Source organism: Chiloscyllium plagiosum, unplaced genomic scaffold, assembly GCF_037043375.1.
Source record: "Chiloscyllium plagiosum isolate Xiang-an unplaced genomic scaffold, Cpla_swu_hap1 HiC_scaffold_7, whole genome shotgun sequence".
Taxonomy (NCBI): Eukaryota; Metazoa; Chordata; class Chondrichthyes; order Orectolobiformes; family Hemiscylliidae; genus Chiloscyllium; species Chiloscyllium plagiosum.
In genome coordinates this window covers 37,485,068-37,773,425 of record NW_028270145.1, presented here as the reverse complement: position 1 = coordinate 37,773,425, position 288,358 = coordinate 37,485,068, and the positions used below count along the sequence as shown (strand labels likewise).

General features: G+C 46.3%; 3 protein-coding genes across 13 annotated transcripts; 2 read left to right on the top strand and 1 right to left on the bottom strand.

The window, feature by feature from the left end:
- Positions 1-96,199: 96,199 nt before the first annotated feature.
- On the top strand, positions 96,200-99,492 carry LOC148149590 (uncharacterized; the record flags this gene model as incomplete). Its single annotated transcript, XM_087989456.1, has 4 exons — positions 96,200-96,334; positions 97,527-98,052; positions 98,350-98,697; positions 99,407-99,492. Coding segments are annotated over 4 exons (1,095 nt in total), but the record flags the coding sequence as incomplete, so codon positions are not given.
- map3k13 (mitogen-activated protein kinase kinase kinase 13) lies at positions 99,154-259,591 on the top strand. Of its 11 annotated transcripts, XM_087988935.1 has the most exons (15): positions 147,868-147,907; positions 148,552-148,684; positions 187,497-188,087; positions 211,506-211,689; positions 212,851-213,042; positions 225,178-225,336; positions 226,711-226,869; positions 231,245-231,353; positions 232,906-233,015; positions 233,709-233,825; positions 237,877-238,014; positions 239,615-240,314; positions 243,325-243,395; positions 249,426-249,729; positions 252,274-259,591. In XM_087988935.1, exons 3-15 carry the CDS (start codon positions 187,556-187,558, stop codon positions 252,373-252,375), a joined length of 2,877 nt encoding a protein of 958 aa, XP_087845061.1. In that variant the 5' UTR covers positions 147,868-147,907; positions 148,552-148,684; positions 187,497-187,555; the 3' UTR covers positions 252,376-259,591. The 11 variants fall into 11 exon arrangements, with proteins under 11 accessions (XP_087845066.1, XP_043549319.1, XP_043549323.1 ...); XM_087988940.1 differs by lacking the exons at positions 147,868-147,907; positions 148,552-148,684 and adding an exon at positions 99,154-99,177; XM_043693384.2 differs by lacking the exons at positions 147,868-147,907; positions 148,552-148,684 and adding an exon at positions 121,339-121,466.
- Positions 259,592-260,415: 824 nt separating this feature from the next.
- Positions 260,416-285,920, bottom strand: LOC122551459 (transmembrane protein 41A-like). The gene is made up of 5 exons (XM_043693392.2): positions 285,705-285,920; positions 279,886-280,039; positions 277,433-277,594; positions 267,684-267,822; positions 260,416-265,613 (listed from the first exon to the last, which is right to left on the bottom strand). The coding sequence occupies exons 1-5, from the start codon at positions 285,845-285,847 to the stop codon at positions 265,390-265,392; spliced, it is 822 nt and encodes a 273-aa protein (XP_043549327.1). The 5' UTR covers positions 285,848-285,920; the 3' UTR covers positions 260,416-265,389.
- Between the last annotated feature and the right edge of the window lie 2,438 nt (positions 285,921-288,358).

The following is a 288,358-nucleotide window of genomic DNA, read 5'->3' as shown; positions in this document are numbered from 1 at the left end:
CATTGATACACACAGGTAGATATACACACACAGACACAGACACACATTAATGCACACAGGCAAATGTACACTCTCTGGCACACACACACTGACACACATTGATACACACAGGCAGATATACACTCACTGGCACACACACACTGACACACATTGATGCACACAGGCAGATATACACTCACTGGCACACACAGACACAGACACTCATTGATACACACCGGCAGATATACACTCACTGGCACACACACACACACTCACACACAGACACAGACACCCATTGATACACACAGGTAGATATACACCCACTGGCACACACACACAGACGCACAATTATGCATAGGCTGGTACACACACACAGACACGCATTGATATACACAGGCAGATATACACTCACTGGCACACAGGCACAGACACACATTGATAAACACCGGCAGATATACACTCACTCGCATACACACACACACAGACATACGTTGATACACACAGGCAGATATATACTCACTGGCACACACAGACACACATTGATACACACAGGCAGATATACACTCACTCGTGCACACACAGACACAGACACAAATTGATACACACAGGCAGATATACACTCACTGGCACACACACACTGACACACATTGATACACACAGTCCGATATACACTCACTGGCACACAGGCACAGACTCACATTGATACAAACCGGCAGATGTACACTCACTGGCATACGCACAGAAACACGTTGATACACACAGGCAGATATACTCTCACTGGTATACACACACAGACACACATTGATACACACAGGTAAACAGATATACACTCACTGGTACACACACACAGACACACATTGATACACACACTCGCACACACATACAGACACACATTGATACACACCGGCAGATATACACTCACTGGCACACACACACACACACAGATAAACACATTGATATACAAAGGCAGATATACACTCACTGGCACACACACACAGACACACATTGTTACACACTGGCAGATATACACTCACTGGCACACACGGAAACACACACACAGACACACATTGATACACACAGGCAGATATAGAATCACTGGCACACACACACAGACACACATTTATACACAGGCTCGCACACACACACAGACACACATTGATCCACACAGGCGATATTCACTCACGGGCACACACACACAGACACAGACACCCATTGATACACACAGGTAGATATACACCCACTGGCACACACACACAGATGCACAATTATGCATAGGCTGGCACACATACACAGACACACATTGATACACACAGGCAGATATACACTCACTGGCGCACACACACAGGCACAGACATACATTGATACACACAGGCAGATATACATACACTGGCACACACACACTGACACAGACACACATTGATACACACAGGCAGATATACACTCACTGGCACACAGGCACAGACACACATTGATAAACACCGGCAGATATACACTCACTCGCATACATACACACACACACAGACATACGTTGATACACACAGGCAGATATATACTCACTGGCACACACAGACACACATTGATACACACAGGCAGATATACACTCACTGGAAAACACACACAGTCACAGACACACATTGATACACACAGGCAGATATACACTCACTGGCACACGCACAAAGACACAGACACACATTGATACACACAGGCAGATATACACACACACACACAGACACACATTGATACACAGGCTGGCACACACACACAGACACACATTGATACACACAGGCAGATACACACTCACTGGCACACACACACAGACACAGACACACATCGATGCACACAGGCAAATGTACACTCACTGGCACACACAGACTGACACACATTGCTACACACAGGCAGATATACACTCACTGGCACACACAGACACAGACACTCATTGATACACACCAGCAGATATACACTCACTGGCACACACACACACACTCACACACAGACACAGACACACATTGATACACACAGGCAGATATACACTCACTGGCACACACACACAGACACATTGATGCACACAGGCAGATATACACTCACTGGCACACACACAAAGACACAGACACACATTGATACACACAGGCAGATATACACACACACAGACACACATTGATACACAGGCTGGCACACACACACAGACACACATTGATACACACAGGCAAATGTACACTCACTGGCACACACACACTGACACACATTGATACACACAGGCAGAAATACACTCACTGGCACACACACACTGACACACATTGATACACACAGGCAGATATACACTCACTGGCACACACAGACACAGACACTCATTGATACACACCGGCAGATATACACTCACTGGCACACACACACACACTCACACACACACACACACAAACACAGACACAAATTGATACACGCAGGCAGATACACACTCACTGGCACACACAGACTCACTGTCACACACAGACACATACAGACACACAATTATACACAGGCTGGCACACACACACAGACAAACATTGATATACACAGTCAGATATACACTCACTGGCACACACACACACACACTCACACACAGACACAGACACACACCGGCAGATATACACTCACTGGCACACTCACAGACACTCACACACAGACACACATTGATTCACACTGGCAGATATACAGTCACTGGCACACACACACACAGACACAGACACACATTGATACTCACAGGCAGATATACACTCACTGGCGCACACACACACAGACACACAATTATGCATAGACTGGCACACACACACAGACACGCATTGATATACACAGGCAGATATACACTCACTGGCACACAGGCACAGACACACATTGATAAACACTGGCAGATATACACTCACTCGCACATACACACACACAGACACACATTGATACACACAGGCAGATATACACTCACTGGCACACACACAGACACACATTGATACACACAGGCAGATATATACTCACTGGCACACACAGACACACATTGATACACACAGGCAGATATACACTCACTGATACACACACACAGGCACACATTGATACACAAGATGGCACACACACACAGACACACATTGATACACACAGGCAGATATATACTCACTGGCACACACAGACACACATTGATACACACAGGCAGATATACACTCACTGATACACACACACAGGCACACATTGATACACAAGATGGCACACACACACAGACACACATTGATACACACAGGCAGATATGCACTCACTGGTACACCCACACAGACACACATTGATACACACAGGCAGATATACACTCACTCGTGCACACACAGACACAAATTGATACACACAGGCAGATATACACTCACTGGCACACACACACTGACACACATTGATACACACAGTCAGATATACACTCACTGGCACACAGGCACAGACTCACATTGATACAAACCAGCAGATGTACACTCACTGGCATACGCAAAGACACACGTTGATACACACAGGCAGATATACTCTCACTGGTATACACACACAGACACACATTGATACACCCAGGTAAACAGATATACACTCACTGGTACACACACACAGACACACATTGATACACACCAGCAGATATACACTCACTGGCACACACTTACACACAGATAAACACATTGATATACAAAGGCAGATATACACTCACTGGCACACACACACAGACACACATTGTTACACACTGGCAGATATACACTCACTGGCACACACGGAAACACACACACAGACACACATTGATACACACAGGCAGATACACACTCACTGGCACACACACTGACACACACATACAGACACACATTGATACACACAGGCAGATATACACTCACTGGCACACACACACAGACGCACGTTCATACACACAGGCAGATATACACTCACTGGAACACACACACACAGACACAGACACACATTGATACACACAGGCAGATATACATGCACTGGCACACACACAAAGACAAAGACACACATTGATACACACAGGCAGATATACACACACACACACACACAGACACACATTGATACACAGGCTGGCACACACACACAGGCACACATTGATACACACAGGCAGATATACACACACACACACAGACACACATTGATACACAGGCTGGCACACACACACAGACACAGACACACATTGATGCACACAGGCAGATATACATGTACTGGCACACACACAAAGACAAAGACACACATTGATACACACAGGCAGATACACACACACACACACACAGACACACATTGATACACAGGCTGGCACACACACACAGACACACATTGATACACACAGGCAGATATGCACACACACACACAGACACACATTGATACACAGATACATTGATACACAGATCTGGCACACACACACACAGACACAGACACACATTGATGCACACAGGCAAATGTACACTCGCTGGCACACACCGACACAGACACTCATTGATACACACCGGCAGATATACACTCACTGGCACACACACACACACACAGACACACATTGATACACACAGGCAGATATACACACACACACAGACACACATTGATACACACAGGCAGATACACAATCACGGGCACACACACACAGACACAGACACCCATTGATACACACAGGTAGATATACACCCACTGGCACACACACACAGACGCACAATTATGCATAGGCTGGTACACACACACAGACACGCATTGATATACACAGGCAGATATACACTCACTGGCACACAGGCACAGACACACATTGATAAACACCGGCAGATATACACTCACTCGCATACACACACACACAGACATACGTTGATACACACAGGCAGATATATACTTACTGGCACACACAGACACACATTGATACACACAGGCAGATATACACTCACTGGAAAACACACACAGACACAGACACACATTGATACACACAGGCAGATATACACTCACTGGCACACGCACAAAGACACAGACACACATTGATACACACAGGCAGATATACACACACACACAGACACACATTGATACACAGGCTGGCACACACACACAGACACACATTGATACACACAGGCCGATACACACTCACTGGCACACACACACAGACACAGACACACATCGATGCACACAGGCAAATGTACACTCACTGGCACACACAGACTGACACACATTGCTACACACAGGCAGATATACACTCACTGGCACACACAGACACAGACACTCATTGATACACACCAGCAGATATACACTCACTGGCACACACACACACACTCACACACAGACACAGACACACATTGATACACACAGGCAGATATACACTCACTGGCACACACACACAGACACATTGATGCACACAGGCAGATATACACTCACTGGCACACACACAAAGACACAGACACACATTGATACACACAGGCAGATATACACACACACACAGACACACATTGATACACAGGCTGGCACACACACACACAGACACACATTGATACACACAGGCAAATGTACACTCACTGGCACACACACACTGACACACATTGATACACACAGGCAGATATACACTCACTGGCACACACACACTGACACACATTGATACACACAGGCAGATATACACTCACTGGCACACAGACAGAGACACACATTGATGCACACAGGCAAATGTACACTCACTGGCACACACACACTGACACGCATTGCTACACACAGGCAGATATACACTCACTGGCACACACAGACACAGACACTCATTGATACACACTGGCCGATATACAGTCACTGGCACACACACACACACAAACACAGGCAAACATTGATACACGCAGGCAGATATACACTCACTGGCACACACAGACTCACTGTCACACACAGACACATACAGACACACAATTATACACAGGCTGGCACACACACGCAAACAAACATTGATATACACAGGCAGATATACACTCACTGGCACACATACACAGACACAGACACATGTTGATACACACAGGCAGATACACACTCACTGGCACATATAGTCAGACACAGACACATATTGATACACACAGGCAGATATACAATCACTGGCACACACACACAGACGCACGTTGATACACACAGGCAGATATACACTCACTGGTACACACACACACGCACGCTCACAGACAACACATTGATACACACAGTGAGATATACATTCACTGGCACACACACACATGCTCACAGACAACACATTGATTCACACATGGAGATATACACTCTCTGGCACACACGGACTCACTGTCACCCACACACACAGACACACACACATTGATACACACCGGCAGATATACACTCACTGGCATACGCACAGAGACACAGACACACATTGATACACACAGGCAGATATACACTCACTGGTACACACACACACAGACACACATTGATACACACCAGCAGATATACACTCTCTTGCACACACACACGCTGACAGACAACACATTGATGCACACAGTCAAATATACACTCGCTGGCGCAAACAGACTCACTGACTCACACACACACACAGACACAGACATATATTGATACACACAGGCAGATATACATTCACTGGCACACACACACACACTCACACACAGACACAGACACACACCGGCAGATATACACTCACTGGCACACACACACACACTCACACACAGACACACATTGATACACACAGGCAGATATACACTCACTGGCACACTGACATAGACTCATATTGATACACACAGGCGGATAAAAACTCACTGACACACACACACACACAGACACACATTGATACACTCAGGCAGACATACACTCACTGGCACACACACACACAGACACACATTGATACACACAGGCAGATATGCATTCTCTGGCACACACACACACACATTGATACACACAGACAGATATACACTTATTGGCACACACACACAGACACGGACATACATTGATACACACAGGCATATATACACTCACTGGCACACACACACACAAACAGACACACATTGATACACACGGGCAGATATACACTCACTGGTTCACACACACAGACACACATTGATACACACAGGCAGATATACACTCACTGATACACTCACACAGACACACATTGATACACACAGGCAGATATACATTCTCTGGCACACACACACGCACACATTGATACACACAGGCAGATATACACTCACTGGCACACACACAGACACACATTTAAACACAGGCTCGCACACCCACACAGATACACAGGCTAGCACACACACACACATACACACATTGATACACACGGGCAGATATACACTCACTGGTTCAGACAGACATACACACATTGATACACACAGGCAGATATAAACTCACTGGCACACACACACACACACACAGACACATTGATACACTCAGGCAGATATACACTCACTGGCACACACACACACATACACACATTTAAACACAGGCTCGCACACCCACACAGACAAACATTGATCCACACAGGCAGATATACATTCACTGGTACACACACACACACACACAGACACATTGATACACTCAGGCAGACACACACTCACTGGCACACACACACAGATACACACAGGCAGATATACACTCACTGGCACACACACACAGAGATAGACACATATTGATACACACGGGCAGATATACACTCACTGGTTCACATACACAGACACACATTGATACACACAGGCAGATATACACTCACTGGCACACACACACAGACACACATTTAAACACAGGCTCGCACACCCACACAGACACACAATGATACACACAGGCAGATATACACTCACTGGTATACACACACACAGACACATTGATACACACAGGCAGATATACTCTCACTGGCACACATACACACGCTCACAGACAACACATTGATACACACAGTGAGATAGACATTCGCTTGCACACACATACTCACTGTCACACACACACAGACACACATTGATACACACAGGCAGATATACACTCACTGGCACACGCACACACACAGACACACAATTATACACAGGCTGGCACACACACACAGACACACATTGATACACACAGGCAGATACACTCTCACTGACACACACACACACGCTCACAGACAACACATTGATACACACAGTGAGATAGACACTCGCTGGCACACACATACTCACTGTCACACACACACAGACACAGACACACATTGAAACACACCAGCAGATATACACTCACTGGCATACGCACACAGACACAGACATACATATATACACACAGGCAGATATACATCCAGTGGTACACACACACAGACACACATGTATACACAGGCTGACACACACACACAGACACACATTGATACACACAGGCAGATATACATTCACTGGCACACACACACAGACACACATTGATACACACAGGCAGATATAGAATCACTGGCACACACACACACAAACAGACATACATTGATCCACACAGGCAGATATACACTCACTGGTACACACACACAGACACACATGTATACACAGGCTGACACAGGCACACATTGATACACACAGGCAGATACACACTCACTGGCACACACACACACAGACACACATTTAAACATATGATCGCACACCCACACAGACACACATTGATACACATAGGCAGATATACACTCACTGGTACACACACACACAGACACAGACACACATTTATACACACAGGCAAATATACACTCACCCATTGATACACGCCGGCAGATATACACTCACTTGCACACACACACGCTCACATACAACACATTGATACACACAGTTGGATATACACTCACTGTCACACACGCACAGGAGAAAGTGAGGTATGCAGATGCTGGAGATCAGAGCTGAAAATGTGTTGCTGGAACAGTGCAGCAGGCCGGGCAGCATCCAGGGAACATGAGAATCGACGTTTCGGGCATAAGCCCTTCTTCAGGAAGATGGGCTTATGCCCGAAACGTCGATTCTCCTGTTCCCTGGATGCTGCCTGACCTGCTGCACTGTCACAAACACGCACAGACTCACTGTCACACACACACACAGACACAGACACACATTGACACACACAGGCAGATATACACTCACTGGTGCACACGCACAGACACACATGTATACACAGGCTGACATACACACACACACACACATTGATACACACAGGCAGATATAGAATCACTGGCACACACACACAGACATACATTGATACACACAGGCAGATATACACCCACTGGTACACACACACAGACACACATGTATACACAGGCTGACACACACACACAGACACACATTGATACACACAGGCAGATATACATTCACTGGCACACACACACAGACACACATTGATACACACAGGCAGATATACACGCACTGGCACACACACACAAAGACACACATTGATACACACAGGCAGATATACACGCACTGGCACACACACGCATGCTCACAGACAACACACTGATATACACAGTGAGATATACACTCGCTAGCACACACAGACTCACTGTCACACACACACACAGACACAGACACACATTGATACACACCGGCAGATATACACTCACTGCAATACGCACAGAGACACAGGCACACATTGATACACACAGGCAGATATACACTCACTGGCACACACACACAGACACACATTGATACACACAGGCAGATATAAACTCACTGACACACACACATTGATACACACAGGCAGATATACATTCACTGGCACACACACATTGATACACACAAGCAGATATACACTCACTGGTACACACACAAAGACACAGTCTCTGGTCGACAGACAAAGACACACATTGATACACACAGGCAGATATACACTCACTGGTACACAGACACAGACACACATTGATATACACAGGCAGATATAAACTCACTGACACACACATATTGATACACACAGGCAGATATACATTCACTGGCACACACACATTGATACACACAGGCAGATATACACTCACTGGCACACACACAAAGACACAGACACACATTGATACACACAGGCAGATATACACTCACTGGCACACACACAGAGAGACAGACACACATTGATACACACAGGCAGATATACACTCACTGGTTCACACACACAGACACACATTGATACACACAGGCAGATATACACTCACTGGCACACTCACACAGACACACATTTAAACACAGGCTCGCACACCCACAGGAAGAAGTGCTTATGCCCGAAACATTGATTCTCCTGTTCCCTGGATGCTGCCTGACCTGCTGCGCTGTCACACACACACAGAGACGCACTGTCACACACAGACACAGACACACATTGATACACACAGGCAGATATACACTCATTGGTGCACACGCACAGACACACATGTATACACAGGCTGACCCACACACAGACACACATTGATACACACAGGCAGATGTACACTCACTGGCACACACGCAAACACACACACAGACACACATTGATACACACAGGTAGATATAGAATCACTGGCACACACACACAGACATACATTGATACACACAGGCAGATATACACCCACTGGTACAGACACACAGACACACATGTAAACACAGGCTGACACAGACACACATTGATACACACTGGCAGATATACATTCACTGGCACACACACACAGACACACATTGATACACACAGGCAGATATACACGCACTGGCACGCACACAAAGACACACATTGATACACACAGTCGGATATACACTCACTGGTACACACACACACAGACACACATTGTTAAACAGGCTCGCACACACACAGAGACACACATTGATACACACAGGCAGATATACACTCGCTGGCACACACAGACTCACTGTCACACACACACACAGACACAGACACACATTGATACACACCGGCAGATATACACTCACTGGCATACGCACAGAGACACAGACACACATTGATACACACAGGCAGATATACATTCACTGGCACACACACACAGACACAGCCACACATTGATACACACAGGCAGATATACACTCACTGGCACACACACACAGACACAGACACACATTGATACACACACGCAGATATACACTCACTGGTGCACACGCACAGGCACACATGTATACACAGGCTGACACACACACACAGACACACATAGATACACACAGGCAGATTTACACTCACTGGCACACACGCAAACACACACACAGACACACATTGATACACACAGGCAGATATACACTCAGTGGTACACACACACAGACATACATTGATACACAAAGGCAGATATACACCCACTGGTACACACACACAGACACACATGTATACACAGGCTGACACACACACACACACACGGACACACATTGATCCACACAGGCAGATACACATTCACTGGCACAGACACACATTGATACACACAGGCAGATATACACGCACTGGCACACACACACAAAGACACAAATTGATACACACAGGCAGATATACATTCACTGGTACACACACACATTGATACACATAGGCAGATATACACTCACTGGCACACACACACACGCTCACTGACATCACATTGATACACACAGTGAGATATACACTCGCTGGCACACACAGACTCACTGTCACACACACACACAGACACAGACACACATTGATACACACCGGCAGATATACACTCACTGGCATATGCACAGAGACACAGAGACACATTGATACACACAGGCAGATATACACTCAATGGCACACACGCACACACACATAAACACATTGATACACACCGGCAGATATACACTCACTGGCACACACACACAGACACACATTGTTAAACAGGCTCGCACACACACAGAGACACACATTGATATACACAGGCAGATATACAGTCAGTGGCACATCACACAGACACACATTGATACACACAGGCAGATATGCACTCACTGGTACACAGACACAGACACACATTGATACACAGGCTGGCGCATGCACACAGACACACATTGATACACACAGGCAGATATAAACTCACTGACACACACACACACAGACACACATTCATACACACAGACATACACTCACTGGCACACACACACAGACCCACATTGATACACACAGGCAGATATACATTCACTGGCACAAACACATTGATACACACAGGCAGATATGCACTCACTGGTACACAGACACAGACACACATGTATACACAGGCTGACACAGACACACATTGATACACACAGGCAGATATACACTCACTGGCACACACACACACAGACACACATTTAAACACATGATCGCACACCCACACAGACACACATTGATACACATAGGCAGATATACACTCACTGGTACACACACACACAGACACCGACACACATTGATACACGCAGGCAAATATACACTCACCGGTACACAAACACACAGACACACATTGATACACGCCGGCAGATATACACTCACTTGCACACACACACGCTCACATACAACATATTGATACACACAGTTGGATATACACTCACTGTCACACACGCACAGGAGAAAGTGAGGTATGCAGATGCTGGAGATCAGAGCTGAAAATGGGTTGCTGGAACAGCGCAGCAGGTCAGGCAGCATCCAGGGAACATGAGAATCGACGTTTCGGGCATAAGCCCTTCTTCAGGAAGAAGGGCTTATGCCCGAAACGTCGATTCTCCTGTTCCCTGGATGCTGCCTGACCTGCTGCACTGTCACACACACGCACAGACTCACTGTCACACACACACACAGACACAGACACACATTGACATACACAGGCAGATATACACTCACTGGTGCACACGCACAGACACACATGTATACACAGGCTGACATACACACACAGACACACATGGATACACTCAGGCAGATATACATTCACTGGCACACACGCAAACACAAACACAGACACACATTGATACACACAGGCAGATATAGAATCACTGGCACACACACACAGACACACATTGTTAAACAGGCTCGCACACACACAGAGACACACGTTGATACACACAGGCAGATATACACTCGCTGGCACACACAGACTCACTGTCACACACACACACAGACACAGACACACATTGATACACACCGGCAGATATACACTCACTGGCATACGCACAGAGACACAGACACACATTGATACACACAGGCAGATATACATTCACTGGCACACACACACAGACACAGCCACACATTGATACACACAGGCAGATATACACTCACTGGCACACACACACAGACACAGAGACACATTGATACACACAGGCAGATATACACTCACTGGCACACACACACAGACACAGACACACATTGATACACACACGCAGATATACACTCACTGGTGCACACGCACAGGCACACATGTATACACAGGCTGACACACACACACAGACACACATAGATACACACAGGCAGATTTACACTCACTGGCACACACGCAAACACACACACAGACACACATTGATACACACAGGCAGATATACACTCAGTGGTACACACACACAGACATACATTGATACACAAAGGCAGATATACACCCACTGGTACACACACACAGACACACATGTATACACAGGCTGACACACACACACACACGGACACACATTGATCCACACAGGCAGATACACATTCACTGGCACACACATACAGACACACATTCATACACACAGGCAGATATACACGCACTGGCACACACACACAAAGACACAAATTGATACACACAGGCAGATATACATTCACTGGTACACACACAGACACAGCCACACATTGATACACATAGGCAGATATACACTCACTGGCACACACACACACACAGAGACACATTGATACACACAGGCAGATATACACTCACTGGCACACACACACACACTCACTGACATCACATTGATACACACAGTGAGATATACACTCGCTGGCACACACAGACTCACTGTCACACACACAGACACAGACACACATTGATACACACCGGCAGATATACACTCACTAGCATATGCACAGAGACACAGAGACACATTGATACACACAGGCAGATATACACTCAATGGCACACACTCACACACACATAAACACATTGATACACAAAGGCGGATATACACTCACTGGCACACACACACAGACACACATTGTTAAACAGGCTCGCACACACACAGAGACACACATTGATATACACAGGCAGATATACAGTCAGTGGCACATCACACAGACACACATTGATACACACAGGCAGATATGCACTCACTGGTACACAGACACAGACACACATTGATACACAGGCTGGCGCATGCACACAGACACACATTGATACACACAGGCAGATATAAACTCACTGACACACAGACACACATTCATACACACAGACATACACTCACTGGCACACACACACAGACCCACATTGATACACACAGGCAGATATACATTCACTGGCACAAACACATTGATACACACAGGCAGATATGCACTCACTGGTACACAGACACAGACACACATGTACACAGGCTGACACAGGCACACATTGATACACACAGGCAGATATACACTCACTGGCACACACACACACAGACACACATTTAAACACATGATCGCACACCCACACAGACACACATTGATACACATAGGCAGATATACACTCACTGGTACACACACACACAGACACCGACACACATTGATACACACAGGCAAATATACACTCACCGGTACACAAACACACAGACACACATTGATACACGCCGGCAGATATACACTCACTTGCACACACACACACGCTCACATACAACATATTGATACACACAGTTGGATATACACTCACTGTCACACACGCACAGGAGAAAGTGAGGTATGCAGATGCTGGAGATCAGAGCTGAAAATGGGTTGCTGGAACAGCGCAGCAGGTCAGGCAGCATCCAGGGAACATGAGAATCGACGTTTCGGGCATAAGCCCTTCTTCAGGAAGAAGGGCTTATGCCCGAAACGTCGATTCTCCTGTTCTCTGGATGCTGCCTGACCTGCTGCACTGTCACACACACGCACAGACTCACTGTCACACACACACACAGACACAGACACACATTGAGATACACAGGCAGATATACACTCACTGGTGCACACGCACAGACACACATGTATACACAGGCTGACATACACACACAGACACACATGGATACACTCAGGCAGATATACACTCACTGGCACACACGCAAACACAAACACAGACACACATTGATACACACAGGCAGATATAGAATCACTGGCACACACACACAGACATACATTGATACACACAGGTAGATATACACCCACTGGTACACACACACAGACACACATGTATACACAGGCTGACACACACACACAGACACACATTGATACACACAGGCAGATATACATTCACTGGCACACACACACAGACACACATTGATACACACAGGCAGATATACACGCACTGGCACACACACACAAAGACACACATTGATACACACAGGCAGATATACACTCACTGGAACACACACAGACACAGCCACACATTGATACACACAGTGAGATATACACTCACTGGCACACACACATAGACACAGACACACATTGATACACACAGGCAGATATACATTCACTGGCACACACACGCATGCTCACAGACAACACACTGATATACACAGTGGGATATACACTCGCTGGCACACACAGACTCACTGTCACACACACACACAGACACAGACACACATTGATACACACCGGCAGATATACACTCACTGGCATACGCACACACACACAGACACACATTGATACACACAGGCAGATATAAACTTACTGACACACACACATTGATACACACAGGCAGATATACATTCACTGGCACACACACATTGATACACACAGGCAGATATACACTCACTGGCACACACACAAAGACACAGTCACTGGTCGACAGGCACAGACACACATTGATACACACAGGCAGATATAAACTCACTGACACACACACATTGATACACACAGGCAGATATACATTCACTGGCACACACACATTGATACACACAGGCAGATATACACTCACTGGCACACACACAAAGACACAGACACACATTGATACACACAGGCAGATATACACTCACTGGCACACACACAGAGAGACAGACACACATTGATACACACCGGCAGATATACACTCACTGGTTCACACACACAGACACACATTGATACACACAGGCAGATATACACTCACTGGCACACTCACACAGACACACATTTAAACACAGGCTCGCACACCCACAGGAAGAAGTGCTTATGCCCGAAACATTGATTCTCCTGTTCCCTGGATGCTGCCTGATCTGCTGCGCTGTCACACACACACAGAGACTCACTGTCACACACAGACACAGACACACATTGATACACACAGGCAGATATACACTCACTGGCACACACGCAAACACACACACAGACACACATTGATACACACAGGTAGATATAGAATCACTGGCACACACACACAGACATACATTGATACACACAGGCAGATATACACCCACTGGTACAGACACACAGACACACATGTAAACACAGGCTGACACAGACACACATTGATACACACTGGCAGGTATACATTCACTGGCACACACACACAGACACAGCCACACATTGATACACACAGGCAGATATACATTCACTGGCACACACACACAGACACAGAGACACATTGATACACACTGGCAGATATACATTCACTGGCACACACACACAGACACACATTGATACACACAGGCAGATATACACTCACTGGCACACACGCAAACACACACACAGACACACATTGATACACACAGGCAGATATACATTCACTGGCACGCACACAAAGACACACATTGATACACACAGTCGGATATACACTCACTGGTACACACACACACAGACACACATTGTTAAACAGGCTCGCACACACACAGAGACACACATTGATACACACAGGCAGATATACACTCGCTGGCACACACAGACTCACTGTCACACACACACACAGACACAGACACACATTGATACACACCGGCAGATATACACTCACTGGCATCCGCACAGAGACACAGACACACATTGATACACACAGGCAGATATACATTCACTGGCACACACACACAGACACAGCCACACATTGATACACACAGGCAGATATACATTCACTGGCACACACACACAGACACAGCCACACATTCATACACACAGGCAGATATACACTCACTGGCACACACACACAGACACAGAGACACATTGATACACACAGGCAGATATACACTCACTGGCACACACACAGACACAGACACACATTGATACACACAGGCAGATATACACTCACTGGTGCACATGCACAGGCACACATGTATACACAGGCTGACACACACACACAGACACACATTGATACACACAGGCAGATTTACACTCACTGGCACACACGCAAACACACACACAGACACACATTGATACACACAGGCAGATATAGAATCATTGGCACACACACACAGACACACATTTATACACACAGGCAGATATACACCCACTGGTACACACACACAAACACACATGTATACACAGGCTGACACACACACACACAGACACACATTGATACACACAGGCAGATATACATTCACTGACACACACACACAGACACACATTGATACACACAGGCAGATATACACTCACTGCCACACACAGACACAGACACACATTGATACACACAGGCAGATATACTCTCACTGGCACACACACAGACACACATTGATACACACAGGCAGATATACACTCACTGGCACACACACAAAGACACGCATTGATACACACAGGCAGATACACACTCACTGGTACACACACACAGACACACATTGTTAAACAGGCTCGCACACACACAGAGACACACATTGATACACACAGGCAGATATACAGTCAGTGGCACACAGACGCACGTTGATACACACAGGCAGATATACACTCACTGGTACATAGACACAGAAACACATTGATACACAGGTTGGCGCACGCATGCAGACACACATTGATACACACAGGCAGATATACACTCACTGGCACACACATTGATACACACAGGCAGATATACACTCACTGGTACACACACACAGACACAGACACACATTGATACACACAGGCAGATATACACTCATTGGCACACACGCACACAGACTCACATTGATACACACAGGCAGATATGCACTCACTGGCACACACACACAGACGTAGACACACATTGATACACACAGGCAGATATACTCTCACTGGCACACACACACAGACACAGACACACATTGATACACACAGGCAGATATACACTCACTGGCACACACACTGCCATACATTGATACACACAGGCAGATATACACTCACTGGCACACACACACAGACACACATAGATACACACAGGCATATATACACTCACTGGCACACACACACAGACACAGACACACATTGATACACACAGGCAGATATACACTCACTGGCACACACACAAAGACACGCATTGATACACACAGGCAGATACACACTCACTGGTACACACACACAGACACACATTGTTAAACAGGCTCGCACACACACAGAGACACACATTGATACACACAGGCAGATATACAGTCAGTGGCACACAGACGCACGTGGATACACACAGGTAGATATACACTCACTGGTACATAGACACAGAAACACATTGATACACAGGCTGATGCACGCACACAGACACACATTGATACACACAGGCAGATATACACTCACTCGTACACACACACAGACACACATTGATATACACAGGCAGATACATACTCACTGGCGTACACACAGACACACATTGATACACGCAGGCAGTTATGCACTCACTGGTACACACACACACAGGCACAGACACACATTGATACACACAGGCAGATATACACTCACTGGCACAAACACACAGACTTACATTGTTAAACCGGCTCGCACACACACAGAGACACACATTGATACACACAGGCAGATATACACTCACTGGCACACACACACAGACGCACGTTGATACACACAGGCAGATATAAACTCACTCATACACACACACAGACACAGACACACATTGATATACACAGGCAGATACATACTCACTGGCGTACACACAGACACACATTGATACACACAGGCAGTTACACACTCTCTGGTACACACTCACCGACACACATTGGTACACACAGGCAGATATACACTCACTGGCACACACACAGCGACACACATTGATACACACAGGCAGATATACACTCACTAGTACACACACACACACACAGAAACACATTGATACACACAGGCAGTTACACACTCTCTGGTACACACACACACAGGCACAGGCACACATTGATACACACAGGCAGATATACACTCATTGGCATACACACACAAACAGACACACATTGATACACACAGGCAGATATACACTCACTGGTACACACACACACACACACAGACACACATTGATACACACAGGCAGATATACTCTCACTGGCACACACACAGACACACATTGATACACACGAGCAGATACATACTCACTGGTTCACACACACACAGACACACATTGATACACACAGGCAGATATACACTCACTGGCACACACACACTGACACAGACACACATTGATACACACAGGCATATATACACTCACTGGTTCACACACAGAGACACACATTGACACCGGCTGGCATACACACTCAGACACACATTGATACACATAGGCAGATATACACTCACTAGGACGCACACACAGACACACATTGATACACACAGGCAGACATACACTGACTGGTACACACTCACAGACACACATTGATACACACAGGCAGATACATACTCACTGGCGCACACACAGACACACATTGATACACACAGGCAGTTACACACTGACTGGTACACACACACAGACACAGACACACATTGATACACACAGGCAGATATGCACTCATTGGCACGCACACACACAGACACACATTGATACACACAGGCAGATATACACTCACTGGCACACACACACAGACCCACATTGATACACACAGGCAGATATACACTCACTAGTACACACACACACAGACACAGACACACATTGATATACACAGGCAGATACATACTCACTGGCGCACACACAGACACACATTGATACACACAGGCAGTTATACACTCAATGGTACACACACACAGACACAGACACACATTGATACACACAGGCAGTTATACACTCAATGGTACACACACAGACACAGACACACATTGATACACACAGGCAGATATGCACTCATTGGCACGCACACACACAGACACACATTGATACACACAGGCAGATATACACTCACTGGCACAAACACACAGACATACATTGTTAAACAGGCTCGCACACACACAGAGACACACCTTGATACACACAGGCAGATATACACTCTCTGGCACACACACACAGACGCACGTTGATACACACAGGCAGATATACACTCACTGGTACACAGACAAAGACACACATTGATACAAAGGCTGGCGCACGCACACAGACACACATTGATACACACAGGCAGATATACACTCACTGGCACACACACACACAGACACAGACACACATTGATATGCACAGGCAGATATGCACTCACTGGCACACAGAAACAGACACACATTGATACACACAGGCAGATATACACTCACTAGTACACACACACACACAGACACAGACACACATTGATATGCACAGGCAGATATGCACTCACTGGCACACAGAAACAGACACACATTGATACACACAGGCAGATATACACTGACTAGTACACACACACACAGACACAGACACACATTGATATGCACAGGCAGATATGCACTCACTGGCACACAGAAACAGACACACATTGATACACACTGGCAGATATACACTCACTGGCACACACACACACAGACACACAATGATACACACAGGCAGATATACACTCACTGGCACACACACACACACAGACACAGACACACATTGATATGCACAGGCAGATATGCACTCACTGGCACACAGAAACAGACACACATTGATACACACAGGCAGATATACACTCACTAGTACACACACACACAGACACAGACACACATTGATATGCACAGGCAGATATGCACTCACTGGCACACAGAAACAGACACACATTGATACACACTGGCAGATATACACTCACTGGCACACACACACACAGACACACATTGATACACACAGGCAGATGTACATTCACTGGCACACACACACGCTCACAGACAACACATTGATACACACAGTCAGATATACACCCGCTGGCACACACAGACTCACTGTCACACACACACACACACACATTGATACACACAGGCAGATATACACTCACTGGCATGCATGCACACACAGACACACATTGATACACAGGCTGGCACACACTGACTCAGACACACATTGATACACAAAGGCAGATATACACTCACTGGCACACACACACAGATACACATTGTTACACACTGGCAGATATACACTTACTGGCACACACGCAAACACACACACAGGCACACATTGATCCACACAGGCAGATATAGACTCACTGGCACAAACACACATAAACACATTGATACACAAAGGCAAATATACACTCACTGGCACACACACACAGACACACATTGTTACACAGGCTCGCACACATACACAGACACACATCGATACACATAGGCAGATATACACTCACTGGCACACACACACAGTCACACATTGATACACAAAGGCAGATATACACTCACTGGCACACACACACACAGTCACACATTGATACACACAGGCAGATATACACTGAATGGTATACACACACAGACACACATTGATACACACAGGCAGATAAACACTCATTGGCACACATACACAGACACACATTGATACACACCGGCAGATATACACTCACTGGTACACACACAGACAGACACACATTGATACACACATGCAGATATACTCTCACTGGTACACACACACAGACACAGACACACATTGGTACTCACAGGCAGATATATACTCACTGGCACACACAGACACACATTGATACACACAGGCATATATACACTCACTGGTATACACACAGGCACACATTGATACACACAGGCAGATATGCCCTCACTGGCACACAGAAACAGACACACATTGATACACACAGGCAGATATAAACTCACTGGTACACACACACAGACACACATTGATACACACATGCAGATATACACTCACTGGCATACACACACGCTCACAGACAACATATTGATACACACAGGCAGATATAGACTCACTGGCACACACACACATAAACACATTGATACACAAAGGCAAATATACACTCACTGGCACACACACACCGACACATATTGATACACACAGGCAGATATACACTCACTAGTACACACACAGACACACATTGATATACACAGGCAGATATACACTCACTGGCACACACACAGACACACATTGATACACACAGGCAGTTACACACTCTCTGGTACACACACACACACACAGACACACATTGATACACACAGGCAGATATACATTCACTGGCACACACACAGAAACACATTGATACACACAGGCAGATATACACTCACTGGTACACACACACACAGACACACATTGATACACACAGGCAGATATACTCTCACTGGCACACACACAAAGACACACAGACACATTGATACACACAGGCAGACATACACTCACTGCCACACACACAGACACACATTGATACACACGAGCAGATACATACTCACTGGTTCACACACACACACATTGATACACACAGGCAGATATACACTCACTGGCACACACACACACACACACAGACACAGACACACATTGATACACACAGGCATATATACACTCACTGGTACACACACAGAGACACACATTGATACACCGGCTGGCATACACACTCAGACACACATTGATACACATAGGCAGATATACACTCACTAGGACGCACACACAGACACACATTGATACACACAGGCAGATATACACTGACTGGTACACACTCACAGACACACATTGATACACACAGGCAGATATACACTCACAGGCACACACACACAGACACACATTGATACACACAGGCAGATATGCACTCAATGGTACACACACAGACACACATTGATACACACAGGCAGATATACTCTCACTGGCACACACACATACACAGACACACATTGATACACACAGGCAGATATACACTCACTGGCACACACACATTGATACACACAGACAGATATAAACTCACTGGTAAACACTCACAGACACAGACACACATTGATAGACACAAGCAGATATATACTCATTGGCACAGACACACATTGATACACACAGGCAGATATACACTCACTGGCACACACACACAGACCCACATTGATACACACAGGCAGATATACACTCACTAGTACACACACACAGACACAGACACACATTGATATACACAGGCAGATACATACTCACTGGCGCACACACAGACACACATTGATACACACAGGCAGTTATACACTCACTGGAACACACACACACAGACAAAGACACACATTGATACACACAGGCAGATATGCACTCATTGGCACGCACACACACCGACACACATTGATACACACAGGCAGATATACACTCACTGGCACAAACACACACACATACATTGTTAAACAGGCTCGCACACACAGAGAGACACACATTGATACACACAGGCAGATATACACTCTCTGGCACACACACACAGACGCACGTTGATACACACAGGCAGATATACACTCACTGGTACACAGACAAAGACACACATTGATACAAAGGCTGGCGCACGCACACAGACGCACGTTGATACACACAGGCAGATATACACTCACTGGTACACAGTCAAAGACACACATTGATACAAAGGCTGGCGCACGCACACAGACACACATTGATACACACAGGCAGATATACACTCACTGGCACACACACACCGACACACATTGATACACACAGGCAGATATACACTCACTAGTACACACACACACACATACAGACAAACATTGATATGCACAGGCAGATATGTACTCACTGGCACACAGAAACAGACACACTTTGATAAACACAGGCAGATATACACTCACTGGTACACACACACACACAGACACACATTGATACACACAGGCAGATATACTCTCACTGGCACACACACAAAGACACACAGACACATTGATACACACAGGCAGACATACACTCACTGACACACACACAGACACACATTGATACACACAAGCAGATACATACTCACTGGTTCACACACACACAGACACACATTGATACTCACAGGCAGATATACACTCACTGGCACACACACACAGACACAGACACACATTGATACACACAGGCATATATACACTCACTGGTACACACACAGAGACACACATTGATACACCGGCTGGCATACACACTCAGACACATATTGATACACATAGGCAGATATACACTCACTAGGACGCACACACAGACACACATTGATACACACAGGCAGATATACACCAGCTGGTACACACTCACAGACACACATTGATACACACAGGCAGATATACAGTCATTGGCACACACACACACCGACACACATTGATACACACAGGCAGATATACATTCACAGGCACACACACACAGACACACATTGATACACACAGGCAGATATGCACTCAATGGTACACACACACACACACAGACACACATTGATACACACAGGCAGATATACACTCACTGGCACACACACATTGATACACACAGACAGATATAAACTCACTGGTAAACACTCACAGACACAGACACACATTGATACACACAAGCAGATATATACTCATTGGCACAGACACACATTGATACACACAGGCAGATATACACTCACTGGCACACACACACAGACCCACATTGATACACACAGGCAGATATACACTCACTGGTACACACACACACAGACACACATTGATACACACAGGCAGATATACTCTCACTGGCACACACACAAAGACACACAGACACATTGATACACACAGGCAGACATACACTCACTGCCACACACACAGACACACATTGATACACACGAGCAGATACATACTCACTGGTTCACACACACACAGTCACACATTGATACACACAGGCAGATATACACTCACTGGCACACACACACACACACAGACACACATTGATACACACAGGCATATATACACTCACTGGTACACACACAGAGACACACATTGATACACCGGCTGGCATACACACTCAGACACACATTGATACACACAGGCAGATATGCACTCAATGGTACACACACAGACACACATTGATACACACAGGCAGATATACTCTCACTGGCACACACACATACACAGACACACATTGATACACACAGGCAGATATACACTCACTGGTACACACACAGACACACATTGATACACACAGGCAGATATACTCTCACTGGCACACACACATACACACACACACATTGATACACACAGACAGATATAAACTCACTGGTAAACACTCACAGACACAGACACACATTGATAGACACAAGCAGATATATACTCATTGGCACAGACACACATTGATACACACAGGCAGATATACACTCACTGGCACACACACACAGACCCACATTGATACACACAGGCAGATATACACTCACTAGTACACACACACAGACACAGACACACATTGATATACACAGGCAGATACATACTCACTGGCGCACACACAGACACACATTGATACACACAGGCAGTTATACACTCACTGGAACACACACACACAGACAAAGACACACATTGATACACACAGGCAGATATGCACTCATTGGCACACACACAAAGACACACAGACACATTGATACACACAGGCAGACATACACTCACTGCCACACACACAGACACACATTGATACACACGAGCAGATACATACTCACTGGTTCACACACACACCGACACACATTGATACACACAGGCAGATATACACTCACTGGCACAAACACACACACATACATTGTTAAACAGGCTCGCACACACAGAGAGACACACATTGATACACACAGGCAGATATACACTCTCTGGCACACACACACAGACGCACGTTGATACACACAGGCAGATATACACTCACTGGTACACAGACAAAGACACACATTGATACAAAGGCTGGCGCACGCACACAGACGCACGTTGATACACACAGGCAGATATACACTCACTGGTACACAGTCAAAGACACACATTGATACAAAGGCTGGCGCACGCACACAGACACACATTGATACACACAGGCAGATATACACTCACTGGCACACACACACCGACACACATTGATACACACAGGCAGATATACACTCACTAGTACACACACACACACACACACAGACAAACATTGATATGCACAGGCAGATATGTACTCACTGGCACACAGAAACAGACACACTTTGATAAACACAGGCAGATATACACTCACTGGTACACACACACACACAGACACACATTGATACACACAGGCAGATATACACTCACTGGCACACACACACCGACACACATTGATACACACAGGCAGATATACACTCACTAGTACACACACACACACACACACAGACAAACATTGATATGCACAGGCAGATATGTACTCACTGGCACACAGAAACAGACACACTTTGATAAACACAGGCAGATATACACTCACTGGTACACACACACACACAGACACACATTGATACACACAGGCAGATATACTCTCACTGGCACACACACAAAGACACACAGACACATTGATACACACAGGCAGACATACACTCACTGACACACACACAGACACACATTGATACACACAAGCAGATACATACTCACTGGTTCACACACACACAGACACACATTGATACTCACAGGCAGATATACACTCACTGGCACACACACACACACACAGACACACATTGATACACACAGGCAGATATACACCAGCTGGTACACACTCACAGACACACATTGATACACACAGGCAGATATACAGTCATTGGCACACACACACACCGACACACATTGATACACACAGGCAGATATACATTCACAGGCACACACACACAGACACACATTGATACACACAGGCAGATATGCACTCAATGGTACACACACACACACACACACAGACACACATTGATACACACAGGCAGATATACTCTCACTGGCACACACACATACACAGACACACATTGATACACACAGGCACATATACACTCACTGACACACACACATTGATACACACAGACAGATATAAACTCACTGGTAAACACTCACAGACACAGACACACATTGATACACACAAGCAGATATATACTCATTGGCACAGACACACATTGATACACACAGGCAGATATACACTCACTGGCACACACACACAGACCCACATTGATACACACAGGCAGATATACACTCACTAGCACACACACACAGACACAGACACACATTGATATACACAGGCAGATACATACTCACTGGCGCACACACAGACACACATTGATACACACAGGCAGTTATACACTCACTGGAACACACACACACAGGCACAGGCACACATTGATACACACAGGCAGATATGCACTCATTATCACGCACACACACAGACACACATTGATACACACAGGCAGATATACACTCTCTGGCACACACACACAGACGCACGTTGATACACACAGGCAGATATACACTCACTGGTACACAGACAAAGACACACATTGATACAAAGGCTGGCGCACGCACACAGACGCACGTTGATACACACAGGCAGATATACACTCACTGGTACACAGTCAAAGACACACATTGATACAAAGGCTGGCGCACGCACACAGACACACATTGATACACACAGGCAGATATACACTCACTGGCACACACACACCGACACACATTGATACACACAGGCAGATATACACTCACTAGTACACACACACACAGACGCAGACACACATTGATATGCACAGGCAGATATGTACTCACTAGCACACAGAAACAGACAAACATTGATACACACAGGCAGATATATACTCACTGGTACACACACAGACAGACAGACACACATTGATACACACATGCAGATATACTCTCACTGGTACACACACACAGACACAGACACACATTGGTACTCACAGGCAGATATATACTCACTGGCACACACAGACACACATTGATACACACAGGCAGATATACACTCACTGGTATACACACAGGCACACATTGATACATAGGCTGGCATACACACAGACACACATTGAGACACACAGGCAGATATGCACTCACTGGCACACAGAAACAGACACACATTGATACACACAGGCAGATATGCACTCATTGGCACGCACACACACAGACACACATTGATACACACAGGCAGATATACACTCACTGGTACACACACACAGACACACATTGATACACACAGGCAGATACATACTCACTGGCGCACACACAGACACACATTGATACACACAGGCAGTTATACACTCACTGGAACACACACACACAGACAAAGACACACATTGATACACACAGGCAGATATGCACTCATTGGCACGCACACACACCGACACACATTGATACACACAGGCAGATATACACTCACTGGCACAAACACACACACATACATTGTTAAACAGGCTCGCACACACAGAGAGACACACATTGATACACACAGGCAGATATACACTCTCTGGCACACACACACAGACGCACGTTGATACACACAGGCAGATATACACTCACTGGTACACAGACAAAGACACACATTGATACAAAGGCTGGCGCACGCACACAGACGCACGTTGATACACACAGGCAGATATACACTCACTGGTACACAGTCAAAGACACACATTGATACAAAGGCTGGCGCACGCACACAGACACACATTGATACACACAGGCAGATATACACTCACTGGCACACACACACCGACACACATTGATACACACAGGCAGATATACACTCACTAGTACACACACACACACACACAGACAAACATTGATATGCACAGGCAGATATGTACTCACTGGCACACAGAAACAGACACACTTTGATAAACACAGGCAGATATACACTCACTGGTACACACACACACACAGACACACATTGATACACACAGGCAGATATACTCTCACTGGCACACACACAAAGACACACAGACACATTGATACACACAGGCAGACATACACTCACTGACACACACACAGACACACATTGATACACACAAGCAGATACATACTCACTGGTTCACACACACACAGACACACATTGATACTCACAGGCAGATATACACTCACTGGCACACACACACAGACACAGACACACATTGATACACACAGGCATATATACACTCACTGGTACACACACAGAGACACACATTGATACACCGGCTGGCATACACACTCAGACACATATTGATACACATAGGCAGATATACACTCACTAGGACGCACACACAGACACACATTGATACACACAGGCAGATATACACCAGCTGGTACACACTCACAGACACACATTGATACACACAGGCAGATATACAGTCATTGGCACACACACACACCGACACACATTGATACACACAGGCAGATATACATTCACAGGCACACACACACAGACACACATTGATACACACAGGCAGATATGCACTCAATGGTACACACACACACACACAGACACACATTGATACACACAGGCAGATATACACTCACTGGCACACACACATTGATACACACAGACAGATATAAACTCACTGGTAAACACTCACAGACACAGACACACATTGATACACACAAGCAGATATATACTCATTGGCACAGACACACATTGATACACACAGGCAGATATACACTCACTGGCACACACACACAGACCCACATTGATACACACAGGCAGATATACACTCACTGGTACACACACACACAGACACACATTGATACACACAGGCAGATATACTCTCACTGGCACACACACAAAGACACACAGACACATTGATACACACAGGCAGACATACACTCACTGCCACACACACAGACACACATTGATACACACGAGCAGATACATACTCACTGGTTCACACACACACAGTCACACATTGATACACACAGGCAGATATACACTCACTGGCACACACACACACACACAGACACACATTGATACACACAGGCATATATACACTCACTGGTACACACACAGAGACACACATTGATACACCGGCTGGCATACACACTCAGACACACATTGATACACACAGGCAGATATGCACTCAATGGTACACACACAGACACACATTGATACACACAGGCAGATATACTCTCACTGGCACACACACATACACAGACACACATTGATACACACAGGCAGATATACACTCACTGGTACACACACAGACACACATTGATACACACAGGCAGATATACTCTCACTGGCACACACACATACACACACACACATTGATACACACAGACAGATATAAACTCACTGGTAAACACTCACAGACACAGACACACATTGATAGACACAAGCAGATATATACTCATTGGCACAGACACACATTGATACACACAGGCAGATATACACTCACTGGCACACACACACAGACCCACATTGATACACACAGGCAGATATACACTCACTAGTACACACACACAGACACAGACACACATTGATATACACAGGCAGATACATACTCACTGGCGCACACACAGACACACATTGATACACACAGGCAGTTATACACTCACTGGAACACACACACACAGACAAAGACACACATTGATACACACAGGCAGATATGCACTCATTGGCACACACACAAAGACACACAGACACATTGATACACACAGGCAGACATACACTCACTGCCACACACACAGACACACATTGATACACACGAGCAGATACATACTCACTGGTTCACACACACACCGACACACATTGATACACACAGGCAGATATACACTCACTGGCACAAACACACACACATACATTGTTAAACAGGCTCGCACACACAGAGAGACACACATTGATACACACAGGCAGATATACACTCTCTGGCACACACACACAGACGCACGTTGATACACACAGGCAGATATACACTCACTGGTACACAGACAAAGACACACATTGATACAAAGGCTGGCGCACGCACACAGACGCACGTTGATACACACAGGCAGATATACACTCACTGGTACACAGTCAAAGACACACATTGATACAAAGGCTGGCGCACGCACACAGACACACATTGATACACACAGGCAGATATACACTCACTGGCACACACACACCGACACACATTGATACACACAGGCAGATATACACTCACTAGTACACACACACACACACACACAGACAAACATTGATATGCACAGGCAGATATGTACTCACTGGCACACAGAAACAGACACACTTTGATAAACACAGGCAGATATACACTCACTGGTACACACACACAGACACACATTGATACACACAGGCAGATATACACTCACTGGCACACACACACCGACACACATTGATACACACAGGCAGATATACACTCACTAGTACACACACACACACACACACAGACAAACATTGATATGCACAGGCAGATATGTACTCACTGGCACACAGAAACAGACACACTTTGATAAACACAGGCAGATATACACTCACTGGTACACACACACACACAGACACACATTGATACACACAGGCAGATATACTCTCACTGGCACACACACAAAGACACACAGACACATTGATACACACAGGCAGACATACACTCACTGACACACACACAGACACACATTGATACACACAAGCAGATACATACTCACTGGTTCACACACACACAGACACACATTGATACTCACAGGCAGATATACACTCACTGGCACACACACACACACACAGACACACATTGATACACACAGGCAGATATACACCAGCTGGTACACACTCACAGACACACATTGATACACACAGGCAGATATACAGTCATTGGCACACACACACACCGACACACATTGATACACACAGGCAGATATACATTCACAGGCACACACACACAGACACACATTGATACACACAGGCAGATATGCACTCAATGGTACACACACACACACACACACAGACACACATTGATACACACAGGCAGATATACTCTCACTGGCACACACACATACACAGACACACATTGATACACACAGGCACATATACACTCACTGACACACACACATTGATACACACAGACAGATATAAACTCACTGGTAAACACTCACAGACACAGACACACATTGATACACACAAGCAGATATATACTCATTGGCACAGACACACATTGATACACACAGGCAGATATACACTCACTGGCACACACACACAGACCCACATTGATACACACAGGCAGATATACACTCACTAGCACACACACACAGACACAGACACACATTGATATACACAGGCAGATACATACTCACTGGCGCACACACAGACACACATTGATACACACAGGCAGTTATACACTCACTGGAACACACACACACAGGCACAGGCACACATTGATACACACAGGCAGATATGCACTCATTATCACGCACACACACAGACACACATTGATACACACAGGCAGATATACACTCTCTGGCACACACACACAGACGCACGTTGATACACACAGGCAGATATACACTCACTGGTACACAGACAAAGACACACATTGATACAAAGGCTGGCGCACGCACACAGACGCACGTTGATACACACAGGCAGATATACACTCACTGGTACACAGTCAAAGACACACATTGATACAAAGGCTGGCGCACGCACACAGACACACATTGATACACACAGGCAGATATACACTCACTGGCACACACACACCGACACACATTGATACACACAGGCAGATATACACTCACTAGTACACACACACACAGACGCAGACACACATTGATATGCACAGGCAGATATGTACTCACTAGCACACAGAAACAGACAAACATTGATACACACAGGCAGATATATACTCACTGGTACACACACAGACAGACAGACACACATTGATACACACATGCAGATATACTCTCACTGGTACACACACACAGACACAGACACACATTGGTACTCACAGGCAGATATATACTCACTGGCACACACAGACACACATTGATACACACAGGCAGATATACACTCACTGGTATACACACAGGCACACATTGATACATAGGCTGGCATACACACAGACACACATTGATACACACAGGCAGATATGCACTCACTGGCACACAGAAACAGACACACATTGATACACACAGGCAGATATGCACTCATTGGCACGCACACACACAGACACACATTGATACACACAGGCAGATATACACTCACTGGTACACACACACAGACACACATTGATACACACAGGCAGATATACACTCACTGGCATACACACACGCTCACAGACAACATATTGATACACACAGGCAGATATAGACTCACTGGCACACACACACATAAACACATTGATACACAAAGGCAAATATACACTCACTGGCACACACACACAGACACACATTGATACACAGGCTGGCATACACACACAGACACACATTGATACACAGGCTGGCATACACACACAGACACGCAGTGATACACACAGGCAGATATGCACTCACTGGCACACAGAATCAGACACACATTGATACACACAGGCACACATTGATACATAGGCTGGCATACACACAGACACACATTGATACACACAGGCAGATATGCACTCACTGGCACACAGAAACAGACACACATTGATACACACAGGCAGATATGCACTCATTGGCACGCACACACACAGACACACATTGATACACACAGGCAGATATACACTCACTGGTACACACACACAGACACACATTGATACACACAGGCAGATATACACTCACTGGCATACACACACGCTCACAGACAACATATTGATACACACAGGCAGATATAGACTCACTGGCACACACACACATAAACACATTGATACACAAAGGCAAATATACACTCACTGGCACACACACACAGACACACATTGATACACAGGCTGGCATACACACACAGACACGCAGTGATACACACAGGCAGATATGCACTCACTGGCACACAGAATCAGACACACATTGATACACACAGGCAGATATACACTCACTGGTACACACACACACACAGACACACATTGATACACACAGGCAGATATACACTCACTGGTACACACACAGACACAGACAACACATTGATTCACACAGTCAGATATACACTCGCTGGCACACACAGACTCGCTGTCTTACACACACACAGACACACATTGATACACACAGGCAGATATACACTCACTGGTACACATGCACAGACACACATGTATACACAGGCTGACACACACACACAGACACACATTGATACACACAGGCAGATTTACACTCACTGGCACACTGACACAGACACACATTGATACACACAGGCAGATATACACTCACTGGCATACACACACAGAACAGACACACATTGATACAGACAGGCAAACAGGTATATACTCACTGGTACACACACACAGACACACATTGATACACAGGCTGGCACACACTGACACAGATACACATTGACACACACAGGCAGATATATACTCACTGGCACACACACACAGACACGCATTGATCCACACAGGCATATATGCTCTCACTGGCACACAAACACAGACACACATTGATACACAGGCTCGCACACACACACAGACACACATTGATACACACAGGCAGATATATACTCACTGGCACACACACAAAGACACAGACACACATTGATACACACAGGCAGATATACACTCACTGGCACACACACACAGACACAGACTCAAATTGGTACTCACAGGCAGATTTATACTCAATGGCACACACAGACACACATTGATACACACAGGCATATATACACTCACTGGTACACACACACAGACACACATTGATGCACAGGCTGGCATACACACAGACACACATTGATACACACAGGCAGATATGCACTCACTGGCACACAGAAACAGACACACATTGATACACACAGGCAGATATACACTCACTGGTACACACACACAGACACACAGACACACATTGATACACACAGGCAGATATACACTCACTGGTACACATGCACAGACACACATGTATACACAGGCTGACACACACACACAGACACACATTGATACACACAGGCACATATACACTCACTGGCACACTGACACAGACAGACATTGATACACACAGGCAGATATACACGCACTGGCATGCACACACAGACACAGACACACATTGATACACACAGGCAAACAGGTATATACTCACTGGTACACACACACAGACACACATTGATACACAGGCTGGCACACACTGACACAGACACACATTGATACACAAAGGCAGATATTCACTCACTGGCACACACACACAGACACACATTTATACACAGGCTCGCACACACACACACAGACACACATTGATACACACAGACAGATATACACTCACTGGCACACACACACAGACACACATTTATTCAAAGGCTTGCACACACACACAGACACACATTGATACATACAGGCAGAATTCCCTCACTGGCACACACACACAGACACACATTGATATACCGGCTGGCATACACACAGACACACATTGATACACACAGGCAGATATACACTCACTGGTACACACACACACACAGACACATTGATACACACAGGCAGATTATACACTCACTGGCACACACACACGCTGACAGACAACACATTGATACACACAGTCAGATATACACTCGCTGGTACACATAGTCTCACTGTCTCACACACACACACACACACACATGCTCACAGACAACACATTGATACACACAGGCAGATACACACTCACTGGCACAACAACACAGACACACATTGATACACACAGGCAGATATACACTCACTGGTACACACACACACAGACACACATTGATACACACAGGCAGATATACTCTCACTGGCACACACACAAAGACACACAGACACATTGATACACACAGGCAGACATACACTCACTGCCACACACACAGACACACATTGATACACACGAGCAGATACATACTCACTGGTTCACACACACACAGACACACATTGATACACACAGGCAGATATACACTCACTGGCACACACACACAGACACAGACACACATTGATACACACAGGCATATATACACTCACTGGTACACACACAGAGACACACATTGATACACCGGCTGGCATACACACTCAGACACACATTGATACACATAGGCAGATATACACTCACTAGGACGCACACACAGACACACATTGATACACACAGGCAGATATACACTGACTGGTACACACTCACAGACACACATTGATACACACAGGCAGATATACATTTACTGGCACACACACACAGACACACATTGATACACACAGGCAGATATGCACTCACTGGTACACACACACATTGATACACGCAGGCAGATATACACTCACTGGCACACACACATACACAGACACACATTGATACACGCAGGCAGATATACACTCACTGGCACACACACATTGATACACACAGACAGATATAAACTCACTGGTAAACACACACAGACACAGACACACATTGATACACACAGGGAGATATATACTCATTGGCACAGACACACATTGATACACACAGGCAGATATACACTCACTGGCACACACACACAGACCCACATTGATACACACAGGCAGATATACACTCACTAGTACACACACACACAGACACACATTGATATACACAGGCAGATACATACTCACTGGCGCACACACAGACACACATTGATACACACAGGCAGTTATACACTCAATGGTACACACACACAGGCACAGACACACATTGATACACACAGGCAGATATACACTCACTGGCACAAACACACAGACATACATTGTTAAACAGGCTCGCACACACATAGAGACACACATTGATACACACAGGCAGATATACACTCTCTGGCACACACACACAGACGCACGTTGATACACACAGGCAGATATACTCTCACTGGTACACAGACAAAGACACACATTGATACAAAGGCTGGCGCACGCACACAGACACACATTGATACACACAGGCAGATATACACTCACTAGTACACACACACACAGACACAGACACACATTGATATGCACAGGCAGATATGCACTCACTAGCACACAAAAACATACACACATTGATACACACAGGCAGATATACACTCACTGGTACACACACAGACAGACAGACACACATTGATACACACATGCAGATATACTCTCACTGGTACACACACACAGACACAGACACACATTGGTACTCACAGGCAGATATATACTCACTGGCACACACAGACACACATTGATACACACAGGCAGATATACACTCACTGGTATACACACAGGCACACATTGATACATAGGCTGGCATACACACAGACACACATTGATACACACAGGCAGATATGCACTCACTGGCACACAGAAACAGACACACATTGATACACACAGGCAGATATGCACTCATTGGCACGCACACACACAGACACACATTGATACACACAGGCAGATATACACTCACTGGTACACACACACAGACACACATTGATACACACAGGCAGATATACACTCACTGGCATACACACACGCTCACAGACAACATATTGATACACACAGGCAGATATAGACTCACTGGCACACACACACATAAACACATTGATACACAAAGGCAAATATACACTCACTGGCACACACACACAGACACACATTGATACACAGGCTGGCATACACACACAGACACACATTGATACACAGGCTGGCATACACACACAGACACGCAGTGATACACACAGGCAGATTTGCACTCACTGGCACACAGAATCAGACACACATTGATACACACAGGCAGATATACACTCACTGGTACACACACACACACAGACACACATTGATACACACAGGCAGATATACACTCACTGGTACACACACAGGCAGATATACACTCACTGGTACACACACACACACAGACACACATTGATACACACAGGCAGATATACACTCACTGGTACACACACAGACACAGACAACACATTGATTCACACAGTCAGATATACACTCGCTGGCACACACAGACTCGCTGTCTTACACACACACAGACACACATTGATACACACAGGCAGATATACACTCACTGGTACACATGCACAGACACACATGTATACACAGGCTGACACACACACACAGACACACATTGATACACACAGGCAGATTTACACTCACTGGCACACTGACACAGACACACATTGATACACACAGGCAGATATACACTCACTGGCATACACACACAGAACAGACACACATTGATACAGACAGGCAAACAGGTATATACTCACTGGTACACACACACAGACACACATTGATACACAGGCTGGCACACACTGACACAGATACACATTGACACACACAGGCAGATATATACTCACTGGCACACACACACAGACACGCATTGATCCACACAGGCATATATGCTCTCACTGGCACACAAACACAGACACACATTGATACACAGGCTCGCACACACACACAGACACACATTGATACACACAGGCAGATATATACTCACTGGCACACACACAAAGACACAGACACACATTGATACACACAGGCAGATATACACTCACTGGCACACACACACAGACACAGACTCAAATTGGTACTCACAGGCAGATTTATACTCAATGGCACACACAGACACACATTGATACACACAGGCATATATACACTCACTGGTACACACACACAGACACACATTGATGCACAGGCTGGCATACACACAGACACACATTGATACACACAGGCAGATATGCACTCACTGGCACACAGAAACAGACACACATTGATACACACAGGCAGATATACACTCACTGGTACACACACACAGACACACAGACACACATTGATACACACAGGCAGATATACACTCACTGGTACACATGCACAGACACACATGTATACACAGGCTGACACACACACACAGACACACATTGATACACACAGGCACATATACACTCACTGGCACACTGACACAGACACACATTGATACACACAGGCAGATATACACGCACTGGCATGCACACACAGACACAGACACACATTGATACACACAGGCAAACAGGTATATACTCACTGGTACACACACACAGACACACATTGATACACAGGCTGGCACACACTGACACAGACACACATTGATACACAAAGGCAGATATTCACTCACTGGCACACACACACAGACACACATTTATACACAGGCTCGCACACACACACACAGACACACATTGATACACACAGACAGATATACACTCACTGGCACACACACACAGACACACATTTATTCAAAGGCTTGCACACACACACAGACACACATTGATACATACAGGCAGAATTCCCTCACTGGCACACACACACAGACACACATTGATATACCGGCTGGCATACACACAGACACACATTGATACACACAGGCAGATATACACTCACTGGTACACACACACACACAGACACATTGATACACACAGGCAGATTATACACTCACTGGCACACACACACGCTGACAGACAACACATTGATACACACAGTCAGATATACACTCGCTGGTACACATAGTCTCACTGTCTCACACACACACACACACACACATGCTCACAGACAACACATTGATACACACAGGCAGATACACACTCACTGGCACAACAACACAGACACACATTGATACACACAGGCAGATATACACTCACTGGTACACACACACACAGACACACATTGATACACACAGGCAGATATACTCTCACTGGCACACACACAAAGACACACAGACACATTGATACACACAGGCAGACATACACTCACTGCCACACACACAGACACACATTGATACACACGAGCAGATACATACTCACTGGTTCACACACACACAGACACACATTGATACACACAGGCAGATATACACTCACTGGCACACACACACAGACACAGACACACATTGATACACACAGGCATATATACACTCACTGGTACACACACAGAGACACACATTGATACACCGGCTGGCATACACACTCAGACACACATTGCTACACATAGGCAGATATACACTCACTAGGACGCACACACAGACACACATTGATACACACAGGCAGATATACACTGACTGGTACACACTCACAGACACACATTGATACACACAGGCAGATATACATTTACTGGCACACACACACAGACACACATTGATACACACAGGCAGATATGCACTCACTGGTACACACACACATTGATACACGCAGGCAGATATACACTCACTGGCACACACACATACACAGACACACATTGATACACGCAGGCAGATATACACTCACTGGCACACACACATTGATACACACAGACAGATATAAACTCACTGGTAAACACACACAGACACAGACACACATTGATACACACAGGGAGATATATACTCATTGGCACAGACACACATTGATACACACAGGCAGATATACACTCACTGGCACACACACACAGACCCACATTGATACACACAGGCAGATATACACTCACTAGTACACACACACACAGACACACATTGATATACACAGGCAGATACATACTCACTGGCGCACACACAGACACACATTGATACACACAGGCAGTTATACACTCAATGGTACACACACACAGGCACAGACACACATTGATACACACAGGCAGATATACACTCACTGGCACAAACACACAGACATACATTGTTAAACAGGCTCGCACACACATAGAGACACACATTGATACACACAGGCAGATATACACTCTCTGGCACACACACACAGACGCACGTTGATACACACAGGCAGATATACTCTCACTGGTACACAGACAAAGACACACATTGATACAAAGGCTGGCGCACGCACACAGACACACATTGATACACACAGGCAGATATACACTCACTAGTACACACACACACAGACACAGACACACATTGATATGCACAGGCAGATATGCACTCACTAGCACACAAAAACAGACACACATTGATACACACAGGCAGATATACACTCACTGGTACACACACAGACAGACAGACACACATTGATACACACATGCAGATATACTCTCACTGGTACACACACACAGACACAGACACACATTGGTACTCACAGGCAGATATATACTCACTGGCACACACAGACACACATTGATACACACAGGCAGATATACACTCACTGGTATACACACAGGCACACATTGATACATAGGCTGGCATACACACAGACACACATTGATACACACAGGCAGATATGCACTCACTGGCACACAGAAACAGACACACATTGATACACACAGGCAGATATGCACTCATTGGCACGCACACACACAGACACACATTGATACACACAGGCAGATATACACTCACTGGTACACACACACAGACACACATTGATACACACAGGCAGATATACACTCACTGGCATACACACACGCTCACAGACAACATATTGATACACACAGGCAGATATAGACTCACTGGCACACACACACATAAACACATTGATACACAAAGGCAAATATACACTCACTGGCACACACACACAGACACACATTGATACACAGGCTGGCATACACACACAGACACACATTGATACACAGGCTGGCATACACACACAGACACGCAGTGATACACACAGGCAGATATGCACTCACTGGCACACAGAATCAGACACACATTGATACACACAGGCAGATATACACTCACTGGTACACACACACACACAGACACACATTGATACACACAGGCAGATATACACTCACTGGTACACACACAGACACAGACAACACATTGATTCACACAGTCAGATATACACTCGCTGGCACACACAGACTCGCTGTCTTACACACACACACACACACAGACACACATTGATACACACAGGCAGATATACACTCACTGGTACACATGCACAGACACACATGTATACACAGGCTGACACACACACACAGACACACATTGATACACACAGGCAGATTTACACTCACTGGCACACTGACACAGACACACATTGATACACACAGGCAGATATACACTCACTGGCATACACACACAGAACAGACACACATTGATACAGACAGGCAAACAGGTATATACTCACTGGTACACACACACAGACACACATTGATACACAGGCTGGCACACATTGATACACAAAGGCAGATATACACTCACTGGCACACATGCAAACTCACACACAGACACACATTGACACACACAGGCAGATATATACTCACTGGCACACACACACAGACACGCATTGATCCACACAGGCATATATGCTCTCACTGGCACACAAACACAGACACACATTGATACACAGGCTCGCACACACACACAGACACACATTGATACACACAGGCAGATATATACTCACTGGCACACACACAAAGACACAGACACACATTGATACACACAGGCAGATATACACTCACTGGCACACACACACAGACACAGACTCAAATTGGTACTCACAGGCAGATTTATACTCAATGGCACACACAGACACACATTGATACACACAGGCATATATACACTCACTGGTACACACACACAGACACACATTGATGCACAGGCTGGCATACACACAGACACACATTGATACACACAGGCAGATATGCACTCACTGGCACACAGAAACAGACACACATTGATACACACAGGCAGATATACACTCACTGGTACACACACACAGACACACAGACACACATTGATACACACAGGCAGATATACACTCACTGGTACACATGCACAGACACACATGTATACACAGGCTGACACACACACACAGACACACATTGATACACACAGGCACATATACACTCACTGGCACACTGACACAGACACACAGTGATACACACAGGCAGATATACACGCACTGGCATGCACACACAGACACAGACACACATTGATACACACAGGCAAACAGGTATATACTCACTGGTACACACACACAGACACACATTGATACACAGGCTGGCACACACTGACACAGACACACATTGATACACAAAGGCAGATATTCACTCACTGGCACACACACACAGACACACATTTATACACAGGCTCGCACACACACACACAGACACACATTGATACACACAGACAGATATACACTCACTGGCACACACACACAGACACACATTTATTCAAAGGCTTGCACACACACACAGACACACATTGATACATACAGGCAGAATTCCCTCACTGGCACACACACACAGACACACATTGATATACCGGCTGGCATACACACAGACACACATTGATACACACAGGCAGATATACACTCACTGGTACACACACACACACGCACACATTGATACACACAGGCAGATTATACACTCACTGGCACACACACACGCTGACAGACAACACATTGATACACACAGTCAGATATACACTCGCTGGTACACATAGTCTCACTGTCTCACACACACACACACACACATGCTCACAGACAACACATTGATACACACAGGCAGATACACACTCACTGGTACACACGCACAGACACACATGTATACACAGGCTGACACACACACACACAGACACACATTGATACACACAGGCAGATATACACTCACTGGTGTGCACACACACACAGACACACATTGATACACAGGCTGGTACACACTGACTCAGACACACATTGATACACAAAGGCAGATATACACTCACTGGCACACACACACAGATACACATTGTTACACACTGGCAGATATACACTCACTGGCACACACGCAAACACACACACAGACACACATTGATCCACACAGGCAGATATACACTCACTGGCACACACACACATCAACACATTGATACACAAAGGCAAATATACACTCACTGGCACACACACACAGACACACATTGTTACACAGGCTCACACACACACACAGACACACATCGATACACATAGGCAGATATACACTCACTGGCACACACACACACAGTCACACATTGATACACACAGGCAGATATACACTGACTGGTACACACACACAGACACACATTGATACACACAGGTAGATATACACTCATTGGCACACACACACACAGACACACATTGATACACACAGGCAGATATACACTCACTGGTACACACACACACACTGACACACACTGATACACACAGGCAGATATATACTCACTGGCACACACAGACACACATTGATACACACAGGCAGATATCCATTCACTGGCACACACACACAGACACACATTGATACACACAGGCAGATATACACTCACTGGTACACACACACACACTCAGACACACATTGATACACACAGGCAGATATACTCTCACTGGCACACACACAGACACAGACACACATTGATACACATAGGCAGATATACACTCACTGGCACACACACAAAGACACAGGCACACATTGATACACACAGGCAGACATACACTCACTGGCACACACACAGAAACACATTGATACGCACGGGCAGATACATACTCACTGGTTCACACACATTGATACACAGACTGGCACACACACACAGACACACATTAATACGCACAGGCAGATATCCACTCACTGGCACACGCACACAGACACACATTGATACACACAGGCAGATATACACACACTGGCACACACACACAGTCACACATTGATACACACAGGCAGATATGGAATCACTGGTACACACACACGCAGACACACATTGATACACAGGCTGGCACACACTGACACAGACACACATTGATACACACCGGCAGATATACACGCACTGGCATGCACACACAGACACACATTGATACACACAGGCAGATATACACGCACTGGCATGCACACACAGACACAGACACACATTGATACACACAGGCAAACTGGTATATACTCACTGGTACACACACACAGACACACATTGATACACAGGCTGGCACACACTGACACAGACACACATTGATACACAAAGGCAGATATTCACTCACTGGCACACACACACAGACACACATTGATACACACCGGCAGATATACACTCACTGGCACACACACACAGACACACATTGATACACACAGGCAGATATACACGCACTGGCATGCACACACAGACACAGACACACATTGATACACACAGGCAAACTGGTATATACTCACTGGTACACACACACAGACACACATTGATACACAGGCTGGCACACACTGACACAGACACACATTGATACACAAAGGCAGATATTCACTCACTGGCACACACACACAGACACACATTTATACACAGGCTCGCACACACGCACACAGACACACATTGATACACACAGACAGATATACACTCACTGGCACACACACACAGACACACATTTATTCAAAGGCTCGCACACACACACACACAGACACACATTGATACACACAGGCAGATATGCACTCTCCGGCACACAGAAACAGACACACATTGATACACACAGGCAGATATACACTCACTGGTACACACACACACACACACAGAGGCACACATTGATACACACAGGCAGATTATACACTCACTGGCACACACACACGCTGACAGACAACACATTGATACACACAGTCAGATATACACTCGCTGGTACACATAGTCTCACTGTCTCACACACACACACACACATGCTCACAGACAACACATTGATACACACAGGCAGATATACACTCACTGGTACACACGCACAGACACACATGTATACACAGGCTGACACACACACACACAGACACATATTGATACACACAGGCAGATATACACTCACTGGTATGCACACACACACAGACACACATTGATACACAGGCTGGTACACACTGACTCAGACACACATTGATACACAAAGGCAGATATACACTCACTGGCACACACACACAGATACACATTGTTACACACTGGCAGATATACACTCACTGGCACACACGCAAACACACACACAGACACACATTGATCCACACAGGCAGATATACACTCACTGGCACACACACACATCAACACATTGATGCACAAAGGCAAATATACACTCACTGGCACACACACACAGACACACATTGTTACACAGACTCGCACACACACACAGACACACATCGATACACATAGGCAGATATACACTCACGGGTACGCACACACAGTCACACATTGATACACACAGGCAGATATACACTGACTGGTACACACGCACGGACACACATTGATACGCACAGGCAGATATAGACTCACTGGCACACACACACATAAACACATTGATACACAAAGGCAAATATACACTCACTGGCACACACACACAGACACACATTGTTACACAGGCTCACACACACACACAGACACACATCGATACACATAGGCAGATATACACTCACTGGCACACACACACAGTCACACATTGATACACACAGGCAGATATACACTGACTGGTACACACACACAGACACACATTGATACACACAGGCAGATATACACTCATTGGCACACACACACACAGACACACATTGATACACACAGGCAGATATACACTCAGTGGTATACACACACACACACAGACATACATTGATACACACAGGCAGATATACACTCACTGGCACACACAGACACACATTGATACACACAGGCAGATATCCATTCACTGGCACACACACACAGACACACATTGATACACACAGGCAGATATACACTCACTGGCACACACACACAGACACAGACACACATTGATACACACAGGCAGATATACACTGACTGGTACACACACACAGACACACATTGATACACACAGGCAGATATACACTCATTGGCACACACACACACAGACACACATTGATACACACAGGCAGATATACACTCACTGGTACACACACACACATTGATACACACATGCGGATATACACTCACTGGCAAACACAGATACAGACACAGTCACACATTGATTCACACAGGCAGATTTCGTCTCACTGGTACACACAGACACGAGATTGAGGTCCCTGCAAAAGTCCAGAATGTAGAGCTTGGAGGGAAGGGGATCTGAGCCATAAAAAGCCTGTCAAGGGGTTGGGAGTGGTTCACGTGGAGGGTATGAACAACATCAGGTGAGCATCACAGTAGTCAGTTTACAGGTCTCTCTGAGGCACAGAGCTGGAGAACAGCAGTGAGAATGTTGAAGTGAGGAAGATGGGAGGTACAGGGAGAAGAGCTGACTGAGGTCATGCAGTCAGGCGAAGGTAAGGGGATCTGGCCCTATTCAATCTGTGTCCTGATGCTTTGTCTGGTAATGTCACACCTCCTGTTTACTGGAAATGTGATAGCAGGTCGGAATTGTAAACAGTAAACACCACGAAGTGGCCAGTGTTGGAAAGGGAATGAGTCATTCAAATGAAGGTGCAGAAGTTGTTGCTTCAATCATTCCATTGTAAATAAATTATTGATGAGTGCAGTGACTTGGCCTTTTGTGTTGCAGCTTTACACCAGCTCTGACCTGCCCTCCTTGAATACTAAATGCGACTTGTGCAGTAATATTGCCCTTCCCCTGCCTCAGTGGGGCGTGCCTGTTTGCTCCATTACCCAGTCCACAATCAGCTAGCTCCTGGGCATCTCCTGCATTCTGGGAGAAGGCAATCCTCCTGCGGCTTCAGGAGGAGAACAGTCACCCAGAATGCCCCCTGAAGGGTCAGACCCTCCTCTGCAGCTTTGGAGAGGGGAAGGTGTGTTCTGAAGTGCCTGGAACAGCCAATTGCAATTGTGTCCTCTGTGTGTGTGTGTGTGTGAGTGTGTAAATGTGTGTGTCAGTGTGAAAATGTGTATGTCAATGTATAAATGTGTGTGTGTCAGTGTGTAAATGTGTGTCAATGTGTAAATGTGTGTGTGTGTCAGTGTGTAATATGTGTGTGTCAATGTGTAAATGTGTGTGTGTGTGAGTGTGTAAATGTGAATGTCAATGTGTAAATGTGTGTGTCAGTGTGTAAATGTGTGTGTCAATGTGTAAATGTGTGCGTCAGTGTGTAAATGTGTGTGTGTGTGTGTGAGTGTGTAAATGTGAATGTCAATGTGTAAATGTCTGTGTCAGTGTGTAAATGTGTGTGTCAATGTGTAAATGTGTGCGTCAGTGTGTAAATGTGTGCGTGTGTGTGTCAGTGTGTAAATGTGAATGTCAATGTGTAAATGTGTGTGTGTCAGTGTGTAAATGTGTGTGGCAGTGTGTAAATGTGTGTGTGTGTGTGTGAGTGTGTAACTGTCTGTGTCAATGTGTAAATGTGTGTGTGTGTGTCAGTGTATAAGTGTGTGTGTCAATGTGTAAATGTGCGCATGTGTTAGTGTGTAAATGTGTATGTTAATGTGTAAATGTGTGTGTGTCAGTGTGTAAATGTGTGTGTCAATGTGTAAATGTGTGTGTGTGTGAGTGTGTAAATGTGTGTGTCAATGTGTAAATGTGTATGTGTGTCAGTGTGTAAATGTGTGTGGCAGTGTGTAAATGTGTGTGTGTCAGTGTGTAAATGTGTGTGTCAATGTGTAAATGTGTGCGTCAGTGTGTAAATGTGTGTGTGTGTGTGTGTGTCAGTGTGTAAATGTGAATGTCAATGTGTAAATGTGTGTGTGTCAGTGTGTAAATGTGTGTGGCAGTGTGTAAATGTGTGTGTGTGTGAGTGTGTAAATGTCTGTGTCAATGTGTAAATGTGTGTGTGTGTCAGTGTATAAGTGTGTGTGTCAATGTGTAAATGTGCGCGTGTGTTAGTGTGTAAATGTGTATGTTAATGTGTAAATGTGTGTGTGTCAGTGTGTAAATGTGTGTGTCAATGTGTAAAAGTGTGTGTGAGTCAGTGTGTAAATGTGTGTGTCAATGTGTAAATGTGTATGTGTGTCAGTGTGTAAATGTGTGTGGCAGTGTGTAAATGTGTGTGTGTGAGTGTGTAAATGTCTGTGTCAATGTGTAAATGTGTGTGTGTGTGTCAGTGTATAAGTGTGTATGTCAATGTGTAAATGTGCGCGTGTGTTAGTGTGTAAATGTGTATGTTAATGTGTAAATGTGTGTGTGTCAGTGTGTAAATGTGTGTATCAATGTGTAAATGTGTGTGTGTCAGTGTGTAAATGTGTGTCAATGTGTAAATGTGTGTGTGTGTCAGTGTGTAAATGTGTGTGTCAATGTGTAAATGTGTGTGTGTGAGTGTGTAAATGTGTGTGTCAGTATGTAAATGGGTGTGTGTCAGTGTGTAAATGTGTGTGAGAGTGTGTAAATGTGAATGTCAATGTGTAAATGTGTTTGTGAGTGTGTAAATGTGAATGTCAATGTGTAAATGTGTGTGTCAGTGTATAAATGTGTGTCAATGTGTAAATGTGTGCATGTGTCAGTGTGTAAATGTGTGTCAGTATGTAAATGTCTGTCAATGTGTAAATGTGTATGTCAGTGTGTAAATGTGTGTCTCAATGTGTAAATGTGATTGTCAGTGTGTAAAATGTGCACGTGTGTTAGTGTGTATATGTGTGTATGTGTGTCAATGTGTAAATGTGCGCGTGTGTTAGTGTTTAAATGTTTTAGTAGGGTCAGAGGTGGGGGTAAAAGAGGGGGAGGTGTGGCATTGCTTGTCAAAGATAGTATTACAGCGGTGGAAAGGACAATGGATGAGGACTTGCCATCTGAGGTAGTTTGGGCTGAGGTTAGGAATAGGAAAGGTGAGGTCACCCTGTTAGGAGTCTTTTACAGGCCTCCTAATAGTCCTAGAATCATTGAAGAAAGGATTGGGAAGGTGATTCAGGAGATGAGTGACAGTAATAGGGTGGTTGTTATGGGGGACTTTAACTTTCCTGATATTGATTGGGAAAGCTATAGCTCAAGTTCGTTAGATGGGTCAGTGTTTGTTCAATGTGTGCAGGAGAGTTTCCTGACACAATATGTAGACAGGCCAACAAGAGGTGAGGCCATACTGGATTTGGTTCTGGGTAACGAACCAGGCCAGGTGTTAGAATTAGAGGTAGGTGAGCACTTTGGGGATAGTGACCATAATTCGGTGATTTTTACACTCGTGATGGAGAGGGATAAGTGTGTACTACAGGGCAAGAATTATAGCTGGGGTAAGGGAAATTATGATGCGGTGAGGCATGACTTAGGATGTGTGGCTTGGAAAAGTAGACTCCAAGGCAAGAGTGTAAATGATATGTGGAACTTGTTCAAGGGGCAACTATTGAGTGTCCTTGATAATTATGTACCTGTCAGACAGGAAGGAAAGGGTCGTGCGAGGGAGCCGTGGTTTAATAAGGAATTGGAATCCCTTGTTAAATGGAAGAGGGCGGCCTATCTCAAGATGAGACGTGAAGGTTCAATTGGGGCGATTGAGAGTTATAGGGTAGCCAGGAAGGACCTGAAGAGAGAGCTAAAAGCAGCAAGGAGGGGACATGAAAGGTCCTTAGTCGATAGGATTAGGGAAAACCCTAAGGCTTTCTATAGGTATGTTAGGAATAAAAGAATGACTAGGGTAGGAATAGGTCCAGTCAAGGATAGTAGGGGGAAGTTGCGTGTGGAGGCGGAAGAGATTGGGGAGACACTGAATGAATACTTTTCTTCAGTATTTACTCAGGAACAGGGCATTGTTGTCGATGAGAATACTGAGTCACAAATAAGTAGAATGGATGGCTTTGAGGTATGTAGAGAAGAGGTGTTGGAAATCCTGGAAAAGGTGAAAATAGATAAGTCCCCTGGGCCTGATGGCATTTATCCTAGGATTCTCTGGGAAGCAAGGGAGGAGATTGCAGAGCCATTGGCCTTGATTTTTATGTCCTCTTTGTCTACAGGAGTAGTCCCAGAAGACTGGAGGATAGCAAATGTGGTTCCCTTGTTCAAAAAGGGGAGTAGGGATAGCCCTAGTAACTATAGGCCGGTGAGTCTCACTTCTGTTGTGGGCAAAGTCTTAGAGAGAATTGTAAGGGATAGGATTTATGCACATCTGGATAGGAATAATGTGATCAAGGATAGTCAGCATGGTTTTGTGAAGGGCAAGTCGTGCCTCACAAACCTTATTGAATTCTTTGAAAAGGTGACGAAGGAGGTTGATGAGGGGAAAGCGGTAGATGTGGTATATATGGATTTTAGTAAGGCGTTTGATAAGGTTCCCCATGGTAGGCTACTGCAGAAAATACGGAGATATGGCATTGAGGGTGAGTTGGAGGTTTGGATTAGGAATTGGCTGGATGGAAGAAGACAGAGGGTAGTAGTTGATGGCAAAGTTTCTTCATGGAGTGCCGTCACTAGCGGTGTTCCGCAAGGATCTGTTTTGGGACCATTGCTGTTTGTCATTTTTATAAATGACCTGGAAGAGGGGTTAGAAGGTTGGGTGAGCAAGTTTGCGGATGATACGAAAGTCGGAGGAGTTGTTGACAGTGAGGAAGCATGTGGCAGGTTACAGCAGGATATAGAGAAGCTGCAGAGCTGGGCAGAAAGGTGGCAGATGGAATTCAATGTAGCTAAGTGCGAGGTGATTCACTTTGGGAAGAATAACAAAAAGATGGGGTACTGGGCTAATGGTCGGATACTTGGTAGTGTGGATGAGCAGAGGGATCTTGGTGTCCATGTACACAGATCTCTGAAAGTTGCCACCCAGGTAAATAGTGCGGTGAGGAAGGCATATGGCGTACTGGCTTTTATTGGTAGAGGAATTGAGTTCCGGAGTCCTGAGGTCATGATGCAGTTGTATAAGACTCTGGTACGGCCGCATCTGGAATATTGTGTGCAGTTTTGGTCGCCATACTATAGGAAGGATGTGGAGGCATTGGAACGGGTGCAGAGGAGGTTTACCAGGATGTTGCCTGGTATGGAAGGAAAATCGTATGAGGAAAGACTGAGGCACTTGGGGCTGTTTTCACTAGAGAAAAGAAGGTTTAGGGGTGACTTGATTGAGGTGTACAAGATGATTAGGGGGTTAGATAGGGTCGACAGTATGAACCTTTTCCCGCGTATTGAGTCGGGTATTACAAGGGGGCATAGCTTTAAATTAAGGGGGGGTAGATATAGGACTGATGTTAGGGGTAGGTTCTTCACTCAGCGAGTCGTTAGTTCATGGAATGCCCTGCCAGTAACAGTGGTGGACTCTCCCTCTTTATGGGCATTTAAGAGGGCATTGGATAGGTATATGGAGGATAGTGGGTTAGTGTAGTTTAGGTGGGCTTGGATCGGCGCAACATCGAGGGCCCAAGGGCCTGTACTGCGCTGTATTCTTCTATGTTCTATGTTCTATGTTCTATATGTGTATGTTAATGTGTAAATGTGTGTGCGTGTCAGTGTGTAAATGTGAATGTGTATGTCAGTGTGTAATTGTGTGTCAATGTATAAATGTGTGTGTGTATTAGTGTGTAAATGTGTGTGTGTCAGTGTGTAAATGTGTGTGTCAATGTATAAATGTGTGTGTGTATTAGTGTGTAAATGTGTGTGTCAATGTGTAAATGTGTGTGTGTGTCAGTGTGTAATTGTGTATGTCAATGTGTAAATGTGTGCACGTGTCAGTGTGTAAATGTGAATGTGTGTGTCCGTGTGTAAATGTGTATGTGTGTGTCAGTGTGTAAATGTGTATGTGTGTGTCCGTGTGTAAAGGTGAATGTGTGTGACAGTGTGTAAATGTGAATGTGTGTCCATGTGTAAATGTGTATGTGTGTGTCCGTGTGTAAATGTGAATATGTGTGTCCGTGTGTAAATGTGAATGTGTGTGTCAGTGTGTAATATGTGTGTGTGTCAGTGTGTAATTGTGTATGTCAATGTGTAAATGTGTGTGCATTTCAGTGTGTAAATGTAAGTGTGTGTGTCCGTGTATAAATGCGTGTGTGTATCAGTGTGTAAATGTGAATTTGTGCGTCCATGTGTAAATGTGAAAGTGTGTGTCAGTGTGTGAAAATGTGTGTGTGTATTTTCACAGTTCAAGAGCAATAAAGAAAGATAAATCTCATTAGAGATTTAACAAATCGCAGAGAGTCAAGGGGGAGATTTTAGACCTTATATGAATAATCAGAGTTTAGATCAGAGTGGTGCTGGAAAAGCACAGCAGGTCAGGCAACATCCAAGGAGCAGGAAAATCGACATTTCGGGCAAAATCCCTGAATAATCAGACAATGGGTTCCCAATCTGCTGTTCCAATATGTCAAACCTTGCCCTCTCTCACTGGGATGGCACCACATCACTGGAGTTTCCTGCCCGTCATCGTCAGAGCCAGCAGCTTGGGGATGGGCTGAACGGTAAAGTAATTTGAGCTCCATGAGACTGGGCATGTTGGGTTTTCTAACATGAGACTGGGCATGTTGGGCAGGTTGAACTGTGTGAGAGTGAAGCTAAAGGAAGAGTGGCAGTTCCTGAGAAAGCTGAGAATATTGGCATCAGGTAACGGTTATTTAAAAGCCAGACGGTGGGTTTTGGAAGGACAACTGTACGGAAGTGTAGGATCAGGAGTAGACCATTCAGCCCATTGAGATTGACCTCACTGTTGAACTTGAATCCACTTCCCCAACCATGCAGTTCACCAAGAACTCAAAAGGGCCTGCCCATGTCAAACTTCAATATATTCGGCAATGGAGCACCCCAAAATCCTGTGCGGTAGAGAATTCCAAAGGTTCTCAGTGAAGAAATGCCTCCTCATCTGAACCTTAAATGATCAGTCCCTTATGCTGTGACTACAGCTCCTGTTCTACATTCTTCAGGTGGGGTTGTGACATCTCAGTTCTAATCCCACTTACAATCCAGCGCAGGTCAATGGGATTACTTCTCATCCCTCTAAACCACAGAGAGTTTCAACACAGTTCATAGAATCCCCACATTGTGGAAACAACCTATTTGGCCCATCGAAACTGTACATATGCCCCGAAAAGCATTTCACCCAAAGCCATCCCCCCTACCCTTTCACCCCAAATGTCCCATGACTAATCCACCTAACCTGCAATGTTCCGTGGACGCTGTGGGGAAATTTAGCGTGGCCAATCTGCCCACCTTTGGACCGTGGAGGAAATCAGAGCACCCGGAGGAAACCCACACAAACACTGGGAAACTTTCACCCAAGGCTGGGATCGAATCCAGGTCCCTAGCATTGTGAGGCAGCAGTGCTAACCATCGAACCATCATACCACCCCTCAGTCTCTGATCATTTCACTCCCAGGTTAAAACTGATGGTTGTGGTGACCCTCTGACATCCTGTTTTACCCTTAACCTGTAGGACTGCAAAAGATGGAGAGAGGCGGCTGCTGCTCATGAATGGGAAATGGCAATGAGCATTGTGTCATGAATAGCAGAGCAGGCTCAAAGGACCACTGGCCTACTCTTGCTCCTAGGTTCGATGTTTCAACATTTCCGTTGTGTTCTTGGAATTTAACTCTGCGGGCATGGTTTCCCCTGCCATCCAGAGCTCGCCAGCAGAAAGTACGTCCAAAGACAGTGGAAATTGAGTGGGAGCTTGCTAGTACCTCTTTGGAGGAACCTTTGCTTTCTTGTTCCACCTCCTTTGAAATGTGGGGCATCAATGCTTTGTTTTAGAATTGACGGAATATGAAGATGCTAACTCATTGTTGTGCACTTGACCATTTTTCACTAGCTGTCAATGCCATGGTGTGATATTGAGGTTTGTCGCTGGATAGGAATCACCTGGGAGACCCATTTTAGTCTATCTCTGATCGCCAAGCACACGGAAACTCAATCCCTCACCTGCCATCTTCAAAAGGCTTAGACTTGCCCCCTCTAGATCTCCAGCTCTCTGGGTGACACAGTGGTGCAGTGGTTAGCGCAGCTGCCTCACAGCACCAGGGGCCTGGGTTCGATTTCAGTCATGTGCGACTATCTGTGTAGAGTTTGCACACACATACCCCCCCACCCACCCCCACCCGTATCCGCACGGGTTTCCTCTGGATGCTTTAGTTTCCTCTCACAGTCCAAAGATGTGCAGGTCAGGAGAATTAGTTGTTTAAAATTGTTTGTAAAGTCCAGGGATGTGCAAGTTAGGTGCATTAGTCAGGGGTAAATGTAATAGGGTAGGGGAATGGGTCTGAATGGGTTACTCTTTGTTGGGCCAAATGGCCTGTTTTTAACATTGTAGGAATTCTTAAAGAGGAAATAGAAGGTATTGAGAGAATGAGTAGCGATTATTTATAGAGGGTGTGCTGTGACATTGTACTAAGTTGTGGGTGCATCCCATTTAAACATAGCTTTTCATTTTTTGTCAGTTGAGATGAAGAGAACCATCTTCAACCCAGAGGGTGGTGAGCCTCTGGAATTCTCTGCTGCAGAAAATGATTGAGGACAAAACATTGGATGTTTTCAAGAAGCAGTTCGATATAGTTCTTTGGGTGAATGGAATCAAAGGGTATTGGGGAAAAGCAGGAAATAGGGTACTGAGTTGGAAGATCAGCCGTGATCATATTGAATGGCAGAACATGCTTGAAGGCCTGAATGGCCTCCAGCGTCTCCTGTTTGCTATGTTTCTATGGAAGACTGAGAGAGAAAGAGAAGGAGAAAGTTAAAGGGAGGAATGAAGAAGGGAGCCAGAGATAGATGGAGAAAGGAAAGTGGAAAGAAAGTGAGGGGCAGAAAGGGGGTAGAATTAAAGGGTGGAAAGAGAGAATGTGGGACAGAGAGGGACAGAAAGAGAGAAAGGGTGGAAAAAGAGAAGAGTGAGGATTGAAAGCAAGGGAGGGGGTTAATGGGAATGAGTATTGAGTTGGTTGATGAGCCATGATCTTATTGAATGGTGGAGCAGGCTCAGTGGGCCAGATAGCCTACTGCAGCTTCAGTGTTTAATCGTGTATGTTTCTCTTTATCAAGACTGGGATACAAGAATGCAAAATTCGAAAGGGAACAACAATTCACACAATGAGGGTATTGACTGATTGGCTAATGGATGCATGGAGACGCAGCAGGAATTGTTCTGGTGCAAACAATGGGATTGATATGTATAATTTTTAATGTTGTTGACACAAGTTTGAATTTCTGGGGTTGAGCTATTAACTATTTTTTCCCTACATGGAGTTAATTATTAACTTGGACTTATTTCAGTAACCACGGCGATTTCTTTTAAATACAGTTTTTGTGAAACCTGGCTGTGGACTGAATGGGTTTTAATGCTCTAATCGGATTTTGTTTGCAACCCAGCGTGGTAAGTGATGGGGCCTCAAAGGTTTCTTTGAAGGTTCTAGAACCATCGTTCAAGCTTGGGAGAGGTGGCCTTGATTGTGCGCGTGAGAGAGAGAGAAAAAAAAGAGAGAAAACTTCTACTTTCATTTTTAACTTTGGATAGTTTTTTTTTGTCTTGTGAGGACCTTGGAGCAGATTGGCGACAGAGATCTTGCCCCTGAGAAGGAGCTAGGTCCTTAAAGTGGGAAATTAGTGTTGGTTCCAACCAGATAAACTGGAAATGGTTATTTAAGCTAGATACAGTGAAGCTCAAGTGCACATTATCTCCAAGAAGAAACCATCTTAGGATAGTTTAAAAAATTGAAGTCCCGAGTGACTTAAGCCTATTGAGGTGTTACATAAACGTTAAAGGTATGAGTATTATAGCTATGCTGTTTGGGCTCTGTACCATATTTTGAGGTCTACCAGGTGTATTTTGGGTAATATACACAAGTTGTTTTGTTTCTTTCCATTTGTGTGCTTATGGTTCAGCGAAAGATCACTTTGTTAAAACCAAAACAATTAATTATGATCTATCAATCCAGATTCTGACTTGTCTAGGAATAGCATCTGCTGGGATTGTAACAACAATTAACGGTTATACTCGGTTGGCTGATTAAACTCAGATCAGGTGGAGGGCCCTGAGTGGTCAAAGTATTGCAATGGGGAATGCATCAGGTCCTGCCAGTCTCGATAAGCCCTCCTCAGTGAGGAAGGTGCAATGTGTGCACAAATTACTTCATGCCTATAAAGAACAGGGTCCTGTCTACAGCTATTGGCAGTGATGGCACATACAAATTAATCATACTGCAAGCCTGACTGATAATCTTAAATTGGTTTCTGGTGTGCATTTGTAGCACCGTCAGGATTATTTAGTCAATGTTTTCCAATAGCAGAGTCACATCTAATGTTTGCTACTGTGTTCTAAGGTTTGGTCATGAGAGCTGGTTGTCTTCTCTTTCTGTATAAATGGTATAATTGTATCATGAGGTGTGTAATTAATTTGAATGTAAATTCCCAGTTGTATACGTTGTTGCTCCCTTTCTAATTAAGACCATAGATGTTGGAGCAGGAATTGGCCATCCAGCCCATCAAGCATTCTCTGCTAGTCAATGAGATTAAGACAGATCTGATAAACTTCAATTCCACTTTGCTGCCTGTTCCTCATAACACTCCATTTGCTTCCTGATTAAAAACTTTGAGTATACTCAATGACCCAGCCTCAGCAGCCCTCTGTGATAAAGAATTCCACAGATTCTGAGGGAAGAAACTCCTCCCCATCTCTGTTTTAAATGGACAACCCTTTAATCTGAGATTGTATTCTCTGGTCCTTGACTCTCCCTCAAAGGGAATGAACCTTTCCGCATCGACCTTGTCAAGAATCTTGTGCATTTCAATAAGGTCACCACTTATCCTCCTATAATCCTTTGAGTTCAGGCCCAATCTACTCAACTTCTCCTCAAGGCAGTCCCCCCATATCCAATGTCAGTCTCGCGAACCTTCTCTGGACTGCCTTCAATGCCAGTATATCTTTCCATAGATAAGGGATCCAAAATTCTTCACAGTATTCCAGCCGTGAATTGACTACTGCCTTGTATAGTTTTAGCAAAACCACACTACTTTCCTCTTGAAATAAAAACCAACTTCCCTATTACTTGCTAAACTTGGATGTGAACTTTTTGTGATTCATGCACAAGGATTCCCAAGCCCTCTGTTCTGTAGCTTTCTGCAGTCTTTCTCCATTGAAATAATGTGCAGCTCATCTACTCTTCCTGCTAAAGTATATAACTTCACATTCTATTCCATCTGCCAAGTGTGTTGCCCACTCATCTAACCTGTCTATGTTCCTCTGTCATCTTGACCACTTGCCTCCCCACCTAATTTTGCGAGATTTGTAAACTTGGCCACTGTGAGTTCATTCTGCTCATCCAAGTCATGAACATATGTTGTAAATAATTGTGGCCCTAGCACTGAGCTTTAGTTACAGCTTACCATTATAAAAATGTCCCCCTTCCAGCAACATAGGAACATTCAGCCCCTTGAGCCTGTTCCTCCACTCAATGAGATCACGGCTGATCTTTGGCCTAACTCCATATGCCAGCTTTTGGCCCATATCCCTTAATACCTTTGCTGAACAAAAATGTATCTCTCAGATTTAAAACCAACAAATGTAGTATCAACTTCAGTTTAAGGAAGAAAGCTCAAAGATACGTGGATCATTGGGATACCTTCTGGGGAAGGTGGGACCTGTACAAGAGGGATAGGTGCACCTGAACTGGAGGGGCACCAATATCCTGGACAGGGAGTTTGTTAGAGCTCTTCGGGACGGTTAAAATTAGATTGGCAGGGGGGTGGGAACCAGAGATGATGGAGTAGGTCGTGAACAGCCAGATACTGTGTGCAGAGAGTCTGGGAGGCGGGATAGGCACTTGATAGGGCAAAGGTGCAGTCAGTGTGATGGGTTGAAGGGTGTCTATTTTAATACAAGAAGTATCAGGAATAAGGATGACAAATTCAGAGCATGGATCAGTACTTGGAACTATGATGTTGTGGTTATTATGGAGACTTAGATATCACAGGGGCAAGAATGGTTGTTGGCTGTTCCAGGGTTTGGATGTTTCAAAAGGAATAGAGAGGGAGGTCACAGAGGTGGAGGACTGGCATTACTAATCATGGGTAGTATCACAGCTGCAGAAAGGGAGGTCTTCGAGGAGTTTGTCTACAGAGTCAGTACGGGTGGAAGGCAGAAGCAGGGAAGGAGCAGTTACTTTGTTGGGAGTTTTCAGCAGGCCCCAGAATAGTAACAGGAACATAGAGGAGGAGATTGAGAGGCAGATTTTGCAGAAGTAACAGGGTTAATGTCATGGGTGACTTTAACTTCCCTAATATTGATTAGGGATTACTTAGTTCAAATAGTTTAGATCGAACAGTTTTTGTCAGGTGTGTCCAGGCAGGGTTCCTCACTCAATATGCAGATAGGTTGACTCGAGGGGAGGCCATATTGGATTTGGTGCTTGACAATGAACCATGCCAGGTGCCAGATCTGTCAGTGGGAGAGCATTTTGGTGATAGTGAGCACAACTACCTGACCTTTGCTATAATTATGGAGAGGGATAGGAGCATATGGTATGGTAAAGTATTTAATTGGGGAAGAGGGATTACAATGCTATTAGGCAAGAACTGGGGCACCTAAATTGGGAACAGATATTCTCAGGGAAATGCACAACAGAAATGTGGAGGTTGTTCAGGGAGCACTTGCTGCGAGTGTTGGACAGGTTTATCCCACTGAGGCAAGGAAGGGATGGGAGGTTGAAAGAATCTTGGGTGACAAGAGATGTGGTACATCTAGTCAAAAGGAAGAAGGAAGCTTACTTAAGGTTGAGGAGGCAAGGGCAGTGAATGTGGTGTATGAGGATTTTAGCAAGGCGTTTGATAAGGTTCCCCAAGGTAGGCTCATTCAGAAAGGAAGGAGGCATGGGATACAGGGAAATTTTACTGTCTGGACACAGATACATAGAAGACAGAGGGTGGGGGTAGATGGAGTGTGGAGCTCGGTGACCAGTGGTGTTCCGCAGGGATCTGTTCTAGGACCTCTGCTGTTTGTGATTTTTTATGAATGACTTGGATGAGGAAGCTGAAGGGTGGGTTAGTAAGTTCGCCGATGATACAAACGTTGGTGGAGTTGTGGATAGTGGAGGGCTGTTATAGGTTGCAACGGGACATTGACAGGATGCAGAGCTGGGCTGAGAAGTGGCAGATGGAGTTCAACCTGGAAAAGTGTGAAGTGATTCACTTTGGAAGGTCAAATTTGAATACAGAATACACAGGAGGCAGGATTCTTGGCAGTGTGGAGTAACAGAAGGATCTTGGGGTCCATGTCCATAGATCCCTCAAAGTTGCTATCCAGATTGATAGGGTTGTTAAGAAGGTGTATGGTGTGTTGGCTTTTATTACCAGGGGGATTGAGTTTAAGAGCTGCAAGGTTATGCTGCAGCTGCATAGAGCCCTGGTTAGATCACACTTGGAATATTGTGTTCAGTTCTGGTCGCCTGATTTTAGGAAAGGTGGAAGCCTTAGAGAGGATGAAGAGGAGATTTACCAGGATGCTGCCTGGACTGGAGGGCATGTCTTATGAAGAAAGGTTGAGGGAACTAGGAATTTTCTGGAGTGAATTAGGATAAGAGGTGTCTTATTAGAGGTGTACAAGATGATGAGAGGCTATAGATAGAGTGGATAGCCAGAGACTTTCTCCCAGAGCAGAAATGTCTATCACAAGGGGGCATAATTTTGAGGTAATTGAGGAAGGTTTAAGAGAGATGTCAGGGGTAGGTTCTTTACACAGAGAGTTGTGGGTGAATGGAATGCACTGCTAGCAGTGGGAGTGGGAGTCCTGAAGAAGGGTTACACTCGAAATATCGACGTCTCCACCTCCTGATGCTGCCTGGCTTGCGGCGTTCTTCCAGCCTCCTGCCTGTTTACAGCAGAGGTAGTCGAGTCAGATACAGTGGGGACATTTAAGCGATACTTGGATAAGCACATGGAAGATCGTACAATAAAGAGTATGTAGGTTAGTCTGATCTTAGAGTAGGATAAAAGGCCAGCACAACACCAAGGGCCGAATGGCCTGTACCGTGCTATACTGTTCTATGTTCAAACACCTACCACCCTTTGTGTGTAGCAGTGCTGCCTGACAACTCTCCCGACCAGTCTAGCCCCAATTCTCACATTATGCCCCTCGTTCTAGAATCCCCAACCAGTATATATAGTTTATCTTTATTTACCCTGTCCTTTCCTATTAATATCTTGAAGACTTTGATCAGGTCTCCCTTTAACCTTATAAATCCTAGAGAAAACAGGCCTAATTTGTATAATCTCTCCCCAAAATTCTTTCTCACTTGAATATATATGCTGTGAATCCTGAACTATTTTCTTAAACGCTTGCCTCTGTTCCTCAGCCATCTTTTAGGTTAAATCTTTTTCCCAGTCCACTCCAAGCAGCTCAGCCCTCAATCTTTTGTATTTATACTTACTTAAACAGCATAACTGTTTCCGACCCAAATTCTTCCCGCTCAGATTAATGGCAAATTCTACTATGTTATGGTTACTGTTTCCTAGGGGATTTTGCGCACTCATGCCATCTGTTAAACCTGCCTCATTATACATCAACATCTTCAAAATAGCCAGATCCCTGGTTGGATCTACACCGTAATGTTCGAGGAAATTGTCTCATATGAACTTTATGAACCCTTCCTAAAGGTTTATCTGACTATTCTGATCTACAAGGTTTAAGTCAGCCATGATTAATGTACTGCCTTAGTTACATGCTCTTGTCATCTCCTGATTTATTCTCCGTCCGACCTATAGTTATTGTTAGGGCACTGTAGACTACTCCTCCCACTGTCTTGTTTCCCCTTTTAAATTTTTACCTTCACCCATTTGTCTTCTGATGCATGATCATTTCATGCTGTTATACCAATAGTACTACCCCACTACCCTTTCCATCCTGCTATTTTTTTGACAAGTCATATACCCCGGAATATTTAGTCCTGGCTTTGATCTCATTGTATCCATGTCGTAACTATGTCTATAAGATCATACCCATGAATCTGTACTTGTGCTGTTAATTTATATATTTTGTTCCAAATACTATCTGCATTCAAGTTAAGAGCCATGAATTTCACCTTTAACATTATTTCCCCTTTTGACCCCAATTAGATTAGATTAGATTACATTACATTACAGTGTGGAAACAGGCCCTTCAGCCCAACAAGTCAACACCGACCCGCCAAAGCGCAACCCACCCATACCCCTACATTTACCCCTTACCTAACACTCCGGGCAATTTAGCATGGCCAATTCACCTGACCTGCACATCTTTGGACCGTGGGAGGAAACCGGAGCACCCGGAGGAAACCCACGCAGACACAGGGAGAACGTGCAAACTCCACACTGCTGGGTTTTTTCCCCATGTTTGCACATTCTGTCCCTTTCTGGACCACTCTGGATGTTGTTATCCAAAGCTGTCTTTTCCTCTTGCTTTGTAAGCCTGTCAGGTTGTTAAGAAGACGTATGATGTCTTGGCTTTCATTAACAGGGGGATTGAGTTTAAGAGCCGCGAGGTTTTGCTACAGCTCTATAAAACCCTGGTTAGACCACACTAGGAACACTGTGTCCAGTTCTGGTCAACTCGTTGTAGGAAGGATGTAAATGCTTTCGAAAGGGTGTTTTATCAGGATGCTGCCTGGATTGGAGGGCTTGTCTTATGAAGAGACGTTGAGTGAGCTGGGGCTTTCACACTGGAGAGAAGAAGGAAGAGAGGTGACTTGATAGAGACGTACAAGGTAATGAGAGGCATAGATAGAGTAAATAGCCAGAGACTTTTCCCCAGGGCAGAAATGGCTCTCACGAGGGCTCATAATTTGAAAGTGATTGGAGGAAGGTATAGGGGAGATGTCAGAGGTAGGTTCTTTACACAGAGAGTGGTGGGTGTGGGGAATGCACTGCCAGCGGTGAGAGTAGAGTCAGATACATTAGGGACATTTAAGCGACTGCTGGACATGGACGGTAGTAAATTGAGGGGTGTGTAGGTTAGGTTGATCTTAATCTAAGATAAATGCTCGGCACAACATCGTGGGCTGAAGGGCCTGTACTGTGCTGTACTGTTCTGTGTCAGTGGTGCTGGAAGAGCACAGCAGTTCAGGCAGCATCGAGGAGCTCCTCGATGCTGCCTGAACTGCTGTACTCTTCCAGCACCACTGATCCAGAATCTGGTTTCCAGCATCTGCAGTCATTGTTTTTACCCTGTACTGTTCTGTGTTCTATTTCTCCTCTCCCTAACTAGCCCCCACCCCTCCACCACCCCTACCTTTAGTTACATTAAGAAGCTCACTGCAGCTTTAGTTATTTCATTCATCAGGACATTATCCCCAGCATGGTTCAAGTGAAATCCAGCCCACCAGAACAGCTCCCTTCTTCCTCAGTGCTGGCGTCAGTGCCCCATGAACTGAAACACACTCCACTTACATTAAGCCACACACTTAATTCCTTAACTTAGTTTGCCTTATGCCAGTTTGCCTGGGGCTCAGGTAGTTATCCCAATATCATTACCTTCAAGGCTTTGCTTTGTAATTTAGCTCCTAACTGTTCAAGGTCTTTCGGTAGAGCAGGTCTGAGTGATGCGCTAGTTAACTGGTTGTTCAGTTGCAGTTTGAGCAACTCTTGTCGTTAGCTGAGTGTTCAGTTGTAATTTGAGGATCTGGCAATGGAGTAGGTCCTGAGCTGGGGGCTTGTTGCTCCGACAGCTTGTATCTTCTTGTCTTTTTCTTTTTACTTACTTCTTGTCCTGAGCCCGATGGAACGACTGGGTGGATCGTGTGGCAGCGAGGAGTGAGCCCCTACTTACTTGTCCGAGACAAACACGGGACCCGGCATCGGAATCGGTGGCTGCCCGGTCAGCAGAGGCCAAAGCGGCGATGTAGGCCCAGTGGTGAAAGATGGTGCCTGAAAGTCAGTGAGTTCACATTGGTTGGGCCCGGCGCTGGTGGCAGTGAAGTGGTGGCGGAAGAGTATCACAGTGACATCAAGGTGGGCACAACGGCACGAGATGTAACTCTGACATTGGTGGGTAAGGTGCAGGCGGCAGTGAGGAGGTGGCGGAGCAGAGTTGGCCCAGCAGCAAAAGGTGGCATTTGAAGAGTGTTGACTTTAATGTTGTTGGGACAAGGTGTAGATGGCAGCAAGGCTTTGGAGGACGGATGGAGGCCCTGGCATCATTGACGATGAGCTGCCTCAGGACTGATGGACTCTTTTAAAGCTATACCTTTCATTTGTTTCTTATTCTTAAAACCACTCAAAATGGCGCTGGATCGTGGCAACAGTGGGAAAGCTTTTCGTTGCATTTTACAGTTTTTCTCATTGTAAAACACAAGTGACAGTAAAATAATTCAATCATGAATTCATTCATTGAGGGAGCTAGCTGAGTGTCCAGTTGTAGTTTGAATGACTGAGTTATCTGAGTCTTCAACTGTTGAATGATCTCCTGCACAGATCAACTGATCATTCCCTTCTGGTCTGCAGTGCCTCTTGCTAATACAGTGACCAGAACTAAACCCAGAACTCAGTGTTGTCTTGCCAGTGTTTGATGCAGATGAGGCAGATGTACCCAACTATTGAATTCTGTCTTCTAGGAATGAAACCTATTGTTGGTTTGTTTCCTATTGTCTTACTAGACACTGGTACAACTTTGTGGCAATTATCCTCCAAAATCCCTTTGTTCCTCTTCTCGAACATTCGTCACCCCTTCCAAGTTATAACTGATGTCTCTATTTTTCCAGCAAATTGTCAGACTTCATGTTGTCTGTGCCAAGCTTCATTTGTGAATCATTCACTCATTTTCCATGTTTATTAATCTCTTCCCCTCATTTGTTGTGGCTGTTGTATTATAACGACCCGCCAATATTTGGTGTCATCTGCAAATTTCACCTTTTTTTGGCATTCATATTTGAGACTCCAAATCGTTGACGTGAAGTATGAAGATCAGCAGCCCCAGCACTAATCCCTGTGGAACTAATCCCCTGCACACTCTACACCTCCAAATAATTCCCTTTTCCTTAGCCTCACCGATTTCCGTTTTGAAGGCAGCTTGCAAACCAGTTTGACCCCTTCTTGATGAGGTTGTTATGGGGCACCTTAGCCAATGTCTTTTGAAATTCCAGATAAATTACATCTACTGTATAATTCTTATCTACCTTCTGTTACCTCCTGAGGAACGTCCTGATCCAAGCCTGACCTTGTGAAAAAAAAGCATAGTGCTCATATTCAATCTCATTTTATTCTCAGTTTGTAAGGTCACCCAGGAGCAAGATGTGTAAGCAGTTCCTTATGCAAAAGGAACTCATTCCATTAGAAGGCCTAAGATGTCAACTCAGTTGAAAGGATCACGAATCAAACTGACCAATTTTTACCCGCAGCAGAATATCGACGCTAATGGATTAAAGTAATGTAAAAAAAAATAAAACTGCGCCCCTTTCCCAAGGCCGGGTCCCGCAGTCAGGCACTGAGTACAGCTCCCCTTTCCCAAGGCCGGGTCCCTCAGTCAGGCACTGAGTACAGCTCCCCTTTCCCAAGGCCGGGTCCCTCAGTCAGGCACTGAGTACGGCTCCCCTTTCCCAAGGCCGGGTCCCTCAGTCAGGCACTGAGTACGGCTCCCCTTTCCCAAGGCCGGGTCCCTCAGTCAGGCACTGAGTACGGCTCCCCTTTCCCAAGGCCGGGTCCCTCAGTCAGGCACTGAGTACGGCTCCCCTTTCCCAAGGCCGGGTCCCTCAGTCAGGCACTGAGTACGGCTCCCCTTTCCCAAGGCCGGGTCACTCAGTCAGGCACTGAGTACGGCTCCCCTTTCCCAAGGCCGGGTCCCTCAGTCAGGCACTGAGTACAGCTCCCCTTCCCAAGGCCGGGTCCCTCAGTCAGGCACTGAGTACAGCTCCCCTTTCCCAAGGCCGGGTCCCTCAGTCAGGCACTGAGTACGGCTCCCCTTTCCCAAGGCCGGGTCCCTCAGTCAGGCACTGAGTACGGCTCCCCTTTCCCAAGGCCGGGTCCCTCAGTCAGGCACTGAGTACAGCTCCCCTTTCCCAAGGCCGGGCCCCTCAGTCAGGCACTGAGTACGGCTCCCCTTTCCCAAGGGCGGGTCCCTCAGTCAGGCACTGAGTACAGCTCCCCTTTCCCAAGGCCGGGTCACTCAGTCAGGCACTGAGTACGGCTCCCCTTTCCCAAGGCCGGGTCCCTCAGTCAGGCACTGAGTACGGCTCCCCTTTCCCAAGGCCGGGTCCCTCAGTCAGGCACTGAGTACAGCTCCCCTTTCCTAAGGCCGAGTCCCTCAGTCAGGCACTGAGTACAGCTCCCCTTTCCCAAGGCTGGCTCCCTCAGTCAGGCACTGAGTACGGCCCCCCTTTCCTAAGGCCGGGTCCCTCAGTCAGGCACTGAGTACAGCTCCCCTTTCCTAAGGCCGGGTCCCTCAGTCAGGCACTGAGTACAGCTCCCCTTTCCTAAGGCCGGGTCCCTCAGACAGGCACTGAGTACAGCTCCCCTTTCCCAAGGCCGGGTCCCTCAGTCAGGCACTGAGTACGGCTCCCCTTTCCCAAGGCCGGGTCCCTCAGTCAGGCACTGAGTACAGCTCCCCTTTCCTAAGGCCGGGTCCCTCAGTCAGGCACTGAGTACAGCTCCCCTTTCCCAAGGCCGGGTCCCTCAGTCAGGCACTGAGTACGGCTCCCCTTTCCTAAGGCTGGGTCCCTCAGACAGGCACTGAGTACAGCTCCCCTTTCCCAAGGCCAGGTCCCTCATTCAGGCACTGAGTACAGCTCCCCTTTCCCAAGGCCAGGTCCCTCAGACAGGCATGACTTTGGCTCCCCTTTCCCAAGGCCGGGTCCCTCAGTCAGGCACTGAGTACGGCTCCCCTTTCCCAAGGCCGGGTCCCTCAGTCAGGCACTGAGTACAGCTCCCCTTTCCCAAGGCTGGGTCCCTCAGACAGGCACTGAGTACAACTCCCCTTTCCTAAGGCCGGGTCCCTCAGTCAGGCACTGAGTACAGCTCCCCTTTCCTAAGGCCGGGTCCCTCAGTCAGGCACTGAGTACAGCTCCCCTTTCCCAAGGCTGGGTCCCTCAGACAGGCACTGAGTACAGCTCCCCTTTCCTAAGGCCGGGTCCCTCAGTCAGGCACTGAGTACGGCTCCCCTTTCCCAAGGCCGGGTCCCTCTGACAGGCACTGAGTACAGCTCCCCTTTCCCAAGGCCGGGCCCCTCAGTCAGGCACTGAGTACGGCTCCCCTTTCCCAAGGCCGGGTCCCTCAGTCAGGCACTGAGTACGGCTCCCCTTTCCCAAGGCCGGGTCCGTCAGACAGGCACTGAGTACGGCTCCCCTTTCCCAAGGCCGGGTCCCTCAGACAGGCACTGAGTACAGCTCCCCTTTCCCAAGGCCGGGTCCCTCAGACAGGCACTGAGTACAGCTCCCCTTTCCCAAGGCCAGGTCCCTCAGACAGGCACTGAGTACGGCTCCCCTTTCACAAGGCCAGTTCCCTCAGACAGGCACTGAGTACAGCTCCCCTTTCCCAAGGCTGGCTCCGTCAGTCAGGCACTGAGTACAGCTCCCCTTTCCCAAGGCCAGGTCCCTCAGACAGGCACTGAGTACAGCTCCCCTTTCCCAAGGCCGGGTCCCTCAGACAGGCACTGAGTACAGCTCCCCTTTCCCAAGGCCGGGTCCCTCATTCAGGCACTGAGTACAGCTCCCCTTTCCCAAGGCCAGGTCCCTCAGACAGGCACTGAGTACAGCTCCCCTTTCCCAAGGCCGGGTCCCTTAGACAGGTACTGAGTACGGCTCCCCTTTCCCAAGGCCGGGTCCCTCAGACAGGTACTGAGTACGGCTCCCCTTTCCCAAGGCCAGGTCCCTCAGACAGGCAATGAGTACAGCTCCCCTTTCCCAAGGCCGGGTCCCTCAGACAGGCACTGAGTACGGCTCCCCTTTCCCAAGGCCGGGTCCCTCAGACAGGCACTGAGTACGGCTCCCCTTTCCCAAGGCCGGATCCCTCAGACAGGCACTGAGTACGGCTCCCCTTTCCAAAGGCCAGGTCCCTCAGACAGGCACTGAGTACAGCTCCCCTTTCCCAAGGCCGGGTCCCTCAGACAGGCACTGAGTACGGCTCCCCTTTCCCAAGGCCGGGTCCCTCAGATAGGCACTGAGTACGGCCCCCCCATCCCAAGGCTGGGTCCCTCAGACAGGTACTGAATACGGCTCCCCTTTCCCAAGGCCAGGTCCCTCAGACAGGTACTGAGTGCCCTTGAAGAAGGGAGTAATCTGGAAAATCTGCATGTTGTGTAACCTTTAAGGCAGCTCCCCCACACCCCCCAACAGTGTTAATACAGGGCAAGAATCAGAAGATGCCGTTCATCGCTGACATTAAGGCATCTATTGACTGTGGACTGCGGAAACAATCAGCAAAGTTGAGATGGACGGGAAAAAGGCAATCTCCTTTGCCCCACTTCCCCCATCCCAGCTGATCAAATGCTGCACTGACCCCTACCATCAACAAACCTACCCTGGAAGGGCGATGGCACAAGGTACACAATGAAGCTTTTTTTTACTGTTTATATCTGCCACCATCTCCCATGGCCTCAAATCGTTCCTTCCGAATTGGGCGAAGAGGGCCCATGGCTATGCAACTGGATTACCAGGACCCCCAGGCCAGCAGAGATTTCCCTCATCCCCAATTGGCAGACTCGTACCTCCTCAACCTCCCCTCCCCAACTCTGTTTACCCAGAGGATCTTCACTGGTGTGGTGGAATGGCCATTGGCTGTCTCCCAGAGGATGTTCACTGGTGTGGTGGAATGGCCATTGGCTGTCTCCCAGAGGATGTTCACTGGTGTGGTGGAATGGCCATTGGCTGTCTCCCAGAGGATGTTCACTGGTGTGGTGGAATGGCCATTGGCTGTCTCCCAGAGGATGTTCACTGGTGTGGTGGAATGGCCATTGGCTGTCTCCCAGAGGATGTTCACTGGTGTGGTGGAATGGCCATTGGCTGTCTCCCAGAGGATGTTCACTGGTGTGGTGGAATGGCCATTGGCTGTCTCCCAGAGGATGTTCACTGGTGTGGTGGAATGGCCATTGGCTGTCTCCCAGAGGATGTTCACTGGTGTGGTGGAATGGCCATTGGCTGTTTCCCAGAGGAGGACATACCAGTCTGCAGTCTCGAGAGGAGTGAGTCGAATGTTCTGACTCCACCTCCCCATCGCTCCCGTTCATAGACTCAACCTAAGTCTGAAAGGCAAGAATTTTTTGCTTTATCAAATGCCAAAGGGAGGGTTCCGTCCAAAGGTCAAGCCTGTAAATAAACACCAGCTTCTTGGAATGTTTTAGAGTCATAGAGTCACAGAGATGTACAGCACGGTCCAACCCGTCCACCCGTCCAACCTAATCTAGTCCCATTTGCCAGCACTTGGCCCATATCCCTCCAAACCCTTCCTATTCATATACCCATCCAGATGCCTTTTAAATGTTGCAATTGTACCAGTCTTCACCAACTCCTCTGGCAGTTCATTTCATACACGTACCACCCTCTGTGTGAAAAGTTTCCCCCTCTCACCCTAAACCTATGCCCTCTAGTTCTGGACTCCCCATCCCAGAGGAAAGATACTTGCCTTTTGACCCTTTCCATGCCCCGTCATGATTTTATAAACCTCTGTAAGGTCACCCCTCAGCCTCTGACCCTCCAGGGGAAACAGTCCCAGCCTGTTCAGCCCCTCCCTATAGCTCAAACCCTCCAACCCTGGCAGCAATCCTTGTAAATCTTTTCTGAACCCTTTCAACTTTCACAACATTTTTCTAATAGGAGGGAGCCCTGAATTGCACACAATATTCCCAAAGTTCTCAAGAGTCAGACCTGCCTGGCATTCCGCAGCCTGTCGAAACGACAACCTCATTTTGAAACCTGTGAACGCATCAGCAGCTTCACCTGAATGGTAGCTCACCTGGTGGTTCAGGAATGACTTCAGAGGGAGCAAAGGAAGAACTTGCATTTATATAGTGCCTTCCACAACTGCAGAACATCCCAAAGTGCGCCACGGCCAGTGGAGTACTTTGATGTGGTGATTGCATTTCAAATGTGAGCGCACGGCACCACAACAATCTGAGAGATAAATATTGACCAGCCAGTGAGTTAAAGTTGGCACAGCGGTATTGTCTTCAAGGTTCTAATCCAAAGGCTCCAGGTTAATATTTTGGGGACGTGTTCAAATCTCAACACAGCAGATCTGGGAAACAAATTCTGTGACCATGACTACCATCATCAATTGTTTTACTAGTGTCCTTTAGGGAAGAAAGTCTATTATCCTTACTCTACATGTAACTCCAGATCCACGCGAAGGGGGGGAGGGGGCAAGTGGGATTGGGCAATTGCTCAGTCACTTACACTCACGAGTGAATTTAAAGAAACCTGTGATGATTCTGAACAGCCCTCTGCAATGGCTGAGCACGGTATTCTGTTTGAGGGGCAGTTAGGGATGAGGAACAAATAACGTGACACCCTATCCCTTAAAGGAAAACAGTAGCTTCTGATTCTCATCACTACGACCGAATCAGTTTGACAACAAAATCTCAGTCAGCGTGGTACCTCCTGTAGGGAAGGAAACTATGGACGTGAGAGGGGGAGGGGAGGGGGAGGAAAGGGGGGAGGGACGTATATCAGAGGACTGAAATACCCCGACATACAAGACCGGGATCGAGGTGTTTGCATGCTGTGAAAGTTGCAGTTGAAAACTATCTTCTAGTCAACTGTGTGTTGCAGGTAAAGGGAGTGTCTCACATTGAATGCAAGAAGGCAGCTAACTCGTGAGTCGAACATAAGGAAACAGGATAAAAAATAGACTTCCTCTCAACCTGAATTCTGGCAAGAATCAGGGCAACAGAATCTCAGCCAATCTGCAAAACTGAGCATCTTGAAATCTTCTAGTCAAATACCAACCTCAACCCTATCGAAGACTGCAACATTCACCTCTAATGATCAACTGGGAGACCTTTTTAACTTTTATCTTTTTGTATTCATCCTTCATGCGGTGATTGTGTGAGTGTGTGTGTGTGTGTGTCCTGATGAAGGAGCGTCGCTCCAAAAGCTAGTGTGCTTCCAATTAAACCTGTTGGACTATAACCTGGTGTTGTGTGATTTTTAACTTTATATTTCTAATCTGTTTGTGTTATTCATAGTTTCATAGTAATCGAAGTAGGAGTAGGCCATTTGGCCCATCGAGCCTGCTCTGCTGTTCATTAAGGTCATGACTGATCTATCCATCATCTCAGCTCCTTCTTCCTGCATTATCCCCATAACCCTTAGTTCCCCTACCATACACAAACCATGTTGTTAATTCCTCTCACAACTAGTGATTAGTAAAATCTTTGTTAATGTGAGAAAGCGTGGTTAAACACACCCATACAACACACACACACACATTCTCAAAGACTCATAGACACACACATTCTCACAGACTCATAGACACACACACACACACATTCTCACAGACTCATAGACACACACACACACACATTCTCACAGACTCATAGACACACACACACACACATTCTCACAGACTCATAGACACACACATTCTCACAGACTCATAGACACACACACACACACATTCTCACAGACTCATAGACACACACACATTCTCATAGACTCATAGACACACACACACTCACTCACATTCTCATAGACTCATAGACACACACACACACACATTCTCACAGACTCATAGACACACACACACACACATTCTCACAGACTCATAGACACACACATTCTCACAGACTCATAGACACACACACACATTCTCACAGACTCATAGACACACACACATTCTCATAGACTCATAGACACACACACACTCACTCACATTCTCATAGACTCATAGACACACACACACACACATTCTCACAGACTCATAGACACACACACACACTTTTACACACACATTCTCACAGACTCATAGACACACACACTCACACACACATTCTCACAGACTCATAGACACACGCACACACATATTCTCACAGACTCATAGATACACACACACACATTTTACACACACATTCTCAGACTCATAGACACACACACACACACACACACACATTCTCACAGACTCATAGACACACATGCATTCTCACAGACTCATAGACACACACACATTCTCACAGACACATAGACATACACACTCACACACTCTTGCATACATACAGGCTCATAGACACTCACACCTATGCAAATAGACACACACTCTTGCGTTCACTCAGACACTCACTCTCACTTACAGACTTACACACATGCAGAACAGTACACCATACATGCAGTCACATAGTCACAGGGAAGTGGGTAACAGACAGGGGAGTGGATCACAGACAGGGGAGTGGGTCACAGACAGGGGAGTGGATCACAGACAGGGGAGTGGGTCACGGACAGGGGAGTGGGAAACTGACTGGGAAGTGGGTCACGGACGGGGGAGTGGGTCATTGACTGGGGAGCGGATCACAGACAGGGGAATGGGTCACGGACTGGGGAGTGGGTCACTGACTGGGGAGTGGGTCACTGACAGGGGAGTGGGTCACAGACAGGGGAGTGGGTCACAGACAGGGAGTGGGTCACTGACTGGGGAGTGGGTCACTGACAGGGGAGTGGATCACGGACAGGGGAGTGAGTCACAGACAGGGGAGTGGGTCACGGACAGGGGAGTGGGTCACGAGCAGGGGAGTGGGTCACAGACAGGGGAGTGGGTCACGGACAGGGGAGTGGGTCACAGACAGGGGAGTGGGTCACAGACAGGGGAGTGGGTCACTGACAGGGGAGTGGGTCACAGACAGGGGAGTGGGTCACGGACAGGGGAGTGGGTCACAGAGAGGGGAGTGGGTCACAGTCAGGGAAGTGGGTCACGGAGAGGGGAGTGGGTCACAGACAGAGGAGTGGGTCACGGACAGGGGATTGGGTCACGGACAGGGGAGTGGGTCACAGTCAGGGAAGTGGGTCACTGACTGGGGAGTGGGTCACGGACAGGGGAGTGGGTCACGGACAGGGGAGTGGATCACAAACAGGGGAGTGGGGCACAGACAGTGGAGTGGGTCACAGACAGGGAAGTGGGTCACACTCAGGGGAGTGGGTCACAGACAGGGTAGTGGGTCACACTCAGGGGAGTGGGTCACGGACAGGGGAGTGGATCACAGACAGGGGAGTGGGTCACAGACAGGGGAGTAGGTCACACTCAGGGGAGTGGGTCACAGACAGGGGAGTGGGTCACGGACAGGGGATTGGGTCACGGACAGGGGAGTGGGTCGAAGACAGGGGAGTGGGTCACAGTCAGGGAAGTGGGTCACGGAGAGGGGAGTGGGTCACAGACAGAGGAGTGGGTCACGGACAGGGGAGTGGATCACAGACAGGGGAGTGGGTCACAGACAGGGGAGTGGGTCACAGACAGGGAAGTGGGTCACGCTCAGGGGAGTGGGTCACAGACAGGGGCGTGGGTCACGGACTGAGGAGTGGATCACGGACAGGGGAGTGGGTCACAGACAGGGGAGTGGGTCACGGATAGGGGAGTGGGTCACAGACAGGGGAGTGGGTCACGGACAGGGGAGTGGGTCACAGACAGAGGAGTGGGTCACAGACGGGGGAGTGGGTCACAGACATGGGAGTGGGTCACGGACAGGGGAGTGGGTCACAGACAGGGGAGTGGGTCACAGACGGGGGAGTGGGTCACGGACAGGACAGTGGGTCACAGACAGGGGAGTGGGTCACAGACAGGGGAGTGGGTCACAGACAGGGAAGTGGGTCACAGACATGGGAGTGGGTCACAGACAGGGGAGTGGGTCACAAACAGGGGAGCGGGTCGCAGACGGGGGAGTGGGACACTGACTGGGGAGTGGGTCACAGACAGGGGAGTGGGTAACAGATATGGCAGTGGGTCACGGACAGGGGAGTGGGTCACAGACAGGGAAGGGTCACAGACAGGGGAGTGGGTAACGGACAGGGGAGTGGGTCACGGACAGGGTAGTGGGTCACAGACAGGGAAGGATCACAGACAGGGGAGTGGGTCACACACAGGGGAGTGGGTCACAGACAGGGGAGTGGGTCACGGACAGGGGAGTGGGTCACAGACAGGGAAGTGGGTCACAGACAGGGGAGTGGATCACAGACAGGGGAGTGGGTCACAGACAGGGGAGTGGATCACAGACAGGGGAGTGGGTCACGGACAGGGGAGTGGGAAACTGACTGGGAAGTGGGTCACGGACAGGGGAGTGGGTCATTGACTGGGGTGCGGGTCACAGACAGGGGAATGGGTCACGGACTGGGGAGTGGGTCACGGACAGGGGAGTGGGTCACAGACAGGGGAGTGGGTCACAGACAGGGAAGTGGGTAACAGACAGGGGAGTGGATCACAGACAGGGGAGTGGGTCACAGACAGGGGAGTGGATCACAGACAGGGGAGTGGGTCACGGACAGGGGAGTGGGAAACTGACTGGGAAGTGGGTCACGGACGGGGGAGTGGGTCATTGACTGGGGAGCGGATCACAGACAGGGGAATGGGTCACGGACTGGGGAGTGGGTCACTGACTGGGGAGTGGGTCACTGACAGGGGAGTGGGTCACAGACAGGGGAGTGGGTCACAGACAGGGAGTGGGTCACTGACTGGGGAGTGGGTCACTGACAGGGGAGTGGATCACGGACAGGGGAGTGAGTCACAGACAGGGGAGTGGGTCACGGACAGGGGAGTGGGTCACGAGCAGGGGAGTGGGTCACAGACAGGGGAGTGGGTCACGGACAGGGGAATGGGTCACAGACAGGGGAGTGGGTCACAGACAGGGGAGTGGGTCACTGACAGGGGAGTGGGTCACAGACAGGGGAGTGGGTCACGGACAGGGGAGTGGGTCACAGAGAGGGGAGTGGGTCACAGTCAGGGAAGTGGGTCACGGAGAGGGGAGTGGGTCACAGACAGAGGAGTGGGTCACGGACAGGGGATTGGGTCACGGACAGGGGAGTGGGTCACAAACAGGGAAGTGGGGCACAGACAGTGGAGTGGGTCACAGACAGGGAAGTGGGTCACGCTCAGGGGAGTGGGTCACAGACAGGGTAGTGGGTCACACTCAGGGGAGTGGGTCACGGACAGGGGAGTGGATCACAGACAGGGGAGTGGGTCACAGACAGGGGAGTAGGTCACACTCAGCCGAGTGGGTCACAGACAGGGGAGTGGGTCACGGACAGGGGATTGGGTCACGGACAGGGGAGTGGGTCGAAGACAGGGGAGTGGGTCACAGTCAGGGAAGTGGGTCACGGAGAGGGGAGTGGGTCACAGACAGAGGAGTGGGTCACGGACAGGGGAGTGGATCACAGACAGGGGAGTGGGTCACAGACAGGGGAGTGGGTCACAGACAGGGAAGTGGGTCACGCTCAGGGGAGTGGGTCACAGACAGGGGCGTGGGTCACGGACTGAGGAGTGGATCACGGACAGGGGAGTGGGTCACAGACAGGGGAGTGGGTCACGGATAGGGGAGTGGGTCACAGACAGGGGAGTGGGTCACGGACAGGGGAGTGGGTCACAGACAGAGGAGTGGGTCACAGACGGGGGAGTGGGTCACAGACATGGGAGTGGGTCACGGACAGGGGAGTGGGTCACAGACAGGGGAGTGGGTCACAGACGGGGGAGTGGGTCACGGACAGGACAGTGGGTCACAGACAGGGGAGTGGGTCACAGACAGGGGAGTGGGTCACAGACAGGGAAGTGGGTCACAGACATGGGAGTGGGTCACAGACAGGGGAGTGGGTCACAAACAGGGGAGCGGGTCGCAGACGGGGGAGTGGGACACTGACTGGGGAGTGGGTCACAGACAGGGGAGTGGGTCACAGATATGGCAGTGGGTCACGGACAGGGGAGTGGGTCACAGACAGGGAAGGGTCACAGACAGGGGAGTGGGTAACGGGCAGGGGAGTGGGTCACGGACAGGGTAGTGGGTCACAGACAGGGGAGTGGGTCACTGACTGGGAAGTGGGTCACAGACAGGGGTGTGGATCACAGACAGGGGAGTGGGTCACGGACAGGGTAGTGGGTCACAGACAGGGGAGTGGGTCACAGACAGGGGAGTGGGTCACGGACAGGGGAGTGGGTCACTGACTGGGAAGTGGGTCACGGACAGGGGAGTGGGTCACAGACGGGGGAGTGGGTCACGGACAGGACAGTGGGTCACAGACAGGGGAGTGGGTCACAGACAGGGGAGTGGGTCACGGACAGGGGAGTGGGTCACTGACTGGGAAGTGGGTCACGGACAGGTGAGTGAGTCACAGACAGGGGAGTGGGTCACGGACAGGGGAGTGGGTCACTGACTGGGGAGTGGGTCACAGACAGGGGAGTGGGTCACTGACTGGGAAGTGGGTCACAGACAGGGGTGTGGATCACAGACAGGGGAGTGGGTCACGGACAGGGGAGTGGGTCACGGACAGGGGAGTGGGAAACTGACTGGGAAGTGGGTCACGGACAGGGGAGTGGGTCATTGACTGGGGAGCGGATCACAGACAGGGGAATGGGTCACGGACTGGGGAGTGGGTCACGGACAGGGGAGTGGGTCACGGACAGGGGATTGAGTCACGGACAGGGGAGTGGGTCACAGACAGGGGAGTGGGTCACAGACAGGGGAGTGGGTCACTGACAGGGGAGTGGATCACGGACAGGGGAGTGGGTCACAGACAGGGGAGAGGGTCACGGACAGGGGAGTGGATCACAAACAGGGGAGTGGGGCACAGACAGTGGAGTGGGTCACAGACAGGGAAGTGGGTCACGCTCAGGGGAGTGGGTCACAGACAGGGTAGTGGGTCACAGACAGGGGAGTAGGTCACACTCAGGGGAGTGGGTCACAGACAGGGGAGTGGGTCACGGACAGGGGATTGGGTCACGGACAGGGGAGTGGGTCGAAGACAGGGGAGTGGGTCACAGTCAGGGAAGTGGGTCACGGAGAGGGGAGTGGGTCACAGACAGAGGAGTGGGTCACGGACAGGGGAGTGGATCACAGACAGGGGAGTGGGTCACAGACAGGGGAGTGGGTCACAGACAGGGAAGTGGGTCACGCTCAGGGGAGTGGGTCACAGACAGGGGCGTGGGTCACGGACTGAGGAGTGGATCACGGACAGGGGAGTGGGTCACAGACAGGGGAGTGGGTCACGGATAGGGGAGTGGGTCACAGACAGGGGAGTGGGTCACGGACAGGGGAGTGGGTCACAGACAGAGGAGTGGGTCACAGACGGGGGAGTGGGTCACAGACATGGGAGTGGGTCACGGACAGGGGAGTGGGTCACAGACAGGGGAGTGGGTCACAGACGGGGGAGTGGGTCACGGACAGGACAGTGGGTCACAGACAGGGGAGTGGGTCACAGACAGGGGAGTGGGTCACAGACAGGGAAGTGGGTCACAGACATGGGAGTGGGTCACAGACAGGGGAGTGGGTCACAAACAGGGGAGCGGGTCGCAGACGGGGGAGTGGGACACTGACTGGGGAGTGGGTCACAGACAGGAGAGTGGGTCACAGATATGGCAGTGGGTCACGGACAGGGGAGTGGGTCACAGACAGGGAAGGGTCACAGACAGGGGAGTGGGTAACGGACAGGGGAGTGGGTCACGGACAGGGTAGTGGGTCACAGACAGGGAAGGATCACAGACAGGGGAGTGGGTCACACACAGGGGAGTGGGTCACAGACAGGGGAGTGGGTCACGGACAGGGGAGTGGGTCACAGACAGGGAAGTGGGTCACAGACAGGGGAGTGGATCACAGACAGGGGAGTGGGTCACAGACAGGGGAGTGGATCACAGACAGGGGAGTGGGTCACGGACAGGGGAGTGGGAAACTGACTGGGAAGTGGGTCACGGACAGGGGAGTGGGTCATTGACTGGGGTGCGGGTCACAGACAGGGGAATGGGTCACGGACTGGGGAGTGGGTCACGGACAGGGGAGTGGGTCACAGACAGGGGAGTGGGTCACAGACAGGGAAGTGGGTAACAGACAGGGGAGTGGATCACAGACAGGGGAGTGGGTCACAGACAGGGGAGTGGATCACAGACAGGGGAGTGGGTCACGGACAGGGGAGTGGGAAACTGACTGGGAAGTGGGTCACGGACGGGGGAGTGGGTCATTGACTGGGGAGTGGGTCACTGACTGGGGAGTGGGTCACTGACAGGGGAGTGGGTCACAGACAGGGGAGTGGGTCACAGACAGGGAGTGGGTCACTGACTGGGGAGTGGGTCACTGACAGGGGAGTGGATCACGGACAGGGGAGTGAGTCACAGACAGGGGAGTGGGTCACGGACAGGGGAGTGGGTCACGAGCAGGGGAGTGGGTCACAGACAGGGGAGTGGGTCACGGACAGGGGAGTGGGTCACAGACAGGGGAGTGGGTCACAGACAGGGGAGTGGGTCACTGACAGGGGAGTGGGTCACACACAGGGGAGTGGGTCACGGACAGGGGAGTGGGTCACAGAGAGGGGAGTGGGTCACAGTCAGGGAAGTGGGTCACGGACAGGGGATTGGGTCACGGACAGGGGAGTGGGTCACAAACAGGGGAGTGGGGCACAGACAGTGGAGTGGGTCACAGACAGGGAAGTGGGTCACGCTCAGGGGAGTGGGTCACAGACAGGGTAGTGGGTCACACTCAGGGGAGTGGGTCACGGACAGGGGAGTGGATCACAGACAGGGGAGTGGGTCACAGACAGGGGAGTAGGTCACACTCAGGGGAGTGGGTCACAGACAGGGGAGTGGGTCACGGACAGGGGATTGGGTCACGGACAGGGGAGTGGGTCGAAGACAGGGGAGTGGGTCACAGTCAGGGAAGTGGGTCACGGAGAGGGGAGTGGGTCACAGACAGAGGAGTGGGTCACGGACAGGGGAGTGGATCACAGACAGGGGAGTGGGTCACAGACAGGGGAGTGGGTCACAGACAGGGAAGTGGGTCACGCTCAGGGGAGTGGGTCACAGACAGGGGCGTGGGTCACGGACTGAGGAGTGGATCACGGACAGGGGAGTGGGTCACAGACAGGGGAGTGGGTCACGGATAGGGGAGTGGGTCACAGACAGGGGAGTGGGTCACGGACAGGGGAGTGGGTCACAGACAGAGGAGTGGGTCACAGACGGGGGAGTGGGTCACAGACATGGGAGTGGGTCACGGACAGGGGAGTGGGTCACAGACAGGGGAGTGGGTCACAGACGGGGGAGTGGGTCACGGACAGGACAGTGGGTCACAGACAGGGGAGTGGGTCACAGACAGGGGAGTGGGTCACAGACAGGGAAGTGGGTCACAGACATGGGAGTGGGTCACAGACAGGGGAGTGGGTCACAAACAGGGGAGCGGGTCGCAGACGGGGGAGTGGGACACTGACTGGGGAGTGGGTCACAGACAGGGGAGTGGGTCACAGATATGGCAGTGGGTCACGGACAGGGGAGTGGGTCACAGACAGGGAAGGGTCACAGACAGGGGAGTGGGTAACGGACAGGGGAGTGGGTCACGGACAGGGTAGTGGGTCACAGACAGGGGAGTGGGTCACTGACTGGGAAGTGGGTCACGGACAGGGGAGTGGGTCACAGACAGGGGAGTGGGTCACAGACAGGGGAGTGGGTCACGGACAGGGGAGTGGGTCACTGACTGGGAAGTGGGTCACGGACAGGTGAGTGAGTCACAGACAGGGGAGTGGGTCACGGACAGGGGAGTGGGTCACTGACTGGGGAGTGGGTCACAGACAGGGGAGTGGGTCACTGACTGGGAAGTGGGTCACAGACAGGGGTGTGGATCACAGACAGGGGAGTGGGTCACGGACAGGGGAGTGGGTCACGGACAGGGGAGTGGGAAACTGACTGGGAAGTGGGTCACGGACAGGGGAGTGGGTCATTGACTGGGGAGCGGATCACAGACAGGGGAATGGGTCACGGACTGAGGAGTGGGTCACGGACAGGGGAGTGGGTCACGGACAGGGGATTGAGTCACGGACAGGGGAGTGGGTCACAGACAGGGGAGTGGGTCACAGACAGGGGAGTGGGTCACTGACAGGGGAGTGGATCACGGACAGGGGAGTGGGTCACAGACAGGGGAGAGGGTCACGGACAGGGGAGTGGGTCATGAGCAGGGGAGTGGGTCACAGACAGGGGAGTGGGTCACGGACAGGGCAGTGGGTCACAGACAGGGGAGTGGGTCACTGACAGGGGAGTGGGTCACAGACAGAGGAGTGGGTCACGGACAGGGGAGTGGGTCACAGTCAGGGAAGTGGGTCACGTGGAGAGGAGTGGGTCACAGACAGAGGAGTGGGTCACGGACAGGGGATTGGGTCACGGACAGGGGAGTGGGTCACAGTCAGGGAAGTGGGTCACTGACAGGGGAGTGGGTCACGGACAGGGGAGTGGGTCACGGACAGGGGAGTTGGTCACAGACAGAGGAGTGGGTCACAGACGGGGGAGTGGGTCACAGACATGGGAGTGGGTCACGGACAGGGGAGTGGGTCACAGACAGGGGAGTGGGTCACAGACGGGGGAGTGGGTCACGGACAGGACAGTGGGTCACAGACAGGGGAGTGGGTCACAGACAGGGGAGTGGGTCACAGACAGGGAAGTGGGTCACAGACAGGGTAGTGGGTCACGGACAGGGGAGTGGGTCACAGACAGCGGAGTGGGTCACGGACAGGGGAGTGGGACACTGACTGGGAAGTGGGTCACGGACAGAGGAGTGGGTCACGGACAGGGGAGTGGATCACAGACAGGGGAGTGGGTCACAGACAGGGGAGTGGGTCACAGACAGGGAAGTGGGTCACGCTCAGGGGAGTGGGTCACAGACAGGGGCGTGGGTCACGGACTGAGGAGTGGATCACGGACAGGGGAGTGGGTCACAGACAGGGGAGTGGGTCACGGATAGGGGAGTGGGTCACAGACAGGGGAGTGGGTCACGGACAGGGGAGTGGGTCACAGACAGAGGAGTGGGTCACAGACGGGGGAGTGGGTCACAGACATGGGAGTGGGTCACGGACAGGGGAGTGGGTCACAGACAGGGGAGTGGGTCACAGACGGGGGAGTGGGTCACGGACAGGACAGTGGGTCACAGACAGGGGAGTGGGTCACAGACAGGGGAGTGGGTCACAGACAGGGAAGTGGGTCACAGACATGGGAGTGGGTCACAGACAGGGGAGTGGGTCACAAACAGGGGAGCGGGTCGCAGACGGGGGAGTGGGACACTGACTGGGGAGTGGGTCACAGACAGGGGAGTGGGTCACAGATATGGCAGTGGGTCACGGACAGGGGAGTGGGTCACAGACAGGGAAGGGTCACAGACAGGGGAGTGGGTAACGGACAGGGGAGTGGGTCACGGACAGGGTAGTGGGTCACAGACAGGGGAGTGGGTCACTGACTGGGAAGTCGGTCACGGACAGGGGAGTGGGTCACAGACAGGGGAGTGGGTCACAGACAGGGGAGTGGGTCACGGACAGGGGAGTGGGTCACTGACTGGGAAGTGGGTCACGGACAGGTGAGTGAGTCACAGACAGGGGAGTGGGTCACGGACAGGGGAGTGGGTCACTGACTGGGGAGTGGGTCGCAGACAGGGGAGTGGGTCACTGACTGGGAAGTGGGTCACAGACAGGGGTGTGGATCACAGACAGGGGAGTGGGTCACGGACAGGGGAGTGGGTCACGGACAGGGGAGTGGGAAACTGACTGGGAAGTGGGTCACGGACAGGGGAGTGGGTCATTGACTGGGGAGCGGATCACAGACAGGGGAATGGGTCACGGACTAGGGAGTGGGGCACGGACAGGGGAGTGGGTCACGGACAGGGGATTGAGTCACGGACAGGGGAGTGGGTCACAGACAGGGGAGTGGGTCACAGACAGGGGAGTGGGTCACTGACAGGGGAGTGGGTCACGGACAGGGGAGTGGGTCACGGACAGGGGAGTGGATCACAAACAGGGGAGTGGGGCACAGACAGTGGAGTGGGTCACAGACAGGGAAGTGGGTCACGCTCAGGGGAGTGGGTCACAGACAGGGTAGTGGGTCACGGATAGGGGAGTGGGTCACAGACAGCGGAGTGGGTCACGGACAGGGAAGTGGGACACTGACTGGGAAGTGGGTCACGGACAGGGGAGTGGGTCACAGACAGAGGAGTGGGTCACGGACAGGGGAGTGGATCACAGACAGGGGAGTGGGTCACAGACAGGGGAGTGGGTCACAGACAGGGAAGTGGGTCACGCTCAGGGGAGTGGGTCACAGACAGGGGCGTGGGCCACGGACTGAGGAGTGGATCACGGACAGGGGAGTGGGTCACAGACAGGGGAGTGGGTCACGGATAGGGGAGTGGGTCACAGACAGGGGAGTGGGTCACGGACAGGGGAGTGGGTCACAGACAGAGGAGTGGGTCACAGACGGGGGAGTGGGTCACAGACATGGGAGTGGGTCACGGACAGGGGAGTGGGTCACAGACAGGGGAGTGGGTCACAGACGGGGGAGTGGGTCACGGACAGGACAGTGGGTTACAGACAGGGGAGTGGGTCACAGACAGGGGAGTGGGTCACAGACAGGGAAGTGGGTCACAGACATGGGAGTGGGTCACAGACAGGGGAGTGGGTCACAAACAGGGGAGCGGGTCGCAGACGGGGGAGTGGGACACTGACTGGGGAGTGGGTCACAGACAGGGGAGTGGGTCACAGATATGGCAGTGGGTCACGGACAGGGGAGTGGGTCACAGACAGGGAAGGGTCACAGACAGGGGAGTGGGTAACGGACAGGGGAGTGGGTCACGGACAGGGTAGTGGGTCACAGACAGGGGAGTGGGTCACTGACTGGGAAGTGGGTCACGGACAGGGGAGTGGGTCACAGACAGGGGAGTGGGTCACAGACAGGGGAGTGGGTCACGGACAGGGGAGTGGGTCACTGACTGGGAAGTGGGTCACGGACAGGTGAGTGAGTCACAGACAGGGGAGTGGGTCACGGACAGGGGAGTGGGTCACTGACTGGGGAGTGGGTCGCAGACAGGGGAGTGGGTCACTGACTGGGAAGTGGGTCACAGACAGGGGTGTGGATCACAGACAGGGGAGTGGGTCACGGACAGGGGAGTGGGTCACGGACAGGGGAGTGGGAAACTGACTGGGAAGTGGGTCACGGACAGGGGAGTGGGTCATTGACTGGGGAGCGGATCACAGACAGGGGAATGGGTCACGGACTGGGGAGTGGGTCACGGACAGGGGAGTGGGTCACGGACAGGGGATTGAGTCACGGACAGGGGAGTGGGTCACAGACAGGGGAGTGGGTCACAGACAGGGGAGTGGGTCACTGACAGGGGAGCGGATCACGGACAGGGGAGTGGGTCACAGACAGGGGAGAGGGTCACGGACAGGGGAGTGGGTCACGAGCAGGGGAGTGGGTCACAGACAGGGGAGTGGGTCACGGACAGGGCAGTGGGTCACAGACAGGGGAGTGGGTCACTGACAGGGGAGTGGGTCACAGACAGAGGAGTGGGTCACGGACAGGGGAGTGGGTCACAGTCAGGGAAGTGGGTCACGTGGAGAGGAGTGGGTCACAGACAGAGGAGTGGGTCACGGACAGGGGATTGGGTCACGGACATGGGAGTGGGTCACAGTCAGGGAAGTGGGTCACTGACAGGGGAGTGGGTCACGGACAGGGGAGTGGGTCACGGACAGCGGAGTGGGTCACAGACAGAGGAGTGGGTCACAGACGGGGGAGTGGGTCACAGACATGGGAGTGGGTCACGGACAGGGGAGTGGGTCACAGACAGGGGAGTGGGTCACAGACGGGGGAGTGGGTCACTGACTGGGGAGTGGGTCACAGACAGGGGAGTGGGTCACAGACTGGGGAGTGGGTCACAGACAGGGGAGTGGGTCACAGACGGGGGAGTGGGTCACAGACGGGACAGTGGGTCACAGACAGGGGAGTGGGTCACAGACAGGGGAGTGGGTCACAGACAGGGAAGTGGGTCACAGACATGGGAGTGGGTCACAGACAGGGGAGTGGGTCACAGACAGGGGAGTGGGTCGCAGACGGGGGAGTGGGTCACTGACTGGGGAGTGGGTCACAGACAGGGGAGTGGGTCACAGACTGGGGAGTGGGTCACAGACAGGGGAGTGGGTCACAGACGGGGGAGTGGGTCACTGACTGGGGAGTGGGTCACAGACAGGGGAGTGGGTCACGGACAGGGGAGTGTGTCATGGACAGGGGAGTGGGTCACTGACTGGGAAGTGGGTCACTGACTGGGAAGTGGGTCACGGACTGGGGAGTGGGTCACAGACAGCGGAGTGGGTCACGGACAGGGGAGTGGGTCACGGACAGGGCAGTGGGTCATAGACAGGGGAGTGGGTCACTGACTGGGGAGTGGGTCACGGACAGGGGAGTGGATCACAGACAGGTGAGTGGGGCACAGACAGCAGAGTGGGTCACAGACAGGGAAGTGGGTCACGCTCAGGGGAGTGGGTCACAGACAGGGGAGTGGGTCACAGACAGGGGAGTGGGTCACGGACAGGGGAGTGGATCACAGACAGGGGAGTGGGTCACAGACAGGGGAGTGGGTCACGCTCAGGGGAGTGGGTCACAGACAGGGGAGTGGGTCACGGACAGGGGAGTGGGTCACGGACAGGGGATTGGGTCACGGACAGGGGAGTGGGTCACAGACAGAGGAGTGGGTCACAGACGGGGGAGTGGGTCACAGACATGGGAGTGGGTCACGGACAGGGGAGTGGGTCACAGACAGGGGAGTGGGTCACAGACAGGGGAGTGGGTCACTGACTGGGAAGTGGGTCACGGACAGGGGAGTGGGTCACAGACAGGGGAGTGGGTCACGGATAGGGGAGTGGGTCACAGACAGGGGAGTGGGTCACAGACAGGGGAGTGGGTCACAGACGGGGGAGTGGGTCACGGACAAGGCAGTGGGTCACGGACAGGGGAGTGGGTCAAAGACAGGGGAGTGGGTCACAGACAGGGAAGTGGGTCACAGACAGGGGTGTGGATCACAGACAGGGGAGTGGATCACGGACAGGGGAGTGGGTCACAGACAGGGGAGTGGATCACAGACAGGGGAGTGGGTCACAGACAGGGGAGTGGATCACAGACAGGGGAGTGGATCACGGACAGTGGAGTGGGTCACAGACAGGGGAGTGGGTCACAGACAGGGAAGTGGGTCACGGACAGGGGAGTGGGTCACTGACTGGGAAGTGGGTCACAGACAGGGGAGTGGGTCACAGACAGGGGAGTGGGAAACTGACTGGGAAGTGGGTCACGGACAGGGGAGTGGGAAACTGACTGGGAAGTGGGTCACGGACAGGGGAGTGGGTCATTGACTGGGGAGCGGATCACAGGCAGGGGAATGGGTCACGGACTGGGGAGTGGGTCACGGACAGGGGAGTGGGTCACGGACAGGGGATTGAGTCACGGACAGGGGAGTGGGTCACAGACAGGGGAGTGGGTCACAGACAGGGGAGTGGGTCACTGACAGGGGAGTGGATCACGGACAGGGGAGTGGGTCACAGACAGGGGAGTGGGTCACGGACAGGGGAGTGGGTCACGAGCAGGGGAGTGGGTCACAGACAGGGGAGTGGGTCACGGACAGGGCAGTGGGTCACAGACAGGGGAGTGGGTCACTGACAGGGGAGTGGGTCACAGACAGAGGAGTGGGTCACAGACAGGGGAGTGGGTCACGGATAGGGGAGTGGGTCACAGACAGGGGAGTGGGTCACAGACAGGGGAGTGGGTCACAGATGGGGGAGTGGGTCACGGACAAGGCAGTGGGTCACGGACAGGGGAGTGGGTCACAGACAGGGGAGTGGGTCACAGACATGGGAGTGGGTCACAGACTGGGGAGTGGGTCACAGACAGGGGAGTGGGTCACTGACTGGGGAGTGGGTCACAGACAGGTGAGTGGGTCACGGACAGGGGAGTGGGTCACGGACAGGGGAGAGGGTCACCGACTGGGAAGTGGGTCACTGACTGGAAAGTGGGTCACGGACAGGGGAGTGGGTCACAGACAGGGAAGGATCACAGACAGGGGAGTGGGTGACAGACAGGGTGTGAGTCACAGACAGGGAAGGATCACAGACAGGGGAGTGGGTCACGGACAGGGGAGTGGGTCACGGACAGGGGAGTGGATCACAGACAGGGGAATGGGTCACAGACAGGGGAGTGGGTCACAGACAGGGGAGTGGGTCACGGACAGGGGAGTGGGTCACAGACAGGGAAGTGGGTCACAGACAGGGGAGTGGATCACAGACAGGGGAGTGGATCACGGACAGGGGAGTGGGTCACAGACAGGGGAGTGGATCACAGACAGGGGAGTGGGTCACAGACAGGGGAGTGGGTCACAGACAGGGGAGTGGGTCACGGACAGGGGAGTGGGTCACAGACAGGGAAGTGGGTCACAGACAGGGGAGTGGATCACAGACAGGGGAGTGGATCACGGACAGGGGAGTGGGTCACAGACAGGGGAGTGGATCACAGACAGGGGAGTGGGTCACAGACAGGGGAGTGGATCACGGACAGGGGAGTGGGTCACAGACAGGGGAGTGGGTCACAGACAGGGAAGTGGGTCACGGACAGGGGAGTGGGTCACTGACTGGGAAGTGGGTCACAGACAGGGGAGTGGGTCACAGACAGGGGAGTGGATCACAGACAGGGGAGTGGGTCACGGACAGGGGAGTGGGAAACTGACTGGGAAGTGGGTCACGGACAGGGGAATGGGTCACGGACTGGGAAGTGGGTCACGGACAGGGGAGTGGGTCACGGACAGGGGATTGAGTCACGGACAGGGGAGTGGGTCACAGACAGGGAAGTGGGTCACAGACAGGGGAGTGGATCACAGACAGGGGAGTGGATCACGGACAGGGGAGTGGGTCACAGACAGGGGAGTGGATCACAGACAGGGGAGTGGGTCACAGACAGGGGAGTGGGTCACAGACAGGGGAGTGGGTCACGGACAGGGGAGTGGGTCACAGACAGGGAAGTGGGTCACAGACAGGGGAGTGGATCACAGACAGGGGAGTGGATCACGGACAGGGGAGTGGGTCACAGACAGGGGAGTGGATCACAGACAGGGGAGTGGGTCACAGACAGGGGAGTGGATCACGGACAGGGGAGTGGGTCACAGACAGGGGAGTGGGTCACAGACAGGGAAGTGGGTCACGGACAGGGGAGTGGGTCACTGACTGGGAAGTGGGTCACAGACAGGGGAGTGGGTCACAGACAGGGGAGTGGATCACAGACAGGGGAGTGGGTCACGGACAGGGGAGTGGGAAACTGACTGGGAAGTGGGTCACGGACAGGGGAATGGGTCACGGACTGGGAAGTGGGTCACGGACAGGGGAGTGGGTCACGGACAGGGGATTGAGTCACGGACAGGGGAGTGGGTCACAGACAGGGGAGTGGGTCACAGACAGGGGAGTGGGTCACTGACAGGGGAGTGGATCACGGACAGGGGAGTGGGTCACAGACAGGGGAGTGGGTCACGGACAGGGCAGTGGGTCACAGTCAGGGGAGTGGGTCACTGACAGGGGAGTGGGTCACAGACAGAGGAGTGGGTCACAGACAGGGGAGTGGGTCACAGTCAGGGAAGTGGGTCACGGAGAGTGGAGTGGGTCACAGACAGAGGAGTGGGTCACGGACAGGGGATTGGGTCACGGACAGGGGAGTGGGTCACAGTCAGGGAAGTGGGTCACTGACAGGGGAGTGGGTCACGGACAGGGGAGTGGGGCACGGACAGGGGAGTGGATCACAGACAGGGGAGTGGGGCACAGACAGCGGAGTGTGTCACAGACAGGGGAGTGGGTCACGCTCAGGGGAGTGGGTCACAGACAGGGTAGTGGGTCACACTCAGGGGAGTGGGTCACGGACAGGGGAGTGGATCACAGACAGGGGAGTGGGTCACAGACAGGGGAGTGGGTCACGCTCAGGGGAGTGGGTCACAGACAGGGGTGTGGGTCACGGACAGGGGAGTGGGTCACGGACAGGGGATTGGGTCACGGACAGGGGAGTGGGTCACAGTCAGGGAAGTGAATCACGGAGAGGGGAGTGGGTCACAGACAGAGGAGTGGGTCACGGACAGGGGAGTGGATCACAGACAGGGGAGTGGGTCACAGACAGGGGAGTGGGTCTCAGACGGGGAAGTGGGTCACGCTCAGGGGAGTGGGTCACAGACAGGGGCGTGGGTCACGGACTGGGGAGTGGAACATGGACAGGGGAGTGGGTCACAGACAGGGGAGTGGGTCACGGATAGGGGAGTGGGTCACAGACAGGGGAGTGGGTCACGGACAGGGGAGTGGGTCACAGACAGAGGAGTGGGTCACAGACGGGGGAGTGGGTCACAGACATGGGAGTGGGTCACGGACAGGGGGGTGGGTCACAGACAGGGGAGTGGGTCACAGACGGGGGAGTGGGTCACGGACAGGACAGTGGGTCACAGACAGGGGAGTGGGTCACAGACAGGGAAGTGGGTCACAGACATGGGAGTGGGTCACAGACAGGGGAGTGGGTCACAGACAGGGGAGTGGGTCGCAGACGGGGGAGTGGGTCACTGACTGGGGAGTGGGTCACAGACAGGGGAGTGGGTCACGGACAGGGGAGTGGGTCACAGACAGGGAAGTGGGTCACAGACAGGGGAGTGGATCACAGACAGGGGAGTGGATCACGGACAGGGGAGTGGGTCACAGACAGGGGAGGGGATCACAGACAGGGGAGTGGGTCACAGACAGGGGAGTGGATCACGGACAGGGGAGTGGGTCACAGACAGGGGAGTGGGTCACAGACAGGGAAGTGGGTCACAGACATGGGAGTGGATCACAGACAGGGGAGTGGGTCACAGACAGGGGAGTGGATCACGGACAGGGGAGTGGGTCACAGACAGGGGAGTGGGTCACGGACAGGACAGTGGGTCACAGACAGGGGAGTGGGTCACAGACAGGGGAGTGGGTCACAGACAGGGAAGTTGTTCACAGACATGGGAGTGGGTCACAGACAGGGGAGTGGGTCACAGACAGGGGAGTGGGTCGCAGACGGGGGAGTGGGTCACTGACTGGGGAGTGGGTCACAGACAGGGGAGTGGGTCACAGACTGGGGAGTGGGTCACAGACAGGGGAGTGGGTCACAGACGGGGGAGTGGGTCACTGACTGGGGAGTGGGTCACAGACAGGGGAGTGGGTCACGGACAGGGGAGTGTGTCACGGACAGGGGAGTGGGTCACTGACTGGGATGTGGGTCACTGACTGGGAAGTGGGTCACGGACAGGGGAGTGGGTCACAGACAGCGGAGTGGGTCACGGACAGGGGAGTGGGACACTGACTGGGAAGTGGGTCACGGACAGGGGAGTGGGTCACAGACAGGGGAGTGGGTCACGGATAGGGGAGTGGGTCACAGACAGGGGAGTGGGTCTCAGACAGGGGAGTGGGTCACGGACAGGGGAGTGGATCACAGACAGGGGAGTGGGGCACAGACAGCGAAGTGGGTCACAGACAGGGAAGTGGGTCACGCTCAGGGGAGTGGGTCACAGACAGGGGAGTGGGTCACAGACAGGGGAGTGGGTCACGGACAGGGGAGTGGATCACAGACAGGGGAGTGGGTCACAGACAGGGGAGTGGGTCACGCTCAGGGGAGTGGGTCACAGACAGGGGAGTGGGTCACGGACAGGGGAGTGGGTCACGGACAGGGGATTGGGTCACGGACAGGGGAGTGGGTCACAGACAGAGGAGTGGGTCACAGACGGGGGAGTGGGTCACAGACATGGGAGTGGGTCACGGACAGGGGAGTGGGTCACAGACAGGGGAGTGGGTCACAGACAGGGGAGTGGGTCACTGACTGGGAAGTGGGTCACGGACAGGGGAGTGGGTCACAGACAGGGGAGTGGGTCACGGATAGGGGAGTGGGTCACAGATAGGGGAGTGGGTCACAGACAGGGGAGTGGGTCACAGACGGGGGAGTGGGTCACGGACAAGGCAGTGGGTCACGGACAGGGGAGTGGGTCACAGACAGGGGAGTGGGTCACAGACAGGGGAGTGGGTCACAGACAGGGGAGTGGGTCACAGACGGGGGAGTGGGTCACTGACGGGGGAATGGGTCACAGACAGGGGAGTGGGTCACAGACTGGGGAGTGGGTCACAGACAGGGGAGTGGGTCACAGACGGGGGAGTGGGTCACTGACTGGGGAGCGGGTCACAGACAGGGGAGTGGGTCACAGACTGGGGAGTGGGTCACAGACAGGGGAGTGGGTCACAGACATGGCAGTGGGTCACGGACAGGGGAGTGGGTCACAGACAGGGAAGGGTCACAGACAGGGGAGTGGGTCACTGACTGGGGAGTGGGTCACAGACAGGGGAGTGGGTCACGGTCAGGGCAGTGGGTCAAAGACTGGGGAGTGGGTCACTGACTGGCGAGTGGGTCACAGACAGGGGAGTGGGTCACGGACAGGGTAGTGGGTCACAGACGGGGAGTGGGTCACTGACTGGGTAGTGGGTCAATGACTGGGGAGTGGGTCACGGGCAGGGGAGTGGGTCACAGACAGGGCAGTGGGTCAAAGACGGGGGAGTGGGTCACTGACAGGGGAGTGGGTCACGGAGAGGGGAGTGGGTCACAGACAGGGGAGTGGGTCACTGACAGGGGAGTGTGTCACGGACAGGGGAGGGGGTCACGGACAGGGGAGTGGGTCACGGACAGGGGAGTGGGTCACGGATAGGGGAGTGGGTCACAGACAGGGGAGTGGGTCACGGACAGGGGAGTGGGTCACGGACAGAGGAGTGGATCACGGACAGGGAAGTGGGTCACGGATAGGGGAGTGGGTCACAGACAGGGGAGTGGGTCACGGACAGGGGAGTGGGTCACAGAGAGGGGAGTGGGTCACGGACAGGGGAGTGGGTCACAGATAGGGAAGTGGGTCACAGACAGGGGAGTGTGTCACGGACAGGGGAGTGGGTCACAGACTGGGGAGTGGGTCACTGACTGGGGAATGGGTCACAGACAGGGGTGTGGATCACAGACTGGGGAATGGGTCACAGACAGGGGAGTGGGTCACAGACGGGGGAGTGAGTCACTGACTGGGGAGTGGGTCACAGACAGGGGAGTGGGTCACAGACAGGGGAGTGGGTCACAGACGGGGGAGTGGGTCACTGACTGGGGAATGGGTCACAGACAGGGGTGTGGATCACAGACTGGGGAATGGGTCACAGACAGGGGAGTGGGTCACAGACGGGGGAGTGAGTCACTGACTGGGGAGTGGGTCACAGACAGGGGAGTGGGTCACAGACTGGGGAGTGGGTCACAGACAGGGGAGTGGGTCACAGACAGGGCTGTGGGTCACGGACAGGGGAGTGGGTCACAGACAGGGAAGGGTCACAGACAGGGGAGTGGGTCACGGACAGGGGAGTGGGTCACGGACAGGGGAGTGAATCACAGACAGGGGAGTGGGTCACTGACTGGGAAGTGGGTCACTGACACGGGAGTGGGTCACGGACAGGGGAGTGGGTCACGGACAGGGGAGTGGATCACGGACAGGGAAGTGGGTCACGGATAGGGGAGTGGGTCACAGACAGGGGAGTGGGTCACGGTCAGGGGAGTGGGTCACAGACAGGGGATTGGGTCACAGTCAGGGGAGTGGGTCACAGACAGGGGAGTGGGTCACAGATAGGGAAGTGGGTCACAGACAGGGGAGTGTGTCACGGACAGGGGAGTGGGTCACAGACAGGGGAGTGGGTCACGGACAGGGGAGTGGGTCACAGACTGGGGAGTGGGTCACAGACAGGGGAGTGGGTCACAGACAGGGGAGTGGGTCACAGACAGGGAAGTGGGTCACGGACAGGGGAGTGGGTCACGGACAGGGGAGTAATCACGGACAGGGAAGTGGGTCACTGACTGGGGAGTGGGTCACGGACAGGGGAGTGAGTCACGGACAGGGGTGTGGGTCACTGACTGGGGAGTGGGTCACTGACTGGGGAGTGGGTCACAGACAGGGGAGTGGATCACGGACAGGGGAGTGCGTCACGGACAGGGGAGTGGGTCACGGACAGGGGAGTGGGTCACAGACAGGGGAGTGGGTCACGGACAGGGGAGTGAGTCACAGACAGGGGAGTGGGTCACGGATGGGGAGTGGGTCACTGACTGGGGAGTGGATCACTGACTGGGGAGTGGGTCACGGACAGGGGAGTGGGTCACAGACAGGGGAGTGGGTCACGGATAGGGGAGTGGGCCGAAGACAGGGGAGTGGGTCACAGACAGGGGAGTGGATCACGGACAGGGGAGTGGGTCACAGACAGGGGAGTGGGTCACAGACAGGGGAGTGGGTCACAGACAGGGGAGTGGGTCACGGATAGGGGAGTGGGTCGAAGACAGGAGAGTGGGTCACAGACAGGGGAGTGGATCACGGACAGGGGAGTGGGTCATGGACAGGGGAGTGGGTCACAGACAGGGGAGTGGGTCACAGACAGGGGAGTGGGTCACGGATAGGGGAGTGGGTCGAAGACAGGAGAGTGGGTCACAGACAGGGGAGTGGTTCACGAGCAGGGGAGTGGGTCACGGATAGGGGAGTGGGTCGAAGACAGGAGCGTGGGTCACAGACAGGGGAGTAGATCACGGACAGGGGAGTGGGTCACTGACAGGGGAGTGGGTCACAGACATGGGAGTGGGTCACAGACAGGGGAGTGGGTCACAGACAGGGGAGTGGTTCACGAGCAGGGGAGTGGGTCACAGACAGGGGAGTGGGTCACGGATAGGGGAGTGGGTCGAAGACAGGAGCGTGGGTCACAGACAGGGGAGTGGATCACGGACAGGGGAGTGGGTCACAGACAGGGGAGTGGGTCACAGACAGGGGAGTGGATCACGGACAGGGGAGTGGGTCATGGACAGGGGAGTGGGTCACAGACAGGGGAGTGGGTCATAGACAGGGGAGTGGGTCACGGATAGGGGAGTGGGTCGAAGACAGGAGTGTGGGTCACAGACAGGGGAGTGGTTCACGAGCAGGGGAGTGGGTCACAGACAGGGGAGTGGGTCACGGATAGGGGAGTGGACGAAGACAGGGGAGTGAGTCACAGACAGGGGAGTAGGTCACGGACGGGGAGTGGGTCACTGACTGGGGAGTGGGTCACTGACTGGGGAGTGGGTCACGGACAGGGGAGTGGGTCACAGACTGGGGAGTGGGTCACAGACAGGGGAGTGGGTCACGGATAGGGGAGTGGGTCGAAGACAGGAGCGTGGGTCACAGACAGGGGAGTGGATCACGGACAGGGGAGTGGGTCACTGACAGGGGAGTGGGTCACAGACAGGGGAGTGGGTCACGGACAGGGGAGTGGGTCACTGACTGGGAAGTGGGTCACGGACAGGTGAGTGAGTCACAGACAGGGGAGTGGGTCACGGACAGGGGAGTGGGTCACTGACTGGGGAGTGGGTCACAGACAGGGGAGTGGGTCACTGACTGGGAAGTGGGTCACAGACAGGGGTGTGGATCACAGACAGGGGAGTGGGTCACGGACAGGGGAGTGGGTCACGGACAGGGGAGTGGGAAACTGACTGGGAAGTGGGTCACGGACAGGGGAGTGGGTCACAGACAGGGGAGTGGGTCACGGATAGGGGAGTGGGTCGAAGACAGGAGAGTGGGTCACAGACAGGGGAGTGGTTCACGAGCAGGGGAGTGGGTCTCAGACAGGGAAGTGGGTCACGGATAGGGGAATGGGTCACGGATAGGGGAGTGGGTCGAAGACAGGAGAGTGGGTCACAGACAGGGGAGTGGATAACGGACAGGGGAGTGGGTCATGGACAGGGGAGTGGGTCACAGACAGGGGAATGGGTCACGGATAGGGGAGTGGGTCGAAGACAGGAGAGTGGGTCACAGACAGGGGAGTGGATCACAGACAGGGGAGTGGGTCATGGACAGGGGAGTGGGTCACAGACAGGGGATTGGGTCACGGATAGGGGAGTGGGTCGAAGACAGGGGAGTGGGTCACAGACAGGGGAGTGGATCACGGACAGGGGAGTGGGTCACAGACAGGGGAGTGGGTCACAGACAGGGGAATGGGTCACGGATAGGGGAGTGGGTCGAAGACAGGAGAGTGGGTCACAGACAGGGGAGTGGATCACGGACAGGGGAGTGGGTCATGGACAGGGGAGTGGGTCACTGACAGGGGAGTGGGTCACGGATAGGGGAGTGGGTCGAAGACAGGAGAGTGGGTCACAGACAGGGGTGTGGTTCACGAGCAGGAGAGTGGGTCACAGACAGGAGGATGAGTTCCAAGTGGAAAGTGGATCATGGACAGGGGTGTGAGTAGATTCCGAATGGAAAGTGGATCACAGCAGGGAAATGGATTCCAGGTGGAAAGTGGATCAGACGGAAGGGAGTGGATTATGAATGGAAAATAGATCACAGATAGGAGAGTGGATTCCAGATAGGAATATTTGTCCTGCTGAGTGGCGAGGGATACTCCTTGATTTCCTGTGGGCGGTCTTCCTCCACCCAGAGGTATGAAGCCAGGCTGTTTGTTGAATTTGGAGGCACAGAGTTTTGATCAGAATTGAATAACCTGTTCCCCAACCTCCCCACCAGTCCCTCCCTCACTCTCACCTGCACCAATACTTCTCCCACCCCTGCTCCTGCCCCCACTCCTGATCATTTCCATTAGCCTGTTGGAGCAGTGGGGCGGCACGGTGGCACAGTGGTTAGCACTGCTGCCTCTCAGCGCCAGAGACCCGGATTCAATTCCCGCCTCAGGCGACTGACTGTGTGGAGTTTGCACATTCTCCCCGTGTCTGCGTGGGTTTCCTCCGGGTGCTCCGGTTTCCTCCCACATTCCAGGTTAGGTGAATTGGCCACGCTAAATTGTCCAGGGGCTTGGATTAACCATGGGAAATGCAAGGTTCCGGTGGGGGTGGGGGGAACGGGTCTGGATGGGATGTTCTTCAAAGGGTCAATGTGGAGTCAATGGGTCTGCTTCCACACGGTAGGGATAGTATTCTGTTATTAAGGAGTTGAGGATTATCAGAGCAGAGTTTAGAAGAGGGAGGGGAGATCCCAAATGGCCTTGACAAGGTGAGCATGGAAAGGATGTCTCATGTTGTGGGTCAGTCCAAATTAGGGGACACTTTTAAAAATGAGGGGTCACCCTCTCAGGACAGAATTGAAGAGAAGCAGCCACCATACACCATCTCCTGTCCGATGACCTTAGATCACAACTATTCCTGCCCGGTCAGGTGCCAACCAGAAAGCAAAACACACCCTGCCATTCACATTGCCCTTGCCTCCAGAAATGACTGAGCCTCATCTCCCTCATCTTCCCTCCCCCATTTACCTACCTCCCCTCCCACTCCCGCCGGGCCTCACTGTCTATGATGAGGGTTAGGCACCCATTTGGATGGTGCTTGGGTGTCGGTCCAACAGCCATTTGCTCATCATCAACACCTCTCTAACCAATACACGGGTGGATTCAGATCAAGGCAGTGAGTCTGCCCCAACAGTGCTTGCAGTTATGTCCTGGAGATTAATCTTCACTTCCAGGATACAGGTTGGCAACTCAACCTACTCTAGTTTGGGAAAAAATGCCTGTGAATAAAGGGATTATGGCTACATCCATTCTTCCTTCAGGCTTGCTTTTGTCCCTGTTGGGTTTGCTGAGATGTGTGTGTGTGTGTTTCTGTGAGTCTGCCTGTGTTTGTATAGCTGTGTGAGTTTGTGTGTTTCTGCATGAGTCTATCAGTGTCTGTGTCTTTCTGTGTGTATGTCTTTGTGTGTATATGCGCGTGTTCCTCTATTTCTCTCTGTTATTCTGCATGTGTGTATTTGTATGTTGCTCTCTTCATATATCTCTCTGTATCATTGTGTAACTGTTAACGTCATTTTATGTGTTTGTGTCTTAAGTTTGTTTATGAATCTCTCTGAATCTCTGTGAGTGAGACTGTGTATGTTGATCTGTGTTTGCAGGTACGTGTCTGAGTCTGGGTGTGTTGCTCTGTGTATCTCTCTTTATCAGTGTGTATGTGTCTGTGCAAGTATATCTCTTTGTGTGTATGTGTGTATGTATCCATGTGTATGGCTCTGTTTGTCTGTATGTTCGTATGTTTGTGAGGGTATCTCCATATGTGTTTGTGTTTGTCTGTGTTGCTGTGTGTGTGTGTTTGTAGCTCTGTCTATGTATCTGTCTGTGACTCTATATGTGTCCGTGTATGCTGCTGTAAATATCTATCTGTGATTCTGTACATGTGTGTGTATCTGTCCATGACACTATGTTTGTCTGTGTGTTTCTGTGTGTGTGCCTATTTGTGTTTATCTTCTGTGATTTGTGTTTGTGAGCCTGTGTGTCTATTTGTGTTTATCTGCCTGTGACTGTGTGTATTTTAGTCTGTGACTCTTTGTGTGTGTGTGTGTGTGTTTTTCTCTCTCTCTTTGTTTCTGTCTAATGTGTCTTTATCTGTCTGTGTGTATACATGTGTGTCTGTGTCTGTGTGTGTCTCTGTGTGTCTGTGTGTATGTGTGTCTGCGTATTTCTGTGTGTGTGTATGTCTGTGTGTGTACATCTGTGCGTGTCTGTACATGTGCATGGGTGTCTGTGTGTATGGGTGTGTGTGTATGTGAGAGTGCCTGTGTGTGTGTCTGTGTGTGTGTGTCTGTGCATGTGTGTGTGTCTGTGCATGTGTGTGTGTCTGTGCATGTGTCCTTGTCTGTGTGTAAGAATGTCTGTGTGCATGTGTCTGTGTGTATGTGTGCCTGTGTCTGCACGTGTGCATGTGTGTCTATATGTGTGTGTGTGTCTGTGTGTGTGTCAGTACGTGTGTGTGACTGTGTGTGAGTCTGTGTCTTTGTTTGTGTGTGTGTGTCTGTCTGTGTGTGTGGGTTTGTGCGTATGCGTGTGTGTATCTGTGTGTGTGCGTGTGTGTGTGTCTGCGTGTGCATGGGCGTGTGCCTCTGTGTGTGCGTGCGTGTATGTTTGTGAGTATGTGTTTGTCTGTGTGTGTGTTTGTGAGTGTGTGTCTGTGCCTATGTATGTGTGTGTGTGTGTGTCAGTGTGTGTGTGTGCGTGCATGTGTGTGTTTGTCCATGTGTCCGTGCCTGTGTGTCTGTGTGTGTGCCTGTGTGTGTGTGTCTGTGTGTGTATCTGTGCATGCGTGTGTGTGTGTCTGTGTGTGCCTATGTATGTGTGCCTGTGTTTGCCTGTGTGTGTGTGTGTGTGAGTATATGTGTGTGTGTGCCTGTGTGTGTCTGCGTGTGTGCCTGTGTGTGTGTATGTGTGTCTGTGTGTGTCTATGTGTGTGTGTGTCTGTGAGTCTGTGTGTGCCTGTGTGTGTCTATACGTGTGTGTGTCTGTGTGTGTCTGTGTGTGCGTCTGTGTATTTGTCTGTGTGTGTGTGTCTGTCTGTGTGTGTCTGTCTAGGTTTGTGCGTATGCGTGCGTGTATCTGTGTGTACGTGTGTGTGTTTGTGAGTGTGTGTGTGCATGTGCGTGTGTCGTCTGTGTGGGTGTGTCTGTGTGTGTGCACGCGCGCATCTGTGTGTGTGTTTGTGAGTGTGTGTCTGTGCCTATGCCTGTGTGTGTGTCAGTGTGTGTGTCCGTGTGTGTGTGCGTGCATGTGTGTGTTTGTCTGTGTGTGTCTGTGTGTTTGTCTGTGTGTGTGTCTGTGTGTGTGTCTGTGTATGTGTGTGCGTGTACGCCTGTGTGTATGTGTTTGTATGTGCCTGTGTTTTTGTCTGTGCCTGTGTGTCTGTGTGCATCTCTGTGTGTGCCTGTGAGTGTCTGTGTGTGTGCCTGTGTGTGTGTGTCTGTGTGTGCCTGTGTCTGTGTGTGTGCCTATGTCTGTGTGTGTGTCTGTGTGTGCCTGTGTCTGAGTGTGTTCCTGTGTGTGTGTGTCTGTGTGTGTGCCTGTGTGTGCATGTGTGTGCGTGTCTGTGTGTGTGCCTTTGTCTGTGCCTGTGTGCCTATGTGTGTCTGTTTGTGTGCCTGTGTGTATGTGTGTGTCTGTGTGCGTGCCTGTGTGCCTGTGTGCGTGCCTGTGTGTTCGTCTGTGTGTGTGTGTCTGTGTGTGCTTGTGTGTGTGCATGTGGGTGTGTCTGTGTGTGCCTGTGTTTGTGTGTGTGTGTGTGCCTGTGTGTGTCTGTGTGTGTGCCTGTGTGTGTCTGTGTGTGTGCGCCTATGTGTGTGTCTGTGTATGTGCCTGTGTGTGTGTGTGTCTGTGTATCTGCCTATGTGTGTGTGTCTGTGTGTGCCTGTGTCTGTGTGTGTGCCTATGGCTGTCTGTGTGTCTGTGTGTGCCTGTGTCTGAGTGTGTTCCTGTGTGTGTGCATGTGTGTGCATGTCTGTGTGTGTGCCTGTGTGCCTATGTGTGTCTGTTTGTGTGCCTGTGTGTATGTGTGTGTCTGTGTGCGTGCCTGTGTGTGTGCCTGTGTGTGTGTTTGTGTGTGCGTCTGTGTGTGTGTGTCTGTGTGTGCTTGTGTGTTTGCATGTGGGTATGTCTGTGTGTGTCTGTGTGTGCCTGTGTGTGCCTGTGTTTGTGTGTGTGTGTCTGCGTGTGTGTGTCTGTGGGTGCCTGTGTTTGTGTCTGGGTGCCTCTGTGTGTACCTGTGTCTGTGTGTCTGTGTGTGTGTGTATGTGTGTGTCTGTGTGTATGTCTGTGTCTCTGTGTGTGCCTGTGTGTGTGTCTGCGTGTGTGTGTGTCTCTGTGTGTGTGCCTGTGTGTGCCTGTGTCTGTGTGTGTGCCTGTGTGTGTCTGTGTGTGTCTGTGTGTGCCTGTGTGTGTGTGTCTGTCTGTGTGTGTGTGTCTGTGTCTATGTGCGTGTCTGTGTCTGTGTGTGTGTCTGTCCGTCTGTGTCTGTGTGTGTGCCTGTGTGTGTGTCTGTCTGTGTGCCTGTGTATGTGTCTGTCTGTGTCTGTGTGCCTGTTTGTGTGTGTGTGTCTGTGTCTGTCTGTCTGTCTGTGTGTGCCTGTGTCTGTGTGTGTGTGCCTGTGTGTGTGTGTGTGTGTCTGTGTCTGTCTGTCTGTGTCTGTGTGTGCCTGTGTCTGTGTGTGTGTGTGTGTGTGTGTGTGTCTGTGTGTGTGTGTGTGTGTGTGTTCAGTCAGGATGAGGAGTACAAATGAGCTGAACACTGCCGGGTTGCAGCTCTCCGCTTTGAGGGCCTTGTTGTGACAACTGAAACCACAACAGGCCGGATTCTGAGCCGGTGTGCACTGTGTTTGTTGAATGTTGCGGTGACAGGGAAAGGATCTCTCGTGTTTGGAGAGGTTATAGGGGTGGATTACCGGTCACTGCAGGCCTGAGGAATATTTGCTGTCACTTCACCTTCTGACAGGCACCTTCCTGAAGACAGAGTCTGCCTCCACTCTCCACCCCCCAGCCCCCGGGTGGGACAGTGCGCTGCTGGAGTGGGGGAGTTTCAGGCATTTACAGGTAGGTCTGGCTGACAGGAGTCAAACAATCATCTGCTTCAGGTTTTCTGAGTGTCCCAGTCACAGCCGACAGTGTTACGTTGTTCCGCGGTTTGTGGGTGTGTGTGTTTCTAAAAAGAGAGAAAAGAGCTGTATTCAGCTGGCCGAGGGCGGGCTAAATCTTTAGGGAATTCCGTCACTGAATTAAGGAATTCAGGTGATCCGTCAAGTGCCTTTTTGTTTTATGGCAGCTCAAACAGACCTGGTGGGGAAATACTGTACTTGTGTTATACAGTCACTGCTGCAGGAGGAGGAGCTCTGGTGGTGCAGTGGATAGTGTTTCTGCCTCTGGCCCAGGAGCACCCTGAGTTCGAGCCACATTCCAGCACTTGGATGGGATGTGCTATAACACAGGCAAGTGGGGTGATGATTGGAGGCGATGAGAGACAGCAGCCCCTGGAGCAGTGAGCTGGTTTGAATCCCACCCTGGACAGATGATGCGAAACTTGAATTCAATAAAAAAAATCTGGAATTCAAAATTGGCCAATCGATTTAACGGGCTGCGGTCAAAAAAGAGAAACCCATCTGGTTCAGTCATGCCCTTCAGGTACAGGAAAGCAGCCACCCTCACCTGGGTCTGGCCTACACATGGCTCCAGACCCACAGCTGATGCTCACCGGCCTCTACGGATGGGCATCAAATGCCAACTCTCCAGCGAGGTGCACATCCTATGCATGAATAAACTGGAAAAGGTTACTGCTGGGAACACTGACCCCCCCCCCCCCCCCCAGTGGAATCAGCATAAGCTCAGCTAGATCCCGCACACAGAAATTGAAGGCCAATGACGAAGAGGGAAGCTGTTGAGGCTGTTGGAGATGGTGTGTATATCATCCAGGATAAAATTCTGCAAGTCCACGTGAGAGGGGGAGCTGAGGTTGGGGCAGTGTATGGCAACTTTAGTATCTTGGAATGTGTGTGTGTGTGACAGATGGTGTGTTCCACCTTTGGGTGAGTGTATTGTACTGTATGTTTGTCCAGCCTCAACTGTGTGAGTGTGTAATGTCCACACTGTACTCTGGACTGTCTGAGTGTCTCATGTCGACATGGTATCCTGGACTCTGTGAGTGTGTAAGGATCACACTGTACTCTGAATTGTGTAAGTGTGTGCTGTTCTAAGTGTACTCTGGCCTATGTAAGTTTCTAATCATCATTGTGCAAAATAGATTTCATGAGTGTGCAATGTTCACACTGTACTCTGGGCTGTTTGATTGTGTAACATTCACGCTTTACCCTGGTCTGTGTGAGTGTATAAGATTGACACTGTAGTCTGGGCTGTTTGATTGTGTAACATTCACATTTTACCCTGGTCTGTATGAGTGTGTAAGATTGACACTGTAGTCTGGGCTGTTTGATTGTGTAACATTCACGCTTTACCCTGGTCTGTGTGAGTGTGTAAGATTGACACTGTAGTCTGGGCTGTTTGATTGTGTAACATTCACATTTTACCCTGGTCTGTATGAGTGTGTAAGATTGACACTGTAGTCTGGGCTGTTTGATTGTGTAACATTCACGCTTTACCCTGGTCTGTGTGAGTGTGTAAGATTGACACTGTAGTCTGGGCTGTTTGATTGTGTAACATTCACACTCTACTCTTGGATGTGTGCAACAGTAACACAGTCCAAAGATATGCAGGTCAGGTGAATTGGCCATTCTGAGTTGCCGATAGTGTTAGGTGGATTAGTCAGAGGGAAATGGGTCTGGGTGGGTTACTCTTCGGAGGGTCGGTGTTGGGCCAAAGGGCCTGTTTCCACACTGTAGGGAATCTAATCTAATCATACTCTGGGTTGTGTGAGTGTGTAATGTTCACACTGTACTCTGCTCTACCTGAGTTTGTAATATTCACACTTTTTACAGGTTATGTGAGTGTTCAATGTTTACACTGTACTATGTAAGTGTCCAATGTGCACACTGTGTGGGTTTGTAAACTTCAAATTGTACTCTGGGTTGTGTGAGTGTGGAATATTCACACTGGACTCTGGACCATGTGAGTGTGTAACATTTACACTGTACTCTGGACTATGCAAGTGTGTAATGTTCACACTGTACTCTGGATTGTCTGAGTGTCTCATGTCGACATGGTACCCTCGACTCTGTGAGTGTGTAAAGATCATACTGTACTCTAAGCTGTGTAAATGTGTACTATTCAGACTGTAACTCTGGCCTATGTAAGTTTCTAATCATCATTGTATAAAATAGATTGTGTGAGTGTGCAATATTCACACTGTACTCTGGGCTGTTTGATTGTGTAACATTCACACTTTACCCTGGTCTGTGAGTGTGTAAGGTTGACACTGTACTCTGGGCTACCTGAGTGTATAATGTTCACGCTGTAGTCTTGGATGTGTGCAACAGTGACACTATACTCTGGGTTGTGTGAGTGTATATTGTTCACACTGTACTCTGCTCTACCTGAGTTTGTAATATTCATACAGGTTATGTGAGTGTGCAATTTTTACTCTGTATTCTGCAATATGTAAGTGTCCAATGTGCACACTGTATTCTGGCCTGTGTGGGTTTGTAAATTTCAAATTGTACTCTGGGTTGTGTGAGTGTGGAATATTCATACTGGACTCTGGACTATGCAAGTGTGTAATGTTCACACTGTACTCTGGGCTATTTGAGTGTATAATGTTCATACTGTATGCTGGGCTGTGTGAGTGTGTAATGTCCACACTGTACTGTGGGGTGTGTACAACAGTGACAGTGTGCTCTGGCATGTGAGTGTGCAATGTTCACAATGTAGTCCAGGCTGTCTGAGTGTTATTTTCACACTGCAGTCTGTGTTGTGTTACTGTGTAATGCTCACACTGTACTCTTCACTATGTGAATATGAAATGTTCACAATGTACTCTGGGCTGCATATGTGTGTAATTATCACGTTGTACTCTGGGGCTGTTTGTAATGTTTGTATTGCATTCTGAATAAGTGTATGTGTAATGTTCAAACTGTATCTGCTCTACCTGAGTTTGTAATATTCACACTCTACTTGGGCTGTATGAGTGTGTAATGTTCAAATTGTACTCTGGGCTTTGTGAATGTCTAATGTTCAACTATACTCTAGTCTGTGTGAGTGTGTCATGCTCACATTGTACTCTTGGCTATGTGAGTGTGTAATGTTCATGCTGTACTTTGGTCTGTGTATGTGCGTAACATTCACACTGCACTCTGGCCGGTGTGGGTGTGTAATGTTCACACTGTACTCTGGACTGCAGGAGAGTGTAACATTCAAACTACATTCTGGACTATGTATGTGTCTAATGTTCACACTATGCACTATGTGAATGTGCAATGTGCACACTGTACTCCGAGCTGAGTGACAGTCTAATGTTTACACTGTGCTCTGGCCGATGTGTGTGTGTAATATTCACACATGGCATTCTGGGCTGCATGAGTGTGTAATGTTCATGCTGTACTTTAGGCTGTGGGAGTAGATGTCACATTTCATTCTGGGCCAGGTGAGTGTGTATTGTTGAGACTGTACTGTGTGCTTTCTGAATGTCTAACATTCACGCTGTAATCTGAGCTGTGTGAGTGTGCCTTATTCACACTGTATTCTGGACTGTGTGATTGTGTGAAGTTCACACTGTACTCTGGGCTGTGAATGTGCAATGTTCAAACTTTACTCTGAGCTTTGTGAGTGTGTAATAGTCACACTCTACTCTTGGCTGTGTGAATGTGTAATGTTCACTCTCTAAGGTTGGCTGTGTCAGTGTCTAATGTGCAAACTGTATTCTGGGCTATGTGTGTATGTATTGTTTCGACTGTAGAGTGTGGTGCTGGAAAAACACAGCGGGTCTGGCAGCATCCGAGGAGCAGAAGAATCGATGTTTCGAGCATAACCTCTTCATCAGGAATGAGGGGGTGGACCAAGGGGGCTGAGAGATAAATGGGAGGGGGGTGGGGCTGGGGGGAAGGTAACTGGGAATGCGATAGGTAGATGAAAATAGGGGTCAAGGTGATAGCTCAGAGGGAAGGGTGGAGCAGATATAGAACATAGAACATAGAACATAGAACATAGAAGAATACAGCGCAGTACAGGCCCTTGGGCCCTCGATGTTGCGCCGATCCAAGCCCACCTAAAACTACACTAACCCACTATCCTCCATATACCTATCCAATGCCCTCTTAAATGCCCATAAAGAGGGAGAGTCCACCACTGTTACTGGCAGGGCATTCCATGAACTAACGACTCGCTGAGTGAAGAACCTACCCCTAACATCAGTCCTATATCTACCCCCCCTTAATTTAAAGCTATGCCCCCTTGTAATACCCGACTCAATACGCGGGAAAAGGTTCATACTGTCGACCCTATCTAACCCCCTAATCATCTTGTACACCTCAATCAAGTCACCCCTAAACCTTCTTTTCTCTAGTGAAAACAGCCCCAAGTGCCTCAGTCTTTCCTCATACGATTTTCCTTCCATACCAGGCAACATCCTGGTAAACCTCCTCTGCACCCGTTCCAATGCCTCCACATCCTTCCTATAGTATGGCGACCAAAACTGCACACAATATTCCAGATGCGGCCGTACCAGAGTCTTATACAACTGCATCATGACCTCAGGACTCCGGAACTCAATTCCTCTACCAATAAAAGCCAGTACGCCATATGCCTTCCTCACCACACTATTTACCTGGGTGGCAACTTTCAGAGATCTGTGTACATGGACACCAAGATCCCTCTGCTCATCCACACTACCAAGTATCCGACCATTAGCCCAGTACCCCATCTTTTTGTTATTCTTCCCAAAGTGAATCACCTCGCACTTAGCTACATTGAATTCCATCTGCCACCTTTCTGCCCAGCTCTGCAGCTTCTCTATATCCTGCTGTAACCTGCCACATCCTTCCTCACTGTCAACAACTCCTCCGACTTTCGTGTCATCCGCAAACTTGCTCACCCAACCTTCTAACCCCTCTTCCAGGTCATTTATAAAAATGACAAACAGCAATGGTCCCAAAACAGATCCTTGCGGAACACCGCTAGTGACGGCACTCCATGAAGAAACTTTGCCATCAACTACTACCCTCTGTCTTCTTCCATCCAGCCAATTCCTAATCCAAACCTCCAACTCACCCTCAATGCCATATCTCCGTATTTTCTGCAGTAGCCTACCATGGGGAACCTTATCAAACGCCTTACTAAAATCCATATATACCACATCTACCGCTTTCCCCTCATCAACCTCCTTCGTCACCTTTTCAAAGAATTCAATAAGGTTTGTGAGGCACGACTTGCCCTTCACAAAACCATGCTGACTATCCTTGATCACATTATTCCTATCTAGATGTGCATAAATCCTATCCCTTACAATTCTCTCTAAGACTTTGCCCACAACAGAAGTGAGACTCACCGGCCTATAGTTACTAGGGCTATCCCTACTCCCATTTTTGAACAAGGGAACCACATTTGCTATCCTCCAGTCTTCTGGGACTACTCCTGTAGACAAAGAGGACATAAAAATCAAGGCCAATGGCTCTGCAATCTCCTCCCTTGCTTCCCAGAGAATCCTAGGATAAATGCCATCAGGCCCAGGGGACTTATCTATTTTCACCTTTTCCAGGATTTCCAACACCTCTTCTCTACATACCTCAAAGCCATCCATTCTACTTATTTGTGCCTCAGTATTCTCATCGACAACAATGCCCTGTTCCTGAGTGAATACTGAAGAAAAGTATTCATTCAGTGTCTCCCCAATCTCTTCCGCCTCCACACGCAACTTCCCCCTACTATCCTTGACTGGACCTATTCCTACCCTAGTCATTCTTTTATTCCTAACATACCTATAGAAAGCCTTAGGGTTTTCCCTAATCCTACCGACTAAGGACCTTTCATGTCCCCTCCTTGCTGCTTTTAGCTCTCTCTTCAGAGCTATGTGGGAAGGAAGATGGTCAGGTAGGACAGGTTCATGAGGGCGATGCCGAGTTGGAAGGTTGGATCTGGGATAAGGTGGGGGGAGGGGAAATGAGGAAATTGGTAAAATCCACATTGATCCCGTGTGGTTGGAGGGTCCCAAGGCGGAAGATGAGGCGTACTTCCTCCAGGTGTCAGGTGGTTAGGGTTTGGCGATGGAGGAGGCCCAGAACCTGCATGTACTTGGTGGAGTAGGACGGGGAGTTAACGTGTTCAGCCGTGGGGCAGTGGGGTTGCTTCATGTGTGTGTCCCAGCGATATTCTCTGAAGTGTTCTGCAAGTAGGCACCCTGTCTCTCCAACATAGAGGAGACCGCATCAGGAGCAACAGATAACAGTAAATGACGTGTGGAAGTGCAAGTAAAACTCTGATGGATGTGGAAGGCTCCTTTGGGGCCTTGGACGGAGGTGAGGGGGAGGTGTGGGCGCTGGTCCATTCCTGATGAAGAGCTGATGCTTGAAACGTCGACTCTCCTGCTCCTCGGATGCTGCTTGACCGGCTGTGCTTTTCCAGCACCACAATCTTCAACTCTGAGCTTCAGCATCTGCAGTTCTCACTTTCTCCCTGTACTGTTGGCTATGTATTGTTCATCTTGTGTTCTGGCTACATGAGTGTGTAATATTCACACTGTAGTCTGGGCTGCATGAGTGTGTTACAAGGAGAAAGTGAGGACTTCAGATACCAGAAATCAGAGTCAAAAACTGTGTTGCTGGAAAAGCACTGATCAGGCAACATCCGAGGAGCAGATGAAGGGCTTATACCTGAAACGTCAATTCTCCTGCTCCTCAGATGCTGCCTGACCTGCTGTGATTTTTCAGTTCCACACTTTTTGACTCTGAGTGTGTAATAGTCACACTTCTGCGCTGTGTGAGTATCCAATATTCACACTGTATTGAACTATGTAAATATGTAATGTTTACATTGTACTCCAGGCTCTGTGAGTGTGTAATGTTCACAATGCATTTTGCCTGTGAGAGTGTGTAATGTTCAGACTCTACTCTGGGCTGTGTAAGTGTGTAAAGTTCACAATGTACTCTTGGCTGTGTGAGTGTGCCATGTTCACACTTTACTCTGGGCTGAGTGAATGTCTAATGTTCACACTGTACTCTGGTCTCTGTGACTGTATAACATTCATAATGGTACTCTGGGCTGCAGGCATGTGTAATGTTCATACTGTACTCTTGTCTGTGTGTGTCTGTAATGTTCACACTATTGTGGGCTTTGTGAGCTTCTAATAGTCACACTGTGCTGTGGGCTGTGTGAGTGTGTAATGTCCACACTGTACTCTAGGCTGTGAGAGTAAATGTCACCCTGTATTCTGGGCTGTCTGAGTGTATAATGTTCACAATTTACACTGGGATGTGCAAGTTCATCTTTTCACATGATACTCTGAACTCTCTGTGTGTACAACATTCACACCACACTCTGGATTACATAAGTGTGCAATGTTCACAATGTACCCTGGGCAAAGTGAGTGTCTAATGCTCACACCGCACTCTGGATTATATAAGTGTGCAATGTTCACAATGTACCCTGGGCAAAGTGAGTGTCTAATGCTCACTCTGCACTCTGGAGTACATATGTATGTAATGTTCACACTGTACTCTGGCCTGTGTGTGTAACAGTCAAAATGTTCTCTGGCCTGTGTGAGTGTGTAATGATCACACTGTAAGCTGGGCTGTGTCAGTGTCTAATGTTCAAACTGTATTCTGGCCTGTGTAGTAATGTTTTGACTGCATAGTTGGTTGTGTGAGTGTGTATTGTTCATACTGTGTTCTGGCTACATGAGTGTGTCATGTTCACACTGTAGTCAGGGCTGTGTGAGTATGTAATGTTGAAACTGCATCTTGTCTGTGTGTGTGTGTGCGTGTATGCAATGTTCACACTGTGCTGTGGGCTGTGTGAGTGTGTAATGTTCACACTGTAATCTGGGATATGTGAATGTGCGGTGTTCAAACTATACTCTGAGCTTTGTGAGTATGTAATAGTCACACTCTACTCTGGGCTGTGTCAGTGTCTAATGTTCAAACTGTATTCTGAGCTATGATTATGTAATGTTCACACTATACTCTTGTGTGTGAATATTTAGTGTTCACACTGTACCATGGGTTGTGTAATGTTCAAACTGTACTCAGAGATTTGTGAGAATGTGATACTCGCGCTCTACTATGGCCTGTGTGGGTGTGCAATGATCACTCTTAAGCTGGGCTGTGGGATTGTCTAATGTTCAAACTGCATTTTGGGTTATGTTAATGTGTATTGTTTAGACTGTACTGTGAGTTGTGTGAGTGTGTATTGTTCATATGGTGTTCTGGCTACATGAATGTGTGATGTTCATGCTGTAGTCTGGGCTGCATGAGTGTGTAACAAACACACTTCTGTGCTGTACAAGTGTCTAATGTTCACACTGTACTCTGGACTATGTAAATGTGTAATGTTTATATGGTACTTTGGACTGTGTGCGTGTGTAATGTTCACACTGTATTCTGGACTATGTAAATGTGTAATGTTTACATGGTACTTTGGGCTGTGTGAGTGTGTAATGCTCACACTGTACTCTGACCTATATGAATGTATAATGCTCACACTGTACCCTGGGCAAAGTGAGTATCTAATGCTCACACCATACTCTGGAGTACGTACATGTGTATTGTTCACACTGCACTTTGGCCTGTGTGTGTAACAGTCAAAAATGTTCTCTGGGCTATATGAGTGTATATGATCACGCTGTACGCTCAGCTGTGTGAGTGTGTAATGTTCACTTTATAATCTGGGCTATGTGCCAGATCTCGCGGTGGGAGAACACTTTGCTGCCAGTGACCACAACTGCCTCACATTTACCACAGCCTTGGAGAGGGAAAGCAGCAGTTACTAAGAGAAGATATTGAATTGGGGAAAAGGAAATTGTGACCCTACCAGACAAGGAGTTGGGAAGTACAGACTGGGAGCAATTGTTCCACGGAAAGGGCACAACAGACATGCGGAGACTGTTTAAGGAGCAGTTGTTGCGAGTGATGCATAAACGTGTTCCTCTGAGAAAGATAAGAAGGGGTAAGATTAAGGAGCCTTGGATGATGAGAACAGAGCAGCTTACGTAAGGTGGAGGAAGCAAGGATCGAGCACAGCTTTAGAGGATTACAGGCTGGCTAGAAAGGAACTCAGAAATGGACTGAGGAGAGCCAGGAGGGGGCATGAAAAAGGCTTGGCAGAAAGGATTAGGGAGAACCCAAAGGCATTTTACTCAGATGTGAGGAATAAGAGAATGATCAGGGAGAAGGTAGGGCCGATCAGGGACAGCTTAGGGAACTTGTGCTGGAGTCTGAGCAGATAGGGAAAGCCCTAAATGAGTTTATTGCTTCGGTTTCACTAAGGAAAGGGACCTTGCTGTGAATGAGAACTTTGAGGAGCTGGGAAACAGGCTTGAACAGATCCAAATTGATGAAGTTGATGTGCTGGAAATTCTGGCAAACATTAAGATTGCTAAGTCCCCAGGGCCAGACCAGATTTGAAGAAGGGCTTATGCCCGAAACGTCGATTCTCCTGCTCCTTGGATGCTGCCTGACCTGCTGCGCTTTTCCAGCAACACATTTTCAGCCCAGACCAGATTTATCCTAAGTTGCTCCAGGAAGTGAGAAAGGAGGTTACTAAGCCGCTGGTGAAGATCTTTGTTTCCTCACTCTCCACAGGAGTCATACCAGAGGTTTGGAAGGAGGCGAATGTTGTTCCTCTTTTCAAGAAGGGGAATAGGGAAATCCCTGGCAATTACAGACCAGTCAGTCTTACGCTGTGGTCAGCAAGGTTTTGGAAAGACTTCTGAGGGATAGGATTTATGACTATTTGGAAAAGCATAGAGTGGTTAAAGGCAGTCAGCATTGCTTTGTGAGAGGCAAATTATGCCTCACTAACCTTATTGAGTTCTTTGAGGAGGTGATAAGACAGGTCAACAAAGGTCGAGCAGTGGATGTGGTGTATATGGACTTCAGCAAGGCATTTGATAAGGTTCCCCATGGTAGGCCCATTCATAAAGTCAGGAGGTGTGGGATACAGGGAGATTTGGCTATCTGGATTCAGAATTGGTTGGCTGACAGAAGGCAGAGAGTGGTTGTAGATGGAAAGTATTCTGCCTGGAGGTCAGTGTTGAGTAGTGTCCCGCAGGGCTCTGTTCTTGGGCCTCTGTTCTTTGTAGTTTTTATAAATGACTTGGATGAGGAGGTTGAGGGGTGGGTTAGTAAATTTGCAGATGACACAAAGGTTGGAGGTGCCGTTGATGGTATCGAGGGCTATTGCAGGCTGTAGCATGACATAGACAGGATGCAGAGCTGGGCTGAGAAATGGCAGATGGAGCTCAACCTGGATAAATGCGAAGTGATGCATTTTGGAAGGTCGAACTCGAATGCTGAATATAGGATTAAAGACAGAGTTCTTGGCAGTGTGGTGGAACAAAGGGATCTTGGTGTTCAAGTACATAGATCCCTCAAAGTTGCCACCCAAGTGGATAGGGTTGTTAAGAAAGCATATGGTGTTTTGGCTTTCATTAACAGGGAGATCAAGTTTAAGAGTCGCGAGGTTTTGCTACAGCTCTACAAGTCCCTGGTGAGACCACACTTGGAATATTGTGTCCAGTCCTGATTGGCCTACTATAGGAAAGATACAGAGGCTTTGGAGAGGGTACAAAGAAGGTTTAGCAGGATGCTGCCTGGTCTGGAGGGCTTGCTTTATGAAGAAAGGTTGACTAAGCTCGGACTTTTCTCCCTGGAGAGAAGGAGGAAGAGAGGAGACCTGATCAAGGTGTACAACGTAATGAGAGGCATAGATAGAGTGGATAGCCAGAGATTTTTCCCCAGGGCAGGATTGACTGGCATGAGGGGTCATAGGTATAGAGGGTATGTCAGAGGTAGGTGCTTTACGCAGTGAGCTGTGAATGCATGGAATGCGTTGCCAGCGGTGGTGGTGGAAGCAGAGTCATCAGGGACATTTAAGCGACTGCTGGACATGCACATGAATAGCAGTGAGTTGAGGAGTGTGTAAGTTAAGTTATTTTATTGTACATTGGGATTAAACCTCGGCACAACATCGAAGGCCAAAGGACCTGTTCTGTGCTGTCCTTTTCTATGTTCTGTGTTCTATGTGAATGTGCAATGTTCAAACTATACTCTGAGCTGAACATGTGTCTAATGTTCATTTTGTGTTCTGGGCTGTGTGAGCGTGTAACATCCACATTGTGTTCTAGGCTGTGTGAGCGTGCAACATTCACATTGTGTTCTGGGCTGTGTGAGCGTGTAACATTCACATTGTAGTCTGGGCTGTGTGAGCGTGTAACTTTCACATTGTGTTCTGGGCTGTGTGAGCGTGTAACATTCACATTGTAGTCTGGGCTGTGTGAGCGTGTAACATTCACATTGTAGTCTGGGCTGTGTGAGCGTGTAACATTCACATTGTGTTCTGGGCTGTGTGAGCATGTAACATTCACATTGTAGTCTGGGCTGCGTGAGCGTGTAACATTCACATTGTAGTCTGGGCTGTGTGAGCGTGTAACATTCACATTGTGTTCTGGGCTGTGTGAGCGTGTAACATTCACATTGTAATCTGGGCTGCGTGAGCGTGTAACATTCACATTGTAGTCTGGGCTGTGTGAGCGTGTAACATTCACATTGTGTTCTGGGCTGTGTGAGCATGTAACATTCACATTGTAGTCTGGGCTGTGTGAGGGTGTAACATTCACATTGTAGTCTGGGCTGTGTGAGTGTTGAACCTTCACACTGTACTCTGGCCAGTGTGAGCATGCCATGTTCATGTCCATGTACTTTAGGCTATGCTAGTGTGTAATGTTCACCCTATACTGTGGGCTGTATGAGTGCGTATGTTGATACTGTTGAGTTGGTTGAGTGTCGCCCAAGTCTTACCAGACCATAAGGGCTGCTCTCATTATAGAGAAGCAACTGATGGTGATTTAACCTGAGGGCTACCAAACCTCAAGTGAGGAAAGAGCTTGAGAAGGGGAGTCCTTCATGGTATCTTCAAACCGCTGATGGGAATTGAGCCCATCCTCTTGGCATCACACTGCTCTGTAAACCAACAATCCAGCCGAATGATGCTGTGCTGTGGGCTGTGTGAATGTGTAATATTCACGCTGTACTGAGTGTGTAATGTTTATACTGTTGTCTGGGCTGCATGAGTGTATAACAATCACAGTTCTGCATTGTGTGAGCATCTAATGTTCACATTGTACTCTGGACTATGTAAATGTGTAATGTTCACATTGTACTCTGGACTATGTAAATGTGTAATGTTCACATTGTACTCTGGATTATGTAAATGTGTAATGTTCACATTGTACTCTGGACTATGTAAATGTGTAATGTTCACATTGTACTCAGGACTATGTAAATGTGTAATGTTTACATTGCACTCTGGACTATGTAAATGTGTAATGTTCACATTGTACTCTGGACTATGTAAATGTGTAATGTTCACATTGTACTCTGGACTATGTAAATGTGTAATGTTCACATTGTACTCAGGACTATGTAAATGTGTAATGTTTACATTGCACTCTGGACTATGTAAATGTGTAATGTTCACATTGTACTCTGGACTATGTAAATGTGTAATGTTCACATTGTACTCTGGACTATGTAAATGTGTAATGTTTACATTGTACTCAGGACTATGTAAATGTGTAATGTTCACATTGTACTCTGGACTATGTACATGTGTAATGTTCACATTGCACTCCGGACTATGTAAATGCATAATGTTCACATTGTACTCTGGACTATGTAAATGTGTAATGTTCACATTGCACTCTGGACTATGTAAATGTGTAATGTTTACATTGCACTCTGGACTATGTAAATGTGTAATGTTCACGTTGTACTCTGGACTATGTAAATGTGTAATGCTTACATTGTACTCTGGATTATGTAAATGTGTAATGTTCACATTGTACTCTGGACTATGTACATGTGTAATGTTCACATTGCACTCTGGACTATGTAAATGTGTAATGTTCACATTGTACTCTGGACTATGTAAATGTGTAATGTTCACATTGTACTCTGGACTATGTAAATGTGTAATGTTCACATTGCACTCTGGACTATGTAAATGTGTAATGTTCACATTGTACTCTGGACTATGTAAATGTGTAATGTTCACATTGTACTCTGGACTATGTAAATGTGTAATGTTCACATTGTACTCTGGACTATGTAAATGTGTAATGTTTACATTGTACTCTGGACTATGTAAATGTGTAATGTTTACATTGTATTCTGGACTATGTAAATGTGTAATGTTCACATTGCACTCTGGACTATGTAAATGTGTAATGTTCACATTGTACTCTGGACTATGTAAATGTGTAATGTTCACATTGTACTCAGGACTATGTAAATGTGTAATGTTCACATTGTACTCTGGACTATGTACATGTGTAATGTTCACATTGCACTCCGGACTATGTAAATGTGTAATGTTCACATTGTACTCTGGACTATGTAAATGTATAATGTTCACATTGTACTCTGGACTATGTAAATGTGTAATGTTCACATTGCACTCCGGACTATGTAAATGTGTAATGTTCACATTGCACTCTGGACTATATAAATGTGTAATGTTTACATTGCACTCTGGACTATGTAAATGTGTAATGTTCACGTTGTACTCTGGACTATGTAAATGTGTAATGTTTACATTGTACTCTGGACTATGTAAATGTGTAATGTTCACATTGTACTCTGGACTATGTAAATGTGTAATGTTCACATTGTACTCTGGACTATGTAAATGTGTAATGTTCACATTGTACTCTGGACTATGTAAATGTGTAATGTTCACATTGCACTCTGGACTATGTAAATGTGTAATGTTCACATTGTACTCTGGACTATGTAAATGTGTAATGTTCACATTGTACTCTGGACTATGTAAATGTGTAATGTTCACATTGTACTCTGGACTATGTAAATGTGTAATGTTTACATTGTACTCTGGACTATGTAAATGTGTAATGTTTACATTGTACTCTGGACTATGTAAATGTGTAATGTTTACATTGTATTCTGGACTATGTAAATGTGTAATGTTCACATTGCACTCTGGACTATGTAAATGTGTAATGTTCACATTGTACTCTGGACTATGTAAATGTGTAATGTTTACATTGCACTCTGGACTATATAAATGTGTAATGTTTACATTGCACTCTGGACTATGTAAATGTGTAATGTTCACGTTGAACTCTGGACTATGTAAATGTGTAATGTTTACATTGTACTCTGGACTATGTAAATGTGTAATGTTTACATTGCACTCTGGACTATGTAAATGTGTAATGTTCACGTTGTACTCTGGATTATGTAAATGTGTAATGTTTACATTGTATTCTGGACTATGTAAATGTGTAATGTTTACATTGCACTCTGGACTATGTAATTGTGTAATGTTTACATTGCACTCTGGACTATGTAAATGTGTAATGTTTACATTGTACACTGGATTATGTAAATGTGTAATGTTCACATTGTACTCTGGACTATGTAAATGTGTCATGTTTACATTGTACTCAGGACTATGTAAATGTGTAATGTTTACATTGTACTCTGGACTATGTAAATGTGTCATGTTTACATTGCACTCTGGACGATGTAAATGCGTAATGTTCACATTGTACTCTGGACTATGTAATTGTGAAATGTTTACATTGCACTCTGGACTATGTAAATGTGTAATGTTCACATTGTACTCTGGACTATGTAAATGTGTAATGTTTACATTGTACTCTGGACTATGTAAATGTGTAATGTTCACATTGTACTCCGGATTATGTAAATGTGTAATGTTTACATTGTACTCTGGACGATGTAAATGCGTAATGTTTACATTGCACTCTGGACTATGTAAATGTGTAATGTTCACATTGTACTCTGGACTATGTAAATGTGTAATGTTCACATTGTACTCTGGACTATGTAAATGTGTAATGGTCACATTGTACTCTGGACTATGTAAATGTGTAATGTTTACATTGTACTCTGGACTATGTAAATGTGTAATGTTTACATTGTACTCTGGACTATGTAAATGTGGAATGTTTACATTGCACTCTGGACTATGTAAATGTGTAATGTTCACATTGTACTCTGGACTATGTAAATGTGTAATGTTTACATTGCACTCTGGACTATGTAAATGTGTAATGTTCACATTGTACTCTGGACTATGTAAATGTGTAATGTTCACATTTTACTCTGGACTATGTAAATGTGTAATGTTTACATTGCACTCTGGACTATGTAAATGTGTAATGTTCACATTGTACTCTTGACTATGTAAATGTGTAATGTTTACATTGTACTCTGGACTATGTAAATGTGTAATGTTTACATTGCACTCTGGACTATGTAAATGTGGAATGTTTACATTGTACTCTGGACTATGTAAATGTGTAATGTTCACATTGTACTCTGGACCATGTAATTGTGTAATGTTTACATTGTACTCTGGACTATGTAAATGTGTAATGTTCACATTGTACTCTGGACTATGTAAATGTGTAATGTTCACATTGTACTCTGGACTATGTAAATGTGTACTGTATACATTGTACTCTGGACTATGTAAATGTGTAATGTTCACATTGTACTCTGGACTATGTAAATGTGTAATGTTTACATTGTACTCTGGACTATGTAAATGTGTAATGTTCACATTGTACTCTGGACTATGTAATTGTGTAATGTTTACATTGCACTCAGGACTATGTAAATGTGTAATGTTTACATTGTACTCTGGACTATGTAAATGTGTAATGTTCACATTGTACTCTGGACTATGCAAATGTGTAATGTTCACATTGCACTCTGGACTATGTAAATGTTTAATGTTCACATTGCACTCTGGATTATGTAATTGTGTAATGTTCACATTGTAATCTGGACTATGTAAATGCGTAATGTTCACATTGTACTCTGGACTATGTAAATGTGTAATGTTTACATTGTACTCTGGACGATGTAAATGCGTAATGTTCACATTGTACTCTGGACTATGTAAATGTGTAATGTTTACATTGTACTCTGGACTATGTAAATGTGTAATGTTCACATTGTACTCTGGACTATGTAAATGTGTAATGTTTACATTGTACTCTGGTCTATGTAAATGTGTAATGGTCACATTGTACTCTGGACTATGTAAATGTGTAATGTTTACATTGTACGCTGGACTATGTAAATGTGTAATGTTCACATTGTACTCTGGACTATGTAAATGTGTAATGTTCACATTGTACTCTGGACTATGTAAATGTGTAATGTTCACATTGTACTCTGGACTATATAAATGTGTAATGTTCACATTGTACTCTGGACTATGTAAATGTGTAATGTTTACATTGTACTCTGGACGATGTAAATGCGTAATGTTCACATTGTACTCTGGACTATGTAAATGTGTAATGTTCACATTGTACTCTGGACTATGTAAATGTGTAATGTTCACATTGTACTCTGGACTATGTAAATGTGTAATATTCACATTGTACTCTGGACTATGTAAATGTGTAATGTTTACTTTGTACTCTGGACTATGTAAATGTGTAATGTTCACATTGTACTCTGGACTATGTAAATGTGTAATGTTCACATTGTACTCTGGACTATGTAAATGTGGAATGTTCACATTGTACTCTGGACTATATAAATGTGTAATGTTCACATTGTACTCTGGACTATGTAAATGTGTAATGTTTACATTGTACTCTGGACGATGTAAATGCGTAATGTTCACATTGTACTCTGGACTATGTAAATGTGTAATGTTCACATTGTACTCTGGACTATGTAAGTGTGTAATGTTCACATTGTACTCTGGACTATGTAAATGTGTAATGTTCACATTGTACTCTGGACTATATAAATGTGTAATGTTCACATTGTACTCTGGACTATGTAAATGTGTAATGTTTACATTGTACTCTGGACGATGTAAATGCGTAATGTTCACATTGCACTCAGGATTATGTAAATGTGTAATGTTTACATTGCACTCTGGACTACGTAAATGTGTAATGTTCACATTGTACTCTGGACTATGTAAATGTGTAATGTTTACATTGTACTCTGGACTATGTAAATGTGTCATGTTTACATTGCACTCTGGACGATGTAAATGCGTAATGTTCACATTGTACTCTGGACTATGTAATTGTGTAATGTTTACATTGCACTCTGGACTATGTAAATGTGTAATGTTCACATTCTACTCTGGACTATGTAAATGTGTAATGTTCACATTGTACTCTGGACTATGTAAATGTGTAATGTTCACATTGCACTCTGGACTATGTAAATGTGTAATGTTTACATTGCACTCTGGACTATGTAAATGTGTAATGTTCACATTGTACTCTGGAATATGTAAATGTGTAATGTTTACATTGTACTCTGGACTATGTAAATGTGTAATGTTCACATTGCACTCTGGACTATGAAAATGTGTAATGTTCACATTGTACTCTGGACTATGTAAATGTGTAATGTTTACATTGTACTCTGGACTATGTAAATGTGTAATGTTCACATTGTACTCTGGACTATGTAAATGTGTAATGTTTAGATTGCACTCTGGACTATGTAAATGTGTAATGTTCACATTGTACTCTGGACTATGTAAATGTGTAATGTTCACATTGTACTCTGGACGATGTAATTGTGTAATGTTTATATTGTACTCTGGACGATGTAAATGCGTAATGTTTACATTGCACTCTGGACTATGTAATTGTGTAATGTTTACATTGTACTCTGGACTATGTAATTGTGTAATGTTTACATTGTTCTCTGGACTATGTAAATGTGTAATGTTCACATTGCACTCTGGACTATGTAAATGTGTAATGTTTACATTGTACTCTGGACGATGTAAATGTGTAATGTTCACATTGTGTTCTGGACTATGTAAATGTGTACTGTATACATTGCACTCTGGACTATGTAAATGTGTAATGTTCACATTGTACTCTTGGCTCTGTGAGTGTGCAATGTTCAAAGTGTACTACAGGCTGTGTGAGTGTACCATGTACCCACTGTAATCTGGCCTGAGTGAATGTCTAATGTTCACGCTGTACACTGCCATATGTGAGTATGTAACATTCAGACATGGTACCCTGAGCTGCATAAGTGTGTGATATTCACCCTGCATTCTTGTCTCTGTGAGCATGTAATGTTTACAATGTATGCTTGGCAGTGTGATTGTCTGATGTTCACACTGTGTTCTAGTCTGTGTGAGTGTGCAATGTTCACAATGTATTCTTGGCTATGCGAGTGTGTACAGTTCACCCTGTACTGTGGCCTGTATGAGTGTGTATATTGACACTGTACTGTGGGCTGTGTGAGTGTGTAACTATTACAGTGTACTCTGTGCTGTGTGAATGTTTAATACTCACTCTGCACTGTGGGCCATGTGACTGTGTAATATTCTCAATGTCCTCTGGGCTCTGCGAGTGTGTAATGTTCACACTGTCCTCTGGGCTGAGTGAGTTTCTAATACTCACACCATACTCTGGAGTACATAAGCCTGTAATGTTCACAGTGTACCCTGGCCTGTATTTAAACAGTCAAACTGTTCTCTGGGTTATGTGAATGTACAATGTTCACACTGTACTGTTGTTTGTGTGAGTGTGTATTGTTCATACTGTACTCTGGCCTCTGTGAGTGTCTAATATTAACATTGCATTCTGGCCTGTGTGTGTTACAGTCATGCTGTTCTCTGGGCTATGTGAGTGTACAATGTTCACACTGTACTGTTGGTTATGTGAGTGTATTTTTCATACTGAACACTGGCTACAGGAGTGCATAATGTTCACACTGCACTCTGGGCTGAGTGTCTAATGTTCACACTGTACTCTGGGCTGTATGAGTATGTAATGTTCACACTGTGCTCTGGGCTGTATGAGTATGTAATGTTCACACTGTGCTCTGGCCTGTGTGAGTGTACAACATTCACATTGTACTGTGTGTGTGTGTGTGTGTGTGTGTGCGTGTCACTCTTTCGCTCTTTTTGTCTACAGATCACACCGTACTCTGAAAAACATAAGTGCATAATATTCACACTGCACTCTGGGCTGAGTGTCTAATGTTCATGCCGTACTCTGGACAATGTGAGTGTATAATATTCACACTAAACTCTGAACTACATGAGTGAGTAATACTCACACTGTTCTCTGGTCTGTATGACTGCATAATGTTTACACTGTACTCTGAGTTGCATGAATGCATAATATTCACACTGTACTCTGGGCTGAGTGCCTAAGGTTCATAACATACTCTGAAATACAAAAGTGCGTAATGTTCACACTGTACTCTGGCCTGTGTGAGTATCTAATATTCACACTGTGCTCTGGCCCATGTGAGTGTGTAACATTCGCACATGATACTGTAGTCTGCATGAGTGTGTAATGTTCACACTGTACTCTCGCCTGTGTGAGTATCCAATGTTCACAATGTAATGTTGGCTGTGTGTGTAATGTTCATGTTGTACTCTGGGCTGTAATGTTCACACTGTACTCTTGGCCGAGAATCTAATGTTCATGCTATTCTCTGAACCACATAGTGGTTTAGTGTTCACACGGTACTCTGGGCTGAGTGAGTGTCTAATGCTCACACCATACTTTGTACTACACAAGTGTGTAATGTTCACACTGTACTCTGGCCGGTGTGGGTAACAGTCACACTGTTCTCTGGGCTATTTGAGTGTCCAACATTCACACTGTACTGCGTGTAGTATGAGTGTGTACTGTTCATACTGTATTCTGAGTACCTACTTATGTCATGTTCACACCATTCTCTTGACTGTGAATGTGCAATGTTCACACTGTACTCTGGGCTCTGTGATAGTCTAATGTTCAAACTGTATTCTGGGCTGTGTGAGTGTGTATTGTTTAGACTGTACTGTGGACTGTGTGAGCATCTAATGTTCGCAGTTTTTCTGGTTTGTGTGAATGTGTAATATTCACACTGTATTCTTGACTATGTGAATGTGTACATTCACACTATATTATGGGCTGTATAAGTGTGTATTATTCAGATTGTACTCTGCATTATGTGAGTGTGTAATGTTGAAACTGTATTTTAGGTGGTGTGAGTGTGTAATGTTCACACTGTACTCTGGGCTGTGTGAGTATGTAATGTTCACACTGTATCCTGGGCTGTGTGAGTGTGTAATGTTCACACTGTACTCTGGGCTGTGTGAGTGTGTAATGTTCACACTGTATCCTGGGCTCTATGAGCATCTAATGTTCATATTGCACTCTGGGTTGCATGAGTGTGCAATATTTACTCTGTACTACAGTCTGTGTGAGTGTGTAATGCTCACATTGTAGTCTGGGCTTCATGAGTGTGCAATGTTCACACTGTACACTGTGGGTTGTGTGAGTGTGTAGTGTTCTCACTGTACTCTGGGCTGTATGACTGTGTAATGTTCACTCTGTACTGTGGGTTCTGTGACTGTAATGTTCACACTGTACAGTGGGTTGTGTCAGTGTGTAATGTTGTGTCAGTGTGTAATGTTCCCACTGTACAGTGGGTTGTGTCAGTGTGTAATGTTGTGTCAGTGTGTAATGTTTACACTGTACAGTGGGTTGTGTCAGTGTGTAATGTTTTCAATGTGCCCCAAGCTGCATGAGTATGTAAAGTTCACACTATACTCTGTACTGTTTGAGTGTGAGAGAGAGGGAATGTCAGTGTGAGAGAATGTGTGTGTGTGTGAGGAAGAGAATGTTTGTGAGAGAGAGTGTGTGAGAGAATTTGTATGAGAGTTTGTGAGAGAATGTATGAGTAAAAGAGAATAAGTGAGAGAGCGTGTGTGTGAGAGTGTGTGTAAGAGACAGTCTGTGTTGGTAGGAAACTGTGTGTGTTAGTGTCTATGTAAGGATAGTGTGTGTGCACGTGAGAGAGAGAGAGAGGGAGAGTGCCTGTGAGACAGAGAGTGTGTATGTGAGTGTATTAGAAAGTGAAACTGTGTCAAAGTGAATGTATATGTATGAGAATGAGTGTATCTGAGAATGTCTGTTTGTGTGAGAGTGTGTGAGAAAGAGACAGTATAGTGTGTGAGAGACAGTATGCAGGAGTGGTGCCCTATGTGTATCGGTGTGTGTTTGTGTTTTGTTGTATGTGCGTTTGTGATTGTGTATATGTGTTTTTCTGTGTGTGTGTGCGCATTTTTTGTGTGTGTGTATATGTGTTTTTCTGTGTATGTGTTTTTCTGTCTGTGTGTATGCATTTTTCTGTGTGTATATGTTTTTCTGTGTGTGCATGTTTTTCTGTGTGTGTTTTTGTGTGTGTGTGCGTGTGTATGTGTTTTTCAATGTGTGTATGCATTTTTCTGTGTGTGTATATGTTTTTCTGTGTGTTCATATGTTTTTCTGTGTGTGTATGCATTTTTCTGTGTGTGTATATGTTTTTCTGTGTGTGCATGTTTTTCTGTGTGTGTGTTTTTGTGTGTGTGTGCGTGTGTATGTGTTTTTCAATGTGTGTGTATGCATTTTTCTGTGTGTGTATATGTTTTTATGTGTGTGCATGTATTTCTGTGTGTGTATGTGTTTTTCTGTATGTGTGTTTCTGTGTGTGTTTCTGTGTTTGTGTATGTGTCTTTCTGTGTGTGTGTGTTTTTCTGTGTGTGTTTTTCTCTGTGTGTGTGTTTCTGTGTGTGTGTATGTGTCTTTCTGTATGTTTGTGTTTTTCTGTGTGTGCTTTTCTCTGTGTGTGTGTTTCTGTGTGTGTTTCTGTGTTTGTGTATGTATCTTTCTGTGTGTGTATGTGTTTTTCTGTGTGTGTGTGTATGTATTTTTCTGTGCGTGTGTGTTTCTGTGTGTGTGTTTTTCTGTGTGTATGTGTGTTTTTTTGTGTGTGTGTTTTTCTGTGTGTGTGTGTAGGGTGCAGAGATAGTGTTCATATTTCTCTGGACCAATGGCTGTTTCTGACAGACACCCCTTCTCAAATTCTGACTGCTGCCCGTCCACCCTCTCACTCTCACTTACCCAGCATATAGAGCCCACAGCCACTCCAGTCAGTCGGCTGGTTAATGATTTACTTTGCTCTCTCTCTCTCTCTCTGTCTATGTGGGAGCTGCAGTTGACCTTTGTCTTATAGGCAGTGGTTAGAATGCAGTGGGAATGAGGGTAGGTAGGCTGAACTGAACTTCTTGGCAGGATCCATGCAGAATCACATGCTACTGTGTGTTGTGTGCCACCTCAGACAGCGAAACCACTTGGCAGACTTCACAGCCACTGTGACAACAGCGGAATAGGCCGGTTCCTGACTCCTGGACTGCAGGTAGAGTCGATCGCTCCGAATGTGATTTGGGAACGTCATTACTGGCCTCCTGTGCCTGCCCCATGAACTATGTGGTTCCAGGCAAATGTATGTGTGTTTATCTGTATATATGGACATTCATGTCTGTATATTTTTGTTAGTGTATACATCTGTGTATTTCTGTGTACGTGTGTGTATTTTTCTGCGTTTATTGTTTGTGAACATTTGTGTGTGTGTATTGTTTGTGTATGTGAGAGACTCTGTGTGTGTGTGAGACTGTGTATGAGTGTGACTGTGTGTGTGTGTGAGACTGTGTGTGTTGAGACTGTGTGTGTGTGCGCGCGCATTCAATGCCGATGTACCCTGTGTCTTGTACTCAGATGTTCCTGTTGATTTGCTTCACCTGCTGAGCCCCTCAGTTAGCTCTCCCCCACTACTACACAAACTGCTCTGGGTCACCACCCTGTGTCTCCATTCTCTGCATTGCTTTACAGCACACATACAGTCCATACTTGAATCTGTCTAAAGATATTCCTGAAGTGCTCAAGACTGCTCCCTGGAGCTCTCTTGTTAACAAACTGGATAGTAAGAGGCCATTGTTGCTGCTGCCTTTTTTCACAATCAGTTATATCCATAGACAGAAGACTCTTATCAATATTTGTGATTGAGAGAAAGAGTGTGTGTGTGTGAGAGAGAGTGAGTGAGAGAGGGTTTGTGTAAGAGAGTTTATGTATGTGAGAGAGTGAGTATGGGGAAGAGTGTGTGAGGAGAGAAAGTGTGTGAGAAAGTGTGTGGGGAGTGTATTAGAGGATATGTGTGTATGTGAGAAAGTGTGTGTATTGAGAAAGAGAGTCTTTGTGAGAGAGAGAGTGTGAGAAAAGGTGTGTGTGTGTGAGGGAGAGTGTCTGTGCAAGATAGAATGTGTGTGAGAGAGAATGTCTATGCAAGAGAAAGATTGTGTTAAAGTGTGTGTTTGTGTGAGGCAGAGTGTCCATGTGAGAGAGAGTGACAGAGAGAGACAGGGTGCATTGTGTATGAGAGATTAAGAGAGCACGTATGTGAGAGTATTTGAGAGAGTGTGTGAGGTTGCGTATTGGTGTGTGAGTGAGGGAATGGTGTCTGTGGGTGTATGTCAGGATATGTGGGTGTGAGTGTGTGAGGTTATTTGTAAGAGGCTGTGTGTGTGAGTGTGTATGGGTGTGTGTGTGTGTGTGTATGAGTGTGTGTATGGGTGTGTGTGTGTGTATGGGTGCGTTTGTATGTGTGTATATATGGGTGTATTTGTATGGGTGTGTGTGAGAGAGAGTGTGTCTATGGGTGTGTGTATGTGGGTATTTTTGTGAGTGTGTGTATAGGTGTTTGTGTATGGGTGTGTGGGTATGAATGGGAGTATTTGCATGGGTGTGTGTGTATTGGTGTGTGAGTGAGAAAGAGTATGTCTATGGGTATGCATATGTGTGTGTGTATGGGTGTGTTTGTGGGTGTGTGTATGGGTCTGTGTATTTATGGGTGGGGTGTTGTGGGGGAGAGCGTTTGTGAGTGTGTTTGAAAGAGAAACTTCAAAGAGAGTGTGTATATGGGAGTGAGTGTGTCTGAGAATGTCTGTTTGTATGAAAATGTGTGAGAAAGAGACAGTGGACCATGTAGTGTGAGAGAGAGTATACGGGAGTGGTGCTGTATGTGTATATGTGTGTGTATGGATATGTGGGTGTGTGTATGTATGGGTGTATTTGTATTGGTGTGTGTGGGTGTGTGTATGTATGGGTGCATTTGTATTAGTGTGTGTGTGAGAGTGTGTGTCTATGGGTGCGTGTGTATGGGTGTGTTTGTGTATGTGTTGTGTTTCTGTGTTTGTATATGTCTGTGTGTGCGAGAGTGTGTGTATGGGTGCATGTGTGTGTGAGTGTATGTGTGTTGTGAGTGTGTGTGTGTATGAGCATGTGTATGGGTGTGTTTCTGTGTGAGTGGGTGCATTTGTGTGTGTGTATGGGTGTGTTTGTGTGTGCATGTGTGTATGTATGTGAGTGTGTGTATGGGTGTGCTTGTGTGTGTATGGGTATGTGTGTGTGTTTGTAAGTGAGAGAGAGTGTGTGTATGGGTGTGTGAGTGTGCGTGTGTATGTGTCTGACTGTGTGTGTGTTCGTGTATGAGAGAGAGTGTGTATATGGGTGTGTGTGCGTGTGTGTATGGGTGTGTTCGTGTGTGTGTGTTAGTGTGTGTATGGGTGTTTATGTATATATATATATATATATATGGCTGTGTGTGTGTCTGTGTGTATATTGGAGTGTGTGTGTGTGAGAGAGAGAGTGTGTAAGTGTATGGGTAGATGTGTGTGTATGAATGTGTGTATGGGTATGTGTGTGTGTTTTGTGTATGGGTGTGTTTGTGTGCGGGTGTTTTTGTGTGTGTGTGGGTGGATGTGTGAGAGAGAGAGTATAAACAAACCCTACCCTGGTTTCCCATCAGCCCAGAGTATGGGTTAGTGTGTATAGCATTCCCTCAGAACAGGGATTGAGCCCTTACCCATCGCAGAAACCTGTGTGCAAAGTCTCTTATTATGGAGGGGGCTGTTGGGCTGCAGCTTCAATGGCTGTATCTGGCCAGGGGACACTCTCACTCTCACCACCTGTCACAGGCAAAGCAGAAGGATTTAACCAATTAATATCGACCTGTCTGATCGGCATTATAGCACATCCCTTCAAGTCCTGGAGTGTGTCTCAGGTCTTCTGGTCTAGACATGGAGGCACTACCCAGTCCACCATGTGTCCTCGATTACATTGTGGGGTAGAAATTGAGATTAGAAATGATGATGTGTAGGAGGGATTGGGAAGCCTGACAGCACGCAGTGTCACAAGATTTAATGATGGAGGGACTATATGGAAATGAGGACCTGTCAACTGAACGCTGTATGTGTAACTATTGAGATATGTGCTTCTTGTATTGTGTGCTACAAACATGTGATTTATTTACATTTTCACATAATTTATTTTAGAGTTTGGATTTTGAACTATTGGCACGTGAGTTTTGGTATGAGAGGGTTTAATGATTAACTTGCCAGTTGTTCTGGAGGCATGATTTTTGAAATCAGTAAAAGAGGTGGCGTTCCCGAAGCACTAATAAAAGTTTGTTTGCACTGGAAGAGTTTTTTGAGAAGAATAAACATTGAAAAGCATTAGTTGGTTTTCAGTTAGAAGTAACTGGGACCTTCTTTCCATTCAGGGAAATTGCTCACAGCTAAGAACCATTTTGGTTTTCAGTTTGCAGAAGTTAAGGTTGAAGATGGATATTTCAACATTTCTTCTGAAATAGGGAGTTGGTTCAGAAAGGTTAGCAATACATTACTTCAGTGCAAGGGTTTAATTTGTAATTTTAGATCAGAAATGTTTGTTTAGAATGCTAAGGGGTTATTTGAAGCTGAGAAAGTCTAAGCTCAGTTGTGTGAAGAGGTTAGTCAACTCATAAGATGAGGAGTTGAAAGCAGCATTTAAGTCAAACCTCTCAATGTGATAAAGAAAGAATTTGTCTTTTCATACTTCAAAGGTTTGCTCTTGGAATAAATGGAATATTGTATATCAGCGTGTATTTTTTAAATATTTCAAATTATGCTATATGTAATTGACTCAGGTTGTTATATTTTACCTTTTGTTTTGTATAATAAACTTCTGTTTTATTGTTAAAAACAGAATTGCATGTTTGTACTTCAGTGAAAGACCACCATGTTAAATGATACGTTTTCATTTATTCATGCGACTTGGGTGTCATTAGCTGGTCCAGCATTTACTGCCCATCCCTAATTGCCCTTAAGAAGGTAGTTGTGAGCTGCCTTCTTGAACCATTGCAGTCCATGCGCTGCAAAGTAGGTCAGGCAGCATCTGAGGAGCAGGAGAATCGATGTTTCAGGGCAGGAAAGCCCTTCATCAGGAGCCCTTCATTCCCAATGCTGTCAGGGAGGGAGTTCCAGGATTTTGACACAACGACATTGAAGGAAGGCAATATATTTTCACGTCAGGAAGGTGACTGGCTTGGAGGGGAACTTGCAGGTAATGTTGTTTCCCGTATCTACTGCCCCAACCTTTTAGACGCAAGTGGGCATGGGTTTGGAAGGTGATGTCTAAGGATCATAGGTGAATTTCTGCAGTGAATCATGTAGATAGTACACACTGCTGCTACTGAGCATTGGTGATGGAGGGAGCGGATGTTTGTGGATTGTGCCAGTCAAACAGGCTGCTTTGTCCTGGATGGTGTCAACCATCTTGAGTGTTGATAAAACTGTACCCATCCAGGTAAGTGTTCCACCACACTCCTGACCTGTGCCTTATAGATGATGGACAGGCTTTGGAGGTGAGTTAGTCATTCCAGTATTCTTGGCCTCTGATTTGCTCTTCCAGCACCATGTATAAGTGATGAGTCAAGCTCAGTTTCTGGCCAATGATGTTTATAGTGGGGAATTCAGTGATGGTAATGTCATTGAATATCAAGGAGCAGTGTTTAGATTGCCTTTTATTGGAGATGTTATTGCTTGGTATTTGTGTGACACGAATGTTACTTACCACTTGTCAGCCCAAGTCTGGATGTTGTCCAGATCTTTTTTACATTTGAGCATGGACTGCTTCAGTATCTGAGAAGTTACAAATTGAGATGAACATTGTGCAATCATCAGCATACATCCCCACTTCTGATGAAGGGAAGGTCATTGATGAGGCAGCTGAAGATGGTTGGGCCTAGGACACAACTCAGAGGACCTCCAGCAGAGATGTCCAAGAGCTGAGATGACTGACCTCCAACGATCAAAACCATCTTCCTGTTTGCAAAATATGATTCCAAACAGCGAATGGCTTTCCCCTGATTTTCATTGGTTCCAGTTTTGCATGGACTCCTTAATGGAATGATAAGACTATTTAACTACCAAATAGTAACTGTTCCAATATAGTAACATTCCATAAACACAATCTTAGCAAAGGCAAAACCGGTAGAACAGATTGTCTCACATGCAATTCTAGCAGAGAACCCCGAGATTTTAAGTGTAACAGAAAGAGGGAGAAACAGCTTACACACGGAGATTTAAGACTAAAACCCTGGCTCTTGATCAAAGAGGGCCTTGATGTCAAGGGCTGCCACTCTCACCTCTGGGATTCAGCTCTTTTGTACATAATTTTAACCAATGCTGTAATGAGGTCAGGCGCTGAGTGGCACTGGAAGGAGCAGAACTGGGTGTCACTGAGCAGGTTATTTGCTGAGCAGGTGCTGCTTGAAAGCTGCATTGATGACACCTTCCACGGATGATCAAGGGTAGACTGATGGGGCAGTAATTGGCCGGGTTGGATTTGTCCTGCTTTTTGCATACAGTAGAACCCCCGAATCCGCAGATTGGGTTTTCATGGTTTCAGTTACCTGCGGTTTACTGTGGCCTGAAAATATTACATGGAACATTCCAGAAATAACTTCAAGGGGCAGCCAAGGAGGTAAATTTCCCATTTAAATAACAGGGTTCACTATTGTCCGCGGTTTTGGGCAAGGTCTTGGAACGTATCACCCACAGATACAGTGCATATCTGGGCAATTTTCCACATCGTCGGACAGAGGCCAATGCTGTAACTGTACTGGAGGAGTTTGGCTTGAGGATATGACAAATAAGATCAATGAAGTTAGATGTGGGATCTGACTTGTCCAGTAATAACATGAGCTGGGATCACAACAATTGCCCATGCTTTAATAAATCTATCTCTCTTCACTGTTTTTGTTCGAAATAAACGTGTGCTTTTCCCCATCTCCTCAAGGTGGCGAAAGCAGTGAGATAACTCTGTCATTCAATGCTGCTGCATGTGTAATAATAAGCCTTGCTCCACAAACACTATTAACCATTTCGTAGGTACCAGAATAGTTACTCTTCCCTACTTCAAGTGATTATTAATCGTTCTGTACATAAATGTGAATATACATACATATATTATATGTATATAAATATATATATATTCATGCATTGATTTGTACACCAGTCAGAATACTATGTAATACAATATAAAACAATTGTTCCTAAGTGCAAGAACATTTTAGTATGGCAGATTTTTAAAATTAGCCTGACTATGGATCAGGTCTTGTACTCACTACCAACATCCCATAATGGGGAGTTATTACCTCCGTTCTCGGTAAGGTAAGGGTTTTACCGCCTGACGTAGGGGAATTATTACTTCTGACTAAGGTACTGTGAATTTAACCACCATCCTGGGTGGGGTAATTATTACCACTGAACCAAGTAGAGTAATTATTGCTGCTACCCTGGGTGGGGTAAATATTAGCACTGTCTTATGAAGAGTAATTATTACTGATAACATGTGTGAGGTAATTGTTACTACTGCCTTGTGTATGGTAATTATCACTGCTGCCTTGGATGGGGAATTTTTGCCACTTTCTTATATATTACTACTATCCTGGATAAAGTAATTATTTCTACTGCCTTATGTAAGGTAATTACCATTACCCTGGGTAGGGTAATTATTACCCACTGAGCTGGCTACATCTTAAGGCTGCTCACTTGCATTCTTAGTACTCATTCATTGAGCCCCAACCTGCATGATCACAGCATCCTGCCCTGCCTTGCCTCCCCTTGTCAATTAGCACAGTCATACACCCAGGGTTTTTTGAAGAGAGATTTTAAGACAGAGGCTGTCTATTTGAATCCAGTAAAGTAAACAGTTTGTGAGACCTTGGGGTATTTTTTTTAAAGCTGGCACAATAGAAGCAGCCTGAATGGGTGAAATCAAGCTTCCCCAGAGCCAAGATTTTTAGTTTTAGCTTTTCAGTAGCAGTTGTTGCTGGGGTCTTGAAGTTAGATGCGGAAGCTGTTTTTCCTCTCTCTGTTACAGTCAAAAGCTGGGGGTCAACTTCCTGTTGCTAGAATTGCACTAAGACAATCTATTTTGCTGATCTTGCCTTTGCCAAGGGTGTGTTTATGAGCTGCTACTAAATTGGAACAGTTACTGCTTAGTAGATAAGCAGTTAAGTTTCCCCACAGAGTTGTTATCCCAATTTCTTCTTTCTTTTATTTCATTTTAACTATGATTATAATTAAAATGTGTTCAGCTTCAAGACTAGTAGTTTGAACAATCCAATTGCATCCGGAACACGATGCCCTGTACTTACCTTTAAAATAAGAAAAAGTCTAGGGTATTTCCTTAATATATTTTGAGGGGATTTGGTCTGGTCCATAACAAATTGGCGGCTCTTGTTGGGATCAAAATCTCTAATTCTAGGTTGGGGTTTAGGATTATAGGACTCAAAGGCAGTGAGTGGTGAGGGTGGTGTTTTTTATGCCGGGTGTTGGTTTAAACAGGGTGTGCCTTGTCTAATAACATCCTGTTTCAGCCATTAAGAGTTTCCTGGGAGTAGCAGAAGTCACTTTGGGGTTTTACAGAGAGTGAACAAGGAAACGGCAAAGAAGCTGGATTTGGGGTTGCCTGTGAGGAAAAGGAAGGCAATTGCGACAACCGGGCAGCATTTGCAATTTCCAGAAATACGTTCAGAATCCTTGGAAATGGCTAAAATTCAGTTGCAAATGAAGCAGCTTGAATATACAAAGGAAATGAAGCAGTTTGAATTATGATTAACAGCAGAAGAAAAGGAGAAAGTGACTTCAGAGGTTGGAACTGAGAACTCAAAGGTGACTTAAAATAGTGGAGGGAGAGGTGAAAATTAAGAGTAGGATGAGGACAGTGATGGAGAACAATCCCGTTGTAGCTGAAGGTCTGGTGGCAATCTGTTTCAATATGTCCAAGAATTGCCTAAGTTTAATAGGAAGGATTTAGAAACCTTTTGCATTTTATTTGAGAAAGTGGCAAAAGAACTGATGTGGCCAGCGACCTTATGGGTATTGTTGATTCAAACAAAATTGGTAGGTAGAGCTAGTTAGGTTAGAGTGTTGCTGGAAAAGCACAGCAGGTCAGGCAGCATCCAAGGAGCAGGAAAATCAACATTTCGGGCAAGAGCCCTTCATCAGGAAGCCCTTCATCTTGACTCTGATCTCCAGCATCTGCAGTCCCCCACTTTCACTCATGTATACCAGGAGGAATAGGTCAAGAAATTAAGATTTTAAAAGATACAGGAGAAAATCAATTTTTGATGGTGAGAAATGAGGAGATATGTAATTCAGAAGGAGTATTGCCAGAAAAAGTGGTAATATGTAGAATTGATGGTGGGAAGAACAGTGTTCCATTATATAAAATGAAGTTGGAGAATCCAGTAAAAAGTGGTGAAGTGGTGACAGGAGTGATTGAGGAATTCTCGATTCCAGAAATACAGTTGATTCCTGGTAATGATATAGCTGGATCACAGGTGGGAGTGATGCCTACTGTGGTTGAAAAGCCACTGGAAAATCAGGTAACTGAGGTGTTGCAGGAAGAATATCCCGGGGATTTTTCCTGACTGCGTGGTAATAAGGTTACAAAGCCACAACTGGAAACAAGAGGACAAATCAAAGAGTAAAAATAAGGAAGTTGAAGTTCAATTATCAGAGATTATGTTTGATCATATAGTTGAGAAAAAATAAAACCAGGTGGAGGACAAAGTTGATATTTTTAGTTCAGAGAAATTAGCTGAATTACAACAGAAAGATGAAAAATTAAAACATTTGTCTCAAAGTGTATCCATAGAAGTAGAATCTGAGTGTATCCAAAAATGTTACTATATTAAAGCTAAAGTGTTGATGAGGAAATGGACACCATCACATATTCAGGCATTGAGAAATGGGCAGAGGTTCATCAAGTTGGATTACTGGTGGGTTATAGAAAGGAGGTGCTGAGGGTAGTGCATTTGGGAGTAAGGAAAACTCAAGCCGAATACAAAAACACCTTTATTGGCCTGGACTGCATGAAGTTGTAGGTTAAATCTTGCTGGACATGCCATAAGTGTCAAGTAATTGGAAAACATCAGGCAGTGATAAAACCAGCATCCTTAATACCCATTCCCAAATTTGAGGAATCTTTTACAAGAGTCTTAATTGATTGAATAGGACCCTTACCTAAAACAAAAAGCAGGAATCAGTATTTGTTGACCATAATGGACGTGTCCGTTAGATTTCCCATGGCCATCCCATTTAGCAGTATCATGGCTGAAAGGATTGTAGAAGAGTTACTATATTTTTAACTTGGTACGGACTATCCACAGAAATACAATGAGATAAAGGGTCAAATTTGACATCAAAGTTATTCATGGATGTTATGGATAGCTTAGGAATAAAACAATTCAAATCCACAGTGTGCCATCCAGAATTACAGGGAGCATTAGAACAGTGGCATCAAACTTTAAAGACTATGTTGAGGGCTTATAGTGAAAACTATCCAGAGGATTGGGATAAAATAATTCCATTTGTACGTTTTGCAATTAGGGATGCACCTAATGAATTAACTACATTAAGTCCATTTGAATTAGTTTTTGGGCATGAAGTGAGAGAACCACTGAAATTATTAAGGAGAAATTGGAGAATCAGAGTTCAGAGACAATATATCTGAACTATACATCAAATTTTAGGGAAAGATTAAACAAAGTGGGTGAGTTGGCTAGACAGCATTTGAAAGTAGCACAGCATGTGATGAAGCAGGGAGCAGACAAGAAATCAAAAATTTGTAGTTTCACTAGAAGAGATAAAGTTTTACTCCTATTGGTAAGTGAACCTTTGAAAGCAAGGTTTAGTGGGCCTTATCAAATCAAAAGGATTAGATTAGATTCCCTACAGTGTGGAAACAGGCACTTCAGCCCAACAAGTCCACACCGACCCTCTGACGAGTAACCCACCCAGACCTATTCCCCTACCCTATATTTACCCCTGACTAATACACCTTGCCTACACATCCCTGAACACTACGGGCAATATAGCATGGCCAATTAACCTAACCTGCACGTCTTTGGACTGTGGGAGGAAACCAGAGCACCCGGAGGAAACCCACGCAGACACGGGGAGAATGTGCAAACTCCACACAGACAGTCGTCTGAGGCTGGAATTGAACCCAGGCCCCTGTGAGGCAACAGTGCTAACCACTGAGCCACCATGCTGCCCAAATTTGAGGTGAATTTGGGCTGAATTAATTGATAAGAGAGAAAAGAATCTCACAGAGTGTGTCATGTGAATATTTTCAAAAGATATTTTGATAGAGAAGGAAAGCAAAAAAACGAATGTGGCACTGGTTACAACAGAGCGTGAAGAGCCAAATTCAGATGATGCTGAATTGCACATTCCTCAAATTAAATTGGACAGTGAGGAAGTTGTCAAATATTAGGAAAAAGGTAGATGAAAATTGAAATGAGTTGAAAAAGTTAATGCAATCACATGGGGAGATATATGGGAATAAGCTGGGAAATACTAATCTAATTATGCATGATGTAGACTTAAAGAAATGCTGTTCCAATTAAGCAACATTCTTACAGCTTTATAATATAAGACAATGTGATCAAAGTGAGTTCCAATGAATGGAGCTCACCTGTAATAATGGTGCCAAAACCAGATAGTACGCAACAATTATGTGTGAACTATCGTAAAGTCAATGCAGTTACAAAATCTGATGATATCCTATTCCACATTTGGAAAGCTATATTTAAATGATGGGACAATAAACTTATATTTCTAAGTTGGACTTACTCAGAGGATACTGGCAGGTATCTATCTGAAATAGGTAAGGAAATTTCAACTGTTGTGATGCCAGTTTAAAGTCATGCCATTTGTTATGAAAAATATGCCAGCCATATTTCAAAGACTAACCAATAAAATCATTTTGGGATCACCCAATTGTGTAGACTATATTGATGACCTGGTGATTTTTAGTCATACATGGAATGATCATTTGGAGCATCCAGCAGAATTGTTTGATTGACATCGCGAGGTGGGCTCAGTGATAATGCTGGCTAAAAGGTCACACGAGCCCAAGTCATGTCTTTGGGCCGGATTGTTGGACATGAACAGATGGCCCCATGGGATGTGAAATCAAAAGTATCGGGTAGTCTCCCATACCATCGACGAAGAGGGAAGTATTACAATTCCTCAGACTGAATGGTCTTTAACCAGCCGTTCATACCAAATTTTAATAGTGTGGTTGCTACACTGACTGTCTTGTTAAAGATGTGGAGAAAATTTTGGTAGAAAGAAGAATGTCAGAAGGCATTTGACAGCCTGAAATCTATGTTAACCACAGCCGCAGTGTTAGCCACACTTAATTACACAAAGCCATTCATGTAGGCTATCGATGCGAGTGATATACGTATTGCTGCTATGCTTGCAAGAAGATGATGAGAAGATAGAAAGCCCTATTGGGTAATAATCCAGAAAATTGAATAGTCATCAACAGAAATATTCCACGATTGAGAAGGAACGTGGTGTTACTATTGCAACATTTTAACATTTATATTGCCAGTAACGTTTCTGAGGCAATTGTATGTACTGATCATAACCCTTAAGATTTTTGGAAATATTTAAGGATAGAAACACCAGACTCTTTGGATGGAGGTTATTGTTGCAGCCATTCAATAAGAAAATCATACACATGGCAGGATGAGACAACATAATTGGCAATTCATTTTCACAACTTTGATAAAGAAAGATGGAGATGTTTGGCAGCGGGGTGAAAGGGACTGAAACGGATGGTACTAGTGAATGTTTGCATGCACAGTATATATACAATGTAATGTATATATATTGTGGTGCCCTAATAGCGTAAGACTAAAGATTTTTGAAAATGAAATTGTTTTTGTATATTAATGATATATCTTTTTAAAGGAGGAGGTGTGATGGTACAATGGTTTCAAGAGGAGTCCTTTGTCCTGGTTTTTTTTAAGAGACATTTTAAGACAGAGCTTTCTATTTGAATCCAATAAAGTAAACAACTTGTGAGGCCTTGGGCTTTTCTTTAAGTTGGAACAATAGAAGCAGCCTGAAAGGGTGGGGTCAAGCTCCCCCAGAGCCAGGATTTTTAGTTTTAGTTTTTTAGTAGCAGTTGCTGCTGGGGTATTGAAGCTGGATGTGGAAGTTTTTTTTTCCTTCTCTCTGTTACAGCTAAATGCTGAGGTTTCTTTTGCTGCTGCTGGAATTGCATGTGACACAATCTATTTGTCTGGTTTTGCCTTTGCCAAGAGTGTTTATGAGATGTTCATTTTTGAAACAGTTATGGTTTAGTAATTAAATAATCTATTATTCTGTTAAATTTTCAAATAGAGTTCAGTTATTCCAATTTATTCCTTATTTTGTATTTTAACTATAATGTATAAATGAAGTGTGTTTTGCTTCAAAACAAGTAGTTTGACCAATCAAATTGCATCTGGAATACAACGTCTGACATTTGCCTTTAAAATTAAAAAAAATTGGAGTCTAGGTCACCTTAATGTGTTTTGAGGGGTTTCTGTCTAGTCCATAATAGGCACATTGCTATATCAATCTCACCCTTGTTCCATGTGCCATCGGCTTACACAGAAAACATGCAACATCTGCAAAAGCTGGGCAGCCATATCTCTCAGACTGAGATGGAGGGTAGACCTCACTGAAGTCCATGAGGACGCACCCATCAGTCACAGGGTCCCAGCACAGTGAGTCAAGGTCAGTCTTCCATATCAGTCCAGGGGATTGGCCACAATCAGGCTTCCAGTCAGGATGTTCTCAGACAGGGGGTCCGTGCCTGTGCAGTCCAGGGAATGGCTCATGGTCAGTCCTGTGGTTCCAAAGCAGCCAGACCAGGGCTATCATGGTCAGGGAGATTTATAACCAGCTGTCAGGGGTCTGGGAACTTCTCGTCTGGCCTGTCAGGTTAGATCATTTAAGGGAGTGGGCCACTGACGTGAGATTGTTCAAAAGGAAACAACTTTACACACAGATACATTGACTGCACAGGACACAGAACTGTAGACTCCCTAACCCCTCAACATGCTGATGTGTTGGCTCAGTCAATACTATATGCATTCGTGCTCCTCATTTACTGAGGTTCTGAGTGTTTTGGACGGCTTAAAACTGGGTAAATCTCTAGGGCCAGATAGAATGTATCCCAGGTTGTTGGGTGAGGTAAGGAAGGAAATAGTGGGATGCCTGCAAAAATTTTCAATTCCCCTTCAGCCACAGGAGAGGTGCCAGGGGACTGGAGGACAGTCAATGTTTCACCATTATTCAAGAAGGGAGTGAGGGATAAGCCAGGAAACTACAGGCCAATGAGTCTAACCTCGGTTGTGGGGAAACTATTGGAAGTAATCCTGAGAAACAGAATTAATCTGTTCTTGGAGAGGCAGGAATTAATCTAGAGAAGTGCTGATGGTTTGGTTAAGGGGAGGTCATGTCTGAAAAACTTGACTGAGTTTTCAAAGAGGCGTGTAGATGAGGGCAATGCTTTTGATGTAATTTACTTGGACCCCAGCAAGGCTTTTGTTAAGATCCTGCATGAGAGACTGATAGTAAAGGTAAGAGCCCATGGGATCCAAGGAAATTTGACAAATTGGACCTACAATTGGCTGAGTGTCAGAAAGCAGAGGGTGATGGTTGGGGAATCAGTTTTGGGGTCCTTAGGTGTTTATAGAAATGATTTAAAATTGAATGTAGGAGAGTTGATCAGTAAGTCAGCAGACAATACAAGAAGTATTGGAGGTAAACAGTGAGGAGGAGAGCCTTAGATTATAAGAGAATATAGACAGACTGGTCAGATAGACTAATCTTTGGCAAATGGAATTCAATCTGGATAAATGTGAAGTGAAGCACTTGAACAGGATACACAAGGCAAGGGAATACATAATGAATGACAGGACCTTGGGAAGCACTGAAGATTACAGGGATCTTGCTGTGCATGTACACCAGTCCCATAAGGTATCAGGACAGATGGCTAAAGTGGCTTAAAAAGGCATATGGGATACATACTTTTATTAGTCAAGGCACAGAGTTTAAGAGCAGGGAGGTTATGATGGTACTGTATAAGACCTTGGTTAGGCCACAGCTAGAATATTGTGCGTAGTTCTGGAATCCACATTATGGGAGAGATGTGATAGCACTGGAGAAGGTGCGGAGGAGATTTACCAGGATATGGCCTGGCCTGGAGAATTTCAGTTATGAGGAGAGATTGAATAGTCTAAGCTTGTTTTCCCTAGGGCAGAGGAGGTTGAGAAAGGACAAGTCTGTGATGGATAAAATTATGAGGGGCATAGTTAAGATAGACAGAAAGAAAGCTTTCCCCTTAATAGAGGGATCAATGACCAAGGGGCGTAGACTTATGTTAAGGAGCGAAATGTTTAGAGGAGATGTGAGGAAAAATGTTGTGAAAACCAGAGGGTGATGGGAATCTGGAACTCACTGCCTGGGGTAGAAATCCTTATAGCGTTTTAGAAGTATTTAGTTGTGGACTTCTGATGCAAAGCATACAGGGCTATAGGCCAAGTTCTGGGAAATGGGATTTGAATAGTTAAACACATGTGGTCTGTAGGTCTCTACGATTTTGTGTTCCCCATTCATGCCAGCACTTTTGAACACAGGCCAGGGGAAGCATACTGATGCTGCAGGATGAGGGGCAATGATGTTAGCAAAACCAATTGCTTCGTAAACAACTTGTTCCTCTTGCTTCCAGATACTGCAGCAGGCTCTCAACACAAGTGTGTTGCATCCTGTGTACCCCTGGGCATCATGGTGGCACAGTCACCTTCAGGGTCACACAGAGAGGCCCACAAACAGATGTAGTGCAGAAACAATCACATCTATGCAAAAAAGTCTCTTTATTTCTACATTTCAGTCGACTCATTGGTTGTGCAGCTGGGGTGGAGGGAGTCTGCATCACAGTGGGAATTGACAGCCATGGAGCTTTGTTCGGTCGGCCCAGTTTGTGCCTGGCCAGTGTTGATGGCGAGTTCTACAATAGTTTGTACACCTTGTTCTATACCAGTATGTACAGCTTGTGATGGTGTGTTTAGATTAGATTAGATTACATTACAGTGTGGAAACAGGCCCTTCGGCCCAACAAGTCCACACTGACCCGCCGAAGCGCAACCCACCCATACCCCTACATTTGCCCCTTACCTAACACTACGGGCAATTTAGCAAGGCCAATTCACCTGATCTGCACATCTTTGGATTGTGGGAGGAAACCGGAGCACCCGGAGGAAACCCACGCAGACACGGGGAGAACGTGCAAACTCCACACAGTCAGTCGCCTGAGTCTGGCGACCGGGTCTCTGGCGCTGCGAGGCAGCAGTGCTAACCACTGTGCCACCGTGCTGCCCATAACAACTTGTGTTTTATGTGTTCTACAACAGTTTGTACACCATAAGATGGTGTGTTCTACAGCAGGATGTATTCCTTGTGATGCATGTTCTATAACAGTAGTTTCCCCTTGTGATGGCATGTTCGATAGTAGTCTGTGCCCCTTGTGATGGTGTGTTCAATAATAGCCTGTTCCCCCTGTGATGGTATGTTCTGTACCATATGTCCCCCTTGTTGTAATGTGTTCTATAACCATATGTCTCCCTTATGATAGTGTGTTCTATCAAGTGATGTTCCCCTCCCCCCCCCACCATGATGGTCTGTTCCATAAAAGTATGTACCTCCTGTGAAGGGGTATTCTATAGTGATATGTATCCCTGACGATTGTGTGTTCTATAACAGAATGTATGCATAGCGGTTGTTTGTTCCATAATAGTATGTATACTTTGTGAAAGTGTGTTCCATAACAGTGTGCCACCCTTGTGATAGTGTGTTTTATAACTGTATGTACACTATGTGATTGTGTGTTTTATGACAAAGTATGTCCCTTATGATGGTATCTTGCTTCACAGAATGCCCGCCTTTATAGTGTGTCTTATGTTAGTATGTACCTCTTGTGCAGGTGTGTTTTATAACAGTATGTACTGCTCATAACTGATTGCACTATGACACTATATAAGAATTGCTAAATTTCCTGCTAAACAACCGTGTGTATTCGTATAGCACCTTTTCGTTGTATTCAAATATCTTGAGATGCCTCTCAGAGGCATTTTGTTGGAAAATCTGTTGATGGTTTGAGATGATAGCTGGAGGGCAGAAGGTCAAAGTCTTGGACAACAAGGGTTTAACAAGCCTCCTGGTGGTGGTCAGTGGTGTAGAGAGGTTATGTGATTTCCCCATCAGGGCCCATGCAATTCCTGATGACGGGCTTTTGCCCAAAACGTTGATTTTCCTGCTCCTTGGATGCTGCCTGACCTGCCGTGCTTTTCCAGCACCACTCTGATCTTGACTCTGATCTCCAGCATCTGCAGTACCCACTTCTGCCTGTGCTGTTAAAGCTCAGCTGTGTACCGGGTGGGCATGTGAATGGTGGCGTCTCACCTTTGCTTCCTTCTTCACTTGGTTGGTCAGTGCCAAACCAAAGATGATCCAACATTATCAGTGTCCCATGCAGGGCATCCGTATAGCAGACCACGGGAGTGCACAGGTTGGAGTTGGCATGGTGTAGTCTCCCCCCTGGGCTGTAGCATCTTCTCAGCTTCCGTAACCATGATTGGCAATGGGCGATTTAAAGGGCGTGGGTGCCCCGGGGGTTTGAAAATCTGTGAATTAAGGAATAACTCAAGAGGTGGTGAGTGTCTCCTTCAGATCACTGTAGCACCCCCAATCCACTGCACCCCTCCCCCACCACCCTAGGACTGCACACACAGTGGCAGTGCTTATTGGCTGCGATTGAAAGTAGCCTAGCTTCATCCTGGCAGCTGGCAACAACGTGATTACACCCCAGACTGTCTGTCTCCTCACCACCACCGCCCCCCCCCCCCCCAATCACCCATGGCTTGTAGCAAGGCAACACTCCCCCACCCCCACCTCACAGCCCCATGGAGGTCGGGATAGGGAAGAAGTGGGTGTCCAGAGGATGCCAGTGCAGTTCCCAATGCACACCGACTTGTATTCGCACCAGCTCAATCAATCCGGCGCGATCACTCGGAAGCAAGGGCTACACGCATCCTATTGGCTTGCAGCACTCCCACCTCCCTCCCTTCCCCCACCAACCCTGACCTCCCCCCTCCCCTTGTAACTCCCAAACCTGTGTTGAATTCTAAAAAGAGGCCCAATTTGCTTCCATTCATGTCCCCTTGACGTCAGCAGCCTTTGTGTTGTTTGCAGTGGGATGCAGCATCAGCAGTGTGGGAGGAGGATTGGATATCTCTCTCTCTCTCTCTCTCCCTGTGTTTCAATCTGCAAAGCCATCTTTCCTCTCGTGCTGAGGAGCAGAGAATTTAAAACAAAACAGGATGACCTCTTTTCAGAGTAAGTGATGGGTTTCCCCCCCCCCCCCTCCTGTCATTGATTTTTCTCCCCCTGCCCCCAACACCATCCTGTTTGTTTGTATTTTTTTGTTTTGAAATTATTTTGTTGGTTTGTGCTGTGGTTTTCAATCTGAAGGACAAGAGGGAGCGTGGCTGTCAGTCAGGGGCACTTGGACCGCAAGGAGCTGACTAGCAAAATGGTGCTGAAAAACAGGCTGACTGGAAAGCCTGGCCAGAAACGGCAGCTTCAGCCACTGACAGACCCTTTGGATAGGAGAGTCTTTTGCATTTCTCTCTGCCCACACTTTGCTGTCCTCCACCCTCCCCCCCTTCCCTGCCTCCCCACACTTCCCATTACAATACAATTTAACCCCGGCTACAAATGTCAATTTGTGTGTGTATGTGTGTGAAGTAGATTAAATCGACGTTGCTGCTGATTTATCTAATCGTTGTCAGGTTACTGAGGATTGCAGAGCTGTGTGGCTGAGGTTTATAAACTAGCAGGGATTGCAGTGTGGGCCTGCCCTGTGTAGAGTGGTGGGGGAGGGGGGGGGAGGAGGAGTGGAATCTGCACAGAGGGTGAAGAGGGTCCTCAGAGAGCCTGGAACAGACTGTGGGCACATATTGCAGATGGAGCCCGGGTTGAGGGGGATGGGAGTGGGGGAGGGTGGAACAGGAGCCGCTCTCCTCTTGGGCTGTGACTTTCCACAACGAGAGGGTTGCCTTCTGTAACGTGGCACTGGCGATTCCTGCGAGAGAGAAAAAGTGTCCTGGCTCTCTCAGAATGGAGCTTTGCCCCCTGCCTGATCATCTCCCCTTCCCCCTTCCCTTTCTGCAAAGGAAATCAACTGTGAACGACTCACCGGGGTCAGTGCTGGTGTTTGATGGTGAGTGCCTGTGTAAAGTGATAGATGCAACGTTCCAGCTGGGGCAGGGTCAGCTTCTCTCCTGCACTTTCGGAACTGGGTCTGTGTGTGTCCGTGTATGGGTGTGAATATGTGTATATGTGTCTGGGTGTGAACGTGTGTTTGTGTGTCTGGATGTATGTGTGTGTGAGTGTACTTGTGTGTAACTGGGTGTGAATGTGTGTTTGTGTGTCTGGATGTATGTGTGTGTGTGTGTGTGCTTGTATGTGTATGGGTGTGTATGTGTCTGGGTATGTGTGTCTGTGTGTGTGCGCTTGTGTGTGTATGGGTGTGAATGTGTGTGTTTGTGTCTGGGTGTGAATGTGTGTGTTTGTGTCTGGGTGTGAATGTGTCTGAGTGTGTGTGTCTGTGTATGTATGTGTCTGGGTGCGTGTGCTTGTGTCTGTGTATGGGTGTGAATGTGTGTATGTGAATGTGTGTCTATGTGTATGGGTGGGTGTGTGTCTGTGTATATATGTATCTGGGTGTGTGTGTCTATGTGTATGGGTGTGTGTGTGTGTCTGTGTACGTGTGTGTGCGTGCTGTGGGGGAGTTTGCAGGGAACTACCCCCAAACTTTACTCATTCTGATTTACTCTGGTGACATCCTTAGTTTTAATGAATAGGAGGCATGCAGTCCAAAGTGCTTTCAATCACGGACAATAAAGTTTCGAGAGTTCCCAAAGCCCAGGGGCAGTACTAAACCAGGATCAGTTATTTGTAAACCGTGTCTGTATGTGTATTTCTGTGGCCATACCACATCGCTCCAACAGCGAAAGTATTGGTTATTTGTCCTGCGCCCTCCCATACCCTAAAGTCTATTTGCTTTAACTAAAAGAGAGCAGCCCCAGCTGACAACCTTCACACAGCTCCATCTCCACTTGGTGTGACTTCACTGTCCTTCACACAGGAGATTCCTCGGGCAGAGCCAGCTCTCCCCACCCCCTCCCAACTGTTATCATCGCAGCGGGTCTGAGGGGGGGGAATGTGTCCTTGATCAGGATCAATAGGGACCACAGAACACCAGACTGTTGGTAACTTTACCTGTAGTTAAACATCTATTTGCATAATAAACTGAGCATAAGGGTTCACACAGATCCATCTCCCTTCAGATTCTGTTGTCATGTGATCACTAACATCACTGCTGATGTAGACGATTTGCATATTTAGCGTTTAACCCTTCTTCATTCAAGCACAGGACATGGGCATCATTGGCTGGGCCAATATTTATTGCCTGTTCTCTAATTATCTATTGGTTGGTGGTGACCTGCCTTCTTGAAACTGCTGCAGTCCATGTGTTGGAGGTTGACCCACAATGTTCTTAGGGAGGGAATTCCAGGTTTTTGACCCATAGACAGTGAAGGAATAAAGGTACATTTCCAAATCAAAATGGTGAGTGGTTTTGAGAGGAATTTCAGGTGGTGGTGTTTCCATGTAACTGCTGCTCTTGTCCTTCTAGATGAAAGTTATCACAGATTTGGAAGGTGCTGTCTGAATCTTCAGTGGATTTTTGTAATGCATCTTGCAAACAGTACACACAGCTGCTACTGAGTATTGGTGGTGAAGGGACTGGATGTTTGTGGATGTGGTGACAATCAAGTGGACTGCTTTGTCCTGGGTGGTGTCAAGTTTCTGGAGTGTTGATGGAGCTGCACTCAACCAGGCAAGTGGGGCATATTCCATCACATTCCTGACGTGTGCCTTGAAGATAGGGAACAGGCTTTGGGAATCAGGAGGGGAGTTACTTGCCACAGTGTTCCTAGCCTCTGACCTGTTCTTGTAGTCACGGTGTTTATGTGGGTAGTCCAGTTCAGTTCTGGTCAATGGTTAACCCAGGATGTTGATAATAGGGGATTCTATGATGTTAAGAGGGAGTTTCTTTACTTAGAGAGTGGTAGGGGTGTGGAATGCATTGCCTGCAGCAGTAGTAGCCTCGCCAACTTTAAGGGCATTTAAATGGTCATTGGATAGGCATATGGACAAGAATGGAATAGCATAGGATAGATCGGCTTCACATTGGTTACATAGGTCAGCACAACCTCAAGGGCCGAAGGGCCTATGCTGCGTTGGAATGTTCTATGTTCTATGTAATCCCATTGAATGTCAAGGAGTGCTGACAAAATTGTCTCTATTTGGTGATGGTGTTGGCCTGGAATTTGTGTGATATAAATGTTACTTGCCATTTGCCAGCACAAGCTTGGATATTGTCCTGATTTTGCATCTGAGCATGTTTTATGACAGTATCTGAGGAGTTGAAAATGGTGTAAACACCAGCAAACATCCTCAATTCTGACCTGCTGATGGACTTGCACCTTTACACTTACAATCCATGCTGGGAGAGTCTTGCCTTGGTGACCTGGCCTCCCCTGCTGGAGTTTGGTTTCTTGGATACTGAAGGGGCTTCACTATGCTCTTGGTGGTACTGGCTCCAAGTGCTGATTCCTAATGCCCAGAAGGAATGGTGTTAGTTGGATCGTCTTTAGCTGTGAGGGGTATCAGAATCAAACCCAAATGAATCGTCACCTCACAGTCATGTGTCCTCGTGACAGTGTACACATCCCAGGGAGTGCCGGGCGGTGGGATTGCTGGTTCCAGCAACATTGAGGTAAAACCCTCCTTTGACCATGATGTTCATCCAGGTGAAATGACTCATAGCAATCCAGAATGGGACCAAGACCTGGATCCAAAGCAATACCAGACCACCAGGACTCTGGGATCTCTGCTAGGACACGAAGGGTCAATAAAGTGACTGACCGAATGTTGTGTTCCCACCTGAAACTGCATTTCCCTCACTCTCCCTTTCCTACCCCATTCTAATTGTGATTCACTGTCTGTGTGGAATCATCATCCCACAATTGACAAAATGTTAAGAAGTGGCCATTTTGTCAAACTGCAGAAGAGTGTGTCGGAGAGAACCTGAGCAGCAGGCAATTGCAAGAAGTTGTTGAGTTTAAACAGCAAAGCCTTGAGCAGCACCTTAACATAATGCAACAACTCTGGGAAGTCAGGTCTGCAGCACCTAAATGAAAGTGTGTGTAGCTTTTTCCAATGTCTCATCCGTCAGATCAGAACATTTACTCATATGGACTGCAGCAGTTCAAGAAGGCTGCTCACCACTGCCTTCATTAAGGGGCAACTAGGGACAACCAAGAAATACTAACCTAGTCACTAATACCCACATTCCATGAAGAATTATAATAAAAGCAATAGCCACTGATAAGAAATGTGAAAACTTTGTACAAAGAGAGTATCTTTTCAGGTCTCGGGATGCCCTGAGGTGCTTTAGTGAGGTTATTTTGAAGGGTAGCCACTGCTGTAATTTATGGGGATGCGGCAGCCAATTTTGTAAAAGCAATTCTGAAATAAGATGATGAGCAGCCAATATCCTTTTAGGAATGTTAATGGAGTTAATGTGTTGGTCAGGCCACTGCAGAGAACTATCCATCCATACCCTGAGCCACTCCTCTGCCCCCTGCATGCTTCGGTTTCGACATCTTTGTGCCTTTGGCTTAGTCTTGAACTCACAATGTCCTGACTCAAAGCCCTGTTTCTTTTCCTTTTTGCTTATACAAGAGCAGGCGACACCATTACCAGGTCGCAGTAGCAGAGGCTGGCAAAGATGTGACCTGTTGTTGCCACTATGCCATCTGCTCACTTGGCCTGCCCCTGTACAGTGCAGTTTGGATCATTCATGGGAAATTTCAGGGCGTCCCAGGTGGCACACTATCCTGGGTACTGATCGGTATGTTTTTGATGTATCTCAGGTACCAACCCATAGGAATGCAGGATAAACCATTGGTGTTCAGTTCTGTATATTCTCTCAAGGTTCTGTAATAAGTTGAGATGGATGTGCACTGACAACAGAGGATCTCCCGCGGCACTACAACTGTAGAAAATGCCATAATACTCAGCAGCTCTGACAACGTCTGTGAAGAGAGAATGAGAGATGATCATTCAGTTGATGACTGTTCATCAGAATATTGTCCAGATGGAATGGAATGGAATATAAAAGTCTACATTTTTCCCCCCACAGTTCAACCAGGCCATTGATGAGGTCATAGCTGAATCACTACATAGAGGTTTGGACTAACTTCACAGAATCACAGAATTTGTTATGGTAGAGAAGCAGGTCACTTGTCCCATTGTGCCTGCACTGGTTCTGTTACCCAGTGTCAATCTCCTGCCTTTTCCCCATATCCCTGCACACCATTTCTATCCAAATACCTATCCAGTGCCTGCTTGAGTGCCTCAATGGAACTAGTCTCCACCATATATCTAGGCACTGCATTCCAACCCTAACTACTTGCTGAATGAAAAGATTATTCCCTCACTTCATCACTTCAAATCCACGTCTCTTATTCTTGTTTCTTTTCCCTTTTAGCATAATTCTTTGATAAAGGATGTATATGTATTAGAAGCCGTTCACTTGACTGATACCTGGCTTGGGAAGGGAGCATGTCGCTGATGGCAAAGGGACCTGCACTCATTGGAGTTTAGCAGAATGAGAAGTGATCTCATTGAGACATACAAGATCTTGAAGGAATTTGTCAAGTTGGGCATTGCGAGGAGATTTCCCCTTCTAGGAGAGGCAAGGGCCAGGACATACAGTTTAAAAATATGAGCTCTCACGGTTAATATGGAAATAATTTATTTTCTGTCTCTCAGAGAGTAACAATTACATGAAAACTAGGAGAGAAAACTCAAAGTTGACAAAGATCCAGGAGACAAAATGTGGGCGGAGGTTATGAAATTTGTTGAATTCAGAGCATCACTTTGGCTGTTTCTGTGTGGTCTAATATTGTTGTTCCAAGTAATGATCCACCTCCTGAAATACATTACTTTGTATGCTTTTGAGAAACAAAGTCCAGTTGCTATGCTAGTGGAGGAAGTAAGCTGCAGACAAAACAGCTTCTCTTTGAACTTTGCTTTTGAGGAATGACACGGCATTTTGAATTTGACATAGCGGTGCACATTTTACACAGTATTCAGACATTCATGAGGACCATACAGCTCATTGGTCAAAACAGGTCAGCACAAGCCCAAGTTGAGACATTGGATAGTGAGCAACATGAGGAAAAAAGAGATGGCAAACTAACAAATGACCATCCCCAGTAGACTTACTTCCCAGTGTAATATAGAGACACATCTGTCCCCACCAGTACAGTGCTCCAAGGTTATACAGTGATAGGTCTGTCCCCCAGTGTTGTACAGTGACAGACTTGCCCCCACCACTACTGTACCCCAGTGTTATACAGTGACAGACCTGTCCCTATCAGTACTTCCCCAGCGTTACACATTGACAGACCTGTCTCCACCAGTACTGTACTCCCATGCTATTCAGTGCCAGATCTGACCACACCAGTACTGTACTTCAGTGTTGTACACTGACAGACCTGTCCCCACAAGTACTGTACCCCAATGATACTGTATCCCAGTTTTGAATCATTGTGAAAAGTATGGGAAGAATGGAAGTTGACTCTGTGATTTAAGAATGTTGGATCATAGTTAATGGCATCTTGCTGCTTTGGCTGTTACTCAGAAATGGAAACAGTGTAGTCACCTATGACCCAGAGCTGATAGGCCAGATTAATTCACTATTTGTTATAGAAATCCATCCAGTTCACTGATGTCCCGTAGGGAAGATAATGTGCCATCTTCACCTGATTTGGCATACACATGACTGCAGACCCACTGTAAAATAGTTGAATCCCACCTGCCCATCAAAATGCTCCAGCAAGCTGTTGAGTTGTATCAGAAACTGCTGCAAAACCCCTGATGCTGAGTAACAACCCAACAGCTACTGTCAGCTCTAAAGCTCTTCTTACTCACATTTGTGTGGGGTGGAGAGTGTGTAGGTTGTGTGGGAATTAGGGTAATGATTGAGAGGGGAGCTTTTGAGAGAGCACGTTAATCAATCAGTCATATGCACAGAATCATACCTTATAGACAAATGCCCCAGACAACACTGTTGCCATCCCTGAATATGTCCTGTCCCAACAGCACAGGAAACCCGTAAAACCCATGGACCATGATAATGATCTGGCAATCACCCCGAGGACTGGATGCCCAGATCTACTCCCACTCCCCGCCTCCCAACAAAAAAGGAAATTGCCTAGGTATGTCCTGTACATATAAAGCAGGATACATCCAACCCAGTCAATTATTGCCTCATTAGTCCATTCTCGATCATCAGTAAAGTGTTGGGAGGTGTCATCAACAGTACTATCAAGCAGCACCTATCCAGCAATAATCTGCTCACGGATAGCCAGTTTGGGTTCTACCAGGGCCACTCAACTCCTGATCTCAATACAGCCTTGGACAAAAGAGCTGAGGCTAGGAATACTGCAGTGAATAACTCACCTCCTGTCTCCCCAAAGATGGTCCATCATCTACAAGGCACAAGTCAGGAGTGCAATGGAACACTGCCAGCTTGACTGGATAGGTGCAGCTCCAACAACACTCAAGAAGCTTCACACCATCCCAGGGGCAAAGCATCCCAGGGGCAAAGTAGAACACAGAGCAATAAGAACAGGAACAGGTCCTTTGGTCCATGATGTTGTGCTGAACATGACACCAAATTAAACTAATCCCTTGGCCCAGATATCTCCATTCCTTGCATATTCATGTGCTTATCTAAACATCTCTTAAATGCCCTGATTGTATCTGCCTCCACTACCATCCCTGGCAGTGCATTCCAGGCTCCAACCACTCACTCTGTGTAAAATAACTTGACCCTCACATCTCCTTCAAACTTCCCCCTTTCACCTTAAATGCATGCCTCCTAGCCCTAGACATTTCAACTCTGGGAAAAAGATTCTGACTGTCAATCCTATCTATGCATCTCATAATTTTATAGACTTCCAAGTCTCCCCTCAGCCTCTGCCACTCCAGAGAAAATAACCTGGGTTTTTCTAGCCTCTCCTTACAGCTCACACACTTTAATCGAGGCAGAATCGTGGCAAACCTCTTCTCCACCCTCTCCAAAGCCTTCACATCCTTCGTGTAATGTGGTGACCAGAATCGAATGCAATATTCTAGGTGTGGCCTAACCAGAGTCTTATAAAGCTGCAACATAACATCCTGACTCTTGTACTCAATTCCAACCAATATAGGCAAGCATGCTATCCACCTTCTTTATCACCTATCTACTTTCAGGGAGCTATGAACTTGAACCCCAAGATCCCTCTGTACATCAGTGCTGTTCAGGGTCCTGCCATTAACTCTATACTTTTCCTTAACTCTCGATCCCCCAAAGTGCAGCGCTTCACACTTAGCTGGAGTAAACTCCATCTGCCATTTCTCCACTCATATCTGCAACTGATCTATACCCCACTGTATCCTTTGACAACCTTCTACACTATCCATAACTCCACTGATCTTTGTATTGTCTGCAAACCCACCCATTTAGATTTTCATCCAAGTCATTAATAAATATCTCACACAGCAGAGGCCCCAGTACAGATCCCTGCGGAACATCACTCGTCACAGACCTCCCGCCTGAAAAACACCCTTCCACCACTGACCTCAGTCTTCTATGGGCAAGCTAATTCTGAATCCACATGGCCAAGTCACTGAGGATGCCCATGCATCCTAATCTTCTGGCTGAGCCTACCATAACACACCCAAAAATATCCAGTCCCTTCATCATCAACACTCTGGTCACAGCAGTGTGAACTCTGTAGAACTTCACCAAAGATCCTGAGACAGCACTTTCCAAAAGCACGACAGCTTGTATTGAGAAGGGCAAAGGCAGCAGATAGATGGGAGCAGTACCACCTGTAAGTTCACCTCCATCTACTCACCATTCTGACTTCACTGTTCCTTCATTGTCACCAGGTCAAATTTCTGGACTCCCTTTTCTAAGGTCATTACAGGTTGACCTAAAGCAGATGGACTGGGGCTCACCATCACCTTCTCAAGGGCAGCTAGGGAATGGCATTGAATGCTGGCCAGCCAGTGTGGCTCATGTCCCACCAGTGAATTAAAAAAAATGAAGATTTACCACGGGATTGGGGTCATGTGGGCTTGGAAACTTGCCCCCCCCCCCAGCAGTCAATTACTTTCGTGACTGGATGGGGTGTGGGGGCGGGAACGGAAAAAAAACAAAGGTTGAGTTACTGTTTAATAATTGATAGAGAGCACTCAGTGACTGTGCTGTGGTTTCTTTGGCCTAATTGAAGCATTTAGCCTTGTGAGGTGATCACATTGTTTACCCGTCTGCGTGGAGAACACCCCAGTTCAGATTTGGATGGGAGGGGTATGGAAGTTGAAGGAGAGATTAAAGACAGTGTTGGCAGAGAGCGAATACAACCAAATGGCTTGGAAGGTCAGTAAAAGCAGGGACACGGATTTGAGGTAAATGATAGAAGAGCTGAGATGCGGGAAATATTTTTACGCAGTGAGTTATTTTGAGCCTGAAAGGGCAGTAGAAGCAGATTGGATGGTAATTATCAAAGCGGATTTGGAAACATACTTGCAGGGAAACATTAGCAGAGCTACACAAAATAAAAGAGTGGGGGTGCGGGACTAATGGACATCTCTTTCCAAAACAGGCCAGGCACTCCTGCTAATTGACCGCCTCCTGTGTTTCATTGTACCACAGATAAACGTTCGGTTGTTTCTCTGAGGCCGAGGGGGGGTTGTGGAACGAGGAGGCAGCAAAAGGGGAGCTGGAGCTAGAGTTCACACAGTCTCCAGCTGCCAGTGCTGAGAAGGAAGGGAGTCGTAAAAATATTTCCCGCCTCTCAGTTCTTCTGCCATGTACCTCAGACCTCTGTCGCCTGGCTTTACTGACCTGGCAGGCCACGAGTTGTTTGTGTTCTGCAAACAGTGTTTTTAAGGAGAGAGGGAGTGAAGCCGAGGGAGGTGGCTGCAGGATAGCAGCACCAGATGTTGCTGTTTAAGTGACCGCTTTGCAGCTTGTCCGCACGTGAGAAAGAGAAACAAAAAGATAACATCCCTATTTCCCAGGCCTGCGGGACCTCCCAAACTAATCTAAAGCCGATGTCGTCCTTTTTGCAATGAAGCCAACTGTCGTCATGTCGGAAACAAAGCTGGTGACATCAGTTCCCCAAAAAAAACCCTGGCAGTGTGGTCGTCTGCAGTGAGTGTCGTTTTCTTTTTCATTATTATCTATGAACGGGATGTCGCTGATTAGGCCAGTGTTTATTACCCATCCCTAATCATCCAGAGGATAGTTAAGAGTTGCTGTGGTTGAATAAAGATGTGTGCACCTTGTGTCTCTCACTGTGTGTCTCTCACACACACACAATATGGGTGCTGGGGAAAATATAAGCAATTAGGTGGTAGTGTGGGGGTTAAAAACAAATAAACAGGAGTGTGAGAGGTTCTGTTCACTCTGCGAGCTGGCACTTTAAAGAAAAGAAAAAATGTTTTTAAAAAAAGAGTTGCCTTGGAGCAACAGGTAGACCCGACCAGGGAAATGACAGCAGATTTCCTTCCCTTAAGGGTATGAGTAAGTGCGATGGACTTTTATTTTTTTTTCAGCGCCCATGTTGTGTGTGTGTGTGTGTGTGTGTGTGTGTGCGCAGGTGAAGGACATAGTGAAGAACAACGACCACCACCAGGAAGAATAGAATAGAACAGAAACACCCGGGTGGCCAGTGACTAGCAGTGCCCTTCACATCAAAGGGCAATGCTGCGTGATCAAGAAAGTGAAGGGGGGGAGAAAGCAGGGATTAAATCAAAATGGGAGGGGGAAATAAAACATTCCACTCTCCACGGTGCCTACCTCTCCCTGAAAACCTTGAGGGTGTTGCTGGATACTGCGTGCTCCTTCTCCAGGGACATCCGGGCACGGACATAACTACAGAAGAGGGGCAGGCAACAAGCTTGAATGACCCCCTCCATGGCCTGCTGCTTGGACCTGTTTATGACCATCCTGGCCAGGCCCAGGAGCAGACCCACGAGGAGGACATCTGACCTACCAAGTGCCCAAAGATCAGGAGGGTGGGGCTGAAATGCAACCAAAAACATTAATGAAGGTCTTTAAGGAGACCAAAACAGGAGTGCAGACACCCACAACCCCATATATACATGGTGCATGGACTCCACAGCGCCACAGAACAGATAGTTGGACTGGGGGTCCGTGAACCACCACAATCTGCGGTTGCAGGGGACCGCTGCATGCAGCACCTTCCACCCCACATCCCCGAGAGAAAGGGGGAGGACTCCCATGTAGAGAGCCCTCCATTGGGGGTGCCCAGTGGCAAAAGGGCATGCCAAGGCGTGTCTGGTCAGTGGATAAAGGAGACAAGGTGGATGGTATACAGCACCGGCTTATATAGGGCCTGCCGCTTTACGTCCCTGAAGGGGACAAAAGTAAAATTCCGGAGGTGGCTCAGGTTTTGAGACACAGGCTCCCGCAGGAGGTACAGGACTTTGGGGCCAATGTGAAGTTCCGTCCAAGCAGGGGCACATGGAGACAGGATTCCACCAATGCGGTGAACTTTTAAGACTGTAGCCACATGGTCATCATTCGACCGGAACTAATTCAAATTTTCATTGAATTAAAATGTAACCATCTGCCACAGTTTAATTCAAATCAGCGTCCCTAGGGCATTAAGATGGTGTTCTGAATTACGAGCAGCACTTCTTCAGTATATAACTGTTCCACTATACAGCACTTACTTAGTTCTGAGTGCAACACTCCCTCAGACCTGACCCTGTGATAGTGCAACACTCCCTCAGAGCTGAAAAATATGTTGCTGGAAAAGCGCAGCAGGTCAGGCAGCATCAAAGGAGCAGGAGAATCGACGCTTCGGGCATAAGCCCTTCATCAGGAATGCTTATGCCTGAAACGTCGATTCTCCTGCTCCTTTGATGTTGCCTGACCTGCTGCGCTTTTCCAGCAACACATTTTTCAGCTCTGATCTCCAGCATCTGCAGTCCTCACTTTCTCCCAACACTCCCTCAGTCCTGGCCCTGTGATAGTGCTGCACTCCCTCAGTCCTGACCCTGTGACAGTGCTGCACTCCCTCAGTCCTGACCCTGTGACAGTGCTGCACTCCCTCAGTCCTGACCCTGTGACAGTGCTGCACTCCCTCAGTCCTGACCCTGTGACAGTGCTGCACTCCCTCAGTCCTGACCCTGTGACAGTGCTGCACTCCCTCAGTCCTGACCCTGTGACAGTGCTGCACTCCCTCAGTCCTGACCCTGTGACAGTGCTGCACTCCCTCAGTCCTGACCCTGTGACAGTGCTGCACTCCCTCAGTCCTGACCCTGTGACAGTGCTGCACTCCCTCAGTCCTGACCCTGTGACAGTGCTGCACTCCCTCAGTCCTGACCCTGTGACAGTGCTGCACTCCCTCAGTCCTGACCCTGTGACAGTGCTGCACTCCCTCAGTCCTGACCCTGCGACAGTGCTGCACTCCCTCAGTCCTGACCCTGCGACAGTGCTGCACTCCCTCAGTCCTGACCCTGCGACAGTGCTGCACTCCCTCAGTCCTGACCCTGCGACAGTGCTGCACTCCCTCAGTCCTGACCCTGCGACAGTGCTGCACTCCCTCTGTCCTGACCCTGCGACAGTGCTGCACTCCCTCTGTCCTGACCCTGCGACAGTGCTGCACTCCCTCTGTCCTGACCCTGCGACAGTGCTGCACTCCCTCTGTCCTGACCCTGCGACAGTGCTGCACTCCCTCTGTCCTGACCCTGCGACAGTGCTGCACTCCCTCTGTCCTGACCCTGCGACAGTGCTGCACTCCCTCTGTCCTGACCCTGCGACTGTGCTGCACTCCCTCTGTCCTGACCCTGCGACTGTGCTGCACTCCCTCTGTCCTGACCCTGCGACTGTGCTGCACTCCCTCTGTCCTGACCCTGCGACTGTGCTGCACTCCCTCTGTCCTGACCCTGCGACTGTGCTGCACTCCCTCTGTCCTGACCCTGCGACTGTGCTGCACTCCCTCTGTCCTGACCCTGCGACTGTGCTGCACTCCCTCTGTCCTGACCCTGCGACTGTGCTGCACTCCCTCTGTCCTGACCCTGCGACTGTGCTGCACTCCCTCTGTCCTGACCCTGCGACTGTGCTGCACTCCCTCTGTCCTGACCCTGCGACTGTGCTGCACTCCCTCTGTCCTGACCCTGCGACTGTGCAGCACTCCCTCTGTCCTGACCCTGCGACTGTGCAGCACTCCCTCTGTCCTGACCCTGCGACTGTGCAGCACTCCCTCTGTCCTGACCCTGCGACTGTGCAGCACTCCCACTGTCCTGACCCTGCGACAGTGCAGCACTCCCTCTGTCCTGACCCTGCGACAGTGCAGCACTCCCTCAGTCCTGACCCTGCGACAGTGCAGCACTCCCTCAGTCCTGACCCTGCGACAGTGCAGCACTCCCTCTGTCCTGACGTTCTGACAATGTAGTGCTCTGTCAGTACTGAACCTCCAACAGTGCAGCACTCCCTCAGTACAGCCCCTCTGAACAGCAGTGCTTCCTTAGAATTGACTCTCCGACAGTGCAGCACTCCCTCAATGCTGACTGTCCTACTGTGTGGCATTTTCTCAGTAAATGACCCTCCAACCTCCTCGGTACCTACCCTATGACAATGCAACAATATCCCAGTACTGAGTATTCGACAATGCAACACTCCCTCAGGACTGACCTTCTGACAATGCTGTGCTTTCTCAGTACTGACCCTCCAACAGTGCAGTACTCCCTCAATACCAACCCTTTGACAGTGCAGCACTCCCTCAGGACTTACCTTCTGACAATGCTGTGCTTTTTCAGTACTAACCTTCATTATTGAAGCACTCCCTCAGTATTGACAATCCAACAGTGCAGCACTACCTCCCTACTGACCCTCTGACAGAGAGTTGGAGAGTGAAAGAGGGAATGCGAGAATTGGTTTTGGGGAGAGAACTGTATTTTGTGTGCAGGGGAGTGTGAGAATCAGGGTGGGAGAGTGCAGCTCAGTGATAATTATTTCACCTCACCATATCAGCCCAGACTCTCTAGGTTGGTGTGCTGCCCCCGGGGTGGGAAAGCCTGCATTAGACATTGACTGAGGATCAGAATGTGCTGCCTGTCTAACATTACATATTCCTTTCTCTCCAGTCTTTGCAGTACCCCACAGTCACTACACCGTAAAACTAATTAATTGGCACAAATGTCACTGGAGACATCTGATGGTGGTGGAAGTTGCTATCTAAATGCAAACCTTTTATTATGTGACATCAGCTCAGGTCCTCTTCTTCCCCAGGTGGCTTAGGAAATTCGGCATGTCCATAAGGACCCTCACCAACTTTTACAGATGCATCCCCAGAAAGCATTCTATCTGGGTGCACAACTGCTTGTTATGGCAATTGACACCAAAATTGGAGGTGTAGTGGACAGCGAAGAAGGTTACCTCAGATTACAACTGGATCTTGATCAGATGTGCCAAAGGGCCAAGGAGTGGCAGATGGAGTTTAATTTAGATAAATGTGAGGTGCAACAATTTGGAAAGCCAAATCAACACAAGACTTGTACACTTATTTGGAAGGTCCTGGGGCGTGTTGCTGAACAAAGAGACCTTGGAGTGCAGTTTCATAGCTCCTTGAAAGTGGAGTCGCAGGTAGATAGGATAATGAAGAAGGCGTTTGGTATGCTTGGTTAAAAATCACACAACACCAGGTTATAGTCCAACAGGTTTAATTGGAAGCACACTAGCTTTCGGAGCGACGCTCCTTCATCAGGTGGTAGTGGAGGGCTCAATCCTAACACACAGAATTTATAGCAAAAATTTAGTGTGATGTAACTGAAATTATACAGTGAAAGATTGATTGTCTGTTAAGCCTTTCATCTGTTAGAATACCATGATAGTTTCACTTCTTTCATGTGTAAATCACAAAACCTTTTTTTTAAAAAGTTGCATTCTTGGGTTAGCTGTTAACAATGTTGATAGCTAGACAATATGTTGAAGGTGTTAGCCCCCTGTGGCCTCTGTCTATGCCATGATGTTTAGATTGATTTGGTATGCTTGCCTTTATTGGTCAGTGCATTGAGTCCAGGAGTTGAGAGATCATGTTACAGCTGTACAAGATATTGGTTAGGCCACTATTGGAATACTGCGTGCAATTCTGGTCTCCCTGCTATAGGGAGGATATTGTGAAACTTGAAAAGGTTCGGAAAAGATTTACAAGGATGTTGCCAGGGTTGGAGGATTTGAGTTATAGAGAGAGGCTGAATAGTCTGGGGCTGTTTTCCCTGGAGCGTCAGGGTGGCTGAGGGGTGACCTTATAGAGGTTTATAAAATCGTGAAGGGTGTAAATAGGGTAAATAGACAAGGTCTTTTACCCAGGTGGGGGAGTCCAAAACTAGAGGGCACAGATTTAGGGTGAGAAGGGAAAGATTTAAAAGGAATGTAAGGGGCAACTTTTTCACGCCGAGAGTGGTATGTGAATGGAATGAGCTGCCAGAGGAAGTGGTGGAGGCTGGTACAATTGCAACATTTAAAAGGCATCTGGACGGGTATATGAATAGGAAGGGTTTGGAGGAATATGGGCTGGGTGTTGGCAGGTGGGACTAGATTAGGTTGGGATATCTGGTCGGCATGGACGGGTTGGACCAAATGGTCTGTTTCCATGCTGTACAGCTGTATGACTATGACTCTATTTGAAGAAATACAATTTCATGGGGAGCCACTTGCATCCGTTTAGGATATTTTGCAAGAATTCCAAGAAATGGGACAAGTAACATTGAAATTGAGTGAGACGAGAATGCCTATTGGTTGGCAAGTGGTCTCAAATGCAGTACACGTGTTAGTTTTCTCCATGAATTTGCATCTTTGCAAATTGTCCTGTTAAGTTCAAGATTAAAAGCTTTGACCAAATGTGCCTTTCTTCAGCAATATTGACACCCCAGAACCCAGACCGTCAGCAGATGATGGCAGGTCGACCAGTGAGGGAGTGGTTATAATGGGAGATACACTGACAGTCAAAATTGAGGGGGAAAGGCATCCTAGAAGATTGTAGGACAGAAGGAGGTAACAGGCACACGGAGGTGGAATTGGGAAGACTGGGAACCGCTTTAAGTCAGAAAGCACGCGAGTAATGGATGAATGAGAGCTGGCGCAAGTTGTGATATGGGCAACCATTTGAATTGAGTTAATGCAGAGTGCTAGATGAGAGGCAGCTAGCAAAATTTCAGAATTATCGTGAAGTAGCAAAAGCATGGATGACAATTGCAATGGCAGATCAGCTGAGGTCAGGAGTTGGACACAGATATTTTTGGAGGAGGGTACACATGTGTTTGCTTCTGTAGTGCAGTGGTTATCTCATTTGCCTTACACGCGAAAGGTCCCCAGTTCAAAACCGGGCCGAAACAGACTTGTCCCTAATGGCAGCCTTAGGGGTGGCACGGTGGCTCAGTGATTAGCACTGCTGCCTCACAGCACACGGGACCCGGTTTTGATTCCTGCCTCGGGCAACTGTCTGTGTGGAGTTTGCACATTCTCCCAGTGTCTGCATGGGTTTCCTCTGGGTGCTCCGGTTTCCTCCCACAGTCCAAAAATGTGCACGTTAGGTGAATTGGCCATCCTAAATTGCCCATAGTGTTAGGCGAAGGGGTAAATGTAGGGGAATGGGTCTGGGTGGGTTGCACTTCGGCGGGTCGGTGTGGACTTGTTGGGCCGAAGGGCCTGTTTCCACACTATAAGTAATCTAATCTAATCTAGTCCAAAAGATTGCAGGCCAGGTGAATTGGCCATGTTAAATTGCCCCTAGTGTTGGTGCATTAGTTAGAGGGAAATAGGTCTGGGTGGGTTACTCTTCAGCGGGTTGGTGTGGACTTGATGGGCTGAAGGGCCTGTTTTCACACTGGAGGGAATCTAATCATGTGGGGTTCAGAATCTCATTCCAAATAATCTTACCCAGCCTCAGGAAATGGCTTTAAAGGGAGTTGGAGCTGATAACAAGGGGACAGTTTTAGTGACAGAAATCAGAGACGATGGCTTTGGTCTTTCTGTAATTTGAAGACTTTTCAGGTTACCTGGGACTGGATGTTCATCAGGCAGCCTCAGAGAAGAGGAAGTGTTTGGGGTTTAGAGAGAGGGAGGTCGGCGTGAGATTAAGCCGGCTGTGATCAACCTTGCGAATAACATCACTGAGGGAAGATGGGAGAGGATCAAAGGTCCCAGCGGAACTGTGACGGTGAGCCACCATCATGGGCTTTGTGAGGTAGTGCCGTACTTACTCTTTATCGTCCGGCATCCTGGATTGCAGCTCCACTTCTTACTGTTCTCCCACACCCCCGACCCTCCACACCATTTCCAAAGCATCCCAAAAGGATTTCGCTGGGCGTTTGTCAACCTGGGTAGCACCCGATGAAGATAAGCCATCGGAGAGAATTCTTTCAAGGAGTGTGACAGTAAAGCATGGCAGGGGCAGGTACTGCAGATGCTGGAGATTAGAGTCAGGATTAGAGTGGTGCTGGGAAAGCACAGCAGGTCAGGCAGCATCCGAGGAGCAGGAAAATCGGCATTTCAGGCAAAAGCCCTTCATCAGCTCATTGCTGATGAAGGGCTTTTGCCTGAAACCTCGATTTTCCTGCTCCTCGGACACTGCCTGACCTGCTGTGCTTTCCCAGCACCACTCTAATCTTGACAGTAAAGCATGCTTGAGTGTGCAGCTCCCGAGCTAGTCAGTTCAATTCCCAGTTCAGACTCTGGAGCCAAAAATCTGCTGTGCCGCTCTCAAAATGAGAGAGGGAGGGAGAGAGCGTGTAACGGTTCCAAAGGGAAGTGAAACTGTGCAATTAACTCCCAGCTAATGCTTATTTTCCTCAATTGACATCACACAAATAGATTATCTAGTCATTATCATATTCCTTACTGGCTACAAGCTGACTCCAATGTTTCCTACATGACATTACAATTAGGGATAGGCCTATCCCATCCTTCAGCTGCTTCATCATTGGCCTGCCCTCATCATAAGGTCAGACATGGAAATGTTCGCTGATGTTTGCACAATGTACAGTACCATTCATGATACCTCAGGTACTGAAGCAGACAATGTTCAAAAGCAACAAGACCTGGGCAATATTCAGATGTGGGCTGGCAAGTGGCAGGTAATATTTGTGCCATACAGTTGCCAGCCAATGACCATCTCCAACACGAGAGAATCTAAACACCATCCAGTGACATTCAATGGTGTTACCATCACTGAATCCCCCACTATCAACATCCTGACCATTACCATTGACCAGAAACTGAACTCGACTCACCACACAAACACAGTGACTACAAAAGCAGGTCAAGGCTAGGAGTATTGGGCCGAGTAACCCGCCTCCCAACTCCCCAAAGCCTGTCCATCATCTACAAGCCACATTTCAGGAGTGTGATGGAACGCTCCCTACTTGCCTGAATGGGTGGAGCTCCAACAACACTCAAGAAGCTTCACGCTATCTAGGTCAATGCAGCCCACTTGATTGGCACCGCATCCACTCCCTCCACCACTGACTCTCTATTGTGTATCTATAAGATGTATTGCAGAAATTCACCAAATATCCTTAGACAGCAAGTCTTTACAGAGATTTGCAATGACATACAGTGAGACACTGGCTACACGACAGTTCTACAGTGAGACATGGGAGCTGTACAGTGATGGGACACCACACAGTAGTCATCCAGAAGCTGACCATTCCGTACAGCAGCTTAATGTTAGTGTTTAGCCAGCAAAGGGTTCCTTGTGCTTGTTGAACTCTACAATCAACAGGTGAAGGGGAGGGCTAAGGAATCTGGAAAGACCAAGAAGGCCATTAAGTCTCTCAAAGCTGGTCCACATCTTCCTCAGCATGGTTAATCTATACCTCAACCAGACCCATGTCCATATTGCTTCACACCCTGGGCATATCCAATCTCTAAAGTTCCAAAAGTGTGGTTCCAGAATCAAAAACAATGCTTCAATTGAGCCTGAATCTGTGCTGTGGACAGATTTATCAGAACTCCTTCATCTCTGTTCTTTAACCTTTACTTGTAAAGTGGAGCATTCAGTATGTTGCTGTATGGCTTCTGGACACCCCCCTGGTCCCCCTGCTCCTACACTGATTTTGGAACTGTCCCCTTTGTTTTCTCCTCTATGCCTTACCAAAATATACCAGCTGAATGAGACTGTATCAAATATACATACACTGAGTGAGTGAATGTCAGAAACAGGGGTCCTCGTCCATGATGCTATTCACACTGAGGGCAGCTCATGGCCGCACATGGTTGTTATAATCCGAAGGCATAGTGTAGAGATAACCAGCTTGACATATCCTCTTCAGAGTCCATTATGTGCTAGTCACACCACGTCATTCTGTGCAATGTTGGGTTCACACACTCCAAACCCTGGTGTTCTTTCACTTCCCTCAGTGTGGGCGAGGGTCCCCCAAAAACAAGCTGACACAAATTGTCAAGCGCACCCTCTCGCTGCGGGCAGTAGTTTCTCTGTGTGTTCCCATGTGGAATTGTGTGACTATCATAAACAGCTCAACCATCTCACCCTTCTTCTCAAAACGTAACCTTTGAAGATCCCAACTCATTCTGGTGAATTTTCATTCCCCTCCCTCATTCCAAGGTTGGTTTATCCTTTTGGAGGTTGAGTAGTTGGAGCTGATCACAGCAGTTAGTCTCTGACAATCAGCAGCTAGGCAACGTCTCCATCTCGCCAGGTCCATAGTCAGGAGATGAATAGTCGCTAAACAGCCTGGATGTGTATTCTCGCTTCCTCAAGAGAGGATCTCTCATCTCTTCTGGGTCACGACAGAAGCACACATTTCATTTAGAGGGGCAGAAAGAAGCCAATCATCGCCTCTCACTGCTCCATGAGGTGGTAATGTCTGCTTTGCTTTCATATAATACATAGCAAGAATGCATCAATCACAGCTTTGACATTTGTACTTGACCACCGCAATTTATTGGGGAGAACGTACTGGGTTTCTGCCTCTCTGTGAGAAAGTGCTTCCTGACCTTGCAAGTGATTGCTGTAATTGTAGATATTTTTCCAATCACCCTGTTCATTGGTGGTATTACCCACCTCTGGAGTAGATGGGACTGAAACCTTGGTTTCCTGCTCCAGAGGTGGGGACACTACCACAGCCCTCTGGCTGTAATTTTATGTTTTATCTCCAGGTATTCTGGTCTCCAGCACCAAAACTAAATAGTTCCTTTCTGTTTACTCAATCAAATGAATGTGAACATCTTAAACACCTCAACCAGATTACTTTTGATCTTCTAAAGTCAAGAGAGCTGACTTTTGTGACCGAGCCTTCTCGTTAACCCTTTGACCCCTGACTGGAATGTTTCCAGCATTCCACACTTTGGAAATTGTGACATGAGAAAGTACACTGGGATTTAATGGAAACAATGGAGCAAAGGGTGACATCATGGGGCACCATCCTTATAGGGGTGCTGGCCAAATACAGAAAATGAATTCCTTCAGACATAAAGTGACCAAGTTTTCGAAAGTCAAACTGGGACAGACGAATCAACCAGCTCCAGCTAATGTTGAGACATCCATTCAGGATCTACATCTGGTAGTGCCTCTCTCCAGGCTACCGCTTCTCCCTTCATTGAGCACTTTGACCTGATGCTGCAACAATTGCAGCCACCCAATATATTCTCGATGAGCTCACAGTTGCTAAGAGACCCTAATCAAAACCCACACATCAATAAGAGTCCGTGCTACCGGAAATAGTATATGAATAGGAATAGAGGATTGTTAGAATTGACAGAATTGGATAAAGGGGAATGGAAACCTGGAACTAGTGAAGTGCCACAGGGATCAGTGCTGGGCCACAATTATTTACAGCACAAATTAATGACTTGGACAAGGAAAGTGCATGTTCTATAGCCAGGTTTATGGCTGACCCAAAAATAGGTGAAGGTGATGCAAAGAGTTTGCTGAGGAATATAGTCAGGTTAAGTGAGTTGGGAAGATCTTGGCAGATGGAATGTAATATGGGGAAATGTGATGTTAAGTACTTTGGCAGAAAGAATAGAGGAGGTGAATATTATTTAAATAGGGAACGACTGCAGAAATCTGCAGAACAAAGGGATTTGGCAGTCCTTGTGCATGAATAACAAGAATCATGCATCTAAGTTCAGTGAGTAATAGGGAGGGCAAATGGAGTATAAAAGTGGGGAGGTTTTGCTAAAACTTGGGGCAGCACGGTGGCTCAGTGGTTAGCACTGCTGCATCACAACACCAGGGACTCTGGTTCGATTCTAGCCTCGGACGACTGTCTGTGCGGAGGTTTGCACGTTCTCCCTATGTCTGCGTGGGTTTCCTACAGGTGCTCCGGTTTCCTCCCACAGTCCAAAGATGTGCAGGTCAGGTGAATTGGCCACGCTAAACTGCCCGTAGTGTTAGGTGCATTAGTCAGAGGGAAATATAGAGGTCTAGATTAGAGTGGTGCTGGAAAAGCACAGCAGGTCAGGCAGCATCCGAGGAGCAGGAAAATCGACATTTCGGGCAAAAGCCCTTCATAGGGTCAGGGAATGGGTGTGGGGGGTTACTCTTCGGAGGGTCATTGTGAACTTGTTGGGCCGAAGGGCCTGTTTCCACACTGTAGGGAATCTAGTCTAAACTTAAGAGTCAATCTCATAGTTAAAAATCACACAACACCAGGTTATAGTCCAACAGCTTTATTTGAAAGTACTAGCTTTCGGAACGCTGCTCCTTCATCAGGTGCTTCCAAATAAACCTGTTGGACTATAACCTGGTGTTGTGTGATTTTTAACTTTGTCCACCCCAGTCCAACACCGGCATCTCCAAATCATGAACCCCATTATTGTGTGTCTGGAGTTATGTGTAGGCTAAACCAGGTAAGGATGGAAAATTTCCATCCCTAAATGGCACTGGTGACCCAGATGGGTTTTTACCACAATTGATCGAACATTTTGTATTGATTTCAAATGTCACCATCTGCCACGGTGGGACTTGAATCTATGTCAACACACCATGAGCCTGGGTAAATATAGGGGAATGGGTCTGGGTGGGGGTTGCTGTTCAGAGGGTCAGTGTGGACTTGTTGGGCTGAAGGGCCTGTTTCCACACTGTAGGGAATCTATTCTAATCTAATCTAAACTGTAGTTGCTGAAAATCTTAAACAGAGTTAGCATTTAGAGTCTGGTTACTCTGGACCTGAAACGTTAACTCTGCTTTCTCTCCACAGATGCTGCCTGTCCTGCTGAGTTTCACCAGCAATTTCTGTTTATGCTTGAGATTCTTAGGGGACTTGACAGAGTCGATGCAGAAAGATTTTTGTAGTTTCAGAGTTTTCAACAAATTTGTTTTACTGTTTTCCCTTGTGGGAGAGCCTCGGACCAAACAGCATCATCTCAGAATAAGGAGTCACACATTTAAGACAACAGTGAGATGGAATTATTTCTCTCAGAAAGTGGTGAAACTATGGAATTCTTCACCATTGAGGGCTGTCAAGGCTGGGTTATTAAGCATATTCAAGGCTGAGATAGAGACAGATTTTTAATCAGGAAGAGAATCAAAGATTATGGGGCAAAGGCAAGAAAGTGATGTAGAGAATTATCGATACAGACATGATCATATTGAATGAAGAGCAGTCTTGATGGGCTGAAGGGCCTTTTTCTGCTCCTATGTCTTATGGTCATATCTGGGAAAGTGTCCCAAATGGATCTCGCAAGATTGTAAGTCCAGGCGTGTGTGCGCTCGCGTGTGTGCGGTGTGTTTGTGTGTGCTCGCATGTGTGCTGTGTGTGTTTGTATGCACGCGTGTGTGCTGTGTGTGTGTGTGTGCGCGCGCGCGTGTGTGTGCTCGCGTGTGTACTGTGTGTATGTGCGCGTGTGTGCTGTGTGTGCGCTCACGTGTGTACTGTGTGTGTTTGTGTGCATGCTTCTGTGCTGTGTGTGTGTGCGCATGCGCGTGTGTGCTATGTGTGTGTGTGTGCGCGTGTGTGCGCTCACGTGTGTGCTGTATGTGTGCGTGTGTGCTGTATGTCTATGTCTCGTAGCCGTCAGTCATCCCAAGATGTCCCATTTCTATCCTCCTCATCCTAGCCCTGTCATATCTTCCTAGATCGCATTCCACTTGCTTCAGTCTTTTGTGGCTGTGTTGCCCCCTATTAGCCCTTGTTAAAAGCTTGCCCGAAAAGGGAGAAGCTCAGAACCAGGATCTTGAGGAATTTCTGAATCTCAGAATGTTACATTGCAGAAGGAGGCCACTCAGCCCACCGTGTTTGTATCAGCTCTACAAACAAGCACTGTAACTCAGTGACAATCTCCGATATCCCTGCACACTATTTCTATCCAAATCCCCATCCAGCGCCCTCTGGATGCTTCAGCGGAACCTGCCACCACCACATTTCCAGGCAGTGCATTCCAGATCCCTAACTACTCACAGTGTGAATCAGATTTTCCTCAATTCGCCCTTCCTTCGTTCGCAAATCCCCTTATATCTGTGCCTTCTTTGACTTGGGAACAATTTCTCCTGACCCACTCTATCCGGCCCTCTCATGATGTTGAAAACCTCAATCAGATCTCCTGTCAGCCTTCTCTCTGAGTAGGACAGCCTCAACTTCTTTCATCTATCCTCACCACTGAAGTGTCTCACCTCTGGGACCGCCCTGGCCAACCTCTTCTGTGCTCTCTTTCAGACGTTCACATCCTCCTCTTTTAGTGGGATGCCCCGACGTTGCCGGCACATGGAGGATTTCATGGAAATCTGGCACGGCTGGGATTTTTGGGTGGCGATCGCATCCAGATCGTGTGTCCCCCAAGTGACACTGTGTCACCGTCCCCTCCCGCCCCAGTTTTGCCTCGACGCTCGGTGTCAAATCCACAAGCTGCTAGGGGTGTTTCACTGCATTGAACGCGCTGCACAAATGCAGGCTGCCGTCGTCTGCGGTGGTTTGCCGCAGGGCTGTGGGCCTGGCCCTCCCCTGTACATCTCAGGCAGGGTGGCACAATGTCTCTGTTTCCTCTCCTCTCCTCCCTTTAAGTTACAGTCATGAAGAAGGGCTGAAGAAGGGCTTATGCCCGAAACGTTGATTCTCCTGTTCCCTGGATGCTGCTTGACCTGCTGCGCCTTTCCAGCAACACATTTCCAGCTCTGATCTCCAGCATCTGCAGACCTCACTCTCTCCTTAAGTTACAGTCAGCCAACAGTCTGTGTGGAATTTGCACATTCTCCCCGTGTCTGTGTGGGTGTCCTCCGGGTGCTCCAGTTTCCTCCCACAGTCCAACGATGTGCAGGTTAGGTGCATTGGCCATGCCATTGTGTTAGGTGCATTTGTCGGAGGGAAATGGGTCTAGGTAAGTTACACTTCGGAGGGTCGGTGTGGACTGGTTGGGCTGAAGGGCCTGTTTCCGCGTTGTAGGGAATCTAATCTAATCGATTGCAATGTGATTCTCCATTATCCCTGACAGGCTGTCCCCGAGACTGCACTAATGGATTTCCCAATGTCCAGGAGCCTGTAATTTCAGACCCCACCCTGCACCACCAGCCTGTCTCCCCTCATCCATCTCTCTCTCTCTCTCTCTCTCTCTCTCTCCTCTTCCCTGCAAAACTTTCTTGCCTACTGGGATCTGAATCCTGATGCTTTGATGAAAGAGGACCAGAGCCTGGGTCTGTTTTCTCACAATGAGCGAATTCCAGAATTATCACAGTGCCGAAGGAGTCCATTCAGCCCATTGTTCCTGCACCAGTTTTATTACAAGGTGCCAGTTTCCCCCTCTCCCTGCACACTATTTCCACCCAAATAACTATTCAGTGCCCTTTTGAATTCCTCAATGGAACCTGCCTCCACCACTTTTCCAGGCAGTGCGCTCCACATCCCTAACTACTCACCCTTGCTTCATTTGCACATCATTTCATTCTGTGCTCACTTGCTCTTATCTCTTTTATAGGATCAAGTCATAAAGCACATTGAGTCTTTCGACCCATGGTGTCCACACCAGTCAAAAACACCCACCTAACTTTTCTAATCCCATCTTCCAGCACTTTGCACTTCGCCTGGTATGCCTGAGCACCTCAAATGCACATGCAAATACTTCTTAAATGTTCTGAGAGCTTTTACCCTGATACAGGCGGTGCGTTCCAGATACCCACCACCCTCTAGGTGAAAATATCTTTCCTCATATCTCCTCTAAACCTTCTGCCCCTTTCCTTAAATCTATGCCCCTGGCCACTTAATCCTCCAACATAGGGAAAAGTTTCGTTCCTGTGTACTCTACCTGTGGCCCTCATAACTTTATACATCTCAATCATGTTCCCTCTCAATCACCTCTGCTCGAAGGAAAATAACCCTAAGTTTGTACAATCTCTTCTCGTAACTGAAACTCTCCAGCTGAGGCAACATCCTGGTAAATCTCCTGTACACTGTCTCTGGTGTTATCACATTACTATTTTAACATGGATTCCAGAATTGCACTCAATACTCCAGCTGAGGCTTACCAACCATTTTATACAGTTCCATCGTAACCTCCTCCTCTTAAACACAATACCTTGGATAATAAAGGCGAGTATCCCATTTGCAATATTACCATGTTACCCACCTGTCCTGATACCTGACATGTCCCTCTAATTCTCAGTGCTTCTCAGGATCCAACTGTGCATCATATATTCCTATGACTTGTTAATCCTACCCAAGTACACCACCTCATTTTTATCCAGATTGAATTCTACTTGCCACTGATCAGCTCATTTGACCAGCCCATCTATATCCTCCTGTCATCTAAGACGATCCTCCTCACTATTTATTACCGGCCAATTGATTAGATTAGATTAGATTCCCTACAGTGTGGAAACAGGCCATTCAGCCCAACAAGCCCACACCGGCCCTCCGAAGAGCAACCCACCCAGACCCATTCCCCTACATTTCCCTCTGACTAATGCACCTAACACTACGGGTAATTTAGCCTGGCCAATTCACCTGACCTGCACGTCTTTGGACTGTGGGAGGAAACCGGAGCACCCAGAGGAAACCCACGCAGACACTGGGAGAATGTGCAAACTCCACACAGACAGTCGTCCGAGGCCGGAATCAAACCTGGGACCCTGTTGCTGTGAGGCAGCAGTGCTAACCACTGAGCCACCGTGTATCGTCTGTGAAAGTACTGATCAAGATTCTCTCTATCTACTCTATCTAGCCACGTTATAATTTTGAAAGCCTCTGTCATATCTTTCGGCCTTCTTTTGTCCAAGGAGATCCGTCCTGACTTCTCCAATCTATCCTCGTTACTCAAGTTTGTTAATTCTGGAAGTATTCTTTCCCATCATGTGCTGCCTACAACAATACGCGTCTCCTGAGGTCCAACAAATGTCTTGTACATGTTAAAACATCTCCCTGTTGTAGTCATTTACTAAAGCTGAGAACACTGTATGCGTTATTAACTGCTCTCTACACTTGTCCTGACACCCTTCAATGTTCTGTATATGTACATAACTCAGTCCCTTTGCTCCTCCACCCTGTTTAGAATTCTACCCTCTTTTTCACATTGTCTTTCAATTTAGCCGTCTCATAAGTGCTGTCCTATCATCTTACTTTCTGAACGAGAGACTTAACCTCCATGGCAGGTTTTCTACGTATTGTTGGTTCTACTCTACATGTTTCACAACAAGAAGAGGTGGAAACTGTTCGTGAGATGGCCATTAAACTTAAAGATCCAGATATAATATCCACTTTTCCATTCTCGTTCCTTTATTTGACATGTAATTCAAACAAGGTGTAACCTTGGTTCACTGAATACGCCCTTGCCTGTGAGCAGAAAGCTGTGAGTTCAAGTTCCAGTCCAGAGTCCTGAGCAGACAATCTAAGCTGTGACACTCCCAGGAGCAGTACTGAGGAAGGGCTGTGCTGACAGAATCACTGACTTTCAGATGATGCATTAAAACTAAATGCTGTCTGTGCCCTTGTAAGTAGGGCATTGTTTAAACAAGATTATAGGAATTCTCAAGTGAATTATCATTGAAACATATGATATATAATATAATATCTAAAATATATAACATGCTGAGGTGAGTCAACAGAGTAGATGCAGGAAAGATGTTCCCTCTCTGGTGGGGTGGGTGGAGTGAGTTGGGGACGGTATGGAACGAGGGGACACAGTCTCAGAATAAGAAGTGGGCCATTTATGACTGAGGTGAGGAGGGATTTCTGCATTTTAAGGGCATGGAATTCTCTGTCCCAGAGGATGTGAAGGTTCAGTTGAGAGAGAGAGAGAGAGAGATCGATGGCTTTCTGAAGGTTAAAGATAACAGGGATATAAAGATGGTGTGGGGAAATGGTGCTGAGATGGAAGATCAGTTGCAATCTAGATGAAAGGTAGACCAGGCAAAAGGGCTGAATGGCCAAATGCTGCTCCAATGTCTACAATGTCCTAACTCAGGTGAGAGAGCATCCAGTGAGTGACAGCCATTCAATTGTAAGGAGTTCAGAATCTCAGCCATGATCCCCAGGCCTGGGATATTTTCAGTACAAGCACAGTATACTGGGATTGTATACTGTCAAAATGTAGTAGTTCTCTGGTACTCATTCCTGTTCCCTTATTTGCAGTTGGGCTCACTCCGCCCCCTTCCCCCCACTCTGCAGGTCTGAGTTACCATGGTTACAGCCACATTACCCTGCAAGTTGTCACCCAGAGCTATGAATTCTGATGACAGAGGCTCCATTCAGTCCCCATCATACAACTAACCAGGAATCTCACTCCCATTGCCAGCACGGTGGCTCAGTGGTTAGCACCGCTGCCTCACAGCACCAGAGACCTGGTTCGATTCCAGTCTCGGGTGACAGTCTATATGGAGCTTGCACATTCTCTCCGTGTCTGCGTAGGTCCCCTCTGGGTGCTCTGGTTTCTTCCCACAATCCAAAGGTGTGCAGGTTAGGTGAACTGGCCACTTAAATTGTCCCATAGTGTGCAGGCCAGCTGGATTAGCCTTGGGAAATGCAAGGCTACAGGGATAGGGTGGGGAGGTGAGTCTGAGTGGATTTGATGGGCCAAATGGCTGGCTTCCACAATGTAGGATTTTATGATTCTTTTATAGAGTCATAGAGATGTACAGCATGGAAACAGATCCTTCGGTCCAACCCGTCCATGCCGACCAGATATCCCAACTCAATCTAGTCCCGCCTGCCAGCAATCAGCCCATATCCCTTCAAACCCTTCCTATTCATATACCCATCCAAATGCCTTTTAAATGTTGCAATTGTACCAGCCTCCTCCACTTCCTCTGGCAGCTCATTCCATACACATACTTCCCTCTGTGTGAAAACGTTGCCCCTTAGGTCTCTTTTATATCTTTCCCCTCTCACCCTAAACCTACGCCCTCTCATCCTGGACTCCTCAACCCCAAGGAAAAAGACTTTGTCAATTTACCTTATCCATGCCCCTCATTATTTTGTAAACCTTTATAAGGTCACCCTCTGGCGCTCCATGGAAAACAGCCCCAGCCTGTTCAGCCTCTCCCTGTAGCTCAGATCCTCCAACCCTGGCAACATCCTTGTAAATCTTTTCTGAACCCTTTCAAGTTTCACAACATCTTTCCGATAGGAAGGAGACCAGAATTGCATGCAATATTCCAACAGTGGCCTAACCAATGTCCTGTACAGCCGCAACATGACCTCCCAACTCCTGTACTCAATACTCTGACCAATAAAAGAAAGCGTACCAAATGCCTTCTTCACTATCCTATCTACCTGCGACTCCACTTTCAAGGAGCTGTGAACCTGCACTTCAAGGTCTCTTTGTTCAGCAACACTCTCTAGGACCCTACCAATAAGTGTATAAGTCCTGCTAAGATTTGCTTTCCCAAAATGCAGCACCTCACATTTATCTGAATTAAACTCCATCTGCCACTTCTCAGCCCATTGGCCCATCTGGTCAAGATCCCGTTGTAATCTCAGGTAACCCTCTTCGCTGTCCACTACACCTCCAATTTTGGTGTCATCTGCAAACTTACTAACTGTACCTCTTATGCTCGCATCCAAATCATTTATGTAAATGACAAAAAGTAGAGGACCCAGCACCGAACCTTGTGGCACTCCACTGGTCACAGGCCTCCAGTCTGAAAAACAACCCTCCACCATCACCCTCTGTCTTCTACCTTTGAGCCAGTTCTGTATCCAAATGAGTAGTTCTCCCTGTATTCCGTGAGATTTAACCTTGCTAACACTGCCTGTCTTTGGCAGGATTGACAGGTTACTTGATGTGTTCAGTCACATTAGAATCTTCCTTAATTGGACACCAGAGACCTGGAGTGAGACTGTGATCTGGTGCTCCTGGCTCTGAGACAGGGTCCCTACTCAATACCCCTTTGGGTTACCCTTCCTCATCATTAAGGAAATGTGGGCAGGGGGTGGTGAGATGTGGGTTACTGGCTATGAGAGGGATGATGCAAGTTTGCGTGGAGCTGGATCTGGCCTCTTGCTGTGCAGCAGGTTCTGTGTTATTCAGCGAACAGAGCTCTGAATTCAGGTCCATGGTGTCCATCTCAGACGCCAGGTACATCCAGCCGCAAGAACGCTCTGTTTAGTCACCCCCCTACTGGTTATGGTTCAAATATAAACCTGTGCGCACACACAGCGTGTGACTTTCTTAACTCCGATGTCTGCAGGCGTTACAACAGTGTAGAAGCTTTTCCTATTAATAAACCTCGTGTGATTGGGCTCCCAGATTAAAACTACTAGCCCGCGAAAGCTGACTGGAGGCAGGACTTTGTGACCTGAAAGAGGGAGCATTGCCCGCAGTGTTTTCTTTTTCTTTATTCATTCAAGGGATGAGAGTGTTGCTGTCTGGGGCAGCATTTATTGCCCATCTGTAATTACCCAGAGGGCAGTTAAGAGACAACCACATTGCTGGAGGTTTGGAGTCACGTGTAGGCCAGACTAGGTAAGGATGGCAGTTTCCTTCCCGAGAGGACATTGATGAACCAGTTGGGTTTTTCCAACAATCGACAATGGATTCAAGGCCATTGTCAGGCTCTTCATTCCAGACATTTATTGAATGCAAGTCCCACCATCTATCATGGCGGGATTTGAACCCAGGTCCCCAGAACATTACCCGGGGGCTCAGAAAAGAGAATGGGACTCACTTTTGGTGGCATGATATACTTGTGTCATTGGGTGAGGACTGCAGTGGTGATACCTGCCACAGCTGAATAGGCTGTCAATCCTTTCCACAAGAAAAAAAGATGCCCCCTCGTGGTGGAGCTGTGGGAGGGCATGGGGCACCTTTAGGAGTGAGTACGGAGGTAGGGAAAAGAGAGAGAGAGAGAGAGAGAGTTGGAAAGTACTGACTGCATGGTGAAAGCTGCCAGCAAACGTGTGCGGTTCTGTGGCATTTCAGACAATTGTGCCAGGGAATGTCATGACAGCACAAATCCCAGCATCAGTGCAACTGTCAATGGCTGCCCTGGTCATTAATTGGCTGTGTTTTTGCTGAGCTTAGTAAGTGTGGCGGGGATGCCTTTGGAGGTACAGGCACAAGTCTACACATTTTCACCCTACCTTTGTGAAATGCTGGTCTCATGCTGGATTGCAGCATTTGGCTCTGTGTTGGACTTGACACTGGCACTCCAAACGGGCATGGCCTTTAACTGGATTGTGAGACAGTATTGCACAGGCAGATGTTGAAGTGGCTGAGAGGGTGACCTTTACTTAGATTGGGCTTTACAAGCACAAAGCCTCAAAGTTTCATACAATTTCTCCCACCCTTGTCTCTGTTGTAAGAATCTTTGAGGAGAAAGTGAGGTCTGCAGATGCTGGAGATCAGAGCTGAAAATGTGTTGCTGGAAAAGCGCAGCAGGTCAGGCAGCATCCAGGGAACAGGAGAATCGACGTTTTTTCAGGAAATTGTTTCTTGGAACAGTATTTCTTCCTGCACCACTCTTGTATGTATCGCGCTTCATGAGGTTTCACAGTCGCACCATCTCATTGAGGACATTATCCACCACAGCGCTGGCAGAGACGGGCTGTGGCTCTGGCAGGAGACTTGCTGCCTCTCCCTTTCTTCCCTTCTTTCTCTCCCTCTCTCTCTCTCTCTCGGCTGACACTCCAGTGCAGTACTGAGGGGTTTGCCGCACTGTCAGAGGCTTTGTCCTTCAAATGACATGTGTTCTCGGCTGAAGATGTGCTGGGAGATTAGGGAACACATTCACAGAGCAGCAGTGTCGACCACCAACCCCCCCACCCCCCAAACACCAAGTCCTTGGCAACATTCATTTCTCTTCCAACTTAGGGAAAACAGGTCAACCATGTCAGAGCTCTGTGTCTGCTTGGGTCAGTGTGAATGTGTGCGAGTGTGTGTGTGAGTATGTGCCTGTGTGTGAGAGAGAGAGAGATTATGAGCGAACATAGAACAGTACAGGACCAGAGCCATTGACCCACCATATCTATGCCAACCATGATGCCATTCTAAATTAATCCCATCTATCTGCTCATGGTCCATATCCCACTATTCCCTGTCTGTTCATGTGTCTGTCTAAATGCCTGTTAAATGTTGTTATTGTATCTGCTTCTACCACCTCCCGGGAGCACGTTCCAGACACTGACCACCCTCTGGATGAAAAACTTTCCTCACACGTCTCTTTTGAACTTGTGCAGTTCTGTGGCATTTCTTGCCTTAAACCTATGCTCCCTAGAATTTGATATTTCCACGTTAGGAAAAGACTCTGACCATTCGTGTTATCTGCGCCTTTCATAATTTTATATACTTCTATTAGGTTGCCCTTTAGCCTCCAATGCTTTAGTGAAAATAATCTAGGTTTGTTCAACCTCTCCTTATAGCTAATATACTCCAACCCAGGCAACATCCAGGAAAACCTTTTTTGCACATACTCCAAAACCTCTACATTTTTTCTATAGTGAGTGAGAGAGATTGTGTGTGTGTGTGTGTATGCGAGGGAGAGTGTGTGTGTATATGTGTGAGTATGAGAGATAGAGAGTGTGTCTATGTATGTGAAAGAAAGTGAGTGTGTCACTGTCTGCATGTTAGTTTGTGTGTGAGAGAGGGGGAGAGTGTAAGTGTGTTTCAAAGAGATTGTGTGCATATGTGCATGTGTCAGTATCTGTGTGTGTTTGAGAGAGTGTGTATATTGTGTGCATATGTAGGGGAAAGAATGTGTGTATGTGAGTGTGTGTCAGTTACATATGTGTAAATCAGTGAGTGTGTATGTCTGTGAGCATGTGTGCTTGTGTGTGAGAGACAGAGCAAGACTGTGGATGGATCACATTGCGTGTGAGAGACAGAGCAAGACTGTGGATGGATCACATTGCAAAGTGGCAGCTTATCGCTGATTGCGTACATTATTGTCATCTGGAATTCCTGGTTTGCCCGGAATTCTCCACCTTATCAGATTAAAATCACCTACAAGAAGCTTTTCTTTCTCTCTTGCTGGATTCGTAAAGAGTTGTGTTTTCTCAGTCTGTTCAGAAATTGCAAGCCCAACGAGTCAGACTGGTTTTATCGTGGAAGATTCCTCCTCCATTCCTCAACCCTTTCTATATTCAGCTGACCTGAATGTCGGCGTGCTATTCGACCACTGGAACTATCACACCCAACCTGCTCCTGCCATCTGTCAACCAGGAGTGAGAATGCAGGCTGATATCTTTCTCTCCCTACCACTGGGGGTGCCAGTGGTGGCCTAAACAAGGGATTGGTTGCGTGAGCAACAATAACAATTTGAATTTATATTGCAGCCCTAAGGCATATATTGGAACATTACCACTCAAACTTCAAGCCAGAGTCTTCCTTTAACTGTAGCGCAGGGATTTCTAATGGTTATTTTGAAACTGCAGCTTTCAGAGCAATCTGGTTCACACTAGCACACAGTCCACATACACATAGCAACACGCACAATAGTCGGTTTTTACTCCCACATTTTGTGTTTTCCTGGAAAATAAAACACGAATATGCCTGCAGTTTGGGACAGAATAGAGAGGGGATGCCTTTCTGCTGTGAGGGAAAGTCAGCTCCTTATGATCTCGTCCTTTTCAGACATTCTGCTTGAAGCTTCCCTGAGAGTCTCCAGGTGTGACATTCCATGTGTTCACACAAGACAGCCACTGAATTACCATCATCAGTCACCTCTGGTTGTTTATCATCTTTCAAAAAAAGTTATTGAATTAATAATTACAGCAGGTAATTAACCTTGAGTCCAGATCTGTTGTTATGATGAAGTGTAAAGGGAGCTTGACTCTTTATCTAACTCTGTGCTGTCCCTGCCCTGGGAGTGTTTGATGGGGACAGTGTAATGATGCTGGTTATTTGACTCACATGCTGATCTTGCATCTCACCCTGTGACTTCCTCGCTTGCTGACTTCCTCACTTATTGATCTTCAGATTATAGACCCTCTCCTGCTCATCACTTGTTCCACTTGCTGCTCCCCTCCACAAATGTTCAAATCAATGCCCTCTCTCCCACTCCCCATCTTCCTCTCAGCACTCCAGTACCATGCCATACCTCTGAGCGACAAGCAAGGGTCATTGAGTGCGAAGGTCAGTGAGAGGGAGGGACAGTGAGAGGGAGAGAGGCAGTGAATGCACAGGAGCTAAACAGACTTAGTCCTGCATTAAGAGGCAGTAAGTTGTTAATATTTCAAGTGTACAACACAGCTGTGTGCTTCACATGAGGCCTTAGAATTAAGATGCGTGACAATAGTGTGCACCTCATGGTACAGGTCAAGGGCAAACGAGGAAGGATATTTGTACACAATTGTAATTCAGTCTGATGTCCCCTTTTATAACAAACAAATTTGAAAGATTTAATGCAATATGCTATATATCCCTGACTGTTCTTATAGATGAGAAACTGTTTGTTATTCTAGCTAGACCTACTATTGTCCATTTATTTACTCATACTGATATTTAAAGAGCTTGTATCTTGTTATGGTGCATGTGTGGCGATTTCTCCAACCTATCTTGTGAAACACTGTCGATCTCTCCTCAAGCGTTTGGGTTATTATTCTGAGTTTTTGACTTGCATCTGCAACTTAATACACATTCTCAGAGTGTGCACACACTCTCACAGAGCCTCAACTTTACCTGGGAGGGGTTCACTCTTTGGGATTGACATTTGGTGCCACATTCCTCAGCTTGTAGTTTTGGAAGAAACAGCAGTGTCTCTCTGTCAAACAATAATTCCACTTAACACTCTCATTCTGCTGTCTTCATCACTATAATTACAAACCATTTTCTCCCCTCAGTTTGACGATGCCACTTGGTCTAAGGGGTGGACTGAATCATCAGAACCTCTGTCTAATGTCACTGGATAGCTATCCCTAATTTGTCCAATATCTTTCTACTGATTGTCTTTATTGTGTTTCTTTACAAATCTGTGCGTACCTGTGTTGCCCTATAGGTAACTACTTTCTTACAGCTCTGTACATAACCTTGTCTCCCTGTCAGTAACTGCTTTCTTACAATTCTGCATGTACCTGTGTCTCCCTGTCTGTAGCTGTACTTTCCTACAACTCTACGTACCTGTATTTCCCTGTCAGAACCGTACTTTTTAACAGCTCTGTATATACCTGTATTTCCCTGTCAGTAACGGTATTTTTGTACATATCTGTGTCTCCCTTGTCAGTAACGACTTTCTTACAGCTTGCTTCTGTCCCTCGCGTGAAACTGTCTCAAAGAGTCCGAGATAGCAGTGTGTTCAGTGAAGGCCTTTATTGAGGTGCAGTTTAAGCTGTCTGCCCACAGGGTGCGCCTGATGGTAACAGTGATATGACTACAGCCAACCAGGAGGGATATTTGGTCAGTCAGACACACTGGCAGATATTAAAAGTTTGTTTGAGGATTTTTTGGTTCCAGTTCGCCAATGGGCTTTTAATGTAAAAAAGGGAAGATTTCCACTGCATCTTCCCTCTGGGAGAACAAACTTGGATTCCTAAACAATGGATCATTGTCAGTTAACAAATATTTCACTCATTTATGGAATGTGGGTGACGCTGACGACGTCAATATTTATTCACGTTGGTAAAGATAATCTAAGTAATTAATGTTATAATATAAAGATTATTCTTCATTGTCTAAAATTTTAAGATGTATTACTATAACTAATATCATTCAGAAGACAAGGGAGTTGTATTCATAAAAATAACAGAAGTTATGCTTTAATGTGCATAAAACCGTGACTAGATCACTGCTGGTGTAGTGTGTTAAATTGTTTATGTGCGTTTTTACAATCAATCTTGTTTTATGTACAAGATAACTTTGTTTTTTGAAAAATAAATAGCAAACGATCCCCAATCAATTATGGGCTGATTGAAGTTTTCCAATATCTGAATTGGCCCTCACTATTCTGTGAGTGAATGCCTCTGTCAGTGTTTTACTCTGATTCGAAATTAGGCAATTCCAGCCCTGGGTTTATCCTATGGGACGCTGATACCTGATCTGGGAGTCACTGATCGCCTGGCCTCAATCTGCAGACCAAGGGACTGCCGCAATGGTGTGGTGGTTTCCCCCCGGGTCACGCAAGCCAAGTTTAGTTCCGCGCAGGAGAGCCGAAACAACCTGTTGAGCAAAAACAGCCTCTGCACCCAATTACTCAGCGAGGGAATTCCCTGCTCACCCTCAGTCTGTGACACCTGGCTGCCTCAAATGGGGGAGGTCACTGCAAGCATTGAACTCGGAAATCACAAGTGAACCTGTTGCGAATCCTCAACCGGTTTAGTGAGTGCCTGAGAGTCGAAAATGAGCAATGTGGGAACTCGCTGTTCGTTTCAACTGCTCTGGGAGTGTTTGATCGGAAAGCGTATACAGAGCTTTGTGTGACTTGCTCCGCACCTAACGCTGTGCTGTACCTGTCCTGTGAGTGTTTAATGGGAACAGTGTTGAGGAAGCTTCAGTTCCACTTTAAAAGACTGTCGAGGGCTTTACTGTTGATAGTTAAAAATCACCCAACACCAGGTTATAGTCCAACAGGTTTAATTGGAAGCACACTAGCTTTCGGAGCTTCCAATTAAACCTATTGGACCATAACCTGGTGTTGGGTGATTTTTAACTTTGTACACCCCAGTCCAACACCGGCATCTCCGAATCATGTTTACTGTTGATGTAGCCCTATCCTGGAAGCGTTTAACTTGGACATTGCGGGAGATTTACTGTATATGTAACCCCATGGTCTGCGTGTCCTGGGAGTGTTTGATGGGGACAGTGTAGGAAGCTTTGCTTTTACCTAACCCTATGCTATCTGGTCTACGGAGTATTTGATGAATGCAGTGTAGAAGGAGTTTTACCCTGTACCTAACTCCATGCTGTATTGTCCGGGGAGTGTTTGATGGGGACAGCCTTGAGCGAGCTTTACTCTGTATCTAACTCCATCTAACTGACTCTAATGGGTATAAAGCACAAATCTTCTGGGTCATTTGAAAATAGCGCTGAGTTTACGCATACCTAATTTTTTTACAGGCACTAATGCTTTTATTCCAAGTATGGGAGCAACATCTTTATTGGGGAGATGTAAATATTATTTAATTGTAGTTACAGTCTATTTCAGAGTCATATTCTCCACTTGTTTAAATCCCCAGCCCCATAAAAACAAAGCTAAACTCTATCGCTGCCAGTTAGGGTTTCTTTTTAAAAATCATGCTGCTCAAATACATTGATTGACAGGCCATCTGCTGTAGCTAAGAAAAAAAAATTACCAGGCATTTCAATAGACCTCAGTGATGACTTTTCCCAAGCGTTCTTGTTATGGCTGCACCATTTGTGAATGCCTGGCTGAGTTTCAAGGTGTCAAAACATGCTTATCTCAGTGAGTTGTGTTCATCTTTTTATTGATGGCTTTTAAGGAGCTATTAAAGGATTAGATGTTGCTGGTGTGTTACTGAACAGAAGTTTGTTTGTTTAATAACAAATTGGCCACTACAGAGATTTAAAATCTTTGAATGGGTTTCATGAATATACGTTTTATTTTTACTGTGTCAATTTTGCATGAGTGACAACGTGATTAGGAGTTAATTGTTTTTTCACCCTCACATTGCTCCTGGGGCCCTTCCACAGTGGAGCCTGGATGTGACTTTGGAGTATCAGGATGGGATGAAAGAGTGCTGAGCATTCGGGGTGGTAAGAGCTAAAAGGCCTGATAGCCTTTTATGAAACTGATACAGTCTCGGTGGATTGAGCTGGGCATTTAACCCAGCACATTTTGGTGTACTCCATCTTCAGAGAATGAAGACTGGGCCCTTTATATCATAGACAGACAGACAGTGGGAGGTATTCAGCCCGATGGATTTGCTACACCTTTCAATATGATTATGGCTGATCCAGCTCAGTGTCCTATTGCTACTTTCTCCCCATACCTTTTGATCCCTTCAGCTCTGGGGATAATATCTAACTCCTTCTTGAAAACATTAAATGTTTTGGCCTGAACAGCTTTCTGTGGTACAGAATTTCACAACTTTTTTGAGTGATGACAGTTCCACTCATTTCAGTCCAAAATGGTCTCTCCCATGATATCCAGCTGACACAATTGATCTAGGCCCTAACTCTTTATACACACACTCACAAATCAATTTGTTTTTCCATGGTTTGTTTTCCCAACAGTTAGAATTACTTTGACTTATCTCCTTTCGGTTCGTGACCAGACGCCAAACATTGAAATATCTTGCTTAAAGGCTGCCTGGTGACATACGAACTGGCAACATTGTGATTCTGACCCTTTTCCCAGTCCAACACTGCATAGACAGGGCTTTAAACTATTTGGGAGCAGGGTGGAGTGGAGGGATCAGTTATCGGGGAAATTAGAAAACCTGAATTAAAGGAGGAGGTAAGAGTGCAGAACTCAGGGCAAGTTGTTAAATTCTCCAGCACAGACACAAATAGAACAGAGTGTATGAAAAGGGTTAGCCATCAAACTTCAGGCACACTGGACAAACACATGACGATGAGAAGTGGGACGGTTAGTACTGGTATTATATCTGAATGCACACAGTCTAAGGAGTAAGGTAAATGAGCTTGTGGCACAGATCGCAATTGGCAGGTATGACGTGATGGGCATCTTGGAGAGGTTGAATAGGCTGGGGCTGTTTTCCCCGGAGCGTTGGAGGCTGACGGGTAACCTTATAAAATCATGAGGGGCATGGATAGGATAAGTAGACAAAATCTCTTCCCTGGGGTGGGGGGAGTCCAGAACTAGAGGGCATAGGTTTAGGGTGAGAGGGGAAAGATATAAAAGAGACCTAAGGGGCAACATTTTCACACAGAGGGTGGTACGTGTATGGAGTGAGCTGCCAGAGGAAGTGGTGGAGGCTGGTAGAAATACAACATTTAAAAGGCATCTTAAAAGAAATTTATGGAATGTCTACGTGATGGCTTTTTGGAGCAGTTTGTGGTGGAGCCCACTGAAGAACAAGCAATACTGGATTTAATGTTGTGCAATGGGGCAGACTTGATAAGGGAGCTTAAGGTGAAAGAATCCTTAGGAAGCAGTGATCATAATATGATTAAATTTACTCTGCAATTTGAGAGGGAGAAGATAGAATCAGAGGTAACGGTGTTACAGCTGAAGAAAGGCATTTTCGGAGGCATGAGGGAGGAGCTGGGTAGAATTGACTGGGAGAAGAGCCTAGCAGGAAAGACAGTGGAACAGCAATGACAACAGTTTCTGGGAATAATTCAGGAGATGCAGCGGAGATTGATTCCAAGGAAAAAGAAGCATAGTACAGGGAGGATGAGGCAACCATGGCTGTCTAGGGAAGTCAGGGATAGCATAAAAGCAAAAGAGAAAGCACACAAAGTAGTGAAGGACAATGGGAAACCAGAGGATTGGAAAGCTTACAAAGACCAACAGAGGGCAACAAAAGAAAAGGGAGGGAGAAGATTAATTATGGGGGTAAGCTAGCCAGTAATACAAAGGAAGACTGTAAGAGTTTCTTAAGATATATAAAGGGCAAAAGAGAGGCGATACTGGAGAATGATGCTGAAGAGATAATAGTGGGGAACAATGAAATGCCTGAGGAACTGAATAATTACTTCGAGTCAGTCTTCACGGTGGAAGACATGAGTAATATCCCAAACGTTCAGGAGACTGAGGGGGCAGAGCTAAGTATGGTGGCCATCACAAAGGAGAAAGTGTTAGAAAGACTGAATGGCCTGAAGGTGGATAAATCACCTGGACCAGATGGACTACACCCCAGAGTTCTAAGGGAGATAGCTGAAAAGATACTGGAGGTGTAGTGGTAATCTTTCAGGAATTGCTGAAAGGAGGATCCCAGAGGACCAGAAAATCACTCACATGACATCCCTGTTTAAAAAGGGAATAAGGTAAAAGATGGAAAAATTCAGACCAATCAGCCTAACCTCGGGTGTGGGTAGGATCCTGGAATCCATTGTGAAGAATGAGATTACTGAAAATTTAGAAATGCTTGGTAAAATAGGGCAAAGTCAGCATGGTTTCATCAAGATGAGGTCATGCCTGACAAATCTGCTAGAATTCTTTGAGGAAGTAGTGAGCAGGTTAGACCGAGGAGAGCCAATGGATGTTATCTACCTGACTTCAAAAAGGCCTTTGACTAGGTGTCACACAGGAAGTTACCAAGTAAGATAAGGGCCCATGTTAGAGGCAAGATGCTAGCATGGATAGAAGCTTGGCTGTCTGACAGAGAGCAGAGAGTGGGGACAAAAGGGTCCTCCTCAGTTGGGATCACAACTTTTCACTTTGTACTTTAACAATCTAGATGAAGGAAGTCGGGGCATTCTGGCTAAGTTTGCAGACGATACAAAGATAGGTAGAGGGACAGGTTGCATTGAGGAGGCAGGGAGGCTGCAGAAAGATTTGGACAGGTTAGGAGAGTGGGCAAAGAAATGGCAGATGGAGTACATCATGGGAAAGTGTGAGGTCATGCACTTTGTTAGGAAGAAAAGAGGCATGGACTATTTTCTAAATGGGGAGAAAATTCAGAAGTCTGAAGTGCAAAGAGACTTGGGAGTTCTAGTCCAGTATTGTCTCAAGGTAAGCTTGCTGGTTGAATCAGTAGTTAGGAAGGCAAATTCAATGATGGCATTTATTTTGAGAGGATTTCAATATAAAAGCAGGAATGTAATTCTAAGGCTCTGGTCAGACCACTTTTGGAGCATTGTGTGCAGTTTTGAGCCCCATACCTCAGGAAGGATGTACTAGCCCTGAAGTGTGTTCAGAGGAGGTTCATGAGAATGGTCCCAGGAATGAAAAGCTTAACATACGAGGAACATTTGAGGACTCTGGGTCTATACTCGATGGAGTTTAGAAGGATGAGGGGGACCTAATTGAAACATGCAGAATACTGAATGGCCTGGATAGATTGGATGTTGGGAAAATGTTTCCATTAGTAGGAGAGGCTAGGACTTGAATGCATAGCCTTAGAGTAACAGGAAGACCTTCAGAATGGAGTTAAGGAGAGATTTCTTTAGCCAGAGAATGGTGAATCTATGGAAATCATTACCACAGAAGGCTGTGGAGGCCAGGACATTGAGTATATTTAAGACTGAGATATATAGGTTCTTGAGTATCAAGGGTTATGGGGAGAAAGCAGGAGAATGCGGTTGATAAACTTATCAGCCATGATTGAACAACAGAGCAGACTCAATGGGCTGAATGGCCTAATTTCTGCTCCTATATCTTATGGTCTTATTGAAGAAAGAATGAAATGAAGATTATGCAAAAGTGAGGACTGCAGATGCTGGAGATTTAGAGTTGAGAGTGAGGTGTTGGAAAAGCACAGCAGATCAGGCAGCATCAAGAAGCAGGAAAATCAACATTTCAGGCAAAAGCCCTTCATCAGGATGTATAGCCACCTAGCCAATGGTAATGTTATTAACTCACCTCAAGCATCACTTAGCGCCTCACAGACACTGCTGCAAAATCATAGGGACGTCAAATACTGCTGGTGAGAGTTGATAAAGGCATCGTCAACTGGCAATTCAATCATCATCAAAGCAGAAACAGAAAGTGCTGTAGAAATCAGTAGGTCTGGCAGTGGCTGTGGAGGGAAAAGCAGAGTTAACACTTTGAGTCCGGTGACCCTTCATCAGAATGCAGGAGGAGTTCTGAAGCAGAGTCATACCAGACCCAAAATAGTGGTACAACTGAGTAGTTTATTGGACTGTTTTAAGTCAGCCCCATTACTATGGGTCTGGAATCACATGTCAGCCAGACCGAGTAAAGACAGCAGATTTCCTTTGCTGAAGGACATTAGTGAACAAACCGATGGGTTTTTACAAGAATCGATGATTGTTTCATGGTCACCATGATTGAATTTAGCTTTATAATCCAGTTTTTTTCAAATGAAACAATTGAATGAATTAATTAAATTTACATTTTGCGCCACCATCTCCTGGCTTTATCCTGGGTCTTGAGGCTATTAGTCTAGTAACTACATCATTGTCTCCCTGATGCTAGAAGAGATGCAGGTACAGTTGTTACAACATTTAAAAGGCACTTTGATAAGTACATGAATAGGAAAGGTTTGGAGCAATATGGGCCTAATGCAAGCAAATGGGACTAGTTTAGTTTGGGAACATGGTCAGCATGGACCAAAGGGTCTGTTTCCATGCTGTATGACTCTCTATGAGTCTATGACTCACTGTCATAGACAGCATGGTGGGTCAGTGGTTAGCACTACTGCCTCACAGCACTGGGAACCTGGGTTCGATTCCATCCTTGGGCGACTGTGTGGAGTTTGCACATTCTCCCCATGTCTGCATGAGTTTTCACCGGGTGCTCCGGTTTCTTCCTACAATCCAAAAATGTACAGGTTAGGTGCATTAGTTAGGGGTAAATGTAGAGTAATAGGTTACGGGAATGGGTCTGATTGGGTTACTCTTCAGAGGGTCGGTGTGGACATGTTGGGCCAAATGACCTGTTTCCACATTATAGGGATTCTATGATTCCTCAGGACCACAGTGTTAGTGCTAGGCCTATTGTCACACACACAGTTAGTGTGGTCACTGTTAATAAGTGTTCTATATCAGTGAGGATGGAGTCTGGTGGTGAGGGGCAGCAGAACGGGATAGAGAGAACTGTAGATATCAGCGTAGGTCAGGAGCAGTCAAGTTCATCAAGAGAGCAAGAGTCAGAGTGAAAGGTGAGAAAGAGAGAGAAGAGCCTGCTTGCCTGTATGTCCCAAGGAGGTGAGGCAGACATACCAGTCGGTTGTGGACTTAACTGTTTCAAAATGCTTTGTGTTTCATTCATGGCTTGTCAAGGCTGTGAATCGAAGCAGCACGTTCTGTACCCAAACGTCACACACTGGTAAACAAAGAGAGTGTGTTGTCATTATAAACCTGCCACTGTCAGTTCAGCTCAGGGTTACCTACCCTGGCCCAGAGCCATTGCTGGAGGGCCCACCACATGACCACCACTCTCCAACAGCCCCCTCACCCAGCCCCTCTCTCTGTCAGTCACCTGACATGTCCTTCCTTGGGGCCCCACACCCTCCAGAAAGCAAAGGAGCCGTTTGCTATCTGAAGCAATTGAACCATCTCTTGTATGTTTATGGAATCAAATGTTTACAGATAATTTAAAAATAAACATGGACACAATTTATTGCACACACCCACCTTTACCTTGCAGATTAGTACTTCAGTGCTGGCTCCAGGCCGATCCTGAAGATGGGGTTTGTGGGTGGGTAACATCAATGAAACAAAGTAGGAGCAGGATTAGGTTATTCGGCCCCTCAAGGCTGCTCCACCATTAATTACGATCATGGCTGACCATCTAGCTCAGTACCCTGTTCCTGCTTTCTCCCCCATACCGTTTGACCCCTTTAGTCCGAAGTACTCTTGAAAAACACTCAATGTTTTGGCCTCAGCCCTGTCACTTTGGGCAGAGCAATGAGCTACAAGGTTGGCAGGACCTCAGAACGGTCGGCTGACCTGTGACCACTCCCGCCCCTCCCTCCAACTTCATCTCTGCTGACACTGTGAACTGGTCAGCTGGTGGCAATCTGTCAAGTGTCTCTTCGAGTGCCTGTTGACCCTGGTTAGAGTGCCCTAGGTAGTAACCCAACCTGTTCAGAGATGTTATGACACACATGTTGGGAGATTTACCAAGGCCTCCTGGCTCAGAGATAGGAACACTACCACTGCACCTCAAGAGCGCTAGTGGCCAGCGTATTTTCTATACTCTAAAGTGCTATTACGCACAACTGAATGACCTTCCCACCACCTAAGTCATCATGAGTATTTTTTTTAACTAATAACCACCTTCGGTATAAACACCTGTGAACCTAGTGACCAGTGTACAGCAGTGTAAATGATATCTTGGCACCTGTAGTTGTTTTCTTTGCGTTCTGTTGGGTTAATTGGATTAGACTGAGTATCCCCATGTATAATTCAGCAAGCGTCTGGAGTGGATTTCAGCTCGACACTCTGCCTTGTGACCCAGGCAGCTCACTGTCCTGTTCCCAGTCTCCCCAAAGAGAGTGTCCCTGTTTCCCGATTCAAAATAAACTGCAAACACCTGGCTTGTCACACTCTTTATTTAGACACACAACTTGCCTCCATGACCAGCCCAGGCTCCTGCATTTAGCGCCAGGTTGAATTCGGCGACTGGGGTCAAGCTTTTGCCCCTTGTTGGTAGTGGTTGGGTTGTCATTGTGGGGATGATGTGAGGGGTTACAGTGAAGATGGATGCACCCGAGGTGGAGTGCTGGAAAGGTTTTGTATAATGTCAATGGAGGAGCTTTTCAGTGTGATGTAAAGGGTTAACAATGACCATATAACTAAGATAGTTCTCACCATCGTGTAGATGAGATGGAAGATCACATAACCACACAGAACTGCTTCTCTCCGGCTGCCTCACAGTACAGACTTGTCCTTGAAGGCCATTGGGTTAGTAATCCAGAAACCTAGACTAATGTTCTGTGGATATGGGTTCAAATCCCGCCAGGGCTAATGGTGAAATTTAAATACAATGACGACCTGGAGTTAAAATAAAACAAATCTAGTGGCGACCATTGCCAATTGTCATAAGACCGCACCTGGATCACTAATGTTCTTCAGGGAAGAAAATCTGCTGTCCTTACCTGGTTTGGTCTCCATGTAACTCCAGACCCACAGCAATGTGGTTGACTCTTAACTGCCCTCTGGCCAATTAGCAATGGACAATAAATGCTGGCCTAGCCAGTGATGCCTTCATTTTGTGTACAAATAAAGAAAAGCTATTATTTAACATGAAAAGTGAAGACATGAGACATAGGAGCAGAAATAGACCATTCATCCCATTGAGTCTGCTCTGTCATTCAATGAGATTATGCCTGATTTGATAATCCTCAACTCCACTTTCCCCACAACCCTCGATTCCCTTGCTGATTAAAAATCTGTCTCTCTCTTAGCCTTGAATATAATGACCCAGCCTCGACAGCCCTCTGCGGTGAAGAATTCCACAGTTTCACTACCCTCTGAGAGAAGAAATTCCTCCTCATCTCTGCATTAAATGTGTGACCCCTTGTTCTGAAATGATCCTAGACTCTTCCACAAGGGGAAACAACTTTGTCAAGTCCCCGAGAAATCCTTTCTGTTTCAATAAAGTACCTTTTATATTTCGGTGAGTGTACAGGCCCAACTTCCCCTCCTAAGACAGTCAATCCATACCCAGAATCTGTCTCGTGAACCTTCACTAGACTGTGTCTTCAACACCAGTATCTTTCTAAAAGCCCAAACTTTTCACAGTATTCCAGCTGTGGTCCGACTAATGCCTTGTATAGTTTTAGGAAGACTTGCCTATTTTACATTCTGTTCCCTTTGAAATAAAGACCAACGTTTCATTTGCCTTCCCTATTACCAATTGAATTTAGATGCTGGCTTTCTTTATGATTCATGGACAAGGATTCCCAGCAGTTTTTATGCTGCCCCTAGGGGTTTTTAAGGTGAGAGGGGAAAGTTTTTATAAAAGGATATGAAGGACAACATTTTTACACAGAGAGTGGTTTGCATTTGGAATGAACTGCCAGGGGAAGTGGTGGATGCAGGTACAGTTTCAACATTTAAATGACATTTGGATAAGTGCATGAATAGAAAAGTTTGGAAAGATATGGGCCAAGCGCAGGCAGGTGGGACTAGTTTAGTTTGGGACCATGGTCAGCATGGACTGGTTGGATCAAAGGGTCTTTTTCCATGCTGTATGACAGTATGACTCCATGAGTTCCCTTAGGGTGAAAACAGCAATAGAGTTTCCAAGCAAAGCTAGAGTCAGAGTTGAACTCCAGAAGAGCAAGGAACAAAACTGGAAGAGGGAAAGAAATCCCGAATTATTCACTTCACTGCAGGTTACAGTTCACCAGGCTGATCATCCCTGTCATTGTCAGTTCTTGGCTATGATACTTAATCAGTGACTGGGTATCGTGCAGTGTTCATTGCTACCGTGAGTGTGCAGGGTATAATTACAGTAGCACAGAGTCTGGACTGCAGCCATCTCAGTGACTCGCTCGGACAGATTGTTTGGCTGACATCTGAGAGCTCTGTTTCCTATCTCTGCAATTTTCCCTGTGTCAAGTGATGCCAGATTGTAAAAGATTGGCCTTTGCATTATTCACAAGCCTTTAAGGTGGAGTGGAGTAAGGCTACAAAATGTAGGGCTGGTGGGAGGCCCAGAGGCATGTAACTGTTCATCAGTCAGAGAAGCATTATTTGCTGGACATCTCTCCCTCTGTACCTTAACATGTGAAATGCAGAGAGGGAAAAGAAAACTTTTGCATTTATAGCAGTTCTTTCACAACTCTAGGGTGTCCCAAAGTAATACATTTGAAATGTAGCCACTGTTGCAAGACCAACCATTTTGTATACAGCAAGCTCCCATAAACGGCAAATTAGCTACCAGGATAATAACTAGAACACCTGCAAAAAAATAACCCAATGGACAACGAGGAAGGCCTGAAGTCAGCCAAAGCCTCTCAGTCACAGACCCCAAGGAAGTCGCAGTCCCAAGTTAATCACGGTTCCCGATCAGTCACCGTACCCTGACAGTCACAGCCCCAAGTCAGTCACGGACTCTAAGCCAGTGACAGGCCCCAGTCAGTCACAGGTCGCAAACAGTCACAGAAACCAGTCCGTCACAGGCTCTGAGTCAGTGACAGGCCCCAGTCAGCCACAGGCTCTAAGTCAGTCCCAGACCCAAAATCAGTCTCAGACTCCAGCCATTCACAAGGCCCAACTTAGCCACAGGGGTAAATGGATACAGTAACAGATAACTTCAGGTGGTCACCTACTGAAACTGTTCACTGGCAGAATAAATACATCCACTTATTGTGTGCTTTTATTTTCATTTTCTCATGGGATGTGGGCATCGCTGACTGGCCAGTATTTGTTGCCTGCCCCTAGTGAGAAGGTGGTGGTGATGAACTTTAACTGCTGTAGTCCATGTGCTGTAGTTTGATCCACAATGCCCTTAGGGAGGGAATTCCAGGATTTTGACCCAGTGATAGTGAAGGAATGGCAATATATTTCCATGATTTGAAGGTGCCAGTGTTGGATAAAGTTAAAAAATCACACACACCAGGTTATAGCCCAACAGGTTAACTTGGAATGCACTAGTTTTTGGAGCGCCGCTCCTTCATCAGGTGGTTGTGGAGATTAAGATCATGCTCACAGAATTTATAGCCAAAGGAATCCAGTGTCATGGAGATGTGATACAGTAAACAATCTTAGATTAAAACTTTCACCTTTTATAATGGGATATGCTGGTTTCTGTTCTTTGATATGTCAATCCCAGAACTTCTTTTAAATTACATTCTCAAGATAGCTCAGCTTTTTAACCAATAGGTGTGAAGTCTGTCTGTATCCCAATGCTATGTCAGACTGACAAACCCTCTGTATAGATTTACAGAGTTTTACATGGATTCATGCAATTTTTGAGGTGTGTGTGTGTGTTGTGTGCAGTGGGGTAACCTATAGTCTGCCATGAACCCAAGGTCCTGATTGAGGCCATTCCAATGGGTACCAAACTTTGCTATCAGCTTCAGCTCAGCCATTCTGTGTTGTTGCTTGTCCCGAAGTCTGCCTTGGAAGATGGTCACCCGAAGGTCTGAGGCCAAATGTCTCGGATTCTTGTGCAGTGTCCATTCATCCACTGTCGGAGCATCTGCTCGGTATTACTAATGTACCTTTCCTTGCGGCATCGTTGCCTGCAGCGTATGTGATAGACAAGTTGGCCGAGTCACATGAGTACTCACTGTGTACATGGCGGGAGATGTCCCCACGTGTCATGGTGTCCTGACATGCCACAGTGAGAAACTGTAATGACCCCCTTAGGAGACAGACACAGGCTGCACCAGACAAGATAACAACAGGACAACAACAATGTACAACCCTGCCATAGCAGCCGCTGTGTCAGAGTATCAATATGGGTAATACCATTATGCATGGGGACACCTCCCACCATGTACACAGTGAGTACTCATGTGACTCGGCCAACGTTGTCTATCTCATACCCTGAGGCATGGTACATTGGTGAGACTGAGCAGAGGCTACGGCATCGGGTGAATGGACACCGCGCAACAATCACCAGCCAAGAGTTTTCCCTCCCAGTCGGGGAACACTTCAGCGGTCCAGGATATTTGGCCTCGGACCTTCGGGTGACCATCCTCCAAGGCGGACTTTGGGACAAGCAACAACACAGAGTTATGGGAATGGCCTCAACTGGGACCTTGGGTTCATGTCACACTACAAGTGACCCCACTGCACCACACACACACTCGCACCGATACATGCACCCCCTTACACATACCCCATCACACACACACAAATACACTTAACCAAGCTTACACACACATTTATACACACACACTCTATCATGTGCACTCACATCCACACGCAAACACTCACATGCACACTCAATCTGTCGCTGCCATATGGGAACACATATAAGCTTATGGGATGAATTTGTTTTTGCAGAGTCACATTTTATTTTGTTCAAAAATTGCATGAATCCATGTAAAACTCTGTAAATCTATACAGAGGGTTTGTCAGTCTGACATAGCATTGGGACACAGGCAGACTTCACACCTATTGGTTAAAAAGCTGAGCTATCTTGAGAATGTAATTTTAAAGAAATTCTGGGATTGACATATCAAAGAACAGAAACCAGCATATCCCATTATAAAAGGTGAAAGTTTTAATCTAAGATTGTTTACTGTATCACATCTCCATGACACTGGATTCCTTTGGCTATAAATTCTGTGAGCATGATCTTAATCTCCACAACCACCTGATGAAGGAGCGGCGCTCCAAAAACTAGTGCATTCCAAGTTAACCTGATGGGCTATAACCTGGTGTGTGTGATTTTTAAGTATATTTCCAAGTCAAGATGATGTGTGACTTGGAGTGGAACTTGCAGGTGGTGTGTTCCCTTTTATCTGCTACCCTTGACTATCCAGACGGAAGTGGCCATGGGTTTGGAGGGTGCAGTCTGAAGATCTTGGGTGAATTTCTGCAGTGCATCTTGTAGATAGTACACACTGCTGCTACTGAGCATCAGTGGCGGAGGGAGTGGATACTTGTGGATGTTGTGCCAGTCAAGCAGCTGCTTTCTCCTGGATGATGTCAACATTCTTGAGTGTTGTTGGAGCTATACCCATCCAAGCAAGAGTAAGCCATTTTGGACTGATATGGGAGAAATGTCTTCACCCAGAGAGTGGTAGCCTTTGGAATTCTCTGTCACATAGAGCGGTTGATGCCAATATATTGAATGTCTTCAAGAAAGGGGATCAATATAGTTCTTAGCCCTAAAGGGATCAAAAGGTATGGGGAGAAAATGGGCACAGGGGACTGAATTGGATGATCAGCCATGATTATATGGAATGGGGATGCAGGCTTGAAGGGCCAAATGGTCTTCTCCTATTCCTGTTTCCCATGTTTCTGTATTTCTGAGGTTTTTGTACTTACGTTCTGAGCTACGGTGCTGGAGAGTTCACTCAGTGGCGCCCAGCTGACACACTGAAGGAGGATCAGCTCTGATCTGGAGATTCACCGACTGTCCCCTTTCTCCCTGCAGGTTGGGCAGTTTGCCTGTCACGCTGGGCTGCCTCCTAGGATGGTGCTGAGAGCTGTCCCATGCACCCGCACGGTGTGATGGCCAGTCCGCAGGAGGTCCTCCCATGGTCACCCGCCTCCCACCTCGCCAAGCAGAGTCTGACGGAGGAGCTGGGGACACCGGGGGAGGACCCCGCGGTCCAGTCCGGAGGCCGCTGCCTCTTGTACTCCCCACCCGAGATCCTGGACAACCTCCGCGAGAGGACGCCCCCGCAAGGCCAGACTGGCGCCAACTCCAACCAGGCACTCACCGTGACGGTGCTGACCAGCGTCAGTGAGGACACCCGTCACCACTTCCAGAACAGCGTGCTGCAGCTCAGGGAGCAGGAGGACAGCAGCAGGAGCTCCCAGGGAGCTGAGGACAGGAACGGCAATGAAGGTGAGGGCGGTGAGCATGATGGACCGGAGGAGATGAAGATCCATTACAACCGCTCGGGCTCAGGTCTGGGATCTGGGCCTGGGGGATTCCTCGAGGGGCTATTCGGCTGCCTGAGGCCTGTGTGGAACATCATCGGGAAGGCCTACTCCACAGACTATAAGCTACAGCAACAAGGTATGTGACAGCTCAGCAGTCAAAACGGTCTTATAAATGGTCAGCTACATGCCAGTTACCTCTGCTTCAGTGCCCACAGGTGAAAGCTTCATTTGTTGTATTCGGGTGGCATCATCTACCTCTTCACGCCCAAGTTAACACAGTCTGTCCAGCATGTTATGTTGTGTACCAGGTTGTATTTTGCTGTTGGTTGTATTTGTTACCAGGCTGTATTGTTTATGAGTTTGTATGGAATAACAGGTTGTATCATGTTCTGGGTTCTAATTGTCCCAGCTTGTATTGTCCCCCAGGTTGTATTGGTTACCAGCTGTATTGTGTACCAGCGTACCAATGGTATAATGTACTATTGTATTGTCCTGCAGGCTGTATTGTGTACCAGGCTGTATTGTCCCTCAGGCTGGAGTGTATTGTGTACTGTATTGTCCCACAGGTTTTATTGTGTACCAGTTTGTGTTGTTTTCCATGTTATATTGTGCTGCGGGTTCTAGCATGTACCAGGCTGTATTAACCTTAAGATTACATTGTGTACTAAACTGTATCATGCACCAGATGTATTTTGTAGCAGGTTGGTTGTCCTGCAGGTTGTATTGTGTACCAGATTGTCATAGAATCATAGAGTTATACAGCATGGAACCAGATCCTCAGAACTACTTGTCCATGCCGACCAGGGGCTCAGTGGTTAGCACTCCTGCATCACAGCACCAGGGACTCAGGTTTGATTCCAGCCTCGGGCAACTGTCTGTGTGGAGTTTGCACATTCTCCCCGTGTCTGTGTGGGTTTCCTCCCGGTACTCCAGTTTCCTCCCACAGTCCAAAGATGTGCAGGTTAGGTTAATTGGCCAAATTAAACTGCCCATAGTGTTCAGGGACGTTTAGATTAGGTGCATTAGTCAGAGGAAATATAGAGTGATAGGGTAGTGGAATGGGTCTGGGTGAATTGCTCTTTGAGGGGTGGTGTAGACTTGATAAGTGCCAAATGGTGTGTTTCCACTTTGTAGGGATTGTATGATGTCCTAACTGATCGCATCCCATTTGCCAACATTTGGTCCTTAGCCCTCTCAACCCTTCCTATTCATGTAGGCATCCAGATGCCTATTAAATGACGTAATCGTAGCTGCCCCCACCACATCCTCTGGCAGCCCTTTCCTTACGCGCACCACCCTCTGTGTGGAAGAGTTGCCTCTTAGGTCCCTTTTAAATCTTTCCCCTCTAACCTTAAGTCTATGCCCTCTAGTTTGGACTTTCCTACCCTGGCAAAAAGACCTTGGCTATTCACCGAATCCATGCCCCTCATGATTTTATAAACCTCTATAAGGTCAGCCCTCAGTCTCTGACACACCGAGGAGAAAATCCCCAGCTATTCAGCCTGATCTTGTAGCTCAAACCCTCCAATCCCCAAGACATCCTTCTGATCCCTTTCGAGTTTAACGTCTTTCTGAAAGTAGGGAGACCAGAATTGAAAGCAGTATTCCAAAAGGGGCCTCACGAATGACCTGTACAGCCGCAACAAAACATCTCAACTTCTATATTCAGTGCATTGACCAATGAAGGCAAGTGTACCAAATGCATTCTTCACCGTGCCTATGACTTTACTTTCAAGGAACTGTGAACCTGCATCCCTAGGTTTCTGTCTTCGACACTTCCATGGCCCTCCCATTAAGTGTATAAGTTCTGGCCTGATTTACCTTACCAAAATGCAACACATCGCATTTATATAAATTAAACACCATCTGGTATTTCTCTGCCATTGACCAATCTGATCAAGGTCCCGTTGTACTCTGAGATATCCTGCTTTACTGACCACTATACCACCAATTTTGGTATCATCTGCAAACTTACTAATTAAACTTCCTGTATTAACAACCAAATCATTTATATAAATGAATGGTACACAGTGAATTTGAATTGAGTTATTCCATGAATAACTTTAATGTGAAATTTGACCCTTGATTTCATTGTATAGTAACTCTTCTTCAAACCTTTCAGCCATGATATTGCTAAATGAGATGGCCATGGGAAATCTAATGGACGTGTCCATTATGGAAAACAAATACTGATTCCCACTTTTTGTTTTAGGTAAGGGTCCTATTCAGTCAATTAAGACTCTTGTAAAAAATTCTTTATATTTGGGAATTGGTATTAAGGGTGCTGGTTTTATCACTGCCTGCAGTTTTCCAATTACTTGACACGTATGACATGTCCAGCAAAATTTAACCGCGTCCTTATGCAGTCCAGGCCAATAAATATGTTTTTGTATTTTGGCTTGAGTTTTCCTTACTCCCTAATGACCTCCTACTAGTAAGTCATATGCTACCCTCAACACCTTCTTTCTATAACCCACCAGTAATCCAACTTGATGTACCTCTGCCCATTTGTCAATGCCTAAATATGTGATGATCTCCAGTTCCTCATCAAGACTTTAGGTTTAAGATAGTAACATTCTTGTATGCACTCAGATTCTATTTCAATATGTACTTTTTGAGACAAATAGAGTCATAGAGATGTACAGCATGGAAACAGACCCTTCGGTCCAACTCATCCATGTCAACAAGGTATCCCAACCCAATCTAGTCCCACCAGCCAGCACCTGGCCCATATGACTCCAAACCATTCCTATTCATGTACCCATCCTTGTAAATGTTGCAATTGTACCAGCCGCCGCCACTTCCTCCATCAGCTCATTCCATACACATACCACCCTCTACATGAAAAGTGGCCCCTTAAGGCTTTTTTATATCTTTCCCCTCTCACCCTAAACCTATGCTCTCTAGTTCTGGACGCCCCCACCCCAGGAAAAGAACTTTGTCTATTTACCCTATCCATGCCCCTCATAATTTTGTAAACCTCTATAAGGTCACTCCTCAGCTTCCGACGCTCCAGGGAAAACAGCACTAGCCATTCAGCCTCTCCCTATAGCTCAAATCCTCCAACCCTGGAAACATCCTTGTAAATCTTTTCTGAACTATTTCAAGTTTCACAACATCTTTCCGATAAGAAGGAAACCAGAATTGAACGCAATATTCCAACAGTGGCCTAACCAATGTCTTGTACAGCCGCAACATGACCACCTGTACTCAATTAACCAATAAAGGAAAGCAAACCAAACACCTTCACTATCCTGTCTACCTGCGACTCCACTTTCAAGGAGCTATGAACCTGCACTCCAAGGTCTCTTTGTTCAGCAACACTCCCTAGGACCTTACCATTAAGTGTATAAGTCCTGCTAAGATTTGCTTTCCCAAAATGCAGCACCTCACATTTGTCTGAATGAAACTCCATCTGCCACTTCTCAGCCCATTGGCCCATCTGGTCCAGATCCTGTTGTAATCGGAGGTAACCTTCTTTGCTGTCCACTACACCTCCAATTTTAGTGCCATCCGCAGATTTACTAACTATACCTCTTTGCTCATATCCAAATCATTTATACAAATGATGAAAGGTAGTGGACACAGGCCTTCAGTCTGAAAAACAACCCTCCACCACCACCCTCTGTCTTCTACCTTTGAGCCAGTTGTGTATCCAAATGGCTAGTTCTCCCTGTATTCCATGAGATCTAACCTTGCTAACCAGTCTCCCATGGGGAACCTTGTCGAATGCCTTACTGAAGTCCATATAAAGCCGCAGGTGGAAACAGGAGAAAATTCAATGAGTAAAGATATGGAAGTTGAAGTTTAATTATCAATCACGTCCACTGTTCTGCCCTCATCAATCCTCTTTGTTACTTCTTCAAAAAACTCAATTAAGTTTGTGAGACATGATTTCCCACGCATAAAGTCATGTCAACTATCCCTAAATCAGTCCTTGCCTTTCCAAATACATGTACATCCTGTCCCTCAGGATTCCCTCCAACAACTTGCCCACCATTGACGTCAGGTTCACCGGTCTATCGTTCCCTAGCTTGTCCTTACCACCCTTCTTAAACAGTGGCACCACGTTAGCCAACCTTTAGTCTTCCCGCACCTCACCCATGACTATTGATGATGCAAATATCTCAGTAAGAGGCCCAGTATTTATCCACTTATTAGTTTTTCATCTTTCTGTTGTAATTCAGCTAATTTTTCTGAACTAAAAATATCAACTTTGTCCTCCACCTGTTCCTACTTTTTCTCAACCATTTGATCAAACGTGCTCTTTGATAATTAAACTTCAACTTCCATATCTTTACTCATTGAATTTTCTCCCGTTTCCACTTGTGGCTTTGTGACCTTGTTACCGTACGGTCAGGAAAAATCCCGGGATATACTTCCTATAACACCTCAGTTGCCTGACTTTTCACTGGCTTTTCAACCACAGTAGGTATCACTCCCATGTATGATCCAGCTGTGTCATTATATAGGATAAACTGTATTTATGAAACTGAGAGTTTCTCTGTTATTCCTATCACAATTTCAACACTTTTCACCAAACTCTCCAAACTCACTTTGTATGATAGAACACTGCTCTCCTCATCACAAATTCTACATATTACCTGTCTGCCTGGCAATACTCCTTCTGAATCACAAATCTCCTAATCTCTCGTCATGTTGTATTGTAGACCAAACTATATTGTCCAGCAGGATGTATTGTATATCAGGCTGTATTGCATGCCAGGTTGTACTGTGTACCAAGTTATTGTATGTACCAGGTTTTCCTGTCCTGCAGGTTGTATAGTATATCAGGTTGTATTGTCCTGCTGGTTGTATTGTATATCATTTTGTATTGTGCTCCAGGTTATGTTATTGTGTCTACTTTGGATTCCAGCATCTGCAGTGCTTTTCTTCTCTAAACAATACAGTGGCAGGAATTCAACCTGATACACCATATAACCTGCAGGATAATACAACTTACAGTTTGCTACACAATACATCCAGCAGCATAATACCACCCCGATTCAACCTGGTAGGTTTACCCTGGCTGTATTGTGTACCAGCTTGCATTGCCCTGCACGAAGTGTGTATCGGGTTGTGTTGTCCTGTCTATCTGGTTGTATTGTTTATCCGGTTATATCCTGGCAGTTGTATAGTGTCCCAGGTGGTGGTATGCTTGTTACAGGCTGTGTTGGCCTGCTGGTTGTACCGTTCTACCATGCACCAGGTTGTATTGTGAACCAGGCTCTGTCCTGCTGGTTGTATTGTGTACCAGGTGATATTATGCTGCTGGATATATTGTGCAGCAAGCTGCAACTTCCTGTAAGTTGTGTTATCCTGCAGGTTATATTGCGTACGAAGTTGTATTGTTCCGCCAGCTATATTGTTTACCAGGCTGTATTGTGTATCAGGTAGGAATGTCCTGCCAGTTGTATTGTATACCAGGTCAGGTTATATACTGGGCCATACTGTGGCAGGTTTTATGTCCACCAGGCTTTGTGTCCCAAAGTGTATGCTGCTGGTTGTGATGTGTACCAGGCCATAAGATTGTATTGTGGTACAAATAGTATTGTTAAATCCGGGTAGTATTATGCTGCTGGATGTACTGTGTAGCAAACAGTAAGTTGTATTATCCTGCAGGTTATATGGTGTATCAGGTTGAATTCCTGCCAGCTGTATTGTTTAGAAAAAAAGCTGCAGGTGCTGGAATCCAAAGTAGACAAGCAGGAGGCTGGAAGAACACAGCAAGTCAGGCAGCATCAGGAGGTGGAGAAGGTATAATCCTTCTTCAGGAAAGGAGGTGGGGCTAGGGGGAGCTACAGACAAAGAGGGGGAAGGGTTATTGGTGGGGAGAGGGATGGAGTGGTGAGGTAGTGATAGGTGAATATAACTGGTAGGTACATCCTGTTAAGTTGATAGGTGGAATGAATCCGGTTGGTAGCTGGAAGGAGGGGTTGGTTTGAGGGATGGAAGGGAGGAGGTGGGGCTGGAAAGCAAGTCGGGAAAGGGGTGGGAGGTTAATTGAGATTAGAGAACTTAATGTTGAGTCTTCTGGGCTTTAGGCTGCCCAGGCAGAAGATGAGTTGTTCCTCCAACTTGCGGTCTAATTCATTGTGGCAATGGAGGAGGCCAAGGATGGAAATGTCAAAGAAGGTGTGGGAAGGGGAATTGAATTAGGCAGTGACCAGGAGGTCAGGCTTGGTTGAGCTTACGTTTGGTCTCACTGATGTAGAGAAGACCATATTGGCAGCACTGGATACAGTACAGGTTGGAGGAGCGGAAGGGCTATTTAGGGCCCTGGATGGAAGTGAGGGAGGTGGTGTGCTGGTAGGTTTTGCATCTTTTATGGTTGCAGGGGAAGGTGCCGTGCGGGTTGGTGGGGAGGGTGGCGTGAACCAAGGAGTGGCAAAGGGAATGGTCCTGGCGGAAGGCAGAGAGGGGTGGGGAGGGGAAGATATTATTGGTGGTGGGGTCTAGTTGGAGTTGACGGAAGAGTTTGAGGATGATATATTGGATGCGTAGACTGATGGGCTGGAAAGTGAGGACAAGAGAGACCCTGTCTTTATTATGTTTGGATAGGGCGGGATTTAGAGCAGTGGGGTGGGGAATGGAGGAAGTGTGGTGGAGGGCAGTCTGGATGACAGAGCGGGGAAAAGCACATTGTTTAAAATAGGTGCACATCTGGGATGCTTGGGAGTGGAAAGTCTCCTTGTCAGAGCAGATGCGATGGAGATGGAGTAAGTGGGAAAATGGATTGGAGTTTTTGCAGGATACTGGGTGGGAGGCGGTTTTGTCCAGGTAGTTATGGGAGTCTGTGTGTTTGTAGTAAATCTCAATCCGTAAACCAGGCTGTGTTGCCCTGTAGGTTGTATTGTCTGCCCGGTTGAGATGTGTACAAGCTGTATTCTCCTGAAGGCTGTACAGTATTGTCCTGGAGGTTGATTTGGTTTAATTTGATTAGATTTATTATTGCTATATGTACTGAGATACAGTGAAAAGTATTGTTTTGCATGCAAACCAGACAAATCATATCTTACGTAACCAGACAAATCATATCTTACCCGGCCCATCAAGCTAATAGAACAAAATGTGTATTGTGTACCAGGCTGTATTGTGTAGCAGATTACATTGTCCAGCTGGTTGTATTGGTTACCAGGCTGTATTGTGTATCAGTTTGTATTAAATAATTTTATATCATGTGCCAGGTTGTGTTGCCCTGCAGGTCATTTTTTTTTATGGACCAGGTTGTATCAATTACCAGTTTGCATTATCCTGCAGATTGTATTATACTGGCTGTATTACGCCAGTTGTACTGTATTCTAGATTATTGTGCAGCAGGTTGTATTGTGTATTAAGTTGTTTCTTTTCAGTTGTAATATGTAACAGATTGTAATGTGTATCAGGTTCTGTTTTACATCAGGCTGAATTATGTATCAAGTTTGATTGTGTACCAGGTTGTATTGTGTGCTAAGTTGCATCATGTACGAGGATTTAAAGTCTACCAAGCTGTATTCTCCTGCCAGTTGTATTGTGTACTTAGTTAGAGTGATAGAGATGTACAGCATGTAACAGACCCTTGGATCCAACTCGTCCATGCCGAACAGATATCCCAACCCAATCTAGTTCCACCAATCTAGTTCCACCGGCCCATATCCCTCCAAACCCTTCCTATTCATAAACCGAGCCAAATGCCTCTTAAATGTTGCAATTGTACCAGCCTCCACCACTTCCTCTGGCAACTCATTCCATACACGTACCACCCTTTGTGTGAAAAAGTTGCCGCTTAAGTCTCTTTTATATCTTTCCCCTCTCACCCTAACCCTAAGCCCTCTAGTTCTGGACGCCCTCACCCCAGGGAAAATACTTTGCCTATTTACCCTATCCATGTCCCTCATAATTTTGTAAACTTCTATAAGGTCACCTCTCAGCCTCCGAAGCTCCAGGGAAAACAGCCCCAGCCTGTTCAGCCTCTCCCTATAACTTAAATCCTCCAACCCTGGCAATATACTTGTAAATCTTTTCTGAACCCTTTCAAGTTTAACAACATCTTTCCGATAGGAAGGAGACCAGAATTGCACGCAATATTCCAACAGTGGCCTAACCAATGTCCTGTACAGCCGCAACATGACCTCCCAACTCCTGTACTCAATACTCTGGCCAATAAAAGAAAGCACACCAAACGCCTTCTTCACTATCCTATCTACCTGCGACTCCACTTTCAAGGAGCAATGAACCTGCACTCCAAGGTCTCTTTGTTCAGCAACACTCCCTAGGACCTTACCATTAAGTGTATAAGTCCTGCTAAGATTTGCTTTCCCAAAATGCAGCACCTCACATTTATCTGAATTAAACTCCATCTGCCACTTCTCGGCCCATTTGCCGATCTGGTCCAGATCCTGTAGTAATCTGAGGTAACCTTCTTCTCTGTCCACTACACCTCCAATTTTGGTGTCATCTGCAAACTTACTAACTGTACCTCTTATGCTCGCATCCAAATCATTTATGTAAATGACAAAAAGTAGAGGATCCAGCACTGATCCTTGTGGCACCCCACTGGTCACAGGCCTCCAGTCTGAAAAACAACCCTCCACTACCACCCTCTATTTTCTACCTTTGAGCCAGTTTTGTATCCAAATGGCTAGTTCTCCCTCTATTTCATGAGATCTAACCTTGCTAACCAGTCTCCCATGGGGAACCTTGTTGAACGCCTTACTGAAGTCCATATAAATCACGTATCGTTCTGCCCTCATCAATCCTCTTTGTTACTTCTTCAAAAAACTCAATCAAGTTTGTGAGACATGATTTCCCACGCACAAAGCCATGTTGACTATTCCAAATCAGTCCTTGCCTTTCCAAATACATGTACATCCTGTCCCTCAGGATTCCCTCCAACAACTTGCCCACCACCGAGGTCAGGCTCACTGGTCTATAGTTGCCGGCCTGTCCTTACTACCCTTCTTAAACAGTGGCACTACGTTAGCGAACTTCCAGTCTTCTGGCACCTCACCTGTGACTATCGATGATGCAAATATCTCAGCAAGAGGCCCAGCAATCACTTAATTATATTGTCCTTGTGGGTGTATCAGGCTACATTTTGTACCAGGTTGCATTGTGTGCCAAGTTGTACTGTCCTGTAGATTATCTTGTCCTGAAGGTTGTATTGTGCCAGTTAGTATTATATACCCAGGTTTATTGAATATCAGATTAGTTCATGTACCATAATGTAAAGTGTATCAAGGTGTATTGTGTATCAGGTTTAGATTAGATTAGATTAGATTACAGTGTGGAAACAGGCCCTTCGGCCCAACAAGTCCACACCAACCCGCCGAAGCGAAACCCACCCATACCCCTACCCCTACATTTACCCCTTACCTAACACTACAGGCAATTTAGTATGGCCAATTCACCTGACCCTGCACATCTTTGGATGGTGGGAGGAAACCGGAGCACCCGGAGGAAACCCACGCAGACACGGGGAGAACGTGCAAACTCCACACAGTCAGTCGCCTGAGGCGGGAATTGAACCCGGGTCTCTGGCGCTGTGAGGCAGCAGTGCTAACCACTGTGCCACCGTGCCGCCCACGTCATCTGCAAACTTACTAACTTGTGTTATGCCAGTTAGTATTATATGCAATCAAAAGAGAAAATGCTGGAAAGTCTCAGCAGGTCTAGCAGCATCTGTAAGGAGAGAAAAGAGCTGACGTTTCGAGTCTAACTGACCCTTTGTCAAAGCTTTGACAAAGGGTCAGTTAGACTCGAAACGTCAGCTCTTTTCTCTCCTTACAGATGCTGCCAGACCTGCTGAGACTTTCCAGCATTTTCTCTTTTGGTTTCAGATTCCAGCATCTGCAGTAATTTGCTTTTATCCAGTATTATATGCAATGTTGTGTACTCTACCAGGGTTTATTGTGTATCCAGTTGCATTATGTAGCTGCTTGTATAGTATATACAGGGTGGCACAATGGCTAGTGGTTAGCATCACTGCCACACAGCACCAGGGACCTGGGTTTGATTCCGTCTTCTTGCAACTGCCTGTGTGGAATTTGCATGTTCTCCTCTTGTCTGCATGGATTTCCTCCAGATGCTCTGATTCCTCCCATAGCCCAAAGATGTGTAAGTTAGGTGGATTAGCCCTGCTAAATTGCTGATAATTTCCAGGGATGTGCAGGCTAGGTGGATTAGCCATGGGAAATCCACGGTTACAGGGGTAGAGTAGGAGGCTGGGTCTGTGTGGACTCGATGGGCCAAATGGTTTGCTTCTACACTGTATTGATTCTGTGTAATATACTATAGCTTGTATAGTGTATACCAGCTTGCATGTATTCCTGGTTGTATTGCACACCAGATTGTATTACATAGCATCTTTTATTGTCTGCAGTTTGTTTTGCAAACCAGAATAAACAGTGTGCCAAGTCTTCTCGTGTCACAGCCTGTATTGTGAATCAAGTTTAATTGTCTACCAGATTGTATTGTGTACCATGTTCTATTGTGAACAAAGCTGTATTATGTGCCAGGTTGTTGTTTGTAACATCATGACTGGTTCTATTGTCCACCAGTTTGTAATGAGTACTGTATATATTGTGTACGAAGTCTTAGCTATCGGATTGTTTTATGTATCATGTTATATTTTGTACCAATTTATGTTATCTACCTGGATATATTATGTTCCAGGTTGTATTGTGTAAAATGTATTGGGTGTCATGTATTGTATACCAATTTAGTCCATACCACCCCTCTGAAGAGCAACCCACCCAGCCTCACCCCCTACCCTATCCCCTGCAATTTTGCATTTCCCATGGCTAAGCTTCCAAACCTACATATCCCTGGACACTACAGGCAATTTAGTGTGACCAATCCACCTTACCTGGATATCTTTCGACTGTGGTAGGAAATTGGAGGAAACCCACACAGACATGGGGAGATTGTGCAAACTCCACACAGAAACTGGTCCAAGGCTGGTACTGAACCCGGGTCCCTGGTACTGTGAGGCAGCAGTGCTGAGCTGCCGTGCTGCCCCTTTCTACTGCCAGTATTGTCTGCCGGATTGCATTGTCTACCAGGTTGTATTATGGACTGGGCTGTATTGTGTGCCATGTTGTATTTTGTGTCACATTGTTTACACAGCTGTAATGCAAGAATTGAAAAGGAGGGAAGAACTCAAGAAAATTACAACTGCTAAGAAAGTATTACTGAGTAAATTACTGTAACTGCGAGTTGACAAGTCCCCAGATGCTGATGGAGTTCATCTTAGAAGTAACTAGAGAGATAGCTGATGCATTGATTTGAATTTTCCAGCACTCATTGGAAATGAGCAATGTTCATTTGATTGGAAACTAGCTAACAAAGCTCCTTTATTTATAAAAGGGAGGGCGACAGAAAGCAGGAAACTTACAGGCCAGTTAATTTAACATGTCAAGAGGGAAAATGTTCAAAGTTATTATTAAAAGATGTTACAACCAGGCACTTGGACAAGTTCAAGGTACTCAGACAGATCCAACATGCTTTCATCAAATGGAAATCATGCTTAATTCCTTTATAAATGTTCTTTGAATAAGTAACATGAGTTGTAGATAAAGGGGAACCAGTGGATATGTTGTCCTTAGATTTGGTATTTGATAAAGTCCCAATTCAAAAGTTATTGTGGAAGATAAATGCTCATGGTATGGAAGTAACATGTTAGCATGGATAGAAGATTAGCTGGCTATCGAGAAGCAGAAAGTAGGAATGAATGGGTGTTTTTCAGGCTGGCAGGATGTCATTTGTCGCAGTGGCCAGTGCTTGGGGCCTCAACTCTTTACAATTGATATAAATATTCAGACAAAGGGATCGAAGATATGGGAGATGAATTTGTTGACGTCACAAAGATGGTTAGGAAAATGAGTTGTGAAGAGGACATAGAGCCTGCAAAAGGATTAAGTGTGTGGGCAAAGATCTGGCAAATGGAGTATAACTTGAGAAGGTGGGCAATTGTCCGCTTTGGCAGAAAGCATAAAAAAGATGCATATTATCTAAATGGTAATAAAGCTCTGAAATGCAGAGAGATCTGGGTGTCCTTTTCTATGAATGACAGATACAGCAAGTAATCAGAAACGCTAATAGAATATCATGGTTTATTGCAAGGGGAACTGAATGCAAGAGGAGGAGGTTGTTCAGTTAATTGGGGCATTAGTGAGACATATCTGGAGTACTGCGTACAATGCTGGCTACTGTTCTTTCGGAAAGATGTTAATGCATTGAAAGCAGTTCAGTTTACTTGACTAATACCCAGAAGGAGTGGAATGCCTTATGAGAAAAGGTCTGTATTCTCTGGAGTTTAGACAAGTCAGAGGTGACTTAATTGAAACTACAAAATCCTGAGGGGACTTGACACCAGGTAGATCCTCTTGTGGCAAAAGTGAGGACTGCAGATCAGAGTCTAGATCAGAGTGGTGCTGGGAAAGCACAGCAGATCAGGCAGCATCTGAGGAGCAGTAAAATTGACGTTTCGGGCAAAAGCCCTTCATCAAAGTCCTATGAGGCAGGGAGCCTCGAGGGCGGAGAGATAAATGGGAGGGTGGTGGGGTTGGGGAGAAGGTAGCTAATAGGTGGGGAGGTGGGGATGAAGGTGATAGGTTGGAGCGGAGGGTGGAGCAGATAGGTGGGAAGGAAGATTGGTGGGTAGGACAGGTCATGAGGGCGGTGCTGAGCTGAAAGGTTGGAACTGGTGTAAGGTAGGGGGAGGAGAAATGAGGAAACTGGTGAAGTCCACATTGATGCCCTGGGGTTGAATTGTTCCGAGGCAGAAGATGAGGCGTTTTTCTTGCAGGCGTTGGGTGGTGAGGGAGTGGCGGTGGAGGAGGCCCAGGACCTGCATGTCCTCGGCAGAGTGGAAGGGGGAGTTGAAATGTTCTGCCACGGGACAGTGGGGTTGATTGGTGCGGGTGTCCTGTAGATGTTCCCTGAAGCGCTTTGCGAGGAGGCGTCCAGTCTCTCCAATGTAAAGGAGACCGCATCTGGAGCAACGGATACAATAAATGACATTGGTGGATGTGCAGGTGAAACGTTGATGGATATGGAAGGCTCCTTTGGGGCCTTGGACGGAGGTGAGGGTAGAGGAGTGGGCGCAGGTTTTGCCATGGAAAATCCAAAACTAGTGGTCATAGTTTAAGAACAAGGGGGCATCCTTTTAAAGACAGAGATACAGAAACCTTTTTTTCTCTGAGGTTTGTAAATCTTTGGAATTCCCTTCCTTGAAAGGCAGTGGATGCAGAATCTTTAAATATTTTGAAGGCAGATTCTTAATTACCAACAGGATGAAAGATTAACTGGGAAATGCAGGAATGTCGAGTTCAGGTTCCAATCAGAACAGCCGCGATCTTATTTGTATGATGGAATGGGTTCGAAGGGCTGAGTGGCCTACTCTTGTTCCTTACTCATATGTTTATTTTTTAGATTAGATTAGATTACATTACAGTGTGGAAACAGGCCCTTCGGCCCAACAAGTCCACACCGACCCGCCGAAGCGCAACCCACCCATACCCCTACATTTACCCCTTACCTAACACTACGGGGAATTTAGCATGGCCAATTCACCTGACCTGCACTGTGGGAGGAAACCGGAGCACCCGGAGGAAACCCACACAGACACAGGGAGAATGTGCAAACTCCACACAGTCAGTCGACTGAGGCGGGAATTGATCCCGGGTCTCTGGCGCTGTGAGGCAGCAGTGCTAACCACTGTGCCACCGTGCCGCCCACGGTGTTGTGTTTAGCAACTCTGAGGAAGTGAGGATTACAGATGGTGGTGAGTCAGAGTTCAAAAGTGCCACACTAACTTGGAAAGTTAGAAAGGTTTGAAGAATGGGTGGATGGGACAAGGGAAGGGAAAGGTCTCCAATGGTGTGAAAGACAGGAGAGGTTAACGGACGGGAGAGCTAGTCCCCTACAGTCAAAGAAAATGGTGATGGAGAAAGAAACAGAAGGTGTGCTGAGAACAGGTGTACTTCCGACACTAAGCAAAAATAAAGAGAGAAGGAGAAAGATATAAAAGAGACCTAAGGGGCAACATTTTCACTCAGAGGGTGGTACGTGTATGGAATGAGCTGCCAGAGGAAGTGGTGGAGCCTGGTACAATTGCAACATTTAAAAGGCATTTGGATGGGTATATGAATAGGAAGGGTTTGGAGGGATATGGGCCGGGTGCTGGCAGGTGGGACTAGATTGGGTTGGGATATCTGGTCGGCATGGACGGGTTGGACCGAAGGGTCTGTTTCCCTGCTGTACATCTCTATGACTCTTTGAGGAGAAAGTGAGGTCTGCAGATGCTGGAGATCCGAGCTGGAAATGTGTTACTGGAAAAGCGCAGCAGGTCAGGCAGCATCCAGGGAACAGGAGAATTGACGTTTCGGGCATAAGCCCTTCTTCAGGAATGAGGAAAGTTTGTCCAGCAGGCTAAGATAAAAGGTAGGGAGGAGGGACTTGGGGGAGGGGCGTCGGAAATGTGATAGGTGGAAAGAGGTCAAGGTGAGGGTGAAAGGTCAGACTGGGGTGGGGGCGGAGAGGTCGGGAAGAAGATTGCAGGTTAGGAAGGCGGTGCTGAATTCGATGGATTTGACTGAGACAGGGTGGGGGGAGGGGAAATGAGGAAACTGGTGAAATCCGAGTTCATCCCTTGTGGTTGGAGGGTTCCTAGGCGGAAGATGAGGCGTTCTTCCTCCAACCGTCATTTTGTTGTGGTCTGACGATGGAAGAGTCCAAAGACCTGCATATCCTTGGTGGAGTGGGAGGGGGAATTGAAATGTTGAGCTACAGGGTGGTTGGGGTGGTTGGTCCGGGTGTCCCAGAGGTGTTCTCTGAAACGCTCCGCAAGTAGCCGGCCTGTCTCCCCAATATAGAGGAGGCCACATCGGGTGCAGAGGATGCAATAGATGATGTGTGTGGAGGTGCAGGTGAATCTGTGGCGGATATGGAAGTTTCCTTTGGGGCCTTGGAGGGAGGTGAGGGGGGAGGTGTGGGCGCAAGTCTTGCACCTCCTGCGGTTGCAGGGGAAGGTGCTGGGAGTGGAGGTTGGGTTGGTAGGGGGTGTGGATCTGACAAGGGAGTCACGGAGGGAGTGGTCTTTACGGAATGCTGATAGGGGAGGGGAGGGAAATATATCCTTGGTGGTGGGGTCCGTTTGGAGGTAGCGGAAATGACGGCGGATGATGCGCTTACATGGAGATTGGTGGGGTGGTCCACCCCAACCACCCTGTAGCTCAACATTTCAATTCCCCCTCCCACTCCACCAAGGATATGCAGGTCTTTGGACTCCTCCATCGTCAGACCACAACAAAACGACGGTTGGAGGAAGAACGCCTCATCTTCCGCCTAGGAACCCTCCAACCACAAGGGATGAACTCTGATTTCACCAGTTTCCTCATTTCCCCTCCCCCCACCCTGTCTCAGTCAAATCCATCGAATTCAGCACCGCCTTCCTAACCTGCAATCTTCTTCCCGGCCTCTCTGCCCCCACCCCAGTCTGACCTTTCACCCTCACCTTGACCTCTTTCCACCTATCACATTTCCGACGCCCCTCCCCCAAGTCCCTCCTCCCTACCTTTTATCTTAGCCTGCTGGACAAACTTTCCTCATTCCTGAAGAAGGGCTTATGCCCGAAACGTCGATTCTCCTGTTCCCTGGATGCTGCCTGACCTGCTGCGCTTTTCCAGCAACACATTTCCATCTCTATGACTCTATAAAACTAAAACAGCAAAGAGACGGAAACACAATGGGCATGCAGACTATGGCATAAATTGAACTCAATGTTCAGTCCCAAAGGCTGCAACAATCCAAACCTAAAGATGAATTGTTCCTGAAGCTTACACAGATACTCACTGGAGCAGTGCAGTCAGCCGAGAAAAGTCAGTGTCACTGCGAGAAGGAGAATTTAATGACAGGTTGGTGTCATGCTTGCAGACTGAATGGAAGTATTTTCCAAAATGGTCACCCAGTCTGTGTTTAGTTTCCCCAGTGCACAGGAGACCATATTGTGAATAATGACAACAACAGTCTGGAGGGAAGTGTAAAGCAATTGCTCCTTCGTCTGATTGGAATGTTTGGGGTCTCGGAGAGTGAGGAGAGTAGATGCAAGGACTGGTCTTATACCTCCTGTAATTGCACAGGAAGGGAACAGGGTGCTGAGGATGATTGCAGATTGGATCAGGGAGGGAACAGTCCTTTCAAAATGTTGACATGGGAGGGGAGGGGAAGATGCGTTTAATAGTGGCATAACACTTGAGATGGTGGGAATGGTAGAAAAGGAACCATTGAATACTGAGGCTGGTGGGGTGGAAAATGAGAACTAGAGGAACCCTAATGTGACTCTGGAAGAGAGAGGAGGGGGAAGTACCCAAAGTGTGGAAAATGTGTTGGACATGCTGACTACCCTGTCAAACATTGTGGGGTATGGAGAATACTTAGTTGAGAAGTAAAGTCAAGTCAGAAACCATCTTGGGAGAGGGTGTACCATGAGTATAGAAGTAACAGCGACAGAGGAACTGGGAGAGTGGCGTGGAATCCTTACAGGATGCAAGAATGGAAGGAAGTAAACCTTAGCCTATCACAGAACTAGAGAAAGGGAAGTTGAGGGAGTGAACAGTCATGAATAGACCTGTGAAACTGGGAAAAGGATGGACATGGGAAGCAAAGATGATGAAGTTTTCCAATGTGCAATTCCAATTTATATTGCTCCCTAATAGTATTGTGTATCAGTCTAGATTATATATAAAGTTAGAACATATGTCAAAATAAATAGAGGCAGGAGCAGGTCACTTGGCACCTCAAAATCTTTCCTCATTCAGTAAGATCATGGCTGCTCTGTTTGCGGCCTGAACTTCACTTTCCTCCCTACTCTTCGGAACTCTTCATTCCCATTTTGATCACAAATCTCTCTAACACAGCCTTGAATAATAGAGAGCTCTAAAACTTCACAACCTTCTGAGAAATGAAATTCTTCCTCATTTCTATTTTAAATAGCAGACCACCTTATTTGTAAACTAATTCGAGATACCTCCCCCGCCCCCGCCAAGGGGAAACAATCTCTCAGCATCCACCCTGTCATACCCTCTCAGGCTCTTCAATGTTTCAATGAGATCACCCGTCATACTTTGAAACTCCAATGGATACAGACCCAGCCTGCTCAACCTTTCCCTGTGAGAGCACCCTCATTCCAGGAATCAGCCTTGTGAACTTCTTCTGAACTACCCCCAGTGCAAATATGTTCCTCCTTAAGTCAGGAGACCAAATCTGTGCATGGTATTTCGGATCTAGTCTCAACAATTTCCTGTGCATTTACAAAAGGTTTACTTTTATACTTCAAGCCCCTTGCAGTTAAAGGCCAATGTGTTTTTTTTTGCTAATTCATAGCTTTTTACTTAACGTTTTAGATTCCGTGTGTCTTCCTTACAAACTTTATCTTTTAATCATCAAAAACATTTGGCTGCAATACACACTCAGTCCTTTTATCCAAATCGTTAATATAGTTTATAAATAGCTGGGGCCCCTGTGACTAAGATATAGGAGCAGAATTGGGCCATTCAGTCTATTAAGTCTGCTCTGCCATTCAATCATGGCTGATGTTTCTCAGCCCCATTCTCCTGCCTTCCCCCTGTAACCTTTGATCCCCTTAGTAATCAAGAATACAGAATCAATAATCTCTTTCTTAAATACACTCAGTGACTTGATCTCCACAGCCTTCTGCAGCAATGTGTTCCACAGTTTCATCACTGTCCAACTGAAGAAATTCCTTCTCATCTCTGTTCTAAAGGGCTTGACTATGAGCCTGTGTCCTCGGTTCCTAATCTTTCCTACTAGTGGAAACATGGTCATAGACAGAGAGATGTACAGCATGGAAACAGACCCTTCGGTCCAACTCGTCCATGCCGACCAGATATCCCGACCCAATCTAGTCCCCATATCCCTCCAAACCCTTCCTATTCATATAGCCATCCAGATACCTTTTAAATGTTGCAATCATACTAGCCTCCACCACTTCCTCTGGCAGCTCATTCCATACAAGCACCACCCTCTGCGTGAAAAAGCTGCCCTTTAAGCCTCTTTTATATCTTTCCCCTAAACCTATCTCCATATACACTTCATCTATGCCTCTCAGTAATGTAAGTTTTGATGAGATCCCACTCATCCTTCTAAACTCTATCAAATACAAACAAAGAGTCCTTAACTGCTCCTCATATGATAAGCCCTTCAATCCCAGGATCATTCTTGTAAACCTCCTCTGGACCCTTCAAGACCAGCATGTCCTTCCTTAGATACAGTTTCCAAGATTCCTCACAATATTTCAAATGCATTCTGACCAGAGCCCCTTATATAGCCTCAGCTTCGCATCTCTAGCCCTCTTGAAATGAATGTTAACAATGCATTTACCTTCCTAACTGCCAAGTGAACTTGCAAGTTGACCTTAAGAGAATTCTGAATAGGACTCCTAAGTCCCATTGTGCTTAGATTTCTGAAGTCTTTCGCTATTCAGAAAATAGCCTGTCTTTATTCTTCCTACCAAAGTGCAAAACCTCACACTTTCCCACATTGTATTCCATGCCCACCCTCCCAACTTGTCCAAGTCCTTCTACAGGCCTCCCTATTTCCTCAACACTTTGTATCTTTGCAGATCACACAAACATAGCAGCATTGCCCTCAGTTCCTTTGTCTAGATCATTATTGTATAATGTGAATAATATTATGGACCAGACCAGACCCCCTCAAAATATTTTAGGAACATAGAACAATACAGCGCAGAACAGGCCCTTCAGCCCTCAATGTTGCGCTGACCTGTGAACTATTCTCAGCTTGTCCCCCTACACTATCCCAAAATCATTCACGATTTGTGAATCGATTTATGCTGACCTAATTTTTTCTTATTTTAAAGGTAGATGTGAAGTGCCGTGTTCCAGATGTGATGCAACTGGTCAAACTGTTCAATGTTAAGTAAAACACAATCCATTTAAACACTATAGTTAAAATATAAACAAAAGAAGAATTTAGAATAACTTAACTAATGGAAAATGTAACTGAATAACAGATACAGTACCTATCACTAATTAACTGTTTCAACATAGTAACATCCCATAAACATACCCTTTGGCTCAAGTCAAATCCAGATAAAATTCTCACATGCAGTTCTCCATTCCAGGAGGAAAATATCGAGAAAATTCAGAGAAAGTAACAGCTAGGAGACATTCATTGAAGTTTCCAACTCTTTTTAGACCCCAAAGGCTTCTGATGTTACTCAGAAATCCTGATCTGTGAGAGCTGGCCACACCCATTCAGGCTGTTTCTTTTTAAAAAGGAACCCAAGGCCTCCCAGGCTATTTATACAAGTGGTCTTGTAGCAAGCTCAGATCCTCTGCCTTACAACCGCTCCTCAAAAATAAACAGGACAAACTAACTCTTAAAGTGACAGAATCATAGAATTCCTACAGTGTGAAACAGGCCATTTGGTCCAACAAGTCTATACTGACCCTTTTGAAGAATATCCCTCCGAGACCCATTCCCTACCCCTATCGTCACAATAGTTATGGTCCCAACACAGATCCCAGATACCATCCTGATAAATACCCCCTTATCCCCACTCTCTGTCTTGTGCCAGTCAACCCATCCTCTGTCCTTGTCAGCATCTTGCCCCGAACACTATGAGCTTTTACCTTATTCAGCAGCCTCCTGTGTGGCACCTTGTCAAAGGCTTTCAGGAAATCCAAATAAATCATAACCACTGATTTTCCTTTGTCTAACTTGCTTGTTACCTCCTCAAAGAATCCTAACAAATTTATCAGGCAAGATCGCCCCTTGTCAAAGCCATGCTGACTCAATGCTATTTTACCATGCACTTTCAAGTACTCCACAATCTTATCCTTAATGATGGTCTCTAAAATCTTACGAATGACTGAATTCAGGCTAACCAGCCTACAACCTCCATCATCTGCCTCCCTCCCTCCTTGAACAGGGGTGTTATATTAGCCTCAACATCATCCTCAACACCATGAACTCTTGAGTTGTGTACTAACCTTTCAAGTGGTACCTTATCAAATGCCTTTTGAAAACCTAAATACACTAAATCTACTGGGCCACTTTTATCCAACCTGCTTGTTACACCTTGAAAGAACTTGAATAAATGTTCCAAATTTTATAAAATTATGTTGACTCTGCCCATTTAATTTTCTCAATATCCCATAGTAATCTCCTTAATGATAAATTCCAGCATTTTCACTGTGACAGATTTTAGACTGACAGGCCTGTAGTTTTGCTGCTCTGTCTTATCTTTCTCTCTTGAATAGAGGTGTTATACTTGTACTTTCTAACCACTGGGACATTTTTTCAGAATCATGGGCATTTTGGAAGTTTGTAACCAATGGTCTTTGGATGTAGACCATCAGGTCCAGTGAACTAGCCATTCCTTAATCTCTAGTTTACCTAGTATTAGTGTACCAGTTATCAATGTGTACCAGTTACCAATGTGCATCAGGTTATGTCGTGTACCACTTTATATTGTGTAGCATTTAATATTATGTGCTTGATTTCTATTCTTTGGATGTTTGATTGTATTCAGATAGTGAGCATTGCTGGGTACTCCCATCTTTGAAACCTGAAGAAGAGTTACTGGACTCAAAACATTAACTCTGTTCTCTCTTGACAGATGTTACCAGACTTGCTTAGTTTCTCCAGCTTTTTCTGCTTCTCTTTTGAAATCTAGCTGCTGGGTTACGTTATGTAATAAATGCCACTCTAGATGACGTTAAAAATCACACAACACCAGGTTATAGTCCAACAGGTTTAATTGGAAGCACACTAGCTTTCGGAGTGATGCTCCTTCATCAGGTGATAGTGGAGGGCGCAATCCTAACACAGAATTTATAGCAAAAGTTTACAGTGTGATGTAACTGAAATTACACATTGAAAAATTGATTGTCTGTTAAGCCTTTCATCTGTTAGAATACAGTGATAGTTTCACTTCTTTCATGTGTTAATCACAAAACCTTTTTTTAAAAAAGTTGCATTCTCGGGTTAGCTGTTAACAATGGTGATAGCTAGACAATATGTTGAAGGTGTTGGCCCCCTGTGTTCTCTGTCTATGACCTGATGTTTAGATTGATTGTAATCTAAAAAGTGAGATAACAGAGTTTTACATAAATTCATGCAGTTTTTGAGCTCAGAGTTCTACATGAATGCATGCAATTTTTGAGCAAAGTACAATGTAACCCTGCAAGTACAAATTCACCCCACAAAATATATGTGTGCATGTGGGTCTTTGTCTGTCTATGTTTGTCTGTCTGGGTTGGGGGTTGTGAGTGTGAGAAAGTGTATGTGTGTGTGTGTAGTGAGTGCAGAGTGTCTTAAATCTGTGAGGGGGTGCATGTGTGATTGTGGTAGTGTGTGTGTCTGTAAGGGTGTGTGTGGGTGTCTGTGTGCGCGTCTATGTGTATGTGTGTCCGTGTGTATGTGTATAGGAGCGCCTGTGTGTGTGTGAGAGTGTGTGTGTGTGTAGGAGTATCTGTGTGTGTGTATAGTGCATTGTGGTCACCTGTAATGTGACATGAACCCAAGGTCCCAGTTGAGGCCCTCCCTATGGGTACCGAACTTAGCTATCAGCCTCTGCTCGGCCACTTTTCTCTGCTGCCTGTCCCGAAGTCCACCTTGGAGGATGGTCACCCAAAGGTCCGAGGCTTAATGTCCTGGACCACTGTAGTGTTCCCCAACTGGGAGGGAACCCTCCTGTCTGTTGATTGTTGTGCGGTGCCCATTCATCCATTGTCGTAGCCTTTGCTCGGTTTCCCCAATGTACCATGCCTCCGGGCATCCCTGCCTGCAACGTATAAGATAGACAATGTTGGCTGAGTCACATGAGTACCTGCAGTGGTCCAGGACATTCAGCCTCGGACCTTCGGGTGACCATCCTCCAAGGTGGATTTCGGGACAGGCAGCAGCGAAAAGTGACCGAGCAGAGGCTGATAGCTAAGTTCGGTACCCATAGGGAGGGCCTCAACCGGGACCTTGGGTTCATGTCACATTACAGGTGACCACCATTGTACTATACACACACACACACGCACACACGCACACGCACACACACAGATACTCCTGCACGCACACACACAGACACAGATACTCCTACACACAGGCGCTCCTATACAGACGGACACACATACACACAGACGTGCACACAGACACCCACACACACCCTTACACACACACAGACACCCACACTCACACATGCACCCCCTCACAGACTTAAGACACTCTGCACTCACTACACACACACACACATACACTTTCTCACACTCACAACCCCCAACCCAGACAGACAAACATAGACAGACAAAGACCCACATGCACACATATATTTTGTGGGGTGAATTTTGACTTGCAGAGTTACATTGTACTTTGCTCAAAAACTGCATGAATCCATGTAGAACTCTGTTATCTCACTTTTTAGATTACAATCAATCTAAACATCAGGTCATAGACAGAGAACACAGGGGGCCAACACCTTCAACATACTGTCTAGCTAACACCATTGTTAACAGCTAACCCGAGAATGCAACTATTTTAAAAAAAAGTTTTGTGATTTACACATGAAAGAAGTGAAACTATCACTGTATTCTAACAGATGAAAGGCTTAACAGACAATCAATTTTTCAATGTATAATTTCAGTTACATCACACTGTAAATTTTTGCTATAAATTCTGTGTTAGGATTGCGCCCTCCACTATCACCTGATGAAGGAGCGTCGCTCCGAAAGCTAGTGTGTTTCCAATTAAACCTGTTGGACTATAACCTGGTGTTGTGTGATTTTTAACTTTGTACACCCCAGTCCAATACCGGATCTCCAAATCATGACTCCAGATGAAAGTTACAAATACTTGGCTCCAGTGTTCCATTCTCCACAGCCTAGATACCTGAGGAATGACATTGTGTACTGTTTATCACTGTGTGTTATGCCAGCTTTTTGTGTCACATTGTATTGTCATGTGTTATCAGCATGTTAGCTTTATGTACTTGTTGGATATGTGTACCAGGGTAGAATTACATAGCAGTTTGCAATTTCTACAGATTACCATTGCATATAAGTTAGTGTTGTTTACTACTTAGTGTGTACTACCTAGTATATCATTTAGCACCAATGTTCATACAAACTTTGAGAGAAAACATTGAATATTTTCAAAGAGGAGTTAAATATAGTTCTTTAAAGCTGAAGGGATTAAAGGGTCTGAGGAGAATGAGTTGGATGATCAGCTGTGATCATATTGAATGGTGGAGCAGGCTCAAAGAACCAAATGGGCTCCTCCTGCTCCTATTTTCTATGTTTCTATGCCACACTATGAGCGAAATAGGAATCTCTAGTTGATGCCTCATCTCTTGATTTTTTTTCAAGGGCATTGGGATGAATTATGGCAGTACTGACTGATACCATCAAACTGGACCACTCGTGGCGGTGAGCTCAGGGTGGATGGTGGCAAAGCTGTGAGGTTGGCTGCTTGCTCAAGTTCGCAGCTGCAAGGACTGGGATCCGGTGTATTCACTCTGGTGTGTTTGATCACTTCGCAGATTCTTGGGAGGTGCCTTTTGAGGAGATCTCGGAGCTGCAATGGCTGGGGAGCGGAGCCCAAGGAGCTGTGTTTTTGGGGAAATTCCGAGGTGAAGACGTGGCCATTAAGAAAGTGCGGGAACAGAAGGAAACAGACATCAAGCACCTGAGGAAATTGAGACATCCCAATATCATCGCATTCAAGTATGGCTTACATCCACTACGTTGGGTTGGGGGGGCTGGGAGACATGCACATTCCCAACTGAGCTTTACAAATAAACATCCTGAGGATATTGGAATTGATGGCCAGAAAATGACCTTTAATCTCTGACTTTTGGGTTGGAATCTAACCCGCACTGATGGGATGAGACTGTACTGGGGCTGTTGGACTGAGAGGATGTTGTCAAGTGTAATTGTGTCCTTTCATTGCAGTTCCTACCTTAGTAGGAAGGAAGTACACCAAACTGGGACAACTAACAAAAAGCCACTTATAGCAAAATCTGGCCATCTGAGTGAAAGGTGATGTGTCACTGAGTGGGACTGAACACAAGGCCTCATATAAGAAGTGTGTCATTGTGACAGTCTTTAGAGGGTTTATTCTGTAAATAACCCCGTTCCGTACCTGTCCTAGAAGTGTTTGATGAGGACAATTTACAGAGAGCTTTAATCATGATCTAACCCTGTGTTGTCCCTTGTCCTGGCAGTGTATGATGAGAACTGTGTTGAGGAAGCTTTACTCAGAATCTAAACCAATGCTGGCAGTGTTTGATGAAACAGGGCCAAGGGGTCTTTACTTTCAGTTTACATTTAGTTTAAAACAGTAGAGGGGGCTTTACATTGTATGTAACCCTGTGCTGTACCTTTCCTGGGAGTGTTTGGTGGAGACAGTGTCAAGGGAGCTTTACGTTTCATTTACTTGTAGTTTAAAAGTGTGGGAAGAGCTTTACATTCCATTTAAAGGAGTGGAGGGAGTTTTACTAAATATTGAACTCCATGCTGTCCCTGCCCTGAAAGTGTTTGATGGGAGCAGCTTAGAGGCAGCTGTACTTGCAGTTCAAGAGTGGGGGAAACTTCACTCTGTGTCTAACCCTGTGCTGTCCCTATCCTGGGAGTGTTTGATGGAGGACAGTTAGAGGGAGCTATACTCTGTATCTCATCCTGTGCTGAACCATATGTAATGTACAGGGTGGGTAGTGTGGGTGAACAAGAGAGATTTGGGCAACATGAATTGTTATCCAAAGTTTACAGCTGACCTGAGATTCTCAATCACGTCGATTTGAGCTGGTCATTGTCAGGAAACTAATCCGAAGCATCTGGTTTGCAGTGTCCTGTATGCCAAAATGATGAATTTTCCTTTCTCACTAGGGGCGTGTGTACCCAAGCACCATGTTACTGTATTATTATGGAGTATTGTGCCCATGGCCAGTTGTATGAGGTTCTACGAGCAGGCCGTAAGATCACACCACGACTGTTGGTGGATTGGTCCTCAGGAATAGCCAGTGGAATGAACTATCTACATTTACACAAGATCATCCACCGAGACCTCAAATCACCTAAGTGAGTAAAAGGTGTTTACTCTCAACACATGTATGTATGTCTGCACGTACACACGTATATAACAGCTTGGACATCCATGCCCATTGTGAAAAGTACCTGTCTACATAAAATTAATCTAGGCATTGGAATAATTAAGGTAGAGTCACCATAGTCTTACCAGGGCATGGGGCTACTCTGATTAGAAAGAGAGACGACTTGGTGTTGGTTTAACCAGAGGGTCACTACTCAAGCGAAGGGAGAAGTTGAGGAGGAGAATCCTTCCTGGTAACCTCAGCTGGTGTGGGAGTTGAATCCACTCTGTTTTTGCATCACAAACCTGCCATCCAGCCAACTGAGCCAACCTGACTCCCCACTCACTGGAATGACTGGCTAACCTGGCACACAAAGATTGGCGTCAACATTTATTCTATTTGGCCTCTGCTCGAATACAGGCTTGTTGTTCAGCCGATGCTTCATTCTGAGCTTTTTGGTGGGTGTTTCCATCAGTGCTGGTTTAGTACGGCCTTTCACTCTCCGGAATTGGCTGAAGAGAACTGAACAAGGACAGGGAATTGAACAGGCACTGTCATTGTCCTTCTGAACCCCAGGCCAGGCACACAAACATAATGGCAGAGGAGAAGCTTGTTCAGCCCATTGTGAATTGAATTGATCTATTGTCACGTATACCGAGGCATAGTGAAAAGCTTTATTTTGTGAGCAATCCAGGCAGACCTCCCCAAAACACTAAAAAATAGAACCGTGGTTACCAGCACTTGCCTACAACACTTCAAATGCATGTCCAAGTGGTTTTTAAAGGCGCTGAGGGGTTACTGTCTCCTCCTGCCTTTCAGGCAATGCATTTTTGATCCCCATCACCCTCTGGGTGTAATCCTTCTCCTCAACCCCTCCTCGATCCTTTTGTCAATTTCTACACGTGAAGACAAATTAGTTCATTCTATCCACTCTCTCTGGGCCCCTCATAATTTTACGCACCCAACTCCATTGAATTTTCTCTCAGCTTCCTCTGTTTCAAAGAACGATGCAGAACCTACTCAACTTTCCAACTGGGTTTAATCTTCCCCATTCCTCATAGTGTTCTCAGAAATCTCCTCATTGAATGCTTGGGTGTGATCCCATCATCCTTGTGAGGGCCAGAACTGTATTACCAAGCAAGGGCAAGCCCAAAAGCCATGAAATTGCTGAAGGCCAACCTGGCTAGGCAGGGGTATCATCTTCACCTCATCCCTGGGTGGTCTGTCCTCAGCTTGAAATCCAGGGTGTGGTTACCCGAAAGCTAGCTGTTCCAAATCAATGCGTAACACACTTTCAGCATGACCTCCTTTATATTCCAGGCCTCAGTAACACTGGGTGACATCTATATGCTCTCTTCATCGCCTTATTTACCTCTCCTGTGACCTTCAGGAATTATGGGATAGGCATTCCAAAGCTGCTCTGCTCCTCTGCAGTTCTCTGTATCTGACAATATAATGTCCTGCCCTTTCCTCCTTGCTAAGTGCACAACCTTACTCTTCTCTGAACAGAATTCCATTTCCCACTTTTCTGCCCAGTTGAATAATCTTTGGATATCATTTCTGCAGTTTCCTTCAATGCTACGCCAGTTTGTGGCGCCTACACTTAATTCTAAAAAATTCAGGTAGCACAATAAGTAAAGGGCTTAGACCTCTGCAAAACTCCACCTCAGGGTGGCATGGTGGCACAGTGGTTAGCACTGCTGCCTCACAGCGCCAGGGACCTGGGTTTGATTCCAGCCTCAGGCGACTGTCTGTGTGCAGTTTGCACATTCTCCCCGTGTCTGCATGGGTTTCCTCCGGGTGCTCTGGTTTCCTCCCACAGTCCAAAGGTGGAGGCCAGGTGAATTGGCCATGCTAAATTGCCCATAGTGTTCAGGGATGTGTAAGTTAGGTGAATTAGTCAGGGGTAAATGGAAAGTTATAGGGTAGGAGAATGGGTCTGGGTGGGTTACTCTTTGGAAGATTGGTGTGGACTTGTTAGGCCAAATGGCCTATTTCCACACTGTAGGGAATCTATGATAAATAGTCTTCTTTTACAAATCTTGACCTCTAGTTTCCCTTGGGTTCTATTCTTGCCCCCAAACCCCACTGCCATTTCTATGCTATCCCCTCAGCAGCATTAACAGAAAGCAGAATGTTAGGTTTTTACATGAATACTGACAATTGCCAGCTCTATCTCACTATTGCCTCTCTCGACTTCTCCATTGTCATAAGAACATGAGAACTAGGAGCAGGATTAGGTAATTCAGCCCCTCAGGTCTCTTCTCCCATTCAGTACGATCACATTGATCCCATCTCGGCCTCAATTCCAATTTCCTCCCCGCCCCGTTATCCCTTTAACCCATTACTAATTAAAAATCTATTTCCTCCTTAGATTTACTCAATATCCCAGCATCCACCACATTCGGAGGTAATGAATTCCACAGATTCATGACCTTCTGAGAGAAGTAATTTCCCCTCACCTGCTTTAAATCTGTTGTGTTTTATCCTAAAACCATGACCTCTCATTCTAGATTGCTCACATGACGACCTCTCCATGACTACTTTGTCAATTCCCTTTAGCATCTTACGTACCTCAATTAGATCTCCTCTCATCCTACAAATTTACAGTGAGTATAGGACAAAACTGCGCAATCTCTCCTCATAAAACACACCTTTCATTCTCTGAAGTTAATCTGGTGAACCTGTCACTAAATTATCAGGCTGTTTATTTGACATCCAGTACTGGAAAAGCAGAAATTTCCTCTGACTGAATAACTGGGAAACTAAAGCCAACTACGCTGTTCCTTAGCTAGCATCTTCTTCCCTCCCCCAGCAACTGTCCGAGTTTGCTACCTTGCTGTCACTTCTGATGCTGGGGCGTCACTCTGACATATTTCTGTGCTGTCTTTAACACTGTCTGTTAAAGACTCCTGAGTTTGAACCGGACTCTCCTGGCACTGTTTGTGCCTCCGCTCATCTGTTGTTGAACAACCACACCAAGGAAATTGTTACCTCGGGGATTTGACTGTTCTCCTGGCTGACCTCTCACATTCTCCTCACTCGAAATTTTAAAGTTCTGCAACCCTAGTCCTAACCTGCCTCACCTTCACCCATTGCTGCTGTGCTCTCTCACCTACCCAGATTCCCAGGTAAGCAACAGTCTTGCTTGAGTCCTTGTGTTCCGATCCCTTTGTTGTCTTATATTCCTCGCCCTCCCTGTAATCTTCTACAGGCCTCACGCCACAACCCCCTCTTGAGATAGCTGCGTTGATCTGATTCTGGTTTCCAGGGCATCGCCAATTTAAATTACTCAACAATTAACCTTTCCTCATTGAGTTCTGAAGCTCTGGAATGCCCTCACTAAACCTCCCCAATTCTCAAACCTCATTCTCCTTGTGTAAGAATGATGGACTGTCACTTTAAGAGTCTGATCATGTGATGGTGATGATGTCACTATAATGAATGCACTGACCAATAAAGGGAAGCTTACTAAATGTCTTTTTCACTATTCTATCTACTTGTGATTCAACTTTCAAGGAACTAAGAACCTGCACTGCAAGAACTCGTTGTTCAGCAACACTTACCGTTAAGTGTGTAAGTCCTGCCTGGATTTCCAAAATGCAGCACCTCACATTTATCTAAATTAAACTCCCATGTGCCAGTCCTTGGCCCATTAGCCCATCTGATCAAGCTCCCACTGCACTCTGAGGTAACCTCCTTTGCTGTCCACTACACCTCCAATTTTGTTGTCATCTGCAAACTTACTAACTATACCTCCTATGTTCACATCTAAATCATTTATATAAATGACAAAAAGCAGTGGACCCAGCACCGATCCTTGTGGCACACCGCTGGTCACAGGCCTCCAGTCTGAAAAGCAACCTCCACCACCAACCTCTATCTTCTACTGTCAAGACAGTTCTGTATCCAGATGGCTAGTTCTCCCCGTATTCCATGTGATCTATAGATCATGTCCCCCACTCTGCCCTCATCACTCCTCTTTATTACTTCTTCATAAAACCTCAAATCAAATTAGTGAGATGTGATTTCCCACACATAAAGCCATCTTTACTATCCTTAATCAGTTCTTGCCTTTCCAAATACATGTACATCCTGTCCCTCAAGATTCCCTCCAACAACTTGCCCACCACTGATGTCAGGCTGACCGGTCTATGATTCCCTGGCTTTTCCTTACCATCTTTCTTAAATAATGGCACCACATTGGCAAACCTCTAGTCTTACAGCATTTCACACCTATCGATGATATAAATATCTCAGCAAGAGGCCCAGCAATCACTTCCCTAGCTTCCCACCGAGTTCCAGGGTACACCTGATCAGGTCCTGGGGACTTATCCACCATTATGCGTTTTAAGGCATTCAGTGCCTCTGTAATATGGACGTTTTTCAAGATGTTGCAATTTACTTCCCAATGTTCTCTGTCCTTCTCCACAGTAAACACTGATGCAAAATACTTGTTTGTACCTCCCCAATGTCCTGCGGTTCCACACAGAGGCTGCCTTGCTGACCTTAGAGCCCTATTGTCTCCCTTTTGTTCTTAATGTATTTGTAAAATCCCTTTGGATTCTCCTTAACTTTATTTCCCAAAGCTATCTCATCTCCTTTTTGTCCTCCTGATTTCCCTCTTAAGTATACTGCTACTGCCTTTATACTCTTCTCGAGATTCACTCGATCTCTGTTGTCTACACCTCATATATGCTTCCTTCTTATTCTTAACCAAAACCTTAATTTCTCTAATCATCCAGCATTCACTACACCTACCAGCCTTGTCTTTCACTCTACCGGAACATACTGTCTCTGAACTCTTGTTATCTCACTTTTGAAGGCTTTCCACTTTCTAGCCATCCCTTAACCTATGAACATCCCCACCCTCAATCAAGTTTTGAAAGTTCTTGCCTAATACCATCAAAATTGGCCTTCTCCCAATTTAGAACTTTAGTTTTTGGACCTGGTCTATCCTTTTCCATCACTATTTTAAAACTAATAGAATTACGATCACTGGCTCCAAAGTGCTCCCCCACCGCTACCTCAATCACCTACCCTGCCTTATTTCCCAATTGCAGGTCAAAGTTTGCACCTCCTCAGGTAGATACACGCACAAACTGAATCAGAAAATTTTGCTGTACGCACTTAACAAGTTCCTCTCCATCTAAATCCTTAACGCTATGACAGTCCCAGTCTATATCTGGAAAATTAAAATCCCATTCCATAACCACCCTATTATTCTCACAGATAACTGAGTCTCCTGACTATTTTGTTTCTCAGTTTCCCGTTGACTAGTGGGAGGTCTATATTACAATTCCAATAACATGATCATCCCTTTCTTAATTCTCAGTTCATAGAACAATACAACACAGAACAGGCCCTTCGGCCCACGATGTTGTGCCGAACATTTGTCCTAGCTTAAGCACCCATCCATGTACCTATCCAATTGCCGCTTAAAGGTCACCAAAGATTCTGACTCTACCACTCCCACAGGCAGCGCATTCCATGCCCCCACCACTCTCTGGGTAAAGAACCCACCCCTGACATCTCCCCTATACCTTCCACCCTTCACCTTAAATTTATGTCCCCTTGTAACACTCTGTTGCACCCGGGGAAAAAGTTTCTGACTGTCTACTCTATCTATTCCTCTGATCATCTTATAAACCTCTATCAAGTCACCCCTCATCCTTCGCCGTTCCAACGAGAAAAGGCCTAGCACTCTCAACCTATCCTCGTACGACCTATTCTCCATTCCAGGCAACATCCTGGTAAATCTTCTCTGCACCCTCTCCAAAGTTTCCACATCTTTCCTAAAGTGAGGCGACCAGAACTGCACACAGTACTCCAAATGTGGCCTAACCAAAGTCCTGTACAGTTGCAACATCACTTCACGACTCTTGAATTCAATCCCTCTGCTAATGAATGCTAATACACCATAGGCCTTCTTACAAGCTCTATCCACCTGAGTGGCAACTTTTAAAGATCTATGAACATACACCCCAAGATCCCTCTGTTCCTCCACCTCACTAAGAACCCTACCGTTAACCCTGTATTCCGCATTCTTATTTGTCTTTCCAAAATGGACAACCTCACACTTGGCAGGGTTGAACTCCATCTGCCACTCCTCAGCCCAGCTCTGCATCATATCTAAGTCTCTTTGCAGCCGACAACAGCCCTCCTCACTATCCACAACTCCACCAATCTTCGTATCATCTGAAAATTTACTGACCCACCCTTCGACTCCCTCATCCAAGTCATTAATAAAAATTACAAACAGCAGAGGACCCAGAACTGATCCCTGCGGAACTCCACTTGTAACTGGGCTCCAGGCTGAATATTTGCCATCTACCACCACTCTCTGACTTCGACCGGTTAGCCAGTTTTCTATCCAATTGGCCAAATTTCCCTCTATCCCATGCCTCCTGACTTTCCGCATAAGCCTACCATGGGGAACCTTATCAAATGCCTTACTAAAATCCATGTATACTACATTCACTGCTCTACCCTCATCCACATGCTTGGTCACCTCCTCAAAGAATTCAATAAGACTTGTAAGGCAAGACCTACCCTTCACAAATCCGTGCTGGCTGTCCCTAATCAAGCAGTGTCTTTCCAGATACTCATAAATCCTATCCCTCAGTACTCTTTCCATTACTTTGCCTACCACCGAAGTAAGACTAACTGGCCTGTAATTCCCGGGGTTATCCCTATTCCCTTTTTTGAACAGGGGCACAACATTCGCCACTCTCCAGTCCCCTGGTACCACCCCCGTTGACAGTGAAGACGAAAAGATCATTGCCAACGGTACTGCAATTTCCTCTCTTGCTTCCCACATAATCCTAGGATATATCCCGTCAGGCACGGGGGACTTGTCTATCCTCATGTTGTTCAAAATGTCCAACACATCTTCCTTCCTAACAAGTATCTCCTCTAGCTTACCAGTCCGTTTCACACTCTCCTCTTCAACAATACGGTCCCTCTCATTCGTAAATACTGAAGAAAAGTACTCATTCAAGACCTCTCCTATCTCTTCCGACTCAATACACAGTCTCCCACTACTGTCCTTGATCGGACCTACCCTCGTTCTCGTCATTCTCTTGTTTCTCACATACGCATAAAATGCCTTTGGGTTATCCTTGATCCTATCCGCCAAAGATTTTTCATGCCCTCTCTTACCTCTCCTAATCCCTTTCTTCAGGTCCCTTCTGGCTATCCTGTATCCCTCCACTACTCTGTCTGAACCCTGTTTCCTCAACCTTACGTAAGCCTCTTTCTTCCTCTTTACAAGACATTCAACCTTCCTCGTCAACCAAGGTTCCCTCACACGACCATTTCTTTCCTGCCTGACAGGTACATACATATCAAGGACACGTCGTATCTGTTCCTTGAAAAAGTTCCACATTTCCACGACATCCTTCCCTGACAGCCTATGCTCCCAACTTATGCTCCTCAGATCCTGTCTTACAGCATCGTAATTACCCTTCCCCCACTTGTAAAACCTACCCTGTTGCACGCACCTATCTCTCTCCATAACCAAGGTGAAAGTCACAGAATTGTGGTCACCATCACCAAAATGTTCACCCACTAACAAGCCCATCACTTGTCCCGGTTCATTACCGAGTACCAAATCCAATATGGCCTCCCCTCTGGTCGGACAATCTACATACTGAGTTAGAAAAGCTTCCTGGACACATTGCGCAAACACCGCCCCATCCAATCTACTTGATCTAAAGAGCTTCCAATCAATATTTGGGAAGTTGAAATCGCCCATGACTACTACCCTGTGGCTTCTGCACCTTTCCAAAATCTGTTTCCCAATCTGTTTCTCCACATCTCTGCTGCTATTGGGGGGTCTAGAGTAAACACCCAACAAGGTGACTGCACCTTTCCTATTTCTGACTTCAGCCCATACTACCTCCAAAGGCAGATCCCCCTCGAACTGCCTTTCTGCAGCCGTTATACCATTTCTAATTAGCAACGCCACCCCCCCTCCTTTTTTACCCCCCTCCCTAATCTTACTGAAACATCTGTAACCAGGAACCTCCAACAACCATTCCTGTTCCTCTTCTATCCACGTTTCCGTGATGGCCACAACATCTTAGTCCCAGGTACTGATCCACGCCTTAAGTTCCACCCAAATAACTTGCCTGGACGTACTCCCAGGAATTTCCTTCCTAACTACAGCCGTAATGTTATCCCTCATCAAAAATGCCACTCCCCCACATCTGTTACCACCCCCCCCTTTCTACAGGGAAGAGGTGAACTGTGCAGAAGAAGCTCATCACATGCTGCACCCTGAAGGAACACTGGTGTATTACTAAGAAAACTTCTCCATTGAAATCTCAGCTTTTCAACTGTTCATTTGGCTATCTCCCATAGTGCCTCCTTATGTGCCTCAATATATCCATGCTTTGTGTTATAACTCTCCTATGAAGCTCCTCCAGACACTTCATTCCAGTGTGGGCACTATGTCAATGCAATCTGCTTTCATTGCCGTTAATTTCTGCCACTGAGAGTGTTCTGGAAACAATTTGCCATTCCTCTCTGATCCTAAGAACTTTTACTTTTTTTGTCCATTGGTCAAGTGTGACCTGTTCAATGGCCTTGCATCAAATGTCTTGCCTTCTTTATGTCAAAAAACTTCCAATGCATTAGTCAGACGTGACCATCCCTTAATCCATGCTGCACAGTCCTTATTCATTCCTGTCTCCTTAAAAGATGGTCGCTCAGAACTTTTCCTAATAATTTGCCCATCATCAAGATTAGATTGACCGACCTTCCCTTCCTCCCTTTTTAAATAATGGTACACTAAAGACAGCTCTCCATTCCAACAGAAACAGGCCTTTAGACACAGAACTGGACAACAATGGTTGGAGCCTTTACTACTTAGAGTCTCCTTTTAGGTTTCCCTTGATTTTATGTTGTCCGTATATTTTCATGTTCTCATTGTTTTCCTAATTTCCTCGCCCTTGCACTTTCTATTCTCCTCTGGTTTATGTACAGTATTAACTTCTCAGTTTCTGAGAACAGCTTTAATTTAACCTCAATCTGCTCTATTTGTTGTTTGACCTCTAGCTTCAGGAGTTCCCTATTTTTCTTGGTTGCTCTGAGCCTTCAGTATCTCGTCATCAATGCCTCCCACTGTCCTGACACTTCAATGTTCCAGTCACTCTGGCCAGTGACACCTCAGTTTGGTTAAGTTGGTCTTTCCCCACCTGTCAAACTCTTGGTCGATCTTTGTCCTTTTTCATAACGACTCCAAGTTTAACTGAGTTCTGACCTTGACTATGTACTTGCTCTTTCATCTCCCCGTTTGTTTGCTTTTGGAGTCTAATGTTGGACCCACCCAACAGTATGACAGCCCTGTTTCTGCTCTTCACTGCAAACCACATCGCCAGATTAAATGATCTATCTGGCATATCATTCCTCTTCATTGTTGTCATGTTTTTTTAATCCAGTATTGCAATCTGTTTGCTCTCTGCTGTCTGAAAACCTTGTGAATGGGAATGTCGAGATGATCTTCATGCCCTTTAGATTGCAGTCTTAATTTCTGTAGTAGCCATGGCACCTTGTTTACAGCCTTGAGTGATTGTCTGTCTGTGTGGAGTTTACACATCCTCCCAGTGTCTGCGTGGGCTTCCTCCGGGTGCTCCAGTTTCCTCCCACAGTCCAAAGATGTGCAGGTCAGGTGAATTGGCCACGCTAAATTACCCATAGTGTTCACGGATGCGTCAGTTAGGGGTAAATGTAGGGGAATAGGTTTGGGTGGGATACTTTTCAGAGGATCGGTGTGGACTTGGGCCAAAGGGCCTGTTTCCACACTGTAGGGATTCTTTGTTCTATATGTGCTTTCCATCAGACTTAGGAGCAGCAGTACACCATTCAGCCTGTCAAGTCTCTACTCCCCATTCAATGAAATCTTGGCTGATGATAATCTTCAGCTCCACTCTGTTGCCTTTTCCCCATAACCCCTGATTTCCTTACTGATTAAAAACCTGTCTGTCTCAGCCTTGAACATACCTAATGACCTAGCCTTAGCAGCCCTCTGTGGTGAAATAAATTTCACAGATTCACTATTCTCTGAGAAAAAAAATTCCTCCTCATCTCTATGTTCAATGGGCAAGCCCTTACATGGATGATTGAACTCTAGTCTGAGAGTCCCCTACAAGGGGAAACAACCTTTCATCATCTACCAAATCAAGTCCCCAAAGAATCCTGTAGGTTCCAGCAAGATCACCTCTCACTCTTCCATATTCTAACAAGTACAGGACTCCTCACAGCCTCAGCACACCTTGTCTTTTCCAGTAGGTCCCTTACCTTCAACCCCACAGAGGCATGATGAATACATGAACACCAGTAGGCGCACAAATATGTGAATACAAGCACAATATGCAGATACGTGTGCAAAAGACCAAAACTGTCCATAAGCAGATACACACAAATGTGTGTATCTGCATACAGAAACATGTATGTGCACATACCTCAAATGTACATGCACAGGCTGGCATTGATTCAAATACTCAGAATATTTATATATGGAATAACATATCCAAGGAGTGAGTTAAAGGCTACATTGTAAATATAGGGATTTAGACAGGTTAAGGAACTGTGCAAGAATGTGAGCAATGAAATACAATGTTGAAAAATGTGAAGTTATCCATTTTGGTGGGGAAAGATAGAAATCTAGAGTGTTTCTGTAATAGTGAGAAGTTGGAAAGGGTTAATGTCCAAAGGGACCTGGATGTCCTTGTTCACCAATCCCAGAAAGTCAACATGCAGATGGAGCAAGCAATTAGGAATCCAAATGGATATTGACCCGTATCGCAAGAGGAGGTGTTAAGTCTGCCTATAGTTGTATAAAGCTTTAGTGAGACTGCAGCTGGGGTGCTGTGTACAGTTCTGTCCTTCTTATCTAAAGAGGGATATACTTGCCATAGAGGGAATGCAGCTGATTCCTGGGTTGGTGGGACTGACCTCTGAGGAGAGATTGAGGAGACAGGGTATTCCCGACAGTTTAGAAGAATGAGAGGGGATTTTGATTAAACATGCACAATTCTTACAGGATGGACAGGGTAGAAGCAGGAAGAATGTTTCTCCTGTCTGGGGATGGGTTCAAGAACCAAAGGAACAAAATAAGATTTGAATAATTTAAGACTGAGACAAAGGGGAATTTTCTTCACTCAGAGGGTGGTGAAAGTTTAGAATTCTCCATCTCAGAGACTGTGGGGACTCAGTCCTTGAGACTTGAGAAAGTTAGCAATCTGTGTTTTTCCCTTATTATAGGGCAATATAAATGATCAATTGCTTCCCAGAGATTAAAGATATCTGGAGTAAAGGCATGGGATGGGGAAATGAAGGTAGAAGATTATCCCATGATTTCTTTGAATGGGCTAGAGGAACTAAATGCCTTCTCATCTCTCAATTTCCTATGTTCTCCCACATGTAGCTCCATTATCCCTTTCCCTAGTGAAATCCACATATGTATGGATGACAACAGATCTTTTACCCTCACTAAACCACCCCCTCAATTGTGCCCACATTAAAAAGTTGTCTCGACTGCTACGTTATAGTGGGTGTTTGCAGGATGCCAGTTGGCGTGAGGTTTGGGAGATTACTCAGCTGCTGGGATTGGAGGGTCTGAGTTATAAGAAGCAGCTGGATAGGTTGGGACCTTTTTCACTGCAGCATAGGGGGTTGAGGGGTGACCTTATAGAGGTCAGTAAAGTCATGAGGGTTGTAAATAAGGTGAATAGCTAAGGTCTTTTCCCTGGGGTAGGGGAGTTCAAAACTAGGGGGCATATTTTTAAGGTATTCTGAGGGCAACTTTTCACAGAGGGTGGTTCATATGTGGTATCAACTGCCAGAGGAAGTGGTAGATGCAGGTACAGTTAGAACATTTAAAAGACATTTGGACAGGTACATGAATAGGAAGAGTTTATGGGTCAAACTCAGGCAAGTTTTGGAACCTTGGTAAACATGGACGAGTTGGATCGAAGGGTCTATTTTCGTGCTGTATGATTCTAGGATGGGTAAGTAGGCAGAGTAGAGGCAGGATTGAGGGTGGTGGTGCTGACTGACAGCTCGGTTTTAGCAGGTCACTTGGTTTAAGGCCTCTGGTCCCTTTCCTCTCCTGTTTCAGCGTCCTGGTTACCCATGACGACACTGTGAAGATCTCTGACTTTGGCACCTCCAAGGAGCTGAGCGACAAAAGCACCAAGATGTCCTTCGCTGGCACTGTGGCCTGGATGGCACCTGAAGTGATTCGCAATGAGCCTGTGTCTGAAAAAGTGGACATTTGGTGAGTGAGTGAAGTGTGTGGGGGGATTTTAGGCTGGCAACTAAGGGTGGTCTGGTAGCACAGTGCCTTAGAGTACCAGGGACCGGGTTCAATTCCAGCCTTGGATGATTGTGTGGAGCTTGCATGTTTTCCCTGTGTCTGTGAGGATTTCTGCTGGCTGCTCCAGTTTCCTCCCACAGTCAAAAGATGTACAGGACAGGTGGATTGGCCATGTTAAATTGCCCCGTAATGTCCAGGGATGTGCAGGTAAGGCGGATTAGCCATGGGAAATGTGGGGTTATGGAGATAAGATGGAGGGCAGAGTCTGTGTGGGATGTTCTTTGGAGGGTCAGTGCAGACTTGACAGACTGAATGGCCTCTATCTACTGTGCAGAGATTCTGTGATTCTATCCTATAACCTGATACGGCGAATGGGGAGTTAAGTTGTGAAAACTAGCTCCCATCTGATGACCAAATACAAAAAGAAAGTTAGCAATTTGTGTTTGTTCCCCTATTATGGGCAATATAAAATATTAAAGTTGGATGTAGCTGGTAAGGCAATTTGTCCATTCCTATCTGCCCCTCGAACATGGAATTATCAGGAATACAGATAATGTTCTGAGGACCAGGTTCAGATCTCATCATGGAATTTGAATTTAATAAAAAGAAATTTGAAATTAAATATCTGGCTGATACATGACTCCAGACCCACAGCAATATGGTAGACTCTTAACTGGCTTAGGAAGAATTTATGGGTCAAACTCAGGCAAGTTTTGGAACCTTGGTAAACATGGACGAGTTGGATCGAAGGGTCTATTTTCGTGCTGTATGATTCTAGGATGGGTAAGTAGGCCAAGTTAGTGAACAAGATGGATTTTGACATCCAACCACAATTTCTGAGATTGGCATATAATTTCAGACAATTTTTTTTAAGTAGGTGCCCTGTTAGGATTTGAAACAGTATCCCTACAGCATTAGCCTGGACCTCTGGAATACTGTTAGAAGTCATATGACACCAGGTTATAATCCAACAGGTTTATTTGAAATCACAAGCTTTCATAGTGCTGCCCCTTCATCGGATGAAGTGAAGTGATCCCAGTCCAACCCAGCACCTCCACACTCTGGAATACTAGTCCAGTGATAGTGCCACCATACGACCACCTCCCCAGTTCTATCCATGTGTACAAATGGGAGGACGTGGAATTCATTTCCCCAGTTAATTAATTGTAGCAGAAAGTAAATATGTCAATGCCCAAGATGATTTGGATCAGGGGATGTAGCAATGTGAGCAGGCGATGACTGACTGTCATATCAGTGTTACCTCCTCGAAATCTGTGCAGATCTTAGTGTTAGAGTGTCACGTGTTCCGCTGCTTGTGTCCCCTGTCTGGCGCAGGTCGTTTGGGGTAGTGTTGTGGGAACTTCTGACTGGAGAGGTGCCCTACAAGGACGTCGATTCTTCTGCTATCATCTGGGGAGTGGGCAGTAATAGCCTGCACCTACCTGTCCCATCCACCTGTCCCGATGGCTTCAAGATCCTCATGAAGCAAACCTGGTGAGTGATTTTCCCCCTCTTCCCCCACCCCCACCCTATCCCTGAGGCTGAGCGTCAACATTTGCATACAAGGAGTCAACTAAGAGAATAGCAACCCTGTTCTGGTGCCATTCCTCGAGAGTGTGTTTGGGTAAAAGGGAAGGGGCGAAGGAGGAGAGGGAAAGAGAGAAAGAGGGTTGAAGAGAACAAGAGAGGAATAAGGAAAGAAAGAGCTGGGTGAGGATGAGAGAGTGCACCCAGGCTGGAGGAGTGGGAAGAGAGAGAAAATGAGCTTGCCAAGGATGGGGATTGGTGTGGGGTGGGGGAGGGGAGGAGAGGGGTGGGGGGAAGAGAAACTGAGATGGAGAAGGGGAGAGAGAAAGATTGGGGGGAGGAAAGAGAGGGGGGGAGCCATGATGTGGTGGGGAAGGAGTTTGTGTGTGTGTGTGTGTGTGTGAGACAGAGAGAGAGAGAAAGCGCCAGAATTCTAGGTGGAGAGAGAGGGTGAGGGAGGAAAAGAAAGAGAAAATAAACTTGCTCAAGTTGGAGAGAAAGAGAGTGCTCAGGATAGAGGGAGAGACAGAGCGCGCTATGGGTTACACTAAGAAGGGGACATGAGAGAAAGAGAACACCACAGCAGAGTAAGAGCTGTTTCTCAGTTCCTGGGTTTTGACAGGGCTCCAGATCGTACAATATGGGCTGGAGTTGATGGAGACTGGTAGAATAGCCCATCTGTAACTGAGTGGCATGGGGAGAATACAGGAGCTTCAGGAACTTCACTGGGGGAGGACAGAATATTGTGTGAGGCAGTCTCCTCCTACGCAGAGCTGGGCTGGACTCCTATGCAACACAGAGTATGGGTGAACTGAGATTAGGGGGGCATTGATACAATTCTAATGGTGCCCAGTGGACCTGCCCCAGATTCTCCTGGGGATTACATGCTGCCTGCTATTGCTGTTTGAACAGAGCTAAGCTGTACTCTCACTGCAGTCGAGATTGTAGGGAGGATGGGTACTTGGAGCTGACTGGCACACTGCTGTGTCATTGTATATCATTACCCTACAGTGACTACATGTAGCAGTACAGTACAGTAATAATCCAGAACAATGTGCCTTTCTCTCTCTCATTTTCTCTCCCATGCTGCACTGTTTCTGTTCCTTCTGTTGTCTGTGTTTTTCTGTCTCTTTATCTTTCTATCTCTCTCCTTCTCTGGTCTGATTCTCCAGTACAGTGCATTGTCAGTTTGCTGATGTTGTTTGAAGCTGTTCCTCTGCTCTCCTGTAAAGTTCCCTGAGCACTATTCCCAGGGGAGCAGTGAGTTCTCTTTGTTGATTTGACCAGTATTTGTCGCTCAAGCGACACCATTCAAAGCATTCCTGCCAGTCACTCTTTGCAGGGATGCCCTGATGAAGAGCTCATGCTCGAAATGTTGACTCTCCTACTCCTTGGATGCTGCTGGATCGGCTGTGCTTTTCCAGTGCCACACTTTTCGACTCAGTCACTCTTTGCACACTGGCTATCATGGTTCCCTGTGTAACAGCCAGTATCCTCTCATAGTCAGCTGTAAATACTCTGAGACTTCCGAATGCTGTCAGAAGTGGTTTCAAATATTTCATGCTTTCCTTTCTACCCTCTTCTTCCCACCCCGCCTTCTCTGTTCCACATCCTCTCCCTCTATCCTTCTCTCCTGTGTCTCAGTTCTACTCTTTTCTGCTTTTATCCTTTTGTGACTTTTTGTGTCACTGTCTATCTCTCTCCTTCTATCTCCACCTCTTGCTCTTTGTCTACCTATCTTTGTCTCTCTCCTTTTATGTGTCTATCCCTCCTCCTTGTTTGTCTCCATTCTCGACTGGCCCCTCCCCACCCCGATCCCAGCTCTATCCTTCTCTCTCTTTCCATTCTACTCTCTCTGCCTTGGACATTACTGACTCCCCCCCCTATCCTCCCTGCCTCCTTCATTGAACTGTATGGGCCTGCTCTCACCTGCTATGTTCTGATACAGCACTATCACTTTGATGTCACCCACACCCCAGGGACTGAACGATCCTCAAACCCTCACTCCACGTTCTAGTCTATTTCTCAGCTACAAACTGCCCCTGCCCCATCACTCAGGATGCCTAGCTCTGGCTGACCAGTGCCCCACAGCCCTTTAGAGTCATAGCGATGTACAGCATGGAAGCAGACCCTTCGGTCCAACCCGTCCATGCCGACCAAATGTCCCAACCCAATCTAGTCCAACCTGCCTGCACCCGGCCCATATCCCTCCAAACCCTTCTTATTCATATATCCATCCTCTTAAATGTTGCAATTGTACCAGCTTCCACCACATCCTTTGGCAGCTCATTCCATACACATACCACCCTCTGCATGAAAAAGTTGCCTCTTAGGTCTCTTTTATATCTTTCCCCTCTCACTCTAAACCTATGCCCTCTAGTTCTGGACTCCCCGACACCAGCGAAAAGACTTTGCCTATTTATCCTATCTATGCCCTTCATAATTTTGTAAACCTCTATAAGGTCACCCCTCAGCCTCCGACGCTCCAGGGAAAACAGCCCCAGCCTGTTCAGCCTCTCCCAGACCTCCATGAGCAGGAACTTCCTCCAAAACAATACTGAGATGGACAAGACCATTATCTACAGTCACTACCACAATCGCTGTGCCTCTGTATCCATCCCTCCCCTTGGTCATTTTATGCATGCTGGGTTCACATGTCTCTGTGAGATGTAATTCAGATTGTCCTTGTATAACATTCCCATTCTCTTGATGTTCCTTTGCTGCTGAAACGCCTGCATCAAAAGCTTTAGTTCCAGGAGTCAAGACTATTCCAAGAACCCACCAGACCACTCTCCAATCATCCACCCTGCTTCAATCCTAACTTGCACCCGCTCTCACTCATCAGACCCTGGTCTACATTAGCTCTGGAGTCTGGCTTCAATATTCTCCTCTTTCATTTCCAATGTCTCAATCAACTTTGCCCTTGCCAATCTCTGTAACCTAGCTCTCAAGGCTCCAACTGACCTACAGTACCTCTCTGATTTACTTTGCTTCCTGGGCCTGAAACTCTGAAATTCCCTCTTGAAATCTTGCCACACCTCATTCCTTCCTCATTAAAACATACATCTTTGATCAAGTTTTTTTCATTTCCTATCCTAGGCGTGCATTTTAGGGCTTAGTTCCTGGTATTTTGAGGAGCCCTGCAATGTTTGCTGCTCTTTTTTCTAAATGCAAGTGTTGTGTCTCTGTTTTTCTCACCAACTGATTTTTAATTTGTCTGAAGATAAAATTAGTAAATCACATCTTTGTTATTGTTTGTTCCCATTAATGTTCCCATTTAGGGCGGCACGGTGGCACAGTGGTTAGCACTGCTGCCTCACAGCACCAGAGACCTGGGTTCAATTCCCGACTCAGGCGACTGACTGTGTGGAGTTTGCACATTCTCCCCGTGTCTGCGTGGGTTTCCTCCGGGTGCTCCGGTTTCCTCCCACAGTCCAAAGATGTGCAGGTCAGGTGAATTGGCCATGCTAAATTGCCCGTAGTGTTAGGTAAGGGGTAAATGTAGGGGTATGCGTGGGTTGCGCTTCGGCGGGGCGGTGTGGACTTGTTGGGCCGAAGGGCCTGTTTCCACACTGTAAGTAATCTAATCTAATCTAATCTAATCCAATCTAATGTCAAAATTATCCCGACAGTCTTGCTGTATCTCCCTCCCTTCCAGTTTCTGTCTGTCTGCATTATTCTCTTTTTCTGTCTCTGTCCTCTTGAATCAATCACTCTTCTTTTCCCCGTTCTTGAGTTTGTCTCACTATGACTTTAACCCCCACCCCCCGTATCTCTCTCTGTCACTTACTCTTTATTTCCTGACACATCCCAGTTTGTGTCTCTCCCTCGCTGTCACTCTATTTCTCTATCTCACTCTCTGTCTGTCTCACTATCCATTTCCCTCCCTCTATGCTTTCGATCTCTCACTGTGTCCCTCCTTCCCTCCCTCTTTCTCTGTCTCACTCTCCATGTCTTTCCCTCCTTGTACACTGTCTGCCTCTTCTTCCCTGTACACACACGCACTTTTTCTGTCTGTCTCTCTCTCTCTGTCTCACCCACTGTCTCCCTCCCTTCCCTGAACACACTTTCTCTTTCCATCTGTGTACCTGTCTCTCTTACTCTCTCCATCACCCCCCTGCATTTCTGTACACTCATGTACTCTCCCTGTGAGTCTCTATTCCTCAATATCTGAGTAAGGGGGTGGGTATGCACGTTATAAAAGACTTTAGCAGGCAGATCTTGTTTTGAGTGATTCAGAACCTTTGGGAAATGCAGTCCATGTACAGAAGACAAAGACAGAGGATGGCAAGCTCGCGAGTGAAGTTATACAGTTGATAAAGGAGCTGCTCTGTACTTTCAGGCACTGTAAACCTCGCAACCGACCATCCTTCCGGCAGATCCTCCTTCACTTGGACATTGCATCCGCTGATGTGCTGGGCACCCCCCAGGAAACCTATTTTAAATCTCAGGTAAGTGAGCAGGAAGACAGTCAGCGAGAAAGAGACCTGCCCCCCCTCATGCTTGGATATTCGTGGGGACATTATCCCCATATCCCAACCAGTCTTAGAGATCCAGTCATAGAGTCATAGAGACATACAGCATGGAAACAGACCCTTCAGTCCAACTAGTCCATTCCAACCAGGTATCCCAACCCAATCGAGTACCACCTGCTAGCAACGGCCCATACTTCTCCAAACCCTTCCTATTCATATACCCATCCAAATGCCTTTTATATGTTGCAATTGTAGTAGCCTCCACCACTTCCTCTGACAGCACATTTCATACACATACCACCCTCTGCGTGAAAAAGCTGCCCCTTAGGTCACTTTTAGATCTTTCCCCTCTCACCCTAAACCTATGCCCTCTAGTTCTGGATTCCCCCACCCCAGGGAAAAGACTTTGTCTATTTACCCTATACATGCCCCTCATGATTTTATAACCCTCTGTAAGGTCACCCTCAGCCTCCAATGCTCCAGGGAAGACAACCCCAGCCTATTTAACCTCTCCCCATAGCTCAAATCCTTCAACCTTGGCAACATCCTCATAAATCTTTTCTGAACCCTTTCACAACATCTTTCCAATAGGAAGGAGACCAGAATTACACGCAATATTCCAACAGTGGCCTAAACAATGTGCTGTACAGCCGCAACATGACCTCCCAACTCCTGTACTCAATACTCTGACCGATAAAGGAAAGCATACCAAACACCTCCTTCACTGTCCTATCTACCTGCGACTCCACTTTCAAGGAGCTATGAACCTGCACTCCAAAGTCTCTTTGTTCAGCAACACTCCCTAGGACCTCAACATTAAGTGTATAAGTCATGCTAAGATTTGCTTTCCCAAAATGCAGCACCTCATATTTATCTTATTGGGAAAAATGGACACACAAGTGGGAACATCAGAGAGCAGATGTGGCTGTGCTGCATTCCGTAGTCAAAAGAGCATGCTCCCAGCTTCCCAACCTGGTGACCAGAATGAGGTTTTGTCAAGCTGCCCTAGAGCTGGTCTCCTAGCAATGAGGGAACATCTCATGTAGAAGAGGAAACCAGCAAGGGAAATAGGGTAAGGGCAACTGTTGTAAACGTTGGAAATCAAACTTCTTTTTTTTGCAGCCCCCAAGCTGGTTGGGACATGGGTTTGTTTGCCCTTCAGAGTCAAAGGTGACAATGACATGAAGAAAGTGTCATTCAGTCAAGGTGCAAGTGCAAGGTGTAAATCTTATCATGTACCATGACACTTGCCCCTTCGGTCCCAGGGTGTGGGGATGGATATTTGCCAGGGCTCCTGATTGGAGTGCCTTCCGAGTGACCCTTGCCCTATGGGCGGCAAGGATTCATTCCTGTTCATTTGCGATGCTTATCCAGTTGAATACCCCACCACCAATTCTAGACCTCAAATCGCATGTGAAGAGTGGCCACCTTGGCTCTGGTAGCACAGACCGGAGTCTAATATTGTGTCTCAGTGTGAGTCCTTTGTACACAGTTGCACTTGTAAATAAAGGGCACATTTGATTTGCAGGCTGAATGGAGGGAAGAAGTGAAGAAGCACTTTGAAAAGATAAAGAGTGAAGGGACATGCATTCATCGGTTAGATGAAGAATTAATCAGACGGAGGAGAGAGGAGCTAAGGTATGTGCTCTGCCTGACTCATAATGCAGTATATCCCTTGTAACTTTAATCCCAGGATTGAGAGTGTTAATTCCAGTCAGTCACCACATAATCCATTCAGGATTAGAGTGGTGCTGGAAAAGCACAGCAGGTCAGGCAGCATCCGAGCAGCAGGAAGATTGACGTTTTGGGCAAAAGCCCTTCATCAGGAATTCCATCAGAAGACACACAGAAGAAAGTGGTGTGCTTTATTTTTTATATTTCATGGATGGATTATTGTTTGACATTTCCAGGTTGGGAAAAGGGAATTGCATGACTGGAAAGCAAAGGGTGGGGATGAGGGTGAGTAACGATAGTGGCAATTGAGTCGGCAAACTTCATTCAAAGAGCTGCCCCCTTGATACATCTGTGCATGCACGTTGTGAGGGGCAGTAGAAGAACTGGAGATTCTAAGTGATGGGAAACTTAGATGTTTGTTTGTCTGCCAATGTTACAATTTTAACCCTCGTTGCTCAGAGAGGTTTCACAGTAATGTTAGAAACTCAGCGTTAAGAAACTCAGCGTTAAGGCTCCTGTGTGGCTCTTGACCTCTGAGCTTGTGGGAGTGGATTTGGTCAATCCAGGGGAAGCAACGGGACATTGTATCTGATGCAGTCATTTTGTCAGACAGCGGAGGACGCTGTTCAGTCCCAGTACCTGTGTCTTTTGTTCCAGGCATGCCTTAGACATCAGAGAACACTACGAGAAGAAGCTGGAACGAGCAAACAATCTCTACATGGAACTGAGTGCGATCATGTTACAACTGGAGATCAGGGAGAAGGAACTCATACAGTATGTACAAAAGCCACTGTTGCAATCTGAACTAGTGTAAGACTGAGTGAAAACTGCTTCTGAAATGAGAGGGGGTAGGTCCTTGTTCTGGTTCAGTGCCCGGTTTGATACAACTGAGTGTCCTGCAAAGTCACTATGAGTGCAGTTGAGATTTAATGGTAATAAAATAATATCCGGATACTGCGGATGCTGGAGATCAAAATAAAAACAGAAAGTGCTTAAGGAATTCAGGAAGTCTGGCAGCATCTGTGCAGAGAGAGTTAATGTTTCGAGTCCAGTAGGCCTCCTTCAGAAATTAAATGAGTCCTGAGGATTAGTTTGCAAATGGAGGGGACATTTATCATTTTTCCTCTGCTCCTGGAGCTGAACAGTCCAGGTAGGCACAGCAAGCTTCCTTCTGCAATGTACATTAACAAGTCAGCAAGGATTTTACACCCAAAAGCTTTGTGGCCTCTCTTGCTGACAGTAGATTTTTTTTTATTTGCCGACTTTGCTTTTGAACTCAATTGAAATTTTCAGGCTGCCACAATGGAATTTGTACTTAGATTTTCTGGAATATTAGTTCAGAAACATGAACCCACCATAAGCTGCTGCCCACACCGTAATCTGCTCCAGATGCATTCAACTGATTGTCCCTGAGCTAGGTGGATATTGTTTTAAAGGGCAAGAGAGAGGGCCAGGTGCTAATAGCATTCACCTGGAAGCTGACTGACTACTTGTCTGCAGAGTGTGAAAACAAGAGAGAGGAGGGTGCCCAGGACAAATCTCTAGGTGGTACGCATGGAGACAGTCCTCCAAAGGTGGAATTTGAGGAGGTAAAATTGCTAGAGATACTCAGAGTATAATCGGATAGGTAGTGAATGCAGTCAGAAAGCAGCACTTTCCTTCATGTTGAACATGTCAACAGTCTCATATTCAAATGATGTGTGCATATATTAATTTCCTTACATAGCTTCAAACCTTTCTGTCTGTAAACCCCTCCCACCCCTTCAATCTATTTACATTTATCTCTCATTTCTGCAGCATCGATATTACAATAACAGGCAGGGATATCATTCACTACTAGTTATAATTAAGCTCAACTGTAAGTGGGACCTGACTAGACCCATCCTCTATTAAATTCTATGTTTTATTTTGGTTGTGGCATTGTCCCTCAGTATTCCCACCACCTCTCCTTTTCTTCTTTTTTGATCATTCCTGATTTGGTTATATTACTTGTCTGATTGATTGTCAATGCATCCTACCCTCCTTTGACTTCTGTCCAAATCCTGATCCGTGCAGGATGAAAAACTTTGACTAAATGTACCATTCTTTTTCAGCAATATTCAGAATACTTTTTTTCCGTTCTTGAAACAGGGGTGTCATTGGCAAGGCCAGTACTTATTGTGAACCCCTATTGGCCTGTGAGAAGGGAGGTTACTGTGGGTCTACCTGTTTCTGTAGAAACCTGTTCTACAGAATTATGTGGCATAGCAGACCTTCCCATCATGACCACAACCTGCTGCAATTTTCTCTGCCTGTGCAGACCTTGAATGTGGTGGATCACCCATTTCTTGGTCCCCAGGCGACCCAGGTTGCAAGATCCAGACCATTGTGTCACTTCTAAGTCTGGACCAGTCCTCACCCTCTTGACCATTTCATCAAGGATCATGAGAACCCCAGCTGTGAGGCAATGCATTTTGGGCAGGAAGAAGAGAAGTGCTGAATATTATTTAAATGGAGATAGACTGCAGAAAGCTTTGGAACAGACGGATTTGGGAATCCTTGTGCTTGAATCACAAAAAGATAGTGGTCCAGGTTCAGTGGATAATAAGGAAGGCAACTGGAATGTTGGCCTTTATTTCAAAGAGAATAGAGTCTAAAAGTAGGGAAGTTTTGCCAAAATGATACAAAGAACTAATCAGACAACAGCTGCCTTATCTAAGGAAAGATATACTGGCATTGGAGCAGTCCAGAGAAATGTTCTCTTATCATGACAGGTTGAGTAAATTGAACTCATTAGAATATAGATGAATGAAAGATGACCTTATTGAAAAATACAAGATTCTTAAGAGGATTTGACAGAGTAGATGCAAAAAAGTTGCTTCCTCTTGTGGGAGAGTTGAGGACCAGAGGGCATCATCTCAGAATAAAGAATCATAGGTTTAAGATACAAAGGATCTTTTCCCTTTGGAGGTTGTGGAATTCTTTACCATAGAGAGCTGTTGAGGCTGGGTCATTGAGTAAATTGAAAGCCGAGATAGAAAGATTTTTAATCAGTAAGGAATGTGGCGTATGTGGATTTCACCAGTTTCCTCATTTCCCCTCCCCCCACCTTGTCTCAGTCAAATCCATCGAACTCAGCACCGCCTTCCTAACCTGCAATCTTCTTCCTGACCTCTCCGCCCCCACCCCAGTCTGACCTATCACCCTCACCTTGACCTCTTTCCACCTATCGCATTTCCGACGCCTCTCCCCCAAGTCCCTCCTCCCTACTTTTATCTTAGCCTGCTGGACAAACTTTCCTCATTCCTGAAGAAGGGTTTATGCTCGAAACGTTGATTCTCCTGTTCCCTGGATGCTGCCTGACCTGCTGCGCTTTTCCAGCAACACATTTTCAGCAGTATATGGATTTCAGTAAGGCGTTTGATAATGTTCCCCACAGTAGGCTATTGCTCAAAATGCAGATATGTGGGATTGAGGGTGATTTGGCCGTTTGGATCAGAAGTTGGCTAGCTGAAAGACAGAGGGTGGTGGTTGATGGGAAATGTTCATCCCGGAGTTCAATTACCGCAAAGATCTGTTTTGGGGCCACTGCTGTTTGTCACTTTTATAAATGAACTGAATGAGAGTGTAGAAGGATAGGTTAGTAAATTTGCAGATGACACAAAGGTTGGTGGAGTTGTGGATAATGCCGAAGGATGTTGCAGGTTACAGAGGGACATAGATAAGCTACAGAGCTGGGCTGAGAGGTGGCAAATGAAGTATAATGCGGAAAAGTGTGAGGTGATTCACTTTGGAAGGAACAACAGGAATAAAGAGTACTTGGCTAATGGTAACATTCTTGGTAGTGTAGATGAGCAGAGAGATCTCTGTGTCCATGTACATAGATCCCTGAAAGTTGCCACCCAGGTTGATAGGATTGATATGAAGGCATATGGTGTGTTAGCTTTCATTAGTAGAGGGATTGAGTTTCGGAGCCAATTAGGTCATGTTGCAGCTGTACAAAAATCTCGTACAGCTGCACTTGGAGTATTGTGTACAGTTCTAGTCACTGCATTATAGGAAGGATGTGGAAACCTTGGAGAGGATTCAGAGGAGATTTACTAGGATGTTGCCTGGTATGGAGGGAAGGTCTTTTTGATCAGAAAGGCTGAGGTACTTGAGGCTGTTTTCAGTAGATGGAAGAAGGTTGAGAGGTGACTTAATTGAGACAAAAAAGATAATCAGAGGGTTTGATAGGGTGGATAGTGAGAGCCTTTTTCCATGGATAATGATGGCTAGCAGGAGGGAACATAGCTTTAAATTGAGGGATGATAGATGTCAGAGGTAGTTTCTTTACTCAGTAGTAAGGGCGTGGAACACCCTGCCTGCAACAGTAGTAAACTCGCCAACTTTAAGGGCATTTAGATGGTCATTGGATAAACATATGGATGAAAGTGGAATAGTGGCGGCTACATGTGCTTCAGATTGGTTCCACAGGTTGGCGAAACATCGAGTACTGTTCTGTGCTATAATGTTCTGTGTTCTTTGAATCCTCAGGGTTATGAGGAAAAGGCAGGCAAGTGCAGTTAAGGATTATCAAACCAACCACTGATTTCATTGAATGGCAGAGATTTTTGGATGGATTGAACATCCTACTTCAGCTCCAATATTTTATGACTAGGCCAGGCCAGAAGGATGCTGCTGTTAATTGTCTGGTCTCCACTGATGCTGGAGCTACCTCCCCTTCCCCATCCCTTGAACCCAGCACCAAGCTCCTTCACCGACAGAGCACAGGTCTTTACCCACCAACACTGAGCGTGGCCTTGTACTCTTTCCTGAGGCCTGAGAAGTTTTTGTGGTGTTGCAGGCGTGAACAAGCTGTGGAGAAGAAATACCCTGGGTCATACAAGCGACACCTGGTCAGGCCAATCATTCGCACCAATGCCGTCGAGAAACTGATCAAAAAGAAAGCCTCAAGCCATAAACCTGGAGCCCAGGGCAAGCGGTAAGTATTGGATCACAATCGGAACTGGTAGGAGACGTAGCAACCGTCAGTGCAGTCAGAAAATGGGGAAGTGGTGTAATCTACTAGATTGAGCACTCAGAGATAAGAAAGTGGGATAAGGCTGGAAAACTCTCTCGTTGGCTGCAATGAAAATGATTAGATTAGATTACATTACAGTGTGAAACAGGCCCTTCGGCCCAACAAGTCCACACCGCCCCGCCGAAGCGAAACCCACCCATACCCCTACATTTGCCCCTTACCTAACACTATGGGCAATTTAGCATGGCCAATTCACCTGACCTGCACATCTTTGGACTGTGGGAGGAAACCGGAGCACCCGGAGGAAACCCACGCAGACACGGGGAGAATGTGCAAACTCCACACAGTCAGTCGCCTGAGGCGGGAATTGAACCCAGGTCTCAGGTGCTGTGAGGCAGCAGTGCTAACCACTGTGCCACCCACAAATGATGGAAGGGATGGCCTTTAGCCACACATTAAACCTTGCCACTTTTTGTGTGTGAACGGACAACGTGGTTGCAGGACTGTACCCTCTGCTCCTAATCATCACCACTGAGAAAAGGAGGGCTTGTTAGTTATCAACAGGAGAGCAGACCATAATATGGGAGTCCATTACAAGCTCTCCCCGCCCCCTCCTCTTGCCCTGCCCCCTCCTCTTGCCCTGCCCCCTCCTCTTGCCCTGCCCCCTCCTCTTGCCCTGCCCCCGCCCTCTCCCCGCCCCCGCCCTCTCCCCGCTCCCGTCCTCTCCCCGCCCCCGTCCTCTCCCCGCCCCCGTCCTCTCCCCGCCCCCGTCCTCTCCCCGCCCCCGTCCTCTCCCCGCCCCCGTCCTCTCCCCGCCCCGCCCTCTCCCCGCCCCGCCCTCTCCCCGCCCCCGCCCTCTCCCCGCCCCCGCCCTCTCCCCGCCCCCGCCCTCTCCCCGCCCCGCCCTCTCCCTGCCCACGTGCTCTCCCCGCCTCCCAGCCCTCTCCCCGCCCGCCCTCTCCCCGCCCCCGCCCTCTCCCCGCCCCCGCCCTGCCCCCGCCCGCCCCCGCCCTCTCCCTGCCCTCTCCCTGCCCACGTGCTCTCCCCGCCCCCCCGCCCTCTCCCCGCCCCCGCCCTCTCCCCGCCCTGCCCCCGCCCTCTCCCCGCCCCCCGCGCTCTCCCCTCCCCGCCCCCCGCGCTCTCCCCTCCCCACCCCCCGCGCTCTCCCCTCCCCGCCCCCCGCGCTCTCCCCTCCCCCCCCCCCCCTCGCTTTCCCCTCCCCCCCCCCCCCCCCCTCGCTGTCCCCTCCCCGCCCCCCTCGCTCTCCCCTCCCCGCCCCCTCGGACCATTTGAACAGAACGTGAACATAACCCGCTGCACGCGCATTCACAAGAAAACAATGCCTCTCCCCTTCGCTCTGAGTCCGTCATGTGTGGTTTCAGCGCGGTCTTTGTTTCTCAGTGTTGGGCCCCCCCGGGGTCACGTGTTTGACAGTTAGTGTTGGCGGGATTCTCCCTCGCGCGCGCGGAGCACGTGCTGGCTGTCGGTTACTGCGTGCCTTGAACGTGCTGATGTCTCCCTCCCTCCTTCTCTGTCTCCCCCCCCCCCCCCTCCCCTGCAGGCCTGACCTGCTGAGGTCGGAAGCCATCGTGCCGAGCGCGGAGCTTGTCGGCCCGTCGCACTCGCCCGTCTCGGGCAGCCCCAAGACGTCCACTCCGCCGGGGAAGGCGAGGTACCGCGCCAAGCCCAGGCACCGGCGCGGCAACAGCAAAGGCAGCCACCACGAGTTCGCGGGGGGAGTCCCGCGGGGGGCCGCCCCGGTCCCGGCCCCGGCTCCAGCTCCAGCTCCAGGCCCGGCCCCGGAGGAGTGCGCCCTGCAGCGGCTCGGCGACGCCGCCAGCTGCGCCCACAACCTCAAGTACTTCGGCCCGGCGGCGGCGCTGAGAAGCCCTCACACCGACTGCCAGCCGTGCAAGGTGGCCGGCTCCAGCCCCGACCTCATCCCCACCACGCTGGCGGCGAGCTGCCGGAGGGGCTCCGGCGGAGGGGGCCCCGCCTGCCAGGCCTGCCGGGGGCCCAAGGCCGAGGGCAGAGCACGGAGGGCGGCCGGCAGGTGCGAGGTGGTCCCGGCGGGCGGGGCGGCTTTCCCACCGTCAGTGCTGGCCCAGGCCGCCGAGGCCCAGCGAATGAGCGACAGGCTTCGGGAGAGCAGCGGGAGCACGGAGGAGAAGCAAGGCTGCAGAACAGGGTCTTCCTTGGGTACCCCTCAGCAACTCACCGCACCCACACTACCTCGCAAGATGGGAGCCCTCAGAAAGGAGGTAAGGCGGCGGTCGGTCCCAACCTGACAGCTCTCGAACTTAATTGCCTTTCTTTTTCTTTCCCCCAGAGTAACCACCGCTAGTTTATTAAACACCCAATTGAGTATTGACAAGCAAAACCCATTATGGTTAATGCAAACCATCGAAGATCAGGGGTTAGGGAGTAACAAAATCAAACACACTTCTAAATTAGGTAGAAATCCAATACAAATTTACAATTAACTTCCGTACTTCAACATACAATGTTTTGAGTTAAGGCAGGGTATGGGACGGGGATAGGGGGATTTTAGGGGCCAATATCCAGGATCCAGGGCATGAGGGGGCATCCTATGCTTTGGTCAGAGGGTAGTGCCCACTGTGCTCAGGTCAACAGGCAGAGGTAACTGCTCAGGCTGGGGGCTGGGGCCACTGGGCTCAGGTCAGGGGGTACTGTACTGGGGTCGGGTCAAGTCAGGGCAGTTGCGCCGATGACCATGATTTCTGTTTCAGCAGCTTCCTCCGAGTAGTGTTTATCACATACAACTGAAACCTCAGTGTCAGAGTTTATTTGGTCTAAGTGTTTGGTTTAAGGAGCAATTTACAGCAGAATAGAAGTGGAGAGGCTTGGGGAAAGAATTTGAGTTTAGGACACAGGCTGTTGTCGGCTTGACTGCTTATAATGGAGCATTGGCATAGTTGGGACTGGAGAATTATTAGAATTTGAATCCCTACAGTGTGGAAACCGGCCCATCGGCCCAACGAGTCCACACTGAACCCCTCTGAAGAGTAACCCACTCGGATCCATTCCCCTACCATGTAGTTACTCCTGACTAATGCATCTAACCTACACGTCCCTGCACACTGGGCAATTTAGCATGCCCAGTTCACCTAACCTGCACGTGTTTGGACTGTGGGAAGAAACCGGAGCACTTGCAAGTTTATATTGGATTTCTATCTAATTTAGAGGAGCGTTTGATTTCGTTACAACCGGAACACCTGAAGGAAACCCACACGGGCGTGGGGAGAAGGTGCAAGCTCCACACAGACAGTCACCTGAGGCTGGAATTGAGCCCGGGTCCATGATGTTGTGAGGCAGCAGTGCTAACCACCCAAAGAGAGACAAATCAGAGAATGCTAATTTTAACTGAGACATTGTCAGAAAGGGGTTCATAGGAATGTGAAGCACAGGAATGACAGATAAACAGGACTTGATAGAAGCAGCAGAGTTCACCTTATGGTAGGTTGAAGGCTGGCCAGTGATCCATCAAAACGGTTGCATGTCGAGCCAGCTAAGGCACCAAGGTGGGATTGAGCACAGCTGAGCTGAACTGGGCAGACAACCTAAAGTACCCTCTGCACCATCGTTTAGTCACAACTTTACAACACTGCCCATTCTAATCTGTGGGATCTGTGATTAATTGCAAACTGAGGGAGGCTGTCCTAACTGTGTCCCTTTTCATATTATACGTATAACTTTTTTTTAAAAAGGCATTTTTTGTTTAAGCTTTGTCTTTCACTCATCAGAATAGTTCACAAGATTGCCAACATAAGGGGAAAACCAACATTTATACTGAGATGGCAATGTTGGTTGGCAAGTGGACTTTAGTTGGTAGAGGCATTGCCATGGAGAATGCACCAGTTAACAATGACTGACAGGTAGACTGCCAGGCTTAGTTTGAGTTTTTAACCGGGCAGATTGACTCTGACTGGTTAGGGCATTTTTTTGCAAAATTAGCCAACAAATGATTGTCGGCTATTTTGTTGAGTTGAAACAGATGCAATGCGTGTACATGTTCTTGCTGTCTGCAAAAATCAGGCCCTGTGTATTTATGTATGTAACGTAGAGTCATAGTGATGTACAGCACGGAAACAGACCCTTCGGTCCAACTTGTCCTAGCTGACCAGTCATCCCAACTCAATCTAGTCCCATTTGCCGGCACCTGGTCCATATCCCTCCAAACCCTTCCTATTCACGTGCTCATCCGGATGCCTTTTAAAGGTTGCAATTGTACCAGCTTCCACCACTTCCTCTGTTAGCTCATTCCACACACGCACCACCCTCTGCATGAAAAAGTTGCCTCTTGAGTCCCTTTAACATCTTTCCCCTCTCACCTGAAGCCGATGCCCTTTTGTTCTGGACTTGCCCACCCCAGGGAAAAGACTTTGCCTATTTGTCCTATTTATCCATGTCCCTCATGATTTTATAAACCTCTATAAGGTCACCCCTCAGCCATCGCTCCAGGGAAAACAGCCCCAGCCTGTTCAGCCTCTCTCTATAGCTGAAATCCTCCAACCCTGGCAACATCCTTGTAAATCTTTTCTGAGCCCTTTCAAGTTTCACAACTTCTTTCCGATAGGAAGGAGACCAGACCAATATTCCAACACTGGCCTAACCAATGTCCTGTACAGCCGCAACATGACATCCTAACTCCTCTACTCAATACTCTGACCGATAAAGGAAAGCATAACAAACACCTTCACTATCGTATCTACCTGCGACTCCACTTTCAGGGAGCTATGAAACTGCACTCCAAGCTCTTTGTTCAGCAACACTTCCTAGGACCTTACCATTAAGTGTATAAGTCCTGCTAAGATTTGCTTTCCCAAAATGCAGCACCTCACATTTATTTAAATTAAACTCTATCTGCCACTCCTTAGCCATTGGCTCACCTGATCAAGATCCGGTTGAAATCCGAGGCAACCTTCTTCGCTGTCCACTACACCTCCAATTTTGGTGTCATCTGCAAACTTGCTAACTATACCTCTTAAGCTCACATCCAGGTTATTTATATAAATGACGAAAAGTAGTGGACCCAGCACCAACCCTTGTGGCATTCCACTGGTCACAGGCTGCACCACACTCAAGAGTTTGAGTGACAATCCTAAATTGGTTGCCACCGTGATCCTTTGCATACTTCGGATTATTTAGCAACTGTTGTTGTGGATTTGAGTCTTAGCTAATGTAACTGATGTAAGCTTGGTGTCTTCAATGTATGGGACACAGAATTACATTGTTTTCTTTTGATCACAGGATGGAGACGACTCCTCTGAAGAAGAGGAGGGAGAAGTGGACAGTGAAGTTGAGTTTCCACGCAGACAGAGGTAAGATGTCAAATGTAGCCATTCTGTAAAATTTCCTTCCTCCCTCCCCTTCCTGACTGTTCCAAGTGCTTGTTACCAACAGAGAGATTGAGGCGTAACTTTAAGCAAGATAACTTACGAGTACCTCTAATCAACAAGTGAAGAACATGGTGTGAGGGCTGGTAATCAGTTCTAGACTGCAATCATAGAATCGAGCAGCAAAGAATGAGCCCTTTCGGCTCCTCATATCTCTGCTAGCTCATTGAAAGCTACTCAAACTTCCTGAGCTCTTTCCTTTTGGGAAACTTTCTTTTAAGTATAGTGTCAGTATTCTCCCCTCCCTCAGCATCCGAACCTCACCCAGTGAAGAAGAAGGTTTATGATTGAGGAGCAAGTAGGAACACCCCATCATTGATCTCTGCGTTTTCTGAGGGTGTCTGCTGCTCATTGTTGTTCAGTTCTCCAGGTGGATGAACACAAACACAAAAAGAAAGTAGCTGAAGCTACTCTCAGTTAATTCAATAGGATCTTCTACCTCCATTGCATCCTTCTACCCTCTCCTCATATCCCTTATGTTTCTCAGTTCCCAAAATCTCCGAGTGAGTGTCCACAGCACTCAAGGATAGAAAATGTCACCTCAGATCTGTCCTAAATGGCTGACTCCTTATTCTGAGACTGTAATCCTTATTTCTGGACTCCCTAACTGCTCGAAACATTCCCCTCGTATCCACCCTATCAAATTTGTTTAGGAATTTGACATGTTTCATTGAGATTACATTCCATTTTCTGATATCCTAGGAAATTTGTTCTAGTCAATACACAAAATAATCCCGTCCTCCCAACAATCAGTCAATTTAGTCATGCCCTTCCTTGAGTACGGAAATTAAAACTGTCCACATCATATCAAACATGGTCTTATTAATGTCTTTGCATTTAGACCCCCATCCCTTTGTAATATGAGCAAAGATATGTTTGTTTACTAATTGCTTGCTGTTACCTTCATGTGAATGCAGTATGATTCATGTACAGCTGCACGCAGGTTCCTTTCAATGCAAATATTTACAGTTGAGAGTGTGACACTGGAAAAGCACAGCTAGTCAGGCAGCATCTGAGGAGCAGGAGAATCAACGTTTCGGACATAAGCCATTCATCAGGAATATTTGCACCTCTGTCAACATTTTACAAATGTTTTACTTCAATCTTCCTTCCATTGTGGATAACTCTCAATTTCCCACATTCTTGTCTAGATTCTTGACTTTGTATAAATCATTTTGTGGCTTCTTTGTGTCCTCTTCATTTACTTTCCCACCTTTTTGATTTTTATTGTTAGCCAACTTAATGCAACACACTCTCAGTCCTCAATCATTGACAAACATTGTAAATAACCGAGACCCAAGCATTCATCCCTTTGTTACCCCAGTAGTTCCAGTTTGCCAATCTTTTTTTCCTACTGTCTTTTTCTGTCCATTAACAAATCCTCAGTCATTGCTATTATGTTATCTCAAAGCCATACGTCCGAACATAGCGTAAAACCTGTTGTATGGCACCTTATTCTCGATATACTGAGCACATTGGTTCTTCCTTATCTATCATAGTGATTTACATTCTCAAAAGCTCCTAAATGATTTGTCAACCTTGTTTTCCTTTTGGTTCTACACCGTTGCATTTTTGTTTAAGTTTCCTGTTTTCACTTCCTTAATAAATATTTTTCCTGCTACTGATAATAGCTTAACTGGTGAATACTTTCTTATCTAATCTGCAATGATCAACTGGCAGAGCAATGGGCTGAATAGCATAATTCTGCTCCAGATTTTTTGTTTTTATGGCCTTTTCTGTCCTCCTTTTCCTTTCTTCAACAGTGGAGTTGTTTGCTATCTTACACTTCTTTTGTGATAATTCTAGATTTGAAGGAGTTCTGGAAGATTAAACTAATGCATCCACCATCTCTCTAGCCAACCCTCTTCAAACCCTACAGTGTAAATACCAAAATGCAGATGTCTGGCTTTTAGTCCCATTAATAACAAGAGTACTAATTTATTTTTCTAATTATATCCCTACGTTCCTCATTTTCAGTAAAGCCTTGGCTTGCCACTACTTCTAAAATGTTTTACTTGTGAAGCATTATGTATTTGCCAAGAAACATAGGTAAGTATGTGTTTAGTTACGCTGCTTTTTATTCCCCCCCACCATTGTAAAATCTCCTGGGACTCTGACCCTAAGGAATTCATTTACTTTTGTTAAGTGCCTCGTTGAATTCCAGTGGAAGTTTATATAATTAGTTTTGAGTCACTGCTAGTTTACTCTCCTCCTTATTTCTTTATTAATTTCTTGATCGTTCTTTGCTGATTCAGACATTCTATTAATTCTTATGTTAACTATGTTTTTTGGCAATGTTATTACGTCCTTCCTTCAATCTACTTTGTGTGTTAACCATGGTTCAATCCATGTTTTGCGCAGTTATTTACTTCCTTAAATGTATAATTGCTGCAAATTGAGTCAGTTCTCAAGTATTTACCATTGCCAATTTCTCTTTTACACGCGTTTCCTACTTTAGTCAAATTGTTCCTCTTACCTTTGTACTTTACAGATTTAAGATCCCAATTTCGGATTTTACTAAATCATTCTAACGTTCAGTATTGAATTTTATTTTGTGATGCTCACTCTTCCCTGGAGGCTCCTTTTGCTGCGAGTGTTTAACTTATGTTCACATTGCTGCCTGAAATAGCTTTTTTCCAAGTTAGTTCCTCAGCAATCTTGAATACATTTCATTAATGAAATCAGACTCCACACTGATGATGAAAAGTCACATGAAGTCAAATGAAGATTAAAGTTGCCATTGATTATTATGTCACCACATATTTTCTCCAATAATTTTTTTTTTACTTTCCCCAATGTTTTAAGCACAAACATCTTTGCTGAGCTCTGACCCCTCCTGAATCCACTTTGTTTATTTATATTCGAATGGCTACCCTACAGTACTCATCTCATTTACTGATTTTTGATTTCTGAATGTTCACAATGTCTGCATTTCTTAAAAGCTCTGTTTGTCATCTTCATTGTTTCATTCATTGGGAAAATGATTCCAGTTCAGTTTATCTGGAGCCCATCTCAGTGTAGCATGTCCTCTTTCCTCAATGTTGGGTGCCTTGAAGTGAAACTACTGCCTCCCATGCCATTCTTTCAGGCACTCATTTACTGTAGGCCTCCAATGCTTGTGAGCTACCTGGCAGCCCTGCAGGCTGAAGATCCTTTCTCAACCTGTGGGTCTTTATATTTTTGATGTCTGTCCTCATTTCTTTCCATCTGACAAAATTTGTTCTCTTCCCTTGAACTCCTGCGTCACAGACTTCATCTCTTCCATCACTGTGGAAACCAGTGCTTCCTATAATGCCCTGCCTGCAGGGACCATGAGAAAAGTCTGTAACGTATTCAAGATTATCTACTGTCCTCATTTAAAACGTCTGTCATTTCCCTGATGTCTATTTTAATTTTTAATGGGTCCATGCTCCCCATTTGCACGCACTTTTAAAATACTTATAAAAGCTTTTGGTATTCAGTTTTCACACGGCATTGCAGATTTTACCATGTTTATTTCAGTACCTCTTTTCATGTTGTTTGCAACCATTTTATCACTACTTGTTGCACTTCCCCATCTCTGGCTCTCTTGCACATGCTCTCTCATACTCCTGTTAGATTTTCAGTTTCTTCAACCCTTAGCCTGATCTCAGGTACATAAGATCATTGTCAGAGGATCCTGCTACCTTCCAGGGTTTAAATTTCACAAGCAAGATTCCCACTGAGGTCCAAGTAGGTTCAGGTATTCTTTCCCACTGTATGCCTAGTGCTATCTGGGGCTTACAATGCTGAACTCCTTTGCCTTGAGGGGAGAAAAGAGCCAAATTGTTGCTACAGACCACCCAAGGAGAGCTGGCCTTTGAGTGCAACTGCTCAGGGCAAGCTAGAGATTCAATCCCTGCAGATTTGGGTGGCACGGTGGCTCATTGGTTAACCCTGGGTGAAAGTGAGGACTGCAGATGCTGGAGATTACAGTCGAGAGTATGGTGCTGGGAAAGTAAAGCAAGTCAGGCAGCATCTGAGGAGCAGGAGAATTGAAGTTTCAGGCAAAAGCCCTTCATCAGCGGTTAACACTGCTGTATCACAGCTCCAGGGACCCAGATTTGATTCAAGCCTTGGGTGGCCATCTGTGTGTAGTTTGCACGTTCTCCTCATGTCTGCATGGGTTTCCGCTGGGTGTTCCAGTTTCCTTCCACAGTCCAAAGATTAGATTAGATTACATCACAGTGTGGAAACAGGCTCTTCGGCCCAACAAGTCCACACCAACCCGCCGAAGTGCAACCCACCCATACCCCGACATTTACCCCTTACCTAACACTACGGGCAATTTAGCATGGCCAATTCACCTGACCTGCACATCTTTGGACTGTGGGAGGAAACCGGAGCACCCGGAGGAAACCCACGCAGACACGGGGAGAACGTGCAAACTCCACACAGTCAGTCGCCTGAGGCGGGAATTGAACCCAGGTCTCTGGCGCTGTGAGGCAGCAGTGCTAACCACTGTGCCACCGTGCCGCCCAAAGATAGGCAGGTGAGGTGGATTGACCATGCTAAACTGATCTGTGGTGTTCAGGGATGTGCTGGCTAGGTGCATTAGCCATGCAAGGTTACGGAATAAGGTGGGATGGGGTGGGTCTGGGTTGATGCGGAGTTGATGGGCCAAATGAGTTGTTTTGGGTTGCAGGGATTCTAGGTTTACCAGCGTAAACATGAGGCCCCAATGTCTCTGAAGAGATCTTCTGGCTGATTTGAACAGCAGAGTCCCAGACATGGCCTAGCTGAAGTGCAACTCCACCAGTGTCTTCCAGAGGCCTGTCATTATTTGAAGCTTTCAATGGCAGTGGACTTACCAGCTAAGGCCTGATCTCTCCTTTTGCACCAGGAGTTGATCTTTCCATGATCAAGGCCAGGAATCCTGTCTGTGGTCAACACTCCCATTCTAAAAGCAGCCTGGGCTTAGAATCTGTGAACAATTTTAACTACAAGTGAACGGATTCTGATTGAGTTAAGCTTTCACCATATATAATTCTGCATTCGTTCTCTGTTCAAGCAATGCCTTTCTTTTTAAAAAAATTCTTCCTGCCAAAGTGAACAGATCACATTTTTCACATGATATTCCATCTGCTAGATTTTGCTCAGCCACTCAACCTGTCTATATCCACCTGCAACTTCTTCACATACTTTATCTATCAGCTTTGATGTTATTAAATGGCAGCGCAGGCTTGAGGGCCCAAATGGCCCACTTCTAGTCCTATTTTGTGTGGTTTTTTAAACCGCAAATGGAGTCCGTCCATGTTGTATTCAAGAAAGACATATATATAGTTTCAGGATTGAAGTTTTACCTTAATGGTGAGAGACTGGTGGCTGTGAAGGAGCAAAGTGTTGTCCATATAAGACAAATCACTGAAAACAATTTGATAAGCACAAAGGTGGATGAGAAATTGTCTTCATCTTGGAGCATTTGGATATTATCCTTCAATAAAATAGGGCTATATTCAGATTTCCACTGGAGCATTGTCTTCAGCTTTGTAGGAGACATATTGGCCTCTGAGGTGAACTGCACCGTAATACTGGTGCTTTGAGCATTCAGCTATCAGTCCAGGTTTCAATATCCCCTTCAATAGATAGTTGTGTGGGGTCTTGGGGGTGGGTGGTGTTAAGATACTTGAGGTGTTTAAAATACTTAATACAGTCAGCACAACAGATACAGAGAAACCACTTCCATTGGTTTGGAATGTTAATAGATTGGACCCAGCAGTTCCAGAGTGAAACCAGCAAGTACTTGCTTGAAGGGTATTGATAATCTGGAATTCTGAAATTACTGAAACTCATTTTGTTTTAGCCTCACATAACTGCAGACACAGGAGACTTTGATATTACTGTTATACTGCACCTTTCTGCTTGTTCCATTGCAGGGTTGTGTGCATTTGTGTTTTGTTGGGTTCCTGAGGCTGTGTTGCCCTCTTTACTCTGCAGGCCACACCGTTGTATGAGCAGCTGCCAGTCCTATTCCACCTTCAGCTCAGAGAACTTCTCTGTATCTGATGGGGAGGAAGGAAACACCAGTGACCACTCGCACAGCGGCACTCCAGACGGACTCAGCAACAACAATGAGGACCGTATGGAGGACAAACTGGACGATATGCTGTCACAAACTCCAGAAATTCCCATTGAGATATCCATGCAGTCAGATGGGCTGTCTGACAAAGAGTCTGCTGTCCGCAGGGTGAAAACTCAGATATCATTGGGGAAACTGTGTGCAGAGGAGCATTGCTATGAGGTGAGATTCTCATTGCTAATTGCATAGTCCACATTTGACAGAGTTCAATCCAAACAGTGACATGAGCATATTCTCGGGGTGCAGAAACACAACTCCTCAAAGCTGGAAGGAAACATCATAATATGTAGGCCATTCAGCCCATAGAGTTTGTATCACCATTCAATGAGATCATAGCAGATCTTATCATCTTCATCTCAATTGTCTGTCTTTTCACATAAAGGTTGATTTAAAGAAAAGAGTACACAGACTCCCAGGCTTAATAAATAAAGATATTTGGTGCCAAAAACACAAAGTTACAATAAATCTTTACTGCTAGCACCCTAGCTGGAATAATACATTCAAATCTAGACATCATATTTCAGGAGAAATTAAAACAAAAACTGCAGATGCTGGAATCCAAGGTAGATAAACAGGAGGCTGGAAGCATTTAGCAAGCCAGGCAGCATCAGGAGGTGGAGAAGTCACCGTTTCAGGTGTAACCCTTCTTCAGTCCTCCCAGCCTCCTGCTTGTCTACCTATCATATTTCAGGAGGCAGTGGTGTAATGGTAAAGTTACTGAACTAGGGTTTGATTCCTACCATGGCATAAGATAAAACTTGAATTTTAAAAAATCTGGAATTAAAGACTCGCCTAATAATGAGCATGTAACCATTTGTTGTAAAAGCCCAGCTGGGTCACTAATGTCCTTTGCCCAGTCTGGCCTACATGTTGCTCCAGAATCACAGTGATTGAATCTTAACTGCCCTTTGGGCAATTAGGGATGAGTAATAAATACTGGCCTGGTGACACCTATGACTTGCAAATGAAAATAAAGAAAAGGAGGGTTACCAAGGCCTTGAGAAGGGGTTTATTTGAATGATACCAGGAATGAAGAAGTTAAATGGGACAAACACAATGCTAGAAGAGCTCAGCAGGTCTGGCACCAAATGTGGAGTCAGAAACAGAGTTAACATTTAAAGCCCAGGATGACATGTCCAGGCAGCATGATGACTCAGTGGTTATCATATTACCTCACAGCGCCAGGGACCCAGATTCAATTACAGCCTTGCATACCTGTGTGGAGTTTGCACATTCTCCCTCTGTCTGTGTGGGTTTCTGCTGGGTGTTTCAGTTTCCTCCCACAGTCTAGAGGTGTAAGTTAGGTGGCTTGGGCTTACTAAATTACCACGTAATGCTCAGGGTTGTGCAGGTTAGCCATTGGTAGCTATGGGGATAGGGTGGGGGTTGGGATGGTCTTTGGAGGATCAGTGCAGAGTCGATGGGCAGAATGGCCTCTATCTACACTGTAAGATTCTATAAATACATGACTCCTCTTCAGAACTCTGAACATAGCTTGTTTGATTTCCAGTGTTTGCCATATTTTGCCTTTATTACGGACTCTGGTGTTGTTTCCTTTGAATCAAGAATGTTAAAGGGAGATTTAGTACTGTGCAAAGTGATGAAGAATTTGGTACAGTAAATAAAGGGAATCTGTTTCTAATGACAGGAGTCAGAAACTAGAAGAAAGAGGTAATAGGTTAAAGAACAAGAGATGAGTATATTTTATGCATTAAGTTGCTACAATTTGGAATGTTCTGTGTGGTTCCAAACTAAGTTTAGGAAAGGAATTGGATAAATAGTTGAATAGTACAAATATCCAGGGTTCTAGGGTAAGAACAGGAAAATGGGACTAATTGGTGCCTCCTTCTAAAGTGCCAGCTATGCTGTATCTAACCAGAATGAAACAGGCTTCCTATTGCACTGGGAACTGTTTATGCTATTTGGCATTGCACACGGGTCAACCAATGGGGCTGTGCCACTAATGATGCTGCAGTTAAAATAAATAAATTTGGGTGTGTTTCCGTAAGGAATGTCCCAAATTCTGCATTGGATTTTTCTTCCTGCATTGACACCTATCGTCGGGCTAAAAAAAATCCATTATTGTGTTTGGCATGGGTGACTGGGAGATGGCATGAATGGACAATATGAATGTGAGCACAGGCATCCAACATTAGAGTGCAGTGAGAAGAAGTTAGGTGACTGTGAAGCAGCTATCACTCTGTAGTTTTCTTTGACTATTTCACCAAATTATGTAGATGGAGCTTAAGTACGGATCAGCATGAAAGAATAGGTGAAGATGTGAATTTATATAGCAACTTCTATGATCTCGGGGCACCCCAAAATGCCTTCTATCTAATTAAATATTTTTGTTTGAAGTGTAATCACCACCATGTAACACCATTTGTGTTTAAAAAAAAAACTTTCAGGAAGCAATGAACTGAATGACCAAATTGCCCATCTGTTTTGTTAAGTGAGGGACAGGTATTTGGGACCAGGTGTCAGCTCAATGCTGATGTGAACCATGTTTGGTGTCTGTTCTCCTGACTCACTCTCCCAAGTTCCAGTAAAGTTGGGCAGTGGGGTTGGGTTAGAGACCTTCGGCTGTCTGCTGTTGAGCCATATCCTAGTGACTTGAGTGTGGTGGAGGGAATGGTGTGGAAGAGTGGCGAAAAGGGAGCTTGAGCATATGGCACTGATCTTTTAATATTTGTCCCCACTCTCTAGAATTCCATGCACTTTGGGGAGTCAGAATGTGATTCCTCTGAAGCTGAGTGTTCTGACGCAACAGTCCGGAGAGGGAAGGACTGCAGCTTATCCACCTGGTGAGGGAGGCGGACGGCAAGGTCACCCAGAGGAAAGGAACATAATAAATATGGACAAATACACTTGAAGACTATAGAGACTTCCCGTGGGAACATACTGCAATAACACAAAGACTCAGATACTCTTCGATATTCTGCAACATTCTGTGATGAAGTAATTGTAGAGTTCACTATCATTTCAATCAAGTATGGCAGGGATCCACTTTGTTGACTAATGTAGCTAGTGTAAACATTAACATTCTATTTTTGTTTGACACTTCACACTGCATAAACGTCAAGTATTCTACAAGAGACAAGTGCAAAGAGGTTGGACAAGACATCGCAAGTCTTAATCTTATTTTTGTTTTTGCATGGAGTGTAAGGCTCAGGGACCAACACGAGGCTGCACTGCTGCTCTGACCTGAGACTGACTGGGTCAGGAGACACCAAAGTGGGCTACGGTTGATGGGAGGGCACCCCTCCTGATGCTCTTCGATGAAGAGGCAACAGCGAAGATTCTGGAGTGTACCTGAATACTTCAGATGTACATACATGAACCAGCCAGGACGATCAGCTCAACCCGATGGCAAATGGATCATGGGATTGGAAGGAGCTTAATGTCAAAATGTACTGCCAAGTCTGGAAAGGACTATTTGTTGGCAGCATTTGGAATTGCTGAGGCCACGGTTGGTAAGGGTGGGGGTATATGTGAGGGATGTGTTTGTTAGCGTAATGATCCAATTGGGGGTTCCCAGCACCTGGCACAGAACCTTCCAGCTACCTGGCAAGGTGGACGGATAGAAAGGCGATGAGGCAGCTCTGCTCCTTGAGCCTGTTCTGACATAATGAGTGGTTGATCCCAAGTTTGCTCATTATTTTTTGATATTCGATGCAAATCCATTAGTCTTTGGAAGCCTTCCCACCAAGGCTCTGCTCCAAACCCTTGCCCCTCTCATAGTGTGATGCCAGCATCCGGAAATGTGGAGAGATTATTCCAGAATTTCACTTGCCTGTATGCGGGAAGAAAAGGGGATTCCTGATGTTAACACCAACCCCCCACTCCCCTCCCCTCAATCCCAATTGGCCTTAATGTTGGAAAGCCACATACATTAACAGAAAGGGCTTGAGATGAGCTTCTGAGTACAATGTGTCTAGAGCACTGTCTATCATCCATTCCCCAGGCACACAGTGCCAGACAGTGATAGACAAACCCAGGAGTGATGGTTTGTCCTGGTGCTAACCCTCACCCAACCGAAATGGAGAGGGTGGGAGATGACAGGCCCTTTAAATGTGAAGTGGTTGTGTGTTTGTGTGCGTTAGGGTTGAGGTTGGTGCTGCTGCTGGTACATGCTCCAAGTTCATCCTGTCATTCTGATGGAGCTCTTGCTATGCAGCCAGGCCCTACTGTACTAACTGAGGTGGGGTTACTCTGACCCAAGAGTCTTCCAAATCAAGCCATCCATTTGCCATCAATTGATGCTGGCTCTCTTTCCCATCCCCAAACCTGGTACTGGATCCTTTTCTTCTCCCAGCAACATGAAAAGCCTCGTCGCACAATGTCAGAGGAAAATTGCGCAGTTGCACCACCACGCGTCACCATACAAGCATCAGAACGTCACAGAACCATTCCAGATTTCCCAGCTGCAGCTCACCAGCGGTCAGGGACAACAACAATTTGTGTTTTTTGTTTTTTTTTTATTTTAAAGACAGGTGAATTCCTGACTTCTGGAAGTGAACAGGACAAAAAAAAAATCAGTATCAACCAGTTGTGGCTGTTTTGACACAAGTTTCAGAGTGAAACAAAATGATTGAAAATCCTTGTATTGTTACAGCAAGATTCGGAACGCGATACATTGCTGTTCCACTGCAAGATACATTGTTGTGTTGTGCAAATATTGAAATCTCCAGAGTTAGGTGGTCCCTTTCAGGCTTTTACTCTGCTTCTCATCTTCCATTTTACCGAGATGGTCTTCAAATTCCTGGGTAATGTGTACAGTATGCCTGTCAGATAATTCTGTTAAAGGTTGTGCTCCTAAGACGAAGGAAGAAATAATAAGCCACGTTGTATGGCTGTAGGATTTGTCTGTAATTCCCGTTACGGTCAGGTCACATAGCCAAACAATTGGCAAGAGAATACACCGATTTTAAATGTGGAGTGACTATGCAGTCATCACTCTCGTTTTCTGATTCCTGAGTTAGGGATTTGTCCACTGTTTCCCCCCTCGCTAAGTGCCTCCAGGCCCCCGCAACACAGTTTGTGTGTGCTGGAACCTGCTGCTCTCTGATACAGACTGCTGGTGATGTTCCCCGAAAATGGATTAGCATAGTGGGTTTGCCATTCGGTAATGCTTCCAGATCCAGTTACTACCAGCCCTCAGGAATGTCAGACAAATTCCCCAGAGGGAATTTGTGGGGCTACTCTGGAATCCAGACAAAATTGTACTCTGCATAACAAGTCCTGGAACCCCTCCAGCAGATACCAGTCACTAGCCAGAAAGTTCACTCTGAACTCTCCATCTAAGCAATGTGACACTTGTGCCCTCAGATTTCCCTGTGCCACCAGTGTTGACTGGATGAATGGATCTAACTTATCAGTCTGCCTGAGCTGCAGGCTGTATGTTAATGATTAACTCCTCATTAAATACCTAAAAATACACAACTTGATTGCCAGTTCCAGAGACGGCAAGCAATTCCACAAGAAAGTAGTACAGACCTAGTTAAACTTGTTGCTTGGTGAGAGTGCATTGCAACACATGCACACTAAATTTCTAGGGCAATCTGGGGGCCCAAAGGAAAAGCCCCATGCTCCCTCAGTGCCTGTGGAATCAGCACATTCCATTATAAATGGTCCAGAAGGAAGCCATTTGGCTCTGGGAGAGCTATCCAGTTTGACTCATGCTTGCTCTTATCCTGTACCTCTGCAATTCTTTCCCCTTTTTGTTTATTTTCAGCCAAAATTTAATTGTACAAATTCCATCTCGGTAAAATATCAAAGAAAGCTGTTAGAGAAGCCTGAATTGGACAGCAATATACTGGATGATAATTCTTTTTGTGTTTTGTTTACAATCTCTAGAAATGTAGACTCTGAACATTCTCACTGTAAATTTTAGCAGATGTGTAATTTTATGAAGGAAAGGTCATTACTGCCAAAGCAGTATCAGATCATTTTAAATTATTCCTTTGGTTCTGTAGCTGGACTACATCAGAATTGTTAATTTATCATTGAGGTTTTGATTGTTTTTTTTTCTGTAGATCAGAATTTTGTATACTCCCAGGAGAACCCTGAATCTTTCTTGTGCTCTTTCAGTTACCATTGGTATTGACCATTCCAGGAGTAGGATTGTATCAAATAGTTTGGAAAATCCTAAATTGTGAGAGAGGGGTGGTTGGTGCTGGGGAAGAGGATGAGAAAGCAAGACAGAGCTGACAATTGGAAAGGTGTAATTGTTGGATCAGTGTTTTGGGAACTGTGCCCATGTACCTCATTTCCAATGGCCAGAATATGGAAAGCATTTAAAAATACTTTAAAGGGTGTATTCTTTCAGTGTTATTTATAAGATGTAACAATTCTTCCCTTGTATCAAGCCTACGAGCTCCAGCACAGTTTATTTTATGGATGTTCCTCTGACCTTCCTTTCCTGATTTCTCCTGAAGTGCCCCCTCAGGAACAACCATCCTCTTCCTGAGCCCTCACCCTGTTGGAAAGGAGGATTCATCACTCCTTTTCTTAACTGTTATTAGCAGCAATTTCCAAACCTGCAACCCTTACCAACTAGAAGGATAAGGGAGCAGATACATGGGAAGACAGCAACCCCAATTCCCCTCCAAGTCCCTCACTGTCCTGACTTGAAATTGTATTGCCATTCCTTTATCGTCATGTGGTCAAAATCCGACAACTCTTCCTAACAACACTGTGGCTGTAAAAACATTCCAAGGGCCGCAGCAATTCAAGAAGGTAACATCATCACTTTCTCAAGGGCAGTAAAAGCTGACCTCGTCTGTAATGCCCAACTCCCATGATGAACAAATAAAGTGATCTCAGATCTGTAAAACATACTGTTGGATGTATTGTAGGAGGATTAATCACATGGCCTTCAGTTCATATTAGGCACCCACCATGTCCATTTTCAGGACAAGAAAACATTTACCATTTCTACTTTTGGTATGATCCCTAAATAATTGTTTTATCACTAACACAAAACACATTAAAAAATGGAACAAACTTTTTGTTTTATATTGCTCTCCATGGTTTTCCTCTTGGAGTTTGCTCCCAACATTGTCAACAAGATCAAACTTCAATAATTCCTCTCATTAAATAAAACCGAATTGGCTGGAAATGCTCAGCAGAATTTGGCAGCATCTGTGGAGTAAGAAGAAACACATTTCAGGATGGTGACCTGATATTCTGATGTAGTTCCAATGTTTTCTGATTACCAGCATCTACAGTGTTTTAATTCCTAATGGGTTGACAACCCTGGTAAAACTGCTGAGCCTTTGCTTCCTTCTGATCTTGTTAAAACAAACCCATCCACGTATTAAGTCACTCACCCACACAAAATTCCCGCACTCTCAGCTCAGTTTTAAAAGTAGCTTACAAACAATTCCCCAACAACCTTGTACTTATTAAGTCAATAGAACTTTCTCTACAATTCTAGTTTATTCTCTTATAAATACAAGGTTCCTTAAATGTCAGTGGTAATTGGATGTCTTGGCATTCTAGTACCATGCTCAAAGCATTTCACAGACACACTGACTTGGATGTTGGTTGCTGCTAAACTTCACACAGCCATCTCTCACCGTCTCTGCTCTACCAGATGGCCACCATCATGAGCTTACCCACTTATTCTCTGTCCTGCCCTCGGTCTTCTCATCTTCTTGCCCTTCTCCCTGCCTTACCCTCATTCTGTGCCTGTCTCTGACCCACTATTTTTAGCCTTTTTTTGCTGTACACTCTTTCCCTCAGCCTCACCCTAATTCTCACACTGCCCAATTGTAACTTTGTATTATCTTTTAATTCTGACCACCTTATGAGATTAATGTGAACTCAGAGGTATACAGCACAGGTGCCAGCCCATATGTCCAACTTATCTGTGTTAACCAGATATCCTATAGTTCAATTTGCTTGCATATGGCCCAAATCCCTTTTCACATCCCCATTCAGATGTCTTCTAAATGTTGTAATTGTACCTGCGTCCTCCATCTCCTCTGGCAGCTTGTTCCATACATGTACCACCCTCTGTGTTGAAAACGTTGCCCCTCAGGCTCCTTTCAAATCTTTCCTATCTCACCTTAAACCACTGCACTTCTAGTTTTGGACTCCCTTACCGTAAAAAAAAGACGTCGGCTCTTCACCCTATCTGTACCCCTGATGAATTTATAAACCTCTATATAGTCACCCCTGTTTCTGACACTCCAGGAGAAAAAGTGACAAGCCTATTCAGCCTCTCGTGACAGCTCAAATCCACCAATCTCAGGAACAGCCTTGTAAATCCTTTCTGAACCCTCAAGTTTCACAACATCCTTCCTTTGGCAGGAAAACCAAAATGGAATGCAGTATTGTTGATTTCACTAATTCCTGAACATGGATTGGGCATTCTGTGTGGAGGTTCAGTGAGAGCTCCTTGCAGGTCAGATAGTTCTTGGATCCACACATTACACAGTAACTCCACTAATGGGACCTTGTCCAATACCAGTTCTCAATAAAGAGACATTCACTTAAAACAGCACCAATGAACGTAACACATGTCAGCACAGAGGTCCTGCAACTAGGAAGCTGAACTGAGCTTTTACAATGTCATCACCATCATATCCTTCTCCCGCAAACACAGAGCTCAAGATGATGCAACCAGATAGCCCTCCCCAAACCTCACACATACAGATCATGATTCAATATCAGTCTTTTCTCTGAAATGAAAAACAATCCTGCCATCTTTACATAAATTGATGTTGTTGAGGATTGGATCAGCACAGCTAGCCTTTCAACTGTCAAGTCTGTTACCCTTCAGACTGAGATGAAAATGCCGAATGGGGTTCTCATCAATATGAGTGCATGACAAACAGCAACCCTGTGAACTGCAGCCCTGGGAGATGATTTGTGGTGCTGTACTTGGTTTTGGAATTGTTTTTTGTGCTTTCTAGCTTCCTGGTCAGCACACTAGACAACCAACAACAGGTTCAAGTACAGAGATTACCCTTTATTGGAACGAAACCACCATAAGATATTCAAACCTCTATCCTCAGTGAAGTGAGTAATCCCTTAGGTAGCATACCTGCTGCTTAAATTTCACTTGAAGGAGCTCTCTCTTGGTGCAGTGCATAGTGTTTTTGCCTTCAGGCCAGGAGCCCTAGGTTTGAGCCCCACTCCAGGACTTGATTGGGGTGTAATATAATCAAGCCAAACAGATTGACTATTGATTGATTCATCAGCAACAAGCAGTGAATGTCCCCTGGCCAGTCAGAACTGAGGGGAAGCTGCATCCCAGTAACCTTCTCCATTCTTAAAAGACTCCACACAGGTTCCTGCCATGTCATTCTTGTTTGGAGGGCCTGCCACACAAATTTCTATTTCTGTTCCAACTCATGAAGCAAAAGCAGACATTGCTTGGAACATAGGACCAGGCCCACTGAGTCAATTGCACCAGATCTACCTTCCTTCCATTGAATCACCCCTCCAAATCAAAAATCCTGTCAGTGTGCCTGCAATTTTCAACAGATCAGACACTTTCAGGGAGGGATAGAATAGCCCATTCCAAATCTTCTCACTATTCAAACTGAGTAAGGCAGTCAAGAGGAAATCCAAATACAAACTGGGCTAAAAAAGGGGCTGGGAAGGAGTTGATACTCTCAATTACTATGTATAAGCCATCAGTTAAAAAAAGGATAGTTTTTTAAAAAAAACTTGACTTGCATTCCACCAAAGTACCACATTAGCTTTCCTTTATAATAATTTAGTTGATCACATGTCCTCCAGTTGGTGCAGTCAGAGGGCCTCTTGCAGTTAGGAGACAGTATTGTAATTTCTTTTGTATTAAATTTCAAAGGTCCACCTGGCACCATGAGCTCCAGACCATGTGATCTTTTTCCCCTCTGTGCACAGAGGAGGGGGAGGTTGATCTGCCTCAATCTTCCCCACCGAAAACAAAGCAGATTGTTTTAACTGTGATCATGGCAACCAGTGTACAGTGATGGGAATCAGACAGCAAAACAAAAAAAAATGCATGGAATAAAAAGCCAGTGTACTGTATGAGATTGCGTGGACTTTTGTACTGTTCTACTTAAGCCAAATTAAGCATATTCATGGTCACCATCCAGGATGGAGGGATCTTACATATGAATCCCTGCACAATCTGGTAACAGGAGTGTGTTATCTCAGTCTCACTCAGAGGTGTAGTCAAGCACAGGATCACAGTACTCTGGAAAAGCGATACAAAAAGTCGTTCTCTCACAGGGTCACATACTGAGCACTCTAATTAGGGTGACTCTCATACAAGGTCGAGAATTGTATGCATCTACCCGAAGCTGTGGCAGAAGCTTAAATTGGTTTGCTACTGGGATTTGGGTTAGGAGGTCTCACCTCTTGGGCTTCCTTTCAAAAACTCAGCCCCAATAGAATGAAGTTGTCAAGCCAGTGCAGAAGGTTCCCAGATGTCCAGTGATTGAAGCAAAGCCTTGGTGCCAATACAGTTCAGAGGAAGCTTCACCCTGTAAACAAGCTGTGCTGTTTTGCCCCGAGAGAGTTTGATGAAGAAATGTAGCAGGCTGTTTTAGGCCAGATACATCATTCATACATTGTCCTAAAATAAGGCTTGCCCTTCTCCATCTCAGCAGCTGCCAACTGCACTGTGAACACTGTCCCCATTTCAAACAGCAGACTTTCTACAAGCTGTGGACTGAAGTCCCTTGACTATACTTGTGCTTTCTTTTTAATCAATAAATAACACAGCACATCAATCTATAACCTGGGGCTTTCGCTCAAATTCGGTACTATTTGTTCACTGAGCCTGCTTTACACAGTCTACACACCAGCAACACTCGGGCTTCAGAATTAAAGAATGAAGATAGATAACAGATTTATTTAAATACTTTATTGAGGTTCCCAAATTCTGCTGTACTTGTTTAAACAAAATCACACACAATTTAAACAAATCAGACATCTGCCACTTTTAGTGGAGAAAATACTGGAAAACATGCAAATGTAAACACTCCTTTGGTAAAGTGAAAGACTGGTTAAAATATTTGGGAAAAGTGTAGATGACTTTCAAACATTTCCCATGTTCCTGTTTACAGTATCTACACACAGTATCAATATAAAACATCATTCATACTATAGACAGAAAGGCTGAGCTTTGTGTATAAAAATTTAATAGCCATCCATGGTTATAAATCCCAAAGGATTCCACTTAAAAAGTATATGAAAATCTAATTATACCCAAACACAGTATACAAACTAAAAGTCCTCATTCTCAGCCACATATACTGGGATTTATACTGCAGGTGCTGATCCTGGATGAAAGTAGATGGCAACAGCTTGTTTACACTCCTCAAACCAGGAGCAAACTGCAGAAGTGTACATATGCAGACAGTTCTCCTCTCAGGCCTTCCATGTTAACTGATCAGTGGGGGCATACTGAAACTTCTGTTATATTAATGTCTCTTGATATATAAAGGTTACAAATTATATGATCACTTTAGCACTAGCTAAACCTGGTCTAAATTTACTGTGGACTTACTAGTGGAGAGTTGAAACTGTTCTGCCACTGAAGGAGCCAGAGTGGCTGAGGCAGAATATGAAACACTGTACAGGACAAAAACTCCTCTCTCTACACAAAATTGTTCCATACCTTTAAAAATAGGCCAGTGGGCTTGTAGTAAATCTATCCCAGTTTGTTCAGAGAAGAACTAATGCAGATTCTGACCATTTGTACTACAATTGTAACTTGGAGGAGACTTTATTCAGATAGAGAAAAACGAATTGACCAAGGAATTACATAGAAATCAGCCCAACCTTATTGATGGAGAAATTAATACTGCTCTTCAAAACTCTTTCCCAACAATCACCACTTTGTAAGGCTCAGATTAATCCAGTATGGATTTATAGAACACATACTGGTTGATTGTTTTGAGGAAGAAAGCGGCAGCTTTAACAGTCCACACAGATGCCAGCAAGGCCTTTAACAAGGCTGCATATAGCCAACTAACCAGAAAAGTAAAAGTGGCAAGTTGGATCCAAAATTGCTGCAGAAGACATTGTGGCAGAAAGCAAAGGCCCTTATCTGTTTTTGGTAAACAGAAGATCACTTCTTTGCGTCTGCAGTAAAATGAACAATTTAGGTTTAATCCTCTACCCTTCATTTAAGTGGCTTGCAAATTATACAAAAACTGTCAGAGGTTTACAATAAGGAAGAACAGGGAGCCAAGGAGATTTAATCAAGGGAATCTTAATATTTTGAGGGGCATGGATAGTGTGCATGGGAAGGACTTAGTTCTATTGGCAGAGCTCAATACCAGGAGACAAATTAGAGGTCAGAGTTGTGGAGAATTTCTTTCACCCAGAGATGGTGGGGATCTGGAAACTCCTGCCCAAGAGAATGGTAGAAAAAGGAAAACAGTCAAGACTTGAATTCACACAGTGCTTTTCATAAGCACAGGATCTCTCAGTAATTATGCTTTAAAAACATGTACCTAACTAATGCAGAAGACCATAAGACATAGGAGTGGAAGTAAGGCCATTCGGCCCATCAAGTCCACTCCGCCATTCAATCATGGCTGATGCGCATTTCAGCTCCACTTACCAGTGTTCTCCCCGTAGCCCTTAATTCCTCTAGACAACAAGAATCTATCAATCTCGGCCTTGAAGACATTTAGCGTCCCGGCTTCCACTGCACTCCGTGGCAATGAATTCCACAGGCCCACCACTCTCTGGCTGAAGAAATGTCTCCGCATTTCTGTTCTGAAATGACCCCCTCTAATTCTAAGGCTGTGTCCACGGGTCCTAGTCTCCTCGTTTAACTGAAACAATTTCCTAGCATCCACCTTTTCCAAGCCATGTATTATTTTGTACGCCTCTATTAAGTCTCCCCTTAATCTTCTAAACTCCAACGAATACAATCCCAGTATCCTCAGCCGTTCCTCATATGTTAGACCCGTCATTCCAGGGATCATCCGTGTGAATCTCCGCTGGAAACGTTCCAGTGCCAGTATGTCCTTCCTGAGGTGTGGGGACCAAAACTGGACACAGTACTCCAAATGGGGCCTAACCAGAGCTTTATAAAGTCTTAGTAGTACATCTCTGCTTTTATATTCCAACCCTCTTGAGATAAGAGACAACATTGCATTCGCTTTCTTAATCACGGACTCAACCTGCATGTTTACCTTTAGAGAAGAACTAACCAATGCACAAAGCAAACACCACCCTTATCCAAAGAGGAGATAATTATGGGAATACCTCCAAATCTCACTCCGCCCAGACTTGCTGAGAGTGTGGGGATTCAGTGGTCAAAAATACTACTCTAAAATTTCCAAACTGATGTCTCATTATAACGTAACCCACCCTGGCAGGAATTGATTTCAGTTCCTGCTTCTCCCATGCCCAAACTAACAATCTAATTAGACTGGTCAGTTAGAGAGAGCTGGTTAAATTTACACCTCACCCTGACAACTACCCACTCTCTCCAATTTGGGAGCCTTACCACCCCATGGTTCATCAGAAGGCCAAACACCACCTTTCTTATGTGCACCTAGCAATAGCTGTTGGTGTCATATACATTTCACGATGAAAAATGTAGCAGGCCCCAACATGCAGTCAGTTTTCCAGGTTCACAGCACACCAGACACTTAAATATTATTAACATCCCTCAAACTCTATCCATGGAAATCCTCAAGAACATTTGAATTTTAAGTGCAGGCAGGTGGGACTGATTTAATTTGGGATTATTGTCAGCATGTACTGGTTGGACTGAAGGGTCTGTTTCCCTGCTGCATGATGCTTGACTTCAGAAAAAAGGATAAGACTGATTAAATAAACAGTTACCATCATTGGGTAAGATCAAATACAAAAAGGAAGGCAAGTTAGGAGCTCATGTTTCAACCGTGCAGCTACTTGCAAGGCAGTGAGAGATGGGGGAGTATAAGTGTGGATGCACGTATGATCACAAAGTGGCAGGGTTGTGAACAAAGAAGTGGTAAGAGCAGCAATGACACGGCACATCATCTCCAGCTAACACTCCATTCCATGTTGGACACGTATTGTTTGATGGCTGGGGGCTTTTCACAGGTACAGTAAACCAAGTGTTGAATTCAAGAGAGAACAAAAGTTTTAACAGATAGGCTTCCACATCAAGTCAAAAAAGTGTGCAACTGCTTTTCAAAGTTCCTTTGTAATACATACAGTGCTGCATTTACTTGCCGGGATTGAGGGGCAGGGTGGGGGAGAGAAGTGAGAAAGAATTATTTTACATTTTCTTCAGACATGCCCACCACTATCTTTGTGCTCACGCTTCTTGCTCCCATCTGACCATGGCATAAAGACCACTTTCTACATCCAGATCTGATCATCATCACTGGCTTCTCACCAGTTCCACCCCAGGAGCTGCTCACTTATTATCATTAAAAAATCAATTAATAAAAATATACTTCAACCCTCTGGCTGTTAAAAAAAGATGCATAATATCCTTAAATATCCTGGGTTGTGGGGTCTCAGGTAGCACAGTCACCAGTGTTGAGGTCAACATCTTAAGGTCAATTACTACTCACATAGATCTCCACCATTCTCTCACACTTTAAATTTGGGATTCCTTCCCTCTCAACCTGCCCTGTGAAATCATAACTTGGGATATTTACCATTAAAAATCTTGCTGAATGATGAAAGCAAAAATAATTTCCTTTTGGTATTCAGGCTTCAGCTGCTCCATTTAGTCTCATTCGTCCCACCTGCCTTGAACACAATATCGAATAATTGAGGCAGGTGAGACACTCAGAACACGTCACTAATTTGACTGCAGGTAGTAACTGAGGATAGCAGCACTGCTGCCAGGTCAATGGAGAGGTAAGCAGGCTGGACACATAGCCATGAATGCCACACATCCTCACCAATCGGCTTCCCATCCAGTGAGTAATCTGCCATATGTGTGTGATCACTCAGCTGATCTGCCAACACAAACAAGACCAAGAGGTGTGCAGCATGACTGAAAAGAACCAATGATGGCAGCTTGAATCAGAAGGGAGAACTTAAAAATAAAACAGGCATCACAGGCAGCTCAGTTTTGCCACAGGAGGTATGATGGCCCAGTCAGGTGGGCAGTTCCCACCAGAGGTTAGTTATCTCAAGGCTCCAGGGTATTTTGCACTACTGCAATCTCTCTGCACCAGTTAAGGCCAGACAGGAGAAAACATTAGTGACTTTCATGACCCCAGAGCTTTCTAAAGTGCTTCACAACCAATGAAATACATCTGGTATGTTATGACTGCTGTAAAGTAGAAAACAGGGGATTGGGAACAACTATAGACTGGACTGTTTGATTGGAAATCCTTTAGCTTCTAAAACCAAAATGTGTTCTCTGCCCTCAGAGGACAGGTGACATCTTTTGCTATTTACATCTAGACAATCTGCATAATTTAGGTCTTTGACAAATAACATCCATAGTTCTGACCAGCTGAGGCCATACTAGAGTTAAAGCAAAAATACTTTAGCATGTCTCAATGCTCACAGCCACAGTTGAACTTCTTTTAATTACCTGTAAGACAACAACCCACTCAAATGTTATTGTCCACTTAATTATCAAGTATTGGACACCTTTTGCATGTGAAGTCGTAATAAGTGGGCACCTATCAGCTCAGACAGATGCAGTTACTGTCAGCAGAGCTTCAGTAATCTGAATGGTAGCTTGTAGGCAGTGCTTTGAAGACTGTGGCATGGTTCAGATTTTACTAGACAGGCTTCTATGATAAGTAAAACTCCATATTTTAGAAAGATTGTTTCTTCAGATTAAGACTGTTTCATACAATAATAAAACCATAAATAACAAAGAGGGGTTAGCATCGGTCATCTTGTCTTCCGGTCATTATCCAAGTGCCCGTTTTTAACCTTTCCGCCCAACTGCAGATGCTGATGACTGTAATGTTTAATGAGAGCTCCAGGGACAAGTGCTACTATGGCAATAACCAGCAGTTTCATCAGGATGGACCAAGAAAACAGGTTATCCAGTGAAGAGATCTCAGACAGGATGCAGCCAGTCTGCACGCAGATGAAGTTATAGGGAAGGAGACCTTAAAGAGAAAAAGAAACTAAAATATTTCCTTTGCCAAAAGGTTTACAATTTCTCTTCTCTCCCATTGGAACCATAATTTCTTACTGGGCTGCACAAATACCAGAACCCCTCGGGAAAGCAACTAATGTCAGCAGAGACTGGAGGCTAACAACAAGGAGCACAAATCCAAGCTTAAATGTTTCTTTGTCTGTTAGACAAAGGAAGGTAAATTGACAACAATCAGGAGGAACCATGAAAAAAGCTTCCTGTCTCATTGAAAGCTGTCACTATGGGTGAGACAGAGCAAAGCTCCAATGTAGCTTCCCTCCTGATACTCAAAAGCATCCCTTAAGAACAAAACAGGCTTCACAAATCTGGGTTACAGGATAAAATGAACAGATTTTTAAGCATATATTCATAGGATATAGGAAATTGATATTTTGATTGCCTGTTCATAGGGTCTCATTGTGAACGGCCACCATTTTCAAATATCAACCACTTGAAACAAATGGCCAAGACTTGAACTCCAGTCCACCTTTGCAATATTCACCCATTTAATTCCTTGTGCCCAGCTCCCAGAAATTGTTATATTGCAGAAAGTGCTTATTTGTCTCATTGTAATTGTATCGACTCCTGTAACGCGCATCTCGTTTAGTATCTTTATCTTGGTTTTGTCTTATAACTCTACACATTCTTCATTTCCAAATACATTTAATTCCACTTTGAACCCATTTGAGTGAAACCGCCTACATCTCAATTTCAGGCTGTCCACACCTGACCCTAACTACACACTGCTGAAAAGTTTCTCCTTATACCACTTATGATTTTTTTAAACAAATTACTTCAAATCCGTGCTCTCTTGTTCCAAGTAGGAAGAGTTTCTCTCTAATTAGACTGTCCAGACACTTCATGATATTGAATATTTTAGCCAGATCCCTTCTCCAAGAAGAAGTCTCAGATTCTCTGATCTATTCTCATTACTGAAATTCCTCATGCCAGGAACAATTCTTGTAAACCTCTCCTGCACTCTCCGACATATTCACATCTGCCCTAAAGTGTGGCACGTATAACTATACTCAATACTCCAGATGAGGCAGACCTAGTGACTTGTACAAGTTCAATATTATTATCTCCTTTCTCTTGTACTCTCTACTCACGTAAGGCAAGCCTAGGACATTATGTGCTTTATAAACTGCTTTTGCAATCTGCCCAGCCAACTTCAATGACTTATGACACCCAGATTCCTCTGCTACTGCACCTGCTTTAGACCTGCACTCTATTTTACGTTCTCTCTATCAAATTGTATCACTCCATTCCTCTCTGCAGTGAGCGTCACCTATCAGCCTACTTACTCCGCCAGTTTGTCAATGCTATACTGGAGTTCTACACCATCCGCCTCATAGGTTATAAATTTCCAAGTTCCAATGATTCATAATTCTGGAAAAGCAAGGTCCCAACAGTACATCCTGGCGAACTGGACTATAAAACATTCTTCAGCCTAAAAAACATCTATTAACCGTTACTCTGTTTCCTATCCCTCAAACTAGTTTATAACCACATTGTTACTGGCTCATTCTTCCAGCTCAACCTTTCCTTAAATCTGAATGGTACTGTATCAAACGCCTACTGCAAGTCATCTATACCACACCAACAATACTACCCAATTAATCCTGTTACCTCTCAGGCAACTCCAGAAAGTGCTTCTTAACCTGCATTTAAGTGACTATTCATTGTCTTGACGTATTGCTTCTACAAGTTTCTCAAGCATTTGACTGATGTCTAGTTGTTTGGCTTATCATCATACCCTTTCCGTAGGGAAAATTAGCAATTTTCCAGACCTCCGACAGCAGCCCTTCCTAACACAAGGAAGACTGAAAAATTACTACCAGTGCCTCCCCAAATTTTAATTGCACAATTGCAGGAATTAAATTCCATATGTGGGGTGAAAAATGGAGGCCAACTGCTAATGCAAAGACAGGCTGAGAAAGAGGGTTTGACTTACACGCTGAGTATATGCAATATCAATTACAGAGATAGGGAAAAGGGGTTGCCTTTTACTTTGCAATTTACGGTAGGAATCATAGCTCACCAATTACAATGGAGAAGAAGAACTGCGTGAGAGGAACATTGAGAATGGGAGATGTGATGTTTAGGAACCAATTTGGAGTCATTGGGAAAAACCTAAGGAACAAGAGGAAAAAGAACAGACTGTTCCGGTTTTCCTGCACCTGCAAGTAGAAAATCAGAGACAAAATTAATACTCCAATATGGTTTCAAAAAGAAATGCAAATGTTTTCAATATTAAATGAGCAAATTATATGTCTATGAATCCCAGACTGTTTAGTCAATTTCAGTGCCTCTCTGGCTACGTTTCTCCTTTTCAACGATAAAGTAAAAAACAAATTCCTTTGAGAGTTTGTTACAGAGGAATTTAATGACATTCTTTAATATGGTCTGGGAAAATGCACAGTTTTTTTTGGAATTGACTGGTCAATTTGTCTCTGGCCCAGCTGAAGATTCAACTGATGTCAAGTTTTCCCAGAGTACAGAGTGAGTGAAAGGATCGCAGATGATCGAGAACCATTAAAACAGCAGTTTCTCCTTGCCTTCTCAAATAACTGGTGCACCTGATATCAGAGGCTTAGTGCGTTCAGGAGTAAATGTGTGAAGTAGGAATGTTAAATTTCTTTTTTTTTTGAGAAGAAAATGGACAACCAGCAATGTTTGAGCGAGTGTAGATAAATCAGAATTCCTGGTGCCCCTGAATTGCCCCCATTTAATTACTTTATTTCAATAAATCTGACTGGAAATACCTTAAAGATCCTGTACCTGCTGCAATACTCCTCTGTACACCAAATATACCTTGCTTATAATTAGATTATAGCTCATACTGCTTCTTGCTGGAAAAGAGCAGCAGGAACCAGAGTGGCTGTGTGGAAACAGAAATAGGAGTCAACCATTCGGGATCTGCTCTGCCCTTCGATACGATCACAGCTGATCTTCACCTTGAAGCCCACTTCCCCCATGCCTGACTCCTCCTGTTTGTCTATTCCCTTAGGACCCAAAGTCTGTCCATCATAGTCTGACCATCCACAATCATCCAGAATCAGGCAATTTTAAGATCTCTGCACCAATTTATTTCAGAGCACAAAAATGTAGGTCATCAGTTCCTGGGGATTTGTCAAATTTTAGTGCAAATTTCTACAGTTTATTTTTCTGATTAATTATTTTAATTTTCTCACTTATTAATTACTTGGTTTCCATCTATTTCTGATTTGTAAAGGAAAGGGTGAAGGCAGACAAAATATTTCTTCGATGTCTCCTATTTGCACATTACCCTTGATAATTTATCCTGTCCCTGCTTCCAAGGGACCAACATTTAGTTTAGCTACTGTCCTTTTTATACACTTGTAAAATTTGTTGTGCGCTTTAATGTTCCTGGCTGGCTTATGCTGATTCTAACTCTTCCCCTTCCTGAAGGATCAATTTTACTTTGATCCTTTGCTGGTTCCTAAAACAGTTCAAGTCCTTGGGCTTCTTAGGATTCTTTGCAGCATTAGAAGTCTCTTCACTGAAGCTGATACAATTCATTATTAGTAAGCTATGGATGGATATTTCTTATTAAGGATTTGCTTTGTTTTAAATGAAACATCGTTTGAATTGATTCTTTAAACATGTTTCACTGTTTTTAAATTCTCTCACAAGATTAGGTTTTATTGACAAGGCCAACATTAGCTATCCATCTCTAATTACCCTTGAACCAAGTGGGTGCTTAGAGGGCAATTGAGAGTCAAGCACACTATTGGGTCTGGAGTTAAATGTCAGACCAGGTAAGGATGGTAGATTTTATTCCCTGAAGGACATAAGTGATCCAGCCTGGTTTTTAGGATAATCGATGAATGTTTCACTTGCACAGCCAATGCACTTTATTAAATTATTGAATCTTTTAAATTCCACCAGCTGCCAAAGTTCTCAGGATGACAGTCTGGGCCATTGGATTACCAGTCCTGTGATGTTACCACTACTCTCATATCCTTGGTTTTTAAGTCCATTTAGCCAGCTGTCCCCTTGTCCCTACACAATTGGCTTTAAGTTTAAGATTGTTCTTGGGAGAGTGTTACTTTCAAATGGAATAAGAAATTCAAATGAATTATGATTACTTCCTTCACCCTACCTGATTTTTATATAAATTATTAAATCATACCTATTACACAATACTGGATTGTACATAACATTAGCCCCTGACTGGTTCCACAATGTATTGAGACAGTTGTCTTGAAGCAAAAGCTGGGGCTGTTCTCCTTGGAGCGGAGGCTGAGAGGTGACCTTATATAGAGGTTTATAAAATCATGAGGGGAATGAATAGGGTAAATAGACAAGGTCTTTTCTCTGGAGTGGGGGGAGTCCAGAGAGCATAGGTTTAGGGTGAGAGGGGAAGGATATTAAAAGGACCTGAGGGGCAACCTTTTCATGCAGATGGTGGTGCAGGTATGGAATGGGCTGCCAGAGGAAGTGGTGGAGGCTGGTACAATTACAACATTTAAAAGGTATCTGGATGGGTATATGAATAGGAAGGGTTTAGAAGTGTGGCAAATGAGACTACATTAGATTAGGATATCTGGTCAGCATGGACAAATCGGACTGAAGAATCTGTTTCCGTGCTATACATGTCTATGACCACCTTTATTCCAGTCTACAGGAAGATCAATGAAATGGGCAAAGTCCCAGTAATTATATTGGAACTTGGTTCAAAGGTAATAATGTCTTGTTTAATGATCCCTTCAACTATATTACTATATGAGACAGCCTATTAACTAATCCCCATAGCATTTCCTGACTCTTGCTAGTCTTAATCTTCAAGCATACAGATTCTACTCTTGATCCTCTGAACCAAGATATTTTCTCATGACTGCCCTTTACTGGAAGGACTATGCACTTTTCCAAACATACCCTAGATTATTTATTTCTCAATCTTGGTCACCCTGTAACCACATCTCAGTAAATCGCAAAGTATAAACTGTTTATTTCTTTGAGCTTATGAATCATACTACGAATGCTTCACACTTTTGGATAAGGAGTCTTCAATATTATTTTATTATTACTTGAATGGATCTTGTTCGCTGATGTATTATGTTAAACACTGTTCTTTTCTGTCCCACACAGCATGACTTTTACGCAATCGCAACACTGTTCTATCGCTTTGACTTTGCCCTTTGAATAGTATCTATCCCTCTGATCCCCGTCACTACCACATTCCTATTAATGTTCCTGACTTGAATGGCATGCTGCCTGATGATCCGTTTGCTTATCCACCAAGCAATAAACTTCTGTCAGGGAGAAAGTGAGGGCTGCAGATGCTGGAGATCAGAGCTGAAAATGTGTTGCTGGAAAAGCGCAGCAGGTCAGGCAGCATCCAAGGAACAGGAGAATCGACGTTTTGGGCATAAGCCCTTCTTCAGGAATGAGGAAAGTGTGTCCAGCAGGCTAAGATAAAAGGTAGGGAGGAGGGACTTGGGGAGGGGCTTTGGATTTCGATAGGTGGTGGAGGGAGGTCAAGGTGAGGGTGATAGGCCAGAGTGGGGTGGGGGTGGAGAGGTCAAGAAGAATATTGCAGGCTCGGAAGGCGATGCTGAGTTCAAGGGATTTGACTGAGACAAGGTGGGGGGAGGGGAAATGAGGAAACTGGAGAAATCTGAAATCTGAACTCCGATTTCTCCAGTTTCCTCATTTCCCCTCCCCCCACCTTGTCTCAGTCAAATCCCTCGAACTCAGCACCGCCTTCCCAACCTGCAATCATCTTCCTTACCTCTCCGCCCCCACCCCACTCCAGCCTATCACCCTCACCTTGATCTCCCTCCACCTATCGCATTTCCAAAGCCCCTCCCCCAAGTCCCTCTCCCTACCTTTTATCTTAGCCTGCTGGACACACTTTCCTCATTCCTGAAGAAGGGCTTATGCCCGAAACGTCGATTCCCCTGTTCCTTGGATGCTGCGCTTTTCCAGCAACACATTTTCAGCAATAAACTTCTGTCAGTCAATATCAAGCAGGTTAGGCCTCCTATAGCCCTAATCTCCATACCTGCCTAATTCACTCTCACATTCCAGTCTCAGACCATTAATTAAGTCAGAAGTTCTCAGGGGTCTAAGTACCTAACAGACATGACTATCTTTTGGAAGAAAGGATCCAGATAACAATTCCCCTTCCTGATAAACCAAGTGTCAGCAAATCAGAATCCAACTGACTGACTGAGCCCAAGTTATAGATACTCACCCAACAAGTGGCTGTCCAGAATTGCAATTCATTCCACAAACTCTCATGATGTAGATAAAGCGCACTACCAGCCCAGCCATCAATCATTAATCTTAATAGCAAGATATGCTCCCCTAACTTGGAGGAATGGAACACCACTCTCAGCTACTCAAGGCAGCTTCCCACTTTGCATCAAATTTCCAACTTAAATGCAGTGCCTTGGATCATTCTGTAGAGTGGCAATCACTGTCTATTTATAAAAAAAAGCTGACAATTCATATCCAAATTACAATTACTTAATCAGCTTTTTGCTATTGTGATTAACATCTATTCAGGCTATCACTTAATTGATCAGCAATTAACACAAACTGCCTGGAAATGCTATCGAACTATCTGAACTAGCCTGCAGCTTTTATTTTGCAGTTTCAAAGTGTTAAATCAGTCTGCTAAATCTAAATTATAACTCACGTCATAAAAAGAGATCCCCCTCACACCTGTCTTGTCTGCAGATCTCCAGAGAGGGTAGCTACAAAAGTACAGTGCTGAGCTGGAAGATTGGAACTGGGATAAGGTGGGGGAAGGGGAAATGAGGAAACTGGTGAAATCCACATTTATGCCATGGAGTTGGAGTGTCCCAAGGTGGAAGATGAGGCATTCTTCCTCCAGGCGTCAGGTGGTAAGGGAGTGGCAATAGAGGTGGCCCAGGACCTACATGTCCTCCACAGAGTGGGAGGGGGAGTTGAAGTGTTTGACCACGGGGCGGTGGGGTTGGTTGGTGCAGGTGTCCTGGAGATGTTCTCTGAAGCGCTCTGCGAGTAGGCGTCCTATAACCCCAATGTAGAGGAGGCTGCATCGGGAGCAACAGATACAGTAATTGAAGTGTGGATGTGCAGGTGAAACTTTGATGGACGCGGAAGGCTCCTTTGGGGCCTTGGACAGAGATGAGGGGGAAGGTGTGGGTACAGATTTTGCAATTCCTGTGGTGGCAGGGGAAGGTGGGTTGTTGGGGGGCGTGGACCTGACGAGGTAGTCGCGGAGGGAAAGATCTTTACGGAAAGTGGATAGGGGTGGGGAGGGAAATATATCTCTGGTGGTGAGGTCCGTTTGTAGGTGGCGGAAATGGCGGAAGATGATGCGATGTATACAGAGGTTGGTGGGGTGGAAGGTGAGGACCGGATGTTCTGTCCTTGTTGCGGTTGGTGGGGTGGGGTTCGAGGGTGGAGGTGCAGATGGATGAGATGCCCTGGAGGGCATCATCAACCATTTGGGAGGGGAAATTGCGGTCTTTAAAGAAGGAGGCCATCTGGTTGGTTCTGTGGTGGAACTGGTCCTGCTGGGAGCAGATGCAGCGGAGGAATCAGAATAAGGGATAGCATTTTTACAGGAGGCAGGGTGGGAGGAGGTATAATCCAGGTATCTGTGGGAGTCAGTGGGTTTGTAGAAAATGTCAGTGTTGAGTCAGTCACCGTTCATGGAGATGGAGTGGTCCAGAAAGGGGAGGGACGTGTCTGAGATGGTCCAGATGAATTTAAGGTAGGGGTGGAATGTGTTGGTGAAGTTGATGAACTGTTCAACCTCCTCATGGGAGCACGAGGTGGCGCCGACGCAGTCAATGTAGCGGAGGAAAAGGTGTGGTTTTCCTCCACCTTGAATTCACGCTGAGGACATGCAGGTCCAGGGCCTCCTCCATCGCCACTCCCTTACCACCTGACACCTGAAGGAAGAACACCCCACCTTCTGTGTCAGGACCCTCCAACCCCATGGCATCAAAGTGTACTTCACCAATTTTCTCAATGCCCATCCCCCCCACCTTATCCCAGTTCCAACCTTCCAGCTCAGCACTGCCTTCATGACCTGTCCATCTTCCCTCCCACCTATCTACTTCATTCTCCCTCCTATCTATCACCATTAACCCAACCTCCACCCACCTATCACAATCAGCCACCTTTCCCCTAGCCCCAACCCCTTCCCATTTATCTCTCCACCCCCAAGGTTCCCAGTCTTGTTCCTGATGAAGGGCTTTTGCCCAAAATATTGATTTCCCAGTTCTTCGGATGCTGCTTGGCCTGCTGTGCGTTTCCAGCACCACATTCTCAACTCTAATCTCCAGCATCTGCAGTACTCACTTTCACCGTGCTACAAGTGCGTCACATTTGCCTTGCACTATCTCCTCACATCCACTGTCACTCATCCAGAACTAACTCCCGACTTAGCACTTGGATCTCAGAGCACACTGTTCTCACACCACCATACTTTGAGTATTATTTATTCAGTACTTCAGTGATACCTTCTGCCTCCACAAGATGACTCCCTTCTTTGTCTACATCAACCCCACTGCTCTTTTTACTGTCCTTTTATTTACTGAGACAGCTGTTGCCAAAAATCCTACAATATTTTGAAACCCACGATGCACCATAGTGCAATGTCTGCTTGAGGCACAACATTGGGTAGAGACAAAAAAAGCCTGCAGATACTGAAAAGTAGACAGGCAGGAGGCTGGAAGAACACAGGCAGCATCAGGAGTCAGCGTTTCAGGTGTAACCCTTCTTCAGGGCTGGGGGGAGCTGCAAATGAAGGGGAAGGCGGGAGCAGAGTAGTGAAGTGGGGATAGATGAAGAGGGTACGACCTGGTTGGTCAGTGGGAGGAATGGATCCGGTTGGTGGCAGGGAGCAGCGGCAGTGAGGGGGATAGGCTGGGATGGGAAGGGAGGTCATTTGAAATTGGAGAACTCAAATGTTGAGTCCTCTGGGCTGTAGGGTGCCCAGGCTGAAGATAAACGTGTTATTCCTCCAATAGGCACTGTGGTTTATTTTGGCAATGGAGGAGGCCAAGGATGGTCATGCCAGAAAAGGAGTGATGGGGGAATTGAAATGGGCGCTGACTGGGAGGTCTGGTGGGCCCCTGCGGACCTGGCTTAGATGCGCAGTGATCTATTCCTTAAGTTTATGTTTGGTCTCCCCGATGTAGAGACCACCACATCAGGACCACCTAATGCAGTAAACTAGTTGGAAGAGAGGCTGGAAGGACTGTTTGGGGCCCTGGATGGAGATTAGGGGATAGTGTACTGGCAGGTTTTGCATGTTTTCCAGTTGCAGGAGAAGGTACCTGGAGGTTCGGTGGCAGGGGTGGCATGATCCAAGGACTGTCGGAGGGAACTCTCCTTGTGGAAGGCTGAGGGGGGATGGGGAGGGGAAGGTGTCCTTGGTGGTGGGGTCTATTTGGAGTTGGCGGACGAGTTTGAGGATGATGCATTGGATATGGATACTGGGGGGTGTTGGTGAGGAACAAGGGGGACTCTTTATTGTGTGTGGGGGGGGCACTATTTAGAGCGGTGGAATGGGGAATGCAGGTGGTGCAGTGGAGGACTGTCTGGGGATGGGTGGAGGGATGAAAAGCACGTTGTTCAAAATAGGTGGACATCAGGGATGCTCGCGAGTGGAACCTCTCCTCGTCTGAGCAGATGTGGTGGAGGTGGAGGAATTGGGAGAATGGGATGGAGTATATGCAGGATACTGGGTGGGAGGTGGCGTAGTCCAGGTAGTTATGGGAGTCTGTAGGTTTGTAGTAAATATCCATGGCTCACTTATAGTCATTCAACCACTCAAACCTGCTCAACCATTTAGTCAGATTATAGCTGATCTGTAACCCAATTCCATATGCTAGCTGTTACCCCATAATCCTCAAAACCCTTTAAAAAAATTTCATTTTAGAATTCATTGACTTCTGCCTAGCATTTTAGGAAAGGCAGCTCCTGATTTCTACCTATCTTTTGTACAACGGAATGCTCTTCTTGATTTCACTGATAGGCTTGTTTTAACTTTAAAATTCTGCACCGGATAGCTCCCACCAAACCAACAAATTTCTCTGTAACAACTTATCAAATCTCTATTATTTTCAATTAGGTCACACCTCAAAGGAATACAACCCAAGTTCATGCAATTTGTTCTCAATTCATGTAACACTTGTTCAAGACTGAAACCTACGGATTCAAGTCTCTCTCCAGGCGTTCAGCACAGAGTCATAAAGATGTACAGCATGGAAACAGATCCTTTGGTCCAATCCGTCCATGGCGACCAGATATCCCAACCCAATGTAGTCCCACCTGCCAGCACCCGGCCCATATTCCTCCAAACCCTTCCTATTCATATACCCATCGAAATGCCTCTTAAATGTTGCAATTGTACCAGTCCCACCAGTTCCTCTGGCAACTCATTCCATACACGTACCACCCTCTACCTGAAAACGTTGCCCCTTAGGTCTCTTTTATATCTTTCCCCTCTCACCCTAAACCTATGCCCTCTAGTTCTGGACTCCACAACCCCAGAGAAAAGATTTTGTCTATTTATCCTATCCATGCCCTTCATAATTTTGTAAACCTCTATAAGGTCACCCCTCAGCCTCCGAAGCTCCAGGGAAAACAGCCCCAGCCTGTTCAGCCTCTCCCTGTAGCTCAGATCCTCCAACCCCGGCAACATCCTCGTAAATCTTTTCTGAACCCTTTCAAGTTTCACAACATCTTTCCGATAGGAAGACCAGAATTGCATGCAATATTCCAACAGTGGCTTAACCAATGTCCTGTACAGCCACAGCATGACCTCCCAACTCCTGTAACTCAATACTCTAACTAATAAAGGAAAGCATACCAAACGCTGCCTTCACTATCCCATCTACCTGCAACTCCACTTTCAAGGAGCTATGAACCTGCACTCCAAGGTCTCTTTGTTCAGCAACACTCCCTAGGACCTTACCATTAAGTGTATAAGTTATGCTAAGATTTGCTTTCCCAAAAGGCAGCACCTCGCATTTATCGGAATTAAACTCCATCTCCCACTTCTCAGCCCATTGGCCCATCTGGTCCAGATCATGTTGTAATCTGAGGTAACCCTCTTCGCTGTCCACTACACCTCCAATTTTGGTATCATCTGCAAACTTACTAACTACCTCTTATGCTCGCATCCAAATCATTTATGTAAATAACAAAAAGTAGAGGGCCCAGCACCAATCCTTGTGGTGCTCCACTGGTCACAGGCCTCCAGTCTGAAAAACAACCCTCCACCACCACCCTCTGTCTTCTACCTTTGAGCCAGTTTTGTATCCAAATGGCTAGTTCTCCCTGTATTCCATGAGATCTAACCTTGCTTATCAGTCTCCCATGGGGAACCTTGTCGAACGCCTCACTGAAGTCCATACAGGTCACATCTACTGCTCTACCTTCATCAATCTTCTTTGTTACTTCTTCAAAAAACTCAATCAAGTTTGTGAGACATGATTTCCCATGCACAAAGCCATGTTGACTATCTCAAATCAACATAATCCAAGTTAATATTTGAGCACTGTACTCTTGGGTGACAGGTTATACGTCCTAGTGCCCTGGCCTATACTTATCCCTAAACTAATAGTCTGAGGTCACCCTTTATCTCAGAACTGCTTGTGAGATCTTTGCTAGATACAAATTGGCTGCAAATTTGAGCAGTGGCTGAAGGAAATTTTTGGAACATCTAGAGTTCATCAAAGCAAGCTTCTATCCTCCCTTTTACTATATTGAATTTACTCCACCATTCAAAAGCAAGCTGATTAGATTATTTACCTTTTGTTGTAGCATTGAGAGTCTCTCAGGAAATCGTTGCACCACAAACTGTTTGCCGTATGTCTTGGACAGCAGGAAGCAGAAGGTTGCTCCAATTGCTGTTAAAACACAACACAAGGCGAGGCCCAGCCATAGTCCAAATAACGCACCTGCTAATATATTCTATATGAAGAGAGAGGCTGCATTATTGAGGAATGATTAACTATTTATATCCACACAATCCATTTTCCATAACAGCTAAAAAACAGGAGACAAAGGAGAACAAAGTGCTGGAAATACACATTGGGTCTGAGGATCACAGACCGGAAATTTTAAACGGAATTTCGCCCTCCAAAGATTCTATGAGAAAGTGAGGACTGCTAATGAAAGGCTTATGTCTGAAATGTCAACTCTCCTGTTCCTCGGATGTTGCCTGATCTGCTGTGCCACCCTTTTGCTCTCCACAAATGCTGCCAGAACTGCTTTATTTTCTGCTTTTATTTCAATTTTCTAACATTCACAGTTTTATCAAAGAAAAATATTGAGGAAGGCCAAATAGCTGAACATAATCCACCATTGCCAGAGCAAGGTGCTTCATGGATTCAGACTCACTGAAAACTGTCGTCAGCTCACATGGTTAATAACCAGATCAAAGCAAATGGCAAAACTCACTATAGCGCAGGAAGGTTAGTCTGGTAATAGCGATGTTGAAAATTAATGTAGAGCTATAAAAACACGATTCAAATTCCTGAAAGACAAGATGCCAAGCTGGAGGGAGATTACTGAACCTCGAATGGTAGGGTTTAGCAAGTGAGCAAATCCTAGCTGATTACAGTGATCTCAGTTTATAAACTAGAAAATATGTTTAATTCTCTGCTGCTTAAAATGGGAAAAAGTTCTCCCCAACAAAAACAAAAATGACAAAGCATGAATTAAAAAGATTTTGAAATATCAAGTAAATTCAAATGAAAATGTTATTGAAGGATGTGAGGCTGAAGACAGAGGTCTGAAAATCTTGCGTGACAAGAATTAGTCATTCCAGCACTTCTGATCTGTAGTGAAATACGAATGCTTTTAGGTCACCTTAAATGGGCGGAATTATTAGACTTCAAATTATTAGTAAAGATTTTTTTTCCCCCCGTATCAATGCATTTGTATCAAATCACCAAAATAACTTCAATATTCAGTACAGTAGGTGCACTTAATACACAATGTCTGTGCGAACAACCTTGCGGGATTCTGTATGTGCAAAGAGATACAAAGGACTGTGGCAGTATTTTCCAATGTGACCCTATTTCCAACATGTCATCGTCTTGATGGCAATTAGACATGGACAACAAATACTATTCTTGTCAAGGACACCCATATCAGACAAACTAGTAAAATACTTAAATTAACATGGACCCAAACACTAACAAAACTAAATAATAAAACAGCAGAGTAATTGTCTGCATGTAAATATTTGAGTTGCTATATCACATATAGGTTTCTTCTATTTAGAAGTGCCCAAAAGTACTTTCAAATATTACTTTATATATCTCTACAAGTTTCAGAAAAGTTCTGTATAATCCATAATAGAAGACTCAGCCCCTCTGCCTCCAATCATGTCCATCTTTCCAACCCCTTCCCCCACAGCCACTTAGCAGTGTCTCTCATTAATGTTCCACCACCACTTAGTCATGGAGCAGACCCACTTCCAATTTCCTTCCTGCAACACTCAGACACTATCCCCAATGTCTCCTCCTCACCCTCAAACTTCCTGTTTTATTGCTAGTCCTCATTTAAAACTTTGTAATATTGAACAGTCGATTCTCTTCCTCAAAGCTCTGAAGTCCTCAACTTCTCAGATGGAATTTGGTCTTTGCAGAAGACAAAAAAAAACTGAAGAGAGGTTATAACTATTTCAAAGGACTGAACAAGCTAGGTTTCTCTGGAAAAGTTAAGACTGACAGCTGACTTATTTGACGTTTTTAAAATGATTAAGAACTTTGATATTGCAAATGCAGAATGCAGATTTTTCCACTTGTCAAAACCACTGAACACAAGATAGTCACCAATAAATCCCAATAAGGAATCACATCTTCTTTGCAGAATAGATAGGACCTCCTTTCACAGTAGTACAGACAAGTAGCACAAATGTATTTAAGGGGAAATCCAGGAGGGAGAATGGTATGCAATGGTTATGCTGACCAGCTGAACTGACATAAGCTGGGAAGACTCCTGTCCATCATAAACATGACATGGGCCAGATGGGCCAAATGACCTGCTTCGGTGCTATAAATACCATGCAATTTAACCACTGCTGTCTTAGTTTTTTTAAAATGGAATAGTAACAGCTTCCAATCATGCATCTAATGAAAATGTTGGTGTTTCTTTTCCCACGTTGTCAAAATACTTCACATTATATTCTCTGGAAGTAATTTATATTTACAGACTTTCACATTGCAATACAGCTGCTGAGGCTCAATACTTGCCAGGAAGGAGGAGCCAGGGATTGCAAAGGTCTGTTTGTAGAGGTATGCACTACAGAAGAGTAGGAGCACATAACCAGTGTGCTGAGCTCTGTAGGATTGCAGCAAGCCAGCAAGCGCTCGCAGTTCTTCCAGGTCAGATGGAAATGATAGTAACCTACAGAAAGCAAAAGAAAATAGTATATCACTTCTGTGAACCAACAACATAGTTGAATTAGATTAATGTACAACTCATCCAAGCAGATCCTCATCGAAGGGAAGCATTTAATTATCTTAATTAAATATCTGAATTCTGCACCAAAGGGGATGAATAAAACTCATTCAAAAATATCATCAAGGTTGCAAACAAGTAAATAAAGATATACTGATCAAATGACATTAAGTTTGGTTCTTAAAGATCCTAGCAATGCCTTGGGTGAGATGAAGAATGCCTTAGTTGTGAAGTCTGGGGAAGTGCTCAGTCAACCCCAGGCACTTTAACTCAGTTTCAACAATGGAATATATACAGAGAAGTGTTTGTATAGTAATGGCTTTACAGATGGGAATTTAGTCAAAAACGTTTCTCTTGATTCTTTGTAAACGCTGCAGATAGGAAAGTAATATAGTAGTTCCCCCCACCCCCCCCCACCCTGATACCTGTGGGGGACACGTTCCAGGACCTACTACAGAATCCCGAAACCATAGATAGTAGTGAACCCATTCATTTAAATGGGAAATTTATCTTCCCGGCAGCCCCCAGTCCGGGAATGTTCCATGTAATATGTGCGAGCCACGGTAAACTGCGGGCAACCGAAACTGTGGAAGCCGACTCCGCAGATATGGCAATCGTCCTGTACTGTATATTCCGATTTATTTGTACTTAAAGAAAGCTTTGACAAGGTTTTACACAAAATAATTAAACTAAAACCAAACATAAAAATATGGTTTTTGAAACAAAGAGGACAGATGATAGGTTTGGTCTGCATAGACATTTATAAAGATCCCATGGTACCAGAAGGTTCTCTGCAGCCTGGAATTCATCCATTAACTAACTTCACCAAAACAGATTAACTGCTTACTTATCACATGGTGTTTGACAGCACTGCTGCATGAAAGCTATAACTGTTTCAACCTACTAGTATATTAATCAATGGTTGCCCTTTTAAAACAGAAATACTTCACTGTCTGATTATTACAACTTTGTTCAATGACAAAAAAATGACTGAACAATTGGTTCTCAGACTGAAGCAAGGTACATCGTAAGAATCCTCAGGAACAGAATTAGGACCATGGCCTTTTCTGGGACTATCTTAAAGACCTAGACTTTGGTGTACAGGGCACAACTTGAAAATTCAAACTAAGTTTGGAATATTCTCAACTATGAACTGGATTGTTACAGACTTAGAGATGCAGAAAGGCCAGCAAATGGGTACATAGTTAATATATTTAATTTAGTGCAGAAAAGTGTAAAGTGAAACATTTTGGTGGAACAAACACAAAATAAAGCATCCAATTCTAAACAACAAAGGGTTCTTGTGGTACATTTTGTCCAGAAAGTCCAAGTTCAAGTTCATCTGCTTCCCTAATAACATTTCTGAACAGGCTGATTAGAAATATCTACAATGTCAAAGCAGCTTCAGAGAGAGCTCGGAGTATATGTGCACAAACTTTTAAATGTGGCAGGACAGTTAGAGAAAGTAGTTAATAAAGCATACTGGATCCTGGGTTTTACTTCCAGAAGCACAGAACATAAAATTAAGGAAGATGTTCTGAATCTTTACAAAACACTAGCTTGGCCTCAATTGGAATACCACATGGTTGTGAAAGAGCAGGACAGTGTGTTGTAAAGATTTATGAAAATAATTCTGGAGATGTGGAACTTTAATCCGGTGGATAGAAACTGAGGTTATTGTCTATAGAGAATCATAGATTCCCTAGTGTGCAAGGAGGCTATTCAGTACATCAGGCCTACATCAAAGAGCATTCTACCCAAATCCACTCCGTCACTGTAACCCTGCATTTCCCATGGCCAATCCACCTTACCTGCGCATCTTTGGACTGTGGGAAGGAAACCAGAGCATCCAGAGGAAACCCACCCAAACACGGCAGAACGTGCAAACTGTAAGCAGTTACCTGAGGGTGGAATTAAACTTGGGTCCCTGGTACTGTAAGGCAGCAGTGGTAACTATTGAGCCAAAGGTTGAAAGAAGATTTGATAAACAGCACTCAGGCAATATGATGGCTTGGTGGATCAGGAAAGTTATGTTCTCAGGAAAATGATGGGAAGAGGGATGTAAAAATAAAAGCCTTCAGCTTCTTTAAAAGCCCCAAGCAGAAGCAGAAATCAAGGTTTTTATACATGTGCAAATTGACTATAAAAAAGTTAGTAAAGATTCAAACTTGTTTTTATTTCCCATAAGGATGTTTTGATTTAGTGATCTTCATTTGCCTGCCTGACCACCAAATTATCTGTGCACTTTGGAACCTGTTACATTCAATGTCTCAATTTTTTTTACATCTTCCAATTTCGATCAGTTGACATAATTTCACTACAAATAGTTTGCTTCTCAAAATGTGCAAAGCATGAGACAAATATCTAGAACAGATTTAATAGCCATACCTTGCAAATGTGAAAGAATAAAGTGTGTATTAAATACCTCTAACATAGCTAAATATCCCAACTCAATTATTTTTAACACCAGGCCATAGAAGCAAGGAGCAAGCCTGGTGAATAAAAGCTTGATCAGAGGTAAGTTTTAAAGGTGTATCTTAAGGAGGTCCAGAAGATTAGAGAGCTAGAACCCAGCAATTAAGGTCAAAGCAAAGATGAAACAGTGAATATAACTAGCGATATGCAAGTGTGCCTAAATTCGAGGGCTGCAGATATCTTAATGGTGAATATGGTTGCAGACAGTTACAGGGATAGATTGAGAGATTCAAAAACAGGGATAAGATTTTAAAACTAAGTCACATGAGACTCTGAAGCTAGCGTTGATATATTATATGAAAACAACTGTAATGGAATCATCTTTGTGTATCTATTTTGTACTGTGCTAATCATCAATCAGCAAATATTGTAACATTGAAGGAAGAGGCTTTTCCAAGAGGTTGTTACATTTGATTTCCAATTTATTAATTAAGAAGGGCTGGGTTTATTACAATGTTTCCAACAGATTATTGAAATTCTGGATGTAGGTTTGCTCGCTGAGCTGGAAAGTTAATTTTCAGGTGTTACGTCACCATACTAGGTAACATGATCAGTAAGCCTCCGGATGAAGCACTGGTGGCATGGCCCGCTTTCTATGTGCGTGTTTAGGTCACATAAATAGAAAGCAGGCCATGCCACCAGTGCTTCATCCGGAGGCTTACTGATCATGTTATCTAGTATGGGGACGAAACATCTGAAAATGAACTTTCCAGCTCAGCGAGCAAACCTACATCTAGAACCTCAACTTAAGCTACAAATCTTCTCAAAACTCACTAAGGTTATTGAAATAAATTTTAGGCGGTTGGATAGAAGAATGTTGCTGTGCTTGGGCTACCAGTCAGTCAGTCAGCTACTCATAAGCAGGGAGAAGACTGTCTACTTATCTCAAGAGTGGTGATGAAGAATGCTCTAAGCCATGAGACTCAGGAGAAGTCCAGGATTCAGGATGAAGAACCAAACGTTGGGATAAGGACTCAAAAAAAACCCTGGGAACTATGGCAGCTCTATTCAGCTAAAGAGACAGGGTGAAGGAAGCCCTATGGTAAAGTTTTTTGTTGTTTGGTCAAAACAATGGAAACTTGTGGATTTTCTTCTCTTTGAGATCCCAGATACTTTTCATCTAATGAAAAGAAAGTTACTTGTCCTGAGAGAGATTGAAATATAAATCTGGTCTTCTGGTCTGGGATTGTAATCCAATTTGATGTGAATTACGACACAGACAGTAGCACTTTGGATGATTGGGGTGGAATATGGAACTGAAAATATGTTGCTGGAAAAGCGCAGCAGGTCAGGCAGCATCCAGGGAACAGGAGAATCGACGTTTTGGGCATAAGCCCTTCTTCAGGATTGGGGTGGAATATGGAAAGTTGGCCAGAAAAGCATTAGAAGAGGGAAGTCTGAAGACAAAGTCATAGATGAAGGTTTCAGCAGCAGACAAGCTGAGGAAGTGTCTGGGTTGGATGATATTTTTGAGAAAGCAGTAGACATTCATAGCAATGGAGCAGGTAAGTAGTTGCAATCTAGATCAATCAACAATGGGAAACATTTAAGAGCAGGCACAAAATAAAGTCCACTACAAGTAGAGAGAAACTAGACACTATTGTGACTTCACAGAGTTAACAACTATATGTTAGGAACGAGGTGACAGTAATTATGCAAATAGCAGAAAAGCACAGGGTAAGAAACAATAAGAGATTAGGAGAAATGCTGAAAGAACCATGAAAAGGGCAGAGAGGAAGTATGAAATTATTAACAAGAAATGAAGGAAAATGTAAAATACTTATTAGGCACATGAATTTGGGAGATAGGACAAGTGGCCAAATTGAATAATATAGTAGATTTAAAATCCCTGTTTCAGATGGATTGCATCCATGAATTTCAAAAATAATATATGAAGCGATAGCAGAGGGACTACTGCACACATTTAAGAAGCTGTTAGAAAAAGGATAGTGTGCCAGGGAACTTGCTGACAGTTACCGTAATTCCTATAATTAAGCAGAGCAGACCATAACCAAGGAGTTACAAAACAGTCACCTTTAACATCAGTCCTCTATAAATAATGAAATTGCTGCTATCAAAAGGAACAATACAAAAAAGTGTCAACAAGCACCACAGATTTCAAGTGGAGAAATTTTGCCTAATCAATCTTATTCAATTTTTGAGTGGACATCAGACAAAAAAAACATGACTTTCGCTTTCAGGCACTAATGGATCTACTGCATTTTCCCATGTTTAGTGATTGGAACACATTCGTTGATAAGCACACTTTTGGGGTAACCCTAGTTTAAAAGAGTTTCAGCTGCAAGACATTAGGTTTACAAACTTGGCTCACAACTCCCTAACACTTTCAAAGAACAATAAAATCACACTAAATTGGTATTGATATGAAGAATATCAGAAAATCTGTACATAATTGAGAAAAGCTCTTTCAGCACGTGAAATTTTCCAACTCATTGGGAAGAGATCAGGTAGTTTTCAAGGTGACAAAGGCATTGACAGAGTAATGTCAAAAACTAATTCCTCTGGTTAATAAGTCAGTAATGATAGCTTGTTAAACTCAGTGATCTGGAGAGGAGACAAGGGGAATCCTGTTTTCACAAGAGATTTTGGGATCTGGAACATTCTACCTGAAATAGGTGGCAGAAGCAAACACCAAAAATGATCTTTAGAACCGAGATTGAGCACTTTGGTAAGATTTATGAACAACTTCAGTCAGAGGCGCAGAGAAGAAGGAGTGCTGCTTCCAAAGGAGCCAGCAGGCATGACAGCCAGTTGCCATCATAGAATGATGAACGCCACTGCTGGGTCAGGGAAAGGAAGGGCTTTGAATTAATTCAGCATCACTCTAACGCCCACTGTGGGGTGGAGAAGCATAGAAAGCTAGACCCCGAGTGATCAGTAGGTGATAGAAAATAGGAGCAGGCATAAGCCAATATGACCACCCAACAACTGCACAGGTGACCGGAGGTAGACAGATCAGCCAAAACCAGTGGGGCAGATGACAGTGTGACCTTGCTGTGCATAAACTCCATTCCCAAATGGCACAGGCTCCCTTCACACACTGACACACAGAGAGGCCACGACTCCTGCTCCTGCTCCTGCTCCTGCTCCTGCTCCTCCCCCGTGCCCCTCTCACCTGGACTCCTGCCTCTCCTCCTCCTGGTCGTTCAGCGACTCTCGGCTGTGCGCCGCATGGGGCAGATTGCTGGACAGCACGTACAGATAAGCCGTGGCAGCGGCGAAAATGAGCACCAAGCCAACCGGAGACTTGGCCGACATGAACCCGGACCCGACACCGGGAGACCACGCTCTTCCCCTCGCGCTGACGATGGCGGCGAGAGCCCGGCAGCGCGCAGGCGCCCCGCCGGCACGTCACCTGACCAGCCCACTCCACCGCCTCCCCGCAGTGCGCATGTGCCCGCCGGCCCGGTGACATCACAGAGTCCCACCCCCACGGCGCCATGGTAACCGCACACCCCAGCTCTTGATGTGGTGAGATGGGCCTTAGATTCCACATTTATAAACTGCATAGGGGAAAGTGAGGACTGCAGATCAGAGTTGAGAGTGTGGTGTTGGAAAAGCGCAGCCGGTCAGGCAGCATCCGAGGAGCAGGAGAATCGACGTTTCAGGCATGAGCCCTTTACCAGGAAATTTATAAACTGCACGTCTACTCCATCGGCGGCCCCTTGGTGTTATTTGAACCCATGTCTCCCAGAGCAGGAAACCCTGGACTGAAATAGACAGGCAGGAGGCTGGAAGAACACCGCAAGCATCAGCAGGTGGAGAAGTCGATGTGTAACCCTTCTTCAGGACTGGGTGTGGGTGTGGGGGGAGCTGCAGATAAAGGGTGGTGAGGTGGGGGATAGGTGAAGACAGGTAGAGGGTACGACCTGGTTGGTCAACGGGAGGAATGGGTCCACTTGCTGGCAAGGGAGAGGGGAAGGGAATCGGGGGGATAGGGAGGGAGGTTATTTGAAATTGGAGAACTCAATGTTGAGTCCTCTGGGCTATAGGGTGCCCAGGCGGAAGATGAGGTGTTGGTCCTCCAATTTGCGCTGTAGTTCATTTTGGCAATGGAGGAGGCCAAGGATGGTCATGTCGGAAAGAGAATGGTTGGGGGAATTGAAATGGGCAATGACCAGGAGGTCTGGTTGGCCACTGCGGATCTGGCTGCAATGCTCGATGAACCATTCCCTATCTTTACATTCGATCTCCCCGGTGTAGAGAAGACCACACCACTGATGCAGTAAACTAGATTGGAAGAGAGCCAGGTGAACCTCTGTCTCACCTGGAACGATTGGGGCCCTGGATGGAGGTGAGGGGGGGGGGTGGTGTACTGGCAGGTTTTGCATCTTTGCTGATTACAGGGGAAGGTACCTGGGGGTTTGGGTGGGGAGAGTGGCACAAACCAAGGACTGTCAAAGGGAACGATCCCTGAGGAAGGCAAAGAGAGGTGGGGAGGGGAGGTCTCCTGTGGATGACTGGTCCCCAGTGACTTGTATTGATTTGAGTCAGAAGTTGCAAGACACCAGTTATAGTCCAACAGGTTTATAGACAATAGACAATGGGTGCAGGAGTAGGCCATTCTGCCCTTTGAGCCTGCACCACCATTCAATATGATCATGGCTGATCATCCTTAATCAGTATCCTGTTCCTGCCTTATCTCCATAACCCTTGATTCTACTATCCTTGAGAGCTCTATCCAACTCTTTCTTAAATGAATCTAGAGACTGGGCCTCCACTGTCTCTGGGGCAGAGCATTCCACACAGCCACCACTCTCTGGGTGAAGACGTTTCTCCTCATCTCTGTCCTAAATGGTCTACCCCATATTTTTAAGCTGTGTCCTCTGGTTCGGCACTCACCCATCAGTGGAAACATGTTTCCTGCCTCCAGAGTGTCCAATCCTTTAATAATCTTATATGTCTCAATCAGATCCCCTCTCTGTCTTCTAAACTCAAGAGTATACAAGTCCAGTTGCTCCAGTCTTTCAGCGTAAGGTAGTCCCGCCATTCCAGGAATTGACCTCGTGAACCTATGCTGCACTCCCTCAATAGCCAGAATGTCTTTCCTCAAATTTGGAGACCACCAAATTTGTGGGCGGCACGGTGGCCAAGTGGTTAGCACTGCTGCCTCACAGCGCCAGAGACCCGGGTTCAATTCCTGACTCAGGCGACTGACTGTGTGGAGTTTGCACATTCTCCCCGTGTCTGCGTGGGTTTCCTCCGGGTGCTCCGGTTTCCTCCCACAGTTCAAAGATGTGCAGGTCAGGTGAATTGGCCACGCTAAATTGCCCGTAGTGTTAGGTAAGGGGCAAATGTAGGGGTAGGGGTGGGTTGCGCTTTGGCGGGTCGGTGTGGACTTGTTGGGCCGAAGGGGCTGTTTCCACACTGTAAGTAATCTTCCCAATCTAATCTTCCCAGAACTGCACACAATACTCCAGGTGTGGTCTCACCAGGGCCTTGTACAGCTGCAGAAGAACCTCTTTGCTTCTATACTCAATCCCTCTTGTTATGAAGGCCAGCACGCTATTAGCATTCTTCACGACCTGCTTTACCTGCATGCTTACCTTCATTGACTGGTGTACAAGAACACCCAGATCTCTTTGTACTGCCCCTTTACCTAAATTGATTCCATTTAGGTAGTAATCTGCCTTCCTGTTCTTGCCACCAAAGTGGATAACCATACATTTATCCACATTAAACTGCATCTGCCATGCATCTGACCACTCACCTAACCTGTCCAGGTCACCCTGTAAACTCCTAACATCCTCCTCACACTTCACCCTGCCA

Excerpts from the sequence above, each read along its gene's own strand:
- map3k13 (XM_087988940.1), top strand. The coding sequence starts at position 187,556 with ATGCACCCGCACGGTGTGATGGCCAGTCCGCAGGAGGTCCTCCCATGG. Across the intron at positions 226,870-231,244 it reads ATCCTCATGAAGCAAACCTG|GCACTGTAAACCTCGCAACC; the intron begins GTGAGTGATTTT and ends CTGTACTTTCAG. Across the intron at positions 238,015-239,614 it reads CCTGGAGCCCAGGGCAAGCG|GCCTGACCTGCTGAGGTCGG; the intron begins GTAAGTATTGGA and ends CCTCCCCTGCAG.
- LOC122551459 (XM_043693392.2), bottom strand. The coding sequence starts at position 285,847 with ATGTCGGCCAAGTCTCCGGTTGGCTTGGTGCTCATTTTCGCCGCTGCC. Across the intron at positions 277,595-279,885 it reads TCCCTGGCTCCTCCTTCCTG|AATATATTAGCAGGTGCGTT; the intron begins GCAAGTATTGAG and ends CTCTTCATATAG. Across the intron at positions 265,614-267,683 it reads CTTCTTCTCCATTGTAATTG|GTCTCCTTCCCTATAACTTC; the intron begins GTGAGCTATGAT and ends TTTCTCTTTAAG.